The sequence below is a fragment of the Apostichopus japonicus genome, chromosome 11 (genome assembly GCF_037975245.1).
Source record: "Apostichopus japonicus isolate 1M-3 chromosome 11, ASM3797524v1, whole genome shotgun sequence".
In the NCBI taxonomy this organism is placed as follows: Eukaryota; Metazoa; Echinodermata; class Holothuroidea; order Aspidochirotida; family Stichopodidae; genus Apostichopus; species Apostichopus japonicus.
Window position 1 is genome coordinate 4,541,362 of NC_092571.1, and position 203,060 is coordinate 4,744,421.

A 203,060-nucleotide genomic window follows, 5' to 3' on the forward strand; every position below is an offset into this window, starting at 1 on the left:
ACGTAGATTACCCTACCTACCAGACACCTAATGATAGATATCCACATTTTTTTCAAATTGCACTTTAAGTTGTTTCTGAGAGGGGGAGGGGAGGGGAGGGGAGGGGAAGGGGAGGGGAGGGGGGATAAATACGGTTAACCTTTGTTGCTTGCAACTTTTTGTAAGGTTGTTTTTAGCTCAAATGCGTTCAAATGTTAGCTGTCTTGTTTTATTGGATACTAACGAACCAAAGTAGAGAATTTTACGTTTTGTTTTGAAGAAGTATGCTACTTAAGGAGAACTAATTTCTTTAGTTCTGCTTATTACGTGAGCCGCCCTGTGGGATCCAAAACGTCACGGCCAAACGGCACTACCCAACCATCCCATTCTGACAAACGAATCCCAAGTCAAGCGAGCCAAAAAGTAAATACGCCCACCGACCTGCAGAGACAAATCCCCAACCACACCCACTCAAACTTTCAAGAAACCACAAAAGGACGACCAGCACGCAGCGAAACGAGACACCCCTCCCTAGCACACTAGCTTCCAAAAAATGCAGCCCAGGTAAACGGGGAAATCTCCTTCAACCTGAAGGCAAATGCCACACTTCACCGCCTCCAGGGCTGCCTTGCAACTGGCAAATTTTCCCCTTTAAAATATATTACATCTTTTCCTCCAAATAAGTTTTTTTTTCAAAATAGAACAAACACAAATATTACGGTGCAACACAGCAACAGAACAAACTGGAGGATCTACCCCATATAAAACAAAACCTTGTCTTACCGACCATGATCGGTATCCCGTTAAACGGTCGGTCCAGGTCTGGAACCACTCCCACAAGCTTAAAACAAAGGAACAATGCCAAAAAAACATAGGCAGTACTCTCTAAGCTGTCACAGCCGGTCCTTGGGCACAGTCCATCACCCAATCGCCAATGAAACATTTTCAGATTGGTCACCAAGGCACCGTGTGCAATTCTCCAGTCAAGATCGCGTTGATCCAAGTTGAATGCACCGAACGCCATATTTCGGCAGAATGACGTCCCTGTCCAAATATTGCATTCAAGGCCCTATCCCACAAGGAACTGTGAACGAGGGTCAGCCGTGACAGGTCAACAGGGAGCAATTCAATAAGAGCGGAGCAAATGACACGCACCACCCTGCTTGGAGTACTACTATGCGGTTCTCTGTTGCTAAACAGCGCCGGGACCCATCGACGCAAGTGCAACCCGCCACAAAATCGTACAAAATATGAGCAAGGCAACCCTGGGTCAGTTACTGCTACAAACAATTGCTTAAATAAGCTCTGTACTACCAGACCAAACGAATGAAAATATCGCTCTCTCCAACCGCACCAGGACGCGGAATTGGGTACACCGCGCCCGGGTACCACAAGATTGGCGAAACAAAACGATTGATAACAATGACTTTCCCAAGATCGAAAGTCAGCGGGTGCCAAAGGTTTTGAGCCTGCTCTCAAATACCTCAGCCCTCTCTTTCCAGGTGAAATCACGTAGCCGAACCATATACCATTACTTATTCTGATCCGACCACGATGCACCGAATGGTAAGTATCTCCAGCTACCAAGGCGAAGGCCCTTTGTTTTGTTCGGATTCAACTTCGCCCCGGTAGCTCACTCAAAGATAGATAAATCCTATGAGAGGGCGCGAAAGGAGCCCTACTTGAAACCACACACGTGACGTCATCTGTATATTGAACGCATTTCACTTTGACACCCTCTGGCCCAACGAATGGAACAAGTCTCGAGTTCCTTTCCAAAAGACGGGATAGGGACTCGCTAATCAAAACATAAAGTAATGGAGACAGAGGGCACCCCTGGCGCATCACCTCTCTACATTAAAAACCTCTGAACAAAACCCATTTACGATCACAGAACTGAAACTTTCCTGATACAAAACAGAAATCTTTTTACGAAAACTTGGGTGCAGAAGTAACTGTTCCCCGCATAATTCTTTGAAAATCTGGTTCTAGCTTTTGCCCTGGGTAGCCAACATGTGAATTTGTGATTGAAGAGTGTATGTTCAGCTGGCATTCACCGGCCAACTATGTAGATGATGGAGCGGGCTAGTTATTATAATATTTTAGCGCAAATAAAAGACACTTTTAATAATTTTTTGGAGAAGTCTTTTTTGTTGACAACTGTAAATTTAACATCGGCATTGAACTTGTTTCAATTAATAATGTTTACATAGGAATTATAAATATTCTTTAGAATATACACCAAGCATTTTCTTGACATATTTTTTTACAGGTTAAAACAGCTTAAATTTGTGGACAGCAATAGGCAATTTTGTTGAGGTCCCACATTATATGCAATCAAAAGTCAGAGAAATAAATGGGTTACGATTTTAAGACAGTGGATTGAACAAGTATTGGATACAATGTCGAATTTGAACTGCCTGGTTAATAATTGTGTGTAATTTACATATCAGCAGTTGTTTTCGTAAGTATGACGTTTTCCCCTAATACTTTATTTCATGTGTAAAAGTAAGTTGGCCTGACGTTTCGATCCTAGCAGGATCTTCTCCAGAGGCTAAATGACAAGTAACAGTAACAGAAGGGACAAAAACACGCACAGAATACAGACATGTTAATGAGCACGGTGAACACAATGAGATACATGTAAGGGGACTAGTAGACAAGGGATGGAGAGAAGAAAGCAAGAGTGGAAATGAAGAGGTAGGAGATAAACAGTGGAGGGACAAAGGGAGGGTTAAAGGAACTGGGTAGGGAATAAACTGGAGAAGGACAAAGACAGAAAGGTGTGGAGAAAAAAGGGAGTGGAAGAGAGCTGTGAGAAGAGGAGTGATGGGGGGGAGTGAACAGGGGGAGAAGGAGGGAGGACAGAGGAAAAGTTAGTCATGTCCTTCCTGAATGTTGAGCCCATGAGGTTGAATGGTGCGAAGGCGTTGCATCCACAGCCTCTCTCTGCTGATTCGTACTAGGTCAGGACGGCTACCTAAGGATTCAATCCCCTGTAGGAACATGTCGTTAATGGTATGTATGGTTGGGAAGGTTAAAATGTTCTCCAACTGGGGTCTCAGTCTTCAAGGTGTTGACTGTGGATCTGTGACCATAGAATCGCTTCTTGAGGGTGGTTTTGGTTTCGCCAACATACTGGATGCCGCAAACTCTACAAGAGATCAGATAGATGACATTGGTGGTTGTGCAAGTGATGTGACCCTTAGTCTTGTGTGTGAGTTGCATGCTGTGGCTAGTGATGGAATCGGATTCAACAATGTGGTGGCTGCAGATGATGCATCTCAAAGTACGATCACATTTGAAAGTACCATGCTGAATGGGTGTAGGATTAGAAGTTAGAGGTGGAACAGCAGCACGCACAAGAAGGTCTCGTAGGTTGCGTGGTCGTCTGTAGGCGATGGTGGGTTTTTCAGGGACGGCTCGTTGGATTCTATCTGAAGTGAGGAGAATGTTGTGGTTGTTATAGGTGATTTTCTGAAGAGGAGGAAGATTTGGGTGGAAAGTAACAACCAGGGGCAGCTTGTTGTCGCAATCTTTTTTCAATCAATTTTCGTTCTTCACTGCCAAAGTAGATGATCTGGAAAGGGAGCGGACTCTCTGAATGGCTTCATGCACCCTTCTGGCACTATGGCCCCTGACAGTAAGGTGTTTTTTCCAAACGGTCAGGCCAATTTACTTTCACACATTCTAATACACAGGCTCTCTAGTGGATAAGCATTTTGCGAAGAGTTTTATTTTATTTTACTTAATTACATGAAAGTTATTGACAGTTACTCACAAAATTTGTTCTGATATGGAACTTTTAGGCAGCCCAGCTTAATTGAAACATTACGGCACAAAATGCATTAAAGACCAAACCCTACCCACACAGTAACTAAACTATCAGCAAGAAATAATTACCACACACATCCACCTGAAACAATACCCACCCCCCCCCCACACACACACACAGAACTGAACACGACACATCTACAAAATTACAAACGGTCGGCACGTCCGCAGGCTCAATTTCCCCCAATCCCGAACACCAACGAAAACATGTCTCGACAAGCGAACAAACAAATTATAATTGGTTGTAACTTTACTGTTAATTAGTCATCTCATTCACAACCAAGCCACCTTGCAATTGTTAAATTTACCAATCATTGATACCGAACCATATTCTTCTCGACACAATGAAATAACGACACGGGTGAATGAAGACATTATGTTGTTTCTGATGGGAAAGGCAAATTGTACACACCTCGACAAAGTATTATAATAATTTTACCGAGTTGACAAGCTACACTATGCATTGGTATTTTGACGATGATTACCAACGTGAGGAGTTGTTGTGCTGCACGTAACCCGGACAACACGACAAATATTGTATTTTTGACTAGTTGTCGGGTTTTTCTAACGCAGTAAGTGTTCAACTCGTCTGTTTCTTCAGGACCACCATAACTATATTTTTGGTTTGTATTATTGCTTGATTTGCAATTACAGGATATTGCGACAGATGAAACGACTGTCAATGGAAGGTGGCCAGGTGTTCAAGGTAATTCCAATGCCAATAGCTGGATGAGATACATAAGAGATACAGATGAAGACATTCCACTCGAGAAAGTTGTTCTCTGTAATCTATAAGAACAAATATGATAACAATATATCATTTAATTTTACATGTAAAAGTGTTTATTCACAGAAATAGAATCAATAGCCGAATAAGAATATTGATTGCTACATGAACAGTTACACACACACACACTAAATACTTAAATAAGTGTATAACAGGCGCTCTACTGCTTACCAGAACATTTAATAACGCATTATCTATCTACTCTTTATCACCTGAAGAAATATGAGGTTAAAATTCAATAATTTCCTTTGTTATGCAGTGGTACAGCGCCATCTGAAGCTAAATGCTGAGGCGCATGGTTACTAGTTTAATTTTTAATTGATTGTAACAAATTGATTAGCATAAATAACCTAACTTCTTCGATCTGGCGTCTCATGCTTCAACAGCGGTACGGTAGTCTTCCTGGAGTCGTTTCTCTTAAGATAAAAAAATAGATGACAGCTATTGCTACTCAATGGGACTACGGTGTATATTTTGAAGGATAACAAAACATCGCTACACATATATCACATGTGAGTTTACGTTACAAATGATGGAGTGATACTCACCCCCTTCTACCCCTCGCCCCTAGCTTCATTCGTCTCTCCTCCCCAACTGCATCACGCTCACGTGGAAAGCAACACATCCTTATCTACAATGACATTTACAATCACATCTAACAGGGATACATTATCAACTGGTAGGAAGTTTATATCATTCTAGTTCACAGTACTAAATGTTTTGCATTGAACTATCCCCAGTAGAACCTCCCCTCATCACTGAAGAAAGAAAAATATAAAAAAGGCATTCCTCAGTTGAGCAAAATTATGAAAACGATATCACCTGCGGCTGAACAAATGAACCAACTGATGTAAGTCTTTAAAGGTCTCAACTTTAAAGGTCTTAAGTAGTCTCATCGGTCCCGATCGTGTAGTAGACATGAGCATAGTCATTATACAATTCATAAAATAGCATCTCCAATTTGATAACATATCTAAAAAGATGTCCTCTTGTTGCCTTTTGACAGTCATCAATGGTGAACTGTTACAGCCATATATTAAATTGTGTCACAAATTCATGACTGATTCATAATGAATTATTTGTCATTTTGGAAATCAAGCCAGGTAATTTATACTCAGAACTGTTTAGGATGACTTCATTATTACATTGTAATAACAGGCGTTTAAAGTGGAAGGGGTATTAGAGGGGCAATGGGAGATATATATTTTTTTCCGCTTAATGTGTAAATGGTTAGGAGTATGTTTCTCGCTCCCATTGTTTATGACGGCATGTACTCAATAGCGTTATTGATAATTGCAGTCTTATTTTGAGCAATAATCGGTAGACTTGGTAAAGCTGTTGAATACAAAATAGGTCTTCATGTTAGCCTTAAAAACTGGCTTTAATATATTTAATAAGTACAACTCCTTCAGCGTTGAACCGAGTTGAGTTAAATATAATTTATTTAAATATCACCACTTGACCATGAATCATTTCTTTTATAAGCTTAATATACAAAACATGCTTGAATTTCCTGTTAAAGTAAAATTAAAAAAAAATAATAATTTGGTTATATCAAATAAGTTTACACTAACCGTCACATAACATCACCACAGACATCAGTACACTAAATCGGGAAAAAATTAGCTGAAACAGTCTTAAAACTAAAGTTGCAAATAAATTTCATTGTAACTTAACCAAAGAGATTTCATTTCATTATCATCCTGATCAGTTTCATTTACATTCAAATGAAAACCCTCATTCGTGTGCGAATGTACAGGCAGTACTCGTGAACGAGTCTCTGATTTGAATGATAAATATAGCGCTCTTCGCTTTGCAGACATATTACGAACAGTGTTGCGTGTACTGCGGCTACTACATACATCTTAATTACTGTGTATAATTATCACATTATCGTAATTTTTGTCCGCTTTATCTTATTCTTTCATTTTTCTTTTCACGTTGTCACTTTCTGAGGACACTAAGTGTGACTTTAACTGTCAAGATGGACCTACAGTAAATTCAACAGACTGTCATGTGGTTGTAGGCTGTGACTTATCGTTTCGAAATATTTCATTTTCATCTATATATAGATATAGGCTACTTTAATTAGATTTGAACTTTACCGAGCTGGCTACTGATGGTACTGATCATCGAGCTCCCTTTCTTTACTCTGGTACGTTCCGGTATTATGAAGATCATGCTTATGATTGTTATCTATTCCAAGTTGACTACCTGCTCAGGAATTTATCGGGGGAGTTTTACGATTTTCGTTCCGAATTCGAGACATTCAACCAGGAGATGCTGGAACTTATCACGTCAGCCTAACGAAGATAGACTATTACGACGGGACTAACGGTCCGATTTTCTTACAACACACATACCGTATATTTGGCAAGTAATATATAAATAATATACATAAATACCATAGCTTACATGAAACTAGCCTATTGAGGACAATAAGAAAGAAAAATGGCAATGACATGTGCTATTACATTTTCCCTTTCAATCTAACTCAATGAATTATATAATTGCAGTATTTAATTCCCTTCTTTTTTTTTGGTATCCGTGGAAATTGATATCAGATTAGAGTTAGCGGACATCGATTTATTAAAGATATACATGGAATTTGTCATTTAACGTGTACCTCAGATATAGCACAATGTTTAAATATATTAACTTAATTATAACAACCAGTAAGAGAGGGAGAAAGAGGTTGGTGGAGAGGGAGTTGCACTAGAGAAAGAATATTGCATAGCCCATAGAGAAAATAATATATAGTTAGACTCTGCCTACTGATTAAGCCGTGAAATTAATTAGTGGAAATTAGTGAAACAAACATAGGTAACAAAATAAAACTTCTTCAAAGTCGTACACACTAATACACGTATGTGAAACTTTTTTATAATTTATCGCTTAAACATATTTAGTATACCTTCATCACGTCTTTTGGATGAGATATGTGCCATGTTTCTTTTAAATTAATTAATTGATTGTATTTTTCCTGGGACTTTATCCTCTGTTGAGTTAGAAAATACATGGTTCTCAAATATGAGATATAGTCTTCTCGAATATGCTATTTTCAGCCATGCGCAGTTGAAGTTAAAGATACGCATGCGTCAAAAGTATACTTTCTATGATCATTAAACAGTATTACACACATACAATTACGAGCTCAAGTCTCAGACGCGAGGGATCGTTAAAAGTTGCCATTAATTAGAAGATGGAAGGATTTTGTGTTTCTTGGTTCTAGGTTCTTTGCATCTTTCTTGAATCATGCAATTGTGACGTCACTGACTGTAGTTCTCACTGCAGAGATAAAGAAGCAGTAAAATCAAAAGATTGTTACGCTATGTTAGGCTGTGACTTCTCGTTCCCGGATATTCCTGTTAATGAAGACTATATTAGATTATATATACATATACAAATATATATATATATATATATATATATATATATATCAGACAGTCAATATAATCAGACAGTCAATCGATATTTATTTCAAGTAAAAGTAGAATATATCGAGGAAGATTATTTCAGGTACTTTCCTGAAATTACCGAGGATGCTTTTTCTTTCTCCATATTAAACCTGCAACGAGAGGTTGCTGGTACTTATCAGCTATCATTGACTGATGATGACTCTCTCCGTATACTCTTTACTCTCATCACACCTATCATCTCTTTACAGTATACCAGCCTCCTACACTTCTTGTTTGCGAAAAAAAAGGCTTTTAATGAATTCGATGGCGCTAGTTTGAAACAGGGTGTTTTTTAATATAAAATAATTATATGGCTCTTAAAGGCATCCGTAGATTCACTTTTAGGAGAATAGCGCCTCATCAGGCCATGTATTCAGTGGACGGTGGCTGCAAACATGCCGGTCGCAGAGAGTGTCCCCACCTCTGGCCAAAGGCAAGGATTCACGCACGCAACCTAGTACGCTTCTGATCGATTTGACCGACCCTCTGCGCATCCTCCCGGGTTCTTTTGCGACAACAAGGGAGACACGGTACGGGATCCTAGGCCACAAAAAGCACCATGCCACAGCCAGAGGTATTATCGCCTCAGGCCTGTCTTGAACCCTAGCCACGATTTACACGACCGACGAGGAATGAGTCTTTCGTCACCCTCTTATAACAGCATCGGCCATTACATCAGCTAGTAAATTATGTGGTTGAATTAATATATCAAGACTTCAGCGTCGACTACTGAAAGAGAAAAGAAATTTATAACGTGTATAACCAACCATTGATGGAGTCGAACTCAGTTCATCAGGTTACCAGTCCACTGTTCTACCCTCTGAGCCATCTGACAAGTTAGCTTTTAATGAGCTTAAATTGGTGTCATTGGTTGGATACAATCTATTGGTAACAGTGAATAACACTGCCTTCAACGAAATCCCATTCATCCTGTTTTACTCTCAGTAGAACAACGGATCTGAATATCTTTATTAACAAGAAGCTCACGCTTCAATTAATGTCTTTGTTTACATTGCAGCAAGCAGTAAGAATGTCGCTTCCTCTCAAGACGTAAATGTACAATAGGTTTATGCCCCGATACTATCGATGACTACGAAGCAAGCAGTAAAACGGATTCCATGATATCTTCTTATTCACAAAAGGTTGTTTAAGATTATGCTCGTAAGAGAGTTCTTGCTGTTTATGTAAGTTGTCTCCCTTTAAAACTATATTCTATGCAGACGATCATGAACTGGGAATATGCCTGAAATTTCAACAAACAATATACCTATTCACATTTCAAGACCTTTTTGAATGAGGAAGGGCCAATACTCATTAAGTCAAACACGTTAAGTACATGTGTCTAATATTATTTAGGGATCTGAATGGCTGGAAATAGCACAGTAATTGTAAACCCGAAACAAGATTCAGAGGGTTTGAGTTTATGCAAGTAGATTTGTCAAACACGGGGATCGGGAATTCGTCAACTACAAGACTTTGTTTAGTCCGCAGTGACTTGATGTGTTTATCGATGCTCTGAACTGCGTGTTAAGTCCCCCCCCCCCCCCATGACTGTATCCCACACATATACAGAAGTGTGTATTTAGTTTAATACAAAATATTAGAATCATCTTTATAAATATCATATTTTTATATATTATCAGCCAACTTGATGACGTTGTTTACAATTGTTGCATTTTGAAAGACTGAATGGTAATGAGGAAGGGACGGTGACGAGGACGGGTTTTGGATGTTTTTATAGCTTTAATATGTACAATACATAATGTCAACACTCTGACATGGTCGACTCTATTAGCAGCTAAAATCTTTATAAAGCATGAGTTATAGGAGGCAATAGCATCCCTTTCAAGGTCATAGCTACTCTCCCTTCACCGCCGCCCCCTCCTTCTCATTTCCTTTTCCGATACGTTACTGAACCATGAAAATTGTACCTTAGATCTCTATAACAAAGAAAACAAATGAACGGAATAAAAATTAAGTTCCTCCTCCTATTGATACTAAAAAAGGTATTTGAGTCACCTCTCATAGAGTGTGGATTTGAAATAATTGAACATAGAACAAAATATTATTTGCTTTTCATCCAGAACTCTGTTTTGCTCTGTTTAACAAAAGATGTCGTGTCATTGAAATAGGCGTGACATGACAAAAATCAGGTTTAAGCATTTAAGGTATAAACGTAGCTCGGTAAATTGGGTAACCTATATGTACGTAACCATGGTATCGTCTTGTATTAGGGTAACAAGCAAATGTGTCACGCCCACTTCATACAATTTAGCGCAAATATATCTTATCATTAATTAGGAACATAACTTGAGAACAAGCGAGTAAGAAATGACAGGAGCGGTGCGAGGACTGATGCAGAAGCACGAAAAAATGGGCATTGCAGCAAAAGCCCCCCCCCCCCCCCCCCAAAAAAAAAATACACAAACAAAAAAAAACGATAAAACACAACACCAGAAATAACGAACACTTTATATACACAAATACGTGGCATGCATTATGGCAACGGAACAACTCCTAGCCTTATTTGCATAATTTACATTAGGCATTTATTCCTCGTATCATAAATAATCATGGTTCTCTTCCCCCTCAATGAATGCTATCGAAACGTTAACTTTCCATAAATATTCCCTTTGTTAATTCCTCTCACCTGTTAAATTCGTTTTCCTTTGTGATATGAAGAACGGAATAAAACATTTTTCTCATGACTTGAGATATTGATAACAATTGCAGACGCGACTCAGAAAAATATAATTTTCTCTGTCAGCCAGCAAGCACGAAGTCATGATACTGAAGGAGCGATTGGAAATTTAATGAATGGCCTAAAAATGTCGAGATGCCGTGAGATCCTCTCTCTCTTCCATCTTCTACACACACATTTCAACTGTCCTACAAAACCCGAAGTGTTCACAATCCTTTCTTTCACTATCCAATTTCTAGGTTTTTAAATATAAAAGACGAAGGACAACAAAATAAAAGAGATTCATCTAGCATGTATTTATCTGTTGTGATGTTTTATTATATACGGCCATCAGGCGCTTCATTTTAACGTTAGCCAGCAGGCACGTCTTTGTGCGTCAAACTACAGTTTTGATTTTTCCCTATATTTCCACTTGAAATTGCAACTGATAGATTTAACAAACTTTTTCTTTCGATTTGTTTTGATCCAACAAGTCATATATATATATATATATATATATATATATATATATATATATATATATATATATATATATATATATATATATATATATATATATATATATATAAACAATTTGATGAAACGCTATTTTCCCTTTTTATGCTTTTTAATGTTAGCCGATAAATTCTCGGGACCCCCCCCCCCCCACACACACACACGCACCCACACACTCTCCGCCAGCATGACTGCATAGGTTACGATTATCATTGAAGCCAATTCTTCTGAGTAAATATCCCAAAGGCCTCCTCACTGCCTCTTATCTTTGGATAGCTTCATTAGTAACTACCAAAATTTTCCACGTCTTGATAACTTAGCACCTATATAATGATTTTAATCGCCCTATCAGGAATTCAGGTCAGTGAGTTATCACTATAATCAAGAGCAGTGGCGGAGCTAGGGGTTTTGGTCAGGGGGGCGAGAATGGTCTGTAGGGGCGCTTTCGACACTATCTAAGCGGAGCGCCACCACAGGTTGGCGCGGAGCGTACAGAAATGTTTTGAGTAAAGAAACTCCCTAGATCGCCGGAAATGACCCTTTCCGGGCCGCGAGTTTTTTATGCAGGTAGGTTCGTACTATTGTGTATATTGAATAGCCAATCACAGCCAAGTTCATTTTGACGTCATCAAATATGACATGGAAAGCATGAAACACTTAATATTTAAAGTCGATAAGTTCAACCTGACGTGCTAGCCTGATGCAACAACGGCTGAGGTTAGTTCCAAGGTGTTTCGACAACACAGCTAGTTGACCTCTAACGTCACTTCCGTTTCAGATTCGCAGATCGTATTGTGGAGTTTTGGGATGTGTTGGGGATAGAGATGAAGATGCTAGTTACTTTTAGAGCATTTTTAAAACGAAATGCATAAAATCAAGTCAACAAATGATGGAAAACGAAACATTCAGTGTGCGGTACTAACTGTTTGCATCACTAAGGTAAGCGAAACCCTCAGATCTAGGCCCTAGGTAAAGATGGTACACGAAACACTCAGTGCGCTGTACCAGGTGTCTGAATCACTGTGTCTGTGATGTGGTGTCGAAACACCCTGCATGGAATTCCAAGTGTTTGAATCACTGTGTGGTACAGTAAGTGAAACCCTCAGATTGCAATACCAAGTTTTGTTGTCGAAACACCCTGCAACTAGCCTCAACTCGCTTGGTTGTCGAAACACCTTGACACTAACATCAGTGAAACCCCTCAGAATGCAATACCAAGTTTTGTTGTCAAAACACCTTCAAACTAGCCTCAACTAGAGCTGCGTTGTCGAAACACCTTCACACTAATCTCTTTGTTGTCGAAACACCTTGAACCTAACTCTCTGCGTTGTCGAAACACCTTGACCATCTAGCTGCGTTGTCGAAACACCCTGAAACTAGCCTCAACTAGCTGCGTTGTCCAAACACCTTGACACTAATCTCTTTGTTGTCGGAACACCCTTAAACCAGCTGCGTTGTCGAAACACCTTGACACTTATCTCTTTGTTGTCGAAACACCCTGAAACTAGCCTCAGCTAGCTGCGTTGTCGAAACACCTTGACACCAATCTCAGTGAAACCCTCAGAATGCAATACCAAGTTTTATTGTCGAAACACCCTGAAACTAGCCTCAACTAGCTGCGTTGTCGAAACACCTTGACACTATGCTCTTTGTTGTCGAAACACCCTGAAACTAGCCTCAACTAGCTGCATTGTCGAAACACCTTGACACTAATCTCTTTGTTGTCGAAACACCCTGAAACTAGCCTCAACTAGCTGCGTTGTCGAAACACCTTGACACTAATCTCTTTGTTGTCGAAACACCCTGAAACTAGCCTCAACTAGCTGTGTTGTCGAAACACCTTGACACTAATCTCTTTGTTGTCGAAACACCCTGAAACTAGCCTCAACTAGCTGCGTTGTCGAAACACCTTGACACTAATCTCTTTGTTGTCGAAACACCCTGAAACTAGCCTCAACTAGCTGCGTTGTCGAAACACCTTGACACTAATCTCTTTGTTGTCGGAACACCCTGAAACTAGCCTCAACTAGCTGCGTTGTCGAAACACCTTGACACTAATCTCTTTGTTGTCGAAACACCCTGAAACTAGCCTCAACTAGCTGCGTTGTCGAAACACCTTGACACTAATCTCTTTGTTGTCGAAACACCCTGAAACTAGCCTCAACTAGCTGCGTTGTCGAAACACCTTGACACTAATCTCTTTGTTGTCGGAACACCCTGAAACTAGCCTCAACTAGCTGCGTTGTCGAAATACCTTGACACTAATCTCTTTGTTGTCGAAACACCCTGAAACTAGCCTCAACTAGCTGCGTTGTCGAAACACCTTGACACTAATCTCTTTGTTGTCGAAACACCCTGAAACTAGCCTCAACTAGCTGCGTTGTTGAAACACCCTGACACTAATCTCTTTGTTGTCGAAACACCCTGAAATTAGTCTCAACTAGCTGCGTTGTCAAAACACCTTGACACTAATCTCAGTGAAACCCTAAGATTGCAATTACAAGTCATCTTATATTCACTTCCCATGCTCCATTCATCTTCCATTCTTTATTCCTCAACGTGCCCTTTAATCTGCCATACCCTAATTCATCTAACACACCATTCACATACCTCCATTCATTCACTTACTAACCTCACCCACCTTTTGCCATCCACTGATCTACCAAATATACTTCTAACCATTTAGTCAGTCCAACCTTTACTCACTCTATTGCACTTTGACACACCCAGTCTTTACTTCAGTCTGACATAAGTTTCTAAAAGAAACATGCTCAACTTTTTTCCCCATAGACACCAAAAAGTGCTTACATATTTACCAAATAAGAATAAAATGTTATTAAAGTCTATTATATTTCCACTCTATTCAATGACACTAAATATTGTTTTCTTTACTTCTTTTCCAGACGCTTTGTGGAGGTTGATCTGACAGATATACATACAGAGGGACGGCTAACGTGTGAACAAACAGAGAGACAAATGGACCAACAGACAAATAAACAGATGAACAGTAACGATGTTATGTCCCCTCTTCACCAACTTTGTCGGCAAAATGATAATAAGTGCTTTGCATAAGGACATAACACAGGTGCATTGACCAGGAATCAAACTAGGAACCTCTTGCTGTGTGGCTTTGCTAAAAACTGTTAAAAAGAAAGTACTAATAACTTTGTGTAGGGTTGAGCTAACATACTTTCCTTGCTCCAATGCAGCCATGCCTGTTCCCTGTGAAAGGCACATAAAAACTTCTGTGTACCAGGAAACACTGCATGCAGTGCTTGGTGTTCTTGTTCGGATAGTCAAGCATGAAGAATTTGGGGTTCCATTCAGGGTTCCATGTTTTGATGATGTCAATGGCCTCTATTATCGCAACAGTTGTTTCATCCTCTGTGATGAATTCAGCCACAGGACTATAACCAACATTGGTCCTCACAACTACTGTACCAAGAACGGGAAGAGCATATTTTGTGGTCTTGTGGGTGGCATCAATAAGCACCATGTCTCCATAACGCTTTAATAGCAGTTGTTGCTGGCTGGTCTGATGGATGAACAGGAAAGTAGTGCTTTCTCCGGTGTATTATCTGTCATCCCTGTCATCTGTTTCTAAGACAATACCTTGTGATTTGGGCTTTCTACAGATCCTCACATCAGAGATAGCTGTTTGTTTTGGCTTGTCTGAAAACTTGCGAAGAAAAAAACAATCTCTGTTGTCTTCACTTTGATAGCCTTCACTTTTTCTTATAGATTGAGTTGGTCAAATTGTGAAACCTACCTTTATATAGTGCCAGATTGTTCTGTTTGTGGGGAAATATCACCTGTCATGTTTCAGAGGCTAGGAGTCAGGAAAAAGCTCATTATGGACAAAATGCTCAAGTTTCTTTCTTATCAAGGGTACTGATATAATGTGTTGTGTCACATATTCATCAATCTTGAACTAACTTCAGGATGAATATAGCATAAAGTACCTTTTTTTTTTACAAATGTCACAATGTGATTTGATCCTATACAACACTTCTACCAGCCTAGATAAGTTGAATATGTGGCCTGATGCTTGTTCATCTGGGCTTTATATACAGAGCCTCTTCTTCCTTCACGATTAGAAATGATGCAGCTCTTCAAGAGAAAGCATGACATGTTTGTCCATGGATGTTGGGTCTGAAGTGGGTACCAGTGAGAAGGAAATAAGGGAGGTGCCTCTGTCCATTAGAGAAAATTGTGGTTTTATTAAGCCCCTATATGTAATATGGTGAAGCTTTAGTAAGCTTTTTTCCAAGTTATGGTTTTGAGGCAAACGTGGGAGAGGGAACAAGGGGTCCCCCCCCCCCATCCCCTTTGGGAAATTTGTATTTCTAGTTGTGTATTTGAAAATTTGCTCAAGGTCTGGGAAACTGTGGGAAAAAGACCTTATAGAGTGCACCTGCCCCCACCCCCAGATTCCTGTCAGTGGGTTTGTTTGTACCTCTTGTGTACCAGATAAAAACTTCACATTGTTAAGTATGTTATGATTCTTGCATTGTATGTGTAAAAAAGAAATATAAAATAAATAAGTTTTATCTGTTTGTTAGAAGTTCCTACACTCTTTGTCCTTCCTGAAGCGGGCAATGTTTTTGATCCTTCCAAATTTGCTGGGCTGAGCTGCTGCAATTTTCTTTAGACCTAACGTACACACTCCGCCAAGGATTTTTTTGCCAATCAAAAGCAGCTGGTAGTGAGCTTTAACAACATCAGCTCCCAGTTTTCTTGTTTAAAGAGGCGGGCACTATCTTATGTGTTGTTGAAGAATTTTACACATTGTTGTATCAAGCTAACTGTAAATTAAGAGACCTTTTTGTACTGGAATTGCACGTCCAAGTGTACGGTGACCCAAGATGAACAAAAAGAATTATATCATATTCACAGACAAAACTCCTCTGTAAGAAATTTCAGAATATTCATTGATTGATTGATTTGCCAAATTGCCAAACAAAATTTCTATCATGGGATTAGCCTTTTTTCTATAGAAATTAATTCACATCATTACATGCACAAAGGATCAAATACTTCTTGGAAACTGAGTGGCTTAATCTTATCTGTTGGTGGACTTGAACCACCTGCTGAATAAATTCTGCATCACCTGAACAGACTTTTATTATGGCCAAACAAATTACCAAGAAGAACTAAATTACTTAGAATGACAGTTCACTGGCACCTTGAATACTGAAATTAGCTTCTACCAGACTTCTGCAGACCTAACGTAGTGCCTATCTGAACGTATTTATTGTTATTATTAGTTGAGTTTGGTAGAAAAATAAGGATCAGAAGGGACACGCAATTCCCAAGGACCCTATAGGAGAGAAAAAAACTGAGACACAAACACTCAGACCCGATTACATCAATTGCTTAAAGTGCTTGTCCAAAGCATTCTTAAACCCAGTGACACTACTTGCAAGTACAACTTTCTCAGGCAAACCGTTCCACTCATTCACAACCCTATTAGAAAAAAAGTTATGCAGCATATTAATCGTACTTTGTGACGTTTTGAGCTTTATACAATGACCTCTGAAAGTGTAGACGGTAGATTCTCTTCACTCCTTGAAAAGAAATTTATTTTACCGCCAAGACGCCACCCACGAACATGGCTAGAGCCTTGTGAAATTTGGTACCTTCGAACACTTTGTCAGCCACTACTGAATATATTGGACCAATCTTATTGTAAAGCAATTTTTTTTAATATCTCCAATTGGTCATGGGGTTTACGCTCGGCCCTAATCTCTGAAAATATAACATCGTAATAGCTTGAACATGGGGGTAGCGCAATTGATTGTAGTTTTTCAAGCGGGGTTATTACAATAACATTTACATTTTAGGAAGATTCTCCATCTGGGGCAAAAAATGTTTGCGTTAACCAACAAATTCTATTTTATGATCATTAGCTGTTTAAACAGCAAGCAACCAACCGAGCAAACCCTTCCTTAGATAACAGAAATTCTTAGACGATTGTAAGTAAATATTTACTTGTACTGTCATTATCAGAGTAGTTTTCTAGGTGGCGAGACCATCAGGTGATCGACATGACCGTGATTTTTTTCTGAACACAAAAATGAACTTCATGAAGTACAGTAAACACAAGACAAACTAACACATTTCTTTTCGACATATTTACTTTAGTTCAGTTGTGAGTCATGATGGCAGTAACATTTCTTGAATTTATTCTCCTTATTTTTTACCCTTTACTGCGAACGAACTAGACTTGGACCACTGTTGGTAAAGCTTCAAAAATACGCATTTTAGGGATCGCGACAACTCCATCAGCGATTTTGATGTTTTCAATGCAATTCGGGAGTGGAAAAAAAATGGTTTTTGAGCCAGATTGGTTTTTTTGCTAGAGCAAACCGGTTGTAAGTTTTCAAAAAACCGTGGAAGCTTACCCACTAATTCCATAAGGAGTATCCCTCCTGACGATACACAACATACCCCGGGTAAGAAACCTCAGCACTATCAATGTCCAGGAGAATTCCACGAGACCGAAGGTCTGCGAGATCGAATTTCCGAGAACCGATAGTCCACGAGACTGCCCCCTAAATTCTTCACTGATGGACGTCCCGCCCCCTCCCCTTAAAATCTGAAGAGGTAAGGAAAAACGGGTGATATAAACCAATTTGAAATGTTCACTTTTTTTTACATTGTCACATTACAAAAATAAAAAATATTATTTGAAATTCGAGCAGTCTAAAGAATTTTTACTCCTTACAGAAGTAGAACCGAAAACCGCATCATGTTTTCATCATGTCTTCTTTCAGCATTAATTAGGGGTCGACTTCTAACCTCTAGCCCGTAACAGTTGACAATATTTCCTCATAATAGACCAAATGTCTAATTTACCTCCTAAAAATGTGTACATTTTATAGCACAAACACACAGCAGGGGGCTTTGATATTTGAGAGCGGGGGCTTTTGCCCCCTGCAACCCCCTCTGGTTACGCCACTGGTGGAGGCCTAGGATCAATGCAAGCTGCCCAAGCCCCCTTGCGCAACTCACTGGTATTCATTATGAAAAATAAATGGTTGTAAATTCTTTTACGTGCTTTATCAAGGTAATATTACCGGTAGTAATAATTGTCTTACCAAGTGCTATTATAGGCCGAGTAGTTTAGGTCTCGCGGGGCCTAGTAATAGTTTCGGTCTCAATACCTCGGTTTCGAAGATATTCGGTGTGACGGACCTTTTAAATTTGGCCGTGGCTATTCTTATGACTATTTATTAACTATTCTTACGACTTCGGCGAATTCAAGCGCAGTAAAGTAAATAAGCAACTGCGCATGTAGTACGGGTAACCCTAACCCCAAACACTAACCTAACCCTAATTAAATTATTGTTACTCCTAGTCGTAAAAATAATACTCCTAGTCATAAATATAGCCATGTTAAAGCAACTGCGCATGCGTATTTATAAATTATTCTTACGACTAGTCGTAATTTTAGCCACTTTGTTTTAATTTCGGTCTCGCGGACCTTTGTTCTTCCGGACCTTGCAGATCCTCAAGAAGAACAGTTAATTCAGCAAAAAATTTACAAATACTAGCATTCGTAAAGACAATCTTCATTCGTAAAGATAATCCCTGTAACTAGTTACTAGCTAGCTAGGGGTAGGAGTACCTTAGCATTCCTCCTGATAATGTTAGAAATGACTTTCCTTCCTTTCAAAACACCTATAAGCACCTCCACTAGAAGTATAATCCTTATCAAAATTTATTCCTGCCTCCATCGACCCCAATTTCGTTTAAACATAGCTGTGCAACTGAGTAATTCACCAACCATTAGGCTAACGGTTATGCCGTTTGGACTACGGTACCTTAGGCTACGTCTTGGGGCCTAAGCTGCATCAGCTACAAGTTCAACCTGCAACAAAGCCTGCCTTATTTAATTTTCTCAAACGTTAAAAGTTCAAGTCAAGAGAATACATTTAATCTTTACGTACAGGCTTCAAACCCATGCTGCCCAGTTGCCGTCATTTTCAGGTTAATCTTCAGCCTGAGTAGGCCTAACCGTGAACAACTTGTTGTTGTACAACAAGTAATTTACACTTTCCATTTCGCGCCATTGCCATAGGAATACGAGAGAGAGAGAGGGCTCTTGAAAACGGAAGTACGTCACAGGTCAACTTCTCTGTTGTCGAAACACCTTGGAACTAACCTCAGCCATGCAACAACAATGCTGCAGTAATCTCTAGCGAAGCTATTCCTTTAGCTTTAGCCATACACCGACTAAATTTTTAGTTTTTTAATATGAAATCTGTGTTCGTTCCAAAATTTTGGAAACCTGGTAAGAATTCTGGTAAGAATTCTTTGCCACAAATTTCCTATCTTAGTGATCTTCTTAACGTATCTTTGTGCATACGAATTGTTCAGGGAGTAGTTTTGCGAAATTTGCAGTTGACACAAAGTATTATTACTTAGACAGTCATTGAAAATTGAAATAATAACAGACCTACAAATTGTATCATTAAAAGGCTACTAGGTTAGGCCTAATAATCATTATTCTAAGTTTTGCCTTCACAGCTTCAGTGACACACATTACAAAAGATCTAGCATTTATATAAGAAAGAATCAGAGGAACATTTTTTCTTGTATGTGATGTGTTGAAGACAATACTGTATTTGTATTGAGTTCACAGTAAAGGTTGCACTTGGGAAGTTATAAAAATGCGAAGAAATGAAAAAGATTTCTGAACAAAAAAATGCTTGGTTTGGGAGAAAATAAAAGATAAAAACGAGCTAATGACAACAACAAAAATTTTCGGCAGATGTGAGATTCGAACTCACAATGCTCATACAGCATCAGATTGACATTGTTTACAAATCTTACTGCTTTAGAGCGAGTGGCACGTGCATATTTGATGACGTCAAAATGAACTTGGCTGTGATTGGCTATTCAATATACACAATGGTACGAACCTACCTGCATAAAAAAAACTTGCTTCCGGGCCTCGCTTATTTGCAGATAAACGAAGAATAAATAGGTGTCATCGCCATTTTGTCAGAATATTACACCAACAAAATGTTGGTCAATAATCGCGAATAAGTAAAAATTGGTAAAAGCTGAAAAGGCCGCCAGCAGTCCATTTGAGTCCGTCGGGGGGGGGGGGGGGGCATCCGCCCCTCTGACTGTATGGACGCTCCGCCACTGAACAAGAGGCAGGATGCGTTGTCAGCAGTGTTAAAATGCTCTCATTCGCTCAGTTATGGATTGAAACTTGTCGGTGCAATGAATTGTCTAATGGCGTTTCTGAAGTGAGTTATCCATGACATTTTCAATGTCCGCCTCTGACGACAATATATGAAGGCTGCTTATTTATTGAAGAGATTGCACATATTCTCACTGATTCTGTCACGTTTACAAAAACTCTGTCACATGAGTAGCCAACATCGCTGTCACCGAGACGACGCGCAATGAAGCTGAACAACGTAGACGGAGGGTTACTACCCGTTTAGTTTGCACATGTGGTTCGACAGGACCACGGTGAAAACTATAAAGTAAAAATATCAAACAATAATATAAAAACATTCGGAAAACAAACACATGAATTTGCACAAATCAATAATAACATAATACAGATAAGATTTCCTGTTATAAAAATATACAAAAAGAAGAAGCATAACAAATAACATTTGGTAACATTAAACACAAATAGAGTAAGATCGACAACAGTTACATCCTTAATAATAATAACGATTAACTGACAACTAACCGCACGACAAACCGCGACATACAGGGCATTCAGGGGCTTACAGTGGCTTTCTGGGTGCCTGTGAGGGCAGCATTGACCTTTGCCCGACCTCGGCGAAGCGGAATTTCCCTTTAACCACGCTAAGGAAACACATCGGCAACGATGACAAGCACCATGCATTGAAAGGTCCTGCAGTCCCATTACATCAGTTTCACATAAAGACTCGGATTCTAATCGAGTACTGTTACCACAGTTACGATTTTGTTTGAAGAGTTGGAGGTTAAATATAAATATATCCTCTTATCCGTTAAATATATCACTTTACTTACCATAATGTTTTCTTCTAGAACAATTACTTGTTTCTACACCAGTATCTTATTTGTCCTGCAAAAATAACCAAGGCTCCTACCAGGTGAAGGAAGAGGGAAGGGGCCAAGGATCTGTGAAAATTCCAGCCTTTGAAAGTTGGGGATGGCACGATTTTGTTTCTGCCCTGGGTCACCGCGATTCTAAGTAGAAATGCATTCCATGTAGTTGGTGGATTGAATTCAGCTGAATCCTTTGAATTAGCAGACACAAACAAAAAAAAGGAAATATTTTGAAAACCGAAGCCCTGCGCAAATTCCTGTGTTCATTCCTAGTGCACCAATCCTTCAATTCACGATAATTTCGGAAGCGTACAGCCCGTCAAATAAGTACTTCTATGGCAAGTGTTCGAAAGACGTTTTGCCGGGTTCGCGTTCCATAACTTCATATACAATTCCACACATGCTGTACACAGAACTATGGAATATCAGTTAGTACGCGCGAAATGTGACTTATATGCCCTAACAGTAACACTAACACAATACTCAACGGCTGGAGTGAAAGCCCCAACCACACTTGCAGATACCTAGAACAAATTGCCTACATGCCTTTGGAATGACTGCAGACCTGTTATAAATCTATCTCCACTTTCAGCTGTGAGTTATAGTGAAGAGGCGGCGAACAACCTATCTTAAATGTTAACCGAACGTAGGCCTAACGTTAGGCTAGGCCAAACCTACAGTAATCCCAGGCCAAGGCTTGTAAGTTGTAGCCTAGTGCACATACGCTAATCGTCAGTAGGCTAGTCGGAGCTTCGGCTTAGTGTACGTGTATCAACTATCATTAAGCTAGGATAGTAGTAGTCTAGCAGGCTACATGAGTTGGATGGGAGAAACAATAGACTAGCATATTTGAACGAAATATTGTTAAGAAGATTCCTTCAAAATTCCTCTGAACCATGTCAAACTAAGGTACAAATAGTGATACTGATACTTGCTAATGCTATGGCAATGCTATTCCTATACTAGCTGGTTAAGTAACTTAAGCTTAGGCTAGCTACTGTACAATATAACAATTATCATTTCCTGCAGTTTATTTGGAAATCTAGCAATAGGAAAAGCAAAATACATACCAACTAGAATAACAGGGCTAGCCTAGGCCATAATTAATTTGTTAGTCTAGTTTAGTACTCAGTCTTTGGTCTTATTAGGCCTCTCATAGTCATAGCCTAGCTACTTTTTATGATGATGCAAACTTTAACTTAAAATTAAGAGCTTACTAAGCTTGCATGGGCAACCGGTTTTAGTACTGACACTGGTTTTTGCCGACAGAATTTCGGTACTATATTTTATTTTAAGAAAACCGGGAAAAAAATGAAAATTGAATTGCAAATACTGGAAAAAACAAAGATAACGCTTTCAGACATGTGTTCACTTTGGTTTCTCCTATTTACTGTTCTTTTTGAAATATGAAAGTAAATTGCAACAAGGTAAAGGTTTTCTTTGACGACATTGTCAGCTATGATCGGCACACGCCATATACCAGGGCTTGAATCTGGATAGCTAGGCAATTCATTAGGCTATGCAGCCCTCATATGTATCCATCAGTTAGGTGACCTTGTAAGTTGCTGTATTGAACTGACCTTGGTGGCCAATGTTAGTGTTGTGAGAAGTACACATTGAAATGACAAGACGTAATTCAAAATAAATTGTTATATCCATGTTTGGCTTCTTTGTGTTGTTCTTAATATTTTACGTCAATTTAACAGCAGAGGAAATGGAGAAAATCTTTTCAAACACATTGAGCAGAGTTTGCGTTCAAAGAATGAATGTTAAAACTTGAAAGGTACATTGTGCAATCCACTATACCATACTACATGAACAGCCGCGCACGAAGCTGGCCAAGACAAGCTAGCAGTGAAAGAGCATTTGAGCAGGGCCCTGTTCACGAGCTGAAAAACAAAGATGCAAAAAGTAATATCAGACCAATCTTAGTCCATTATTCACAAGATACACCTGGCATCAGGCTTGAGCCAAGGAATACTAAAGGAGTAAAAGGGTTGCATATATGGCTGGAAAGTACAGATGTTGCTGTTGAACTATTATTCTTTGTATGCTAACAAATTTTCTTTTCTTTGGAAGTTTCCTTTCACTTTTTTTCTTACCACTTGAGTTATCAGATTAGGCAACTTTCAGTTGGTTGTTCCGTTCGTTTACGTTGATGACAACATCTTTCCAACTTTAACTTAAACAACTTATCATCTTTACTGACCTAATCCCTCTAATGCTAGGGATATTTTACAACTTGTACTTGAATGTGTAGACAGAAGTTTCTCTTCACTTCTTTAAGAGAAATCATTTTACTGCCGAGACACCCACAAACATGGCTAGGGTCTCATGCAATTGGTACATTCCAACACCTTGTCAGCCACTATTACATTTATTGGACCAATCATATTGTAAAGCTATTTTTTCAACAACCTCCAAATTGGTCATAATCGGTTTTACACTCTGCCCACATCTCCGTAAACCCTTATAAATAGAGAGTCATAAAGACTAACATTTCTTGAATTTATTCACTTGATTTTTACCCTTTACTACGATTAAACTAGACTTGGACCACTCTTGGTAAAGCATAAAAAAATACACATCTTTGCGATACCGACACCGCTGAGATGTGCGATTCGGGAGGGGGAAAACCATTGTTTGAGCCAGATGTGGTTGTTTTGTCTACAAAAAAAAGGTTGTTTAGTTTTCACGAAACGTGCAAGCTTACTTCTTACCGATGGTAAATTATTATAGCAGTTTGCATTGGGTTTTGTCTCAACTATAAAAGTGATGGAATCGGCCCAGAAATTTGCTCCTGGATAGCTGTTTGCTTACTTTTTTCAGGGTACCCATTTTTTATGCAGTCAATATAAACCCAACAATACTTTGGGCATTCAAAAGCCTAAGTTTATGACATATGTACAGCTATATGGGTAGTAAGATTCTTAACAACTGTTTCGTCAGTGTAATGGGTTATACTACTGCAACGTCACGCATCTACAAACTTTGAAGTTTTCCTTTCTGATATCCTAAAATTGCTTTTAAAATCAATGCATGTGCTGTTTTCATCCAATTTTCACTTAAGGAAAAGTTTTCTAATCTGGAAGTGTGCCTCTTAACAGCTCTAGAAGCATAATAGTGCTATGTCCATTTATAGGCTCAATACGTGTTTGCTGATGAATTTCGTAAAACAAACTCCCGAAGCAGATTCACTCTGACCATGTGGGTTTAATGGAGAAAAGCTGTCGCAACCAAAAGAAAAATTTATTTTCTGTTGCCCTTATGGTGCTAACGATCCTTACTACTCTTTCCATTGTTGCAATCTCAAACATTTGTTTAAACTTTAGTTTATTCTTTTTCTTACCTAGTTATCTAAGCCCTAATAATGGACGGAATTCAAAGTCCATACTCTTCCGAGCCTCCAATCACTATAGACCAGGCATCCATTTCCAGCCTGGAAAAGAAGGTAGTTCAGACCAACCTATTTGGAGGGTTCACAAGAGGTTTGTTGAAGCAATCAATTTAAATATTTGCATGTAGAGAATGGCTACCCATTTTAGCCTAACAACTAAACCTTGCTCTTACTGTAGTTCCATGTTTCATACACATAGATTATCTAGCTTACTAAATATGCAGCTATAATCAATGTTCAATCAAACATGCTGACTTATAAAACAAAAACTAACAGAACCAAATGCAACTGCTTGGCAGATTGCTACTCCCCTGCAAATTTTTGAAAGAAGTTTTCCAAACTTGGTTTCTTATTACTTACTTTATATTGCAGCTGCCATTACAAGTGGTGTGAACTGTAGCATTGCTAATTTGCCTGTCTTATTACCCTGTTTGCCCTATAATTTTGATCTTAAACTTTTCAAGTTTGCCTCTGGTTAATTACAGATGGATCCAAAGCATGGATGGTACGGGGACCGATATTGGAGATTGTGAATGCTTCAAATGGTGAACAAATTTCTTCTCACCAATTTGATATAAGTACTGATGATCCATCGATACATGTTACCAGTGTGAAGGAAATTGTCTACGGTGGAGGAAATGCATTACTCTTAGGACTGAAATCATCAGCAGCAGGAAAAGGTCTAGTATGCGTCTATGAAATGACCACAGGAAAAGTTAAACTGGCTGTTAAAATTCCCTTTGGGGTGAGTATGAACTTAGCTTCTGGGATGGTTTTTGTTTCATTATTGAATCCTTGCTGAAGGCAGAAGCATAAACTCTGTAACTTCAAAGGATGTATTTTAACTTGATAGTTGGTATATGGACCATCTTAGTGAGTGGAAGAACCATTTTGTTTTCTGTAGTGGTCAAAGGTCACTTTAGGCCAATGACATTCAAAGTCTTAAAACATTGTAAACTTGATAACTTCAAAACAAAGCTTGGTTTAATTTCATACCTAGCATTTGGAACCAATTAAGTTAGCACAGCAATACCCAAGATCATATAAGTTTTGTTGTATCCACAGGAAAATGATATTTCTACAAAATGTTGCATTTTGATGAAAAATTCTCAAGACATAGAGAATCTACAGCTAAGCAAAGTTGTCAAACATTTCAAATGCATCAATGTCAAGTATAAATCAATAGAAAATTATAATATGAAACTAATGAAAGTAACACTTGTGAAGAACATCTGCAACATTTGATGACATCACACATTATTGCTGTGATCCTTTTCCTGGAATAAGGAAGAGTGTATTCAGTCAAAGTAAGTTACAACCAATCAACCACATTCAACATAGGGACAAACTGTTCAGCTGGATTTTTAACTTTAAATTATTTATAGTGTTTGGAAAGTAACCACTGGGAGTTTTGTCACACTGGTTAGTAGAGGTCAAAGTTCATTTGTGGTCACAAGAGATCAAAGTCTGAAATATGGAAACTTGAAAATATGATAACTCCAATAGTAAAGCTAAAATGAAATTCATGCTTTAGTGTTTACATATTCACCTTATTGAGTACCAGCACTACATTGTTGTCTGTGGAAATTGTGTTTATTTCAGGTCACAACTTGTGTACAATGTTACATTAATTTGTTTCCATATTAGCTTGTTGGCTTTGGTTTGTCACTCATGAAATTATATTGCATAATTTAGATCCTATCTGGTTGTTAATTCTTTAGCTAGTATGTTTATAAAGTATTCAAGCTTTCCTAACCTAACCTTTGGATTATTGCACTAGCAACTTAACCTAGATGCTACATTTTTACTGTCCTTTCATATTGATTTTGTAGGTCATGTGTGTAGAAATAATAACAGAAGACGGAGGAATCAATGCACCAAACTTCTGTCTGAGTCAACAAATGCAAAAGTTTTTTGGAATTGCTGCCGTGGGGACAGAGAAAGGACATTTTTATTTGTTAGATTTACGTGTGGATGAGAATGACACATCAGATGAACAACATGCCAGAGAGGCCAAAATTGTTAATGTGGACACACAATGTATTGAAAACATACGACTGAAGTCATCGCAAAGAGGAGAGCACCTATGTCTGGAGATAAACTGTAAGCATTATTGGAAAATATCAAGAGACTTTGACCTGTGGAAGTGTGTATACTTATTGGGAATTATTTAACATGCATGATTTGCCTGAGCACTATTGAAACATGTGTTGTGTCTTTGTTAGCCTGCTCAGATCAAATACTGAGGAAACTTTATTAAGTTAAACTAATGGTAATTAAATATGACACAAATGTGTATGTAAACTGCAACAAGAACTTTGTGCTTCTGTGCTAGTTCTACTGACTGACTGTCAATGGGTTTATAATGTTCATACAATGGCATACCTAAACAGTGGCTTTAATGATTCATTTGCAGCTAGTGCTCATACCTATTTTGCCTTCCGATACTTGCGGGCAGACGAGGAGGTCCATAGAGACTACAACCCGGATGATGTTTTTGTTTCAAACCTCACATATTTTCCTCACTCCGGAACACTAGCAGTGGGTTTCAACTTTGGCTGCTTTCAGCTATGGCAGTTAGCTGGGCCTACACTTGAGTAAGTCAATTTTATCATGTACTAATGGGACATGAAATATTGTGATAGAAAAATGTAATCTGATCCTTAAATTGCAGCCTTCATTCTCATCATCAATTGTCTCCCTCCCCTTCCCCTCCCCCTCCCTACAATTTCCTTCCCTACAATTCCCTCTACCGACAATTCCCCTCCCCTTCCTTACAATTCCCTTGCCCTACCCTTCCTTACAATTCCCTCCCCCTACCCTTCCCTACAATTCAATTCCCTACCACTTCCCTACAATTCCCTTCCCTAAAATGTGATTTCCCTACCTTTCTCTACAATGCCCTTCCCCTAAGCAAAGTGCTGGAAAGAAGATTATGGCTTGGGTGAGGCAGACTTGAAATTTTAATTGGGTCAAATATTTGTAGTGAAAGCTGTTGTTTTAAAACAAAGCAAGTGTTTCAATGTTTGTAAATATCTCTAGAGCAGTGTCCAGATCCCACAATTGTTATTTTGCTCTGTCAATGCTTATTTGGAACCCTCAAGTTTATGTTTGAGTTCATCATTCCTGGTGCAGTATCGGTGGACAAATGTGATATTCTTATTGTTCTTTTCATTATTGATATTATAGATACAGCAGTCCAGTTTGTCCTCAGATGACTCCAGTGTCTTTCTTTGCCAGCCAAGAGCCCACTGATGACCCTCAGTACTTCTGCTACTTGTGGGTGGGACGAGGCCCTTTGCCATGGGACTCAAAGTATGTTGATGTGTATGGAGTTGTCTTCTGCTACTTGTGCTAATACAAAGAAAATCCCCTCCCCCAAACCCTCCATCCCCACAAAAATAATACTGAAGAGATACTGTATGAGGTGTTACACTGTTACCTCTGTGGATACAAAATTAGAATAGATCAACAATAGTTGTGTTTTGAGATCAATTCCTAGAGTAGTCAAAAGAAGTTGACATTATGCTTATTGCCTCCGATCTATACATACATTCTTTGCATGTTTTGTACATATTAAGCACAAAGTGTGCAGTCAAATGGAGTTTGTATTTGTTCTGTGTGCTATATTCTATGGTTGTGAACAGCACATAGTCGTACAACAAGTGGTCATGTTGGCACTGCTTATTATACAAAATTTAACTATTGCAGTCTTAGTTACAATGGTAATTGCATTGTTTTTAAGATGTAGTAAAAGTTGACATCAGTTTCAAACTATTTGTGATGCCAAAATGTCTGGTACTGACTTGTAGTTGTTTAACTATGTTCGCTGTGTTGGTTTTATCGGGGAATTTTCATATGCTAATCCACATGAGGTGGCATGTTTGTTTTTTTCATAATAACATGTAATATATGTATGTTTTGCTTGTAACCACAAGGCAGATTTAGAGATGAATCAGGATAATGAGTATTGTACTAAACACACAGCTCTTGTGTATGTAGTGTGTGAGTACTTGGGATGTTGGGTTACAGAGCAAATGTTTTACCTTTGTTTGAAAAGTCTTTTCTTTGTCTGCTGCAGTCAAGATGTCCCTACTGATGTCCACCTCTTCCAACTTTCCTATGAAGAAAAGACATACCATGGATCTTATGGACATCTGTTTAAGGTAAAACAATTTACATAATGAATAATGTCTCAGGCTACATCATTTACTCAGTATTAAATAACCGACAGTTCTCTCAGCATTTTAAGATGGTTTGGGCAGTATGTGTAAATGTCTCTTATCCTGTGAACTCCATTGAAAACACTAAAAACTTGTGATGTCTGTCATTCAATGTAAAGGAAAACCACAATTTGATAAATGTGAACGGAGAGAAGATACAGAAAAGACTGATATTATTCATGGAAACTCATGCATTGTGAAAGAACTGGAGTACCAAAGCAATTAGTTAAAGAAACCAGGAATGGTTATGGCCATTATGAGAACAAAAGGACTCAGACTTTTGTCTCTGATACTAACAATGACCATCCATTTGCAGTGGATGTGAACAGTTACAATGTTGGCAGTTCATTAGTTGACAAGTGAAATACTGTTGTTTGTGAAACTGATATCAAATTTCTACCTCAGTGAAAAAGATGCAATAATAAAAATATTCCTGTAAGTCCTCAATCAGTCTTTGCAATTAAGATATTGATCTAGTAAATTAATTTATTAACATTTTTTTCATGAGAAATTAGCAAAAGATGGAATCTGAAGTAAGCAACTCATTATTCATCAAGTCATTTTACACTGATAGTGAAATGATGCTATAACTATACCACTATTCTTATCCTTGTTTTCTTTCTATAGGAACTAAATAATTGTATTCCCCGATTTCAACACTACTTAACTCATGATCCTTACATCTCTGATGAAGAACTCTCCCTCGGGAGCCGTTTGATAGGATGCTGTACCCTTGAAAAAATCCTGTCCCAAGAGGAAGACCGAGATCAGATGGATGATTCAGATGATGAGGATTGTAAGATATAGCCTTCAATATTAAATGTTGCCACTCACTATTTAAACACCATCAATATAACATGTTTAAGGGGGGGGGGGGGACTGCTAAATTCTTGGCACAGTTTCTTACTAGTGACAGAGCAGTTACAGTATTGTATACCACTTTGACATTCTGATATGTGTGAATATGTTCTATGATTTTCATTAGCACTTTTCATTGTCTCCAGTGATAATGTATAGATGTTTGGGAGGAATCTACAAATTTTCCTCCATTGCTAAACAATGTGACGTCTTAGAATCTGTTCTTGTCACAGCTTTTTCTCATTAGCACAATTTGCTGGTTTTGTGTGAAGTTGTGCAAGACTAATCCATAGATCAATCTACAACTCAATTTGTCAGCTTACATTTCTTTAGTAGGATGTTTTTTCTTTATTTATTTCTTTGCTGTTCTTGGAATTTCTAAATATAAGGTTTAATTGAGGCTCTTATGTCAGTATGTTCACCAAAATATGCAACTGCTTCAATATTTATCCATTTATCCATTTTGCAACTTCACTCAAAGATTTTAAACCAAACAAAATGGAATGTTAAAGCTGTTGTGCACTCACACTGTGAATCAATTAATGTCCTGCACATTTGAGGGTAAAGATTTAACATGGCTAGAACAGTCCTTTCCCTTCTGTTTGTGATGCTCAATCTTGAAAGAGCTTGCTTCGTTGTTAGATGCTGAGAGTGATAGGACATTGACTGCTATTGTCTGGGAGGGGCGACCAGAGACCGCTGATGGACAGTTGGAGTCAAACTACTTCTTAGCAGTGTTTGATCTTAACCAGTGGTACTTTGCACAGATGCCTGCAAGACTAAAGTAAGTTGCATAAAACCTTCAATCCATGTTATAGATCAATTGATATAGGTTATTGTGGAAGAAATATACTTCTGCTGTTGTGTGTCTCACTCAGCGTCTATACCTCAAAGATGGCAAAATGAAGATTAGCTTCAATTGTTAGATGTCTGATCTGGCACTCTGCAAGGGTCTGTTTTAAGCCCTCTCTTGTATAGCCTGTATGTTAATGACATTCCCTGTGTCCGACAGTATGCTTCCAAACACTCACCTCAGTCAATTCACTGAAAATCTCGCTGTTCTGGCTTACTTAGTAAGTTAATTAAAAACCAGTATTGACTTCATGCACAAGTTTATCACTATTCTTGAAGAATGGTGTGCTAAATGTAGAATTAAAATAAACACATAAATCAAAACTATTGACTTTTATCTACCTGTTTTCTAGAATCAAGAATTCTGATAAGTTTCAAATTCAACTTTTTAAGGACATTATCTGTCCCTCATCTGAAGCTCACCTTTCTTGGAATATCTATTGATAGCAAACACAATTTCAACAATCATACTGATCAAGCTATAGGTAAAGCCTGGAGGTTACTAAATAATATAAACCACCTTAGTAATCACAAGTGTATCTCTTCCACCTTGTTAATTAATATCTATAATGTCATAATTAAACCTATCCTTACGTATAGGAGGGGGGGGGGGGTCTTGGCTCTGGCAAGAGAGATTAGAGTTGGACCCCTCGTTATTAACCCTGGTGGCTAGAGTGCTTGTGAGTTTGACCTATTCAAAGGGAACAGCACCGTCACAGGGGTGGGGGCTCTAGTTTGAAAGGGTATCCCATGGGAGGGTGGGGCCAGGTCTAGGGCAGCGCCCGACGGAAGTCAAGCTATTGTTTTACTGAGTGTTGTTTGACCTACTGCTTCCATCTGTTGAAAGATTCTGTCTACCATTTTTGTTGCCTACTCTCTCAGTTCAATTGATTATTTTTTGCAAATAGTATGTGCTGGCTGTGGATTCCTTGATGTGACATTCATCAAGTGGAAACGTAGGTGCTTTATGAAAGAGTTATGTATTCTTTGAAAAAAAGCTAACCCTAGTATTTTACTCTTGTTAACTCACTGATCAGTTGCTACATGTAGCATAGTTGTGGATTTAGATTTGACAGTGTGAATGAAATAATACCAAAAAGAGAGCTCTTGCATATATTTCTGTCCGATTTGCAGGCTTTCCCAACAAGACAGCAAGTATTTTGCATTTTATTCTATTCAGGATGTGTGTGGGACAGATTTTCTTTTGGTAAGTTTAATCTGGATTTATCTGTTGAATTGTGAATGTTTAATCTGTTAAATGGTGAATTAACAGAGAGAAGTTTGTCATGATATGCTTTAATGGACTGGGAAGCTGAGGTATTAAATGTGAAGAGAAAGTTGTAGGAAGCAACTTAACATTAGTTAATGCCATTAACTTCAGTTGTTCATGATTCTCAAGACAGCAATTTAGCAAGCCTTAACCTACAAAACCAGATTGATGTGTAGTGGACTCATTAAAGCCTTTATAATTATGCAACAGTTGTGCAGATGATAGGATCTCCAATGTAAGATATATCCACCATGAAGAAGCCTTGTAGAGATAGTTGTTGAGAGGGGAAAGCTCATGTAGAATGTTAAACTCAAGCAAAACACAAGCCTGCTAAAGGTTCACCTGTTAGAGGGCTGTTTTGTTTATTTGTACATCATCCACTGGTTTATGTAGGATTTCCCTGAGTGGTCATTGCTAAGTGATGAGTCTAATACAACTACTGACAGTGGATTGTAAATCTTTGGGATGTTTATATTACACAACTCCATCCATACATATATACCTTGGATCTCCTCAGAATCTACACATTAATCCTGAATGTATATCAAGATACCAGAGCACCACAACAGCAACTCTGGAGGTCCATCAGCAGCCATCAGCTTTAAACTTCAAAGCCTCTTGCCTGATGGAGACGGCCATTATTAGAACCTCCATCTTAGGCTTACAGCGGAAGGTATGCTATATAATTGTACATAGATCAATGCTAGGGCCATTCATTCTCATGTCATTAACTCTTTGCACACTTTTTAACTTGCTTTACAGCTTCACACTAAACAACTTGAAGAAATTAAATATTGTTCATACTGTAGTAACAGACTATTTGCTTCTGTAGGTTATATGAAATGTACGTCGACTTATGTTTATACCCTCTATGCATTTGACAATATGTATGTTTCTTAATGTTGTTATCATAGACTCTTCTGTCTATATTTGTGATTCTATCTGCATGTTTAATTTTAGTTATCTTTCTTTATTTTGTATGTATTATGATTTATGATATCATGAAGTCTTTGTAACCTGCTTGTTTCTTTATTTTGGATATTTTGAAGGTTCTAGCTGACATGAGTTCTCAAGGCCCAACTATTCTAAGAGATCCAGGAAGTATCTATTCTCAATGCTGTGATTCTCAACTAGCTGTAAGATCTACCCTTGTAGCAGGAGCTGATAGGGTCTCCCAGGTGAGATGTATTATAGTTCATATTGACACCACATTGTAAAACACTATTCTAAGAGATCCAGGAAGTATCTATTCTCACAGCTGTGATTCTCAACTAGCTGTAAGATCTACCCTTGTAGCAGGAGCTGATAGGGTCTCCCAGGTGAGATGCATTATAGTTCATATTGACACCACATTGTAAAACACTATTCTAAGAGATCCAGGAAGTATCTATTCTCAATGCTGTGATTCTCAACTAGCTGTAAGATCTACCCTTGTAGCAGGATCTGATAGGGTCTCCCAGGTGAGATGTACTATAGTTCATATTGACACCACATTGTAAGACACTATTCTAAGAGATCCAGGAAGTATCTATTCTCACTGCTGTGATTCTCAACTAGCTGTAAGATCTACCCTTGTAGCAGGAGCTGATAGGGTCTCCCAGGTGAGATGTATTATAGTTCATATTGACACTACATTGTAAGACACTATTCTAAGAGATCCAGGAAGTATCTATTCTCAATGCTGTGATTCTCAACTAGCTGTAAGATCTACCCTTGTAGCAGGAGCTGATAGGGTCTCCCAGGTGAGATGTATTATAGTTCATATTGACACCACATTGTAAAACACCATTCTAAGAGATCCAGGAAGTATCTATTCTCACTGCTGTGATTCTCAACTAGCTGTAAGATCTACCCTTGTAGCAGGAGCTGATAGGGTCTCCCAGGTGAGATGTATTATAGTTCATATTGACACCACATTGTAAAACACCATTCTAAGAGATCCAGGAAGTATCTATTCTCACTGCTGTGATTCTCAACTAGCTGTAAGATCTACCCTTGTAGCAGGAGCTGATAGGGTCTCCCAGGTGAGATGTATTATAGTTCATATTGACACCACATTGTAGGACATGCCAGTGAATAGTGACTGAACCTGATCAAGTCTCCCATTCAATCTTTCAAGAAGAAAAAAAAACAGCAAATTTGAAATAATTTGATTCGGTGTGAAGACTTACATTTCAACTAAGAAGACACAGAAACATAAGGCACTGTAAATTATTCCTTTGTCTTTCATTGACATGCAATATTAGTCCATTAGTTGTGATCAGGCATATGATCGTTGCTACCATCTGCTCCAGGTTGAGTTCTTTGCTTCTGTTTTTGCATATTTTCACCCTTTCCCTTCCTTCCTTTTCAGTTTTGTTTAACATAAATTGGCAACAAATTGCTGCTCTACTTGAGTGCTTTTAAATTTGGTGCATTGAGTTGATTGTAAAGGTGTGCGCACTAAACTTTATTGTTCGTTGTCTTCTTTCAGGATCAGCAGAGAGAGGCTGTTTTAACGGTAGCCTTAGAGAATGACCAACTTGGTTTCATAATTCAGTGCATCTACAATTGGAGAAAGGGAGGTATGTAGACTAGTTTTCCTGACTACACAGGGAACCTATGTGGTATTAGTGAGGGCCCTGAATTTGAGGCTCCATAGCAATGAATCAGTTAGATCAGTATACTTGTAGGAGCTGGGTCGGAGTTATCATTATTGTTAATATGCAATGTTTGCCCAATAAAGTAATGTATGTATGTATTTCCTGTGTGTATTTCCGTATGTGTGTGTATTTCCGTATATGTGTGCGTATGTGTGTGTTCAAGTTTGATACCTTATGGGGTACTATACGAGTTTCAGCATTACTTACAGGGTACACATTCCTTACGGGGAACAAATTCAGTACCCCGTAAGGACACTGTACATTTTCAATGCAACTATCAGGCTGAAACATCTCTCTGACAACCCCTCTTTGTTAATGACTGTTCACACACCTCCATACAATTGACCTTCACGCTTGACTGAACTTGAGCAGGTTCTTAATTACTGCCACCATTTTGTCTTGTGCAGTTCTAATCTGCCCCAAACTATTGCTTTCAATGCAGTGTAGAAATTGTGCTGTTGGAATAATGACAGAAGGAAAAGGATGTATTTACTCTGCATCCTTGCTTACCTGTCTCCCCGCAACCTTAGCACCTATGCTCTACCATGCCTAGAGTGATCTGGTAAAATTTCAAGTTACAACGCAAAGTGTTATAACTTCTTTAGCAACTTTATATAAAGTGCTTTCCAAAAGTCATTGTTTGATAGATCCATACAGCAGAGAAAAAATGTTTATCCTGAATCGGTAATTGGTGAGAACTGGCATTGGTGTGCAGTAAAGAGATAGAAGTAATATCATTACTGTAACAAGTTACATTTGATGTATATCCTAGACACTAGTGTGGTATTTTCAGCACTTTTTTGTCCTCGCCATATGTAGGCCTGCATCATGTCTGCACTTGGCTTAGGTTGGTAAACGAATGATACACATTCAACAATGATACAACTGGTCATGATTTATTTGTAACTAGTAACATAGCTTGCAAATATAATCAATTAAATTTCCAGAATGTAGGCTTTAACTAAGGCATTTATAAATACATCGGTTCTTCAGTACAAATCGTAACTCGAAAACCCCGGGCACTGGTAATTGAGGAAAAGATTAGTGTAATTTGTACACTAATTGCATGGAACTGCCACGAAAAATATACAAGAAAGTATGGAATCATTTTGAAGCTGTGATGGTGAGTGTTCCTCTTATCTTTATTAAGTATACATAAGGCCTATTGAACACTTTGGCGAAGTAGGCACTTTGATTAATAGGGAGCTCCAATGATTTGCAGAGATTCATCAATTTATCATTTTAAGTAATTCATATTTTCTTACCTCCAAATGGTTAATTTTGTGGGGCCAAGAATCTCTTCATCAAGTAATTACCCATTCTTTTTCATATGTCTGGCTACTTAACTTGAATATTTTGTTTGAAGAAATAAAGAGCACAATATTGCATAAAACAATAGTTTGCTTTATTAACTCAAGTATGTTTCATTAAACAGGGAAAACCATTGATCACCAAGCCAATAACAGCAGACTATTATTGTTTATTTAGTATAATACTTCAGTAATTTGTTACAGTAGGCAAAGGACTTAACATTTAGGGGTCTTGCATTATTACAAAAACTGTATGCATCATTGGAATATCATTTTGTATGTACATCACTGAGAATATAGTTATGGATATTGCATTGAAAAATGTTTGTTTGTATTACACAGCTGTGGCAGAAATTTGTTACAAACTGAGAATTCCATTGGTCATCAATTATGAATGGCTGACTACCCACAATAGGCTATAGATATACTCTGGTAAGTCACCTTTAATTGTTATTGATGCATGCGCAAATAATCAAGTAGTATGGACATGAATTCACCTGAAAATGTTTTGCCAAGAGTGGTGGCATTTGAGTGGTGTATAGTGTCAAACCATTTGAAAGGCTTTTGCGGGAGGTTACAAGGACTTTGTGTGTTCAGATTTTAGGTGCATTTCTCAACCATTTAACACCTTGTAAAATGGGTTTTGAAACAATTGCTCATAAGTAACATTGTGCTATATTCAGAAAGCTTTACATACCATATCTATGGTTTTTTCAAGCTTTCAACTTTTGGATTTCTAAGTTTATCTATACATTGACTAATTGAATAAAATTCATAATATGACTGTATTGCCTCCAGTTTGCAAGGTCACACAAAATCTGTGAAGGAAAAAGGCTGGATTTAATACTAGGTTGATTTAGTGTTGATATGAAGGCAAAAGATTTTGGGCAGTGTAAAGAAGTTTATAATACAGAAGGTAACATTACCAATGAGAACTACACTGAGGAGTTGACTTCAGCACTTAATTAATTAAAAATGCATTCATGACATTGAGCATAGCTTAAATGAACATACCTAAAAAGGCTAGAAGATTGAGTATTCTGAATTGCACAAAAATGCTCTATTATTGTGACATATCAAAGCAAAACATCAGCTTTAAATTAAAAAGTGTCTTAGTACATTCTGCTGAATAACTGAGTGCTATTTGTCATAAACAACATTTGGGAATGGACCTTTACAATTTATTAATCTACTCACACAATTTCATATGCAACTTGTAGAATTTAATTACACTTTTTCAACATGTCCCAGAGTGGATATGTTGAAATTGATTGACAAAGTACAAATGTTTATGCAATAGAAAATGTGATCAAGATAGATGTTGGTGTTATAGGTTTCACATTTCACCAATATGCAGGATTTTAGAATGAACTCACTAGCATGTAGTAAATCTGTACATTATTTTATAGCAACAAAATTGTATGACAAACTGAATTTAAAAATATTGGTAAGGGAAGTAGAAAATGAGGTATCAGTTTAATTCCCAGCTCTGTCAAGCAATGCTTACAATTTTTTCATGTAGTTTTCCTACTGGGGCGTACATATTTTTTCCAGGTGGGGGGGGGGGGGACGCTATAGATGATGAGACTGACTGTTGTGTATGGCCTAGTTAGAAACCAAAATAAATGGGGGAGGTGAGAGCTACAGAAGTCAGGGAGAGGTAAAAGTCATAATATATCCGCACATACAGAGAAGTTATATAATCACACCCTACTGTAGAAAAATTATATAATTACAGTTGATTTAGTAACTAGAAATGGGATACCTTCATGGTAAATTACATGGAAAGGGTTGAAGAGATGTCTTTGTTGCTTAAGTGGGTCATTTGGGAAGCTGTTGGTAGTAAAATTTGGTGTCTGAGAGTGGGGCCAGGGGGGGGGGTAGTGGACAAAGGGTTCCCCCTTTCCCCTTTAAGAAATGTTTGGAATTTTTGTAGCAATTAGATGCAATATTTACTGGTTCTCTCTCTCAGTACATGTCATTGCATATTTGAAGTTAATATCTGCAGGTAGGGAAACTTGGGGGAGTGGTCCAAGGGGGGGGGGGTAGGGTGTCCACCTCCCCTTTTGGAATGTTTTGGATTTTATAAGGCCCTTGATGTAAGATGTTGCAATGTTTATTGGTCATTTCCCAGTGCTAATTGAATCATTTGAATTTAGTATTTGCAGAGATGTGGACCTTGGGGGGGGGGGGATGCAGTATTTTGGATTAAATCAGTTGGAAAGTATACAGGGTCTATGTGAACTGCAAAGCAGTATGAATAGTGTTATCCTTATAAGAGGGAAGAATTACAACTGTATGAGTTTTTAACTTTTTCCTGTAGTTAATAATTTACAAATCATTTGTAAAGCTATCAGTAATCTTCTTCAAAATGGAAAAATAACCTTCAGAACTATGGGTGCAGGATTTGGTAAAGGTAGTATCAACAACAAAATTGATTCATTGATCCAATTCCTTCTTAATTGATAAAGTTTCTTCAAGGATTGGAGTAGTGTTTAAGCATTGTTATTATTCAGTTGTTTCAAAATACTACATGAGACAGTACATAACATACCTGTACAAACAGGGGATTCTTGGGGTTCAGACAACCTGCCCCCCCCCCAAAAAAAAAAATAGTAATAAATAAATAACAAATAATTAAATAAATAAATAAAATGATAATAATAAATAAAAATAGCAATTAAAACAATGAAAAGCAAATAAATGAAAATTAACTGAATAAGTATATAAGAAACTTTCCACGTTTTACATTTTGTTCTTTCAAATAGCTTTAAATGTACTTCAGTATGGTTAAAATATTCCATTCTGTGTTTTGCAATAAAGTGCCTCCCAGCTTAACTTAGTTCTACTTTGAGGTTAGCCATAATAAGTACCCCGATAATTTAGGGAATGCTTTGAGCTATATTTTATATTTGCAAGTACTGTATGCAAGGGTTTCATTAAAAGCTGCTAACTGGTTATTTTTTGCCTTTTATGCAAAAAACAAGCCATAGCAAACCTATGACGATATTCTAATCATTAAATGTAAGTTGTTAGGATAACTTGTGGATTTTAGCATTTGAATGTTTGTAACATATTTTTTTTGAGTGCTTGAAAATATAAACACTTGAACAATAGGGAAAGCAAGAAATAAATTTGGTAGAGGCCTATAGCATACTGAAGTATATCTTCTGCCACTTTGCTAATGTGTACGTTTACTAAATTCAGTTCCTCACCAAATTATCAGTTGTATAGGATCCTTGACTTGATTTACATGTCTCTGATATATGTCTAATGACAGTTGCATACAGTATAATGCCTGAAATTGTTAAGTTTCCATTTAATGCATAAACATTGTCACTATATCAGGGGCGGATCCAGCTAGGAGGTGAGTGGGTGTGGCGGGATATTAGTTCACGCTACAATGGACCACTTTAAACTATATGGTGTAAATCTGCTGTCTAAGACTGAATCAAACAGGAAGTAACTTGAATGGTCCGCCGTTATTGCTTTGTTTACTATGGATTAAGACTTAATTGAGATGAAGGTTAATTATAACTTGTCAATGCTTAGCAGTCCTTTTACTGTTAATCCTCCCAATAAATGTCATGTTAATTCTTGAAATCAAATGAAGTTTTACCAGATATTTTATCATTACAAGAAAATTAAGAATAATAGGCATTTAAGTACATTTGCTTTTCCAATTTCTGTTAGGACTTGTACATTGCACTGGTCATCAACTTTTCATTTTCTTACACTGCATAAATATCATGTGAAGGAGCAAAGTCCATCACTGATATATGTTAAAGCAGCGTTTTGAGGTTGATTGTCAAATTACCAAGAATTTTCCAGGCACAATACTTCTGTAATGGTAAAGTGTCCCTCAATCTGCCCTCCTAGAGAGGGCTGCCACATCTGGGTTGGACAAATTAGAGGCCTACCCAGAACACCACTTCCCCCCAGTACCATTATCCAAATGCATTGTCCTCGATAGTGCAATTCAATCAAACTGAAATTAGGAGGGAATACAAAGCAATATCGCCAAACATCTTATGTACTAAGGACTCTGGCCAGTGTGGCAATATCTTCTTACATTCTACCTAAAGGCACTGATTTGATTTGATTTATTTTGTGTATGCATGCAAGTACAAATACATAGTTAAGTATAATTAAGCATATATACACAGGGTACTAGAAAGACAAATAATAAATGTTTAACAAAGCTAGCAACCTTAACAAAATTAGGAAATGAGAAATAACAAAAAAACAACACTTGTGATAATGGTCCTATTGCTGTACCTGCTATGTATGTGTTGAGACACTGGCCGGTGTGACAGCACCTCCGTACAGGTTATGTTTAGAGACAAAACTCAGTGTGACAACATACCCAAGGATGGATACATGTTAGATACAATGGCCATTGTGACAGTATTGTAGAGACGCGCATTGAGTTACAGGTCAGTGTTAAAATACCTCCATACATGTTGTATTCAAACACCTGGTCAGTGTGACAGTATCAATATGCATGTTAGTGTATAGAGACAATTAAACCATTGTGACAATTTATCTCTGAAACATGTGAGTGTATTGAGATAATAGAATGTCATTATAATTTTAGTGTGTTGAGACACATGCCAGTGTTGAGAATTGGCAAATGTGACAATATCTCCATCCATGTATTGAGACAATGACCATTATGATGATATCTCCTCACATGTTATTCTTAAAGACAAAGGCCAGAATGACAATACTGAAGTTAAATGTATTGACACGGGCCAGTGTGACAATATTTTTATTCATGTTTTGAACACAGTTCATTGTCCCGGTATCTTCACACATGTTATGTAGACTGACAGTAAAGAGAGACAAAAGCCAGTGTGATCATTAAATTTGTACAATATCCTCATGCAAGTCATGTATTGAGAACATGGCCAAATTGTGATCATGAATAGTAATTCATTGAGACACATGCCGGTGTGACAATATCACTTTACATTTTATGTATTGAGACACTAGTGTGAGAGTATCTCCAAACATGTTTTGTATTGATCACCCCAACTGTTGATTAACCTTCACTGCTCTCATGTTAAGGCTCTAATGAGCTCCCCTTTAGTAATAATAATAATAAATGAGACTTATATAGCGCCAAATCAGTAAACAAAAGTTACTGCTCAAAGCGCTTTACAAAGAAAGTAAATTAATTTACAAAAGAACAAGTGAAAAAATGGGTCTTTCCCCAAGTCTGGATCCTCAACCATGACTACATTCTAAAGTACCATAAAAAGAGAACACTGCAGTATTCTGTTTTTGTCTGTTGTCACAGAATTAACATAAAGGAATTATGGTCTCATTACCTCATTTTTCCTGTATACTGTCCTTCAGTGACCCTTTATTTTTGTACTCTCCTGAATTGCAAGAGCAACATGTTAAACATTTATAAAAGTTGTCCATGTATTATCCTCCTCCCCCCTCCCCTGCATGTATTATGTTTTTTTGTCACAGAGCATACCCCCCTCCCCTGCATGTATTATGTTTTTTTTTCACAGAACATGTGGCCTCATTGTGACCTAAATTTAGCTTTAAAGGAGGATAGGTAGTTGAGAGATACATTTGGACTTTCTGTACAGTATACCTCCAAATCAGCTATAAATATGCAACATAGATTAAACATATATTTTTTAAGGTATTCCTCCCTCCCTCCCCTTATATTGAACTAGAAGATATAAATTGCACCATACTAATGGTAAACCTTGCATAATGTAATTGTGCTATTGATCTTTAAAATGATTACATAACAACTGGATATAGCCCTCTCTATTGTACAGTTCATTTACATTTTGAGTTACAAGCCCTATGGAATCCCTGGGGTACCTTGCACTAGTTATTTGTTATTAAAAATTAATTAACACAAATAAGCAACACCATATGACTTTGAGCTGTAATGAAAGAACCCAGAAACTAGAGTCTTGTTACATGTTAATCTATTTAGTGCAACATGCAAAGTTTGAGGACATATTTTAATGAGTTTTGGTTGATCGATCATGATAGTTCGAAGTACTTAGGTTTTGAGCCTTACAGTAAGTGCTAACAATACATGCAATGGATTGGATCGCACAGATTGCAAGAATTTGATATGAAAACTTGATGTGATTTGGGTCAAAGTCAAAGTTCAAAAAATGTAAAATTGACAATGTTTGTTGTAATATTATTGGACGTGAAACAGGACAAGTCAAGCTAATAAGCAACATTGTTATGGGATAAAAAAGGAGTACCAAATATTGAAAACCAACACAAAAATGCTCCTTTAAAGACTTTGGAGTCTCTTTTCGCTCAGGCACAATACCTTCTGTAATGGTAAAGTGTCCCTCAGTATGCCCTCCTAGAGAGAGTCCCTGCCACATCTGGGTAGGATTAATTATAGGCCTACCCAGAACACCACTTCCCCCCAGTACCATTATCTGAATGCATTTTCCTCGATAGTGCAATTCAATCAAATTGAAATTAGGAGGGAATACAAAGCAATATCTCCAAACATCTTATGTACTAATGACTCTGGCCAGTGTGGCAATATCTCCTTATAGTGTTTGCACGGGTATAAACGGGATAACTAAAAAATAATAATTGCAAGTGGTTTTTAACTAAACGTTTATTCCAAATGTGATCATATTGTGGGAATCACGCAATTGTGTGGCTAACTGTGCAAACCCTGGGCTTGCATAATAGATAGTAGTATTTAAAACTGTTTAAGAGCTAAATTGGATATTTATATGGGAGAGCAAACATAAGTAGCTGCTGCATTGCGATGTTAGTACTGATGTTAATTTATTAACAAGTTAATGACAGAAACAAAAGCAAATAGAAATTGTTGAGGAAGGTTTCATACCTTATCTTACACCTATTTGGACATGAAAACATTGTCAGAGGAGAATATAATTCATTTAGTATAGCACCCAATATGTAGTTTCTTGTAAATCGCAATACACAAGGGTAATTTTTTCCCCGGGTACCCGGATACCCAGATACCCGATGGGTAATAGCTCTCGGGTACTCGGTTCCTGATTTTTGGACCCTTGTAAACACTAATATTAACAATCATGGGCGGCGATCATGGGGGGGGGACGGGGGGGACATGTCCCCCCAATATTTTAGGTGGGGATATAGTATCTAATATCCCCCCAATATTTGATGGCATAGTTTTTTTTAAGTATATGTTTTGTATTTTTTTATGATATCAAAGTAATTTCAAAATAGAAAATGCTTAGATGCAACTTACAAGGCCTTGGAAGTGCCATTTCCAGCGATCTGGGGGGCATTTTTGGCCAAAATTTTCTTTTGCGCTTCGCGCTAAATTATGGTGGCGCTACAATTAGAAAGTTTGGGAACAAGCTTTGCCCCTCCCTTGGCAAATTCGTCGCAAGGCGCCTGTCTAACCGTGTCACAATTTGTTACTGGGCGATTCCGTGAAAACAGGGACATGACCCCAAATTTTCAAAATCATTTCTGCAGCCTTTTTTGGCTTCTAATATACTATAAACACATTTAGGGTCTGGGTTATGTACTTTTTTTCCAACTATATCACGTTCTTCTACCAAAAAATGTGAATACCTGACTAATGTTGATTTTTGAGGGAATATTTGAGGAAATAGTATGGATATTTCAAAGTCTCAGATTTCCATATTTGAAAGTAACCTAAATAAATTTGTTATATATGTATTGGTAGTGCCATTAGTGATATATTAAAATATTAATCACAATTCCTCCAAACAGTTTTGGTTTGTAGGCATATATGGCTGTAACGACACGTAGCTGATTTGAGAGCGTAATGCGAGTTACCGAAAGACCAAGTTTTTAACTTTTTTTTTTCACTGGAGCAGATAATTTCCTGCCATTTCATATTATGCTTCTAGTCAAAGTAAAGAGTATAAAAATAGTTGAAAGAATTAGAAATGTACCTAGTATATAGATATAAATAGCCATTGAAAACTGTAATGCGAGTTACCAGTAATGCGAGTTACCGCTGTAATGCGAGTTACCACATATTATTCCAATCTCACTTGCAGTACTACTGATCAACAAAACAATACAGCGCACTAAATACTTATATAAGGTGTGCACAGTAGTTGCTTCCTGTACCCAGAATGCACTGCAACCTCCATTACATCACATGTGACCCTTAAGACAGTTTCAACAGACATTGATGATTTTATCACCTGACCTTTGTGGAATCACGGACCTTCCAAGTTGCATTCAACTGTGACATCATCAAATGAGTAAAGTTAGCCTATTCTTTCTTCATTTTAACACTAGCATTTTCATGGGATATTAATTGCTTAGTACAATATTTAGGACAAATTGTGAGAGCTTAGGTTATATTAGTCTGTAGCCTATCACATAGTAATCTATATGTTCAAGGATGGGCAAATATTGTAAATCATGACCATTATAATGTGCCTAACATCTTGATGGAAATTAGTCTTGATGTGAAAGCTGATGCTGCCAAGGGTGTGGGCACCTCAGAATTAGTGGGGTGGGCAGAGGGGATGGGACGGACAGGGAGTTTGCATAGGGGATGATTGGGGCTGCTGGGGGGGGATGGGGCAGGATTGTGGAGGCTTGGTCAGTTGGAATAGATTGGTGTGGTTTACCAATTCAAATGTGTGTTCCCCAAATATCATGATGTGCAAACCCCTTTCCCCAATATGAGTGTCTTATCACTACAATGTGAAAATCAACCTTTACTCCAAAGCATTTCAAATCCCCAAATTACACAAAATAAGGCAGGCCACCGGATTTCACAGGAATTGATAACTGGAAATGGCCAAACCCCAGGGATGACAAAACTTTCTATCGACGAAGCCAGATGATAAAGAAGTTGGGAACACCTTTGATTGCTAATAGTTGTGGCCAATTCAAGTTTGCATCAAAATTCTAATTTGATACAAAACACCATCCATTCAAGGTTATCTAAAATGGCCATATATAGCTACCACCTTGCCCTCATACCGCATTATGAAACATCTATTGTGTTATTGTTGATAATGTTATTATACTGATAGAATTAGGAACAAGGATTGTTTTATTAGTTTCATGCTTTTCCTAAGAACCCTAAATACAAATTTCCAAAGAACCAATCACTAATTAACATGCCAAAGAAACTTTTCTTGTAATTCACTATATAAGCTGTGAACCTGTTTAACTTTCAGTAGATGTTTTGATACATTAAAATGGAAGAGGAGAGCTACCAGTTTGCTTGGATTAGCTTCATTGGAAATTTGGATTGATAATTCAAGAGTGTACATTGCAATCTTGTAAGTCAACAATTTTGGATTAGCTTGATTGGAAATATGGATTGATAATTCAATAGTGTATTGCAATCTTGTTAGTCAACAATTCTTCAGTTGATTTTCTGGTTCAATCAACTTCGATTATTATTGATATAATTGTCAGGATGTTTTGCAAATTGTTGCAAAATGTTGTTAAAAGTTTTGGAAAGAGTTTTACAGTTTCTAAGAGTTTCCAAGAGTTTCAAAAATGGCTTTGGAGCATATCTCTTTCAAAGAATTTGATGAATAAAGAGCAAAATCGATGACTGGAAAAAGTGTAATGCGAGTTACCGTAATGCGAGTTACCAGACTTTCCCCCCCTCAGTACCACATCTGAAGTTGTTTCATATTTTCTACTGCTGATTTATAAACATCAGTAGGGTAGATATCTTGTACATGTATGCAATTGAAGAAATCATTCTTTGTTTGAGCACAGTGCCATTTTGTACCGGTGTCAATTTTTCAGGTGTCCTTTTTCCGTAATGCGAGTTACCGATATTTGGAAGCGCACCATACATTAAGGCGAACACAATGATAATTCTTGATGATTTCATATTGTAGCTATGAATGTTGGGTATAACACCACAGAAAATTGAGGAGTTACACTAACCCATATTCGAGCCACAGCACTTGGATTATAAAAAAACAGCAAAAAGTGTAATGCGAGTTACCATGGAATCGCCCTACTATATATGACCGAAAGTAGTTTTTATTTTTTTCTCTCGAAATGAAGTACTAGACGGACTGCATCCGTAATGAAATTTGGTTTGCATCTTGTGTATGAGTTAAGCCAAGAGCCTGTCCCATATGATTTCACCCCATTTAGCCCAGAAGGTTTGACCCCTTAAAGTTACTTAGACCATCTAGGTCATTCACAAAAAAATTGTCAGCTCAACCCCAGTGGTCGGGTTCGGACCCCAGACCCCCTGAAAAAGACCCCCTGGGCGGGTTAAATTCACCCCATCTAGCCCATGGACCAAACTTTGTCAGAAGGAAGTAGTATGGTTGTACATTACAAAAAAGGCAAAACTGACAAAATTCCTGGTCGGGAAGGGGTTGTCAGACCCCCCACTAAGTCACCCCCAGTCGGGTTGATTTCACCCCATCTAGCCCATGGACCAAACTTTGGCAAAAGGAAGTAGCATGGTAGTATGTTACAAATATGGAAAAACTGACAAACTTGTTGGTCGGGAAGGTGATGTCAGACCCCCACAAAGTTTACCCTGACCCACCCCCCAAAAGGCGGGTTGATTTCACCCCATCTAGCCCATGGACCAAACTTTGTCAGAAGGAAGTAGTATGGCTGTACATTACAAAAAAGGCAAAACTGACAAAATTCCTGGTCGGGAAGGGGTTGTCAGACCCCCCACTAAGTCACCCCAGTCGGGTTGATTTCACCCCATCTAGCCCATGGACCAAACTTTGGCAAAACCAAACTTTGTCAAAAGGTAGTAGTATGGATGTACATTACAAATAGGTTGGCCGGTTTTTACCGGGCGGTTTTTACCGCCCGGTAAAAACAAGTTTTTTACCGGTCTTTACCGGGAGGTTTTTCCCACCTATAAGTGGGAAAAACTGGGAAAAACCGGGAAAAACCTCAAATTATATAGAATTCCTAAAAACTCATGTGGAACTTGTGGAGGAGCATAGAATCTACAAGAAAATGGCATCTTATGGTAGGGGGTTGGGTTACATCCAAAGAACAGCTATGATCTATAACTTGTGAGTTTACCGATTAGACTATTATAAATAATTCAAATAAATAATATATTGGATGCTCAAATCAACCAACTTTGTTTTCCTATCGAGATGCATAATTCCATTATCTAGAGAATGGACTCGTATCAAACTGTTGGTGCCTCCTAGGGCTATGGTTCGTCATATTATACATGCCACATTAGTCCGCTCAGATCCAAATGATGATTCACATCCAAGAACGATCACTTCATGTCTGCGATAAATTGTACTCTGTTCACACTTCGCACTAGGCACTGTACTATGCTTATATTGCTTATAGGCACTGTACTAAGTGACTGTTGTGACATCAACTAATTTGAGAATAGGTAACAATTGGAACAGTTACTTGTGTTGTTGATACTCCTACCTCTTCAGTTAGCCTATACACAGGAAGTGCCCAGTATCACCTCACCTGTCCACCTCAAAGTGTTTAATCACTCATGCATGAAGTTGTATCATAATTGGACCATGTTTGCATAAGGTAAACAGTTTGGTTGTGCGAATGGCTCCATAGGGCCATTGTGCGTTTAATACTTTAATTGGGCCCATGTGCCTTACAAAGTTTCAAAGCAGTTTCTATTGAGCCCCCTGGATTGAAGTTCACCTCAATAAACTGTTGCCTACTGTATTAATGGAATGAACTGTCTGAGCACATAATATTATATTATTATATGGTTCCTTGTCCATTTGAGGCTTTGGATGCCATGGTTCGCCACTTCGTTCTATCCTCCGCTGTTCATGCCACATAATAGGCCTGAAGAATTTAGGAGGGGTGAATGTCCCAGTGTAGACCTATAATGGTTTGGGCAATAGGCAATGCATACTGCTAAAGAGATCGTGACAGAATAACTATACATGTGCAATACGAAAACTACTCTTTTTTCCACAAAAAGTAGAATAAGAATGTGATAAAATAGCTCAAAATGAAGCTAAGATACTCCCATATTCAATAAAATATGCCTGTCATGAAACAATATTGTGCCTACTGATGACCCTGCATTTTACGGACAATTAATACTAGTTTTCGAGAAGGAGGCGGTTTTTACCGGTATTTACCAGTTTTTCCCGGTTTTTACCTGGTTTTTACCGCTTAGTGGGAAAAACAGGTTTCCTGGGAAAATGCCAACCCTGATTACAAAAAGTAAAACTGACAAAATTCCCAGTCGAGGAGGTGTTGTCAGACCCCAACAAATGTCACCCTCACCCACCCCAAAAGGCGGGTTGATTTCACCCCATCTTAGCCCACAGACTTAACTTTGTCGAAAGGAATTAGTATGTCTGTACATTAAAATAAAGGAAAATCTGACAAAATTGCTGGTCGGGAAGGGGTTTTCAGACCCCCCCAAAAGGTGCCCCCACCCAGCCAATTCAATTCACGCAATCTAATCATAGACCAGAATTTTGTTTAAAGAAAGTATTCAAGACATTGTATTATAAAACATGGAAAAACTTACCGAATGGTCTGAAAGCAAAGATGTACCCATTCTGGTCACATGGGCCACTTTTGTATTTGTGTAACATAATATATACCGTAAAAGCAAGAAATGGATACATGTAGAACCAGGAACAAATGTTAAATATGAAAAGTTTTACACTTGTAAAGCAGATTCCTTTGCATGAAAAATGTAGAAAATAACAACATGCTTTCAACAGGACCAGTCCCAGTTCATGTTGGTAGCATAAGTTTGCTTGTTCAACATGGTTGTTTGGACTGGCAATTACCATACTTGTGTCTTCAATATGACAAACAGTCATGGAAAACTATAATAATTATTATTTAACAAGATAATTTAATTTAGGAAATACCATCCACAAAAGAGGAAATAGTTACAGCTAGAACCCCACCAAACATTGCATTTGAACAAACATGGCAAAGTGGCCTCACTCAGTTTTAAGGCCCTTCTGTTATTGGGCACAATGCGATTTAAAGGTTTTAAAATACAAATGGTTATTCTTAAAAGTCTATATTGTCTTTTTGATTAGTTCCTATGATACAGTACGTCTCTGTCATTGTTCACCATCAGGTCACTTACATAATTCTGTTGTGTCCATCTTATCAATCCACCTCTTCTGCAAATATTTTAAGTAAAGTGTGATTTGTAAACAAATTGCTAAGGTAAAGCTCACCAGTTACAGGATTTTCGACAGATAAACCGCAGAACTTTATGAAGCCCCGATCAAGATTGATTTGCCAAATTTGGGTTCAAAATGTGAAAATTATTAGATATAAAAATAAAGGGAAATCCAGATATCTGATTTTTCAGACAAGTAGTGTCTGCACGATTTGAATAATGCACTTATTTTCCAGCATTCTTGTCTGGAACACAACTTTTTTGGGGTGGTCTGAAAGGGGAAGGGTACACCCGCCACAACACCCCCTAAATCAGACACTAAATACAGATCAAATAGTTGAAATATGCTCTTGGTTTTTTTTTTTTTTTTTTTTTTGGGGGGGGGGAATACTGCCTTTTCACCTATGATGTAAATCAAATTAAACTTCCAGATTTTGTAAATATTCCTTGATTTCAACCAAATAATCTTTATACTGGCATATGTTACCAATTGTAGGTTTAAAAAGAAACAATATGAGTACTTAATTATTGGTTGCAATAGTACAATGTGAGCTACTATAGAAATCTAACCCATAGGATATATATATATTTAAGGAAATGCCAAAAATGAAATGAAAACAATTGCACAAGGAAAGTATGCATTCGTAACACAAAAACAGCTGAAGCATTGGAGGGGGGCAGCTTCAATAATATAATTGAGTGGTCAAGCCTCCCCCCAAATAAACTTCTTTGATTAACCAATTATAGATCTGTCATATCTATAACTATTTGAAAAGGCTTCAGAAATTAGAAGAATGTTCCTATTAACGATTTCTAATATGCCAAAGGGTCCCCATTTTTTTTTGTTCCACCTCTGCTGTAACACCATATATTATGGGACCGAGCAGATAACTGGGTTGCAGGCCATTAACTATAGCAGGTCTTATTTTTTACATGAATAAAACATGGGTATAGAGCAATTTGGTGAAAGTGGAGGACCAACTATGGTCACATAACAGGATGTGGGCAAGGTTGTACAGTAATACAGACATAAGACAAAGAGGGTCAATGTATTGTCTTATGAATTAAAACATTTCCAGCAAAAGGCAGGAGAAACTCCTCCCACAAGATTCTCATCTATATCAGTATGTTTATTAGGCCAAGGATGCCTACCCATAATTTTTACTTAGGTGCTATAGTAAACAAAATCAAAATGTTTTAAACTGACCAAAAACAGGAGCATCATTGTGTTTCAGTCACTTCCTTGCCTAGCAACTTTGGACTGCTTGTCACCAAAAAAGATGAAGCAATTAAGAAAGGCAAGCCATAATGGACATTGAAGGCTCTTTGAAATTACATAGAATATCTCCTCTCATAAATATAATCATTAAATATTTATTTTTGTAATAATTATGTTTATATTTTTATCATCTCAGTTCATGGGTAAAAGACACTGGGTAGGGGCTCTTTGTAGGGGTCTGACAACCCCTTCCGAACAGCAATTTTGTCAGATATTCCTTTTTTTAACGTACAGACATACTACCTTCTTTTGACAAAATTTGGTCTATGGGCTAGAAGGGGTGAAATCAACCCGCCTTTTGGGGTTGGGTGAGGGTGCCCTTTGTGGGGGGTCTGACAACACCTTCCCGACTGGGAATTTTGCCAGTTTTACACTTTTTGTAATGTACATCCATACTACTTCCTTTTGACAAAGTTTGGTCCATGGGCTAGATGGGATGAAATCAACCCTACTGGGGGTGACTTAGTGGGGGGTCTGACAACCCCTTCCCGACTGGGAATTTTGTCAGTTTTACACTTTTTGTTATGTACATCCATACAACTACCTTTTGACAAAGTTTGGTATTGCAAAAGTTTGGTCCATGGGCTAGATGGGGTGAAATCAACCCAACTGGGGGTGACGTAGTTGGGGGTCTGACAACCCCTTCCCGACCAGGAATTTTGTCAGTTTTGCCTTTTTTGTAATGCAGCCATACTACTTCCTTCTGACAAAGTTTGGTCCATAGGCTAGATGAGGTGAAATCAACCTGACTGGGGGTGACTTAGTGGGGGGTCTGACAACCCCTTCCCGACCAGGAATTTTGTCAGTTTTGCACTTTTTGTAATGTACATCCATACAACTACCTTTTGACAAAGTTTGGTATTGCCAAAGTTTGGTCCATGGGCTAGATGGGGTGAAATCAACCCGACTGGGGGTGACCTAGTTGGGGGTCTGACAACCCCTTCCCGACTGGGAATTTTGTCAGTTTTGCCTTTTTTGTAATGTACAGCCATACTACTTCCTTCTGACAAAGTTTGGTCCATGGGCTAGATGGGGTGAAATCAACCCGACTGGGGTGACTTAGTGGGGGGTCTGACAACCCCTTCCCGACCAGGAATTTTGTCAGTTTTGCCTTTTTTGTAATGTACAGCCATACTACTTCCTTATGACAAAGTTTGGTCCATGGGCTAGATAGGGTGAAATTAACCCGACTGGGGGTGACTTAGTGGGGGGTCTGACAACCCCTTCCCAACCAGGAATTTTGTCAGTTTTGCCTTTTTTGTAATGTACAGCCATACTACTTCCTTCTGACAAAGTTTGGTCCATGGGCTAGATGGGGTGAAATTAACCCGTCCGGGGGGTATTTTTCAGGGGGTCTGGGGTCCGAACCCGACCACTGGGGTTAAGCTGACAATTTTTTTGTGAATGACCTAGATGGTCTAAGTAACTTTAAGGGGTCAAACCTTCTGGGCTAAATGGGGTGAAATCATATGGGACAGGCTCCCAGACTAAGTGTAAGTACGTACAATCATATATATGATCCACATCGATATGGGTTCACTGGGTTTCCATTTGGCCTGTTTCCTACAAGATTTCTAACTGCAGGTGCGTAGGCAAGGGAGGGGGGGGGATGAAGGGTGGAGACCGCCCTCCCCATGGAGCATATTTTTTTTTGATATTTTCTAAGATATCGAAGTTTTATAGTAACAGTTATAAGAGGTTTTAATATTTGTACACCAATAATTTAACTGTGTCTGAATTTTCAAAAATTCCTTGACCAACATTCTTCATCATACTTCCCTCTACTCGTGCAATTGACCGGTCTATTAGGGGTTGAGGGGGGGTTTTCTAAATTGGTTGTCCATAGATGAAATTTTGTGCAACATTATGGGTATGTTTTGAAGTGAATTTATTATTCAAATTCTGAACAAATAATGGGCTTAAAACCTTGAAAAGTGGGGCGGACGGGTGTTGTGAGGCGTTACATAGAATTACCTACAAAGGCAATGATCCACAGGAGATGCAATGAGGTCGAACATGATGTGTGACTGGTGACAATCTTGAAAAAAAGGTTATGAATGAAAAAAAAACCTATTAGGAAAACTTGGTTCTCAGGCAAAAGTGTACATCTGGTTGGTCATTTCCAAGCCCGAGAAGTGCCATTTCCGGTGATTTGGGGGGCTATCAAAACCAGAAATTTTCTTGTACACTGCGGGCCAACCAATGGTGGCGCTCCGCTTTGATAGTAATTTGCCTGCATCCAAGCAAATGTCCCCCCCAATATTTGAAACAGATCGCCGCCCCTGTTAACAATGATTATTAAACAGTGAAAACCACCAATTCAATTTTGAGTTCTCAAATATTGACTCTGATAAAAACTAACTGAACTTCAATAACATATTTAGTTTTAAGCCATAATTCATTGTGAATGAATTATTGTCCATATCTCAACAACACCGTAGAAAACTTGAAATGACCATGTTCATTCACCACATTTGGTGCTTCAAGTTTGACTTAAGTTATACCTTGGTAGCATAATTGTCTACATTATAAGCATGATTATACTGTATGATAACTCACGTAACATGGTAACTCACGTTACCATTTGCATCACCTACCCTACTTAACATAGTGGGGTGCACATCATTTCTTTACTTGTTTCACATTTCGGGGTGATGAGTAGAAACCCAAATCCAATTATGAGATTTTTAGTAGTGTCATATTTGATGTATGGGGAAAAATATTAATTTTTGTTACTCACGTTACATCAGCTGATAGAGGTTTGAATAAAGCAAATATTGATTATTTTTGATTATATATTCAAAAGGTTGGTAGTGATATCTGAAGTTAGTGCACTATGTAAGCAATAAATGTACAAATCAGTTGAGTATTACCATTAATTTCTTAGGAGAACAAAAACAAATCTTTTAATAATTTGTGCACAAAATTTGCATTACAGCATCCTTTCACTTCATATGCAAAATTCTACAACAAAAAAATCAATATTTAGGAAGGTATCATATTGATTCCACAAACTTGGATATGTTTACAACAACATTTAACCAATGACAAGATGTGATTGCAGAATTTATATTTTGAGCCCATGTACACTTTTTCATGGAAATGCCCTCCTGCTTTAATTCTCTTCTTGAAGAGGGCAAATTTCATCTATTAAGCTCTGGCATCTGGTTCTATCAACGTTGCCTTCAAGTAAAGTGTACTGTATACACCTATACTGCGTTTGTTTTCCCTGAGTGTGGTTTTCACTGCGCTGTGGAGATTGCAACGATCACAGATTTTACCCTTCTGTGTTTTATAATTATTCAAGTGCTCAATAGTGTTATGCAATACTTACTTCCTGCTCATTGGCTGATTGAAATTCTAACGAATTACCAACTAGGCTGATGGACATTGTGTGGAAATTTACATATGAAAATGCCACAGAATTAGTAAATATGCATGAGAAACTGGACAAATAAGTATTTGCTGACAGAGTAGTGATCTAATGAATGCCAGGAATTGCCCTGATAGCATTAAACACTGAATCCTACTGTAATATACCGGAGCTTGCAGCAGATAACTGGAATTTTTCCTTATAATAGGGGTAGGAACCGGAAGGGACGAGGTGGCCCTTGCACTGTAGGTCCAAATCTGGGACTCCACCTTAAGGTTTGGAGGACTACTTTGAAGGATTACTTGTGCCTAAACTTTCACTCGTCAGCTTAAAAAAACAGTTTAACCCCACTTATGGGCCCGATAAAGGCAATCCCTGTTTTTTTATTTTTCAGTTGGTAAAGATTGCCCGATATCCCCCTTCCCCCACCCCTATGTATAATGCTCTGGCAACATCCCTGTGAACCAACTACCAAGTACTACTGTAAACAAAATAACACTATAGAGATCATTTGTTGGACAATAGCCTACTTATTGACTGGTCAAGCGGTAACGGAGGGACATTTGACTGTATTACTGACACATTTTGTTTCTCTCTGCATTAGCTTGGGTGATTATTTTGCAATTTCTTGTGTGGTTATCTAGACACATAGGCGTAGGAGGCGGGGGGGGGGAAGGGGGCTGTAGCCCCCCAACCAAAATTTTTGGTGAAAATTCGGGCAAAACGCTGAGAATTTTCAGGCACCTACTGAAAAAAGAATAATTTGCAGTGTAATTTCATTTTTTGGGGTGAAAATTCGGCAATATGCTGAGGATTTTTCGGGCACCTACTGAAAGAAGCATATTTTGCAATGTGTTTTTCAATGGTTAAACTTATATTCTTATGATCATTGTTGTTGTAACAAATTCCCCAATAATTTTAACAAATATGGAAAGGTAATAAGATGAAAAATGAATGTATGTTATTGGCATGTGATGTTATAACCGATGAATGCCCATATGATATGCACAATAACATGTTGAACGTGCGGAGCGCGAACATTTATTTTATTTTTTATTTTATTTTATTTTCGGGCAAGTCTTTACAGCCCCCCAAATCGAATTAGGCTACTACGCCTATGTCTAAACAGCTAGTAACTTGCTTCATACCCATATATTTAATTCTTGTGGCTGTTACTGTAGGAAAAATATGGCATGAAAAACATCACGGTAACGGAGGGACACGAAATGAATATGTGTTTCACACTTTCTTTTGAAGATGTCAAATTCACTGTTCTTAAGTTACACTGACAGTGGCGGAGCATCCATACAGTCAGAGGGGGCAGATCCCCCCCCCCATTCCACCTGACGGACTCAAATGGACTGCTGGCGCCCTTTTCGGCTTTTTACCACTTTTTACTTATTCGTGATTATTGACTTTATTGCGCTCTCAAATACCAATCACAAGAAAAAAATGACATTTTGTTGGTGGCGATGACACCTATTTATTCTTCGTTTATCTGCAAATTAGCAAGGCCCCCTGGGAAGGGTCAGTTCCGGCGATCTAGGGAGTATCTTTACTCAAAACATTTCTGTACCATCCGCGCCAACCTGTGGTAGCGCTCGCTTAGATAGTGTTGAAAGCACCCCTACAGACCATTCTCGCCCCCTGACCAATACCCCTAGCTTCGCCACTGTGCACTGACCATGTAACTGATATCTTGTGTTGGCTGGTGCATTGCTTCACATATACCAAGGGAAAATTAGATGAACAGGCATCAACTGTCAAATCTACATTTGATCTTCTACAGTAATGGAGGGACAATTCTGATGGTAACGAAGGGTCACAAAATATTCGGTGCTGTTTAGTGTAGTCTTTTGCCTGTTTTGCTGCTATAGATTCAATATTTTCATTGCTATTAGACTAACAGTTATATTACTTAGCGAAACAAGGATAAGAGTATTAAACCAATAGCTTTATTCACCAAACCATTAGCATATGTGGTTACTAAAAGATTTAAGAAAAAAGTAAAAAATAATAAGAAATTGGTTTAAAGGACAAGTTTAAGCAGAGCACTTTTCATCATTTAACACTCTCTAACTGCATTATGAGAAACTGAGGGGGGGGGGGGGGGGCTTGTACAGTTCAAAACAAGTCAATTAATCACGTGTATTTACAGTAGACAGTTCACAGGTACTGCACTGTACCATGTGCACAAATTTGTTTCTGTTTCTTGCCAAGATGCCTACTGACTTCACATTCTGAGGAATCATTTTATGCAAGCTATCGTTCTCTTCACATAAACAGGAAGTCAAGGAATCTATTCAAAGAACACAACAATTAAGTAGCAAGTTAACTCCCAGGAATCTGTGCACAAGAGCATCTGGTAAACAACTGTCCCTCTGTTACTGGTACGGAGGGACACTAGTTCACTTGTTCTTTACTCTAGCATTAAAATTAGCTAAATCCATGGTTTAACATTTCTTGACTGGTTAATTCTAAGAAAGTGTTTTATACAAATTATGAAATTTTCCCATCATTTAATGACTAGGAAATAATATAAAAAAATGTATTTTTTGGGTAACGGAGGGACATGTAACGGAGGGTCAAATCAGGTATTTAGCAATTACTGCTAATTGTCAAGTTATAAACATTGAAGGGGAATTATTCCTGTGGTACGCATAATAATGACCATGACAGATATTGTATATAGATTGTGTACTAGGAAAAATCTGGTTTTAAAAATATCCCTATAATTCAATAATGTGGGGCACAACACAAGTGAAATTGGCATGTATTATATATGTCTATAACTTTTTATTAAATTAGTATATTATTATTATATTTTTGTTATGCAAGCACAGTGGTAAAATATAATTCATTAACTATCTTAACTATCTTAGCCATACCACATTTGACCAAGTTCTGTACATTTCAACCCAAATGTTACATTTCCCTTGACCCTGCCTAGCAGGCAATACAGAAAAGGTAAGAAAGAAAACCTAACGTTTAATTTTAATATTATGAGTTTTAATAGACTGAGGAATGAAAGATAAAGGATAGTGGGGGTTTTAGTAACAGAAGGAGGCTGTATGAGCCTACTACTGGGCGGGGTTACATCTCTATGTTCCGACGTCTCTATGTTCCGACGTCTCTATGTTCCGACGTCTCTATGTTCCGACAAATTGTTTGGACTCTTAATTTTTTTTGACCAAAATTTTTTTCGGACCCATTTTTTTGTGACCCATTTTTTTCGGACCCTATTCTTTTTGGACCCAATATTTTCGGACCCAATTTTTTTCGGGCCCATTTTTTTGGACCCAATTTTTTGGACCACAATTTCTTTGGACCCAATTTTTTGAGACCAAAATTTTTTCGGACCAAATTTTTTTTGGGCCTAATTTTTGTGGACCCAATTTGTGGGGACCCATATTTTCGGACTTAATTTTTTGGGACCCATTTTTTTGGGACCTAATTAGGGGTCAGGGAAAAAATTGGCCAGAAATCATGTTGGTGCAAAAGTTGGGTCCCAAAAAAATTTGGGTCCGAAAAATTTTGGTCCAAAATAGTTGGGGTCCCAAAAAACATTGGTCAGAAAAAAATTTGGTCCGAAAACATGTTGGTAAAAATTTTGCACAAAAAATATGGGTCCAAAAAAATTGTGTCCCAAAAATTGTGGTCCAAAAAAATTGTGGTCCAAAAAAATTGGGTCCAAAAAAATGGGGTCCGAAAAAAAATTGGGTCACAAATGGGGTCCGACTAAAATTTGGTCAAAAAAAATTAGAGTCCAAACAATTTGTCGGAACATAGAGACGTCGGAACATAGAGACGTCGGAACATAGAGACGTCGGAACATAGAGACGTCGGAACATAGGGATGTCACCCTGGGCGGGATTGCTTGTCTCATAAGCTGGACATGCAGGGGGGACTCCCTGCAGCTTGCTACATACAAGGCATTGGTAAACATAGTTCACCTCCTCCTGCACCTCACCAATAACTCATCCTGCCCTCCTATAAATACATTAATTAATACACTCCTTTCCAGTAATTGTAGGATTGCCTCCCCTGCAAATTAGGCAATAATGCCACCCCCTTACAAAACAAGTTCATTAAAAATTTGGTATCTACATGGAAAGAATTCAATTTCCTCATTTAGAGATTAATTTGTTATTAACAAACCAATCCAGTTTTTGATTGATATAAACACTTAAATACTAGATCAACACGATCGACTCAACAGTTATTAATGTCCGGTGAGGGTCTTATGACGACGAAAGTCTAACAAAGTCCCAATAAAAATACACCTTATAATTAAGTACAAGAATTAGAGAAAAATATAGGGTGAAACAAGTATAAAATCTAACTTTCTTTTCATTTTACTGAAATGACCAAGGAGGTGAAGATCTTTAGGGTGGTTTTGCAATATGCCCCATTCTCAAACAATGGAAACTTTGGTTTGTCATAGTCCCAGGCATCATGAATGGCTGCTGCCAGACATGTTAAGTGATGGGAATGCTCATCAGACTCGACCCCCAAATGCCCCCAATCTCCAAATATTTGGTCGGCTGGAAATATTTGGTCTGGCTGGAGAACCTACTGGAAAATGTTTGGCATACAGTTTAATGTATGTTTATTGTCAACAAATTCCCAATTTCTGGTGGACTTTATTAATTCTGACAATAAATTCACTATATTTGGGTCAAATTTTCCTAACTATTTTGGAATAATTATGGCATTTTCTCAACTCCTGATAAGAGATAGGGTGACATATTTGAGTTGATTTCAACTGCAACTTTTTTTTGGGGGGTCTATTGATACTTTTTCATGGGGGGGGTAAAATGATGGTTTCAACACGATTATATTGTTTTGTGGGTGACCACCCCACTCCCCCTTGACACCTATGAATTGCATTGCTGAGATTGGTCACCCATTCATAGATGCTCTACCACTTCCTTAGATCTGACATGGTAGAGCTCAGTATACCTAACACATGTTAGGTCTCAAGTTGTTGTGTTTTGAAGTGAATCCTTGATCCTAAATGGTTCCATGAAAGACATCAGTTAACTCCGATTATGCATTAACTTTAACCGTAAACTGGCTTTAACATAAATAAGATTAAAATGCATTTTAAATCTGTGTTCCGATGTTGCAGGCTTTTCAAGTGAACCTATGTGAAAAAGTGGGGTACAATTAGGACCCAAAGTCTCAATAAAACAGGACAGAAACTCAGTCCCTCTTCTTTAAATGCCTTTTTATAAGGTAAAAAATAATTTGTCAAAGGTATAAATATGGTCAACATGGATGTGTAGAGGCTTGAACTGGGGGCTTAAATGAACATAAATAAAGGATACCATTTTAGATGCCATACATACAGTCATGTAGCCTATGGAAGAGCGATAACAAGTGTTACCAAAACTGGATACGGTACTTGTGAAAAAAAATATCTTTCTATGCAGTTTCCATCCACATCATATATTATTGCCTCCTCCTTCATTGAAAACTGCCTCAAGTTTTAACATTTTTTTTTAGTCTTAGTAACAGAGCAATTAAGGTATGGATATGGGAGTTGGCCATTGTTTTCTAATCTTGATAATTTTAAAACTTGTGCCTGCAGCTCATGGGGGGAATTCCCCGAGACCGAAGGTTCGATAGACCGAAATTAAAAAAAGGTCCGCGAGACCGAAATTAAAGAAAGGACCGCGAGACCGAAATTAAAAAAAGGTCCGCGAGACCGAAATTAAAAAAAGTTCTTATAAAGCGCAAATACACACTTAAGTCTCAGTGCGCTGATAATTATTAACCCCTGGTCATTGGTAACTTGTCACACCCACACACCAAAGTGTGCACAATTCAATCAATCTCTCCTGGGGCACCACAGTGCACCACAAACCGGCGCACGCAACTATATTTACAAGTTACCTCGCAGGTCCCCATTTATACACCTGGGTGAAGAGAGGCAATGGAGATAAAGCGCCTTGACCAAGGACACAAAGCAATGATCTGGCCAGGGCTCGAACCTGTAATCCTTAGATCACAAGTCCACTGCCTGAACCACTTGACCACATGGCCCTACTAGGCCCCACGACATCGCCGTAGCCAGAAATTTAAAGCGGGGCACATTTTGAGATTGATATGGGGGGGAGGGTCTCTGTTGAGATTTTTGTGAACAATTGAAGGTCCTTAGATGCGATCTGGTGCAATGTTTTTCCAGTTTCATCATTATCATATGATATCATATTATCAGCAGATTTTTTTCCTGTTTGAATTCTTTTACATGTTCTTTTACATATTATATCAGAAAGACAAACATAGTTCTCTTTATAATTTCTCCAGTAGGATGACTCTTGTTTATTGTCCAATGTCTGGACTTTAAAGCAGCATTTTGCGTCTTTTTTTTCTCTCAACCTCAATGAATCCACAATGATAACGACATACATAACTAGCTTATCTATTCAAATCTTACTTCAAATGGTGGCATTAAAGTCGAAAAATTTAAAACTTTCAACTGTTTTGTTTTTCTCGAAGATATTTTTTCGTTGGGATCCAAATAAACCTCACCCATAATATGAATATTTAAAAGCTACAAACGTCATTGGCCAATACGTAATACAACACTATGCTTGATTTGTGTATGATTGTCTATGGCAGTTGTTCCAGGGAGTTGTTAGAGTCCAGCTCGGTTGTACCAAGTTACCAACTCGACGTTCATTGCCAACAGCCTATTGTTGATAGTTGTTAACATTGGCGGCGATATCATCAACATTTTAGGGGGGACGAGCAAACCCGTGTCTGATTAATATTCTCAACATGCGAAAAATGTTGATCGGCGTCCCGGGGAGAGTAGTGGTGTATACAGGGTCTTGAGACATGGTGGGGGTGGGTGGGTAGGAGGGGGACTCATAAGCCTATGGAAGAATTTCACTTTAGGAAGGGGGGCATGACGTTCTTTGCCCAAAATTTCCAAAACCTTGCCCGAAAAATGGAAGCGTCACCATAGGTTGATGCTACGGGTATTTCTTGAAAAAAATACCTGTCACATTACCGAAAACCAAAAGCATTTTTGTGTGTTTGTGCTACAAAATGTACAAAAAGTTCGGAAGTTAAATTATTTTAAAATTTATTATGAGGAAATTGTGTCAAATGTTACGGGCTGGAGGTTAAAAGTTGACCCCTAATTAACTTCGGTCTCGCGGAACTTCGGTCTTGTGGGCCTTTTTTTTAATTTCGGTCTCGCGGACCTTTTTATTTTCGGTCTCGCGGACCTTCGGTCTCATGGACTGTAATCAGCTCATGCACCTTCAAGTAGGAGTCATTGGAAGCCTGCTGCTGGTTACACCAATGGGTTTAGGAATATGTTTAGATCATATTTCAAATTACCATGTGTGAGCAATTCCTTACACGATACAATTGCTGAACTGATCAAATTTGACTGGCATTTGAGGAGAGTGAAGGACTCTTATAAATATTACACATCTGTAATTTTCTGGTATCGTAACATCACTTTAGGGTAACGTGAATTCATGTTTTGAGACTGTTCCCTTTTGACTTTGAATAACAACATAACCCCTCTTAAGGGTCAGAGAAAGAACTTGGAGAGGGGCAAAAAAGAAAGAAGGAGAGGAGGAGAGGAGACCACACATTTTATTCAAAAATTGATTTGAATCTAAACTATGATTCTCTGTCCCCGCCCCCCCCCCCCACCCCCTTTGTTTCTTTGAAATAAAATACTTAATTTTCCAATGTCAATTCAAATATGGAGACTGTAATATCATTCACAATACAACACTCAATAAAGACCCATTGTATCCTACGCAAACACCTGTTTCTTGTGTTCATGAATGACAAAAAGTCTGTTCTCCTTTCCACTAAAAAACAACAGCTCTGGTGTTCTAGTATTTATGAATGGATGAACTAGAGCCTTGTTTCCATGAAACAGTTGCATTTTGTACAACATTCAAATTTTTTTTTTTTTTTATGATATACTTTCAGAAGTTTTCTGCTCAATCTTTCAGGATAGTTGAAACTGCCTTCAGCATTTACACTTATGTGTAACGATACATCCAGCTGGTTGAGTTGCACAAATTTTGGGATAACATTTTACGGATTGGGCATGATTTAAAAGGGTTTAAGTTTATTATTGTCACCTTTTGGATTGGGCTAGTCACTGTCCATCTCTAGGGCCCCTTGTATGTTTTAGGGGCATCAGGCTCATGGGACCTCCTAAATTTATTTATTTTGTTATTTCGATCACTGCCTGTAGGGTAGTGTATAACAGTGAAAGCCAGTAGAAATAAAAAATAAAACAAACTAAATGCAAAATATGCCTTTAATTATTCAGTACACACCCAGTACCTATAAAAGTGATGATATTTACCCGTGTACCATTGCTGAATCTAGGTGTGGGGGTGAGAACCCTCACACGCCCCTCTATGTTTTTAATTTATTTATTATTTTTATTCATTCTTCCTTGGAGCCCCAACATTTCCACCTATGGTCAAATCTTGTAACAACTAGGTTTTTCTAACAGGAAGCTTTATTAAGGTTAAATAAAGTGTATTTGGATTGTTTTGGTCAATTTGGCCAGTTTAATTCTTCAGAAAAGTGTAACTGATGTAACCTTTGCAAATAATGTGTATGTGAGCATGGTAAGAAGGGTAAACTTGAAACAAATGTGTTGTATTGAAAGACCATTAATGACCATGTAATTAACATGGTCCATCAGTGAAACTTCAGCTGATTGGATGAAATTAGACCATTTTAAGCCTGAAGGGGCAGCTAATCCATATAGCTTCCAGGGCCTGCAGGGGGTCCCTGGATCCCATAAAGTGTTCAAAGCGAAAGTAATAAAAACCTTAGGGCTTTTAAACATACTCACTAGTGTAAATAATAATAATACTCTGTACAAATGATTTATACCTTAACTTCCCATATGGCTTTTTCCCTAGGCAGTATGCTATGAACCCCCATCCTGCCCTAGTGTGCCTTATATGTCTGGTTATTGATGTAACAATTGTAACCAAAAGTAAATATAAAAGCTTATTAAACTTTTATTTTATGGATGTCTAAATATTTAAAACATGAGATGATGTCAAAATACAGAGGGTTTAGCTGCAACTGACAATGCATGGGAAGTGCTGTTTCTGGCAGTCTGGAAGGCATTTTTGGCAAAATATTTCTTTGTTATATGCTAAAGGCCAACCGTTGAAGGTGTTCCACTTAGTTAGTACCACAATGATGGTCAGGGCCTTTTTTGAGAAATTCTAAGTGGGGGGGTGGCCATTTCACAAAAGGGACCATCTAAGCGAAGGGCCACAATCAGTTGGCGAATATAGTGTACCAAGAAAATCTATGCCAAAATGCCCCCCAGGTGGTGACAGCCCGATATTCATTAGGTTCTATATCCATGAGGTTCATTGTTCATAAGGTTCGCTATTCATAATGAGCCAAAAGGTTCATTGTTCATAAGGTTTGTTATTCATAATGAAAAAAAAAGGTTCGTTGTTCACAATTGGTAAAAGGGTTCGATATACATAATGATTAAAAAAGGCTCATTATTCATAATAGGACGAAGGGTTCGATATTCATAATAGAGCAAAGGGTTCGTAATCCATAAATAGATATATATAGATTCATAATGGAACAAAGGGTCCGTTATTCATAATAGGCATAGCCGAAAAGGTTCAGTATCATTCACAATGAGGAAAAGGACCCCCTTTAGGAAACGTACAAGTTTATGCCGTTAATATGTCGAAAATGTAGGTTTTGCTGCAGGGGGTATAGGGTGAAGCATGGTCTTGATAGTGTGTGGCTCATATTCTCTGCAAAGTTATGCATCCGCCCAGCATCTGGTGGTGCCCCCCATAGGACAGTTGTGCCCCCTGTGTCCCCCCTCTATGAATAAAAAGTATGTTGAGGCCAGTGGTTGAACACTATAGGCGTCTGCGAAAATAGAGGACGTCTTTTGCACTTGTATGATGCACTTCTCTCCTATGATGAATAACGAATCTTTTTTCACATCATGGATTTCGAACCCTTTGTTCAATTATGAATATCGGACCCTTTCTCCTTTTATGAATAACGAACCTTTTGTCCCATTTTGAATAACGGACCCTTCGCTCCATTATGAATATCAGACCTTTCTTTCCATTATGAATAACGAAACCTTTTGTCTATTATGGATTACGAACCCTTTGTCCCATTATGAATAACGAACCTTTTTGCCCATTATGAATATCGAACCTTTGTTTCCATTATGAATACTGGACCTTATGAATTATGATCCCTTTTTATTTTGAATAACGAACTTTATTTCCATTATGAATAGCGAACCTTTTTATAAAAATAATGCTTGTTATGAATAACGAACCTTATGAACAATGAACCTTATGAATAGCGGACCTTATGGATATAGGGCAGACCCCCTTCCCCCCCCCCCCCCCCCAGGTTGCCTGTAATGGTGTTACATGGTACTTCCCAGGCATTGCAAATTGCATCAAAACTTTTTTTGAGATGACATGTTTTATGAGAATTTTTGGGATTTTAGAAAGCTCCTAGATGAAATGTGGTGCAATATTCATAGGATATTCCTTAGTACTATGGTTGTGTGTGGGGAGGGGTGTCCTCTGAGAAATTTTTTGATTTTAGAAACCTAGATGAAATATGGTGCAATATTTATAGGTAATTTCCCAGTATTTGTTGTGTGGAGAAAAGTTGGGGGAGGGGTGCAAGGGGATTAAGGGGTGTCCCCCTCCCTCTTTGAGAATTTTTGGATTTTAGAAAGCTCCTAGATGAGATATGGTGCAATAAAATAGGTTATAAGACAGTACTGGTTAGGTGTAGGAAACGTGGGGAGGAGTATAAGGGGAGGGATTCCCCTTTAGCACCCCATTTTGAAAATGTTATTTACTAGTACACTATGGTTGTGTGTGGGGAGGGGTGTCTATTGAGAATTTTTTGGATTTTAGAAACCTCCTTGTATTTTGGTGCAATATGTATATGTTATTTCCTAGGCCAGTAGTACTTGTTTATTTGAAAATGCCGACTCAATTGTTAAAAAAAACATCAACTTACAATACTCGCATTTTTATAGTAGTAGTAAAAGCATGCTAGGCGGCCTAGTAATTTTTTTGTTGCGAAGCTGAAGGTGGCACTGGAGTGTCATAGTATCATACCGATCTGGAGGTCGATGAGGTTTAGTCATTGTTATGGCAACAACGAAATATTAAAGTTTGCTATGGCATTCTGATGGTAGACATAGCTTATAAATGCCATAAGATGTCATGTGTAAATTAATTCTTAGGTTTGTGTTATCTTTTAAATTTTCTTTTAAATGCCGAAATAGGGACCTTTATTAGGGGTGGGGCCAAATGAGCTGACTGGGGGCCATGTAGGGGACTGGGGGGCCCTGATGATGGTCCCTTTTGTTAATATCTGAGTTTGTGGTGCATGGTAACTGGTTGTTTCCAAACCCCACCAGCTGTCATTAGCACGGGACCTCTTGCAGGAAAGCCCAACTTTAGTATTTTCTTCGTCTGCACTATACCCAGCAAATAATTTATCCAGTATCCCTTCTCATTTTGCTACACAATCTGGTCAAATTCCTACACCAATGGAAAAATTGTGTAGCAGTTTTTTGCATGCATAACCCTAGTGTTTTCAACGATTTTAAGCTAAAGAAATGAAAAACCTCAGAACTGCTACGCAAAATTTGAGCACTAAATTATTCCCTGGTACCCCCATTCTCCATGCTCTAAATATCAAAGCTGTAGTCTGGACCTGAGTCCTGACTCGGGTCCACTTTTGCTGGACTGGGACTCAGGGGGCCTTGGACTCAGCAGTCCACTAAATGAAATGCAAGTACTCAGATATAATTAATTAATTGTAACAATAATGTTATATCTGCACATCCCACATCAGCACTATAGTAAGCCTATCAGTTCTTCACCAAAGGTATATATAAGGATCTGCATCCATTTATATTAGTACTGTTAATGAGGTTACATCTCTATGTTCTGACATCTCTATGTTCTGACATCTCTATGTTCTGACATCTCTATGTTCTGACATCTCTATGTTCCGACGTCTCTATGTTCCGACAATTTTTTTGGACTCAATTTTTTTTACCCAAATTTTTTAGGACTTAACTTTTTTTGGACCCAAATTTTTGACCAACATGTTTTCGGACCAACTTTTTTCGGACCAAAACAAACTCATAACAAACGTTGGGCCCTTCTTTTTCATGAAAAAAATTGTGGTGCGTCCAAAAAATTGTGTCCTCCAAAAAAAGGTAGGTCAGAAAAAATGTTGGTCCAAAAAAAATTGAGTCCCCCAAAAAAAATTGGGTCCCCAAAAATTTGGGGCCCAAAAAATTAAGTCCACCCAAAAATTTGGTCCTAAAAATGGGGGACCAAAAAGATTGAGTCTCCCCCAAAAAATTGGGTCAGAAAAAATTTTGGTCAAAAAAAATTAAGAGTCCAAACAACTTGTTGGAACATAGAGACATCGGAACATATATAGACGTTGGAACATAGGGATGTCACCGTTAATGAGGATAAAATGAACATGCTATGAATTTATCTATGTTTTTCTAGCTCTGCACAGGTTCACTACACTCTTTTAAAAATTAATCACTATATACAATTGCTACCATGCAGTACCAGTTAATCTCTTTAAAAATAGGCCTCTGATTCCACTTAAGTCATATATGTACTGTAGTTAACAGAAAGTAATAGCAAGGAACTGAAAAGTCTGTATAGGCCCCAAAGTAAAGCACTCTATAATTGCTAGAAGTTTCCAAAGAGTACATTCCTGGAGGTCTTTACTTACCAAATTGTTCTCAGATATTTGAAATGAACACATAAGAAGACTGAATGTCCCAGTGAGGTACATTTCCTCCAAGGTGGTAATAAAACAGTTTAAGAATTTTGATCAAATGTGACCATATTTGAATATCTGGCATATTTGGGGCCAATACAGCATAACATTAAGAATTTAGAAGATTGGGTTCTGAGAAGATTCTGTGCATCCCAAATGAACACTATAGTAAGCCTATCATTTCTTTGTAATAGGTATATGGATCTGTTTTCAGTGATATAAGTTGGGAAAAGTAAAACATTTCGACAAATATTTTCAAATTATTACACGTCTTAATTCTTCCAAATATTTTAGGCACCATAATACACGATTGTTTGCTTTGAATTTATCTACAGTAAAATCTAGCACTGTACACTATTTAACAAATTATACACTAAACACTTGCTAACATGCAGTACTAGTTAGTTTATCTCTTTAAATATAGGCTCTCACTTTAGTTTTATTGTTGACAGAAAGTTAGCCAGAACTTAAGAAGCTTAGCAGATTAGTTGTCTGTGAGCCACACTAAATTCAGTAGGGCTAACAGTGGGTTCTTTGTTATGCCTGAATAGTTTAGGACAGGCAATCAATGTACCTATCCATAGGAGCCAGGTGAACCTGTAACAATGGAACTGAACTAGTAAATGGTTGTGATTTACCAGGCTACTTAAAGGTAGTCTGTATAGTCCCCAATTATAGCACTCTACTTACTGTAGGGTGATCAATGTAGTAGTAATGTTGCTTTAAATGTTGCCTTTATTGCATAGGCGTACAGGACCATTTCAGTTTGGGGGGGGGGGCAAAAATTGTTTTGCCCGAAAGTTATATATATAATATATAACGAAAATCCACGTTTACTCCAAAAGAAAATATTATTAGAGAAAACCAGAGAAATAAGATATGACTCATAATTGACAAATAAGGAGTAAGTTTTAGAAAATATATCGGAATTTTCGGTCCCCCTGGGACCTTCGTCAGCAATACTTGGCAGTCGAATGAGAAGTACAAAATGTGACACAATGAAAGTATGACGCTAGATAAGTGTAAGTTGCATTGATGGAATTAAAACCAAATAAACCATGACTATACAGGAAGCGGAGAATTTTTGTTAGATTCTCTTTAAGAGAATCCTACTCCACACACTTGAACATTAGAACCGAAACAGTACCTCTTACTCATCAATTTTTAGAGCAAACTTTAGGTAAATTGTTTTTTTTACCCCGCTTGACTATATATGAAAAATGCATCAGTAGGGTCCACGGCCCGCTGAGCCCCTAGCATCATCTATATAGACTTAACCTTTTATGAGAGCTTCTGCCGGGTCTCTTGACCCTTATTTTTATACATGCCTTTTCATTTATTTGAAAAGATATAATTAAAATTAGGCTTAATTGGTATTCCGCCTGGAACAAGGCAGACATTTTGGGATTATGACAATTACACATTTTATGCTCACCTAGTTCTAACAATATAGTTTGTAGAAGACACTTTCAAGGTCTGTATTCCTTTAGAATAATCTCTTTCATGTTTAAGAAGCATAGATGCAACATGGTGCTATTTTTGGCATCAAGGGCTGATTTTTCCCACTTATTGCTAATCATTTGAATATTGGTAAATGCATTTTGGGAAATGCATCTTGGGAATTCCCCCTCCCCCTCCCCCTTCCCCCACAAAATCAAACAAAAGGTACCACAAATGTTGTGATCTGATATTTAACTTTAATCAAAGGCATATTGTTTACTTAAAAATATCCTGGAACACAAAGATTTTGGCATTGGAAATTGCCACAGAAGCAATCTAATTTATAAAATCAAGGGCTTTGCGCCTTTGACACTCAATGTGATAATGACATTATGTCGCCAGCATAAGTCAAAACATTTTTTATTTAACCTTGGAAATGTGTTTGCCCCTGCCATGCAAGCTTTCTGCGGATGCCCATGGATATACCACCCTTTTAGTGAAAGGTTTTGCCTTGTGACAATCAAAAATTCTGTTTCCCCCTCCCTTCCCCCTCCCCCCCCCTTCACAGCATAGAGAAGCACAGTACAGTACATGCCCACATAGCTGGAATCCATCTTTCAATGAGGTAGACACTCAGCTTGTATACACAGAGAAACATGCTTGGATTGTTTTAGTCTGAGAGCCTGTCCCATATGATTTCACCTCATTTAGCCCAGAAGGTTTGACCCCTTAAAGTTACTTAGACCATCTAGGTCATTCACAAAAAAATTGTCAGCTCAACCCCAGTGGTCGGGTTCGGACCCCAGACCCCCTGAAAAATAACCCCCCGGACGGGGTAATTTCACCCCATCTAGCCCATGGACCAAACTTTGTCAGAAGGAAGTAGTATGGCTGTACATTACAAAAAAGGCAAAACTGACAAATTTCCTGGTTGGGAAGGGGTTGTCAGACCCCCCACTAAGTCACCCCCAGTCGGGTTGATTTCACCCCATCTAGCCCATGGACCAAACTTTGTCAGAAGGAAGTAGTATGGCTGTACATTACAAAAAAGGCAAAACTGACAAAATTCCTGGTCGGGAAAGGGTTGTCAGACCCCCCACTAGGTCACCCCAGTCGGGTTGATTTCACCCCATCTAGCCCATGGACCAAACTTTTGCAATACCAAACTTTGTCAAAAGGTAGTAGTATGGATGTACATTACAAAAAGTGTAAAACTGACAAAATTCCTGGTCAGGAAGGGGTTGTCAGACCCCCCACTAAGTCACCCCCAGTAGGGTTGATTTCATCCCATCTAGCCCATGGACCAAACTTTGTCAAAAGGAAGTAGTATTGATGTACATTACAAAAAGTGTAAAACTGGCAAAATTCCTAGTCGGGAAGGTGTTGTCAGACCCCCACAAAGGTCACCCTCACCCAACCCCAAAAGGCGAGTTGATTTCACCCATTCTAGCCCATAGACCAAATTTTGTCAAAAGAAGGTAGTATGTCTGTACGTTAAAAAAAAGGAATATCTGACAAAATTGCTGTTCGGAAGGGGTTGTCAGACCCCTACAAAGAGCCCCTACCCATTGTCTTTTACCCATGAACTGAGATGATAAAAATATAAACATAATTATTACAAAAATAAATATTTAATGATTATATTTATGAGAGGAGATATTCTATGTAATTCAAAAGAGCCTTCAATGTCCATTATGGCTTGCCTTTCTTAATTGCTTCATCTTTTTTGGTGACAAGCAGTCCAAAGTTGCTAGGCAAGGAAGTGACTGAAACACAATGATGCTCCTGTTTTTGGTCAGTTTAAAACATTTTGATTTTTTTTTACTATAGCACCTAAGTAAAAATTATGGGTAGGCATCCCTGGCCTAATAAACATACTGATATAGATGAGAATCTTGTGGGAGGAGTTTCTCCTGCCTTTTGCTGGAAATGTTTTAATTCATAAGACAATACATTGACCCTCTTTGTCTTATGTCTGTATTACTGTACAACCTTGCCCACATCCTGTTATGTGACCATAGTTGGTCCTCCACTTTCACCAAATTGCTCTATTCCCATGTTTTATTCATGTAAAAAATAAGACCTGCTATAGTTAATGGCCTGCAACCCAGTTATCTGCTTGGTCCCATAATATATGGTGTTACAGCAGAGGTGGAACAAAAAAATATTGGGGACCCTTTGGCATATTAGATATCGTTAATAGGAACATTCTTCTAATTTCTGAAGCCTTTTCAAATAGTTATAGATATGACAGATCTATAATTGGTTAATCAAAGAAGTTTATTTGGGGGGAGGCTTGACCACTCAATTATATTATTGAAGCTGCCCCCCTCCAATGCTTCAGCTGTTTTTGTGTTACGAATGCATACTTTCCTTGTGCAATTGTTTTCATTTCATTTTTGGCATTTCCTTAAATATATATATATCCTATGGGTTAGATTTCTATAGTAGCTCACATTGTACTATTGCAACCAATAATTAAGTACTGATATTGTTTCTTTTTAAACCTACAATTGGTAACATATGCCAGTATAAAGATTATTTGGTTGAAATCAAGGAATATTTACAAAATCTGGAAGTTTAATTTGATTTACATCATAGGTGAAAAGGCAGTATTCCCCCTCCCCCCCCCCCCAAAAAAAAAAAAAAAAAACCAAGAGCATATTTCAACTATTTGATCTCTATTTAGTGTCTGATTTAGGGGGTGATGTGGCGGGTGTACCCTTCCCCTTTCAGACCACCCCAAAAAAGTTGTGTTCCAGACAAGAATGCTGGAAAATAAGTGCATTATTCAAATCGTGCAGACACTGCTTGTCTGAAAAATCAGATATCTGGATTTCCCTTTATTTTTATATCTAATAATTTTCACATTTTGAACCCAAATTTGGCAAATCAATCTTGATCGAGGCTTCATAACTGCGGTTTATCTGTCGAAAATCCTGTAACTGGTAAACTTTACCTTAGCAATTTGTTTACAAATCACACTTTACTTAAAATATTTGCAGAAGAGGTGGATTGATAAGATGGACACAATAGAATTATGCAAGTGACCTGATGGTGAACAATGACAGAGACGTACTGTATCATAGGAACTAATCAAAAAGACATAGACTTTTAAGAATAACCATTTGCATTTTAAAACCTTTAATCGCATTGTGCCCAATAACAGAAGGGCCTTAAAACTGAGTGAGGCCACATTCGCCATGTTTGTTCAAATGCAATGTTTGGTGGGGTTCTAGCTGTAACTATTTCCTCTTTTGTGGATGGTATTTCCTAAATTAAATTATCTTGTTAAATAATAATTATTATAGTTTTCCATGACTGTTTGTCATATTGAAGACACAAGTATGGTAATTTCCAGTCCAAACAACCATGTTGAACAAGCAAACTTATTCTACCAACATGAACTGGGGCTGGTCCTGTTGAAAGCATGTTGTTATTTTCTACATTTTTCATGCAAAGGAATCTGCTTTACAAGTGTAAAAACTTTTCATATTTAACATTTGTTCCTGGTTCTACATGTATCCATTTCTTGCTTTTACGGTATATATTATGTTACACAAATACAAAAGTGGCCCATGTGACCAGAATGGGTACATCTTTGCTTTCAGACCATTGGGTAAGTTTTTCCATGTTTTATAATACAATGTCTTGAATACTTTCTTTAAACAAAATTCTGGTCTATGATTAGATTGCGTGAATTGAATTGGCTGGGTGGGGGCACCTTTTGGGGGGTCCGAAAACCCCTTCCCGACCAGCAATTTTGTCAGATTTTCCTTTATTTTAATGTACAGACATACTAATTCCTTTCGACAAAGTTAAGTCTGTGGGCTAAGATGGGGTGAAATCAACCCGCCTTTTGGAGTGGGTGAGGGTGACATTTGTTGGGGTCTGACAACACCTCCCCGACTGGGAATTTTGTCAGTTTTACTTTTTGTAATGTACATCCATACTACTAACTTTTGACAAAGTTTGGTTTTGCCAAAGTTTGGTCCATGGGCTAGATGGGGTGAAATCAACCCGACTGGGGGTGACCTAGTGGGGGGTCTGACAACCCCTTCCCGACCAGGAATTTTGTCAGTTTTGCCTTTTTTGTAATGTACAGCCATACTACTTCCTTCTGACAAAGTTTGGTCCATGGGCTAGATAGGGTGAAATTAACCCGACTGGGGGTGACTTAGTGGGGGGTCTGACAACCCTTTCCCAACCAGGAATTTTGTCAGTTTTGCCTTTTTTGTAATGTACAGCCATACTACTTCCTTCTGACAAAGTTTGGTCCATGGGCTAGATGGGGTGCAATCAACCCGCCTTTTGGGGGTGGGTCAGGGTAAACTTTGTGGGGGTCTGACAACCCCTTCCCGACCAGGAATTTTGTCAGTTTTGCCTTTTTTGTAATGTACAGCCATACTACTTCCTTCTGACAAAGTTTGGTACATGGGCTAGATAGGGTGAAATTAACCCGACTAGGGGTGACATAGTGGGGGGTCTGACAACCCTTTCCCAACCAGGAATTTTGTCAGTTTTGCCTTTTTTGTAATGTACAGCCATACTACTTCCTTCTGACAAAGTTTGGTCCATGGGCTAGATGGGGTGCAATCAACCCGCCTTTTGGGGGGTGGGTCAGGGTAAACTTTGTGGGGGTCTGACATCACCTTCCCGACCAACAAGTTTGTCAGTTTTTCCATTTTTGTAACATACTACCATGCTACTTCCTTTTGCCAAAGTTTGGTCCATGGGCTAGATGGGGTGAAATCAACCCGACTGGGGGTGACTTAGTGGGGGGTCTGACAACCCCTTCCCGACCAGGAATTTTGTCAGTTTTGCCTTTTTTGTAATGTACAACCATACTACTTCCTTCTGACAAAGTTTGGTCCATGGGCTAGATGGGGTGAAATTAACCCGCCCGGGGGGTCTTTTTCAGGGGGTCTGGGGTCTGAACCCGACCACTGGGGTTGAGCTGACAATTTTTTTGTGAATGGCCTAGATGGTCTAAGTAACTTTAAGGGGTCAAACCTTCTGGGCTAAATGGGGTGAAATCATATGGGACAGGCTTTTGGCCTATTTGGGTTTAATTGTTATTTCAAAATTTCATCAATGTGAAGGTGTGACATTGCAAAGAAATAAAAGACAATTTGGTTTCCTTGTGAGGTTATTTTACAATAAAATGCATAATTGGACTTAACTTACAGAAAATATTTATCATTACAGGCCTTACAAGTAGTTTGTGTCAGTGAAGTTACTTGGTGCATTCAAACTATCCATGGGAAAGGCAATTCTAGGATGAACAGGAAATTTTCCCATTTGGTAGTTATTATGTAGACAACAGTATACTCCCATCTTATAAGGAAGAAACCATTGAAATAGTGCACTTGTTTTCTTTGCAACTTCGAAAGGAATGTCTCAGATTTCATTTATAAACATGCCTTACAGCCAGATTGAACTCTCATGAAGTCATTACAAGAAGACCATAGGCCTATGTGAGAGCTGGATGGGATCATATGTCTTGCTACTGGGAACAGTCACTAGAGAGGAGGAATGCATATGGTATCACTACAAGCATGTACTGTAACCCATTTGCACAGTGATAAAGCTTATGCATTTGGAAAGAGTCTGCATAGAGAAAATTCATGCTCTGTCCAGGGAGTTGTTATGGACAACTCCCTGGTTAGACCAGTAGTCTCATTTTATTCACAACAAATGGGCACTTTATGAATAAACCATTTACTTTTTTGGGGGGTCATGTTGGGGGGGGGGTTTCTTTTAGTTTTGACTTCAAAGGTTTGTTAACTGCCAGGTACATTGTATTACTGTAGCGCTTCCATGGTATTAGCACATACAGTCTGCTTTATAGATAGTCAAGTTATCTGATTAAAATGTGAAACTCTCAGTACAGTCTAAAGAAGAGAAGTTTATTTCACTGGTAGCATTGTATCAGACCTTAAATGTTTTGGTTCCTTGTATATCATATTTATTAACGGGGTCACAGCCTCACAGGGTCATATGTGTGAATATGCAAATTGTAGAACTGCAAATTTAAGTTAGATTTTAACAGGTACATTACATGATGGTTATATTAAACTTGGTATCATGCATATTACTATTACAGAACTTGAGAAACCACAGTGGTTATTAACCTTTAACACACGGCTAAGTACCGTTGTCTTTGAGATATTGCTGCTCTTGTTGTTTTATCTTACTTGTTTTTTGAGTTAGTCATAAACTAACATTTTTTGTCAAGTTTTGCATTTCCACGGTAACTCACATTAATTTTTGATGTTTTTCGTCTTCTCTTTGTACCATATATTTTACTAACACAACATTACTTCTTCTATAGTAGTTACCACAATGCTGACGGCATACCTAAGTAAAAAAAAAAAATCAAAAATTTGCTTCATGTAGATTGTATAGGGAAAATTGAGTCGGTAACTCACGTACATATCTAAAAGCGCCAAAACTGGTAAACAAATTTTACTTAAAAAGTGTCCTCATACTAAGTGAACTCTAAGACAAGTGAAATTTGGTAGTTATACCTTACCTACTATAGTAAACATATAGGTTGCCAAAAAATTCCTATATCATTGTCCAGTTGCATAAAAATGATGCAAGACACGGTAACTCACGTTACAATTTGTCCACGCATAACAGTTAATAAAAAATAAGTTGCTGACACAATTCAATCTTACTAATTTTTATGTAACAGTTTCAAGCTTTAATAAAATTACTTCTTGTGTTCACTTTGTAACACAGTGTAACTGTTATTAACTTATTTGCAGTTTCATATTATGTAGGAATCACTGCAGTGCTCCATATCATTCAACAGTAGAGCCAATGAACAGTGGAGGAAATGGCCAAAACAATTGACATCAATGATAAAGTTTGTTAAATTGCAAGTGGCGAGGTTAAATAGGCCCTGTGATAGTATTGAGGAATATTTCATGTTGATCCGAGGTAATCCGGGCGAATTTCGCGAAAATTTTTCTAACTCCGAAAAACACATTGAGACACTTTGTGGGTAGAAAAATGAAGGAAGGCCATTTGGGCCAGTGAGGGTGTACAGTGTTAAAAGATTACCAGGGCATTCTAGACACGGTAGAATGCGGTGCATAGGTTGTGGGGAGACAGGTAAGTGGGGAACGAAGTAAATATATAAACCAGTAAGTTTTATAATATCTATATGGTTATGGGTTACTATGTCTAACACTGTCTAACAGCATTAGCAGCCCCCGTTTCTTATATCTGGCCTAGCTTAATGTACCAAAATCAAAATTCCTTTTAGCATACGAAAGGGTTAAATTGTAAGACATTTACACGCACATTAACTAGTGTTTGCAAGGGGTATCCGGGTACCCACCCGTCGTGATACTACCCGGTTCCTAACTTATTACCCGAATCCTATGCAAAGTGTGACATTTTTTTTTGCATACCGATGGTTATGCAAGATTTTCCCATTGACTTAGTGTGGTGTTAGGCTACCATGTGGTCAAAGATAATAGCAATAATATAAGTATTCCATAGATATCTTATAACTGTGTCACAATTTCAGCAAATAAACAGATGGTTAGGCTAGATTACCCGATTGACTTAGTGAGGTGTTAGGCTACCATGTGGAAGAAATTGAAAGAATTTTTACAATTATTATTTTTTCATTCATTTATTTCATAAATGGAAAGACTGACATTTACCAGATGTTATTAATGGATTATAGACGGGATAACTAAAAAATAGTGATAATCGCAAGTGGTTTTTAACTAATTGTTATTCCATAATTGTCTACTACACTGACATTATAAGCATGATAATACTGTATGATAACTCACGTAACATGGTAACTCACGTTACCATTTGCATCACCTACCCTACTTAACATAGTGGGGTGCACAACATTTCTTTACTTGTTTCACATTTGAGATGATGAGTAGAAACCAAAATCCAATTATGAGATTTTTAATAGTGTCATATTTGATGTATGGGGAAAAAATAATAATTTCAATAACTCATGTTACATCAGCTACAGTACATAGAGGTTTGAATAAAGCAAAAAATATATTATTTTTGATTATATATTCAAAAGGTTGGTAGTGATATCTGAAGTTAGTGCACTATGTAAGCAATAAATGTACAAATCAGTTGAGTATTACCATTTAATTTCTTAGGAGAACAAAAACAAATTTGTTAATAATTTGTGCACAAAATTTGCATTACAGCATCCTTTCACTTCATATGCAAATTTCTAAAATTCAATCAATATTTAGGAAGGTATCATATTGATTCCACAAACTTGGATATGTTTGCAACAACATTTAACCAATGACAAAATGTGATTGCAGATTTTATATTTTGAGCCCATGTCCACTTTTTCATGGAAATGCCCATTGGACATTTCTGTAATTTTAGTTGAAGTGGCATTTCTTACATTATTTCAGTACTTCTCACTTAAAAGATGAGCTAGCTACTTGGAACTACATGGAGCCAGTATCGGGTGATGTATGTATAGGTTTATTTCAGGTTAGGATGTCTAAAACATCATTTTGCTTCTGCTTTTAACTGCTTTCAAAGTCACTGCATGTGTTTTCTTGATGTTATATGTTTTGTGATGTTATCTCTTTTTGTGTAGTTTCATAAAAGGATCACCCCACAACAGGACTGCTTCCATCATGTTGAACTAAAGTGCGATAAGGAAGGCTTTGAAGTGAGGTACAAGTGTTTGCCCTGGGGGAGCACCAAGCTCAATGGCTTGCTGAGCACTTGGGCCATTCTATGGCTGTTCACCATCAACATTATAGGCTTCCAACAGCACCCTAGAAAAGGCAAAAGTAGCAAAACTACTCATGGCAGTCGACTCGGGCAAGTCTTCAAATTTTGTTGGGAGGACCTTAGACGAGATCTCGTTGGACGAAATAGGTATGTTTACAGAAGTTAAAACTGCAATGAGATGGCTGGGCTGTATAAATAAATCACCGCACGTAGGAGAGCAGAACTATTGCACAACTATCGTATATGTGTAGATTTTGACTCGCAGATGAAACGCACCAAAACAAAAAATGAAATAAAAGTGACATCATGCAAAGTCTGCTGACAATGCTGGGGCATTTTGTACTACAGATCTTTGAAGATGACACCACCTATTTAAGAATGTATTTCTGATACTAGTCTGTACCTTGGGTCATTAGTTTTTAAAGACATATCCTTCATTCTCTAGATTCAAGTCACTAAACTGCAATATAGATGGTAGCTGCGGGTTGAATTTGTTGTTTGTGTGGAAAATTTCTATATAAAAAAAAAGCATGTTCATAAGTGCATCTTAAGTTTGCCTAACATTTATGTTTGGATCAATTACTGTTGATGTACTACTGGATTCAAAGTTTGCTAATATGAAAGCTGGGTAAATTTTAAAGAATGAGGGCAGTGAACCAATTAGTCTACTAAGTATGACATACTTAACAACTCTTATAACATTAGTTAGGGTCTTCCAAATCTTGTATAAAACAATCCTTACATTTTATGAGAAATCATGTTACTTTCTGAGTGTTATGTAGGTTGCTGAGCTAATTTCATAGAAAAAACTTTTTCCTCTACAGAACTTACTCAGGTCTTGGAGGAGGAAGGTGAAACAATTGAGCAGAATGAAAAGATGGATAAAATGACTTCAGGTGAGAAATGTCACTTGTTGTGGCTTTGATCTAAAGACCTACTTCATTGAATGAATCAAAGTTTTGATGTGTATTAGTTTTATGTGTGCTGCTGTAAATGTAATGCATAATTTTATTTCTGTTTTACAGAAATTCCTGAACATTCTGAACAGATGTGTTATAGAGCTAAGGATGCTCAGCCAAGTACCTCAAAAACAGAAAGGAAACCAAAAAACACTTCCGGTAAGAAATGTTAGTTGTGGCTTTGATGTATATTGAGTGATGAAGGCTACTGAGTAGACAGATGGACTGTCTGCGTACTTTGTATGTTTATGGATTTCTTTCTCACCTGGTGATGGAGAAAAAATGAGAATAACTAACTAACTTTCCAAATGCTCATCTTGGAAACACAAATTGAGAAGCACTAGCAAAGCCTAGTTTCATAACAAAATACTTAAACTTGAGGCATAAAATTTGCTATGGTTGGTGATAGTCGATTGAATACAAACTTATTTTAAGTACATTTATTTTTCTATATATGTCCTGCTTTTTGAAGAGTGGTTAGCTCCTTTGTAGCAAACTTTAAGCAGCTTTTTGCATTTTGTCGCCATTTTCCACCCTTGTGACATGTCCATCAAGTTTTCTACATGTATCAATCACAAAAAAGCAAACTAAGATATTCAGCAATTCTTTTTCAGAAAATTTCTTTGAGACAATGTTGAAAGTTCTAACTTTTTTCTTTTAATTTCACCATTTGAAGTTAGATTTCTTCTTTTGTATGACGTTATGGCATTGTGAGGTCAATGAGGTTGTGAAAATCATACAAAAGGATGCAGAAAGTTGCAAACTTCTATTACCTAAATATTGATATATTTCTTGTCTTCAAGTATTATATAGATACTGCATACTTACTAAGACATGTCCTTGTTAAGTTTAAATTGTTATCTTGTCCTTTGATAAGAGAATAGTCTATCATATGCATCCTAGCCACTTCATGTGTTGTTTCTGACAGGAATGTGTCATAAACTATGAATTCCACCTTCTGAAATTGATGAGTATACAGTATAAAAATATTAATATCTCAAAGAGTCAAGGAATTTATTTTGGTATGTTGCATGACTGATAGAAGTTATCCATTTATGTTTTTTGCAATGCCACAAAAATTTTCGACTTTGAGTCACTGTCTAATTTTGAAAATAACAATTATATTGATAAATGAAGTGACTTAGTTTTCCTGTATTTTGGCATTTCTCTCTTTAAAAGGCATTCCAAGAAAGTGGCCAGAAGAAGACAAGGATATTTTAACTAAACACTTCAAGAAATACATCAAGAGAGGGACCATTCCTGGAAAGGATAAGATTTTAGTATGCATGGAAAATTATCCAGCCAATTTTTCAGGAAGGACCTGGAAAAACATTAAGGATTGCATTAGAAACATTTCGTCATCATTAAAACTGCCAAGCATTTAGACGCGACATTTTTTAATTTTTTGGCTTTGTGTAGATGCCAAAGTATAAGTATTTTCCTAGAGTGGCAATGGTTTATTAGAGAATACTGAGTACACTTTTTGAGTACAATATCTGCTATCTTTCTGCTACATTTTTTCTGTTGAGAAAATAGTCCAGAATTGTGTCTGAGAGTTTGTGGAGGGGGGGGGGGGGCGGGGACATTGGGGACAAGTATTATACAAAATTGGGGACAAGCATTATTACAAAATGACAAAAGTCCAGCGTATTTTCATAAAGTGGCAATGCCAGCTGCACTGGCATTATTAGAGAATACTGAGTACAGAGAATATACAGTTATGCATTAAGCATATACACATTCCACCATATTTGTACAAAATGACAAAGTCCAGAGTAATTTCCTAGATTGGCAATGCCAGCTTCTCTGGCATTATTATAGAATACACAGTAAGGTTTTTTACTGAGTACACTTTCTGTTCCATTTTTTGCTGCAGAAAAAAAGTCCAAAAGTGTGTCTAATCTGAAGTATGTACCTAGACTGGCTATGCCAGCTTCACTTATAGAAAACACAAGCATTATAGGAGAATATACAGTTTAATGCATTAGGCATATACACATTCCACCATCTTTTTACAAAATGACAAAAGTCCAGCATATTTTCATAAAGTGGCAATGCCAGCTGCACTGGCATTATTAGAGAATACTGAGTGCATATTCTGAGTACACTTTCTGCTACAATTTTTTGTTCAGAAAAAAAGTCCAGAAGTGTGTCTGATAGATTGATAAATCATTAGAGAATACACAGTTAGGTATTCACTGAGTACACTTTCTGCTGCACTTTTGTTTTTGCAGGGAAAAAATGGCCAGCATTGTATCTGATAGCAGGTTGTGGGGAGTGGGGGGGGGGGGGTCATGAGCATTATATAGAACAATACACAGTTGTGCATTTGGTTTTGAAACAACTTTGTTTGTCATGGCTGCACTGCATTGATGTCAAATGGGGTGCCTTTGCCTACCTCAGTATTTGAGACAGTGGTCAGATGCTGGGGTATACACTGTAGTCCGTAGGACGGGGACATTAAATGGCGGTCCCGGTAGCAGGAATGGGAGCAAAATCACACACCTGCCTCGTTATCCTTTGAACACTTATCGTAAAGAGAAGGCTTGAAATAAGCCGGTGTTCGTCCACGATCTAACACGTATATATGGCCTCAAATAAGCTAATGTCAGGCTTCTTCATCTTTGGGTCTCTAAACTAAACTATTTAACATAAACAAGAGCATATACGCTTTCCATTATTTTTGTACAAATGACAAAGTCTAAAGTATTTTCCTGGAGTGGCAATGCTAGCTGCATTGGCATTATTGGAGAATATAATTTTTTCAGAAACAAAGTCCAAAAGTGTATCTGATTGTGTGTGGGTGGGGGCACGATCATTATAGGAGAATATCCAGTAATACATTCCATATGCATTCCATCATCATTGTGCATTGGCATTATTGGAGATTATAATTTTTTTTTTCTCAGAAATAAAGTCCAAAAGTGTATCTGATTGTGTGTAGGTGGGGGCACTAACTTTATGATAGGAGAATAAACAGTTATGCATTGAGCATATTCCACCATCTTTGTACAAAATGACAAAATTCCAAAGTATTTTCCTAGAGTGACAATGTCAGCTGCACTACCATTATTGGAGAATATAATTTTTTTGGAAAAAAAGTCCAAAATTGTATCTGATTGTGTGTGGGTGGGGGCACGATCATTATAGGAGAATAAACAGTTATGCATTGAGCATATTCCACCATCTTTGTACAAAATGACAAAATTCCAAAGTATTTTCCTAGAGTGACAATGCCAGCTGCATGGCATGATTGGAGAATATGATTTTTTGTTTTCAGAATAAAAGTCCAAAAGTGTATCTAATTGTGCGTAGGTGGGGGCACGAGCATTATAGGAGAATATACAGTTATGCATTGAGCATATTCCACCATCTTTGTACAAATGATAAAGTCCAGAGTATTTTCCTAGAGTGGCAATGCCAACTGCATTGGCATTATTGGAGAATATAGTTTTTTTCAGAAACAAAGTCCAAAAGTGTATGTGATTGTGTGTGGGTGGGGGCTCGAGCATTATAGGAGAATAAACAGTTATGCATTGAGCATATTCCACCATCTTTGTACAAAATGACAAAGTCCCAGAGTATTTTCCTAGAGTGGCAATACCAGCTGCACTGGCAATAATGGAGAATATAATTTTAATTCAGAAAAAAAGTCCAAAAGTGTATCTAATTGTGCATAGGTGGGGCACGATCATTATAGGAGAATAAACAGTTATGCATTGAGCATATTCCACCATCTTTGTACAAAATGACAAAATTCCAAAGTATTTTCCTAGAGTGACAATGCCAGCTGCACTACCATTATTGGAGAATGTAATTTTTTTGGAAAAAAAGTCCAAAAGTGTATCTAATTGTGCGTAGGTGGGGGCACGATCATTATAGGAGAATATACAGTAATGCATTAAGCTTATTTGCATTCCATCATCATTGTGCATTGGCAATAATGGATATTATAATTTTTTTTTTCTTCAGAAATAAAGTCCAAAAGTGTATCTGATTGTGTGTAGGTGGGGGCACGAGCATTATAGGAGAATAAACAGTTATGCATTGAGCATATTCCACCATCTTTGTACAAAATGACAAAGTCCAGAGTATTTTCCTAGAGTGGCAATACCAGCTGCACTGGCAATAATGGAGAATATAATTTTAATTCAGAAAAAAAGTCCAAAAGTGTATCTAATTGTGCGTAGGTGGGGGCACGAGCATTATAGGAGAATAAACAGTTATGCATTGAGCATATTCCACCATCTTTGTACAAAATGACAAAATTCCAAAGTATTTTCCTAGAGTGACAATGCCAGCTGCACTACCATTATTGGAGAATATAGTTTATTTTGGAAAAAAAGTCCAAAAGTGTATCTAATTGTGCGTAGGTGGGGGCACGATCATTATAGGAGAATAAACAGTTATGCATTGAGCATATTTCACCATCTTTGTACAAAATGACAAAGTCCCAGAGTATTTTCCTAGAGTGGCAATACCAGCTGCACTGGCAATAATGGAGAATATAATTTTAATTCAGAAAAAAAGTCCAAAAGTGTATCTAATTGTGCGTAGGTGGGGCACGAGCATTATAGGAGAATAAACAGTTATGCATTGAGCATATTCCACCATCTTTGTACAAAATGACAAAATTCCAAAGTATTTTCCTAGAGTGACAATGCCAGCTGCACTACCATTATTGGAGAATATAATTTTTTTGGAAAAAAAGTCCAAAAGTGTATCTAATTGTGCGTAGGTGGGGCACGATCATTATAGGAGAATATACAGAAATGCATTAAGCTTATTTGCATTCCATCATCATTGTGCATTGGCAATATTGGATATTATAAAAAAAAAAATCTTCAGAAATAAAGTCCAAAAGTGTATCTGATTGTGTGTAGGTGGGGGCACGAGCATTATAGGAGAATAAACAGTTATGCATTGAGCATATTCCACCATCTTTGTACAAAATGACAAAGTCCAGAGTATTTTCCTAGAGTGGCAATACCAGCTGCACTGGCAATAATGGAGAATATAATTTTAATTCAGAAAAAAAGTCCAAAAGTGTATCTAATTGTGCGTAGGTAGGGGCACGAGCATTATAGGAGAATAAACAGTAATGCATTGAGCATATTCCACCATCTTTGTACAAAATGACAAAATTCCAAAGTATTTTCCTAGAGTGACAATGCCAGCTGCACTACCATTATTGGAGAATATAATTTTTTTTGGAAAAAAAGTCCAAAAGTGTATCTAATTGTGCGTAGGTGGGGGCACGATCATTATAGGAGAATAAACAGTTATGCATTGAGCATATTCCACCATCTTTGTACCAAATGACAAAGTCCCAGAGTATTTTCCTAGAGTGGCAATTCCAGCTGCACTGGCAATAATGGAGAATATAATTTTAATTCAGAAAAAAAGTCCAAAAGTGTATCTAATTGTGTGTGGGTGGGGGCACGAGCATTATAGGAGAATAAACAGTTATGCATTGAGCATACTCCACCATCTTTGTACAAAATGACAAAATTCCAAAGTATTTTTCTAGAGTGACAATGCCAGCTGCACTACCATTATTGGAGAATATAATTTTTTTGGAAAAAAAGTCCAAAAGTGTATCTAATTGTGCGTAGGTGGGGCACGAGCATTATAGGAGAATAAACAGTTATGCATTGAGCATATTCCACCATCTTTGTACAAAATGACAAAATTCCAAAGTATTTTCCTAGAGTGACAATGCCAGCTGCACTACCATTATTGGAGAATATAATTTTTTTGGAAAAAAAGTCCAAAAGTGTATCTAATTGTGCGTAGGTGGGGGCACGATCATTATAGGAGAATATACAGTAATGCATTAAGCTTATTTGCATTCCATCATCATTGTGCATTGGCAATATTGGATATTATAAAAAAAAAAATCTTCAGAAATAAAGTCCAAAAGTGTATCTGATTGTGTGTAGGTGGGGGCACGAGCATTATAGGAGAATAAACAGTTATGCATTGAGCATATTCCACCATCTTTGTACCAAATGACAAAGTCCCAGAGTATTTTCCTAGAGTGGCAATTCTAGCTGCACTGGCAATAATGGAGAATATAATTTTAATTCAGAAAAAAAGTCCAAAAGTGTATCTAATTGTGTGTGGGTGGGGGCACGAGCATTATAGGAGAATAAACAGTTATGCATTGAGCATACTCCACCATCTTTGTACAAAATGACAAAATTCCAAAGTATTTTTCTAGAGTGACAATGCCAGCTGCACTACCATTATTGGAGAATATAATTTTTTTGGAAAAAAAGTCCAAAAGTGTATCTAATTGTGCGTAGGTGGGGGCACGATCATTATAGGAGAATATACAGTAATGCATTAAGCTTATATGCATTCCATCATCATTGTGCATTGGCATTATTGGAGATTATAATTTTGCATTGAGCATATTCCACTATCTTTGGGGAGGAGGGTGGGGGACACGAGCATTATAGAAAATACACAGTTCTGTATTGAACATAAGCATATATGCTTTCCATTATTTTTGTACAAAATAACAAAGTCCAAAGTAGTTTCCTAGAGTGACAATGCCAGCTTCACTTGCATTATCCGAGAATACACAGTTAGGTATTCACTGAGTACACTTTCTGCTACAATTTTTTGGCAGAAAAGATCCAAATCGTGTCTGATAATGGGTGATGTGGGGGTGGGGGGTGGGGGAAATGAGCATTATAGGAGAATACACAGTTCGGCATTGAACATAAGCATATGCTTTACATTATTTTTGTACAAAATAACAAAGTCCAGAGTATTTTCCTACATTGGCAATGCCAGCTTCACTTATAGAAAACACAGGTATTGCTGTATTTTGCTTCATTTTCCCCTGTAACACAAAGAGTACAATGTTTTTCACATTTGTTATTATGGTTATTATTAGTTATCACTTGTTTGTATTTGCTATTATCAGTTATTTTGGTTTTTATTGAACATAATTGAATATATAATTGAAATATATTTAACATGTGTGCAAAGTAGTTACCACTTCTTTAATGCTTTGTTGTCATCTTTCTATCTCTCAAATGTGTTGAGCTGCTAAGCTATTTATGCTAATTCAAGATTCACTTTGCAACACTGTGTTTGCAACACTGTAAAAGTGTTTAATGTAACAAAGTTAACTGTTATTATTTCTATGTGGTTTTCTGAGTCAAAAATAATTTTGCAGCCGCTCCATTTCTGAACCTTTTATTCTGAAACTAGTACTATGTATTTATGATGAAGCAAAAAGAAGTTACTATTTGGAGTTGATAAATCTGTTCTTTTCTATGACTCTTACACGGTTTTAGGGATCAAATGGCCCAAATCGGGCTCAAACACAGTCTTCATGAACAATATGTGTAACTTCATTTCTATGGTTACTCAAACACATGTTTACCTGCTCGACTTCAGTTGCCCAATCAGATCATATGAACAACTGAAACAAATGTCTACAGGAATTCTGTACACATGGATTATCTGTGAATTCCTCAAATTGCTTTCTGGGATAGCTGACGCATTTGTATCATGCAACCGGTGTCAAAGCTCAACCTCGTAATATTTCAACCAAGTTAGTGTACAAAATGTTAAAACGAAGTGGACTGACAGTATAAATTGAAACATTTCATCATATGGGCTATTTTTTAAAAGTGTGCTTATATTTTTGCCCCTAACCCCTAAATAATTCATCAGGGCAATGCAGTGTTTGCAATTCCCACATCTGGCTGTGCAATCCCACAAAGAACATTTGTCTGCTGAGGAAATGCCCGAACTCTTTTCTTGCATATATGCAATTACTTAATGAGCAACTGATCCACTTGTTCATTAGCCTATATACACATAAAATTTTTTGAAAATTGATCAGTCACACAGAAATACGTCTTAGAAGAAAAGAAGCTTGTTTACATATCTTCTAGTATGGTTAGAAAATTAGACCTCGTTTCTTTAAAATTGGCAACACAATACTTAAGTTCAAGACATAATTAGGTGTAATAACTTTCCCATTCTGAAATACTGTCCAAACTAGTAATGGAGAAACATTTGCAGGAATTTAATGTCTCATAAATGATAACAAGACTGAAGTGAACAAAGCTTTTCAAGAAGACAATTACATTTACAGCACAACATCAGACTGATGATAAATAACGTTCAGTGATTTTGTATTATAGAATATTGAGAATCTGCAGCAATTGCTACTATGTTTCCATAAATTGTTTAACAGTCCCATTCAGGGTTTGCCAAATTTAAACTTTGACCATCCCAGTTTATTGCACTGAAATGTCAGTGAAAATAACACATTTCTGTGCATTTTTCATATCAATAGTCATTAGCTTTATTGAGTTATCTGTCGTTAAAAATACTGAACTGAATAAATGCTGCCATAATTTTTAAGGAGGGTGTAGATTCTACAAACTTCGATCAATATATGCAAGTCCCGCCAAACAGATCACCCGCCAATCAAATCTCTCTGTGTTGTTTATGACCGTTATAAACCTAGGCCTTTACTATCACTTTCATGTTTAAGCTGTTCCTTCTCTTGAAAGGTATCTTTCTATCGGTTTTACCGATGTAGCTTGCAAATTGTGTAATTTGCTTCCATTGCAATGAATACGCAGGTGATTTCAGACGTTTCCTCCGTGGAATTTTAAATAGTGTTCGATACGAATGGGACTGCATTGAAGACTATTTTGTTTACATTTGTGTAATGAACCTTACTAAAATAGGCAGTCGCAGTGATATTAGGGTAAATCGATACCGCCATAAGGGCAACAGAAATATTTCTTTCGATTGTGACAGCTTTTCTCCATATACCCACCTGGTCAGAGTGAATTTAGGTTAACAAACATTGAATCTACTTCGGAAGTTTGTTCTCAGAAATTCATAAGCAAACTGTGAATTGGACTTTAATTTGATATTACCAATTGTAAGCCTGAATTGAAATACGATAGGCATGCAGATAGATAATACTGTTCAGTAAAATTAATTCCCAGAGAAAAGTTGTTTGACACAAGCAGGGAGCTGCTAGTAGCAGCTCCCTGACACAAGTACTGTCCACTGCCACACAGTAATACCTAATAAAGTAAAACATGATACCCTCCCACCAGGGAGCTGCTACTCTAACAGCAGCTCCCTGCTCCCACCCTCACCCTTCTGCCAATCAAGGTAGGCCATGTGTAGTTAATTTGAATCCCCTTGCCTACTGAAATAAAGGACTGAAGTCTTTGTGTTTCAGCTAATAAAAGACCTTGGCAGAAAGCTAATCCACCATGAAAGGGTCAATTACTTCCCCTAAGGCAGCTTTAATTGCTGTGTGTCCTTATGTGAGGACATTGCTACCTTCTATATGTGCAATATCAACAAACTGAGTTAAGCCACATTTGATTGTAACTTTGTGACTCTTTCAGCTCAAGCTTTTGAATGCCATAAGTTCTATAGGATCTCTGATTGGTCCTTCCTTGGTAGGCATGTACAGGGCAAACAAATGAGAACAGGGGATTCATGAAATAAGAAGAATGCAGTATCGTTGTGAAGAACTCATCACCCCCAGTACCACTGTGGATACTGTTGATAGACTTGTTTTACATGCAATTTTTAAGCACATTTCTAGTTATTAACTCTCACTATTTATTCCCATAGCTACTTTCAGATGAAATTGTTAATACTGGTGGATCCTGGGGGCCACAAGGGGGCTTAGCATACTAAAAAACTACCAAATTTATAGAAAATTCAAAACTCTCTTAAATGCAGCAACTTTCCAAGGGGGAAGGATTGTCCCGTTCTCTGAGACCCCTCTTCAGGATCATGGGTAGATACCCGCCACCCCCGCCCTCCCGAGGGCAATCAAAATAACTTAAAAAGAATTTTGATTTTGGACTTAACATATTACCAGTTTGCATGTAGGAACCCTGAAAATTATTTCTTAAACAGTTCTGGGGGGGGGGCGGTTCCTGCCCCTATGCCCCTCTACCAGTACCTGATCACTATCACTTCATTTTGGTCTTTTCCAAACGTGAATTCTGGAACCACTGATACCAGGAGCCCTATTAGAAGTGGCCCAATAAATGGGGATTGTGATTATAAAGGAGGCAGTGAGGCCTTGGCCCCAACACTGGTCGGTTGAGGGAAAATCACTTTCAACAGTTGGATAAAAAATATTCACCGGTGGAGGAGGGGGGAGCATGGGCTGAGGTAATTATTTTCTGGATATTCGATTTCATATTCCGCATTACAAACACAACCATTCCCAACGATCTAATTTGCCAAATTTAATGGGTGGAAATTATGCCCCGCCAAAATGTCATATTTAAGGCGCATTTTGTGGTCCATAGCATGGGACTCTCATGCAGAGACTGTTGCATTATTGCCACTAGTCTCCGGTTGGCTACATGAAGTTTTCCTTGTTCTCTCTAACCTAGGTAAGATTGTCCTCAATTTCTACCTTTTGATCAAATTAGGTAATAATAAGCGAACCATAAATGTCTTGAGATCTTAAATGTGCTGGTTTTCTGCTGGTGTATATACTAAATGGTTAGCGAGGCCACAGCTGTGGGGTAATTTTGAGTGATGTCACAATTGACGTCACTTCGGGATTCCCCCAAATTGTTTCGTCCAGCTGCTACAGTTTGGCATACTTTGTATGTATGTCTTGGCCACATTTTACCATACTTCGTTTCTATGATCCAATACTGAAACAAACTGTCGCATTATTGCCATTAGTCACTGTTATTTGAAGATTTCCTTGTTCTCTCTCCCGTAGTGTCCTGACGTAGGAATACGCATCTGGCTGTTTGATGCAGGGTTTGTTGCAATTAATACGCAATTCATTCTGTTATGTGTAATTATCACTATCTCGATATTCAACAATTTCAGTTGATACTATGGTCTTGTACATTTATCAGAAGCCTTCCTTTGATTATGGCAGATTTGCTGCGGAAAAGTGAAGAAGCCAATCAGGTTTGTCAAATGGGCTCATTTCCCCCAATATGGTATCCAAGCCCTCCATCCTCCAGTGAACTATCACTTGGTCTTAGATTGTTTTCTACAATGCAAGACGCATGACGTAGTATCATTGCCAAAACCTACATATAACATATTTCAATCAGAGTTGGCCTTGAATTTATTCCTCCACATGCCCTTTTTCCATAACACTCCACAGGATTTCTTGGTTTCTTCAAAGAAGTAGAATTTTGTTCTTTTCTCTGCGCAACTTACGTGATGTGTACTTAAGCATGCTATCTCATACAGCATGAGAGTAGCTAAACCAATTGTCATAACACAACTGCAGATTGCCAAAGCATAAAGTAAATATTTTTCTGACTTAAGCTACATGTCCGAGTGAGGAGGAGATCGATTTTTTTTTGTCAAATTTGGCTCTAATGTGGAATGGCCCATGAAGTCATCTCCAGTTAATACTTTATTTATCAAAGTAATATTTGCATTGTTTGCAAGGTTGAAGGTTAAGGTCATGAGAAACAAATGGAATCTCACTGTCTGTATCCCACAAGGTAAATGAAGGTTTCTACTTTAGGGTGCTATTAGATACATTAAGGTATACTTATATCACATTATAGTTCTGTACCCCACAAGCCATACCCTGGTTTTCAAATTATATTTAGGTCCTATAATTATGCAAATAATAAGTATTTTCCTGTACAGATTATCGCTATCAATTAGATGAATTCATATCAAGGAATTTCCATTGTTTGCTGGGTCGAAAATTTAAGTTCTTTAGAGAAAAATTGTATTTAATTTCACTCTCTGTACCCCACAAGGTATCCTGGCACTCATACAACATGACCAGAATACAGCATCAATAGGTGAATTTTCATATTCCAGTATAAAACCTGGGTCAAAGTTATTGTTTGGCATCTTATAGCAACGAAGGCATCTACTTTAGGCTGCAACTTAGATGCATTAAGGTATACTTATATCACATTTGAATTTTGTACCCCACAAGCTACACTTGTACTCATATAATATTTAGGTCCTACAATGAAAAGAATAAATTTACTGTACAGATTACCACTGTCAATTAGATGAATTCATATCAAGAAATTTCCATTGTTTGCTAGGTAGAAGGATTTAGTTCTTTTGAGCCAAATTGAAGTTTTATTTCACTTTCTGTACACCACATGGTATCCTGGCACTCATACAACATGGCCAGAATACAGCATCAATAGGTGAATTTTCATTATCCAGTATAAAGCCAGGGTCAAAGTTATTGTTGGCTTCTAATAGCAATGAAGGCATCTACTTTAGGCTGCAACAAGGATGCATTAAGGTATATTTATATTACATTAAAGTTCTGTACCCCACAAGCTACACTTGAACTCATATAATCTTAGGTCCTACAATGGGAGTAAAAAAGTATTTTCCTGAACAGATTACAGCTGTCAATTAGATGAATTCATATCAAGGAACTGCCATTGTCTGCTAGGTCGAAAGTTTAAGTTCTTGTTAAGTTCTTGAGAGACAAATTGTAATTTAATTTCACAGTCTGTACCCCACAAGGTATCCCGACACTCATACCACATGACCAGAGTACAGTATCAAGTTAATATTTATTATCCAGCATATAAAGCACTGTAAAAAATACCGTTGGCTACTCATAGCAATGAAGGCATCTACTCTAGGCTGCCATTTAGATGCATTAAGGTATGTTTATATCACATTAAAGTTCTGTACCCCACAAGCTACACTGGTACTCATATAATCTTAAGTCCAACGTTGCGAATAAAAATTTTACTGTACAGTATACCATGGTCAATCAATGAATTCATATCAAGGAATATCCATTGTTAGCTAGGTAGAAGGATTTAGTTCTTGTTAAGTTCTTGAGAGACAAATATTAATTTAATTTAACTGTCTGTACCCCACAAGGTATCCTGGCACTCATACCACATGACCAGAGTACAGTATCAACAAGTTAATATTTATTATCCAGTATATAAAGCACTGTTAAAAAATATTGTTGACTACTCATAGCAATGAAGGCATCTACTTAAGGCTTCCACTTAGATGCATTAAGGTATATTTATATCACATTAAAGTTCTGTACCGCACAAGCTACACTGGTACTCATATAATATTAGGTCCTACAATGTGAATGATAAGTATTTTTCTGTATGGATTATCGCTGTCAATGAGATGAATTTATATTGAAGAATTTTCATTGTTTGCTATATAGGTAGATGGATTTAGTTCTTTTTAAGTTCTTGAGAGACAAATTGTAATTGAAGTGTCTGTACCCCTCAAGGTATCCTGACACTCATACCACATGACCAGAGTACAGTACGACAAATTGTAATTTAACTGTCTGTACCCCACAAGGTATCCTGGCACTCATACAACATGACCAGAGTACAGTATCAACAAGTTAATATTTATTATCCAGCATATAAAGCACTGTAAAAAATACCGTTGGCTACTCATAGCAATGAAGGCATCTACTTTAGGCTGCCATTTAGATGCATTAAGGTATGTTGATATGACATTTAAGTTCTGTACCCCACAAGCTACACTTGTACTCATATATTCTTAAGTCCTACAATGCGAATAATAAGTATTTTTTTTGTATAGATTATCGCTGTCAATTAGATGAATTTATATTGAAGAATTTTCATTGTTTGCTAGGTAGATGGATTTAGTTCTTATTAAGTTCTTGAGAGACATATTGTAATTCAACTGTCTGTACCCCACAAGGTATCCTGGCACTCATACAACATGACCAGAGTACAGTATCAACAAGTTAATATTTATTATCCAGTATATAAAGCACTGTCAAAGTTATTGTTGGCTACTCATAGCAATAAAGGCATCAACTTTAGGCTGCCACTTAGATGCATTAAGGTATATGTTTGGCGAGGTAGAAGGATTTAGTTCTTGTTAAGTTCTTGAGAGACAAATTTTAATTTAATTTAACTGTCTGTACCCCACAAGGTATCCTGGCACTCATACCACATGACCAGAGTACAGTACGACAAATTGTTATTTAACTGTCTGTACCCCACAAGGTATCCTGGCACTCATACCACATGACCAGAACACAGCATCAATAGGTGAATTTTCATTATCCTGTATATAAATCACTGTCAAAGTTATTGTTGGCTACTCATAGCAATGAAGGCATCTACTTAAGGCTGCCATTTAGATGCATTATTTTTAAGGTTTATTTATATGACATTTAAGTTTTGTACCCCACAAGCTACACTGGTACTCATATAATATTAGGTCCTACAATGCGAATGATAAGTTTTTTTCTGTATAGATTATCGCTGTCAATTAGATGAATTTATATTGAAGAGTTTTCATTGTTTGCTAGGTAGATGGATTTAGTTCTAATTAAGTTCTTGAGAGACATATTGTAATTGTAATTTAACTGTCTGTACCCCACAAGGTATCCTAGCACTCATACCACATGACCAGAGTACAGTATCAACAAGTTAATATTTATTTTCCAGTATATAAAGCACTGTCAAAGTTATTGTTGGCTACTCATAGCAATAAAGGCATCAACTTTAGGCTGCCACTTACAGTAGAGGCATTAAGGTATATTTATATCACATTTAAGTTCTGTACCCCACAAGCTACACTGGTACTCATATAATATTAGATCCTACAATGCGAATGATAAGTATTTTTCTCTATAGGTTATCGCAGTCAATAAGATGAATTCATATTGAAGAATTTCCATTGTTTGCTAGGTAGATGGATTTAGTTCTTATTAACTTCTTGAGAGACATATTGTAATTTAACTGTCTGTACCCCACAAGGTATCCTGGCACTCATACCACATGACCAGAGTACAGTACGACAAATTGTTATTTAACTGTCTGTACCCCACAAGGTATTCTGGCACTCATACCACATGACCAGAATACAGCATCAATAGGTGAATTTTCATTACCCAGTATATAAAGCACTGTCAAAGTTATTGTTGGCTACTCATAGCAATGAAGGCATCTACTTTAGGCTGCCGCATAGATGCATTAAGGTATATTTTTGGCTAGGTAGAAGGATTTAGTTCTTGTTAAGTTCTTGAGAGACAAATTTTAATTTAATTTAACTGTCTGTACCCCACAAGGTACCCTGGCACTCATACCACATGACCAGAGTACAGTACGACAAATTGTTATTTAACTGTCTGTACCCCACAAGGTATCCTGGCACTCATACAACATGACCAGAATACAGCAACAATAGGTGAATTTTCATATTCCAGTGTAAAACCAAGGTCAAAGTTATTGTTGGCTTCTAATAGCAATGAAGGCATCTACTTTAGGCTGCCACTTAGTTGCATTAAGGTATATTTATATCACATCAAAGTTCTGTACCCCACAAGCTACACTGGTACTCATATAATCTTAAGTCCTATGATGCAAATTATCAATTTACTATACAGATATCCATGGTAAATTCTTTGAATTCATATTGAAGGATTTCCATTGTTTGTTAGGTAGAAGGATTTAGTTCTTGTTAAGTTCTTGAGGGACAAATTGTAATTTAACTGTCTGTACCCCACAAGGTATCCTGGCACTCATACCACATGACCAGAGTATAGTATCAACAAGTTAATATTTATTATCCAGTATATTAAGCACTGTAAAAAATATTGTTGGCTACTCATAGCAATGAAGGCATCTACTTAAGGCTTCCACTTAGATGCATTAAGGTATATTTATATCACATTAAAGTTCTGTACCCCACAAGCTACACTTGTACTCATATAATCTTAAGTCCTACAATGCGAATAAAAATTTTACTGTACAGATAACCGCGGTCAATCGGTGAATTCATATCAAGGAATATCCATTGTTTCCTAGGTAGAAGGATTTAGTTCTTGTTAAGTTCTTGAGAGACAAATTTAAATTTAAATGTCTGTACATCACAAGGTATCCTGGTACTCATACCACATTACCAGAATACAGTATCAATAGTTGAATTTTCATATTCCAGTATAAAACGAAGGTCAAATTTATTGTTGGCTTCTAATAGCAATGTTCAAAGGCATCTACTTTAGGCTGCCACTTAGATGCATTAAGGTGTATTTATATCACATTTAAGTTCTGTACCCCACAAGCTACACTGGTACTCATATAATATTAGGTCCTACAATGCGAATAATAAGTATTTTTTTGTGTATAGATTATCGCTGTCAATTAGATGAATTTATATTGAAGAATTTTCATTGTTTGCTACGTACAGTAGATGGCTTTAGTTCTTATTAAGTTCTTGAGAGACAAATTGTGATTTAACTGTCTGTACCCCACAAGGTATCCTGGCACTCATACCACATGACCAGAGTACAGTACGACAAATTGTAATTTAACTGTCTGTACCCCACAAGGTATCCTGGCACTCATACAACATGACCAGAATACAGCATCAATAGGTGAATTTTCATATTCCAGTGTAAAACCAGGGTCAAAGTTATTGTTTGGCTTCTAATAGCAATGGAGGCATCTACTCTAGCTGCCACTTAGATGCATTAAGGTGTATTTTTATCACATTTAAGTTCTGTACCCCACAAGCTACACTGATACTAATATAATATTAGGTCCTACAATGCGAATGATAAGTATTTTTCTGTATAGATTATCGCTGTCAATTAGATATATTTATATTGAAGAATTTTCATTGTTTGCTAGGTAGATGGATTTAGTTCTTATTAAGTTCTTGAGAGACAAATTGTAATTTAACTGTCTGTACCCCACAAGGTATCCTGGCACTCATACCACATGAACAGAGTACAGTACTACAAATTGTAATTTAACTGTCTGTACCCCACAAGGTATCCTGGCACTCATACCACATGACCAGAGTATAGTATCAACAAGTTAATATTTATTATCCAGTATATTAAGCACTGTAAAAAATATTGTTGGCTACTCATAGCAATGAAGGCATCTACTTAAGGCTTTCACTTAGATGCATTAAGGTATATTTATATCACATTAAAGTTCTGTACCCCACAAGCTACACTTGTACTCATATAATCTTAAGTCCTACAATGCGAATAAAAATTTTACTGTACAGATAACCGCGGTCAATCGGTGAATTCATATCAAGGAATATCCATTGTTTGCTAGGTAGAAGGATTTAGTTCTTGTTAAGTTCTTGAGAGGCAAATTTTAATTTAATAAAATTGTCTGTACCCCACAAGGTGTCCTGGCACTCATACAACATGACCAGAATACAGCATCAATAGGTGAATTTTCATATTCCAGTATAAAACCAGGGTCAAAGTTATTGTTTTGCTTCTAATAGCAATGGAGGCATCTTCTCTAGCTGCCACTTAGATGCATTAAGGTGTATTTTTATCACATTTAAGTTTTGTACCCCACAAGCTACACTGGTACTCATATAATATTAGGTCCTACAATGCGAATGATAAGTATTTTTCTGTATGGACTATCGCTGTCAATGAGATGAATTTATATTGAAGAATTTTCATTGTTTGCTAGGTAGATGGATTTAGTTCTTATTAAGTTCTTGAGAGACAAATTGTAATTGAACTGTCTGTACCCCACAAGGTATCCTGGCACTCATACCACATGAACAGAGTACAGTACTACAAATTGTAATTTAACTGTCTGTACCCCACAAGGTATCCTGGCACTCATACCACATGACCAGAGTATAGTATCAACAAGTTAATATTTATTATCCAGTATATTAAGCACTGTAAAAAATATTGTTGGCTACTCATAGCAATGAAGGCATCTACTTAAGGCTTCCACTTAGATGCATTAAGGTATATTCATATCACATTAAAGTTCTGTACCCCACAAGCTACACTTGTACTCATATAATCTTAAGTCCTACAATGCGAATAAAAATTTTACTGTACAGATAACCGCGGTCAATCGGTGAATTCATATCAAGGAATATCCATTGTTTGCTAGGTAGAAGGATTTAGTTCTTGTTAAGTTCTTGAGAGGCAAATTTTAATTTAATAAAATTGTCTGTACCCCACAAGGTGTCCTGGCACTCATACAACATGACCAGAATACAGCATCAATAGGTGAATTTTCATATTCCAGTATAAAACCAAGGTCAAAGTTATTGTTGGCTTCTAATAGCAATGGAGGCATCTACTCTAGCTGCCACTTAGATGCATTAAGGTGTATTTTTATCACATTTAAGTTCTGTACCCCACAAGCTACACTGATACTAATATAATATTAGGTCCTACAATGCGAATGATAAGTATTTTTCTGTATAGATTATCGCTGTCAATTAGATATATTTATATTGAAGAATTTTCATTGTTTGCTAGGTAGATGGATTTAGTTCTTATTAAGTTCTTGAGAGACAAATTGTAATTTAACTGTCTGTACCCCACAAGGTATCCTGGCACTCATACCACATGACCAGAGTACAGTACGACAAATTGTAATTTAACTGTCTGTACCCCACAAGGTATCCTGGCACTCATACCACATGACCAGAATACAGCATCAATAGGTGAATTTTCATTATCCTGTATATAAAGCACTGTCAAAGTTATTGTAGGCTACTCATAGCAATGAAGGCATCTTCTTAAGGCTTCCACTTAGATGCATTAAGGTATATTTAAATCACATTAAAGTTCTGTACCCCACAAGCTACACTTGTACTCATATAATCTTAAGTCCTACAATGCGAATAAAAATTTGACTGTACAGATAACCGCGGTCAATCGGTGAATTCATATCAAGGAATATCCATTGTTTGCTAGGTAGAAGGATTTAGTTCTTGTTAAGTTCTTGAGAGACAAATTTTAATTTAAATGTCTGTACCCCACAAGGTATCCTGGTACTCATACCACATTACCAGAATACAGTATCAATAGGTGAATTTTCATATTCCAGTATAAAACCAAGGTCAAGGTTATTGTTGGCTTCTAATAGCAATGTTCAAAGGCATCTACTTTAGGCTGCCACTTAGATGCATTAAGGTGTATTTATATCACATTTAAGTTCTGTACCCCACAAGCTACACTGGTACTCATATAATATTAGGTCCTACAATGCGAATAATAAGTATTTTTTTGTGTATAGATTATCGCTGTCAATTAGATGAATTTATATTGAAGAATTTTCATTGTTTGCTACGTACAGTAGATGGCTTTAGTTCTTATTAAGTTCTTGAGAGACAAATTGTAATTTAACTGTCTGTACCCCACAAGGTATCCTGGCACTCATACCACATGAACAGAGTACAGTACTACAAATTGTAATTTAACTGTCTGTACCCCACAAGGTATCCTGGCACTCATACCACATGACCAGAGTATAGTATCAACAAGTTAATATTTATTATCCAGTATATTAAGCACTGTAAAAAATATTGTTGGCTACTCATAGCAATGAAGGCATGTACTTAAGGCTTCCACTTAGATGCATTAAGGTATATTTATATCACATTAAAGTTCTGTACCCCACAAGCTACACTTGTACTCATATAATCTTAAGTCCTACAATGCGAATAAAAATTTGACTGTACAGATAACCGCGGTCAATCGGTGAATTCATATCAAGGAATATCCATTGTTTGCTAGGTAGAAGGATTTAGTTCTTGTTAAGTTCTTGAGAGACAAATTTTAAGTTAAATGTCTGTACCCCACAAGGTATCCTGGTACTCATACCACATTACCAGAATACAGTATCAATAGGTGAATTTTCATATTCCAGTATAAAACCAAGGTCAAAGTTATTGTTGGCTTCTAATAGCAATGTTCAAAGGCATCTACTTTAGGCTGCCACTTAGATGCATTAAGGTGTATTCATATCACATTTAAGTTCTGTACCCCACAAGCTACACTGGTACTCATATAATATTAGGTCATACAATGCGAATAATAAGTAATTTTTTTGTGTATAGATTATCGCTGTCAATTAGATGAATTTATATTGAAGAATTTTCATTGTTTGCTACGTACAGTAGATGGCTTTAGTTCTTATTAAGTTCTTGAGAGACAAATTGTAATTTAACTGTCTGTACCCCACAAGGTATCCTGGCACTCATACAACATGACCAGAATACAACATCAATAGGTGAATTTTCATATTCCAGTATAAAACCAGGGTCAAAGTTATTGTTTGGCTTCTAATAGCAATGGAGGCATCTACTCTAGCTGTCACTTAGATGCATTAAGGTATATTTATATCACATTTAAGTTCTGTACCCCACAAGCTACACTGGTACTCATATAATATTAGGTCCTACAATGAGAATGATAAGTTTCATTCTGTATAGATTATTGCTGTCAATTAGATGAATTTATATTGAAGAGTTTTCATTGTTTGCTAGGTAGATGGATTTAGTTCTAATCAAGTTCTTAAGAGACATATTGTAATTGTAATTTAACTGTCTGTACCCCACAAGGTATCCTGGCACTCATACCACATGACCAGAATACAGCATCAATAGGTGAATTTTCATTATCCTGTATATAAAGCACTGTCAAAGTTATTGTAGGCTACTCATAGCAATGAAGGCATCTACTTAAGGCTTCCACTTAGATGCATTAAGGTATATTTATATCACATTAAAGTTCTGTACCCCACAAGCTACACTTGTACTCATATAATCTTAAGTCCTACAATGCGAATAAAAATTTGACTGTACAGATAACCGCGGTCAATCGGTGAATTCGTATCAAGGAATATCCATTGTTTGCTAGGTAGAAGGATTTAGTTCTTGTTAAGTTCTTAAGAGACAAATTTTAATTTAAATGTCTGTACCCCACAAGGTATCCTGGTACTCATACCACATTACCAGAACACAGTATCAATAGGTGAATTTTCATATTCCAGTATAAAACCAAGGTCAAAGTTATTGTTGGCTTCTAATAGCAATGAAGGCATCTAATTTAGGCTGCCACTTAGATGCATTAAGGTATATTTATATCACATCAAAGTTCTGTACCCCACAAGCTACACTGGTACTCATATAATCTTAAGTCCTATGATGCAAATTATCAATTTACTATACAGATATCCATGGTAAATTCTTTGAATTCATATTGAAGGATTTCCATTGTTTGTTACGTAGAAGGATTTAGTTCTTGTTAAGTTCTTGAGAGACAAATTGTAATTTAACTGTCTGTACCCCACAAGGTATCCTGGCACTCATACCACATGACCAGAGTATAGTATCAACAAGTTAATATTTATTATCCAGAATATTAAGCACTGTAAAAAATATTGTTGGCTACTCATAGCAATGAAGGCATCTAATTTAGGCTGCCACTTAGATGCATTAAGGTATATTTATATCACATCAAAGTTCTGTACCCCACAAGCTACACTGGTACTCATATAATCTTAAGTCCTATGATGCAAATTATCAATTTACTATACAGATATCCATGGTAAATTCTTTGAATTCATATTGAAGGATTTCCATTGTTTGTTAGGTAGAAGGATTTAGTTCTTGTTAAGTTCTTGAGAGACAAATTGTAATTTAACTGTCTGTACCCCACAAGGTATCCTGGCACTCATACCACATGACCAGAGTATAGTATCAACAAGTTAATATTTATTATCCAGTATATTAAGCACTGTAAAAAATATTGTTGGCTACTCATAGCAATGAAGGCATCTACTTTAGGCTTCCACTTAGATGCATTAAGGTATATTTATATCACATTAAAGTTCTGTACCCCACAAGCTACACTTGTACTCATATAATCTTAAGTCCTACAATGCGAATAAAAATTTTACTGTACAGATAACCGCGGTCAATCGGTGAATTCGTATCAAGGAATATCCATTGTTTGCTAGGTAGAAGGATTTAGTTCTTGTTAAGTTCTTGAGAGACAAATTTTAATTTAAATGTCTGTACCCCACAAGGTATCCTGGTACTCATACCACATTACCAGAATACAGTATCAATAGGTGAATTTTCATATTCCAGTATAAAACCAAGGTCAAAGTTATTGTTGGCTTCTAATAGCAATGAAGGCATCTAATTTAGGCTGCCACTTAGATGCATTAAGGTGTATTTATATCACATTTAAGTTCTGTACCCCACAAGCTACACTGGTACTCATATAATATTAGGTCCTACAATGCGAATAATAAGTATTTTTTTGTGTATAGATTATCGCTGTCAATTAGATAAATTTATATTGAAGAATTTTCATTGTTTGCTACGTACAGTAGATGGCTTTAGTTCTTATTAAGTTCTTGACAGACAAATTGTAATTTAACTGTCTGTACCCCACAAGGTATCCTGGCACTCATACAACATGACCAGAATACAACATCAATAGGTGAATTTTCATATTCCAGTATAAAACCAGGGTCAAAGTTATTGTTTGGCTTCTAATAGCAATGGAGGCATCTACTCTAGCTGTCACTTAGATGCATTAAGGTATATTTATATCACATTTAAGTTCTGTACCCCACAAGCTACACTGGTACTCATATAATATTAGGTCCTACAATGCGAATGATAAGTTTCATTCTGTATAGATTATTGCTGTCAATTAGATGAATTTATATTGAAGAGTTTTCATTGTTTGCTAGGTAGATGGATTTAGTTCTAATCAAGTTCTTGAGAGACATATTGTAATTGTAATTTAACTGTCTGTACCCCACAAGGTATCCTGGCACTCATACCACATGACCAGAATACAGCATCAATAGGTGAATTTTCATTATCCTGTATATAAAGCACTGTCAAAGTTATTGTAGGCTACTCATAGCAATGAAGGCATCTACTTAAGGCTTCCACTTAGATGCATTAAGGTATATTTATATCACATTAAAGTTCTGTACCCCACAAGCTACACTTGTACTCATATAATCTTAAGTCCTACAATGCGAATAAAAATTTGACTGTACAGATAACCGCGGTCAATCGGTGAATTCATATCAAGGAATATCCATTGTTTGCTAGGTAGAAGGATTTAGTTCTTGTTAAGTTCTTGAGAGACAAATTTTAATTTAAATGTCTGTACCCCACAAGGTATCCTGGTACTCATACCACATTACCAGAATACAGTATCAATAGGTGAATTTTCATATTCCAGTATAAAACGAAGGTCAAAATTATTGTTGGCTTCTAATAGCAATGTTCAAAGGCATCTACTTTAGGCTGCCACTTAGATGCATTAAGGTGTATTTATATCACATTTAAGTTCTGTACCCCACAAGCTACACTGGTACTCATATAATAGTAGGTCCTACAATGCGAATAATAAGTATTTTTTTGTGTATAGATTATCGCTGTCAATTAGATGAATTTATATTGAAGAATTTTCATTGTTTGCTACGTACAGTAGATGGCTTTAGTTCTTATTAAGTTCTTGACAGACAAATTGTAATTTAACTGTCTGTACCCCACAAGGTATCCTGGCACTCATACCACATGAACAGAGTACAGTACGACAAATTGTAATTTAACTGTCTGTCAACAAGTTAATATTTATTATCCAGTATATTAAGCACTGTAAAAAATATTGTTGGCTACTCATAGCAATGAAGGCATCTACTTAAGGCTTCCACTTAGATGCATTATTTTTAAGGTATATTTATATCACATTTAAGTTCTGTACCCCACAAGCTACACTGGTACTCATATAATATTAGGTCCTACAATGCGAATGATAAGTTTTTTTCTGTATAGATTATCGCTGTCAATTAGATGAATTTATATTGAAGAGTTTTCATTGTTTGCTAGGTAGATGGATTTAGTTCTAATTAAGTTCTTGAGAGACATATTGTAATTGTAATTTAACTGTCTGTACCCCACAAGGTATCCTGGTACTCATACCACATGACCAGAGTACAGTATCAACAAGTTAATATTTATTTTCCAGTATATAAAGCACTGTCAAAGTTTTTGTAGGCTACTCATAGCAATGAAGGCATCTCCTTTAAGTTGCCACTTACAGTAGAGGCATTAAGGTATATTTATATCACATTTAAGTTCTGTACCCCATAAGCTACACTGGTACTCATATAATATTAGATCCTACAATGCGAATGATAAGTATTTTTCTCTATAGGTTATCGCAGTCAATGAGATGAATTTATATTGAAGAATTTCCATTGTTTGCTAGGTAGATGGATTTAGTTCTTATTAAGTTCTTGAGAGACAAATTGTAATTTAACTGTCTGTATCCCACAAGGTATCCTGGTACTCATACCACATTACCAGAATACAGCATCAATTGGTGAATTTTCATTATCCAGTATATAAAGCACTGTCAAAGTTATTGTTGGCTACTCATAGCAATGAAGGCATCTACTTTAGGCTGCCGCAGAGATGCATTAAGGTATATTTTTTGCTAGGTAGAAGGATTTAGCTCTTGTTAAGTTCTTGAGAGACAAATTTTAATTTAATTTAACTGTCTGTTCTCCACAAGGTATCCTGGCACTCATACAACATGACCAGAATATAACATCAATAGGTGAATTTTCATATTCCAGTATAAAACCAGGGTCAAAGTTATTGTTTGATTTCTAATAGCAATGGAGGCATCTACTCTAGCTGCCACTTAGATGCATTAAGGTGTAGTTTTATCACATTTAAGTTTTGTACCCCACAAGCTACACTGGTACTCATATAATATTAGGTCCTACAATGCAAATGATAATTATTTTTCTGTATAGATTATCGCTGTCAATTAGTTAAATTTATATTGAAGAATTTTCATTGTTTGCTAGGTAGATGGATTTAGTTCTTTTTAGGTTCTTGAAAGACAAATTGTAATTTAACTGTCTGTACCCCACAAGGTATCCTGGCACTCATACCACATGACCAGAGTACAGTAGGACAAATTGTAATTTAACTGTCTGTACCCCACAAGGTATCCTGGCACTCATACCACATGACCAGAGTACAGTATCAACAAGTTAATATTTATTATCCAGCATATAAAGCACTGCAAAAAATATTGTTGGCTACTCATAGCAATGAAGACATCTACTTTAGGCTGCCATTTAGATGCATTAAGGTATGTTTATATGACATTTAAGTTCTGTACCCCACAAGCTACACTTGTACTCATATAATCTTAAGTCCTACAATGCGAATAAAAATTTTACTGTACCTAATAACACGGTCAATCAATGAATTCATATCAAGGAATATCCATTGTTTGCTAGGTAGAAGGATTTAGTTCTTGTTAAGTTCTTGAGAGACAAATTTTAATTTAACTGTCTGTACCCCGCAAGGTATCCTGGCACTCATACCACATGACCAGAGTACAGTACTACAAATTGTAATTTAACTGTCTGTACCCCACAAGGTATCCTGGCACTCATACAACATGACCAGAGTGCAGTATCAACAAGTTAATATTTATTATCCAGCATATAAAGCACTGTAAAAAATATTGTTGGCTACTCATAGCACTGAAGGCATCTACTTTAGACTGCCGCAGAGATGCATTAAGGTATATTTTTGGCTAGGTAGAAGGATTTAGCTCTTGTTAAGTTTTTGAGAGACAAATTTTATTTTAATATAACTGTCTGTACCCCACAAGGTATCCTGGAACCCATACAACATGACCAGAATACAGCATCAATAGGTGAATTTTCATATTCCAGTGTAAAACCAGGGTCAAAGTTATTGTTTTGCTTCTAATAGCAATGGAGGCATCTACTCTAGCTGCCACTTAGATGCATTAAGGTGTATTTTTATCACATTTAAGTTTTGTACCCCACAAGCTACACTGGTACTCATATAATATTAGGTCCTACAATGCGAATGATAACTATTTTTCTGTATGGATTATCGCTGTCAATGAGATGAATTTATATTGAAGAATTTTCATTGTTTGCTATATAGGTAGATGGATTTAGTTCTTTTTAGGTTCTTGAAAGACAAATTGTAATTTAACTGTCTGTACCCCACAAGGTATCCTGGCACTCATACCACATGACCAGAGTACAGTAGGACAAATTGTAATTTAACTGTCTGTACCCCACAAGGTATCCTGGCACTCATACCACATGACCAGAGTACAGTATCAACAAGTTAATATTTATTATCCAGCATATAAAGCACTGCAAAAAATATTGTTGGCTACTCATAGCAATGAAGACATCTACTTTAGGCTGCCATTTAGATGCATTAAGGTATGTTTATATGACATTTAAGTTCTGTACCCCACAAGCTACACTTGTACTCATATAATCTTAAGTCCTACAATGCGAATAAAAATTTTACTGTACCTAATACCACGGTCAATCAATGAATTCATATCAAGGAATATCCATTGTTTGCTAGGTAGAAGGATTTAGTTCTTGTTAAGTTCTTGAGAGACAAAGTCTAATTTAACTGTCTGTACCCCACAAGGTATCCTGGTACTCATACCACATTACCAGAATACAGTATCAATAGGTGAATTTTCATATTCCAGTATAAAACCAAGGTCAAAGTTATTGTTGGCTTCTAATAGCAATGAAGGCATCTACTTTAGGCTGCCACTTAGATGCATTAAGGTATATTTATATCACATCAAAGTTCTGTACCCCACAAGCTACACTGGTACTCATATAATCTTAAGTCCTATGATGCAAATTATCAATTTACTATACAGATATCCATGGTAAACTCTTTGAATTCATATTGAAGGATTTCCATTGTTTGTTAGGTAGAAGGATTTAGTTCTTGTTAAGTTCTTGAGAGACAAATTGTAATTTTACTTGTCTGTACCCCACAAGGTATCCTGGCACTCATACCACATGACCAGAGTACAGTATCAACAAGTTAATATTTATTATCCAGTATATAAAGCACTGTAAAATATATTGTTGGCTACTCATAGCAATGAAGGCATCTACTTTAGGCTGCCATTTAGATGCATTAAGGTATGTTTATATGTCATGTAAGTTCTGTACCCCACAAGCTACACTTGTACTCCCTACAATGCGAATAAAAATTTTACTGTACCTAATACCACGGTTAATCAATGAATTCATATCAAGGAATATCCATTGTTTGCTAGGTAGAAGGATTTAGTTCTTGTTAAGTTCTTGAGAGACAAATTTTAATTTAAATGTCTGTACCCCACAAGGTATCCTGGTACTCATACCACATTACCAGAATACAGTATCAATAGGTGAATTTTCATATTCCAGTATAAAACCAAGGTCAAAGTTATTGTTGGCTTCTAATAGCAATGAAGGCATCTAATTTAGGCTGCCACTTAGATGCATTAAGGTATATTTATATCACATCAAAGTTCTGTACCCCACAAGCTACACTGGTACTCATATAATCTTAAGTCCTATGATGCAAATTATCAATTTACTATACAGATATCCATGGTAAATTCTTTGAATTCATATTGAAGGATTTCCATTGTTTGTTAGGTAGAAGGATTTAGTTCTTGTTAAGTTCTTGAGAGACAAATTGTAATTTAACTGTCTGTACCCCACAAGGTATCCTGGCACTCATACCACATGACCAGAGTACAGTATCAACAAGTTAATATTTATTATCGGTATATAAAGCACTGTCAAAGTTATTGTTGGCTACTCATAGTACTGAAGGCATCTACTCAAGGCTGCCTGTATAGATGCATTAAGGTATATTTTTGGCTAGGTAGAAGCATTTAGCTCTTGTTAAGTTCTTGAGAGACAAATTTTAATTTAATAAAATTGTCTGTACCCCACAAGGTGTCCTGGCACTCATACAACATGACCAGAATACAGCATCAATAGGTGAATTTTCATATTCCAGTATAAAACCAGGGTCAAAGTTATTGTTTTGCTTCTAATAGCAATGGAGGCATCTACTCTAGCTGCCACTTAGATGCATTAAGGTGTATTTTTATCACATTTAAGTTTTGTACCCCACAAGCTACACTGGTACTCATATAATATTAGGTCCTAAAATGCAAATGATAATTATTTTTCTGTATAGATAATCGCTGTCAATTAGTTAAATTTATATTGAAGAATTTTCATTGTTTGCTAGGTAGATGGATTTAGTTCTGATTAAGTTATTGAGAGACCAATTGTAATTTAACTGTCTGTACCCCGCAAGGTATCCTGGCACTCATACCACATGACCAGAGTACAGTACTACAAATTGTAATTTAACTGTCTGTACCCCACAAGGTATCCTGGCACTCATACAACATGACCAGAGTACAGTATCAACAAGTTAATATTTATTATCCGGCATATAAAGCACTGTAAAAAATATTGTTGGCTACTCATAGCACTGAAGGCATCTACTTTAGACTGCCGCAGAGATGCATTAAGGTATATTTTTGGCTAGGTAGAAGGATTTAGCTCTTGTTAAGTTTTTGAGAGACAAATTTTAATTTAATATAACTCTCTGTACCCCACAAGGTATCCTGGAACCCATACAACATGACCAGAATACAGCATCAATAGGTGAAATTTCATATTCCAGTGTAAAACCAGGGTCAAAGTTATTGTTTGGCTTCTAATAGCAATGGAGGCATCTACTCTAGCTGCCACTTAGATGCATTAAGGTGTATTTTTATCACATTTAAGTTTTGTACCCCACAAGCTACGCTGGTACTCATATAATATTAGGTCCTACAATGCGAATGATAACTATTTTTCTGTATGGATTATCGCTGTCAATGAGATGAATTTATATTGAAGAATTTTCATTGTTTGCTATATAGGTAGATGGATTTAGTTCTTTTTAGGTTCTTGAAAGACAAATTGTAATTTAACTGTCTGTACCCCACAAGGTATCCTGGCACTCATACCACATGACCAGAGTACAGTATCAACAAGTTAATATTTATTATCCAGCATATAAAGCACTGCAAAAAATATTGTTGGCTACTCATAGCAATGAAGACATCTACTTTAGGCTGCCATTTAGATGCATTAAGGTATGTTTATATAACATTTAAGTTCTGTACCCCACAAGCTACACTTGTACTCATATAATCTTAAGTCCTACAATGCGAATAAAAATTTTACTGTACCTAATACCACGGTCAATCAATGAATTCATATCAAGGAATATCCATTGTTTGCTAGGTAGAAGGATTTAGTTCTTGTTAAGTTCTTGAGAGACAAATTTTAATTTAAATGTCTGTACCCCACAAGGTATCCTGGTACTCATACCACATAACCAGAATACAGTATCAATAGGTGAATTTTCATATTCCAGTATAAAACCAAGGTCAAAGTTATTGTTGGCTTCTAATAGCAATGAAGGCATCTAATTTAGGCTGCCACTTAGATGCATTAAGGTATATTTATATCACATCAAAGTTCTGTACCCCACAAGCTACACTGGTACTCATATAATCTTAAGTCCTATGATGCAAATTATCAATTTACTATACAGATATCCATGGTAAATTCTTTGAATTCATATTGAAGGATTTCCATTGTTTGTTAGGTAGAAGGATTTAGTTCTTGTTAAGTTCTTGAGAGACAAATTGTAATTTAACTGTCTGTACCCCACAAGGTATCCTGGCACTCATACCACATGACCAGAGTATAGTATCAACAAGTTAATATTTATTATCCAGTATATAAAGCACTGTCAAAAATATTGTTGGCTACTCATAGCAATGAAGGCATCTACTTAAGGCTTCCACTTAGATGCATTAAGGTATATTTATATCACATTAAAGTTCTGTACCCCACAAGCTACACTTGTACTCATATAATCTTAAGTCCTACAATGCGAATAAAAATTTGACTGTACAGATAACCGCGGTCAATCGGTGAATTCATATCAAGGAATATCCATTGTTTGCTAGGTAGAAGGATTTAGTTCTTGTTAAGTTCTTGAGAGACAAATTTTAATTTAATAAAATTGTCTGTACCCCACAAGGTATCCTGGTACTCATACCACATTACCAGAATACAGTATCAATAGGTGAATTTTCATATTCCAGTATAAAACCAAGGTCAAGGTTATTGTTGGCTTCTAATAGCAATGTTCAAAGGCATCTACTTTAGGCTGCCACTTAGATGCATTAAGGTGTATTTATATCACATTTAAGTTCTGTACCCCACAAGCTACACTGGTACTCATATAATATTAGGTCCTACAATGCGAATAATAAGTATTTTTTTGTGTATAGATTATCGCTGTCAATTAGATGAATTTATATTGAAGAATTTTCATTGTTTGCTACGTACAGTAGATGGCTTTAGTTCTTATTAAGTTCTTGAGAGACAAATTGTAATTTAACTGTCTGTACCCCACAAGGTATCCTGGCACTCATACCACATGACCAGAGTACAGTACTACAAATTGTAATTTAACTGTCTGTACCCCACAAGGTATCCTGGCACTCATACAACATGACCAGAATACAACATCAATAGGTGAATTTTCATATTCCAGTATAAAACCAGGGTCAAAGTTATTGTTTGGCTTCTAATAGCAATGGAGGCATCTACTCTAGCTGTCACTTAGATGCATTAAGGTATATTTAAATCACATTTAAGTTCTGTACCCCACAAGCTACACTGGTACTCATATAATATTAGGTCCTACAATGCGAATGATAAGTTTTATTCTGTATAGATTATTGCTGTCAATTAGATGAATTTATATTGAAGAGTTTTCATTGTTTGCTAGGTAGATGGATTTAGTTCTAATCAAGTTCTTGAGAGACATATTGTAATTGTAATTTAACTGTCTGTACCCCACAAGGTATCCTGGCACTCATACCACATGACCAGAATACAGCATCAATAGGTGAATTTTCATTATCCTGTATATAAAGCACTGTCAAAGTTATTGTAGGCTACTCATAGCAATGAAGACATCTACTTAAGGCTTCCACTTAGATGCATTAAGGTATATTTATATCACATTAAAGTTCTGTACCCCACAAGCTACACTTGTACTCATATAATCTTAAGTCCTACAATGCGAATAAAAATTTGACTGTACAGATAACCGCGGTCAATCGGTGAATTCATATCAAGGAATATCCATTGTTTGCTAAGTAGAAGGATTTAGTTCTTGTTAAGTTCTTGAGAGACAAATTTTAATTTAAATGTCTGTACCCCACAAGGTATCCTGGTACTCATACCACATTACCAGAATACAGTATCAATAGGTGAATTTTCATATTCCAGTATAAAAAAACCAAGGTCAAAGTTATTGTTGGCTTCTAATAGCAATGTTCAAAGGCATCTACTTTAGTCTGCCACTTAGATGCATTAGGGTGTATTTATATCACATTTAAGTTCTGTACCCCACAAGCTACACTGGTACTCATATAATATTAGGTCCTACAATGCAAATGATAAGTATTTTTCTGTATGGACTATCGCTGTCAATGAGATGAATTTATATTGAAGAATTTTCATTGTTTGCTAGGTAGATGGATTTAGTTCTTTTTAGGTTCTTGAGAGACAAATTGTAATTGAACTGTCTGTACCCCACAAGGTTTCCTGGCACTCATACCACATGACCAGAGTACAGTACGACAAATTGTAATTTAACTGTCTGTACCCCACAAGGTATCCTGGCACTCATACCACATGACCAGAGTACAGTATCAACAAGTTAATATTTATTATCCAGCATATAAAGCACTGTAAAAAATATTGTTGGCTACTCATAGCAATGAAGGCATCTACTTTAGGCTGCCATTTAGATGCATTATGGTATGTTTATATGACATTTAAGTTCTGTACCCCACAAGCTACACTTGTACTCATATAATCTTAAGTCCTACAATGCGAATAAAAATTTGACTGTACAGAATACCACGGTCAATCAATGAATTCATATCTAGGAATATCCATTGTTTGCTAGGTAGATGGATTTAGTTCTTAAGTTCTTGAGAGACAAATTTTAATTTAAATGTCTGTACCCCACAAGGTATCCTGGTACTCATACCACATTACCAGAACACAGTATCAATAGGTGAATTTTCATATTCCAGTATAAAACCAAGGTCAAAGTTATTGTTGGCTTCTAATAGCAATGAAGGCATCTAATTTAGGCTGCCACTTAGATGCATTAAGGTATATTTATATCACATCAAAGTTCTGTACCCCACAAGCTACACTGGTACTCATATAATCTTAAGTCCTATGATGCAAATTATCAATTTACTATACAGATATCCATGGTAAATTCTTTGAATTCATATTGAAGGATTTCCATTGTTTGTTACGTAGAAGGATTTAGTTCTTGTTAAGTTCTTGAGAGACAAATTGTAATTTAACTGTCTGTACCCCACAAGGTATCCTGGCACTCATACCACATGACCAGAGTAATGTACTACAAATTGTAATTTAACGGTCTGTACCCCACAAGGTATCCTGGCACTCATACAACATGACCAGAATACAACATCAATAGGTGAATTTTCATATTCCAGTATAAAACCAGGGTCAAAGTTATTGTTTGGCTTCTAATAGCAATGGAGGCATCTACTCTAGCTGTCACTTAGATGTATTAAGGTATATTTATATCACATTTAAGTTCTGTACCCCACAAGCTACACTGGTACTCATATAATATTAGGTCCTACAATGCGAATAATAAGTATTTTTTTGTGTATAGATTATCGCTGTCAATTAGATGAATTTATATTGAAGAATTTTCATTGTTTGCTACGTACAGTAGATGGCTTTAGTTCTTATTAAGTTCTTGAGAGACAAATTGTAATTTAACTGTCTGTACCCCACAAGGTATCCTGGCACTCATACCACATGACCAGAGTACAGTACGACAAATTGTAATTTAACTGTCTGTACCCCACAAGGTATCCTGGCACTCATACAACATGACCAGAATACAACATCAATAGGTGAATTTTCATATTCCAGTATAAAACCAGGGTCAAAGTTATTGTTTGGCTTCTAATAGCAATGGAGGCATCTACTCTAGCTGTCACTTAGATGCATTAAGGTATATTTATATCACATTTAAGTTCTGTACCCCACAAGCTACACTGGTACTCATATAATATTAGGTCCTACAATGCGAATGATAAGTTTTATTCTGTATAGATTATTGCTGTCAATTAGATGAATTTATATTGAAGAGTTTTCATTGTTTGCTAGGTAGATGGATTTAGTTCTAATCAAGTTCTTGAGAGACATATTGTAATTGTAATTTAACTGTCTGTACCCCACAAGGTATCCTGGCACTCATACCACATGACCAGAATACAGCATCAATAGGTGAATTTTCATTATCCTGTATATAAAGCACTGTCAAAGTTATTGTAGGCTACTCATAGCAATGAAGGCATCTTCTTAAGGCTTCCACTTAGATGCATTAAGGTATATTTAAATCACATTAAAGTTCTGTACCCCACAAGCTACACTTGTACTCATATAATCTTAAGTCCTACAATGCGAATAAAAATTTGACTGTACAGATAACCGCGGTCAATCGGTGAATTCATATCAAGGAATATCCATTGTTTGCTAGGTAGAAGGATTTAGTTCTTGTTAAGTTCTTGAGAGACAAATTTTAATTTAAATGTCTGTACCCCACAAGGTATCCTGGTACTCATACCACATTACCAGAATACAGTATCAATAGGTGAATTTTCATATTCCAGTATAAAACCAAGGTCAAGGTTATTGTTGGCTTCTAATAGCAATGTTCAAAGGCATCTACTTTAGGCTGCCACTTAGATGCATTAAGGTGTATTTATATCACATTTAAGTTCTGTACCCCACAAGCTACACTGGTACTCATATAATATTAGGTCCTACAATGCGAATAATAAGTATTTTTTTGTGTATAGATTATCGCTGTCAATTAGATGAATTTATATTGAAGAATTTTCATTGTTTGCTACGTACAGTAGATGGCTTTAGTTCTTATTAAGTTCTTGAGAGACAAATTGTAATTTAACTGTCTGTACCCCACAAGGTATCCTGGCACTCATACCACATGAACAGAGTACAGTACTACAAATTGTAATTTAACTGTCTGTACCCCACAAGGTATCCTGGCACTCATACCACATGACCAGAGTACAGTACTACAAATTGTAATTTAACTGTCTGTACCCCACAAGGTATCCTGGCACTCATACCACATTACCAGAATACAGTATCAATAGGTGAATTTTCATATTCCAGTATAAAAAAACCAAGGTCAAAGTTATTGTTGGCTTCTAATAGCAATGTTCAAAGGCATCTACTTTAGTCTGCCACTTAGATGCATTAGGGTGTATTTATATCACATTTAAGTTCTGTACCCCACAAGCTACACTGGTACTCATATAATGTTAGGTCCTACAATGCGAATAATAAGTATTTTTTTGTGTATAGATTATCGCTGTCAATTAGTTGAATTTATATTGAAGAATTTTCATTGTTTGCTACGTACAGTAGATGGCTTTAGTTCTTATTAAGTTCTTGAGAGACAAATTGTAATTTAACTGTCTGTACCCCACAAGGTATCCTGGCACTCATACCACATGAACAGAGTACAGTACCACAAATTGTAATTTAACTGTCTGTACCCCACAAGGTATCCTGGCACTCATACCACATGACCAGAGTATAGTATCAACAAGTTAATATTTATTATCCAGTATATTAAGCACTGTAAAAAATATTGTTGGCTACTCATAGCAATGAAGGCATCTACTTAAGGCTTCCACTTAGATGCATTAAGGTATATTTATATCACATTAAAGTTCTGTACCCCACAAGCTACACTGGTACTCATATAATCTTAAGTCCTACAATGCGAATAAAAATTTGACTGTACAGATAACCGCGGTCAATCGGTGAATTCATATCAAGGAATATCCATTGTTTGCTAGGTAGAAGGATTTAGTTCTTGTTAAGTTCTTGAGAGACAAATTTTAATTTAAATGTCTGTACCCCACAAGGTATCCTGGTACTCATACCACATTACCAGAACACAGTATCAATAGGTGAATTTTCATATTCCAGTATAAAACCAAGGTCAAAGTTATTGTTGGCTTCTAATAGCAATGAAGGCATCTAAATTTAGGCTGCCACTTAGATGCATTAAGGTGTATTTATATCACATTTAAGTTCTGTACCCCACAAGCTACACTGGAACTCATATAATATTAGGTCCTACAATGCGAATAATAAGTATTTTTTTGTGTATAGATTATCGCTGTCAATTAGATGAATTTATATTGAAGAATTTTCATTGTTTGCTACGTACAGTAGATGGCTTTAGTTCTTATTAAGTTCTTGAGAGACAAATTGTAATTTAACTGTCTGTACCCCACAAGGTATCCTGGCACTCATACAACATGACCAGAATACAACATCAATAGGTGAATTTTCATATTCCAGTATAAAACCAGGGTCAAAGTTATTGTTTGGCTTCTAATAGCAATGGAGGCATCTACTCTAGCTGTCACTTAGATGCATTAAGGTATATTTATATCACATTTAAGTTCTGTACCCCACAAGCTACACTGGTACTCATATAATATTAGGTCCTACAATGCGAATGATAAGTTTTATTCTGTATAGATTATTGCTGTCAATTAGATGAATTTATATTGAAGAGTTTTCATTGTTTGCTAGGTAGATGGATTTAGTTCTAATCAAGTTCTTGAGAGACATATTGTAATTGTAATTTAACTGTCTGTACCCCACAAGGTATCCTGGCACTCATACCACATGACCAGAATACAGCATCAATAGGTGAATTTTCATTATCCTGTATATAAAGCACTGTCAAAGTTATTGTAGGTTACTCATAGCAATGAAGGCATCTTCTTAAGGCTTCCACTTAGATGCATTAAGGTATATTTAAATCACATTAAAGTTCTGTACCCCACAAGCTACACTTGTACTCATATAATCTTAAGTCCTACAATGCGAATAAAAATTTGACTGTACAGATAACCGCGGTCAATCGGTGAATTCATATCAAGGAATATCCATTGTTTGCTAGGTAGAAGGATTTAGTTCTTGTTAAGTTCTTGAGAGACAAATTTTAATTTAAATGTCTGTACCCCACAAGGTATCCTGGTACTCATACCACATTACCAGAATACAGTATCAATAGGTGAATTTTCATATTCCAGTATAAAACCAAGGTCAAGGTTATTGTTGGCTTCTAATAGCAATGTTCAAAGGCATCTACTTTAGGCTGCCACTTAGATGCATTAAGGTGTATTTATATCACATTTAAGTTCTGTACCCCACAAGCTACACTGGTACTCATATAATATTAGGTCCTACAATGCGAATAATAAGTATTTTTTTGTGTATAGATTATCGCTGTCAATTAGATGAATTTATATTGAAGAATTTTCATTGTTTGCTACGTACAGTAGATGGCTTTAGTTCTTATTAAGTTCTTGAGAGACAAATTGTAATTTAACTGTCTGTACCCCACAAGGTATCCTGGCACTCATACCACATGAACAGAGTACAGTACTACAAATTGTAATTTAACTGTCTGTACCCCACAAGGTATCCTGGCACTCATACCACATGACCAGAGTATAGTATCAACAAGTTAATATTTATTATCCAGTATATTAAGCACTGTAAAAAATATTGTTGGCTACTCATAGCAATGAAGGCATCTACTTAAGGCTTCCACTTAGATGCATTAAGGTATATTTATATCACATTAAAGTTCTGTACCCCACAAGCTACACTTGTACTCATATAATCTTAAGTCCTACAATGCGAATAAAAATTTGACTGTACAGATAACCGCGGTCAATCGGTGAATTCATATCAAGGAATATCCATTGTTTGCTAGGTAGAAGGATTTAGTTCTTGTTAAGTTCTTGAGAGACAAATTTTAAGTTAAATGTCTGTACCCCACAAGGTATCCTGGTACTCATACCACATTACCAGAATACAGTATCAATAGGTGAATTTTCATATTCCAGTATAAAACCAAGGTCAAAGTTATTGTTGGCTTCTAATAGCAATGTTCAAAGGCATCTACTTTAGGCTGCCACTTAGATGCATTAAGGTGTATTCATATCACATTTAAGTTCTGTACCCCACAAGCTACACTGGTACTCATATAATATTAGGTCATACAATGCGAATAATAAGTAATTTTTTTGTGTATAGATTATCGCTGTCAATTAGATGAATTTATATTGAAGAATTTTCATTGTTTGCTACGTACAGTAGATGGCTTTAGTTCTTATTAAGTTCTTGAGAGACAAATTGTAATTTAACTGTCTGTACCCCACAAGGTATCCTGGCACTCATACAACATGACCAGAATACAACATCAATAGGTGAATTTTCATATTCCAGTATAAAACCAGGGTCAAAGTTATTGTTTGGCTTCTAATAGCAATGGAGGCATCTACTCTAGCTGTCACTTAGATGCATTAAGGTATATTTATATCACATTTAAGTTCTGTACCCCACAAGCTACACTGGTACTCATATAATATTAGGTCCTACAATGCGAATGATAAGTTTCATTCTGTATAGATTATTGCTGTCAAATAGATGAATTTATATTGAAGAGTTTTCATTGTTTGCTAGGTAGATGGATTTAGTTCTAATCAAGTTCTTAAGAGACATATTGTAATTGTAATTTAACTGTCTGTACCCCACAAGGTATCCTGGCACTCATACCACATGACCAGAATACAGCATCAATAGGTGAATTTTCATTATCCTGTATATAAAGCACTGTCAAAGTTATTGTAGGCTACTCATAGCAATGAAGGCATCTACTTAAGGCTTCCACTTAGATGCATTAAGGTATATTTATATCACATTAAAGTTCTGTACCCCACAAGCTACACTTGTACTCATATAATCTTAAGTCCTACAATGCGAATAAAAATTTGACTGTACAGATAACCGCGGTCAATCGGTGAATTCGTATCAAGGAATATCCATTGTTTGCTAGGTAGAAGGATTTAGTTCTTGTTAAGTTCTTGAGAGACAAATTTTAATTAAAATGTCTGTACCCCACAAGGTATCCTGGTACTCATACCACATTACCAGAATACAGTATCAATAGGTGAATTTTCATATTCCAGTATAAAACCAAGGTCAAAGTTATTGTTGGCTTCTAATAGCAATGTTCAAAGGCATCTACTTTAGGCTGCCACTTAGATGCATTAAGGTGTATTCATATCACATTTAAGTTCTGTACCCCACAAGCTACACTGGTACTCATATAATATTAGGTCCTACAATGCGAATGATAAGTTTTATTCTGTATAGATTATTGCTGTCAATTAGATGAATTTATATTGAAGAGTTTTCATTGTTTGCTAGGTAGATGGATTTAGTTCTAATCAAGTTCTTGAGAGACATATTGTAATTGTAATTTAACTGTCTGTACCCCACAAGGTATCCTGGCACTCATACCACATGACCAGAATACAGCATCAATAGGTGAATTTTCATTATCCTGTATATAAAGCACTGTCAAAGTTATTGTAGGCTACTCATAGCAATGAAGGCATCTTCTTAAGGCTTCCACTTAGATGCATTAAGGTATATTTAAATCACATTAAAGTTCTGTACCCCACAAGCTACACTTGTACTCATATAATCTTAAGTCCTACAATGCGAATAAAAATTTGACTGTACAGATAACCGCGGTCAATCGGTGAATTCATATCAAGGAATATCCATTGTTTGCTAGGTAGAAGGATTTAGTTCTTGTTAAGTTCTTGAGAGACAAATTTTAATTTAAATGTCTGTACCCCACAAGGTATCCTGGTACTCATACCACATTACCAGAATACAGTATCAATAGGTGAATTTTCATATTCCAGTATAAAACCAAGGTCAAGGTTATTGTTGGCTTCTAATAGCAATGTTCAAAGGCATCTACTTTAGGCTGCCACTTAGATGCATTAAGGTGTATTTATATCACATTTAAGTTCTGTACCCCACAAGCTACACTGGTACTCATATAATATTAGGTCCTACAATGCGAATAATAAGTATTTTTTTGTGTATAGATTATCGCTGTCAATTAGATGAATTTATATTGAAGAATTTTCATTGTTTGCTACGTACAGTAGATGGCTTTAGTTCTTATTAAGTTCTTGAGAGACAAATTGTAATTTAACTGTCTGTACCCCACAAGGTATCCTGGCACTCATACCACATGAACAGAGTACAGTACTACAAATTGTAATTTAACTGTCTGTACCCCACAAGGTATCCTGGCACTCATACCACATGACCAGAGTACAGTACTACAAATTGTAATTTAACTGTCTGTACCCCACAAGGTATCCTGGCACTCATACCACATTACCAGAATACAGTATCAATAGGTGAATTTTCATATTCCAGTATAAAAAAACCAAGGTCAAAGTTATTGTTGGCTTCTAATAGCAATGTTCAAAGGCATCTACTTTAGTCTGCCACTTAGATGCATTAGGGTGTATTTATATCACATTTAAGTTCTGTACCCCACAAGCTACACTGGTACTCATATAATGTTAGGTCCTACAATGCGAATAATAAGTATTTTTTTGTGTATAGATTATCGCTGTCAATTAGTTGAATTTATATTGAAGAATTTTCATTGTTTGCTACGTACAGTAGATGGCTTTAGTTCTTATTAAGTTCTTGAGAGACAAATTGTAATTTAACTGTCTGTACCCCACAAGGTATCCTGGCACTCATACCACATGAACAGAGTACAGTACCACAAATTGTAATTTAACTGTCTGTACCCCACAAGGTATCCTGGCACTCATACCACATGACCAGAGTATAGTATCAACAAGTTAATATTTATTATCCAGTATATTAAGCACTGTAAAAAATATTGTTGGCTACTCATAGCAATGAAGGCATCTACTTAAGGCTTCCACTTAGATGCATTAAGGTATATTTATATCACATTAAAGTTCTGTACCCCACAAGCTACACTGGTACTCATATAATCTTAAGTCCTACAATGCGAATAAAAATTTGACTGTACAGATAACCGCGGTCAATCGGTGAATTCATATCAAGGAATATCCATTGTTTGCTAGGTAGAAGGATTTAGTTCTTGTTAAGTTCTTGAGAGACAAATTTTAATTTAAATGTCTGTACCCCACAAGGTATCCTGGTACTCATACCACATTACCAGAACACAGTATCAATAGGTGAATTTTCATATTCCAGTATAAAACCAAGGTCAAAGTTATTGTTGGCTTCTAATAGCAATGAAGGCATCTAAATTTAGGCTGCCACTTAGATGCATTAAGGTGTATTTATATCACATTTAAGTTCTGTACCCCACAAGCTACACTGGAACTCATATAATATTAGGTCCTACAATGCGAATAATAAGTATTTTTTTGTGTATAGATTATCGCTGTCAATTAGATGAATTTATATTGAAGAATTTTCATTGTTTGCTACGTACAGTAGATGGCTTTAGTTCTTATTAAGTTCTTGAGAGACAAATTGTAATTTAACTGTCTGTACCCCACAAGGTATCCTGGCACTCATACAACATGACCAGAATACAACATCAATAGGTGAATTTTCATATTCCAGTATAAAACCAGGGTCAAAGTTATTGTTTGGCTTCTAATAGCAATGGAGGCATCTACTCTAGCTGTCACTTAGATGCATTAAGGTATATTTATATCACATTTAAGTTCTGTACCCCACAAGCTACACTGGTACTCATATAATATTAGGTCCTACAATGCGAATGATAAGTTTTATTCTGTATAGATTATTGCTGTCAATTAGATGAATTTATATTGAAGAGTTTTCATTGTTTGCTAGGTAGATGGATTTAGTTCTAATCAAGTTCTTGAGAGACATATTGTAATTGTAATTTAACTGTCTGTACCCCACAAGGTATCCTGGCACTCATACCACATGACCAGAATACAGCATCAATAGGTGAATTTTCATTATCCTGTATATAAAGCACTGTCAAAGTTATTGTAGGTTACTCATAGCAATGAAGGCATCTTCTTAAGGCTTCCACTTAGATGCATTAAGGTATATTTAAATCACATTAAAGTTCTGTACCCCACAAGCTACACTTGTACTCATATAATCTTAAGTCCTACAATGCGAATAAAAATTTGACTGTACAGATAACCGCGGTCAATCGGTGAATTCATATCAAGGAATATCCATTGTTTGCTAGGTAGAAGGATTTAGTTCTTGTTAAGTTCTTGAGAGACAAATTTTAATTTAAATGTCTGTACCCCACAAGGTATCCTGGTACTCATACCACATTACCAGAATACAGTATCAATAGGTGAATTTTCATATTCCAGTATAAAACCAAGGTCAAGGTTATTGTTGGCTTCTAATAGCAATGTTCAAAGGCATCTACTTTAGGCTGCCACTTAGATGCATTAAGGTGTATTTATATCACATTTAAGTTCTGTACCCCACAAGCTACACTGGTACTCATATAATATTAGGTCCTACAATGCGAATAATAAGTATTTTTTTGTGTATAGATTATCGCTGTCAATTAGATGAATTTATATTGAAGAATTTTCATTGTTTGCTACGTACAGTAGATGGCTTTAGTTCTTATTAAGTTCTTGAGAGACAAATTGTAATTTAACTGTCTGTACCCCACAAGGTATCCTGGCACTCATACCACATGAACAGAGTACAGTACTACAAATTGTAATTTAACTGTCTGTACCCCACAAGGTATCCTGGCACTCATACCACATGACCAGAGTATAGTATCAACAAGTTAATATTTATTATCCAGTATATTAAGCACTGTAAAAAATATTGTTGGCTACTCATAGCAATGAAGGCATCTACTTAAGGCTTCCACTTAGATGCATTAAGGTATATTTATATCACATTAAAGTTCTGTACCCCACAAGCTACACTTGTACTCATATAATCTTAAGTCCTACAATGCGAATAAAAATTTGACTGTACAGATAACCGCGGTCAATCGGTGAATTCATATCAAGGAATATCCATTGTTTGCTAGGTAGAAGGATTTAGTTCTTGTTAAGTTCTTGAGAGACAAATTTTAAGTTAAATGTCTGTACCCCACAAGGTATCCTGGTACTCATACCACATTACCAGAATACAGTATCAATAGGTGAATTTTCATATTCCAGTATAAAACCAAGGTCAAAGTTATTGTTGGCTTCTAATAGCAATGTTCAAAGGCATCTACTTTAGGCTGCCACTTAGATGCATTAAGGTGTATTCATATCACATTTAAGTTCTGTACCCCACAAGCTACACTGGTACTCATATAATATTAGGTCATACAATGCGAATAATAAGTAATTTTTTTGTGTATAGATTATCGCTGTCAATTAGATGAATTTATATTGAAGAATTTTCATTGTTTGCTACGTACAGTAGATGGCTTTAGTTCTTATTAAGTTCTTGAGAGACAAATTGTAATTTAACTGTCTGTACCCCACAAGGTATCCTGGCACTCATACAACATGACCAGAATACAACATCAATAGGTGAATTTTCATATTCCAGTATAAAACCAGGGTCAAAGTTATTGTTTGGCTTCTAATAGCAATGGAGGCATCTACTCTAGCTGTCACTTAGATGCATTAAGGTATATTTATATCACATTTAAGTTCTGTACCCCACAAGCTACACTGGTACTCATATAATATTAGGTCCTACAATGCGAATGATAAGTTTCATTCTGTATAGATTATTGCTGTCAAATAGATGAATTTATATTGAAGAGTTTTCATTGTTTGCTAGGTAGATGGATTTAGTTCTAATCAAGTTCTTAAGAGACATATTGTAATTGTAATTTAACTGTCTGTACCCCACAAGGTATCCTGGCACTCATACCACATGACCAGAATACAGCATCAATAGGTGAATTTTCATTATCCTGTATATAAAGCACTGTCAAAGTTATTGTAGGCTACTCATAGCAATGAAGGCATCTACTTAAGGCTTCCACTTAGATGCATTAAGGTATATTTATATCACATTAAAGTTCTGTACCCCACAAGCTACACTTGTACTCATATAATCTTAAGTCCTACAATGCGAATAAAAATTTGACTGTACAGATAACCGCGGTCAATCGGTGAATTCGTATCAAGGAATATCCATTGTTTGCTAGGTAGAAGGATTTAGTTCTTGTTAAGTTCTTGAGAGACAAATTTTAATTAAAATGTCTGTACCCCACAAGGTATCCTGGTACTCATACCACATTACCAGAATACAGTATCAATAGGTGAATTTTCATATTCCAGTATAAAACCAAGGTCAAAGTTATTGTTGGCTTCTAATAGCAATGTTCAAAGGCATCTACTTTAGGCTGCCACTTAGATGCATTAAGGTGTATTCATATCACATTTAAGTTCTGTACCCCACAAGCTACACTGGTACTCATATAATATTAGGTCCTACAATGGAAATGATAAGTTTTATTCTGTATAGATTATCGCTGTCAATGAGATGAATTTATATTGTAGAATTTTCATTGTTTGCTAGGTAGATGGATTTAGTTCTTATTAAGTTCTTGAGAGACATATTGTAATTTAATTTCAATGTCTGTACCCCACAAGGTATCCTGGCACTCATATAATGTTAGGTCCTACAATGCGAATGATAAGTATTTTTTTGTATAGATTATCGCTGTCAATTAGATGAATTTATATTGAAGAATTTCCATTGTTTGCTAGGTAGATGGATTTAGTTCTTATTAAGTTCTTGAGAGACATATTGTAATTTAATTTCAATGTCTGTACCCCACAAGGTATCCTGGCACTCATACAACATGACCAGAGTACAAAGTCAACAAGTTAATATTTATTATCCAGTATATCAAGCACTGTAAAAAATATTGTTGGCTACTCATAGCAATGAAGGCATCTACTTTAGGCTGCCATTAGTTGCATTGTTTTTTAGGTATATATATGACATTTAAGTTTTGTACCCCACAAGCTACACTGGTACTCATATAATGTTAGGTCCTACAATGCGAATGATAAGTATTTTTTTGTATAGATTATCGCTGTCAATTAGTTGAATTTATATTGAAGAATTTTCATTGTTTGCTAGGTAGATGGATTTAGTTCTTATTAAGTTCTTGAGAGACAAATTGTAATTTAACTGTCTGTACCCCACAAGGTATCCTAGCACTCATACCACATGACCAGAGTACAGTACGACAAATTGTAATTTAACTGTCTGTACCCCACAAGGTATCCTGGCACTCATACCACATGACCAGAGTATAGTACAACAAATTGTAATTTAAATGTCTGTACCCCACAAGGTATCCTGGTACTCATACCACATTACCAGAGTACAGTACGACAAATTGTAATTTAACTGTCTGTACCCCACAAGGTATCCTGGCACTCATACAACATGACCAGAGTACAAAATCAACAAGTTAATATTTATTATGCAGTATATCAAGCACTGTAAATAATATTGTTGGCTACTCATAGCAATGAAGGCATCTACTTTAGGCTGCCATTTAGTTGCATTGTTTTTAAGGTATATTTATATGACATTTAAATTTTGTACCCCAAAAGCTACACTGGTACTCATATAATGTTAGGTCCTACAATGCGAATGATAAGTATTTTTTTGTATAGATTATCGCTGTCAATTAGATGAATTTATATTGAAGAATTTTCATTGTTTGCTAGGTAGATGGATTTAGTTCTTATTAAGTTCTTGAGAGACATATTGTAATTTAATTTCAATGTCTGTACCCCACAAGGTATCCTGGCACTCATACAACATGACCAGAGTACAAAATCAACAAGTTAATATTTATTATCCAGTATATCAAGCACTGTAAAAAATATTGTTGGCTACTCATAGCAATGGAGGCATCTACTTTAGGCTGCCATTAGTTGCATTGTTTTTAAGGTATATATATGACATTTAAGTTTTGTACCCCACAAGCTACACTGGTACTCATATAATGTTAGGTCCTACAATGCGAATGATAAGTATTTTTTTGTATAGATTATCGCTGTCAATTAGTTGAATTTATATTGAAGAATTTTCATTGTTTGCTAGGTAGATGGATTTAGTTCTTATTAAGTTCTTGAGAGACAAATTGTAATTTAACTGTCTGTACCCCACAAGGTATCCTAGCACTCATACCACATGACCAGAGTACAGTACGACAAATTGTAATTTAACTGTCTGTACCCCACAAGGTATCCGGGCACTCATACCACATGACCAGAGTATAGTACAACAAATTGTAATTTAAATGTCTGTACCCCACAAGGTATCCTGGTACTCATACCACATTACCAGAGTACAGTACGACAAATTGTAATTTAACTGTCTGTACCCCACAAGGTATCCTGGCACTCATACCACATGACCAGAGTACAGTACAACAAATTGTAATTTAACTGTCTGTACCCCACAAGGTATCCTGGCACTCATACAACATGACCAGAGTACAAAATCAACAAGTTAATATTTATTATCCAGTATATCAAGCACTGTAAAAAATATTGTTGGCTACTCATAGAAATGAAGGCATCTACTTTAGGCTGCCATTTAGTTGCATTGTTTTTAAGGTATATATATGACATTTAAGTTTTGTACCCCACAAGCTACACTGGTACTCATATAATGTTAGGTCCTACAATGCGAATGATAAGTATTTTTTTGTATAGATTATCGCTGTCAATTAGTTGAATTTATATTGAAGAATTTTCATTGTTTGCTAGGTAGATGGATTTAGTTCTTATTAAGTTCTTGAGAGACAAATTGTAATTTAACTGTCTGTACCCCACAAGGTATCCTAGCACTCATACCACATGACCAGAGTACAGTACGACAAATTGTAATTTAACTGTCTGTACCCCACAAGGTATCCTGGCACTCATACCACATGACCAGAGTATAGTACAACAAATTGTAATTTAAATGTCTGTACCCCACAAGGTATCCTGGTACTCATACCACATGACCAGAGTACAGTCCGACAAATTGTAATTGAACTGTCTGTACCCCACAAGGTATCCTGGCACTCATACCACATGACCAGAGTACAGTACGACAAATTGTAATTTAACTGTCTGTACCCCACAAGGTATCCTGGCACTCATACAACATGACCAGAGTACAAAATCAACAAGTTAATATTTATTATCCAGTATATCAAGCACTGTAAAAAATATTGTTGGCTACTCATAGCAATGAAGGCATCTACTTTAGGCTGCCATTTAGTTGCATTGTTTTTAAGGTATATATATGACATTTAAGTTTTGTACCCCACAAGCTACACTGGTACTCATATAATGTTAGGTCCTACAATGCGAATGATAAGTATTTTTTTGTATAGATTATCACTGTCAATTAGTTGAATTTATATTGAAGAATTTTCATTGTTTGCTAGGTAGATGGATTTAGTTCTTATTAAGTTCTTGAGAGACAAATTGTTATTGAACTGTCTGTACCCCACAAGGTATCCTAGCACTCATACCACATGACCAGAGTACAGTACGACAAATTGTAATTTAACTGTCTGTACCCCACAAGGTATCCTGGCACTCATACCACATGACCAGAGTATAGTACAACAAATTGTAATTTAACTGTCTGTACCCCACAAGGTATCCTGGTACTCATACCACATGACCAGAGTACAGTAAGACAAATTGTAATTTAACTGTCTGTACCCCACAAGGTATCCTGGCACTCATACCACATGACCAGAGTACAGTACGACAAATTGTAATTTAACTGTCTGTACCCCACAAGGTATCCTGGCACTCATACAACATGACCAGAGTACAAAATCAACAAGTTAATATTTATTATCCAGTATATCAAGCACTGTAAAAAATATTGTTGGCTACTCATAGCAATGAAGGCATCTACTTTAGGCTGCCATTTAGTTGCATTGTTTTTAAGGTATATTTATATGGCATTTAAGTTTTGTACCCCACAAGCTACACTGGTACTCATATAATGTTAGGTCCTACAATGCGAATGATAAGTATTTTTTTGTATAGATTATCGCTGTCAATTAGATGAATTTATATTGAAGAATTTCCATTGTTTGCTAGGTAGATGGATTTAGTTCTTATTAAGTTCTTGAGAGACATATTGTAATTTAATTTCAATGTCTGTACCCCACAAGGTATCCTGGCACTCATACAACATGACCAGAGTACAGTATCAACAAGTTAATATTTATTATCCAGTATATCAAGCACTGTAAAAAATATTGTTGGCTACTCATAACAATGAAGGCATCTACTTTAGGCTGCCATTAGTTGCATTGTTTTTAAGGTATATATATGACATTTAAGTTTTGTACCCCACAAGCTACACTGGTACTCATATAATGTTAGGTCCTACAATGCGAATGATAAGTATTTTTTTGTATAGATTATCGCTGTCAATTAGATGAATTTATATTGAAGAATTTTCATTGTTTGCTAGGTAGATGGATTTAGTTCTTATTAAGTTCTTGAGAGACAAATTGTAATTTAACTGTCTGTACCCCACAAGGTATCCTAGCACTCATACCACATGACCAGAGTACAGTATGACAAATTGTAATTTAACTGTCTGTACCCCACAAGGTATCCTGGCACTCATACCACATGACCAGAGTATAGTACAACAAATTGTAATTTAACTGTCTGTACCCCACAAGGTATCCTGGCACTCATACCACATGACCAGAGTACAGTACGACAAATTGTAATTTAACTGTCTGTACCCCACAAGGTATCCTGGCACTCATACCACATGACCAGAGTACAGTACAACAAATTGTAATTTAAATGTCTGTACCCCACAAGGTATCCTGGTACTCATACCACATGACCAGAGTACAGTACGACAAATTGTAATTTAACTGTCTGTACCCCACAAGGTATCCTGGCACTCATACCACATGACCAGAGTACAGTACAACAAATTGTAATTTAACTGTCTGTACCCCACAAGGTATCCTGGCACTCATACAACATGACCAGAGTACAAAATCAACAAGTTAATATTTATTATCCAGTATATCAAGCACTGTAAAAAATATTGTTGGCTACTCATAGCAATGAAGGCATCTACTTTAGGCTGCCATTTAGTTGCATTGTTTTTAAGGTATATATATGACATTTAAGTTTTGTACCCCACAAGCTACACTGGTACTCATATAATGTTAGGTCCTACAATGCGAATGATAAGTATTTTTTTGTATAGATTATCGCTGTCAATTAGATATATTTATATTGAAGAATTTTCATTGTTTGCTAGGTAGATGGATTTAGTTCTTATTAAGTTCTTGAGAGACAAATTGTTATTGAACTGTCTGTACCCCACAAGGTATCCTAGCACTCATACCACATGACCAGAGTACAGTACGACAAATTGTAATTTAACTGTCTGTACCCCACAAGGTATCCTGGCACTCATACCACATGACCAGAGTATAGTACAACAAATTGTAATTTAACTGTCTGTACCCCACAAGGTATCCTGGTACTCATACCACATGACCAGAGTACAGTAAGACAAATTGTAATTTAACTGTCTGTACCCCACAAGGTATCCTGGCACTCATACCACATGACCAGAGTACAGTACGACAAATTGTAATTTAACTGTCTGTACCCCACAAGGTATCCTGGCACTCATACAACATGACCAGAGTACAAAATCAACAAGTTAATATTTATTATCCAGTATATCAAGCACTGTAAAAAATATTGTTGGCTACTCATAGCAATGAAGGCATCTACTTTAGGCTGCCATTTAGTTGCATTGTTTTTAAGGTATATTTATATGGCATTTAAGTTTTGTACCCCACAAGCTACACTGGTACTCATATAATGTTAGGTCCTACAATGCGAATGATAAGTATTTTTTTGTATAGATTATCGCTGTCAATTAGATGAATTTATATTGAAGAATTTCCATTGTTTGCTAGGTAGATGGATTTAGTTCTTATTAAGTTCTTGAGAGACATATTGTAATTTAATTTCAATGTCTGTACCCCACAAGGTATCCTGGCACTCATACAACATGACCAGAGTACAGTATCAACAAGTTAATATTTATTATCCAGTATATCAAGCACTGTAAAAAATATTGTTGGCTACTCATAACAATGAAGGCATCTACTTTAGGCTGCCATTAGTTGCATTGTTTTTAAGGTATATATATGACATTTAAGTTTTGTACCCCACAAGCTACACTGGTACTCATATAATGTTAGGTCCTACAATGCGAATGATAAGTATTTTTTTGTATAGATTATCGCTGTCAATTAGATGAATTTATATTGAAGAATTTTCATTGTTTGCTAGGTAGATGGATTTAGTTCTTATTAAGTTCTTGAGAGACAAATTGCAATTTAACTGTCTGTACCCCACAAGGTATCCTGGCACTCATACCACATGACCAGAGTACAGTATGACAAATTGTAATTTAACTGTCTGTACCCCACAAGGTATCCTGGCACTCATACCACATGACCAGAGTATAGTACAACAAATTGTAATTTAACTGTCTGTACCCCACAAGGTATCCTGGCACTCATACCACATGACCAGAGTACAGTACGACAAATTGTAATTTAACTGTCTGTACCCCACAAGGTATCCTGGCACTCATACCACATGACCAGAGTACAGTACAACAAATTGTAATTTAAATGTCTGTACCCCACAAGGTATCCTGGTACTCATACCACATGACCAGAGTACAGTACGACAAATTGTAATTTAACTGTCTGTACCCCACAAGGTATCCTGGCACTCATACCACATGACCAGAGTACAGTACGACAAATTGTAATTTAACTGTCTGTACCCCACAAGGTATCCTGGCACTCATACAACATGACCAGAGTACAAAATCAACAAGTTAATATTTATTATCCAGTATATCAAGCACTGTAAAAAATATTGTTGGCTACTCATAGCAATGAAGGCATCTACTTTAGGCTGCCATTTAGTTGCATTGTTTTTAAGGTATATATATGACATTTAAGTTTTGTACCCCACAAGCTACACTGGTACTCATATAATGTTAGGTCCTACAATTCGAATGATAAGTATTTTTTTGTATAGATTATCGCTGTCAATTAGATGAATTTATATTGAAGAATTTTCATTGTTTGCTAGGTAGATGGATTTAGTTCTTATTAAGTTCTTGAGAGACAAATTGTAATTTAACTGTCTGTACCCCACAAGGTATCCTAGCACTCATACCACATGACCAGAGTACAGTACGACAAATTGTAATTTAACTGTCTGTACCCCACAAGGTGTCCTGGCACTCATACCACATGACCAGAGTACAGTACAACAAATTGTAATTTAACTGTCTGTACCCCACAAGGTATCCTGGCACTCATACCACATGACCAGAGTACAGTACGACAAATTGTAATTTAACTGTCTGTACCCCACAAGGTATCCTGGCACTCATACCACATGACCAGAGTATAGTACAACAAATTGTAATTTAAATGTCTGTACCCCACAAGGTATCCTGGTACTCATACCACATGACCAGAGTACAGTACGACAAATTGTAATTTAACTGTCTGTACCCCACAAGGTATCCTGGCACTCATACCACATGACCAGAGTACAGTACAACAAATTGTAATTTAACTGTCTGTACCCCACAAGGTATCCTGGCACTCATACAACATGACCAGAGTACAAAATCAACAAGTTAATATTTATTATCCAGTATATCAAGCACTGTAAAAAATATTGTTGGCTACTCATAGCAATAAAGGCATCTACTTTAGGCTGCCATTTAGTTGCATTGTTTTTAAGGTATATATATGACATTTAAGTTTTGTACCCCACAAGCTACACTGGTACTCATATAATGTTAGGTCCTACAATGCGAATGATAAGTATTTTTTTGTATAGATTATCGCTGTCAATTAGATATATTTATATTGAAGAATTTTCATTGTTTGCTAGGTAGATGGATTTAGTTCTTATTAAGTTCTTGAGAGACAAATTGTAATTTAACTGTCTGTACCCCACAAGGTATCCTGGCACTCATACCACATGACCAGAGTACAGTACAACAAATTGTAATTTAAATGTCTGTACCCCACAAGGTATCCTGGTACTCATACCACATGACCAGAGTACAGTACGACAAATTGTAATTTAACTGTCTGTACCCCACAAGGTATCCTGGCACTCATACCACATGACCAGAGTACAGTACAACAAATTGTAATTTAACTGTCTGTACCCCACAAGGTATCCTGGCACTCATACAACATGACCAGAGTACAAAATCAACAAGTTAATATTTATTATCCAGTATATCAAGCACTGTAAAAAATATTGTTGGCTACTCATAGCAATAAAGGCATCTACTTTAGGCTGCCATTTAGTTGCATTGTTTTTAAGGTATATATATGACATTTAAGTTTTGTACCCCACAAGCTACACTGGTACTCATATAATGTTAGGTCCTACAATGCGAATGATAAGTATTTTTTTGTATAGATTATCGCTGTCAATTAGATATATTTATATTGAAGAATTTTCATTGTTTGCTAGGTAGATGGATTTAGTTCTTATTAAGTTCTTGAGAGACAAATTGTAATTTAACTGTCTGTACCCCACAAGGTATCCTAGCACTCATACCACATGACCAGAGTACAGTACGACAAATTGTAATTTAACTGTCTGTACCCCACAAGGTATCCTGGCACTCATACCACATGACCAGAGTACAGTACGACAAATTGTAATTTAACTGTCTGTACCCCACAAGGTATCCTGGCACTCATACAACATGACCAGAGTACAAAATCAACAAGTTAATATTTATTATCCAGTATATCAAGCACTGTAAAAAATATTGTTGGCTACTCATAGCAATGAAGGCATCTACTTTAGGCTGCCATTTAGTTGCATTGTTTTTAAGGTATATTTATATGGCATTTAAGTTTTGTACCCCACAAGCTACACTGGTACTCATATAATGTTAGGTCCTACAATGCGAATGATAAGTATTTTTTTGTATAGATTATCGCTGTCAATTAGATGAATTTATATTGAAGAATTTCCATTGTTTGCTAGGTAGATGGATTTAGTTCTTATTAAGTTCTTGAGAGACATATTGTAATTTAATTTCAATGTCTGTACCCCACAAGGTATCCTGGCACTCATACAACATGACCAGAGTACAGTATCAACAAGTTAATATTTATTATCCAGTATATCAAGCACTGTAAAAAATATTGTTGGCTACTCATAACAATGAAGGCATCTACTTTAGGCTGCCATTAGTTGCATTGTTTTTAAGGTATATATATGACATTTAAGTTTTGTACCCCACAAGCTACACTGGTACTCATATAATGTTAGGTCCTACAATGCGAATGATAAGTATTTTTTTGTATAGATTATCGCTGTCAATTAGATGAATTTATATTGAAGAATTTTCATTGTTTGCTAGGTAGATGGATTTAGTTCTTATTAAGTTCTTGAGAGACAAATTGTAATTTAACTGTCTGTACCCCACAAGGTATCCTGGTACTCATACCACATGACCAGAGTACAGTACGACAAATTGTAATTTAACTGTCTGTACCCCACAAGGTATCCTGGCACTCATACCACATGACCAGAGTACAGTACAACAAATTGTAATTTAACTGTCTGTACCCCACAAGGTATCCTGGCACTCATACAACATGACCAGAGTACAAAATCAACAAGTTAATATTTATTATCCAGTATATCAAGCACTGTAAAAAATATTGTTGGCTACTCATAGCAATAAAGGCATCTACTTTAGGCTGCCATTTAGTTGCATTGTTTTTAAGGTATATATATGACATTTAAGTTTTGTACCCCACAAGCTACACTGGTACTCATATAATGTTAGGTCCTACAATGCGAATGATAAGTATTTTTTTGTATAGATTATCGCTGTCAATTAGATATATTTATATTGAAGAATTTTCATTGTTTGCTAGGTAGATGGATTTAGTTCTTATTAAGTTCTTGAGAGACAAATTGTAATTTAACTGTCTGTACCCCACAAGGTATCCTGGCACTCATACCACATGACCAGAGTACAGTACAACAAATTGTAATTTAAATGTCTGTACCCCACAAGGTATCCTGGTACTCATACCACATGACCAGAGTACAGTACGACAAATTGTAATTTAACTGTCTGTACCCCACAAGGTATCCTGGCACTCATACCACATGACCAGAGTACAGTACAACAAATTGTAATTTAACTGTCTGTACCCCACAAGGTATCCTGGCACTCATACAACATGACCAGAGTACAAAATCAACAAGTTAATATTTATTATCCAGTATATCAAGCACTGTAAAAAATATTGTTGGCTACTCATAGCAATAAAGGCATCTACTTTAGGCTGCCATTTAGTTGCATTGTTTTTAAGGTATATATATGACATTTAAGTTTTGTACCCCACAAGCTACACTGGTACTCATATAATGTTAGGTCCTACAATGCGAATGATAAGTATTTTTTTGTATAGATTATCGCTGTCAATTAGATATATTTATATTGAAGAATTTTCATTGTTTGCTAGGTAGATGGATTTAGTTCTTATTAAGTTCTTGAGAGACAAATTGTAATTTAACTGTCTGTACCCCACAAGGTATCCTAGCACTCATACCACATGACCAGAGTACAGTACGACAAATTGTAATTTAACTGTCTGTACCCCACAAGGTATCCTGGCACTCATACCACATGACCAGAGTACAGTACGACAAATTGTAATTTAACTGTCTGTACCCCACAAGGTATCCTGGCACTCATACAACATGACCAGAGTACAAAATCAACAAGTTAATATTTATTATCCAGTATATCAAGCACTGTAAAAAATATTGTTGGCTACTCATAGCAATGAAGGCATCTACTTTAGGCTGCCATTTAGTTGCATTGTTTTTAAGGTATATTTATATGGCATTTAAGTTTTGTACCCCACAAGCTACACTGGTACTCATATAATGTTAGGTCCTACAATGCGAATGATAAGTATTTTTTTGTATAGATTATCGCTGTCAATTAGATGAATTTATATTGAAGAATTTCCATTGTTTGCTAGGTAGATGGATTTAGTTCTTATTAAGTTCTTGAGAGACATATTGTAATTTAATTTCAATGTCTGTACCCCACAAGGTATCCTGGCACTCATACAACATGACCAGAGTACAGTATCAACAAGTTAATATTTATTATCCAGTATATCAAGCACTGTAAAAAATATTGTTGGCTACTCATAACAATGAAGGCATCTACTTTAGGCTGCCATTAGTTGCATTGTTTTTAAGGTATATATATGACATTTAAGTTTTGTACCCCACAAGCTACACTGGTACTCATATAATGTTAGGTCCTACAATGCGAATGATAAGTATTTTTTTGTATAGATTATCGCTGTCAATTAGATGAATTTATATTGAAGAATTTTCATTGTTTGCTAGGTAGATGGATTTAGTTCTTATTAAGTTCTTGAGAGACAAATTGCAATTTAACTGTCTGTACCCCACAAGGTATCCTAGCACTCATACCACATGACCAGAGTACAGTATGACAAATTGTAATTTAACTGTCTGTACCCCACAAGGTATCCTGGCACTCATACCACATGACCAGAGTATAGTACAACAAATTGTAATTTAACTGTCTGTACCCCACAAGGTATCCTGGCACTCATACCACATGACCAGAGTACAGTACGACAAATTGTAATTTAACTGTCTGTACCCCACAAGGTATCCTGGCACTCATACCACATGACCAGAGTACAGTACAACAAATTGTAATTTAAATGTCTGTACCCCACAAGGTATCCTGGTACTCATACCACATGACCAGAGTACAGTACGACAAATTGTAATTTAACTGTCTGTACCCCACAAGGTATCCTGGCACTCATACCACATGACCAGAGTACAGTACAACAAATTGTAATTTAACTGTCTGTACCCCACAAGGTATCCTGGCACTCATACAACATGACCAGAGTACAAAATCAACAAGTTAATATTTATTATCCAGTATATCAAGCACTGTAAAAAATATTGTTGGCTACTCATAGCAATGAAGGCATCTACTTTAGGCTGCCATTTAGTTGCATTGTTTTTAAGGTATATATATGACATTTAAGTTTTGTACCCCACAAGCTACACTGGTACTCATATAATGTTAGGTCCTACAATTCGAATGATAAGTATTTTTTTGTATAGATTATCGCTGTCAATTAGATGAATTTATATTGAAGAATTTTCATTGTTTGCTAGGTAGATGGATTTAGTTCTTATTAAGTTCTTGAGAGACAAATTGTAATTTAACTGTCTGTACCCCACAAGGTATCCTAGCACTCATACCACATGACCAGAGTACAGTACGACAAATTGTAATTTAACTGTCTGTACCCCACAAGGTGTCCTGGCACTCATACCACATGACCAGAGTACAGTACAACAAATTGTAATTTAACTGTCTGTACCCCACAAGGTATCCTGGCACTCATACCACATGACCAGAGTACAGTACGACAAATTGTAATTTAACTGTCTGTACCCCACAAGGTATCCTGGCACTCATACCACATGACCAGAGTACAGTACAACAAATTGTAATTTAAATGTCTGTACCCCACAAGGTATCCTGGTACTCATACCACATGACCAGAGTACAGTACGACAAATTGTAATTTAACTGTCTGTACCCCACAAGGTATCCTGGCACTCATACCACATGACCAGAGTACAGTACAACAAATTGTAATTTAACTGTCTGTACCCCACAAGGTATCCTGGCACTCATACAACATGACCAGAGTACAAAATCAACAAGTTAATATTTATTATCCAGTATATCAAGCACTGTAAAAAATATTGTTGGCTACTCATAGCAATAAAGGCATCTACTTTAGGCTGCCATTTAGTTGCATTGTTTTTAAGGTATATATATGACATTTAAGTTTTGTACCCCACAAGCTACACTGGTACTCATATAATGTTAGGTCCTACAATGCGAATGATAAGTATTTTTTTGTATAGATTATCGCTGTCAATTAGATATATTTATATTGAAGAATTTTCATTGTTTGCTAGGTAGATGGATTTAGTTCTTATTAAGTTCTTGAGAGACAAATTGTAATTTAACTGTCTGTACCCCACAAGGTATCCTGGCACTCATACCACATGACCAGAGTACAGTACAACAAATTGTAATTTAAATGTCTGTACCCCACAAGGTATCCTGGTACTCATACCACATGACCAGAGTACAGTACGACAAATTGTAATTTAACTGTCTGTACCCCACAAGGTATCCTGGCACTCATACCACATGACCAGAGTACAGTACAACAAATTGTAATTTAACTGTCTGTACCCCACAAGGTATCCTGGCACTCATACAACATGACCAGAGTACAAAATCAACAAGTTAATATTTATTATCCAGTATATCAAGCACTGTAAAAAATATTGTTGGCTACTCATAGCAATAAAGGCATCTACTTTAGGCTGCCATTTAGTTGCATTGTTTTTAAGGTATATATATGACATTTAAGTTTTGTACCCCACAAGCTACACTGGTACTCATATAATGTTAGGTCCTACAATGCGAATGATAAGTATTTTTTTGTATAGATTATCGCTGTCAATTAGATATATTTATATTGAAGAATTTTCATTGTTTGCTAGGTAGATGGATTTAGTTCTTATTAAGTTCTTGAGAGACAAATTGTAATTTAACTGTCTGTACCCCACAAGGTATCCTAGCACTCATACCACATGACCAGAGTACAGTACGACAAATTGTAATTTAACTGTCTGTACCCCACAAGGTATCCTGGCACTCATACCACATGACCAGAGTATAGTACAACAAATTGTAATTTAAATGTCTGTACCCCACAAGGTATCCTGGTACTCATACCACATGACCAGAGTACAGTACGACAAATTGTAATTTAACTGTCTGTACCCCACAAGGTATCCTGGCACTCATACCACATGACCAGAGTACAGTACGACAAATTGTAATTTAACTGTCTGTACCCCACAAGGTATCCTGGCACTCATACAACATGACCAGAGTACAAAATCAACAAGTTAATATTTATTATCCAGTATATCAAGCACTGTAAAAAATATTGTTGGCTACTCATAGCAATGAAGGCATCTACTTTAGGCTGCCATTTAGTTGCATTGTTTTTAAGGTATATATATGACATTTAAGTTTTGTACCCCACAAGCTACACTGGTACTCATATAATGTTAGGTCCTACAATGCGAATGATAAGTATTTTTTTGTATAGATTATCGCTGTCAATTAGTTGAATTTATATTGAAGAATTTTCATTGTTTGCTAGGTAGATGGATTTAGTTCTTATTAAGTTCTTGAGAGACAAATTGTTATTGAACTGTCTGTACCCCACAAGGTATCCTAGCACTCATACCACATGACCAGAGTACAGTACGACAAATTGTAATTTAACTGTCTGTACCCCACAAGGTATCCTGGCACTCATACCACATGACCAGAGTATAGTACAACAAATTGTAATTTAACTGTCTGTACCCCACAAGGTATCCTGGTACTCATACCACATGACCAGAGTACAGTAAGACAAATTGTAATTTAACTGTCTGTACCCCACAAGGTATCCTGGCACTCATACCACATGACCAGAGTACAGTACGACAAATTGTAATTTAACTGTCTGTACCCCACAAGGTATCCTGGCACTCATACAACATGACCAGAGTACAAAATCAACAAGTTAATATTTATTATCCAGTATATCAAGCACTGTAAAAAATATTGTTGGCTACTCATAGCAATGAAGGCATCTACTTTAGGCTGCCATTAGTTGCATTGTTTTTAAGGTATATTTATATGACATTTAAGTTTTGTACCCCACAAGCTACACTGGTACTCATATAATGTTAGGTCCTACAATGCGAATGATAAGTTTTATTCTGTACAGATTATCGCTGTCAATTAGATATATTTATATTGAAGAGTTTGCATTGTTTGCTAGGTAGATGGATTTATTTCTAATTAAGTTCTTGAGAGACATATTGGAATTGTAATTTAACTGTCTGTACCCCACAAGGTAGCCTGGTACTCATACCACATGACCAGAATACAGCAGCAGTAGGGGAATTTTCATTATCCTGTATATAAAGCACTGCCAAAACTATTGTTGGCTACTCATAGCAATGAAGGCATCTACTTTAGGCTACCATTTAGTTGCATTGTTTTTAAGGTATATTTATATGACATTTAAGTTTTGTACCCCACAAGCTACACTGGTACTCATATAATGTTAGGTCCTACAATGCGAATGATAAGTATTTTTTTGTATAGATTATCGCTGTCAATTAGATGAATTTATATTGAAGAATTTTCATTGTTTGCTAGGTAGATGGATTTAGTTCTTATTAAGTTCTTGAGAGACATATTGTAATTTAATTTCAATGTCTGTACCCCACAAGGTATCCTGGCACTCATACCACATGACCAGAGTACAGTACGACAATTTGTAATTTAACTGTCTGTACCCCACAAGGTATCCTGGCACTCATACAACATGACCAGAGTACAAAATCAACAAGTTTATATTTATTATCCAGTATATCAAGCACTGTAAAAAATATTGTTGGCTACTCATAGCAATGAAGGCATCTACTTTAGGCTGCCATTTAGTTGCATTGTTTTTAAGGTATATTTATATGGCATTTAAGATTTGTACCCCACAAGCTACACTGGTACTCATATAATGTTAGGTCCTACAATGCGAATGATAAGTATTTTTTTGTATAGATTATCGCTGTCAATTAGATGAATTTATATTGAAGAATTTCCATTGTTTGCTAGGTAGATGGATTTAGTTCTTATTAAGTTCTTGAGAGACATATTGTAATTTAATTTCAATGTCTGTACCCCACAAGGTATCCTGGCACTCATACAACATGACCAGAGTACAGTATCAACAAGTTAATATTTATTATCCAGTATATCAAGCACTGTAAAAAATATTGTTGGCTACTCATAACAATGAAGGCATCTACTTTAGGCTGCCATTAGTTGCATTGTTTTTAAGGTATATATATGACATTTAAGTTTTGTACCCCACAAGCTACACTGGTACTCATATAATGTTAGGTCCTACAATGCGAATGATAAGTATTTTTTTGTATAGATTATCGCTGTCAATTAGATGAATTTATATTGAAGAATTTTCATTGTTTGCTAGGTAGATGGATTTAGTTCTTATTAAGTTCTTGAGAGACAAATTGTAATTTAACTGTCTGTACCCCACAAGGTATCCTAGCACTCATACCACATGACCAGAGTACAGTACGACAAATTGTAATTTAACTGTCTGTACCCAACAAGGTATCCTGGCACTCATACCACATGACCAGAGTATAGTACAACAAATTGTAATTTAACTGTCTGTACCCCACAAGGTATCCTGGCACTCATACCACATGACCAGAGTACAGTACGACAAATTGTAATTTAACTGTCTGTACCCCACAAGGTATCCTGGCACTCATACCACATGACCAGAGTACAGTACAACAAATTGTAATTTAAATGTCTGTACCCCACAAGGTATCCTGGTACTCATACCACATGACCAGAGTACAGTACGACAAATTGTAATTTAACTGTCTGTACCCCACAAGGTATCCTGGCACTCATACCACATGACCAGAGTACAGTACGACAAATTGTAATTTAACTGTCTGTACCCCACAAGGTATCCTGGCACTCATACAACATGACCAGAGTACAAAATCAACAAGTTAATATTTATTATCCAGTATATCAAGCACTGTAAAAAATATTGTTGGCTACTCATAGCAATGAAGGCATCTACTTTAGGCTGCCATTTAGTTGCATTGTTTTTAAGGTATATATATGACATTTAAGTTTTGTACCCCACAAGCTACACTGGTACTCATATAATGTTAGGTCCTACAATGCGAATGATAAGTATTTTTTTGTATAGATTATCGCTGTCAATTAGATATATTTATATTGAAGAATTTTCATTGTTTGCTAGGTAGATGGATTTAGTTCTTATTAAGTTCTTGAGAGACAAATTGTAATTGAACTCTCTGTACCCCACAAGGTATCCTAGCACTCATACCACATGACCAGAGTACAGTACGACAAATTGTAATTTAACTGTCTGTACCCCACAAGGTATCCTGGCACTCATACCACATGACCAGAGTATAGTACAACAAATTGTAATTTAACTGTCTGTACCCCACAAGGTATCCTGGTACCCATACCACATGACCAGAGTACAGTAAGACAAATTGTAATTTAACTGTCTGTACCCCACAAGGTATCCTGGCACTCATACCACATGACCAGAGTACAGTACGACAAATTGTAATTTAACTGTCTGTACCCCACAAGGTATCCTGGCACTCATACAACATGACCAGAGTACAAAATCAACAAGTTAATATTTATTATCCAGTATATCAAGCACTGTAAAAAATATTGTTGGCTACTCATAGCAATGAAGGCATCTACTTTAGGCTGCCATTTAGTTGCATTGTTTTTAAGGTATATATATGACATTTAAGTTTTGTACCCCACAAGCTACACTGGTACTCATATAATGTTAGGTCCTACAATGCGAATGATAAGTATTTTTTTGTATAGATTATCGCTGTCAATTAGATATATTTATATTGAAGAATTTTCATTGTTTGCTAGGTAGATGGATTTAGTTCTTATTAAGTTCTTGAGAGACAAATTGTAATTGAACTCTCTGTACCCCACAAGGTATCCTAGCACTCATACCACATGACCAGAGTACAGTACGACAAATTGTAATTTAACTGTCTGTACCCCACAAGGTATCCTGGCACTCATACCACATGACCAGAGTATAGTACAACAAATTGTAATTTAACTGTCTGTACCCCACAAGGTATCCTGGTACTCATACCACATGACCAGAGTACAGTAAGACAAATTGTAATTTAACTGTCTGTACCCCACAAGGTGTTCGGCACTCATACCACATGACCAGAGTACAGTACGACAAATTGTAATTTAACTGTCTGTACCCCACAAGGTATCCTGGCACTCATACAACATGACCAGAGTACAAAATCAACAAGTTAATATTTATTATCCAGTATATCAAGCACTGTAAAAAATATTGTTGGCTACTCATAGCAATGAAGGCATCTACTTTAGGCTGCCATTTAGTTGCATTGTTTTTAAGGTATATTTATATGGCATTTAAGTTTTGTACCCCACAAGCTACACTGGTACTCATATAATGTTAGGTCCTACAATGCGAATGATAAGTATTTTTTTGTATAGATTATCGCTGTCAATTAGATGAATTTATATTGAAGAATTTCCATTGTTTGCTAGGTAGATGGATTTAGTTCTTATTAAGTTCTTGAGAGACATATTGTAATTTAATTTCAATGTCTGTACCCCACAAGGTATCCTAACTCATACAACATGACCAGAGTACAGTATCAACAAGTTAATATTTATTATCCAGTATATCAAGCACTGTAAAAAATATTGTTGGCTACTCATAGCAATGAAGGCATCTACTTTAGGCTGCCATTAGTTGCATTGTTTTTAAGGTATATATATGACATTTAAGTTTTGTACCCCACAAGCTACACTGGTACTCATATAATGTTAGGTCCTACAATGCGAATGATAAGTATTTTTTTGTATAGATTATCGCTGTCAATTAGATGAATTTATATTGAAGAATTTTCATTGTTTGCTAGGTTGATGGATTTAGTTCTTCTTAAGTTCTTGAGAGACAAATTGTAATTGAACTGTCTGTACCCCACAAGGTGTCCTAGCACTCATACCACATGACCAGAGTACAGTACAACAAATTGTAATTTAACTGTCTGTACCCCACAAGGTATCCTGGCACTCATACCACATGACCAGAGTATAGTACAACAAATTGTAATTTAACTGTCTGTACCCCACAAGGTATCCTGGCACTCATACCACATGACCAGAGTACAAAATTAACAAGTTAATATTCATTATCCAGTATATCAAGCACTGTAAAAACTATTGTTGGCTGCTCATAGCAATGAAGGCATCTACTTTAGGCTGCCATTTAGTTGCATTGTTTTTAAGGTATATTTATATGACATTTAAGTTTTGTACCCCAAAAGCTACACTGGTACTCATATACTGTAATGTTAGGTCCTACAATGCGAATGATAAGTATTTTTTTGTATAGATTATCGCTGTCAATTAGATGAATTTATATTGAAGAATTTCCATTGTTTGCTAGGTAGATGGATTTAGTTCTAATTAAGTTCTTGAGAGACATATTGTAATTTAATTTCAATGTCTGTACCCCACAAGGTATCCTGGCACTCATACAACATGACCAGAGTACAGTATCAACAAGTTAATATTTATTATCCAGTATATCAAGCACTGTAAAAAATATTGTTGGCTGCTCATAGCAATGAAGGCATCTACTTTAGGCTGCCATTAGTTGCATTGTTTTTAAGGTATATTTATATGACATTTAAGTTTTGTACCCCACAAGCTACACTGGTACTCATATAATGTTAGGTCCTACAATGCGAATGATAAGTTTTATTCTGTACAGATTATCGCTGTCAATTAGATATATTTATATTGAAGAGTTTGCATTGTTTGCTAGGTAGATGGATTTAGTTCTTATTAAGTTTTTGAGAGACAAATTGTAATTTAACTGTCTGTACCCCACAAGGTATCCTAGCACTCATACCACATGACCAGAGTACAGTACGACAAATTGTAATTTAACTGTCTGTACCCCACAAGGTATCCTGGCACTCATACCACATGACCAGAGTATAGTACAACAAATTGTAATTTAACTGTCTGTACCCCACAAGGTATCCTGGCACTCATACAACATGACCAGAGTACAAAATCAACAAGTTAATATTCATTATCCAGTATATCAAGCACTGTAAAAACTATTGTTGGCTGCTCATAGCAATGAAGGCATCTACTTTAGGCTGCCATTTAGTTGCATTGTTTTTAAGGTATATTTATATGACATTTAAGTTTTGTACCCCAAAAGCTACACTGGTACTCATATACTGTAATGTTAGGTCCTACAATGCGAATGATAAGTATTTTTTTGTATAGATTATCGCTGTCAATTAGATGAATTTATATTGAAGAATTTCCATTGTTTGCTAGGTAGATGGATTTAGTTCTTATTAAGTTCTTGAGAGACATATTGTAATTTAATTTCAATGTCTGTACCCCACAAGGTATCCTGGCACTCATACAACATGACCAGAGTACAAAATCAACAAGTTAATATTTATTATCCAGTATATCAAGCACTGTAAAAAATATTGTTGGCTACTCATAGCAATGAAGGCATCTACTTTAGGCTGCCATTAGTTGCATTGTTTTTAAGGTATATTTATATGACATTTAAGTTTTGTACCCCAAAAGCTACACTGGTACTCATATAATGTTAGGTCCTACAATGCGAATGATAAGTTTAATTCTGTACAGATTATCGCTGTCAATTAGATATATTTATATTGAAGAGTTTGCATTGTTTGCTAGGTAGATGGATTTATTTCTAATTAAGTTCTTGAGAGACATATTGTAATTGTAATTTAACTGTCTGTACCCCACAAGGTATCCTGGCACTCATACCACATGACCAGAATACAGCATCAGTATGGGAATTTTCATTATCCTGTATATAAAGCACTGCCAAAACTATTGTTGGCTACTCATAGCAATGAAGGCATCTACTTTAGGCTGCCATTTAGTTGCATTGTTTTTAAGGTATATTTATATGACATTTAAGTTTTGTACCCCACAAGCTACACTGGTACTCATATAATGTTAGGTCCTACAATGCGAATGATAAGTATTTTTTTGTATAGATTATCGCTGTCAATTAGATGAATTTATATTGAAGAATTTTCATTGTTTGCTAGGTAGATGGATTTAGTTCTTATTAAGTTCTTGAGAGACATATTGTAATTTAATTTCAATGTCTGTACCCCACAAGGTATCCTGGCACTCATACAACATGACCAGAGTACAAAATCAACAAGTTAATATTTATTATCCAGTATATCAAGCACTGTAAAAAATATTGTTGGCTACTCATAGCAATGAAGGCATCTACTTTAGGCTGCCATTTAGTTGCATTGTTTTTAAGGTATATTTATATGGCATTTAAGTTTTGTACCCCACAAGCTACACTGGTACTCATATAATGTTAGGTCCTACAATGCGAATGATAAGTATTTTTTTGTATAGATTATCGCTGTCAATTAGATGAATTTATATTGAAGAATTTCCATTGTTTGCTAGGTAGATGGATTTAGTTCTTATTAAGTTCTTGAGAGACATATTGTAATTTAATTTCAATGTCTGTACCCCACAAGGTATCCTAACTCATACAACATGACCAGAGTACAGTATCAACAAGTTAATATTTATTATCCAGTATATCAAGCACTGTAAAAAATATTGTTGGCTACTCATAGCAATGAAGGCATCTACTTTAGGCTGCCATTAGTTGCATTGTTTTTAAGGTATATATATGACATTTAAGTTTTGTACCCCACAAGCTACACTGGTACTCATATAATGTTAGGTCCTACAATGCGAATGATAAGTATTTTTTTGTATAGATTATCGCTGTCAATTAGATGAATTTATATTGAAGAATTTTCATTGTTTGCTAGGTTGATGGATTTAGTTCTTCTTAAGTTCTTGAGAGACAAATTGTAATTGAACTGTCTGTACCCCACAAGGTGTCCTAGCACTCATACCACATGACCAGAGTACAGTACAACAAATTGTAATTTAACTGTCTGTACCCCACAAGGTATCCTGGCACTCATACCACATGACCAGAGTATAGTACAACAAATTGTAATTTAACTGTCTGTACCCCACAAGGTATCCTGGCACTCATACCACATGACCAGAGTACAAAATTAACAAGTTAATATTCATTATCCAGTATATCAAGCACTGTAAAAACTATTGTTGGCTGCTCATAGCAATGAAGGCATCTACTTTAGGCTGCCATTTAGTTGCATTGTTTTTAAGGTATATTTATATGACATTTAAGTTTTGTACCCCAAAAGCTACACTGGTACTCATATACTGTAATGTTAGGTCCTACAATGCGAATGATAAGTATTTTTTTGTATAGATTATCGCTGTCAATTAGATGAATTTATATTGAAGAATTTCCATTGTTTGCTAGGTAGATGGATTTAGTTCTAATTAAGTTCTTGAGAGACATATTGTAATTTAATTTCAATGTCTGTACCCCACAAGGTATCCTGGCACTCATACAACATGACCAGAGTACAGTATCAACAAGTTAATATTTATTATCCAGTATATCAAGCACTGTAAAAAATATTGTTGGCTACTCATAGCAATGAAGGCATCTACTTTAGGCTGCCATTAGTTGCATTGTTTTTAAGGTATATTTATATGACATTTAAGTTTTGTACCCCACAAGCTACACTGGTACTCATATAATGTTAGGTCCTACAATGCGAATGATAAGTTTTATTCTGTACAGATTATCGCTGTCAATTAGATATATTTATATTGAAGAGTTTGCATTGTTTGCTAGGTAGATGGATTTAGTTCTTATTAAGTTCTTGAGAGACAAATTGTAATTTAACTGTCTGTACCCCACAAGGTATCCTAGCACTCATACCACATGACCAGAGTACAGTACGACAAATTGTAATTTAACTGTCTGTACCCCACAAGGTATCCTGGCACTCATACCACATGACCAGAGTATAGTACAACAAATTGTAATTTAACTGTCTGTACCCCACAAGGTATCCTGGCACTCATACCACATGACCCGAGTACAGTACGACAAATTGTAATTTAACTGTCTGTACCCCACAAGGTATCCTGGCACTCATACAACATGACCAGAGTACAAAATCAACAAGTTAATATTCATTATCCAGTATATCAAGCACTGTAAAAACTATTGTTGGCTGCTCATAGCAATGAAGGCATCTACTTTAGGCTGCCATTTAGTTGCATTGTTTTTAAGGTATATTTATATGACATTTAAGTTTTGTACCCCAAAAGCTACACTGGTACTCATATACTGTAATGTTAGGTCCTACAATGCGAATGATAAGTATTTTTTTGTATAGATTATCGCTGTCAATTAGATGAATTTATATTGAAGAATTTCCATTGTTTGCTAGGTAGATGGATTTAGTTCTTATTAAGTTCTTGAGAGACATATTGTAATTTAATTTCAATGTCTGTACCCCACAAGGTATCCTGGCACTCATACAACATGACCAGAGTACAAAATCAACAAGTTAATATTTATTATCCAGTATATCAAGCACTGTAAAAAATATTGTTGGCTACTCATAGCAATGAAGGCATCTACTTTAGGCTGCCATTAGTTGCATTGTTTTTAAGGTATATTTATATGACATTTAAGTTTTGTACCCCACAAGCTACACTGGTACTCATATAATGTTAGGTCCTACAATGCGAATGATAAGTTTAATTCTGTACAGATTATCGCTGTCAATTAGATATATTTATATTGAAGAGTTTGCATTGTTTGCTAGGTAGATGGATTTATTTCTAATTAAGTTCTTGAGAGACATATTGTAATTGTAATTTAACTGTCTGTACCCCACAAGGTATCCTGGCACTCATACCACATGACCAGAATACAGCATCAGTATGGGAATTTTCATTATCCTGTATATAAAGCACTGCCAAAACTATTGTTGGCTACTCATAGCAATGAAGGCATCTACTTTAGGCTGCCATTTAGTTGCATTGTTTTTAAGGTATATTTATATGACATTTAAGTTTTGTACCCCACAAGCTACACTGGTACTCATATAATGTTAGGTCCTACAATGCGAATGATAAGTATTTTTTTGTATAGATTATCGCTGTCAATTAGATGAATTTATATTGAAGAATTTTCATTGTTTGCTAGGTAGATGGATTTAGTTCTTATTAAGTTCTTGAGAGACATATTGTAATTTAATTTCAATGTCTGTACCCCACAAGGTATCCTGGCACTCATACAACATGACCAGAGTACAAAATCAACAAGTTAATATTTATTATCCAGTATATCAAGCACTGTAAAAAATATTGTTGGCTACTCAGCAATGAAGGCATCTACTTTAGGCTGCCATTAGTTGCATTGTTTTGTACCCCACAAGCTACACTGGTACTCATATAATGTTAGGTCCTACAATGCGAATGATAAGTATTTTTTTGTATAGATTATCGCTGTCAATTAGTTGAATTTATATTGAAGAATTTTCATTGTTTGCTAGGTAGATGGATTTAGTTCTTATTAAGTTCTTGAGAGACAAATTGTAATTGAACTGTCTGTACCCCACAAGGTATCCTAGCACTCATACCACATGACCAGAGTACAGTACGACAAATTGTAATTTAACTGTCTGTACCCCACAAGGTATCCTGGCACTCATACCACATGACCAGAGTATAGTACAACAAATTGTAATTTAAATGTCTGTACCCCACAAGGTATCCTGGTACTCATACCACATTACCAGAGTACAGTACAACAAATTGTAATTTAACTGTCTGTGTACCCCACAAGGTATCCTGGCACTCATACAACATGACCAGAGTACAAAATCAACAAGTTAATATTTATTATCCAGTATATCAAGCACTGTAAATAATATTGTTGGCTACTCATAGCAATGAAGGCATCTACTTTAGGCTGCTATTTAGTTGCATTGTCTTTAAGGTATATTTATATGACATTTAAGTTTTGTACCCCACAAGCTACACTGGTACTCATATAATGTTAGGTCCTACAATGCGAATGATAAGTATTTTTTTGTATAGATTATCACTGTCAATTAGATGAATTTATATTGAAGAATTTCCATTGTTTGCTAGGTAGATGGATTTAGTTCTTATTAAGTTCTTGAGAGACATATTGTAATTTAATTTCAATGTCTGTACCCCACAAGGTATCCTGGCACTCATACAACATGACCAGAGTACAGTATCAACAAGTTAATATTTATTATCCAGTATATCAAGCACTGTAAAAAATATTGTTGGCTACTCATAGCAATGAAGGCATCTACTTTAGGCTGCCATTAGTTGCATTGTTTTTAAGGTATATTTATATGACAGTTAAGTTTTGTACCCCACAAGCTACACTGGTACTCATATAATGTTAGGTCCTACAATGCGAATGATAAGTTTTATTCTGTACAGATTATCGCTGTCAATTAGATATATTTATATTGAAGAGTTTACATTGTTTGCTAGGTAGATGGATTTATTTCTAATTAAGTTCTTGAGAGACATATTGTAATTGTAATTTAACTGTCTGTACCCCACAAGGTATCCTGGCACTCATACCACATGACCAGAGTACAGTACGACAAATTGTAATTTAACTGTCTGTACCCCACAAGGTATCCTGGCACTCATACAACATGACCAGAGTACAAAATCAACAAGTTAATATTTATTATCCAGTATATCAAGCACTGTAAAAAATATTGTTGGCTACTCATAGCAATGAAAGCATCTACTTCAGGCTGCCATTTAGTTGCATTGTTTTTAAGGTATATTTATATGACATTTAAGTTTTGTACCCAGCAAGCTACACTGGTACTCATATAATGTTAGGTCCTACAATGCGAATGATAAGTATTTTTTTGTATAGATTATCGCTGTCAATTAGATGAATTTATATTGAAGAATTTCCATTGTTTGCTAGGTAGATGGATTTAGTTCTTATTAAGTTCTTGAGAGACATATTGTAATTTAATTTCAATGTCTGTACCCCACAAGGTATCCTGGCACTCATACAACATGACCAGAGTACAAAATCAACAAGTTAATATTTATTATCCAGTATATCAAGCACTGTAAAAAATATTGTTGGCTACTCATAGCAATGAAGGCATCTACTTTAGGCTGCCATTAGTTGCATTGTTTTTAAGGTATATATATGACATTTAAGTTTTGTACCCCACAAGCTACACTGGTACTCATATAATGTTAGGTCCTACAATGCGAATGATAAGTATTTTTTTGTATAGATTATCGCTGTCAATTAGTTGAATTTATATTGAAGAATTTTCATTGTTTGCTAGGTAGATGGATTTAGTTCTTATTAAGTTCTTGAGAGACAAATTGTAATTGAACTGTCTGTACCCCACAAGGTATCCTAGCACTCATACCACATGACCAGAGTACAGTACGACAAATTGTAATTTAACTGTCTGTACCCCACAAGGTATCCTGGCACTCATACCACATGACCAGAGTATAGTACAACAAATTGTAATTTAAATGTCTGTACCCCACAAGGTATCCTGGTACTCATACCACATTACCAGAGTACAGTACAACAAATTGTAATTTAACTGTCTGTGTACCCCACAAGGTATCCTGGCACTCATACAACATGACCAGAGTACAAAATCAACAAGTTAATATTTATTATCCAGTATATCAAGCACTGTAAATAATATTGTTGGCTACTCATAGCAATGAAGGCATCTACTTTAGGCTGCTATTTAGTTGCATTGTCTTTAAGGTATATTTATATGACATTTAAGTTTTGTACCCCAAAAGCTACACTGGTACTCATATAATGTTAGGTCCTACAATGCGAATGATAAGTATTTTTTTGTATAGATTATCACTGTCAATTAGATGAATTTATATTGAAGAATTTCCATTGTTTGCTAGGTAGATGGATTTAGTTCTTATTAAGTTCTTGAGAGACATATTGTAATTTAATTTCAATGTCTGTACCCCACAAGGTATCCTGGCACTCATACAACATGACCAGAGTACAAAATCAACAAGTTAATATTTATTATCCAGTATATCAAGCACTGTAAAAAATATTGTTGGCTACTCATAGCAATGAAGGCATCTACTTTAGGCTGCCATTAGTTGCATTGTTTTTAAGGTATATTTATATGACAGTTAAGTTTTGTACCCCACAAGCTACACTGGTACTCATATAATGTTAGGTCCTACAATGCGAATGATAAGTTTTATTCTGTACAGATTATCGCTGTCAATTAGATATATTTATATTGAAGAGTTTACATTGTTTGCTAGGTAGATGGATTTATTTCTAATTAAGTTCTTGAGAGACATATTGTAATTGTAATTTAACTGTCTGTACCCCACAAGGTATCCTGGCACTCATACCACATGACCAGAGTACAGTACGACAAATTGTAATTTAACTGTCTGTACCCCACAAGGTATCCTGGCACTCATACAACATGACCAGAGTACAAAATCAACAAGTTAATATTTATTATCCAGTATATCAAGCACTGTAAAAAATATTGTTGGCTACTCATAGCAATGAAAGCATCTACTTCAGGCTGCCATTTAGTTGCATTGTTTTTAAGGTATATTTATATGACATTTAAGTTTTGTACCCAGCAAGCTACACTGGTACTCATATAATGTTAGGTCCTACAATGCGAATGATAAGTATTTTTTTGTATAGATTATCGCTGTCAATTAGATGAATTTATATTGAAGAATTTCCATTGTTTGCTAGGTAGATGGATTTAGTTCTTATTAAGTTCTTGAGAGACATATTGTAATTTAATTTCAATGTCTGTACCCCACAAGGTATCCTGGCACTCATACAACATGACCAGAGTACAAAATCAACAAGTTAATATTTATTATCCAGTATATCAAGCACTGTAAAAAATATTGTTGGCTACTCATAGCAATGAAGGCATCTACTTTAGGCTGCCATTAGTTGCATTGTTTTTAAGGTATATATATGACATTTAAGTTTTGTACCCCACAAGCTACACTGGTACTCATATAATGTTAGGTCCTACAATGCGAATGATAAGTATTTTTTTGTATAGATTATTGCTGTCAATTAGTTGAATTTATATTGAAGAATTTTCATTGTTTGCTAGGTAGATGGATTTAGTTCTTATTAAGTTCTTGAGAGACAAATTGTAATTGAACTGTCTGTACCCCACAAGGTATCCTAGCACTCATACCACATGACCAGAGTACAGTACAACAAATTGTAATTTAACTGTCTGTACCCCACAAGGTATCCTGGCACTCATACCACATGACCAGAGTATAGTACAACAAATTGTAATTTAACTGTCTGTACCCCACAAGGTATCCTGGTACTCATACCACATGACCAGAGTACAGTAAGACAAATTGTAATTTAACTGTCTGTACCCCACAAGGTATCCTGGCACTCATACCACATGACCAGAGTACAGTACGACAAATTGTAATTGAACTGTCTGTACCCCACAAGGTATCCTGGCACTCATACAACATGACCAGAGTACAGTATCAACAAGTTAATATTTATTATCCAGTATATCAAGCACTGTAAAAAATATTGTTGGCTACTCATAGCAATGAAGGCATCTACTTTAGGCTACCATTAGTTGCATTGTTTTTAAGGTATATATATGACATTTAAGTTTTGTACCCCACAAGCTACACTGGTACTCATATAATGTTAGGTCCTACAATGCGAATAATAAGTATTTTTTTGTATAGATTATCGCTGTCAATTAGATGAATTTATATTGAAGAATTTTCATTGTTTGTTAGGTAGATGGATTTAGTTCTTATTAAGTTCTTGAGAGACAAATTGTAATTGAACTGTCTGTACCCCACAAGGTATCCTAGCACTCATACCACATGACCAGAGTACAGTACGACAAATTGTAATTTAACTGTCTGTACCCCACAAGGTATCCTGGCACTCATACCACATGACCAGAGTATAGTACAACAAATTGTAATTTAACTGTCTGTACCCCACAAGGTATCCTGGTACTCATACCACATGACCAGAGTACAGTAAGACAAATTGTAATTTAACTGTCTGTACCCCACAAGGTATCCTGGCACTCATACCACATGACCAGAGTACAGTACGACAAATTGTAATTTAACTGTCTGTACCCCACAAGGTATCCTGGCACTCATACAACATGACCAGAGTACAAAATCAACAAGTTAATATTTATTATCCAGTATATCAAGCACTGTAAAAAATATTGTTGGCTACTCATAGCAATGAAGGCATCTACTTTAGGCTGCCATTAGTTGCATTGTTTTTAAGGTATATTTATATGGCATTTAAGTTTTGTACCCCAAAAGCTACACTGGTACTCATATACTGTAATGTTAGGTCCTACAATGCGAATGATAAGTATTTTTTTGTATAGATTATCGCTGTCAATTAGATGAATTTATATTGAAGAATTTCCATTGTTTGCTAGGTAGATGGATTTAGTTCTTATTAAGTTCTTGAGAGACATATTGTAATTTAATTTCAATGTCTGTACCCCACAAGGTATCCTGGCACTCATACAACATGACCAGAGTACAGTATCAACAAGTTAATATTTATTATCCAGTATATCAAGCACTGTAAAAAATATTGTTGGCTACTCATAGCAATGAAGGCATCTACTTTAGGCTGCCATTAGTTGCATTGTTTTTAAGGTATATATATGACATTTAAGTTTTGTACCCCACAAGCTACACTGGTACTCATATAATGTTAGGTCCTACAATGCGAATGATAAGTATTTTTTTTGTATAGATTATCGCTGTCAATTAGATGAATTTATATTGAAGAATTTTCATTGTTTGCTAGGTAGATGGATTTAGTTCTTATTAAGTTCTTGAGAGACTAATTGTAATTTAACTGTCGGTACCCCACAAGGTATCCTGGCACTCATACCACATGACCAGAGTACAGTACGACAAATTGTAATTTAACTGTCTGTACCCCACAAGGTATCCTGGCACTCATACCACATGACCAGAGTATAGTACAACAAATTGTAATTTAACTGTCTGTACCCCACAAGGTATCCTGGCACTCATACCACATGACCAGAGTACAGTACGACAAATTGTAATTTAACTGTCTGTACCCCACAAGGTATCCTGGCACTCATACAACATGACCAGAGTACAAAATCAACAAGTTAATATTTATTATCCAGTATATCAAGCACTGTAAAAAATATTGTTGGCTACTCATAGCAATGAAGGCATCTACTTTAGGCTGCCATTAGTTGCATTGTTTTTAAGGTATATTTATATGGCATTTAAGTTTTGTACCCCACAAGCTACACTGGTACTCATATAATGTTAGATCCTACAATGCGAATGATAAGTATTTTTTTGTATAGATTATCGCTGTCAATTAGATGAATTTATATTGAAGAATTTTCATTGTTTGCTAGGTAGATGGATTTAGTTCTTATTAAGTTCTTGAGAGATATATTGTAATTTAATTTCAATGTCTGTACCCCACAAGGTATCCTGGCACTCATACAACATGACCAGAGTACAAAATCAACAAGTTAATATTTATTATCCAGTATATCAAGCACTGTAAAAAATATTGTTGGCTACTCATAGCAATGAAGGCAAATCTACTTTAGGCTGCCATTTAGATGAACATGTTGATATTACATTTAAGTTCTGTACCCCACAAGCTACACTTGTACTCATATAATCTTAAGTCCTACAATGCGAATAAAAATTTTACTGTACAGATAACCACGGTCAATCAATGAATTCATATCAAGGAATATCCATTGTTTGCTAGGTAGAAGGATTTAGTTCTTGTTAAGTTCTTGAGAGACAACCTTTAATTTAATTTAACTGTCTGTACCCCACAAGTTATCCTGGTACTCTTACCACATTACCAGAATACAGTATCAATTCGTGAATTTTCATATTCCAGTATAAAACCAAGGTCAAAGTTATTGTTGGCTTCTAATAGCAATGAAGGCATCTACTTTAGGCTGCCACTTAGATGCATTAAGGTATATTTATATCACGTCAAAGTTCTGTACCCCACAAGCTACACTGGTACTCATATAATCTTATGTCCTATGATGCAAATTATCAATTTACTATACAGATATCCATGGTAAATTCTTTGAATCCATATTGAAGGAATTCCATTGTTTGTTAGGTAGAAGGATTTAGTTCTTGTTAAGTTCTTGAGAGACAAATTGTAATTTAACTGTCTGTACCCCACAAGGTATCCTAGCACTCATACCACATGACCAGAGTACAGTATCAACAAGTTAATATTTATTATCCGGTATATAAAGCACTGTCAAAGTTATTGTTGGCTACTCATAGCACTGAAGGCATCTACTCAAGGCTGCCTGCAAAGATGCATTAAGGTATATTTTTGGCTAGGTAGAAGGATTTAGCTCTTGTTACATTCTTGAGAGACAAATTTTAATTTAATATAACTGTCTGTACCCCACAAGGTATCCTGGCACTCATACAGCATGACCAGAACACAGCATCAATAGGTGAATTTTCATATTCCAGTATAAAACCAGGGTCAAAGTTATTGTTTGGCTTCTAATAGCAATGGAGGCATCTACTCTAGCTGCCACTTAGATGCATTAAGGTATATTTATATCACATTTAAGTTCTGTACCCCACAAGCTACACTGGTACTCATAATATTAGGTCCTACAATGCGAATGATAAGTTTTATTCTGTACAGATTATCGCTGTCAATTAGATATATTTATATTGAAGAGTTTGCATTGTTTGCTAGGTAGATGGATTTATTTCTAATTAAGTTCTTGAGAGACATATTGTAATTGTAATTTAACTGTCTGTACCCCACAAGGTATCCTGGCACTCATACCACATGACCAGAATACAGCATCAATAGGTGAATTTTTATTATCCAGTATATAAAGCATTGTCAAAGTTATTGTTGGCTATTCATAGCACTGAAGACATCTACTTTAGACTGCCTGCATAGATGCATTAAGGTATATTTTTGGCTAGGTAGAAGGATTTAGCTCTTGTTAAGTTCTTGAGAGACAAATTTTAATTTAATATAACTGTCTGTACCCCACAAGGTATTCTGGCACTCATACAACATGACCAGAATACAGCATCAATAGGTGAATTTTCATATTCCAGTATAAAACCAGGGTCAAAGTTATTGTTTGGCTTCTAATAGCAATGGAGGCATCTACTCTAGCTGCCACTTAGATGCATTAAGGTGTATTTATATCACATTTAAGTTTTGTACCCCACAAGCTACACTGGTACTCATATAATATGATGTCCTACAATGCGAATGATAAGTATTTTTCTGTATGGATTATCGCTGTCAATGAGATGAATTTATATTGAAGAATTTTCATTGTTTGCTAGGTAGATGGATTTACTTCTTTTTAAGTTCTTGAGAGACAAATTGTAATTGAACTGTCTGTACCCCTCAAGGTATCCTGACACTCATACCACATGACCAGAGTACAGTACGACAAATTGTAATTGAACTGTCTGTACCCCACAAGGTATCCTGGCACTCATACAACATGACCAGAGTACAAAATCAACAAGTTAATATTTATTACCAGTATATAAAGCACTGTAAAAAATATTGTTGGCTACTTATAGCAATGAAGGCATCTACTTTAGGTTGCCATTTAGATGCATAAGGTATGTTTATATTACATTTAAGTTCTGTACCCCACAAGCTACACTTGTACTCATATAATCTTAAGTCCTACAATGCGAATAAAAATTTTGCTGTACAGATTACCACGGTCAATTGATGAATTCATATCAAGGAATATCCATTGTTTGCTAGGTAGAAGGATTTAGTTCTTGTTAAGTTCTTGAGAGACAAATTTTAATTAAATTTAACTGTCTGTACCCCACAAGGTATCCTGGTACTCATACCACATGACCAGAATACAGCATCAATAGGTGAATTTTCATATTACAGTATTAAACCAGGGTCAAAGTTATCGTTTGGCTTCTCAATGGAGGTATCTATTCTAGCTGCCACTTAGATGCATTAAGGTGTATTTATATCACTTTTAAGTTCTGTACCCCACAAGCTACACTGGTACTCATATAATATTAGGTCCTACAATGCGAATGATAAGTATTTTTCTGTATAGATTATCGCTGTCAATTTGCTGAATTCATATCAAGGAATATCCATTGTTTGCTAGGTAGAAGGATTTAGTTCTTGTTTAGTTCTTGAGAGACAAATTGTAATTTAACTGTCTGTACCCCACAAGGTATATTGGCACTCATACCACATGACCAGAGTACAGTACGACAAATTGTAATTTAACTGTCTGTACCCCACGAGGTATCCTGGCACTCATACCACATGACCAGAGTACAGTATCAGCAAGTTCATATTTATTATCCAGTATATAAAGCACTGTAAAAATTATTGTTGGCTACTCATAGCAATGAAGGCATCTACTTTAGGTTGCCATTTAGATGAATTAAGGTATATTTATATTACATTTAAGTTCTGTACCCCACAAGCTACACTTGTACTCATATAATCTTTAGTCCTACAATGCGAATAAAAGTTTTACTGTACAGATAACCATGGTAAATTCTTTGAATTGATATTGAAGAATTTCCATTGTTTGCTAGGTAGAAGGATAAAGGTTTTGTTATTAGTTCTTGAGAGACAAATATTAATATAATTTAACTCTCTGTACCCCACAAGGTATCCTGGCACTCATACCACATAACCAGAGTACAGTATCAACAAGTTAATATTTATTATCCAGCATATAAAGCACTGTAAAAAATATTGTTGGCTACTCATAGCAATGGAGACATCTACTTTAGGCTGCCATTTAGATGCATTAAAGTATATTTATATTACATTTAAGTTCTGTACCCCACAAGGTACACTTGTACTCATATTAATCTTAAATCCTACAATGCGAATAAAAATTTTACTGTACAGATAACCACTGTCAATCGATGAATTCATATCAAGAAACAACCATTGTTTGATAGGTAGAAGGATTTAGTTCTTGTTAAGTTCTTGAGAGACAAATTTTAATTAAATTTAACTGTCTGTACCCCACAAGGTATCCTGGCACTCATACAACATGACCAGAATACAGCATCAATAGGTGAATTTTCATATTCCAGTATAAAACCAAGGTCAAAGTTATTGTTTATAACTTCTAATAGAAACAAAGGCATCTACTTTAGGCTGCCACTTAGATGCATTAAGGTATACTTATATCACATTTTAATTTTGTACCTCACAAGCTACACTTGTACCCATATAATCTTCTGTCCTACAATGAAATTAATAAATTTACTGTACAGATTACTACTGTCAATTAGATGAATTCATATCAAGAAATTTCCATTGTTTGCTAGGTAGAAGGATTTAGTTCTTTTGAGCCAAATTGCAAATTGAAGTTTTATTTCACTTTCTGTACGCCACAAGGTATCCTGGCACTCATACAACATGGCCAGCATCAATTGGTGAATTTTCATTATCCAGTATACAGCAACTGTCGAAGTTATTGTTGGCTTCTAATAGCAATGAAGGCATCTACTTTAGGCTGCAACAAGGATGCATTAAGGTGCATTGATATCACATTTAAGTTCTGTACCCCACAAGCTACACTGGTACTCAAATAATATTTAGGTCCTAGAATGCAAATGGTAACAATAACACAAGAAACATGATTCAACAATATACAGTGATAGTAATTAGGTAATCTCCTTCCAGGCTACACAGTAAAGGTTAATCTCATTTACTTGAAGGGATCAATATATCCTAGCTTACCTGGTAGCTCCTAACTTTTATACCTTTATTTGTTTAGATTCTTATGGTTTTCATTCCCCGATCCGTATTATAAAGCAAGAGATGTAGTGTAACCTTGAACTTAATTAGTTTTTGTTTACACCACAATCATCATATGTTTTGTTCATGGAACAGCTTAAAACCCTTTCTTGTATATTCAGTTGAGCTACAGCAAATCAGGATTAAACAACACCACACAATACAACACGATCCTTAAAAGTGTCATTTATTTAATTAACTGTCCAATTAATTAAGGAATAATTAAAACACTAATGTGTATGCTAGCCACCATTGTTCCTCACAAGGTATCTTCATCCTCACCGTTACCCCTAAGGTATCCTCACGCTCATTGCTGTTCCTCACAAGGTGTTCCCCATAAGGTATTAAGTGTGGGTATGTATGTATACATGTGTGTATGTATGAACGCAAAATGAAGGGTGTGTAAAGAAGGATCCTAAGTAACTTTAGCTTTAGTGAATCTCATACAGTAGTTGGGTGGTAGGTGCCCCTTGATGAGTAATAATCTCCTAGTACTTTTAATGAAGATCAAAGGTCTTTGAGATCAGCAATTTAAACAAAAAAAATTAAAACCTTGTAAAGAAGATAACTCAACTGAGTTCAGCTTTGGTGAATCTCATACTTGTCGTTAATATGAAGATTTTTACTCATAGTACATATGTAGGTGAATATGCAGATACAAGTTCTTTGTAGTATTTGCATTTATGTAATGGAGGCCAAAAGCCATTTAGGTCATCAGTGGTCTAAATGTAAAAACCTTGTAAGCAGCTTGCATTAATTTGTACCAAAGTTTGTTTTACAGGTTGATGGCAGAATTGAGTTACCAGCTCCATTTGGTTAGAGAAAATGCCCTCTGCTTGTCTGTGTTTTTATGTCACTGGACTATTTTAGCAACAGGCTTTTCATATTTTAAATCTGTATCACATGTGGTCCACAAATGAATCTTACAAATGGTCAAGGAAACTAGAACTCCCTGATCTCCTGGTTATGATTCAATTCTTTGACACTTTTAACTAAATTGCTCTATCAATCAGACAACTAAGTAAAATAATAATTAAATTTAAAATAAAATAGTTTGATCTTTTAATGGACTGAGTTTTGATTTGATTAGATTTTTCTTCTGGCATCGGATTGCGACCATTAATGGAGTGGGCGTGGAAAGAAGTCATTAAGAGGAAACAAATGACGGATGACATGTGTAAGTTGCTCTCTTCAGGAATTGTTTATTATCTAGGTTAAGATTGGTATCTCATCTCAGCTTAATTCTTTATTTTATTTATTTATCTTGCATTGTCTTTGTATCTCTGCACACTTTTTGACACGTCTTAGAGTAAGTATAGTAACTGTACAGACTTCCAGTCCTGGTGCAACAACAGGGTGACCCCTATCCATTCTACCTTTGCATTCAAACTTCTGCTTTGAGAATAAGCTGTGAGTATGCTGTTTATGGAGCAAACAGTAGCGAACAGCACAAGTTCACCCTAAGGTGGAGATTGGCTTGGCCAAAACTTCTAAATGTAGGCCTTACAAAGTAGGGATTTATGAACTAACTTTACTTCAACCAACAACTGGAAACTTCAGTATGTCCTCAGCCTAGTTATCTTTCCTTGCAGATAAAAACCAGCAAGTAACTTAAGTAAACTGCACTAGGTTTAAAACAGATAGGAATTTATATAGAAAAAAGTTACATTATTAATTGAAGTAAATATTGCAAATGTAAAGAATTCAGTGCTTCCAAGATCATGTTAGCGTCCTTTTATTAGGATAACCAGTAGTTTACATGTGTTGCTCTCAGCAAGCATGTACATAGGCTATACAGCAAATCTTTACTGACCATATGCCCTTATGAATAATATAATGACAAATATCAGCACAAAGATTCCTGGGAATGTTAAAGAATTCACTATAAATTAAATTTTATGGGAAATTTCACTTCAGTTTGTGGCTTTTCAAATCTGTTCTTGATGGCCTCTTTTATGTCATGTATGTTGAACACTGTAAATGTTTAGTTAGAGTTAACAACTTACAGCAGTACCATTGTACACATTTGTAAGTCACCCCTGCTGTTAGTAATAGTCAAATCATGCATTTCTAAGGTTTTATAATCCATTACACTCTATTGTCTGCTAACAATGGACGAGTGTCAGTGATACAATGATCCCATTCTTTACAATAACTACATTCCTTCTTCATTTGGATTTACCACAGGTGAGCCTCTGTTTGATGGTGGAGGAACCTATGTGGATGATAAGACTGTTAGGAAGCTCTCTCAATGCTCCAAACACTATCAACATCTCCTGACAATATTCAAAACTCTGCTAGGACAAGGGCAGACTACCACCGAGCAAGGTTAGTATATATGTATACTCACCTTGGTGAGTAGAAAACTCCTTCTGTTTCTGTAAAAGTCAGAGTTCATTTGAGATCAAAGAAGATACAGACACCTAGTAATCCAGTCCACTTGAGTGCAAGAGCCTTGCTGATAATGTAAATTCAGGAGTGGTCAATCCTTGATGTCTTTTCTGCTGTTACATTAAATGTTCTCATATGAAATGTGGATAGGATTCACTATCACATTTGGCTTTCTGGTTAATATGTCTATTACCTTCACTGTGGGAAGTACAAGCAGTCAGTAGAATACACATGTGTTGGAATTCATCTTTGCATATCATTCCTGCAATGATAATAATAATACATATACTATGCATATATGAAGAGCTTACCATTTCATTATGTGATTTAGTCATTGCTTTTGTTACAACATTTTTGTAGTAGAAAACACCTGAAATAATCTTCACTTTTAAAATAAAATGACTGACACTTTAACTAAACAATCATGTGTTTTATTGTAAATGCTGTGACAGTGGGTCTAAATTGCTCTTCATTTGGAAAACAAGGGCTGGCAACACCAGTGTAATTTGTGCATTATATGTAACTGTCAGACAGAAACTCACATAGCAACAGTTTATGTTTCTCCATCTGTAAGAGCTACCTTGTAGTGTCAGATAAAAGGATTATTTAGGTGCATTATAGTTGAGATGCAAACCATAGTTATTAACTCAGATGTAGGTAAACTTGTCTGTAGTCAGAACTACTTGTCATAGGTAGTGAAGTAGTTGAAACAGTAAAAGGTTTTATCTTGATTAATTTGGTGCTATTATTATTCTCTACAGGAGCTCATGATCTCTCCACTAAGCTGGTTGTTCTGTCTCTTCTCGCTGAGCATGTCAAGGCACTGCTGTGGTTTGTCAGATGTGGTCTGCTACCAGAATGTCCAGGTAACCAATTTAAACTTATCAATTTATTGAGCAATTTAGTGAATAACTTCATTAGATAGAGCAGTATTTTGTAATATTCTGACCATTCATTTTGAGTTTTGATAAAATAGTGTAATTTTTTTAAGTTGATATCGAGGTAGACAATCTTCAAGAAATAATTGTTTCACTGAGATTCCACAAATTCCTGGCTCGTAATTTAATTTTTAACATTTCTCAAGGCTGACACGGACAGCTAAAGCAATTACAGAAATATTTTGACATAACTCTGCCATGCTGCTCTACTCTTTATGATTCCTGACTTAAACTAAAGTAATCTATGTGATAGTGATGGCATGTGGGTGTGTGTATGTATGGACACCTTTGGCTTGTAAACACTAAAAAAGAGTAATGGATTAATTTAAAACTTGCTATGAGAATCCATCTATCCGTCAAAGGTGGCAAGGAATCACTTAGTATTTTGTCTTTCTTATTACATGTAATGCTTGTTTGAAGTTTATAAAGCTGTATTTTACATTTAAATACCAATATGAAAAAAAAACATAACAAGAAAAGACAAGATAAGTTCTTCTTTGATCTCCTAGACAAAGATGGTACTCCTCATCAAGGCCAATTTAACTACCCTGCCTCTTTGCTACGTGTTGCCTATTTTCAAAGAAGAGCCCAGATGAAAAAACTCAGTGGGTAAGTTTTCATTCTGTTCCAGCTTGCTTTTCTTTGTGTTGGTACACACAGAACCTACGAATCAGAATCGAATAACCTGGTATCATTTGTGCAGAATGTTCCATAACCCTATGAGTTGTGAAGAATATGTGCACATAGGATCACCTGTTCCATAACCCTATGAGTTGTTAAGAATGTGTGCACAGGATCACCTGTTCCATAACCCTATGAGTTGTGAGGATTGTGTGCACACAAGATCACCTATTACACAACTCCCCATGATTTGTGAGGAATGTGTGCACATAGGATCTTTTGCCCCATAACTTCCCATGATTTTCAGGAATGTTTGCACACAGGATTACCTTCCCTTCCATGACCTCCAATTGTTGATTGAGATCAGAATCAACTGTTCTGTAGCTCTCATGATCTATGAAGAACAAGCCCCAGAATTGTCTCGAACAGAAGTCTCTCGGACTTGAAATGGATTATGTTGATATCACTTGTAATGTTGATTTTATAAATCACAGCTCAGACACCAGTATCCTCTTAATTGATGGGATTGTGGAAGAAGCGGGCCCAGAGCTGACAACTCTCTGGCAAAGAGAAGATGAAGCAAGTGATGGATTCTATCCTCCTCCCAGCCTACATGTAAGGAGTCTCTCTCTATAATAACACTTGTGACAGGTCATATACTTTATGCATGATTGGAATCTGCTTAGGTGAAAAGTAACAGTAGTGGATGGCTCAGGACATAAGGACTCTTATGAATATTGTACTTTTATGGATATAAATTATGTACAAAGGACTGCTGATGCAATAACTATAAATAAGAAGACCAACACCATAAACAAATCTTCTGTCACTTGTAATCTAAAGCTAGAAAAGGGCCCTTGTGAACCCCCAAAAAATAGACACCATAGAACACATACTTGGTTAAAAGGAGCCCTTTTGTCCAAAAGCTCACTTTGAACTAGTGCTGATAGTGGACTCTTTCTTTTGTAGTCGATTAATCGCATAGCTCTTCTCGCGATACTCGGTTACAGTCATGACCTCATCACTGTCATTTTTTCATTGCAGAAATACAGTCAAAACAAATCTTTCTCCATGGTGCACTGTCTTTATTTGTTCTTTCATGTCTTTAATGTGTGGTGTCTAACTCATGTTAAAACATCTACCAAACAATAACTGAGAAAAACTTTCAATCTACAACATTTCTTAAAATCCTTCATAGTAAATCAAAAACTTTTGAATGAATCTACGAGGCTACTACAACTACTAGTACTAGTAAAACCAAATGTGTAAACAATGAATAGATGTAACACCTTGCAGCGGTGTGATGATTAGTAGGCAAGAGTTTTCTGTAGAAGGATGTTCAAGGCTAGGCTTTAGCCTAGCGTGATAGTAGGCACATATCTTGCAAATCGAAATTAAACTGCACCGCAATTGACACACTCGATCAGACATCTGCTAAATGTGAACCAGGCCAGTCATAAAGTAATTGTAAACATGTTTGAAGAAATGACAAATAACTTGATCAAACATTGCTAGGACTGAATGTTGCACTTAAGAACAAGAGTATTACTGACAAGGAAACCCATAAATCAAACCGGAGCAGGTGCTAGCCGATTTTTAACACAGCACAGTGCCAGTGTAGCATTGTGAGAACCTGTAATTTTGCGATATTTGCTGACAAACTGCTTTAGTGGTCTTTTTGATAGGTTAGGCTATTTTTCAAAAGCAGATTAGTTGTGGTGCTAGCTTGTAGTCAAGTAATCGCAACTTAGGTTTTGAGTGCGATTAATCAAACTTCCAAAGTGTAATCGCGACTACTGGCGATTAATCGATTACAACTATCAACACTACTCTGAACCCTGCCTTTGGAGTTAAATGAAGGTACATAATATCATTCAGATATATTCAAATATTGTAAACTTGATTATCATTTTGCAGGCACTGTTGGATATTTACCTGATGGAAAATGTACCTCAGTTCATCAAGCAATGCATTGTGGGATACATGCTCTTGGATATTGAATCTACTCTAGGAGATAATGACAGCAATCAAGTAAGGTTCAGCTATTCCTATGTGTCATCAAAGATCATTACACATTAATGAAATTTCTACATGGTTCCATAGATTGCAGTATTTAAGCATCAGGAATAACATAAGCTATGAAGAAGGAAACATTGGCAAACAAAATTAACCTTAACCTACTCTGTATGTTTAAGTTTTGGTTTTTCAATATCCATTTACTCCACATGAGGTGAACCAGGGCATTTGTTGGCCTTGTAAATAAAACCATCTGTGTGGTTTACTCATAGCCTAAATGGCTACCATTAATGGGTTGAACTTGAACAGTGTATTTACAACTGGTCTCATGGATATTAGATTACAGGAATTTCTTTATTGCAAATTACACAATATTACATTAGCGATGAATTTGTTTAGCTGAGTAGTATTCCATCTGTGATGCAGAGAAAGTAAACGAGAGCATCTTGGATGGCTCATTTGGTCAGCAAGTGATATTTTGAAAGAAAATTGTACAATTCAGTGGTTATATTTTGTTCATGTTAATGTATTAATGGTTGACATATCTTGCCACTAGTTTTAATGTTTCTCAGCTGGTTGAGCTCAGAGAATGTAGGAATAATTGTTTCATGTTTCATTTCTTACAGCTATCTGAGCACCTTCGGAAGTTTGACTCATCCTTGTCCATCCCAATTGGCCAAACAAAACTAATTCATGCCTATTGGTTATTAGATCACAGGGACTTCTCAGTGAGTATAATGACATAATAAAACTGTTGTAAGGACTGTACCATTTGTAGAAGCAATAAGTTTTGCTGGTTGATGAGTAGGTATAGATGTCAGGTAGTTTGACTCAAGGTATAAGTAGATTGGTGTTTGTGCTGAAGGCTCAGTAACCTTTGCAATCGTGCTGGTGTGTGTTTGTTTTTGTATGTGACGGCCAGATTGTAAACACGATATCTCAAGAAGCACAGGTTGAGTCAATGTCACGCTTGGTAGGTTGATGCTCCATGATGTATAGATGTGCCCTATTGTTTGTGGTTCCCATCTTCTGCATATTGATGAGTGGACGGGGCTTAAGGTAAATTTCTTAAATGGCTCATTGGTATTTGTGCATTTGATGATAGGTACATGGTCATATAATCAAGAAATTCATTCTCATTATTATTCATGAATGGGCGTGGCTAGAGTGTTATCACAGTGAAAAGCTTGTAAACACTATTTCTCAATACCAACAAGTTGAATCAATGTCATACTGGGAAGGTAGATGCCCCATGATGTGTAGATGAGCCCTATTGTTTGTGATACCCATCTCATTATTGAGTGGTCGGGCTGGACCTCCAATTTTTTAAATATCAATCTATTCAACAGTATGTCTGCTTTAGTTCATACTTGGTATGGTGAACATAGTTTGTTCAAAGTCAGTTCAGTTAAGCCTTGTGAATGGGCTCTATAAGTCTTTAACAGAACACACAGTTATCCAGGAAAGTTCAAGGAAAGTTGATGTATAGTATTGCTCTAAGCACACTCAAGTGGCCCTTATCCAGTTTCACCCTATCAGCTTCAAGGGGTCAACAGGTCATCTCAAATGGTGGCAAAGTGGCTCAAGGTGTCAAAAGGTTATCTCAATTGGTCTCAAATTGGCATTTGTTTTGTGATATATACTAGATGACTTGTACATGGTCAAAATGTTTCCCAGTGCATTAAAACAATCTCAAGGGGAGCTCTCACTCTATAACAACAGAAAGGATTTGCATTAAGGAATTGGAAAAAAAGTTTTATAGTTATATATTCTTTTTTTTTCCACCACACTTGGTATCTTTATTGGTAACATTCTTGCGCCAATTCGTACAAATTTAAAGTTTAAATTCCTTACCAGTGAATTAAATGGTTGATGCATGTTGTCAACATGGTACCTGATTCCTTTCTTTATATGTTGCAACATTAGTCAACAGATAATCCGCTTCATTTTGGTGTGCACAAATTCATGTATGGCTTACTGCACTATGAATATGTTTAGGCATCATAACCACTAGACTTTGTGTCATTCACATTTGTCTTTGAATACCAAGCTTTGGACTTGTTATTTTCCTCATTTTGTTTATTCTAAAGATATTTTTTGAAAAGGATGACTTGGTTGTCTGTTTATATGGCAACATAACCACTATATTTAGCAACCTCTCTTCAGCCTGTCTACTCTTAAAATATTCCAATGATTGTGAAGTTCCTGTTCAAGAAACTTGAGCATTATCTTGGGTGAAATTACACACCAGTATATTGTCATTGCAATATCAACCATTATGTTTTGCTTATTTCATCTGCTGGTGTGTTTTATGACAATGTTCATCATCATGTTGCATTTTCAGGAAGCCTTGAACATGTTGCTAGACCCAATGACAAATAACAATCTGTCGTCATGGCAACATGGAACCATTATTCGTTCCTTTCTTTACCACGGAGAGGGACAGAAGGCCCTGCAGTATGTCCGAGCAATCAGGCCCTCTCTTACAACACCAGATGACATCAAGCTGCATCTGACTGTGCTGTTAGCTAACGGGTGATTTAACATCTTATTATCTAAAGTCTCTCAAACATAAATACCATACATCTGACTGGATGAGATCAGAAGACTGCTAGAGACCAATAGACTGCTTGAGACATGCTCTGTGTCATCTTCATAAACACCATCTATTTAATGAGAGACATTGGTAGTTGCTAGGGCCTGTGGGCTGTTATAGCTGACCCATATTTTTAAAAGGAATTTAAAGACACACCTGTTCTCTGATGCTTTTAGTGTGTAATTTGCTGTAGTGATAGGTGTATAGCGCCACTGGATACTATGTTGTTCTGTATAAGGGAGCACTTTCTAAATGTTTGTAATGATAGTAACCATCCATAAGACAGTGGTAGACAGCAAACCCCTCTTAATTCACTTATGGTTCTATGTTGCACTAAGTAGAATGATCATGTAATATTTCTTGGTATAAAAAATTGAAGTCTATTGAATTATCATTTGTTTGTAGCCTTACTGGTGAAGCATTCAACTTCCAGAGAGACTATCACGATGAGACAACATCTGAAGAACTTTTACACCACCTGTTCCTTGGATCCCAGCAAAGTAAGTCACAGCTCTGTAAGATTATTAGTATAAAATCATTTTCAGTATAGCCATGTCAAGTACCTTAAATTCATGTAACTTTAAAGTTTTGCAGTGAATTATTCAAAAACTGTTTAAACTTGATTGTTAATATTGCAACTTTAATGACTTTATAAAAAGAAAGTATCATATGTTAAAAATGCAATGTCATTTTTCCTCTCTGGATGCTCAGCAACAACAATGGATCAGTTATTAAAACTGCCATTTCAAGATAGAGAGGAAGTCACTCTGAAGAAGTACCTTGAAGAGAGCACAGAGCCTAACTCCCAGGAGATTCTAGTGATGCATTTATTGCAGAGAGCACAATTTGTGGAGGCAACTCGACTCAACTCTAACCTCAACCAACAGATGATGATGGTAAGTCCCATTGTCTAAAGTATAATTTATTTGAGCTGTCAGTCATTGTTACTCTCAATGGAAATCAATGATGCAAAACTTTGAGTCTTGTTGCTTCTGCCAGGGTTTGAATTGATTCATCACCATTGCTCTCATTATACGTTCTGTTTGGCATGACTAGATATCACTGTATGTATCTGTTGAAAATTTCCTTACTTTCTCACATCATTATTGACTGGGTATGCTGCTCACCAAGCTTCTTTTAGTTAGTTTTCCCTCCTTAACTCCATCTAGGTGATATACACTGGTATTTTTCAATTGATACAACACCATTGCTCTCGTTATGCGTTCTGTTTGGCATGACTAGATATCACTGTATGTATCTGTTGACAATTTCCTTACTTTCTCTCATCATTATTGACTGGGTATGCTGCTCACCTGGCTTTATTTAGTTAATTTTCCCTCCTTAACTCCATATAGGTGATATACACTGGTATTTTTCATGTTGATGATATTATTATTATGAATCTTATCTCATACTAGATGGAGGCTGATGCGGCATCCAGGGAGAGAACTCTCTCTCGTAACATCATTTTAGAGAAGTGTCAAGAAGTGATGCCAGCTGTCCAGAGAAAACTGGCCTTTAGTCCAGAAGTCAAGATATCAAGATCTAGAGGGATCCGCCATGAAGGTATATCTCATTATCCCATTCCACATCCCACATTCCAATAAATCTTACCAGTTTACATTAACTGGTCTGTTTGTTAGCTTGTAAATATGTTTGCTCTCCATTTTCCTCCAGTTCTGGTAGTTTTGTCATTGGAAACTCACCAACAGTTGGTGATTTTCCATGACCATTCAGTGTTAAAATTTCTTATGAAATTAAAAAAAAAACAGCTTGTTTGCAGAGTGGCTGTAATGGAACTGTTTGAAATTGTAATGTTTTTATCGAATAATGTTGGAATGAAGGAATCCGAGTTGCAATGATGTTTTGACATGAATCTCTTGTATTTCTTAAATATTAAATGGTTTTATACTTAAGTTTTGCAATTGATTCAAGATATGTTGGCACAAAGATTCACCAATTACACAAATGTTCATGTAGTTATAACGTTGTGTTTGTACTGTATTATGTCATGCAACTTTATAGACGGTTTTGTTCAGACAACCAGACTTACCGTCAGGACAAATAAGTTTTAGTTTAAGCTTTAGTACCAATGTTGAATTGTCAGTGATCTCTGTATTACGTGGATAGTAGTATCATTGTTTCAAGACCAGTACCTTAGTACCAATGTTGAATTGTCAGTGATCTCTGTATTACGTGGATAGTAGTATCATTGTTTCAAGACCAGTACCTTAGTACCAATGTTGAATTGTCAGTGATCTCTGTATTACGTGGATAGTAGTATCATTGTTTCAAGACCAGTACCTTAGTACCAATGTTGAATTGTCAGTGATCTCTGTATTACGTGGATAGTAGTATCATTGTTTCAAGACCAGTACCTTAGTACCAATGTTGAATTGTCATGCCTGTCCTTGCCTCTCCCACACTAAAATGGCTGGGATTTGAGTAATGACAGCTTGCTATAAACAACTCTTGCATTTAAAAGGTAAACCTATTTGAAGTTCATTGTCTGTGTATGTTTGTGTTTTTTTTTTTTTCTTCCAGTTCCACCACCAAAACCCTTATCAAGCAAAATTAATCCAGCTAAGACCAAGCAGGTGATATCACATGCACTTCTAATGAATGGAGTCTTGGACAAAATAGCAGAGGCCAGGGAATGTCTGAAGGAAGAACAAACACCAACAAATAGGTGTGTTTGATATTCTTAAGTAACATTCTAGGGTATATAGGTATTGCCTATTGGGAGTGTAAATCAGAGGTAATTTATGCAACTGTAAATGATGTGATTTCATTGTTTGTGTCTTTTCCAGATTGGATATTCTGTTGATGGATGTCACATGATATACTTTCTTTCTTCATATTGGTGTATTCCATATTGTTGTAATGTCGTTGTATGCTGGTGTAATACCACTACACACTGAGTCATGTCTTTCCAAACTCATGTCATTTCATGTTGAAACCACTACATATTGGTATTTATGTTTGTTTTGATGTCGTAATGGATTGATGTTTTAAGGTAATTTCTTCAAGAAGCTTATATGTTGCTTTAAGTAAGTTTCAGTAAGTAAGAAAGTTGTTTGATTTTGTTTGAATAGTATTTCAGAATTATCATTAAGTATTTTAATTTGAATGTCATATTTGTATCCTTACAGCCCCCTCAGAGCAGAAGTGGACATGGAGCCTTTTGTGGGTATGCCAATAACACACAGTTCCAAAACAAGAAAAAGGTTTGTGTTTTTGTCTTGAAACTCATCTAAGACAGCTCTGAATCTTTACCATATAACATCTCCCCCTTACAGATCACTAGTGTTAGTAAACATACATGTGTTTATAAAAACCTTAATAAGAGATGCTTTAGTTACTCTGCTGTATTATCTTGTTGAATTGCAAATGAGAAAATTTTCTTGAACTCAAAAATTTTGCAACAAATATTGTTACTTTATGACATGAGTTTGACAATAGCTGTTAACAAACAACATTTAGCCCAGTCTAAAACACTTATTTGGCAATGTACTGAACACATCATATTTGGCAATGTACTGAACACATCATATTTGGCAATGTGCTGAACACATCATATTTGGCAATGTACTGAACACATCATATTTGGCAATGTACTGAACACATCATATTTGGCAATGTGCTGAACACATCATATTTGGCAATGTGCTGAACACATCATATTTGGCAATGTACTGAACACATCATATTTGGCAATGTACTGAACACATCATATTTGGCAATGTGCTGAGCACATCATATTTGGCAATGTACTGAACACATCATATTTGGCAATGTACTGAACACATCATATTTGGCAATGTACTGAACACATCATATTTGGCAATGTACTGAACACATCATATTTGGCAATGTTCTGAACACATCATATTTGGCAATGTTCTGAACACATCATATTTGGCAATGTACTGAACACATCATATTTGGCAATGTGCTGAACACATCATATTTGGCAATGTGCTGAACACATCATATTTGGCAATGTACTGAACACATCATATTTGGCAATGTACTGAACACATCATATTTGGCAATGTACTGAACACATCATATTTGGCAATGTACTGAACACATCATATTTGGCAATGTTCTGAACACATCATATTTGGCAATGTTCTGAACACATCATATTTGGCAATGTACTGAACACATCATATTTGGCAATGTACTGAACACATCATATTTGGCAATGTTCTGAACACATCATATTTGGCAATGTACTGAACACATCATATTTGGCAATGTACTGAACACATCATATTTGGCACATAAGGATTGGGCTTTGATGTTCATTGCAAGTTTCCTGTCTGTGTTCATGTCATTGACTTCTGTTGTACACTGCTTTGAAGTTTTAGTGATACTATCATAACCCTAAACATTGACAATGACCAACATGAATATGTTGGTTTTGGTTATTGATTCCTTGGCAAGGGCAATCATATTCTATGTAATGGTTACAGTGTTTCTCATTTATGTGTGTAAGTAATACCTTGGTTAGTAACACTATAACTCAAAACATAAATGGTGTTATAACTTCATATTTGGTGTGTTGATCACCTTAGTGAGTACAAGAACAGTCTTGTTTTCAGAGAAGGTGAAAGGTTGTTTACGGTCAACAGAGATCTCAGTCTAACCAGACAGCAGTGTGGTTTCGATGATGCTACATGAGTAATCTTATATGAATGTGACACACTAGGCTGTAGGGTATAGCCAGGATGAACAACATACTTCAAATTAGTCCAGTATAAAGCATTAAGATATAACAAACAATATACACATTGGCAGCTGATAACCGAGATGGACACTCTCCTTGTATTCAGTATACAGATTAATCTCTACCAAAGACAACGGGCTTCTTCTCAAGCCTAGACAAATATTTTTTAAAGTACTTGCTATTTGGGGACCGTGACTAAAAATATAGTCGAGAAAATGCAAAACTATGATTGCTCCATTGTACATATCTGCAATATCAATACTTTCTGTTAACAAAGGTTAGGCACTTGGGCAGATGCATGGTGCTATGTAATTGCACATTGGAAAATTATGTTTCTGGGCAGTATGAAATTTAAACTTATTCCACCAAAAGTAAGTGTTGAACAAAGTAAAACATTTTGCAAAATTATGAATAAGCAGCTTGGCCTACTGTAATGTCTCAAACAATTGAAAATAAAACATCTGAAAAAATACCTATGAAGATAGCTTGGCTTCTGTTAGGGCTCTTTTAGTATTAGGGCTTCTGTTAGGGCTCTACTAGTATACACAAGGCATATACTATACAGTAACTCGGTGTGCGCGAGTCCTACGCCTCACTACTACTTTGAACCGCTACTCTGTCGATTAGTGCGACTTCATACATTTGCCCGAGTATTTACTTTGTATTTGAACTGCAGATTGATGCGTGGAAAATAACGCTATTACTCTGTTACACTGCCTAAATCAAAGCTTTCTTTTACGCAATGAAAATCTAAGGTTGAAAGAACATCTATCTTCAACTTGCAAATGGTGTTGAGTGGAAATCTTTGCAAAACATCCTAGCAGCAAAAATAACAAACTTGTCTCAAACTCCTTAAATTGTTGTATATTTTGCAAATTATGACTGATGGCATGTAGAAAATGCCTTAAGAAATAATTTAGGAGATGTTTGGCCACATTAAGTGTATTGATATTCCGACAAGAAACAATTTTAACAATGTTTATTGTTAGTAATCTACCTGCATATACTCTACTGTACAGGGCTTGCCTGCGCATAACCAAGCCATCGTGATATTGACGGTTAATATTTTTTTTAATTGGTTGAGAAATTAAAATATGACCACAACATATTTATGAATGTCTTTAAAACACATTATGTACTTGTAAGCTCAAACCGTTCCCTCTAATGATAGTTATTTTAGATTTTAAATTATGCTTTTGCTGTATGTTTGTAAATGCTCCATGAAGGTTGTGAACAATCTCCGCACATGAAAACTTCCCGTACATAAAGCATGTGCAGAGAGCGAACCATTTTACACAGTTAATTCGCATTGAGATCAGTCATTGATAAAATTCTAACTAGGCGACAGTTAATTTTCGTAAACAGCGCTTAGCCATTTCCCCAACGTAACTATACATCCAAACCTGAAGTTTTTATTTGACCCTAAATGTCGACAATTGCGAAAAACAACAGAAAACTTCAACAACGGAAGCAAATATATAATACCGATTATTCAGTGATATCGTTCGTTCCAATAGCAAAGCTGTATGTACAAAGAGTACACCTTTTTATACACAATTTGAACACTAGTGACTCCAAATGACCTTTGACCTCCACAAAAACAATAGGCTTCTTGGACTTAACTTCTAACAACTACATATTAAATATGAGATTGTTCCAGCTTCCCTTCTTGAGATATCGTGTTTTTCAAGGTTTTCAAAATTTGACCACTAGTGACCCCAAATGACCTTTGACATACACAAAAACAATAGGCTTCTTGAACTTAACTTCTAACAACTACATATTAAATATTAGATTGTTCCAGCTTCCCTTCTTGAGATATCGTGTTTTTCAAGGTTTTCAAAATTTGACCACTAGTGACCCCAAATGACCTTTGACCTACACAAAAACAATAGGCTTCTTGAACTTAACTTCTAACAACTACTTATTAAATATTAGATTGTTCCAAGCTTCCCTTCTTGAGATATTGTGTTTACAAAGTTTTTACAATTTGACCACTAGTGACCCCAAATGACCTATGACCTCCACAAAACACAATAGGCTTAGAACTTAATGTTTCACAGCTACATACTAAATATGAGAGATTGGTCCAAGATCCCCTTCCTGAGATATCGTGTTTACAAGGTTTTCACAATTTGACCCCTGGTGACCCCAAATGACATTTGACATCAGAAAGCAATATAATTCTTCTACTCAATGTGGTACTCCTACACACCAAATAAGAGCTTTGGTCCAAGCTTCCCTTCTTGAGAAATCATGTTTACAAGCAAAGCATCACACATACACATACAATGGATGTACATGGATACAAATGGTGTACTGTTTTGTGGAGGTCAAAACTTATAAATCTGTGTACCATTCAAGTAATTTTTTATGATTAAACATGGCAGGGAGTCACTAATCCCACTGGCTTTTTGGTTTCAGATATTCTACAGCATTTGTGTACCCTGAACAGACAGAGCTTAATTCAAGTGCATGGCAACCTTCAACAGCGCCCTCACAATTCCTTAATCGTACCAGTGGATCAGTATCAAGATTGGAAATGACCAACAGTGTGAAGGCCAAGAAAAGGTACCATACTTGTATACTTGTGCTATGGTGCAAGCATTTGTGATGGTGTTATTTTATATTGGTGATACATGGCTGTGTTATGATGTGATCACAATGGTACATTCATGGTTCCATGAGATTGTTATGTTATCATAATATGAGCTAAATGTTAAATACCTAGCTATGTGATTGTGTAATTAAAGATGTTAAAAAACAATAATACATGATTGTTGCATGTTGGTTATGTTATCACATCTTGAGAATAAATCAGATTTGTAATTGTGCAATGAGGTTGTTTTTTATTGTTATTGAACACGATCATACAATTGTTCAATCTTGATATAATATTTTATTCTTCAGGTCAATGGTTGATTATTCTGGTGCTAATGCGATGTCTCTTCTCCAGACACCCATAGTGCAGAAGGTTAGTTATGACTCTAACACTGCAGGCCTGTTTTGTAGGAAACATCTAGGTCCAAAAGGTGGCTTGTACTTCAAATTAGGTTGTCCAAATGGTAAATAGGGAATAAGAAAAAATTCATCACATACCATACCATAATGTGTTAAACTAACTGCAAATCTTTAAAACCTTGTATTAAATTTGACGGATCATTGACCAGCAACAATAAAACTAAATTGCCTTAGAGACCTCAACCTCTCCCTGGCAATGTCTTAAGCTTTGTACACCAACTGAGGAAAAGCATATTTGTACAAACAAATTGTATATTGATGAAATTCTAAGCAAAGAGAAGAGAAGCATCATTCTATAAAATGTAGCACATATCAATGATAAATCAACAACAATTTTATAATATTTATGGCCTGCAAGGGATGTTGAACATAAATTAGAGGAACATTTTAAATAAATAATGGTAGAAATATTGATAGAAGTAAAATATATCCTGATAAAAATGGAAATTTTGATATAAAACAGGACGAACCTTTTGGACAAAAAGTTCAAATTCTGAAAGGAAAGGGGAAAGTTTTGACATAAAAATCTGGAAATCGTGATGCAAAATTTCCAGATTTTTTATTCAAATTCTTATGGGGGAAGTTCCCCCCCCCCTCCATCCCACTTCTTAGTATCTCACTACATCTTCCCTTTGTATTCCAAATCCAGAACAAAGTTGTGAGTAAACTGAATGCCTGTCTGTTCTCTTGTTGGTGTACTGTTGGTATACTGTTGTACTGTTGTATACTGTTGGTGTACTGCAGTGTACTGTTGGTATACTGGTGTACTGTTGGTGTACTGCAGTGTACTGTTGGTATACTGTTGTATACTGTTGGTGTACTGCAGTGTACTGTTGTATTGGTGTACTGTTGTGTACTGTTGGTATACTGGTGTACTGTTGATGTACTGTTGTATATTGGTGTACTGTTGTGTACTGTTGGTGTACTGTTGTATATTGGTGTACTGTTGTGTACTGTTGGTGTACTGTTGGTGTACTGTTGTATATTGGTGTACTGTTGTTTACTGTTGGTGTACTGTTGGTGTACTGTTGTATATTGGTGTACTGTTGTGTACTGTTGGTATACTGGTGTACTGTTGGTGTACTGTTGGTGTACTGTTGTATATTGGTGTACTGTTGTGTACTGTTGGTATACTGGTGTACTGTTGGTGTACTGCAGTGTACTGTTGGTGTACTGTTGTATACTGTTGGTGTACTGCAGTGTACTGTTGTATTGGTGTACTGTTGTGTACTGTTGGTGTACTGTTGTGTACTGTTGTATATTGGTGTACTGTTGTATATTGGTGTACTGTTGTGTACTTATTGGTGTTTCAGGCTATAATATATTAGTCCTCATTCTCATTTCCCTTTGAGAGCATTATAGGCAAGGACCAAACGTAGTGTGTTTTTGATTGTCACAATAAACATGAATTGTTTTGCCCTTTTAAATCGGTAATCCACCATCATTATCAGCCTTGACCGTTTGAAAAATTACCTATGCCATCATCGTTATAAGCTGTAGGGTTTTTATCTTGGTCTGTTTTGTAACTGATTGTGGTATTTGTTTCACTTTTTATTTTCACACCATATTTTGTGAATTGTGCTGAGATTGATGTTAATGATGGAAGTTACTACAGAAGAATAAATTACGACATCACATAAGAACATGTTACCACAGATTGAATTGATATTAACCTCAAAGCTCCACCCTTACATGCTTACATTAGAACTAAGCTTGTACTGTAAGTACTCTAGATCCAATATGGCTCCATAGTCATGATTTTAACATCATTACTCTTTGGCAAGCAGAGAGATTTAATAGCTCTCAGTATACAAATCAGTTTGACCTTCAGATGAGTTTAAACATGTGGCGGCTTCCCTATTGTTCAGTGCCCTCTGTACACCAAGATCAGATTTTGTAAGTACAATGCCAATTGTGTGAGTGCGGAAGCTTGTGGTAAATTTTTTTACCTCTAAAAGATCTGTGTAAATCAGGATCTAACCTAAACAATTAAAACAAAGTTACGAAAGTAATGCAGATTTTTGACCACTGGTTGAACTTCTATGAACTTGGCAAACAATTTTGTTCTGTTTCTGTTTTAACATGTTGCCTATACATGCTTCACTAACAGTTATGCTTCACTTCACTTGAAAGAACAGCAACATTTTGTCATTCTTGCTTTAAAATATGTAAGATGCCATGTTGTTTATGTTTGGTATATGATTTATTATTAACTGTTACAGGTAGCTTTATGTGTATCACAGTCCAGTGATCTTTCTAGTTGTCAGTATTCTGTGTCATTTGTAAATGCTGAAACAAATAAAGTAGGGAATATTTAGAACAATTGTCTTGATATCGGCTATCCGGTTAAAAGCAACCCTTCACCAGATTACAACGGCCATGGTTTTGTCATAGATTAGGAGTTCAAGTGAGGTCAAGGTTAACATGTTGCACAGCGTGGTAAAGCAGCACTGAGGGGGCTGCAGCATAACTGCAGCCTGGCTGTGAATGGCAATCATCTTTTCAGAGAGAATCTTAATTAGTTTGAACTTAATTCAGCCTTCATGCAGTAGGAGTTACAGCTTGTCTTTTTGTGTGGTGCCTTACCTATATCACAGCTGATCAAGGAGACCAATGTATCCACATTGACCTTCCCTCTCCCAACTACAGTTCATCATTATAAAGTGGTTTTGTTCAATGTACTAAATGGTCAATGCCATTAATCAAATTCCCCATACTCACATGAAACTGACATATAAATGTGTCATCTTCCAGTGTTTAATGCACAGTTAGAAAGCCTAGTGGCTTCTCAACTTTTCCAGGTCTCAGTATTTTTTGAAAGTATCACCATGACAAAGTGTGTGCTCTATCCTATACATATAATTACAAGTTACATTAAAAGTAAGTTTGAAACAGCTATACAATAGCTTTCAGTTTGCTATAAGTTTCAAGTAGAGCACATCAATTATTTTTCAGCGAACACCAAAGCGAGTTCAAGAAGAACGTGTCACAACAACCCCTCAGTCCATCTTGAGGGTCCGACAGGTGGTACGTCGCTCACCTAGTCCTGCCAAAGTAGCAGTCACAGACTCTCCCCTCCCTCCACTGGTACCTGGTAAGTCTGCTGTAGGAGATCAAGTAACATTCATGTCTGTGATCACTCTTATTAAAACAAGGCTGACCACCATGAAACACAGTCACTGCAATGAGTCATTATTGTAGACTATTTGTCTACTAGTCACACTGGTTACTTTATTTCCTCTTGTAAGAATTGAAGCATGTATGCTTATATGGCTATAACTGTTCCAGACTTGATTTCATCTAAGAATTGAAGCATGTATGCTTATGGCTATAACTGTTTCCAGACTAGATTTCATCTAAGAATTGAAGCATGTATGCTTATGGCTATAACTGTTTCCAGACTAGATTTCATCTAAGAATTGAAGCATGTATGCTTTATGGCTATAACTGTTGCTCTGTCAGAAGAATTGAAGCATGTATACTTATGGCTATACCTGTTTCCAGACTAGATTTCATCTAAGAATTGAAGCATGTATGCTTATGGCTATAACTGTTTCCAGACTAGATTTCATCTAAGAATTGAAGCATGTATGCTTTATGGCTATACCTGTTTCCAGACTAGATTTCATCTAAGAATTGAAGCATGTATGCTTTATGGCTATACCTGTTTCCAGACTAGATTTCATCTAAGAATTGAAGCATGTATGCTTTATGGCTATACCTGTTTCCAGACTAGATTTCATCTAAGAATTGAAGCATGTATGCTTTATGGCTATACCTGTTTCCAGACTAGATTTCATCTAAGAATTGAAGCATGTATGCTTTATGGCTATACCTGTTTCCAGACTAGATTTCATCTAAGAATTGAAGCATGTATGCTTTATGGCTATACCTGTTTCCAGACTAGATTTCATCTAAGAATTGAAGCATGTATGCTTATGGCTAGATTTCATCTTGCTTCTCAACTGGCGTGAATTATTTCTAAGCATTTAATTATAAATCCTATTTTGTGTTTTTTACTTTCCCAGAGTTTTCCAGTGCAGACTTTACGTTGCCCACACCACCAAGAATCAGACGCCATCTGTCCTCTAGAGGTACATACATCTTCCATTACATGCTGTAATCATCACTGCCAAGTGTTAGGTCAAATAAATCATGCTCAATTGTTTTATTTTTGTGTGTGTCTCGTCGAACAGCTTTTGAGTAGCATCTGCATACGCAATGATAGGATAGTTAAGATATTGTGTTGCAGTAATCTAATCACTAGCTAATTTGGAAAGTAGAAAGACTATTGTGATTAATGTTTTTTTGTCTTTTGTTTTGGCTTTTACAGCTGATGATATTGAGCAGAAAGTCACTGCTCCCCCCACCCCTCAGAAACAACTAAGATTCACAGATGACACCAGGGGGGCTACACCTTCTCCTGACATCCTACAAATGTAAGTTAAAGATGACTTTAATTCAGCCCATTTAACATTCTACTTTGGTTATTAACTTATGTTTAAAGGTCATGTATGCTGATCATACAGCAGTATTGACTTTCCTGCTCTCTTACATAGTTTGCACATGCCATCGAAACTAGTACAAAACTGCAAAGATTGGTGAGAATAGTATTATGAAAATATAGGATTTAATTCGTGTGTTGTACTTCCACAGCAAATCCTTGTAATAATGTTAGCACACCATGACTATTTACAATTGGAATTCTATGAAATCAATACAAGTGAAAGTCATGCCTGACTATCCCAACCAGAACTGAAATCCACCTACCCAGATGATAATCTGTTGGATATGGGATATTTAATAACAAGGATTTGGCTTTTATACTTGAAAGCAAGCAATTGTTGATATGGTTTTACTTTGTTCACTTAAAGGGAGGGTAGTTCCAGTGAACCATCTCCAGAGGAAGGAGATAAGTCTTCAGAGAAGGGAGCATATCCAGAATTTAGCACCCCACCCTTAGGATCTCCATTAAAGGAAGAAGAGAGAAGAGGGGAACCAAAGGTAATATTTGAAGATACGATGAAGGAGACCCAGAAACAGGAGAATATGGAAACTGACAAAACATCTGATATTGCAAGTACTACACCAGTTGACAGGGAAACAGCATTACATAGTCTGGAGCTAGTAGATGATGCCCAGAACAAAGAGGAGGATGGAGAATCAGGGATAAAAGAGACCAGTGACTTGGAAATAATGCAAGAAGAGGAATTCTATGATGTTGAAAACACTGAGGATCTGTTAGTGGAACAGCACTCTCAGGATCAAGGGGAGCAACCGTCTGAAGATGCAGTACCAGTGATGGAGGAGCAATCAAAGGAACTGGTGATGGAGCAATCAGAAGAGGTAGAAGGAGATAAGACATCACCAGCCGCACTGGTTGAGCAAGACTTGCCTAAAGAAGTACCTCCAGCAGAGGAAGATGAAATCGCTAATTCTGAGAGGAATGATGAAATAAGTAAAAGTGGTGATATTAACTATGAAATGCCCCATCAGGAACTGGCACCCCCATTGGCAGGTTCGGGTGATGTCACAGTGCATCCAGAGGAAAGCTTAAAGGAAGATGAAGATGAAGTTGCAATGGAAACAGATGAGAAAGAAGAAGATATGAAAGAGGATCAGGGACCAGAGGAGGAAGAAGACAGTGAAATTACATTTAATTTTGCTCTAAGGAAGGAAGAACCTGCGGTATCAGCTGAACAAGACACACAGAGGCAAGAAGAATTACAAGGTGAGTTTGACAGTTTGATCTCAATGTTTGGATTATTGTTAGAATTAAATGTTCCATTATACTTGCAGTTACCAGAATATCTTGTGTACACACATCAGAAAGACAATTCTATTCAAGTCATTACCGCAGTATTTAAACCCATTAGAAAATGCCCATACAAACAGATATTATGTTAGTCCCAAATCAAAGAGTTAAATATACTGTAGTGTTTGGCCTAGATCAATACACTAATCAGAAGTTACTGCACATGCCAGAACTAGAAGTAAAGTAGAAAGATAGTTGTAAACCGGATCAGAAATAAAACCTTCAGATTAAGAGTAATGCCTTTTTCATGTCAAGTAAGTCACTTACTAAAAGTAAAACCTACAGTAGAGTATCCATAGCATTATGTAATACCTGCAGGAGAAAGGTAGTTAGTACTACCTGCAGGAGAAAGGTAGTAATACCTGTAGGAGAAAGGTAGTTAGTAATACTTGCAGGAGAAAGGTAGTTAGTACTACCTGCAGGAGAAAGGTAGTAATACCTGTAGGAGAAAGGTAGTTAGTAATACCTGCAGGAGAAAGATAGTACTAACTGCAGGAGAAAGGTAGTAATACCTGCAGGAGAAAGGTAGTAATATCTGTAGGAGAAAGGTAGTTAGTAATACCTGCAGGAGAAATGTAGTAGTTAGTAATACCTGCAGGAGAACGGTAGTTAGTAATATCTGCAGGATAAAGATAGTTTCATGATATAAATCATATACTGTACATTCCCTTCCTTGATATCATAACACACGTGTGTTATTATTCTGTTTCTTTCTAGGTTCAGAGAGTGTTGATATGGCTGCATTTCCACAGGAGCATGGAGATGGCTGTTACCCTTCTGATTCCCTACCCAGGCCCCCCATCCATCCATTGCCACATCATATAGACTCTCAGTGGCCTTCAAGAACCAGTCCAATCAACTTTTCACCAGACAGATTGTACCAAATGAGAGAACCACACCCATTCCCAACCCCACCACAGAGAACCAATACTGAGGAAGAGGGAGAAGGAAGCTTGCTTCTAAGCTCACAGAAGAGTGCTTTTGTTTCTGACCACCAGGTACCTGATTTGACAACAGCATCATCTCAAAACCCCTCAGGTTTGGGTCTTGGCCCCCAGATAGACCAAATTAGTCAAGGGGCATCTCAGAAAAGGACTCCATTTAATATGTCTCTGCGCTCACAATCCAGGACAGTGTCTCCGGCTGTACAACCACAGGGTTTCATACAAGGAAGTAAGTATAGTATTTATGGTTACCTTCTCAGTTTAGTTGGCTGGCATTATTGCACTGGTTAAAGATACTTACAGTAAGTGGCTGACTTAATGTTATGTCTCATGGTCTTACTGTTCAACTAGGTTCACAAAGATTTTCGGTTTGAAGTTGGTAGGAAACAGCAACCATATTAAAGGATTAAACATTCATTGATCAAATACTTTAACTTGATTGTTTGTTTGTCAATAGAGATACAGTATTAACTCATTTGTCATGTCAAAGTTATCTGGTGTCCGACAGGAATGCTAGCATGTAAGCCTTATTTGATGAACAATAGGTATAACTAAGACAGGGCTTTGGTTCTGTTATATTGACCTATAGTAACAACTACCAACTGGGTGATTTGCCTTTCATTCAAAACAATGACCTCATTAAACTCCCATTTATGCAGATTCACTGTTGGTTGTTTCAGCTGCAGCAGAAGATTTTGCTTTATTTGAATAGTTTCCTTCATTTGCATAATTTTCCCTTCAGTACATGTTTTGTAACATGACTTGTGTGAGAACAAGGAGTATAGTATTTTACTCATATGTGCATTAGCTATGGTGATGTGTCTTACACATTGATTTATGATGTTTGTGATTTGCATAATGTGTAAGTTGAATTTGTACATAGTTTGCCTGCTTTTTTTATATTATGATGACTCTCTTTGCTTCAGTACCAGATTCAAAAAATGAAAATATTTTTCAAGTGGAGGCTGAAGCAGAACAGAATGCAACAGAGAAGACTTCCTCTCTCCTGGAAGAGAAGAGCTCTGAAAAGGAAAAAGAGGAGGCAGAGAGGCAGACCATACAAAGTAAGAATCCGAGGAGGGTATTAAAGAGCTGCTCTATCCTTGTGTGTGTTTAAAAGAGGCAGAGAGGCAGACCATACAAAGTAAGAATCCGAGGAGGGTATTAAAGAGCTGCTCTATCCTTGTGTGTGTTTAAAAGAGGCAGAGAGGCAGACCATACAAAGTAAGAATCCGAGGAGGGTATTAAAGAGCTGCTCTATCCTTGTGTGTGTTTAAAAGAGGCAGAGAGGCAGACCATACAAAGTAAGAATCCGAGGAGAGTATTAAAGAGCTGCTCTATCCTTGTGTGTGTTTAAAAGAGGCAGAGAGGCAGACCATACAAAGTAAGAATCCGAGGAGGGTATTAAAGAGCTGCTCTATCCTTGTGTGTGTTTAAAAGAGGCAGAGAGCCAGACCATACAAAGTAAGAATCCGAGGAGAGTATTAAAGAGCTGCTCTATCCTTGTGTGTGTTTAAAAGAGGCAGAGAGGCAGACCATACAAAGTAAGAATCCGAGGAGAGTATTAAAGAGCTGCTCTATCCTTGTGTGTGTTTAAAAGAGGCAGAGAGGCAGACCATACAAAGTAAGAATCCGAGGAGGGTATTAAAGAGCTGCTCTATCCTTGTGTGTGTTTAAAAGAGGCAGAGAGGCAGACCATACAAAGTAAGAATCCGAGGAGAGTATTAAAAGCTGCTCTATCCTTGTGTGTGTTTAAAAGAGGCAGAGAGGCAGACCATACAAAGTAAGAATCCGAGGAGAGTATTAAAGAGCTGCTCTATCCTTGAGTGTGTTTAAAAGAGGCAGAGAGGCAGACCATACAAAGTAAGAATCCGAGGAGAGTATTAAAAGCTGCTCTATCCTTGTGTGTGTTTAAAAGAGGCAGAGAGGCAGACCATACAAAGTAAGAATCCGAGGAGGGTATTAAAGAGCTGCTCTATCCTTGTGTGTGTTTAAAAGAGGCAGAGAGGCAGACCATACAAAGTAAGAATCCGAGGAGGGTATTAAAGAGCTGCTCTATCCTTGAGTGTGTTTAATGTATTAAAAGCTTTCATTTCTAAGATACAAAGGGATAAACTAATGACATGCCTGACTAGCAGTAATTGTGCTACACTAAACAGCAACATACTTACGCATTTGGGAAACTGAAGCACATAGGTCCTTCATGTGGGTTGGTAGGCCATGCAATTTATACTAATTTATACTTCTGTGTTACTTATTTGAAAGATGCTTGTTGTTGAGTGAAACATGGATGATCTGTATGTCTGCTTGCCTGTGTTCCAAACTTGATATGTAATCAATTTAAACTCATTTGAGTTGTCACATGAGGGGGGGGGGGGGTGTGCTTTAGTAGAATGAATGCCATAAATTAGGTCTTGGATTGTTGTAAATGAGGGTGGTCCAAGCATGAAATCAATTGTTGCAATAATGTGATTACAATAATGTGATCAAGATGAATGGTGGTTGATGGGCTCTAGTTCATAAACATTTATCAGTCACTGGTAACTTCAACTGCAATCAATATTGCAATTATTTTGGTTTCCTTTCATTTAGAGACCCCAGAAAAGCCACAGCCCTCCTTTATTTTCTCTCCGCCTTCCACTCGATCAAAGAGTAGACGCCAATCAAGGACTTTCTTACGCAGAGAGAGCATGGACGAGGAGTCATTGAACGCTTTGTCGGGAGATGTCTCTCTTATTTCATCAGGTACTAGGGAGATCACCCTCATTTTCTTCCTTCGGTCTAGCATCTGGCTTTCAATTGTTTTATATTTATACACATCTTATTGACAGAAGTGGCTTGATTTAATGATAAATTTAATCCATTGCTATAGTCAACATTTTATTCATATATGGGAAAGTTTTCTCTTGTTTGAATCCTATTCTTAAATATAAAATTTTACCTGTTTGTTTCTCTCTTGTGGTAAGTAAAACAGTTGGGATTAAGAATCTTTCATTTTGGATTATAGTAAAAGAACTAAACATTCCAAAATGAAAGAGGAATACATCATGCTAAAATGAGACCTAAACATGTCAAGTGTCAAAGTTGTACAAGGATTTACAATGCAAGGTTTAAAGGGCAAGGAAATATAATGCTGGTGTGAAACCTTAACATTGTCATTTGTTGAATACAAACTAGCCGTTAACTTATGGGATACTCCAGTGTATGGGAAGTGTTTGATGCAGCACGGTTTATCAAAGTACTTGAAGGAAATTTTTAGTGAAAAAAGGGATCCAGTCCTTCCGGTCAAATAATATTTTGTCTTTGTATCGTCATAAGCCTTGTCCTGTAATGAATTTTAGTTTCTGTGATAGAGATGGCCCGTCATGCCAGAAAATTCTAATCTAACACTGACTTACGTCGAGACATGGCGTCAGTGGGGCACATTGGTCAGAATCGATCAGAACTCACTCTAAGCTTGGTCTTGATACAATACACAGAAATGTCTATAGACTTTGCGTATGGCTGTGATTAAAAAATCTCTCAAATAACAAATATCTGAAGAACATATTATGAAGAAGAACTAGTTATGGAATAGTGGTGGAATATTTGAACTCCCCAAAAGATTGCTAACTTGCAAATTCACCAGGAAATTTCCATCTAAATAGCTATTTTACTTTTCAGAAATGTTAGCTTTCCTTCGCTACAGTGTGGCTTGCTAATGATAGCTTGCTTCCCTATTCCCCCTGAAACAAAGTGTCGCGATGACGTCACAGCGCTCATTGTTATCCACTGTTCCAAGTATATTAGATACAGTTGACACAAGGTTCAAAAATTCCCTTCTCACGGATCATATGATGAGAAATCCCCGAACTAGGACTGGCGATGGAAAAATTATGGAGTTTTTTGTATACTCAATAGACTGCCACTTAATATTCCTTTGAAGCCTAACTTTGGGGGAAAGATTCAATTCAATGAGAAAGATTATTGCATTGATAAAGTACTATTGTTTAAGTAACAGCCTGTGAATACCACAGCATATGAGTCACCTTTGCCCTATTTCTTTTACATTGTAGTTGGTTCATCGTCAATGGCTTCACCCACACCTCGTTCTACTAGAAAGGGGCGCCGTTCCATGACCCCAACAAGTAGCCCTGCTGTTAGTGACAAGAGTACGATCTTTGGTGAGAAACAAGCCAAATCAGCAGGAGTTTCCAAGAGACAAACTAGGTATTAATCAATTCATATAAAGGTTTAGGCAGACAAGGTTTTTTTTAGTATCCATAAAACTAGAGGTGAACCAGTTAAAAATCATTAAAAAAAAAGTTAATTGAGGACCAGTCTCATCCATAAGAACATCTGATGTATTTTTGTTTAAATTACAAAATGGTTAATCAGTATTAAGTTTTCATGCACATGTCTCTGTTTCTAACATTGCAAGATCTAATAATCCCTTTCCAACACCCCCCACCACCTTCCTAACCCCCACCCCTTAAAAAGGTCAATGCATAGATGTGCAGATGCATAGACTATTGTTTGAGCTGCTGGTGGTAATTATTAGAATACCAAGACTGGATTTGTCTGCCCTATGTGCTCTGTGGTGTTTGTATTGTGTACATTAGTGTCGTTACTCACAATGAGCTCACTATGCCTTCCAGGATACAAGTTTTAAAGAAGCAGTTGGTAATTCCCTGTGAGTGAATTAGTTATTTATAAAGAGGTTCTATGAAGTGGTGTGTACAGAACGGTGTTTTCAATACCTGTCAACAATAGAAACACTACACAAGACAAATCTGAATAACAATGGAAGGCACTGAAGGTTCGAAAAGAATGGTTATGAGTCATGAAAGAACTATTGACAAAGGCATGAACTTGTAAAAAGAATAAAGCAATGCAAAAATGGAACGATAAAATGCTTTTATTCGATTGACGTCAATACTTCCTAATTTACATACTTGTTTGAACACCATCATAATTATTATTAAAATTAAATTAGCATTATCATGGTTATGATCCAGATAGTACTTGTCTTTCTGCTATGTCTTTCTGCTGATTCAGAGTTTATTATACGACATACAGTGATAGTAGTAATATATGACTGTTCTCATCATGTCTGTGTAGCCTGGGTAACTTTAAAAGTGTACAATGTAAGTGTCCATATAATGATGGATAATTTACTTTATTAACTAGTTTTCATGAAAGCATTAACACTTTTTGTGTCCTCAGCATATAAAAGTTCTTTTGACAATTAAGTACTCCAGAATTCTAATGAAGGATAGCTGTGAGCAGCAGCATAAAACACTGTTAGTCGATATGTACAAGCATGACAACTGACATTTATCTTAACTAATCGATATGTATGACAACTCACATTTATCTTAACTAGTCAATATGTATGACAACTCACATTTATCTTAACTAGTCAATATGTATGACAACTCACATTTATCTTAACTAGTCGATATGTATGACAACTCACATTTATTTTAACTAGTCGATATGCATGACAACTCACATTTATCTTAACTAGTCGATATGCATGACAACTCACATTTATCTTACCTAGTCAATATGTACAAGCCTGACAACTCACATTTATCTTAACTAGTCAATATGTACAAGCATGACAACTCACATTTATCTTAACTTGGTCTTTCCAGAACTGACATATTTAGTAAAACTAAGTGTCGTTTCAGACTGATCCTAAATTTAAGCTCAAATGACTAATCTATGCTTGCTAAAATCAAAGTAAGGAATAATTGGCAACACCACACCATCTTGAAATCAGGAATAATTGGCAACACCACACCATCTTGAAATCAGGAATAATTGGCAACACCACACCATCTTGAAATCAGGAATAATTGGCAACACCACACCATCTTGAAATCAGGAATAATTGGCAACACCACACCATCTTGAAATCAGGAATAATTGGCAACACCACACCATCTTGAAATCAGAGCTTTAAGCCAGGAAGAAGAAAAGAAATATTGGAACCAAAAAGGTTGAAAACCTTGTATTAAAGACAATTCACTGCAAACGTAAAGCTGAGATATACTGTATTCTCAATGTTTTAATTCACAGTTGCTGTCAAAACTTGGAAATCCTGTGAAAATACGTCACTCAAAAATGTTTTCATGTAAAACAAGGAATCACTAAGCAAGCCTGTTGGGTTTTTTTTTTCATATGGACAAAAATTCAGTTTCCATCTGAACAAATGCGAATCAGTTCTTTTCGTTTTTTTTTTCTTAAAACATATACTTAGAGTGTTTGATGTACCTTTTAAAACAAGTTTCCTCAGCAGGCAAAAACTGTGTGAAGACTGAGAATAGGTGTGTGTGTGTTCTTTTTCATTTTTGGTGACTTGTCGAAGGTGTGCTTGTGTGTGTTTATGTGTATGTGATGCCCTTGCTTGTAAACACAATATCTTGAGATAGGTACTTACTACAGATCTCATATTTGGCATGTGGCTTCACCATGTTTGTTTTTTTTTTTTTTAGTTCAAAGGTCAAACATGAAAATCTCATAAGTCCTATATATCCCAGAACCCAAAGATCAAGGAAGTTCATATTTGCACAGTGAATTGGGGTAATACTGTGTACAAGTTATTGACTAATATGGAGAAGGTCAAAGGTTAATTAGGTCAGCAAAGGTCATACCGTGAAAACCTTGTAAAAACAATATTTCAAGAAACCTCCTTTGGTAGGTGTTCAACTATGTTAGGATATTAACAGCAACAGCCCAGATAATGCCATCACTTCTCCAATGAGCTATTTAATGTTCTGTGATATCATGTTTAAATAGCACTGTCTAAACTGTAGCTATTGCTTGTTATAGTTTTGTCACAGACCTCTTAAAAGGCCATACTACTTAGCCACTCTTGAACAGTCTCCCATCATTTTTTTTTAAAAGCAAAATGTCCTAAAAAGTAGATAATCACACTCCCAGGGAAATATCAATTGCATAGCAATTGCAGGGAAGGGTGGTAGTTGTGTACACATCCTGCCACAGGTAGGTCAGTTTTTTTTGTTTAGTTGTAGATGGATGGGACCTATTACAAGTCTCTTGAGGGATGAAGCTCTGGTTATTTTATGTCAGAAACACTGCTTGCCCTGTCTTGTGACAAATTCCACATGTTACCATGTAAGCACTGACTCTGGGTTAGATTTATACTGCAGTATAAGCTTCAACCAGGGTTTTGTTAGCTTGCAAACTACTTTTATGCTACATATGCAATGTATTTTAAAGGCAAGTAACCTTTGAAAGGGCTTTCCCTCTGGTTGTTTAACATTTCACTTTGGGGGGGGGGGGTGGCAAGGGAGGTCTTTTGCTTGCTGGGCAAGTTGTTAAGTTTTTAGGTAAAGTGCTGGTGATAATAAATAAACAAAATGAACAGCAAACATTGCTACATTGGAAAAATAACTGCAAGTTAGCTTTGAGTTTTGTACTTTGGTTCTCTTTGTTTCGTTCAGAGCAAGACGTAGCAAAGGCCTTCTTCCTGAGCAGCAGCCATTAGAAGTCCCTATAAAGCTGATATCTCCAATCCAAGAAGAGGGAGGAGAAGAGGTGAATAAACAGGGATCTGGCAAGGTTGTCCGGGTGCCAAGACATTCCATGTCACTGCGTACCTCTACCAGAACAAGAAGGACAGTCAAGTTGTTCTGATGCAAACATGTAGCAGAGAATTGGTATCATTCTCCTGCAGTTTGTGCATAACTTCATAAATAATTAGTTCTACCTTAATTGGATTGAGAGAATCACTTATTTCTATGACTCAACTAGAATCTTTGCTCTTTACAGTAATACAGAAAATTAACAAAATTGAGACTGAAAGATACTTCATGGTCTTAACTGCTATGTACAAATTAAAACATCACCTGCCATGAATTTGGTTTCTGGCAAAGATTGTCAACTTTTTGTCTGACTTTTAGATGTTGATTTTTGTTTTATTAGCCCACTGCCTTTTACAAGGACAGTTCTTTAATATGTAAATTTAAACAAAAGTAATATGATCCCTGTTTTGTTATAAATGCAAGCCATTTACATGATCATGAATAAGTTATTCAAATGTCAAGTATTTCTAACATATTCCAGATTGTATTTTGGTGACACATTAGATTTATGCTTGGTTTGAGGTGATCAGAGAGAAGCAACATGGAGGTGAATTAGTTAACTGATAAGCTGGTTTAGGCTTTAAATGATATGTAGATATTTACTGTACTTATTGGGATAAATAGTTAAAAAATAAAAATTGACACTTTTGTACTACATTTTGTGTGAGTCTTATTAGCATTTTCTGGCAGCAAGTTGATGCATCATTAAGAAATTTGTATTAGAACTTGATAATGTTTCAGCTTCTTTTACATACTAAAGGATAATTAAGCAATTAATTCAGCTACATTATCAACCAGAAGCCATCTGAGCAAGAATTGAAATATTGAGAGTTATCATAAACGTTTGGTGCATGTCTATATTGTATTTGCAATCTTGTTGGTTTCTCTGGTGATCAGCTAGTAGTGAACCTACAAGTAAGATCATCAGTATCTCATTACTCCACTCCCAAGAAAATCTCTAGCTCAATCAGCTTGGATAAATCCTTCAGTGAGCTCATTTAAACATATTTGGTTACCATGCTGAAGGCTCAGTAACCTTTGCTATCATGCTGGCATGTATGTTTACTGTGTGTAGGTTATGTGTGTGTGTTTGTGACGGCCAGCTTGTAAACAAAGATATCTCAACAACCACAATTTGAATCAATGTCTTACTGGGTAGGTATATGCCCCATGTGTAGATGTCCCTTATCGTTTGTGGTTCCCATCTCATACATATTGATGAGTGGGCAGGGCCTATCATAAATTTCTTAACATATCATTGTCTCTTCAACAGAATTAGTTCATACTTGGTATGGTAATGTAACTACATAGTAAGTATATGCTCTTTGCAACAAAACTTTGATGTCATTAATATTCATGAAGTGGTGAGGCTTAATGGAAAAAAGTCAAACACAGCTTTTAAACACGATACCTCAACAACCACAAGTTAAATCAATGTCATACTTGGTAGAAGGATGCCCCATGATTGAAATTGGAAGAGGTCAACAGTTTCCAAAGTCTGAAACCATTTATAACATGATACCTCCAAAATTAAAGCAATAATAAATCTGTCAATGGTCAAGTGGTATGGTTGTCTTTTGGTGAACATAATTTGGTGAAATTCAGTTCAGTTAAGTCTTGTGAAGGGGCTCTGTAAGTCTTTAACAGAACATACAGTCATCCAGGAATGGTCAAGGAAGGTTGATATGTAATATTGCATTAAACACACTCAAGTGGCTGTTATCCAGATTCACCCTCTGAACTTCAAGGGTTCAACAGGTTATCTCAAATGGTGGCAAAATTGTCTCAATGTGTTAAAAGGTTATTATCAATTGGTCTCAGACTGGCAAGTTTTGTTGTGATTTGTACCAGATGAGGTGTAGCTTGTCAAAATATTTACAATATTGTGTAGAGCTCTCGGTCTGTAATGACAAATCTTAAAGGGATTTGCATTAGGAATTGGAATAACAATTCTATACTGTAAATCCTTACCAGTGAATTAAATGGTTGATGCTATTGACAACATGATAACTGTTTCCTGATTCCTTTCTTTAAATGTCACATAATCATCTCATTTTGGTGTGCACAAGTTCATGTATATTAACATGTTTGCTTACCACACTATGAATATGTTTAGTTATCACTGAACGTTTTCTGGTTGGTTAGTATGATTCAAAAGCGCTTTGAATGTTTGAAGGCCAATTTAGCAGAAGTGCCACATAATATTACTTTCTTCTTTTCACATAACTGTTTAGATTACAAGAAAATAGCTGCTGGTAAATTTTTCTAATGGATCCACTCATAATTCTCAGAATATCATTATTTGTTGTCAACCAACGTGGACAACACTCCTTCCTTCATCGTTCGCTTATTAGTGCAGCAGCTACTGTCAGCTGTTGCACCGTTTAGGTTTTCTTGCTCGATTTTTGCCATGCAAGAACCGTCAGTAAAAGGGCGAATAGATATTCCACGAACCTACGGAGAAAATTGAAAGCAATCCTGGATTAATGTTGCACATAAAATGTTACATGAAACCCATCTCAATTAACTCTACCTGTCCTAGTGTCCAACCGGTAGATCAATGTCAAATGATAACGATATGTTATGACTCGTTTTGTATTTGTTTCTTTTCTTTTTGGTGGCTTGGGAGGGGTGATATGGGAGAGGATTTAGCAAAGGCTGAGACTGAAATATGTATAACACAGAGAACTGATCACATATCAACACAATTCACCGGACAATAAACATGATGTATGGCAATTTCACATCATAGTGCAAAGAAGGTGAATACACTGGATATCTTTTCTGTCAATATTTTGAAGTATGGACTCTTTACAAGGAGCTGCCATTTAACTGCAATTTGGTGAGTCTGCAGCAGCCACGTGTCGACTGCAGAAGATGTTATCTGACACCGTTTCACCTCTTACAAAACTTATGCATTCTAAACCAGATGACTCACATGCGTTAACATTAATTTTGCAAGAACTAGAGAAATGGTATCTGAGATGTGACAACAATGCCCGTTTCATCAATTATTTTTTTACATACAAAAATGATTGTATCCGTAAATTCACGTCGATTTTTTCCCTGAACTAAACAGCTTATGTATTACACCTTCCTTGGCCCCTCGGCCACTTCTCTTTAATATGCTAATTTAAAATCTAGCTCTTACCTTAGTACAGATATATAAATAAGCCATATTAATGGATCCGGTTCCATTTCTGTGCCAGTTAATAGAGGGTTGTAGATGTAAGACGTGCCAATGATACCCAGAAGAATTGAGACTACTCCCAAGATGACAGTGGTAAAGCCTACTATCTGGAGCTTCCGTGTCGGATTCACAATCCGATTGGATACAAGCCGAGACCTTGTAGGTTTTGTGATGGTTAGTACTGGTGTAGGCGGACCATTGTTGTTATTTGTATTCTTGTTACTGACTTGGTCTGTGCCATCACTGGCTTTGAAAGAACGCTTGCCTTCCACATGTCTTTGTTTTTCGTTCGACTTGTTCTCTATTAATGCTGTATTCAAATTTCGTTTGTTTTCCAAAGATACATCATACACATGTGCAGAAATTGTCGCGTAGTTCGGCTTCCGGGCAATGGGTGGCTTTGGTCGAGGTTGGACGGGATCTTCGCCCAGATTTGACTTTTGCTTATGTGGTTTTATTACGGAGGCAAATTCCAAATTTTCCCGAAATATAGTGTTTTCGTTATAGTCACCTGCGATAAGTTCGTTGGGTAACGGAGGACTTGTTCGATCTCGTGAAATCACATCCATGTTAGTACTAGGAAGTTGGACAGTAGAATGAACAACCTGCTCATGATGTATCTGTGGTGTCTTGAGAGGAACTGGAACAGGTTTCTTCAATGTTTGGCTCTCGTTGTAACTTGACCTGTGAAGACCGTTTTGTGAATATTTAGGACGTTCGCTTTCTTGGGTTTCTTCCAGGCTCTCATTACCTGCTGACGTTTGCCTTGAAGTCACTGCATCACTCTCATCCGTGTTCTTTCCGTTAATGGTTTCACTTTCTTTATTTACTTTTCTTGATGTCTTGTTTTCTATGTCATCATGCATCGCTTCGTTGTTAACCATTTGAACACCACCTTTCTCCAGATGTACAGTAAATAAGTTTAATGCATCACCACACGCGTTGACATATGAGGTTAAATTGTGAGGACTGCCTTGATTCAGGAGATACGGGTAGGTATCTTTCAAAGAAATCACTGAATCACGTCTTTCTTCAGGTCCACCTGAGCATTGGCCCAGTGCTAGTGCATCAGTGGTGTCGCAATGAGCGAGCGCAATGAACCCCAATCTACCTGTAGTCATTTCTAACATGTTATTAGAAAACGCTCTTTCCCGGAATGTCCGTTCAAGTTCTTTGCTCGTACGATAAATTTTCTTTGTTACGAAGAAGAATAGAATTGTGAGGGTAAAGCCCCAGAGAATGTTAAAGAGCTGACAGGTTAAGAGAAGCCAACACGTGCCAGCAAAACCAACTGAGATATCAATTATGATAATTAAAATGAAATGGAAAAGTATCATCCCTATCAGGATTCTCTTCTTCTGTAACTTGCGGTTCATCACCTTAAGCTGGCTGATTTCAGACATGACCCAAACTACTAATGCGAAGGCCGATGTCAGTGCTGGGATTCCTAAATCACCTACTATTTGTAGAATCAATTGCATTTGTTGATCCTTTACGTGGCCCTGTGCAGTTACAAACACCACTCGAAATAAAGCGAAAGCTATCAAGAGCAAATGTAAGGCAATAATGAACGGGCGACGTTGTTTCACGTGAACTACAAGCCTCAGCAACATGAAGGATGCGAATAGGAAAAGTAACCCATGTAGTATCCCTAGAATGGAACTGTGCAAATTCAACAGTAGCGGGAAGTTTGGTATATCCTTGTAATTTAACGGATTTGCAACACATAGCGACTGAAAAAAGAAGAAAAAACACTGTTGAAATCACTCTGAATCTACTCTCAACACTACTTTTATCGAATCAGTGGAATATAACTCAAATACCGATCAAGTGATTCACGATTTCAATGATGATGGCAATGGGAGATGTCAGAACAATCAGGCAATCTCAAGTGCAAACACTGGCTACCAGTAGCGTAGGAAGGTACTTTTGAGTGGGGGGGGGGCTGAAGACTGATGGCCGGCCTGGGGAGGGGTCTAAGGGGAGGGGGTGTCCCCCTCCCCTTTGGAATTTTTTGCATTTCCAGGTGGCCTCAGATGCAATTTGGTGCAATATAGCACACTTCAACACCCACTCCATTTTGTAAACTTAATTTTGTATTTTCACCTGGCCTTAGATGCAATTTGGTGCTCCAAATGAGATTTTTTTCTCATTTGGAAATGAAAAAGGGGTTTTCTGACTTGCGAACGGGGGGGGGGCGGAATGATACTTCCGCCCCTCCACATTTTTCACTGGGGGGCTGGCGCCTCCCAGCCCCCCGGTTCCTACGCCCTTGCTGGCTACAGACTCATTTTTAGCTGATTTTAATAGGATGATAGAACATCTTTCCCAGATTTAAGAGAATGGTTACCAATATAATGTTTATTAATACTGGGGATCTACCATGAAGACATACAATGTAAAATAAGTTTTTGAAATCCACGAAGCAGCCCATGCAAGCCACTCTCCCTTGGTCTTAAAAGGAATTCATCAATCTTAAATAGGAAATACGTATTAGTAATAAAGAACTTATAATATCTCTGTCTATTATCGGTTTTGATTCCTTGCCGAAGGCAGAAGGAAAATGAAGTGTGTACGTGGGTGGGGATGTGTAAATGTACCTCATTGAGTAGGAGACCTCTATTGAAATTGGTTCCTTTTTAGGTCAACAGAGGTCAAAGTATGAGAACCTTGAGAACAGCTCACCAAGTGAAACTCATTCTTGGTATATATTGAGTGTGCTTCAATGAAGTATATCCCTTTGATGAGTACAAAAATCGATGGATTTTTTATTTGAAGTCAAAGATGAGTTTATGTCAACATAGGTCAAAGTACCCATCATAACGACATACGTAAAGCATTGTATGTAGGTACACAGTAGTGAGGTCAAGAAACCTACCGAACTTGAGGCCAAATTCTGAAAGCTATTTACAGAAGATAACTTCAAAAGTAAAGCTTAGATGTACTTAAAACCTAAGATGTGGATTCAACATATTGAGAACAAAAATCACATTATTTCCGGTATATATTGTCATTTCAGGTCAACAGATGTCAACGTCAGCATAACTCAAATAAATTGTATGTACATATGCACACCAAACTTGGTATGTGGATCCATATGCAATCACAGGACCGTGGGTTTATTTTACGTTAAATATTGTAGTAAATTTTACAAGGAATCCTTTAGCCTGGTGGCTATTTGGTTATCTATATATTATCCACTTACCATATCTTCAGACGAAGCATTATTCTGAAAACGAACAAATCTCGCGAAACGATTCATGATTTCAGTGATGTCTTTGCCCTGTGTAGTTCTTCAAACTAACTTCCTGTCAAAAGATGAAGATTACGGACGTAAATATTCCCTGACCAGTTGATGTTTTTCTTTTACTATTACATGCAGTATAATAAATAGGAATACAGACGTGTCAGAGATATGTTAAGCTTATTGCCTACCTACCACTGGTGGTTGACAGGTAGGCCTAGTGGTATTAACTTGTTTTGACAACGTGAAGCCTCTTCCATCAGTGTTGGATTATCACCGAGTCCTTTGGAGCTCTAAATTACAATATGTTTCCCCTTAGGTTTTTCCAAACACAAACTGCAAATGGAAAGTTGGTAGCTGTTGTCTTGAAGTTTTGACCTCTACTACCCCTCTATCTATTTTTCTTGATCTGGGGTGGGGTAGGCACTTGTCCCATCGGACTATTGGATAATCCAGCACCGACTTCCAGTGTATTGTTGGTGTCTTAATTTAGCATATTTTATTTGAATAAATCAACCTTTTTTCTCTTTACTTCTCAGAATTGTCCCTTGTTTACAGAGACACTTTCCCTGTAATCATATCCTCAAAGTTCTCATGACAGCAGTTTAGTGAGACAATAAAATGTCTCAATGGGTTAAAAAACGGTCTTTGAGGCATCGATGCTCACCTTCAACCTTATCCACATTTAGAATCGCTACACTTATCCACAGATCACTTCGCCCTCGGAGAGAATATACACTCTGGTCTTGATTCGGCGCTCCCTGTTATACACTATATAGCCTCCACTGAAATGGAGTAGGCCTATAAGATTTAGTTTAAGAGTCGGTGTAAGAGTTAATAATGTCCCCGTGTTGATTTTTTCCGGTAGGATATTATGTACCAAGCAAAAAATTCCATCGGGACAAAATATTCCACTCTGAAATGAAATTTGAAAGAAAAAAAGAAGTGGAAATTTACTTTTAGGTTTATGTTCAATTGGCACTGAAATCACAGTAGGGGAAGGGGGGGGGGTTGAATTCATGTATCCCCTCTTGTTCATTTTCACTGTTTAGTTCCATTAACCCTCACCATTACTGAACGTAACCAAAAGGTGAGTTAAATGTATCTTCTTTTTTAATTCGCCCCGAAAAATTATATCAATATAATAATAATAATAATAATAATAATTTTATATTTTTATATAGCGCCCTTCCCAAAGGCTCGAAGCGCTTTACAATATTACCCCGGTCAATGATAACCTGTCAAACATAGAGACAAACCCTCCACATGGCAGCAGCTGAACCGCGCCCAGCGGACATGTTTATCTCACATGTCCCATTTACACACCTAACATGCCAGGTGTGTATATTAGGGGTGGGGAGGGGTAGTCGAAGATTTTAGGATAAATGAGAATTTCAGGCTTTATCGAAATATAGTATCCATGGAAGAAGATTAGTGGCAACGGATAACCAAAGTAACCGCATACTGGAAGCATACATCGGATAATATATATATATATATATATATATATATTTACATGTAGTAGCTTAATCATACCGACAGTGTAAGTATTTCAGTAGGATATATACAATACTGTACAGCCATACACATAGTGGCATACAATACCATACACAGTAACCATATACACTGAATATATATAAACAGTGAAAGCCAAACAACAGAGTGCATCATGGCTCAACACTTTTTACTGTCTCGCCAATTCTGTTCTTATACCGAGCAACAGAATATTATTATAAATAAACTAATAATATTTTTTATCAGTGCATGAAATCGAATCTTTAGCGTACCAATTAAAGTCTCTTTATATATAGTGCATATAACGCACCAGTGATTCTAAGGTACACAGAGAAGTTGGCAGAGCGTTGTCTACGGTACCAGCACGAGTTTGATATTCAGTACCCAATATAGGCACAACTATTTTTAATTTATATTCACATTTTTGTATTCACGTTCATATAATCTTTTCCAATGCAAGATTTTGCCTGTATTGTTGATATTTGAATAATATGCCCATGTGAGAAGCGAGACCGAAAAGGAGCATTATACACTGTTGAACAAGGCTGGACCATGTTTGGACAGATTGCAAAAGAAAATCACAAATAAAAAGGCCAAGCAAAACCTGTTTGCCACCAAATCTCACACAGAAAATATGTGACTCACAACCGTTGAAGCCCATACATACACATATCTTATTGATTCACATATTCATGCTATTTAAGATGAGGTGTGTACTATATTATCATACAGAGAGCTTATCATAAGTTGGCTGACTATTCCAAAATGAGAAGTTAGTTCAGCTCTTATTCTTGATTTATATGACATATATCCTTGGAGTACATTCCTCCCAAATATCTATAAGGATAATCTTGCTCCTTTAGGAGCTATCAGCATATTTAATAATCGTGTTACGAGTGATAACACGTAAAACCTTTAACTTTCCCTTTTGTATTTCTTGTAAATTTCATATGGAATACAAACAGTGTTAACATTAAAACCAATATTCTGAACCAAAGGTTGTATGAACTACTTCAGATTCAACATTAACAAACATAAACCAAACTAAACAAAAGAAACAAAAAACATTTAACTAAATTAAGGAAACATTATAATTTGAATCATTATGTAAATCATGTACCGTATCCCGTTACATTTAGCACCGTCGTGGAGTGCATCTCTAGTTGATAAAGAGGAGGGGATGATGAAAGTGTCGAAAGCGCCCCTACAGACCATTCTCGCCCCCCCCCCCTCGGCCAATACCCCTAGCTCCGCCACTGGGGATGGTAGCCCCGCCCACCACCATTGCAGCACCACATTTAAAAGTGTTAGGGGTTACTGCCCCCTCTTCCCCCTGTTCATACGCCTATGGTGCCGCTAAAATTTAAGTGCCCGAATGGTCCAGCTAACCCACTTGGTGAAGGGGTTATCCTTACACTTACTATTCAAAGCTTTACGTCGTCTGACAGATATTAGGTCAGAAACTATTGCGATATTTTTTTTAAGGAAATCTTTCAAAAGAGTAGATTGAACGATTTGAGATTCAACGGAACAAGACTCTTTACGGCGTGTCTCTCTATTAAAAAGAAGTTAACATGATACAGACCTGCGGCGTTTTGATTGTTTTCCATTCACTTAAACCGCGATAGTAAATAAGAAAACATATTCTCATGGGTTTTGAATACTATATGGCCGCCTTCGACGTTTCGACTTATAAACTGTTATTTTGCAAATGCTTTGAAATTCCTCCCCTTGCCCAACATTCCCAATATGCACTAACAGAAGTTAATCGGCATTCATTTAGGAGTTATCAGGTATCAAAATTTGCAAACACTCTTGATTTACGGTATCTTCCGATGGCCTTGTTACTTCACGCATTGGGCAACAAGTTTTGATAAAGCCTCGCTATGAATGCTCAGCTAAATACTACAAGTATCCAAGTTGAAATACATTGCTTTCATGTATTAACCGACCAAACAATACCAACATGCCTTCGTGCTGATGTTACTACTAGTCTACGACAGTGGCACCTTTCGAAGTTCACCATCCAGATAATTTATACAAAGGACAAAGTGTACTGCTGCACCGGCAACAATAAACGGATATGTTACCTTGGTTTTGTTAGAATATATTTAAATAATGATCGACGATAATTCTGTTAAATAAAACGTATCTGAGACACAATACTAACTTAAAGGCTAAAACATACTAAAGACCGCCAATACAATAATGATGTATATAAATTTATCAACGTACCTGCAGCGATTATGATCCGGGTTCCTTGCATGTTTTATCTTGTAATTGAAGCCACGCAATCCACAAAATATTTACAAATCCTTACACATTTGTACTTGGATTATGACGTATGCTATACATAACGCACACTTTAACATCCCTGAGACATTTGTTCACATATGTAAGCAGGTGCGGGTGTTCCGGTAAATGGGAACTGAACTCGCAAAGCTGCAAAATTATCAAACAAACACATTTTCTGCATGACTGACTTTCAATAAAATTTTGAGACCTCGTTTTACGCCACCACTAAGTGAGTACTTAAATTCAACTGTACATCGTCATATAAAATGCCCAGACCACATAATGAGTTTCTCTGCGCCGCAAAGTGAAATGTAATACAGTAGGGAGGTGTTATGGATGCAGAATCAAGGCACCATCCAGTTAGAACCCCTTTTAATCTTTTAACCGCCCCTGACAAGTTAATTTATGGCCACTTGAAACTAAGTATGATTACCCTTCTCATGAGAAGCTGTAGCTTTCACAGTCTAGAACATCCTCCCAAATGACGTGGCATATATATATCTATATATATATATATATATATATATATATATATATATATATATATATATATATATATATATATATATATATATATAAATTGAAAACACCACAGACTTTAACTTATACATCTATTTACCAAAATTGATACAAAAAGAACGACATGTTTCGAAAGTAGCGACTTTCATCATCAGGTTACAGACGCGAAATGAACAAGTAATAGCAGACAAATGTACACTAGCAATAACACACAAGGAAAAGTAGATTAACTCAACAAAGATAACACTGCTTGTTGAGATTCTCAATATATATATATATATATATATATATATATATATATATATATATATAAATATATATATATATATATATATATATATATGTCGCTCATCTGTGGATGCATGAGCGTATGCGTAACACCCAAATATTCGAAGGTTGTCATTATTTGGTTGCTCACCTGTCCATACAAGCTTCATATGGTGTCATTCCTTCAACTGCTTTTGTTGGACTTCGGTTTCTCAAGTACTAGCAGCAGTTGACAAGGCTTCTGCCCAAAACTATTGTGGCAGTTTTGAATCGGCAAACATTGATCGCACTGTCTCAACAGGCGTACGCCGCGATTCATCCTTTCAGCAACGGGTCTCTTGTTACATTTAGCTCGTGTCTAACTATTTCTGTTCTCAGGTAGTTTTCGAATTCTGCGGACGAGTATTCACCACCATTGTCCGTGCGTAATTCCTTCTGTTTGTGACCCGTTGATTTCTCTACCAGAGCTTTCCACTTTAAAAATCGAGCTGTCATCAATAATAGTCAGAAAATATTCAGCTCTATTCAGAGACTGTGTATTCATCTTACCTCAGACAACGCTGTGCGCCAAGTGGCTCTCCTGAACGTCGGCAGTGTAAATTGGTTGAAAACTGACTACGGTGGTTTTCCTTCTGCACAATGCTCGCAGTAATCAATGTCTATTGGTACATCGTAGTTGGAACAATCAGCCAATTCGTCATTGGCCAAAGCGTCCATGCCAGATTCCTCTGTCACCTGACGTTCATTCCTAGTTGCATTCATCCTTTGGTGATGGATCTGGCAATCTAGGTAGTACAAACTTCCTACCCTAGTCGCCTCAGCAACCAGCAGTTGGTTGTATCCAGTATTTCACAACCAGCCTCAGTGAATGTGGTCATCTTCCCACCTTCTGTAGGCTTTTGACACACTTAGCAGGTTATCAGACAGTTTCGGCACGTACAACTCATAGTGTAGTTTGCATTTCCTTCTTTTGCCGTTCGACAAGTTCACTTCCGACGCAACAACTCCGTGCCCTGCCGCTTGCAATGTGTGTCAATCTCCCAATGGTTCTAATGGTATTGGCTGTTTCAGGGTATGAAGTTCATCAAACAGCTTATCATTGTTACACATGTGACAGGTTGCTCCCGAGTCCACGATTCAGCTGTCAGTAATGGACCACCGCTGACAGTGCGTGGCGTACTATCAACTCAACACTCTCATTATCTTGGCTACTGCTGTCTCCTTGTTTAGCCTTTGTTAGCCCTCTGCCTGACATGTTTCTTACCCCTCTGGCCTGAGTTATTTACTTCTTCTCACTCTTGAGTGGGTTCTGTACTATTTCATCTTCCTTTCTTCACGTAACAATCTTTCCGTTACATTGTCCACTTTGGGAACATCCTGGTTTGCTTCAAGTACAGTTACTAACGTTTTGTACAAATCTGGCGGACTGGCAAGCAGGTGAACAACACGATCCTCTTCGTTGTTTGGATCGCCAATAACTGAGAGTCCGTCGGAAATTTCTGCCATTTCCTTATGCTTTTGTACAGAGCCACCGTCTTTCAAATGCAGTGAAAAGAGTTTACGCCTCAATTCTAACTTATTCGCCCATGATTTATTTGTATTTTGAAATTGATCTGCCAAGTGCTTCCAAACAACAATTGGATCACCCAGGGACGTAGCCAGGGGGGGGAGCAAGGGGAGCGACCGCTCCCCCCCTTTCAGTGTCGATTTTTTTTTAAACTGCCGTTTTTAGCATGGTATTTTGTCAGTGCTCTTTTGATCTTGAATACTCGTCAGCTCCGTTAACTCCATTATAATCGTAGTTACATTCACGCCTACTGATTCAACTACTTAATTAGTTTGGCAGATGCAATTAGCTAAATTTAGCTTATAGCCAATTACAAGCCTACAGTTGGCCACTGTGTAATAAAATACATATTGCCTACCTAACCGCACTCTATGGAATGTCACGAACTGTATGCACAACAACGTCGACAACGTTCGTTCTATGAGTCGTCCTAAGGTGTTGCACGAAAACAGCATGTTATGAAGCTAAGCTAGCAATCGTACGTGATACGCACTTCCTGTAATAATTATTACACTGCTAATACACTGCGAGAACGATATCTGTTTTTAGGCCACTGCATATCTGGCAATATTACAAAATATGAAAGTTTATATTGTCCATCAGTTAAGTTCGTCAAATGTATTAAAGTCCTGACATTGGACAATAAACAAGAATCATCCTACTGGAAAAATTGTAAAAGAGCACTATGTTTGTCTTTCTGATATATTATGTAAAAGAACATGTAAAAGAATTCAAACAGGAAACAAAATCTGCTGATTATGATATCATATGATCAGGGGCGTAGCCAGTATGTAGCACTGTAGGCCCGGGCCTACATTTTTTTGGGCCAAGGTATCTATTTTTTAAAAACACCCATAATTCAAATCGATAAGCTTGCGGGATGAGTTTAAGAGTCTATAGACAGGAAAAACTATTGAAATGAACGTAGCAAGAATATGGCTACATTAGGTGACCTATTCTTCTGTCATCTAGGCTGTCATTTCTAGCGCGTGCCGTTTCATTCAACACTCTACCCGCCGAAAAAGACTAGGATCCGATCTTGTCAGTTTTTTAACATGTAGTTAAGAACCCGTTTACGCAGATAATATTTCAGTTGAGAAAACAGTTGAGAAATTTGCATCAGATTGCAATCGTCGGGTACCTTTCGCCTTCTCTTATTAGGCTAACTTAAACATTTAATAGCTACAGTTGTATCAAAGACAATTACTGGCTATAGTTATATCAAAGACATTTCAGGCCAATCGTTGTATCTATAAGTATCAGAAGTTGAAACGTAAGACTACTCTGTACGTGTACCTTGCTCATTTTAAATACATTATGTAGTATTGAATTACGTACTATTTTAACTCATTTGCTTTTTGGGTTTAAAACTGATATTGAATGAGGTGTCTCAAGTTAGCAAGAGGCCAGGGAACCAGAATGAACAGTCGGGAAGGGCCGTTTCCGGCCATCTGGGGGATTTGTAAAACCAAAAATTTTCTTGTACGCTCCGCGCCAACCGATGGTAGCGCTCCGCTCAGATAGTCGTGCCTACAACTTTGAAAATCCATATCAATCGCAAAAAGTGCTCCCCCCCCCCCTTTCAAATTCCTGGCTACGTCGCTGGGATCACCTGGGTCTCCTACTAAGTACAAAAGTGACGGTTCAATGGACAATACAATGATGGCAAGAGCCCGGTCCCTTCGCGCAATAAACTTCTCTGTTTCACTCTGATGTGGTGAGCTTTCTGAACCGTTTACTATGATACATAGTCCATCTTTCATGAGTGCCATTCGGCACAACACTTTCCATATAGCATAATTCGTTTAACGACGTTTTCAATGTGCCAAGAGATTGAAATTCGTCTTTTAAGTTAATAAAGATCCAACTCGTAGGATCAGGCGCGTAGCCAGGAATTTGCCAAGGGAGGACGAAACTGTAGGCAAACTAACAGAGCCGTAGAAACGGCATTGAAAACTATCTAAGCGTATCGCCACCATGAGTTGGCGCGAAGCGTACAAGAAAATTTTGGATGAAAATGCCTCCCAGATCGCTGGAAATGGCACTTCACAGGCCTTGTAAGTTGCATCTTAGCATTTTCTCTTTTGAAATTACTAGCGATATCATAAAAAATATAGAAGAAAAAATGCTCAAGGGGGGCGGCTGCCCCCTTCGCCCCCCCCCCCCTTGGCTACGCGCCTTCGTAGGATGTAACCAAAGTTTTCATAGATTAGATTACCGCTAGACTGTGTCTGTCCTTTGGCATTTCACTGGCAGTGACACAGACGGGCCATAGCACATAGGCCTAATGGCTTGCCTAGCCTGGCACAAGTTAATTAGGCTAGTAGTAGTAGTACTACTACTAGTATAACTATAAAGTTATCGTTGTATTGAAAGCTACAGTAGTTAGGTCTAGGCTATATCCAATTGCTGGGATAGGAAGGTAGAATTCAACTAGATATTTGGGGACTGGAGATTACAGTCTCAGGCTCTTGATGTTTGTCCAGTAGGCCTGTATTCGCCTAACTGATTTGAAATTGCTAATTAAGAAGCCTAAGGTGCAACACGACGGAGTCCTTGTTGTAAGTTCCTAGCAAATGAAGATTATATGTTTGTGATAAATATAAGAAGTGATACATTGTAATTCGTGACAGCTTAAAGTATGCACATGTATATCACCATTCATCGCCAAGACATCTGAGAGTTACAATATTGAGATGAATTTACAAAATGCAAACAACTTATATTACAGAGACTACGAACAATGTACCGTGGCAGTCTGCTAAAAATGCTGTGATAAACGTTTGTAGGCCTACATCTACGATGGTACCTTGTAACTTTAATGTTCTTCAATAAGAGCATGCGCATTGTAAAAAAATAGAAACAGCATGTCAATCATTGTTAAGTGTCATATTAAAAAGCCTATAACAATTTTATTGGGGGGGGGGGTGAGAGTTTAGAGAGATTTTCTATTTCTTCTTTTCTTTAGTTTAGTTTGCAAGTGATACCTGTTTCCACTTCGAAAATCTGACACGTCCATTGAAAAAAGTCAAAGAGTACAGAAATATATTTTGGGAAGTTCTATTCAAAATCGTTTTGCAGATATAAGTGGGTTTTGACCTATTTTCCAAGCACCTACATCATCAACTTATACACAGCAATGACAACATCTTGGTTGTTTCATTCTGTGAGATACCTATCAGTTAAGAAATGCAGCAATTTTTTCGAGGATCTTTCACTGAGCTTCAAGTTTTGTAGACCTACATTGCCATAGAAATGTTCAAGAAAATGTTTTACCTCAACATGACTTTGCAGTGTACCGGTATATTATTCTTCGTCATTATTCACTGAGCATTTGTATAAGGTTGCTATTGTTGTATTATGACATATATCACTTTTGATTATTACAAGTTCATATTTAGCATTGCTGTCCTCTATTTATTAAGAACAGTATGTGTGTTTGGGTGTGCTGTTAGTGACTGCTAACTTCTACCAGATATTAATACTAACTTGACAACAACACGAGACTAAAGCATCTTATTAAACATATTTTGTAAGAAGATAAGAAGATAAGTGTGAGAAGATAAGTGACATTACATCAGCTATATGGCTCCATTTTAATATTAAACCTCCCCAGTAGTCCGGTAGTCAGGCTGGGGCCCAAGGGGCACGCCGTCCACTTTCAGACTAGCGTTCTCCCACACCACCCCCTTAATTTGTTTCACCTTCATATAAACAAACCCTTCACAAGTAACAGCACATGGGTATTTGTGCCCCGCCTTTAATGATTGGTGTCCCTCCGTAAGTTGTTGGTGCCCCTCCAAGTCGGAGTATACTCCCCAGGGCCCCAAACATTTTTGTGAAGCCATCTCACCTACATTTTGGTCTGATCAAAGTTAGCATGGTGAACGATAAAGACGGCTGGGCTTTGTGCCATATATATCCTAGTTAAGGGCTTAACGTTAGATTGTACAACATTTGGAAACATGCTAGAATTTGTTTACAAAATGTAAGAACAACTGTGTAAGCAGCTGCTAAATACCAGTGAGTTGTAATTCATTTCAACTATATATCTTTTTTTCCACAAAAGTGGAGCTAATCTGGTGCATCGAGTGTTTCCACATATGTAAATGAAAGATATTTTGACGATAAGATCAGGATTTCGACGAAACCTCGTTACCATAACGTAGGCACCCTTTGCCCGACTTGGTTTGGGTGCATCAAGAAGTCGCGAGTGACCTTAAAATAGCTGCAAAGCGTAATGTAGTGAGCAGGTGCGATATGGCTTCTGCGTATTAATTTCTGTGCTCATGTCTTGTTAGGCTAACTCCGTTAAGGGTAGAATTAAGTGTATGTAGATAGGGGGATGTAGTGGTTTATTATGGAACGCAAAAAGGGTAAAATCAAACAACAACAACGTTTATTACATTGATGACTATATAAATTCAAATGATGACGACGTGATTTGATGTAATGATGTTATACTTATGTGCAACAACAACATGAATGTATACAGCAGCTACGTAAAATAGTATAACAACATCG

The 203,060-nt window shown here is 36.6% G+C and overlaps 3 protein-coding genes and 1 long non-coding RNA gene across 9 annotated transcripts; 3 read left to right on the forward strand and 1 right to left on the reverse strand.

The window, feature by feature from the left end:
- Positions 1–11,968: 11,968 nt before the first annotated feature.
- LOC139976175 (uncharacterized) lies at positions 11,969–15,802 on the forward strand. The gene is made up of 2 exons (XR_011796021.1): positions 11,969–12,193; positions 14,158–15,802. It is a non-coding gene; the product is annotated as an uncharacterized lncRNA (long non-coding RNA).
- A 5,931-nt stretch (positions 15,803–21,733) lies between these two features.
- Positions 21,734–187,478, forward strand: LOC139976370 (protein ELYS-like). Its single transcript, XM_071985064.1, has 38 exons — positions 21,734–21,916; positions 24,676–24,810; positions 25,205–25,464; positions 26,552–26,822; positions 27,136–27,316; positions 27,909–28,034; positions 28,801–28,885; positions 29,570–29,738; positions 30,443–30,584; positions 31,787–31,859; positions 32,440–32,595; positions 32,972–33,135; positions 33,844–33,946; positions 34,396–34,486; positions 156,358–156,444; positions 157,455–157,595; positions 158,420–158,524; positions 159,106–159,205; positions 159,706–159,832; positions 161,135–161,248; positions 161,860–161,961; positions 163,578–163,768; positions 164,235–164,329; positions 164,541–164,725; positions 165,248–165,395; positions 166,374–166,518; positions 166,982–167,056; positions 170,989–171,135; positions 171,475–171,538; positions 174,541–174,679; positions 175,614–175,679; positions 175,919–176,024; positions 176,460–177,316; positions 178,118–178,573; positions 179,271–179,408; positions 180,937–181,089; positions 182,400–182,553; positions 185,799–187,478. Exons 2-38 carry the CDS (start codon positions 24,693–24,695, stop codon positions 185,989–185,991), a joined length of 6,027 nt encoding a protein of 2,008 aa, XP_071841165.1. The 5' UTR covers positions 21,734–21,916; positions 24,676–24,692; the 3' UTR covers positions 185,992–187,478.
- LOC139976495 (uncharacterized) lies at positions 34,710–84,657 on the forward strand. 3 transcript variants are annotated; one of them, XR_011796187.1, is made up of 6 exons: positions 34,710–36,306; positions 76,544–76,830; positions 77,508–77,579; positions 77,709–77,801; positions 78,822–80,957; positions 81,323–84,657. XR_011796187.1 is itself a non-coding variant. In XM_071985299.1 (6 exons), exons 3-6 carry the CDS (start codon positions 76,758–76,760, stop codon positions 79,025–79,027), a joined length of 444 nt encoding a protein of 147 aa, XP_071841400.1. In that variant the 5' UTR covers positions 34,710–35,687; positions 36,217–36,306; positions 76,544–76,757; the 3' UTR covers positions 79,028–80,694. The 3 variants fall into 3 exon arrangements, 1 of the variants encoding a protein (XP_071841400.1); XM_071985299.1 differs by lacking the exon at positions 81,323–84,657 and having other exon boundaries at positions 34,710–35,687; positions 36,217–36,306; positions 78,822–80,694; XR_011796188.1 differs by lacking the exons at positions 34,710–36,306; positions 81,323–84,657 and adding an exon at positions 70,661–71,548 and having other exon boundaries at positions 78,822–80,694.
- Positions 186,779–196,568, reverse strand: LOC139976494 (uncharacterized). 4 transcript variants are annotated; one of them, XM_071985295.1, is made up of 5 exons: positions 196,124–196,568; positions 193,041–193,289; positions 192,335–192,433; positions 189,091–190,862; positions 186,779–188,393 (listed from the first exon to the last, which is right to left on the reverse strand). In XM_071985295.1, exons 3-5 carry the CDS (start codon positions 192,389–192,391, stop codon positions 188,324–188,326), a joined length of 1,899 nt encoding a protein of 632 aa, XP_071841396.1. In that variant the 5' UTR covers positions 192,392–192,433; positions 193,041–193,289; positions 196,124–196,568; the 3' UTR covers positions 186,779–188,323. The 4 variants fall into 4 exon arrangements, with proteins under 4 accessions (XP_071841396.1, XP_071841395.1, XP_071841398.1 ...); XM_071985294.1 differs by having other exon boundaries at positions 192,335–192,437; positions 196,124–196,567; XM_071985297.1 differs by lacking the exon at positions 193,041–193,289 and having other exon boundaries at positions 192,335–192,437.
- Between the last annotated feature and the right edge of the window lie 6,492 nt (positions 196,569–203,060).

Bases quoted from the DNA above. Each gene is read 5' to 3' on its own strand.
- LOC139976370 (XM_071985064.1), top strand. From the start codon at position 24,693: ATGGACGGAATTCAAAGTCCATACTCTTCCGAGCCTCCAATCACTATA. The intron at 25,465-26,551 runs GTGAGTATGAAC...TTGATTTTGTAG, and splicing joins CTGTTAAAATTCCCTTTGGG to GTCATGTGTGTAGAAATAAT. The intron at 32,596-32,971 runs GTATGCTATATA...GATATTTTGAAG, and splicing joins TCTTAGGCTTACAGCGGAAG to GTTCTAGCTGACATGAGTTC.
- LOC139976495 (XM_071985299.1), top strand. From the start codon at position 76,758: ATGGCAGTCGACTCGGGCAAGTCTTCAAATTTTGTTGGGAGGACCTTA. The intron at 76,831-77,507 runs GTATGTTTACAG...TTTCCTCTACAG, and splicing joins GATCTCGTTGGACGAAATAG to AACTTACTCAGGTCTTGGAG. The intron at 77,580-77,708 runs GTGAGAAATGTC...TCTGTTTTACAG, and splicing joins GATGGATAAAATGACTTCAG to AAATTCCTGAACATTCTGAA.
- LOC139976494 (XM_071985297.1), bottom strand. From the start codon at position 192,391: ATGAATCGTTTCGCGAGATTTGTTCGTTTTCAGAATAATGCTTCGTCT. The intron at 190,863-192,334 runs GTAAGTGGATAA...TTCTTTTTTCAG, and splicing joins ATGCTTCGTCTGAAGATATG to TCGCTATGTGTTGCAAATCC. The intron at 188,394-189,090 runs GTAAGAGCTAGA...TTTTCTCCGTAG, and splicing joins ATTTATATATCTGTACTAAG to GTTCGTGGAATATCTATTCG.